Source organism: Colius striatus, chromosome 3 (assembly GCF_028858725.1).
Source record: "Colius striatus isolate bColStr4 chromosome 3, bColStr4.1.hap1, whole genome shotgun sequence".
Classification (NCBI taxonomy): Eukaryota; Metazoa; Chordata; class Aves; order Coliiformes; family Coliidae; genus Colius; species Colius striatus.
Window position 1 is genome coordinate 2,165,193 of NC_084761.1, and position 235,345 is coordinate 2,400,537.

At 53.7% G+C, this 235,345-nt stretch overlaps 8 protein-coding genes and 1 non-coding gene across 18 annotated transcripts; 4 read left to right on the top strand and 5 right to left on the bottom strand.

Annotated features, from left to right (window-relative positions):
* The first annotated feature begins 8,338 nt into the window (after positions 1-8,338).
* CCNF (cyclin F) lies at positions 8,339-22,170 on the top strand. The gene is made up of 17 exons (XM_061992658.1): positions 8,339-8,398; positions 10,975-11,129; positions 11,520-11,626; positions 13,071-13,138; positions 13,885-14,078; positions 14,535-14,588; positions 15,098-15,202; positions 15,765-15,842; positions 16,243-16,394; positions 16,692-16,856; positions 17,238-17,361; positions 17,982-18,162; positions 18,585-18,672; positions 19,201-19,300; positions 19,610-19,740; positions 19,934-20,103; positions 20,618-22,170. Exons 1-17 carry the CDS (start codon positions 8,386-8,388, stop codon positions 21,064-21,066), a joined length of 2,334 nt encoding a protein of 777 aa, XP_061848642.1. The 5' UTR covers positions 8,339-8,385; the 3' UTR covers positions 21,067-22,170.
* A 321-nt stretch (positions 22,171-22,491) lies between these two features.
* On the bottom strand, positions 22,492-30,487 carry VRK3 (VRK serine/threonine kinase 3). Its single transcript, XM_061991935.1, has 12 exons — positions 30,402-30,487; positions 29,990-30,318; positions 29,144-29,196; positions 27,269-27,335; positions 26,480-26,564; positions 25,914-26,016; positions 25,462-25,554; positions 25,147-25,279; positions 24,319-24,439; positions 23,973-24,031; positions 23,362-23,510; positions 22,492-22,811 (listed from the first exon to the last, which is right to left on the bottom strand). Exons 1-11 carry the CDS (start codon positions 30,485-30,487, stop codon positions 23,362-23,364), a joined length of 1,278 nt encoding a protein of 425 aa, XP_061847919.1. The 3' UTR covers positions 22,492-22,811.
* A 15,112-nt stretch (positions 30,488-45,599) lies between these two features.
* On the top strand, positions 45,600-83,681 carry ABCA3 (ATP binding cassette subfamily A member 3). Of its 4 annotated transcripts, none has more exons than XM_061992059.1 (31): positions 45,600-45,678; positions 50,955-51,047; positions 55,262-55,526; positions 55,986-56,113; positions 57,043-57,208; positions 59,033-59,292; positions 60,880-60,996; positions 61,501-61,621; positions 62,111-62,284; positions 63,024-63,205; positions 64,556-64,702; positions 65,026-65,155; positions 65,847-66,001; positions 66,360-66,515; positions 67,472-67,682; positions 68,549-68,699; positions 69,171-69,269; positions 69,970-70,162; positions 70,966-71,269; positions 71,958-72,231; positions 73,147-73,351; positions 73,815-74,034; positions 74,229-74,387; positions 74,859-75,031; positions 75,268-75,402; positions 75,520-75,714; positions 77,261-77,448; positions 78,196-78,366; positions 78,530-78,717; positions 78,802-78,875; positions 81,134-83,681. In XM_061992059.1, exons 2-31 carry the CDS (start codon positions 50,994-50,996, stop codon positions 81,263-81,265), a joined length of 5,127 nt encoding a protein of 1,708 aa, XP_061848043.1. In that variant the 5' UTR covers positions 45,600-45,678; positions 50,955-50,993; the 3' UTR covers positions 81,266-83,681. The 4 variants fall into 4 exon arrangements, with proteins under 4 accessions (XP_061848043.1, XP_061848047.1, XP_061848046.1 ...); XM_061992063.1 differs by lacking the exon at positions 45,600-45,678 and adding an exon at positions 48,696-48,793; XM_061992062.1 differs by lacking the exon at positions 45,600-45,678 and adding an exon at positions 48,741-48,902.
* A 685-nt stretch (positions 83,682-84,366) lies between these two features.
* On the bottom strand, positions 84,367-87,698 carry MCRIP2 (MAPK regulated corepressor interacting protein 2). Of its 2 annotated transcripts, none has more exons than XM_061993494.1 (5): positions 87,532-87,698; positions 87,309-87,390; positions 85,830-85,945; positions 85,489-85,590; positions 84,367-84,680 (listed from the first exon to the last, which is right to left on the bottom strand). In XM_061993494.1, the coding sequence occupies exons 1-5, from the start codon at positions 87,581-87,583 to the stop codon at positions 84,673-84,675; spliced, it is 360 nt and encodes a 119-aa protein (XP_061849478.1). In that variant the 5' UTR covers positions 87,584-87,698; the 3' UTR covers positions 84,367-84,672. The 2 variants fall into 2 exon arrangements, with proteins under 2 accessions (XP_061849478.1, XP_061849477.1); XM_061993493.1 differs by lacking the exon at positions 84,367-84,680 and adding an exon at positions 84,701-84,838.
* A 2,632-nt stretch (positions 87,699-90,330) lies between these two features.
* TRNAG-CCC (transfer RNA glycine (anticodon CCC)) lies at positions 90,331-90,401 on the top strand. Its single transcript has one exon. It is a non-coding gene; the product is annotated as a tRNA-Gly (tRNA).
* Positions 90,402-90,502: 101 nt separating this feature from the next.
* METTL26 (methyltransferase like 26) lies at positions 90,503-94,043 on the top strand. 3 transcript variants are annotated; one of them, XM_061994058.1, is made up of 6 exons: positions 90,503-90,755; positions 92,367-92,529; positions 92,661-92,720; positions 93,124-93,194; positions 93,480-93,558; positions 93,650-94,043. In XM_061994058.1, exons 1-6 carry the CDS (start codon positions 90,520-90,522, stop codon positions 93,695-93,697), a joined length of 657 nt encoding a protein of 218 aa, XP_061850042.1. In that variant the 5' UTR covers positions 90,503-90,519; the 3' UTR covers positions 93,698-94,043. The 3 variants fall into 3 exon arrangements, with proteins under 3 accessions (XP_061850042.1, XP_061850043.1, XP_061850041.1); XM_061994059.1 differs by having other exon boundaries at positions 93,127-93,194; XM_061994057.1 differs by lacking the exons at positions 92,367-92,529; positions 92,661-92,720; positions 93,124-93,194; positions 93,480-93,558; positions 93,650-94,043 and adding an exon at positions 90,832-92,213.
* A 430-nt stretch (positions 94,044-94,473) lies between these two features.
* On the bottom strand, positions 94,474-98,474 carry WFIKKN1 (WAP, follistatin/kazal, immunoglobulin, kunitz and netrin domain containing 1). Its single transcript, XM_061993103.1, has 2 exons — positions 96,902-98,474; positions 94,474-96,016 (listed from the first exon to the last, which is right to left on the bottom strand). Exons 1-2 carry the CDS (start codon positions 97,127-97,129, stop codon positions 94,502-94,504), a joined length of 1,743 nt encoding a protein of 580 aa, XP_061849087.1. The 5' UTR covers positions 97,130-98,474; the 3' UTR covers positions 94,474-94,501.
* A 2,764-nt stretch (positions 98,475-101,238) lies between these two features.
* RAB40C (RAB40C, member RAS oncogene family) lies at positions 101,239-139,199 on the bottom strand. Of its 2 annotated transcripts, none has more exons than XM_061993619.1 (7): positions 139,042-139,199; positions 138,521-138,839; positions 118,361-118,421; positions 116,108-116,168; positions 107,719-107,796; positions 107,116-107,338; positions 101,239-104,468 (listed from the first exon to the last, which is right to left on the bottom strand). In XM_061993619.1, the coding sequence occupies exons 2-7, from the start codon at positions 138,672-138,674 to the stop codon at positions 104,188-104,190; spliced, it is 858 nt and encodes a 285-aa protein (XP_061849603.1). In that variant the 5' UTR covers positions 138,675-138,839; positions 139,042-139,199; the 3' UTR covers positions 101,239-104,187. The 2 variants fall into 2 exon arrangements, with proteins under 2 accessions (XP_061849603.1, XP_061849604.1); XM_061993620.1 differs by having other exon boundaries at positions 139,038-139,186.
* A 7,308-nt stretch (positions 139,200-146,507) lies between these two features.
* Positions 146,508-176,606, bottom strand: PIGQ (phosphatidylinositol glycan anchor biosynthesis class Q). Of its 3 annotated transcripts, none has more exons than XM_061993617.1 (12): positions 176,533-176,606; positions 171,684-172,384; positions 165,960-166,091; positions 164,908-164,994; positions 164,707-164,827; positions 159,284-159,410; positions 157,596-157,749; positions 155,031-155,142; positions 153,149-153,229; positions 151,313-151,427; positions 150,721-150,782; positions 146,508-146,835 (listed from the first exon to the last, which is right to left on the bottom strand). In XM_061993617.1, the coding sequence occupies exons 2-12, from the start codon at positions 172,355-172,357 to the stop codon at positions 146,683-146,685; spliced, it is 1,818 nt and encodes a 605-aa protein (XP_061849601.1). In that variant the 5' UTR covers positions 172,358-172,384; positions 176,533-176,606; the 3' UTR covers positions 146,508-146,682. The 3 variants fall into 3 exon arrangements, with proteins under 3 accessions (XP_061849601.1, XP_061849599.1, XP_061849602.1); XM_061993615.1 differs by lacking the exon at positions 176,533-176,606 and adding an exon at positions 176,188-176,473; XM_061993618.1 differs by lacking the exons at positions 164,908-164,994; positions 176,533-176,606 and adding an exon at positions 176,188-176,469.
* Between the last annotated feature and the right edge of the window lie 58,739 nt (positions 176,607-235,345).

Below are 235,345 nucleotides of genomic sequence, written 5' to 3' on the forward strand. Positions count from 1 at the left end.
CACCAATGTCTAAGCTCCACTTCAGCCTCTATCTTGCATGAGACTGCTGCTGCTCTTGCCCCACCATTGCAGGGTCCTTCCCTTGCCCACTTGAGACCTCCCAGGCTGCAGCACCCATTGCCTGGCTTGTGCAGAGGGACACAAGCTCATGATCTTTCGAGGTCCCTTCCAACCCTTAAGATTCTGTGATTCTGTGATGCTCAGCCCTGCTGAATGCCTTTCCCATTCCAGACTAGGGACTTCACCCTCAGGGACTGTGCCTGTGTCTCCCCTTCTTGTCCCTCCTTTTGCTCCCCAGGCCCCTGTGATGCCTCTGGCTTTGCAAAGCCTGGGGAACGCCTGGTTTCCAGCTTCCTTCACTCCAGTCCTGGCGCTCCAGAATCACCATCATTTATCTCTCTGCATCATCAAGTCTCCACCCATTCCAAATTCAATTGAAAGCACATTTTCTCCTTTGCCTGTGGTTCCTAAATTATACACCCAGCTCATTTCTAAGTATCAATTGAGAAACTTGGCGAGGTGATTATTAATAACAGCTCCGTTCTGCTCCAGAGGAGAAATAACACCACAGACATGTGAAATGTGTACACAGTTGTCACTCTCCTCTTTTGCCAAACACTCTGCTCTTTACAGGAAATCAAAACAACCCTACACCCAGTATTAAGTGGCTGAGAGGGTGTAATCAGCAAGGAAGCACACAGAACTAGGGCAGTGCTCCTTCACGTGTCCTGAAGCTCAGGGTGCTCGCTGCCTTCTGGGATGAATTAGTGCTTGGCTATACCGACCCTGACGAGCTGTGTACACAGCAATCTGGAGCCCAGCTGGACCTGGTTTTTCAGTCACTGTTGCAGAGCAGCAAAGTACATGATAGGTATAAATATGTGTGGCCAGGCAGGGGAAACTCTGCTGCAGCTATCAAGAAGCTATTAGTGATTTTATTAGTGAGACTTCCCATGAAAGCTGAGCCAGGGCTGAGCCAGGGACCCAGAGCTGCTTGGGAAGTGCTGGGCTGTGGTCTGCCCTGCAAGTGCCAGCCTGGCAATGGGGTTTAGGCACATGGGGTTTTCCCTTTCTTCTTTTTACCTCTGTTTATGAAACATACAGCATAGTACTGGAGACTTGTTCATTACCCATAGTGGCATAGGATATGCAGTGAAGGAGCTCTGGGGTCTCTCCATGTAATGGGTTTGTGTGGGCAGGTTTTGGTAGTGGGGGGCTACAGGGGGAGCTTCATGAAACAAAGAGCTGGCAGAAGCTGCCCCTGTGTGTGCCAGGGCAGATTAGCTCTGAGATGGACCCAAGGCTGATGGAGGGAATGACTCTGGGATTGACACATGGGAGAAAGGGAAGAAGTTGCTGTGCAGGGGCAAAACTGCAGCAGAAGGGAGAGAGAAGGTGAGAGCAACATCTCCACATATACCAAAGTCAGTGGAGAAGGATGGGGAGGAGACGCCCAGGCACCAGGGCAGAGATTCCCCTGTGAGCTGTGGTGCAGCCCATGATGAGGCAGCTGTGCCCCTGCAGCCATGGAGGGCCCAGGGAGCAGAGACCCCCTGAGCCCAGGCAGGACCCCACACCAGAGCAGGTGGGTGCCTGAGGGAAGCTGTGAGCCCAGGGGAAGCCCATGCTGCAGCCAGGTCCTGGCAGAGAGCAAGAAGAGAGCAAGAACCGTGCACAGAGGAGCCCAGGCTGAGCAGGTTTGCTGTCAGGACTTGTGACCCCATGGGGCACCCAGGCTGGAGCAGTTTGTTCCTGAGGGAATGTTTGCCCCGTGGATGATCCACACTGGGACAGGGTGTGAAGAGCTGCAGCCTGTGGGAAGGACCCACGTTGGAGAAGTTCAGGAGGACTGTGTCCCTTGGGAGGGACCCACACTACCCCCTCTTCCCATGCTCCCGTGATTGGGGCTGTGCTTCCCCAGTCCACATCAGGGAAAGAAAACAGCTTTCCCAAGTGCTTTGGAGGATGGAGGGGGATAAAAAGATGGGATAGCTCTAACTGCTGTGGTGAAGGAACAGTAATGGGGGCCTTGCAAGGAAGGAATGGAGAGAGAAATCTTCCAGGCAAGGGAATCTGTGTTTTCAGCCTTGCAAGGTAAGGAAGACCCATCTAGCAATGACTTTGTTTTAAGAGCAGGATAAAGTGTAAAAGAAACTACAGAGGTATCCAGGAACTTTTAACTCTGAAGATTTGCTCTTGAAGCCATAAGGCCTGGACCTCTCCAGTGGCTTTTAGGGACTTGTAGGGAAAGAAGTGCTCACACAGACAAGAGCTGACTTGCTGCTCACCCTACCCAGTAATGCCAATGGCTTCAGCTATCATGGGCACAGTGCCACAGCCCTTTCCTGGCACCTCAGCCTCCAGGTGCTGAGGATTGGTAGAAAGTATCTTGAAACCACATGGGCTTTTTCAAAGAAAAAGACCTAAACTGAATGTCTCATATCAGCAGGAGCCTCTGGAGGAGAAAGTCTGGTGGTGGGAAGAGCCTTTGGCTCCGTGCTATGACAACTAGGGCTTGTGTGGCAGATAAAGCACTGCTCTGCCTGCCTGTGTCCTGCAATCTTCCCTCCCAGTTAGGGCTCACTGGCTCTAAGTGTGAGGTTTTAAGAAGTGATACTCCACAAATGTTTATAGTGCAAGAGTTTAAAGGGAACCAGCTATCATTTGGAACAAGTTGGTTCTCTCTTTGCTGCCAGGAGGGTGATAAGTTTCCACTTGAATGGCATGGAAGTAAAAGATGCCCTGTGGAGAGCCTCCCAAAGCAAAGCCCCACAAGCACTGAGAGGACACAAAAGGCACAGGCTGACAGTGTGCCTGTCCCCAAACCTCCTGGGATCAGCCCCTGGCTCTGCCCTTTGCTGGGAGCGTGTTGTCACTGCACCTGGGCTGAGCCAGTGAGCTCGTTTCACACACACTGCCACAGGAAAGAAATCTGTCAGGTGCCATGGGACACGAGCATCACTTCTGGTGCTCCCTTTCCTGTGGGTTTCCTGCAGCATCACTGCACCTTTGGCACCCTGGATCCTGCCCTCTGCTCATCGCTGCCCACGCAGAGCGTGGCTCCCACCTCTGCAGCACTTGCAGGAGCTGACTTAGGTCAGTCACTGCTTCCCACACGGTGCCTTGGGCTTTCTCCTGTCATACAACCTGTCCCCTCAGAACAAGGACCTCACAGGAGCCAACACACAGGCACAAACCTCTTCACTGAGGCCAGATACCACAGCCCCCTGATCAGGAAAGTGAATCTCACTGCAGAGCTCTTTTGCAAAGTCATGTGTTACTAAAAGCCAGGTTTGCTTTCCTTCTGCCTCGGTGGGGACAGAGCTGGACTTTGGAAAGCACTGCCTTAACCTACCTCACACAGAGAACAGTGCATTCCTTTTTGGGGGTAGGACTTATGGTGAGATGTCCCCAGAACCCAACGGCAGCCGGTTTTAGGACCCATCACATGGGTTTGATGCCACCTCGTGGTTGTTTCACCTCTTGATTTGCAAGAGAAGGTTTTCACTCGGGATGTGTTTCCAAGCCTGTTCCTTTTGAAAGAGAAATACAGTTTGGAGAAAGGATATTGCAGATGTCCCGTCCTTGCCCTTCCCTGCTCATTCACAGCCCTGCCTCCAAACAGCATTGTCAATACATTGTAGTGTGAGCTGAAAATAGAGGGATTGCAAAGGGAACTCAGCAACTTCATGTGGAAATACCTACAGGACAGGGCTGTGGCTGTCAGAGAGTATACTGAGATGTCTTGACATAACACTTTAGCCATAGCTCCCTCATCCTCCACCAAACCCAATGTGCAGCAAGATTTGCAGACTTGGAGCTCTTTCCTCCCTCGGAGAGCAACTTTCTTCTCCAGCCCAGCAGTTATTGTAACAAAGAGCTAAATGACATCACCCTTTAAACAGTGGGATGGGAGAAGGTGCAAAGACACTGTTTCAACTGAGGATTGCCTCTTTGGTGAGAAAATTGGCTCTCCTACCCTCTCAGGTAATTTAGCCTTCTGATAGCAGAGAACAATCTGCCAAGAAGCGTCTCAGCCTTTCATGTAGCAAACAGCTTTCTCCTGCCCTTCCAGCTGTGGGGAAGGGACCATCTCACAAGTGACTGAATGCATCCTTCAGACCTTCTAATAGAAAACTGGCGTGTTCACTGATGGAATAATCATGGGCTGTGTAAAAATCGTAGCAAAATGACTCCCCACTGCACACTTTCTTCCCACCACACTGCAAATGGCATCACACCAGCCTCTGCAGAAATGCTACAGTCCTGAAGGCAGTTAAGAGCTGGGATGTTGCTGCAGCTGAGCTAATTACTCCTGGGTTTCAGCTTGGCTAATAAACTTCCATGTGGGTTTATAATCTCACAGGCATGGTGATTTCAATGCTGGAAGGAGCTTGGAGAGCGCTAGTCTGAGGAGAAAGAGCTCCATGAACCATGCAGGTCCCCTGTGCAACGTAGACATAGGTTGGTTTACTGCGTATCTGACCAAAATCACCTTTGCAGCACCATGTAGTGCAACCTTTCTTGTATCCTCTCTATATCCTTTACTCCTCCCTCATCCCTGCTTACTACTTCAGGCTAACTTTACACCTCTGGCACTGGTTTTTGGTTGTTTTCTAGTCCTCAGTTCCTTCCAAGCTTGGTTTGTATCCTGGCTAGATCACTAGCTACTGCAAACTAAGAGCCTTAACTTAGGTACATCTGCCACTTGCTTTTACAGTCTGCCTTTTTATTTAGCTGCCAGTCAGAGGCACATAACAAAATGTTCTTCAGATTCTAATGCATATGGACTCTGTTGTTACAACTATTGTCTTGATAATAACCTTAAACCTCATTTACTAGTGTGCTGTTATTTTACCCTAACATGCTTGAATTGGTAGGCTGGCCAGCAAGTAATCCAGTGATGATTGTCAAATCAGTGCTACCTTTTTCTAGCACAAGCCCAACACCCCAAGCTTTTAAGCTTTTTCACCTTTAGATGGTTCCTAAACATACATATCTGTAATCACATGCTATATGCCAATATGTGCAGTGTATTTATACATTATATACTATATCAGGTGCATTTTCTATTCAACACAGAGTCCAAATGTGCAGCTGAGGAGTGGCCTTCACATTCTGGTTGTGATTAGTGAGCTACATATGAGCTATGCCAGAACACACTGGCATTCTGGCACCACACTGGCAACCTTAGTGCTTAGGTGTATGTCTGCAACTTGTTCACTAGGCTGGCCACATGCTGAGTGTTCAAATAAAGCTGTTTGTTGACCTCTTCAGTAGCTGAAGACCTCAGACAGGCTGCTACATCCATATGTGTTTAGGTCACTTGCTATTAAGTCCTATTTGTCTTTGGTCTGCCCTTAAAATCTGCACATTTGAATTCCATCACAACCCACACACAAATTAGGGTGGAAAAACTGAGCTAGCTCTCCCAAGACTTTCACAAATGCACATCTGAAAAGGCTTAAAAGGCTGAAGTTGCTGAGAAACAGGACACCAGGGGCTGATCATCTGTGCAGCAATCAATCCTCCTCTCAGAAACAGGCTTGGAAAAAGCTCAAGTTGGTATTTGCTTGATGAAAAGGTATTTTTTCAGCAGATTCTGCCAGAGGACTGTTGCTGTTGACTGTGGATATGGCTTGGTAATGGTGTTGGTGGAATAATACTGTAGTATTGATATTAGTTCTGTATTACCTACAGTACTGACTGTGGGTGTTGCTCAAGGTCTCAGGCACTTGAACCTCTTCATAAGAGGGATTAACACCTTGACTGGAAATTCAGCTGGTGTAGCAACATCTTCTGACCCCAGCAGTATCACAGGGTTGCTGGTATGCTGAGTAAGCATTCCAAGGCAAACAAAAAGCCTTTCTTCTATTTACCCTCACTTCCACAGCCAACACATGTGGGAGCAAAGAGGCATTTTGGTTTAGGAGAAACACAGCGCTCTGGGTGTCCTTCTGTGGAGGAAGAGGTGTGATAAATAAGGGAAATGCAGCTCAGAAGCTGGCAACAGTGATTAAAACACAAACTAGCCAGCCTTTTCCTCTGCAGGGACCAATCCTTAACTGTGCTGTGGCTTTCTGAGGAGGTGCAGAAGTGTTTAGGACAATGTCTGGCTGCCCATTGAAGAGGGCACAGGTGCCCCTCCTGTCCCATCTGCTGGCTCTGGGCAGGGGCTGCAGACACCACAGGCTTTTGAAGATCTTTGCAGATGACCACGTGTAGGCAACGTGAATCCCACCACACACCAGTCAGCTTCTGATCTGGTTTGTCTGCCAGTCATAAAACTATCTGGATGTTCTGCCATCCAATTCCAGAAGGGACAAAACAGGCCAAAGGGTACTGCTGCTGAAAATCTCAGCTTCAACCTTCATGTGCCCACCCAGGTTTTGGTTTATAACTTCTCCCTCAAGTATAACCTTCCCTGTGCCCTGCCTTCTGCTGCAATGTCTGGAAGGAATGGGATCTACCTGAGGGGACTCTTCACCACAGGTCACCTATGACTCAAGGAGCATCTCCTACTCTGTGGGAAGCTGATTATTCATATTTTGTTTGCTGCTTCAACTTATTTTTAGTGAACAGAAACAGCTGTGAGGGGGAGAAGAAATAAGGAACAAAAGCCAAGAGCATGATTAACTTTTTAACTCCAAAAGCTTTACAATTGTAAGAAGCTAAATATTCCCTGTGCTGCTGGTACTGCTTTTTCATGTCTGTGCTTCCCAGGAATATTATGGACAGAGAATATTAAGGGAATATTAAGGACAGAGGCAGAGGTGGAGCTGCATGGGAGCCACAGTAGCTTGTCCCCTGCACAGGGCTGTGGGTCAATGTGAGGGGCAGCGTTGTGAGCTCTGAGAAGCCACCTGAGCTCAGCATCCTCAACCATCAAATGAGATCATTGGTGAGATTTCAAAGCTCTCTCAACCTCTTCCAAGGGTGGATAAGCAGAGAAGCATCCAGAAGTTTGTGTCCTACTGATGAAAAGTATCTGTGAAACCCAGGGTTGTCCTTAAATAAAACTCTACACGCTACCAGGAAGAAACATGGTGATGTTTATTCAAGGTACATAATGTTGGCAAAGCTTCCAGCCAACACAAATTGTGATGCAGTCATTTTATGCCTGATGACACAACAGCTCCTATCCTTGCTGCTCTTTTCTAAATGTCTCACAAAAGCCTTCAGGTGAGCTAAAGCAGGAACTGATTTTCCCCTGTGTTGCTTTGTCTGCCAGCCATTGTGATACAACTCTGTCTGCTCTCTGCACTTTGCCTACTGAGGATCAGGGCTTTTCTCCAGCTCCTTGGCTCAAGACTGAACTTTGGCTCTTCATTGTCTTTGTAATTCCTCCTGATCCTTATGCAAGCCCATGAAAGGGCAGGAGCACAGGAGCAGGGCTTTGTGCTGTGTGGCCTAGGTGGCCAAGGGCATCCTGGCTGGGATCAGCAGTGGGGTGGCAGCAGGAGCAGAGCAGGGATTGTCCCCTGTGCTGGGCCCTGGGGGTGTTGAGGCTGGAGAAGAGGAGGCTGAGGGCAGCCAGCAGCACTCTCTGACACTCCCTGACCGGAGGCTGCAGGGAGCTGGGGGTCGGGCTCTGCTCCCCAATAATGAATGATAGGACAAAGAGGTTGCCCCAGGGGAGGCTGAGGCTGGAGCTGAGGCACAACTGTTTCCCTGAGAGGGGTGTCAGCCCCTGTGCCAGGCTGCCCAGGGAGCTGGGGGAGTGCCCAGCCCTGGAGGGATCCCAAAGGCGTGGAGCTGAGGTGCTGAGGACACTCCGGGTGGAAATAAGACACAAGCCTCAGCACGAGAGGAGGTGGCTGCGGGTGCCTGTGGGCTCCCCGCCTGGGCACCGTGCCCCTGGGAGCGACAGCGGGCGGGAACAGGCCGTGAGGGGAACAGCCGGGCAACGGGCGCGGGTTGCCATGGCGACGCCTCACTGCGATGGGGGTCTGGGGTGGGGGGGTGGTGACCCGTGCCCCTGCGCATGCGCCCCGAGATGCTCGACCCGCCAACTGCCCCGATTCGAATTCGCATCCTCGTCGCCCAATCAGCGCCCTCGGGCGCGGGTCTGGCCCCGCCTCCCCGCGGCCGCTCGACCAATCGCGGAGCCTGTTGTGTTTAAAAAAAAAGTGCGCGCGGCCAGTAGGCGTCGCCGAGCGGAGCCCGGCCTATGGCGGGCGGGGGCGGGGCCATGAGGGGGCGTGGCCTGGCCGCCTGCGCCTTCCCTGACCCGCGCTGAGGCGAGGGGGCGTGGCTAATGGGGCGTGATCTTCCCAAGCCACGCCTCCCGGCCGGCCAGGCCCCGCCCCCGCGCGGCGCCCCTCAGTCGGCGCCGGGCTGTGCTGGGCGCGGCGGCCTGCGCTCGCTCCTCGGGGACGCGCGGCGATGAAGGCGGGCGGTGAGTGCGGGCCCGGCCGCGGGCTCCCGCGGTGCCGCTTCATCCCTCTCTCCCTCTCTCCCTCTGTGCTCTAAGCGCCTCCGCGGTTACCTCTGGCCGCCCAGCCCCGCGCTGTGCCCAACCCGAGGGTGCGCTGAGGGCGGTGGGAGGTGAGGGCAGCGCTGAGTTGAGCCGCGGGTGCTGCCCGGACACCCACCTGAGGGGCGGCTGCGGGGCCCGGCGGCGGTGGCGGGGCTGTGGCGGGGCTGTGGCGGCTGCGCGCCCAAATTCAAACGGGGCGGCGGTGGCGCGGCCGGGCCCGGGCGGGGGGCGCGGACGGGCAGCGCCGCGGCCTCCTCCCGCCTCGGAAACGGCTCTGCCCGCGGAGCGCTGCCCGCCCGCGTCCCCCGCCCGGGGGCTCTTCTTCTCCCATCCCGCTAGCTGGCAGATGTCTGAGCGCTCTTGCGCCTCTGCCTTCCGAACCAGCCCTGGTGATGTGCGGAGTAACTCGTAAGACGTTCGGGAAGGTGTTGAGTGCGAAAGGATGAGCGGGAGAGCCCATTCAAACGTCAGGAAAGCCGAGTTTTGCTCTAACGCGGTTACTCAGAGCGCTTGTGGAGTCTCCGTCCTCAGAGACGGGATGGGCAGCCCATTGCAGCAGAGCACACCGAGGCAGAATGCTTGGGCTGGATGATCGCCAGAGAGTTCCTCCAGCCTAAACCACTCCCGAGCTTGTGAAGCCACACATTGAAAATCTCCCTTTCTGGCTTCCTGTCTTTTGAAATCCATTTGTCCTCTTTCCCCGAGCTGCCCTGTGATCCTCAGTCCTTCAAGTGTTCAACGAGGTTTCATTGTCATTGCTCCGTTTTCTTTTTCATGACAATAATACTGCTGAAGTTTTTTCCAGGGAGAAAGAGCATGTAAAGGATAGCAGTGTTCTGCCCTGCAGGTGTCAACAAGCTTTTATTTTTCATAGGAATAGCTTTTTAATAGACAGGTATGTGCTACTGGTGAGACATTGGATGCTATTTTATATCAGGCTGGTGGTTCACTTCATTAAACCTGAAGTGCTAAGGTCATTAAGAGCGTGTATGTACAGATGCATTAACACATCTCTGAGCAAGGCACGAGGATCTAATGGGCTAGTCCATGTGTTTTATCCCTTTGCTGCACCTGCAGCTAGTAAAAGCTGTTGGTCTTCCCAAAGAGAAGCAGCAATGTGTTGCTTCTCCAGTCAATCACTGAAGCTCTGGGGGAAGGATCAGAGGTTAGTATGAGATCATGAGGCTTTCTGTGTGTTGGGTCATAGCTAGGAGATGTTAAATGCTTAAAGCAGAAGAGCAGACCAAAGGAGAAGAAATATTAATGGAGACAAATAGTTGACTTACTAAAGTTCTCAGTCTTCACCTTGGCTTTTCAGCCACTTTCTTTGTGAAAAGAAATCTTGAGAGCTGCTTTGTTCTGTCATTTTACACCTTTGACCTGATCATCTACAGAGGCTGCTTAGCTCTGACTTGATTTTACTGCATAAATAGCATGTGGTGTCTTGGTACAGGTATTATACTGCTCATAGTGCTCTCCTTGACATCAAAAATACACAGCCTAATAATGAGCTAGTGTAAAGGGGGTAATTCTAGCCCTTGCATGGTGCACAGTATTGGGCTCCCTGATGGACACTGTGTCTCTTAAGCTTTTTAAGATGAAGGAAAAGCTATTTCACTGTTGAGGTGAGGGAGCCCTGGCCCAGGCTGCCCAGGGAGGATGTGGAGGCTCCTTCTCAGGAGGTTTCCAAACCCACCTGGACACGTTCCTGTGTGACCTAATCTAGGTGAACCTGCTTTGGTAGGGAGGTTGGACTAGATGATCTCTAAAGGTCCCTTCCAGCTCCTACCATTCTATGAAATAAATTTCCCAAGTATAATCTCTTCATTTAAGACTTCAACCAGGTTTCCTCTGTTGCTTGTGCAGAGGCCATGGCTCCAGGCATTGGAAAAGGGATTGGTCTTTGTACCCTGGAGTGTGAGTCTCTACCAGTGAGCAGCACTCTTGTGCTCTCTTTGGCTTTACCTCACCTGTTAGAATGTTTTCCTCTCATGAGGAATGCCTTACTGAGGAGCAAAAGGTGGAGGTGATGCCATAATGATTGCTAGAAGGTGCTGAAACTTCAAAGAGCTACCTGCTTCTTAGGGCTCTTCCATGAGCACCCACAGCAGCAACCATCTGCTTTGGAAGATGAGCTTTGGTTTCAGCTCTGGTTGCATTCCAAGGGATGCTTGACAAGGCAAAGTTGGAGCATGGGGAGAAGGTAGCAGTGCTCTAAATATAGTCAAAGGATGGAGTTAGGGCACAGAGGGGTTCTCCTTGGTGAAGAGGACTTGAGCATGAGCCACCCAAGCCTCTTAGTTGCCTACATTGAACAAGTGGCTTAATCTTACAGTATGATGTGACACATTCCATTTCTCTATGGTTAATATGCTTGGAGAAGTGTCCTATGCTGCAGTAAATAAGTACTCCAGAAAGTTTGTGTAGGTCTAGTGCCTTTTTTTCCTGGTGCTGCTCCATCACTAACTAAAGTGTCCTGTGGTTTTGTTTTCCAGTGGTTCACTGTAGATGTTCCAGGTGTTTTTCTTTCCCTTCGAAGAGAAGGATAAGAAAACGGCCTCGAGTCCTGACCTTGTTAAGTCTGCCTGAGGATGTTCTGTTTCATGTTCTGAAGGGCCTTCCTGCTGAGGACATCCTCTCAGTCAGAGCTGTGAGTGTGCTCCTGCTTCCCCTCTGTCACACACTGCTCTTTGCCTTTGGGTGCCAGGGCTGCCTGTGGAAATGGCTGGCTTCTCGTGTCAGGGTGTACCTGAAGAAAACCAAAGGCAACAATTAGGTTTTTGCTGTGCTGGTAACAGCTTTGTTTCTCAGCACTCAAGTTTAAGAGAAACAGCAGCAGCTTTTGAGTGCTCTGTAGGAATTTGGCCTGCTTGGGTCAGTTTGATTTGGCATCTCTTGCCTTAATGGTGATTAGGCAGGTAAGGAGTTATGGTTAGCTTGTGATTAACTAGTTACCTATCTCAAATTGGGTCACAAATATCTGTGTTTCTGTTGGTCCTTTTGCTTTAGTAACTATTATTTTATGCTTCTCCTCTTGCAGGTGCACTCACATCTGAAATACCTGGTGGATAATCATGCTAGTGTTTGGGCATGTGCAAGCTTCCAAGAAATATGGCCTTCTCCAAACAACCTGAAGATGTTTGAAAGGTAAGCTCTAAGAGTCAGATTTGTCTGGTGTGGTAGAAGAGGATGTTGGCAGGTAGACAGGCAATTCTAACCAGTCCTTGCTGTAAGTGGGGGATCTGACTTTCCATTTTTGTGGAAGCCTTTGCTTAGGGTGATGAAGAATTGCTGATTTCATGTCTGAGCTGCATGTACCACAGTTCTTTCTCTTTAAAGGTGTCAATACTTGGAACAGAGCACGTTAACTAAAATCTGTTCCTGGTGCTTCCATGGGAATCATAGAGTTACAGAATGGCTTGGGTTGGAAAGGACCTTAAAGATCATCTTGTTCCAACCCCCCTGCCATGGGCAGGGACACCTTCCACTAGATGAGGTTCTTTTAAGCCCCATCCAATCTGGCCTAGAACACTTCCAGGGATGGGGCATCTTTGGGCAACCTGTGCCAGGGCCTCACGACCCTCAAGGTGAAGAACTTCTTTGTATGTAATCTAACTCTGCCCTCTTCCAGTTTGGAGCCATCACCCCTTGTCCTAACACTGCACTCCCTCATGATGAGTCCCTTCCCAGTGTTCCTGTTGGCCACTTCAGGTGGTGGAATGTGCCAAGTGAACTCAGAGGCTCAAGAGCTCAACCACATTTCCAAGTCTGAGATGGCTTTGGCTCTTGTTGTGCAAACCAGTTTACTGAACAATAGGTACATCTCAGTATTAAACTGAGTGAGGTTTGAGAGGGTAGTGATAAATCTGCTTAAAAAGGATGGAAAGTGTCTTTATCCATCTGATTGGAAGGGACTCCCTCAGTTAAAATGTCCTGATGAGAAATAATTGGAAGCAAAACGATTCTTTGATGCATGTGTTATGCTCTTTGGGAAGAAGGCTACTGTGTGCACCTCAGGGAGGAGCACAAGGGCTTGAGTGTCATAGAATCCCAGAATGGGGTGGTTGGAAGGGCTCTGCAGAGCTCCTCCAGCCCCTGCCAAAGCAGGTTCCTCTTGCTCAAGGGGCACAGGAATGTGTCCAGAGGGGTTTGGAAACCTCCTGAGAAGGAGCCTCCACACCCTCCCTGGGCAGCCTGGGCCAGGGCTCCCTCATCTCAGCACCAAAGGAGCTTCTCCTTAGGTTTAGGGGGAACTTTTTGTGTCCCAGTATATGTCCATTACCCCTTCTCCTGTCTTTGAGGGTCCAAGAACCAAACCATGTTGTTGCATTCTGGCATCAGGGATGTTGTATGGGCATGAGAAACAGTTTCTATGATGTGTCATCACCCTGGATGTTGGCACATGAAAGGGTTGCTGCAGAAATAGCCTCAGCATAGCTGGTGGTTAACTTGGGCAAGGAAAGCACACACTGCTTATGGTCAGTGACTGCCAAATTCCCAGCCCAGCCTCCATCCCAGTAACTTGTTTGCAGATGTGGGCCTGGAAGCAGCTGCTGCTTTCAACCTCAAGTGTCTTTGTTTTCCCATTCAGGGCTGCTGAAAAGGGGAACTTTGAAGCTGCTGTGAAGCTGGGGATAGCATACCTGTACAATGAAGGCTGTAAGTGCAGAAGCCCGGACCTGGGTCTTTGGGGAGATGGCATGACAGAGGGAAGAGTAGATGAGCTAATTGATGAGTGCAAATCAGACTGATTGTTTCACTGTAAAGCTGGCACTTTTCACTGGCTGCCTACAAAGCTTTTTGTGCTGGATCTCAAACAGTGATGCTTTTGTACCAGGGAAGTGTTTACAGGGAGGCCAGTTTGCTGCCTGCAGTGAGTGGCTGGGTCTCATTTGCTCTTCAGTTTTACCTATCAGTGTGGCATTAGCACTGGCCACTAAACTGCTAGCTGCTCAATGACAAGACAGTTCACAGCTCTTTTAGAGAGGAAGTCAATGCAGAGCTTATGAATTCCCATTTTGAAGTTCTCCTTTGCCAACCTCTGAACAAAGCTGCCTACTTCCCTTGTGTGACCTGAGCAGTGACAGGAGGAGCCTCTTTGTAGAGGGTACCAGCAAGGCAGGTGACTTGCATACTGATGCTTGTGCACTGATAGGAACTAACACTGCCTTGAGTGTTGGTATTTGTACAACACCCCCATCCTTGCCCCTAATTGAGGGTGGTTAATAGTTCCTAAAACCCATTGTAGTAAGATACCTTTTTCCCCTCCTTTTGCCATCTTCACTATTTCCAAGGCTCTAAAGGGAAAAGACTGTTCAGCCTTTTCCTGACTGCATCCTATTGTGTCTTGACTTGACTAAACTCCAGTGAAGAAACTCTTGAGTGATTCCTGGCTGCTTTTTCAGTGTCCATCTCCGACGAGGGTCGTGCAGAAGTGAATGGATTAAAGGCCTCTCACTTCTTCAGCCTGGCAGAGCGTCTCAACGTGTGTGCAGCCCCTTTTATCTGGCTTTTCATCCGGCCTCCCTGGTCTTTGAGTGGAAGCTGTTGTAAAGCTGTGGTCTATGAGAGTCTGAAAGCAGAGTGTCAGCTGGAGAAGGTAAGGTTTCTCTCTGCTCTGACCTTTTGACAGAGTATTTGACATAAGATTTAGCTATTTTGGAAGGAAGATTGGTTTCCCCAAGGTGCTGCTGTGTTCTTATTGCTTAACTGCCTGGGCATCAGTCTTTGAAATGAATTTATTGCCAAGCTACACTCGCTGTATCATGAGTGCCGGGGGCCTGTACTGTCTCTCCTGAGAGATTTGGTGCTGTCTCAAAGATAACAGAAGATTGGGGAAAGCAAGGGGGAGGAATGATTGAAAGACAAACAAAATTGCAGTCTGGAATTGCTAGCAAGAAGTGCTGTTGTTTTTCATTGTGTTGTGTAACCTGAATGAACTGAACCTGCTTTAGCAGGGGGTTTGGGCTGAGTGATCTCTAGAGGTCCCTCCCCACCCCCAGCATTCTGTGTTTCTGTGTTCTTTAACAATGCTTTATCTTAATGCTTTCTTCAGGCTCAGAAAGGATCTATTCTCCACTGCTTGGCTAAGGTCTTGAATCTCTTTGAGGTGAGCAGTGTTTCTGCTTGGATGTGTTTGGGTACTTATTTTGGTGATGCTCATGGTGGTTACCTTGATGTGAAAAAGAAGAAATCAGCCAAATACTCTTCTGTTCCTGAAATGACCCAGGAATCTGTTCTCATTAGTTTCACTTACTGGCTGTTTAAATGATCATTGTCAATTCACTTTGTTATACATTCCACAGTGAAATTAATTTGGGCTTGATCATGGGCTTGCAGTGTGTTCAAGTCTCAGAGGAAGCCTTCCACTCAAAAGCATTCAGTGGCAAGCAAGCCAAAAGGCTTTTGCCTAACTGAGGAAAGCCACTGCTTCCTGAGCCTGGATCTTCAAATGGCAGCACTGAGTGGGTGTGAGGGCACCCTTCACAGTCTAAAGGGAGCTTGCAGCTGGTTGATGCTGCTCTGTAGCTTTCAGTACAGAGCTCTTCTGTAGCTTCTTGAGATCTGGCATCCAGTGGGCTGGACAGCAAAAGGAAACATCATGCCTTTTCTTTTTAGGATGAAGAAAAAAGGAAAGAATCCCTTGAAATGCTTGAAGAATCTTCAAAGCAGGGTTGTCTAAACAGCTCCTACCTCCTTTGGGAAAGTAACAGAAAGGCTGCTGTAAGTTTGGGCTGTCTTTTTTTTGTCTCAAGCCAACTTCACTGTCACTTCTGGACCTCTGTTAGATGCAATGAGTGTACACAGAAGGAAATTGCTGTTCTTCAGAGCTTAGCTTCTTCATAAACAAGGAGAGTGCTAAGAACTCTCTCAAATGAGCTTTGGTATCTGCCTTGGTGTTTAAAGTGAATGAGTCTATCAGCAGTTCTAGCTGAGGTGCAAGCAGAAGTTCCTTTATACTAACAATGCTTAAGGCATAGACCCTGCTGGGCTAGTTCTTACTCCAGGAATGGGAGTGGAAGTCTGCCTGTGTTGTCATAGATCTGCCCCAGCTCTCAGGTTGGAATCCCAAGTGGGATGGCTCATCTCCTGTGAGACCTTGGGCAAGAACTGAAGAAACTCTCGAAACCAGCAATGTCAGCATGATGAGAAACAGACTGGTTGCTGACAGAATAGATGTACCCACAGGCAGTGCTGCTTTTTCTCAGGGTATTAGTGCTACAGTCCTTCTGTTCTTCATGTCCAGGTAATGTTTTATGCAATCTGTTGCTGTTCCTCTCTGTAGATGTCAGATCCTGGCAGATACCTCCAAAGTCTCAGGAAGCTACGAGACTATGCAGCAAAGGGCTGCTGGGAAGCACAGGTAAGACTGACTTTCCCCAGGAAAACTGTCTTTCTTTGTCCTTTTCTATACTGCCATTGTAGGGTTAGACTCCTCTCTTTAGAAGCAGAGCCAAAATTGCTCAGTAAGATCTCTATATGCATGTGGGCATCCAGCCTGCAGGTCCTTTTCTTTTAGAAGTCTGTGGGACACTGAGTAAAGGTTGATGGACTTAAAAGCCTGCCCCCCAAAGAGAGGGCTGGGCTCAGCCTGCCTCCTAAAGAAAAGGCTGGGCTCAATGTTTAATCCAAACTAAGAACTATTCATCCAAATAGTCTGTAATGTTTGCTCTCTGTTTTCAGCAGGCCCATCCTGTGCTGCCTTAGTTTGTGTTTGGTTCAAAAAAGAACCCCACCTTTCTTTTGTGTTCTCTCTGCTACAGATAGCTTTAGCCAAAGCTTGTGGGAATGGAAGCCAACTAGGATTAGAAGCAAAATCTTCCAGTGAAATGGTGTCTCAGATCTTTCAGACTTCCCTTCCTATCAGCAAGCAAAGTATCTTCTCAGTGCAGAAAGGAATGAATGAAACAATGAGGTAAGAAGTCAGATCCAGGAGTCAGGCTTCACAGCAGAAGCCATTGCCTAGTTCCCTCATACATCTGTAGAGAGAAACAAAGCTAGAAGGAGGTCTGTTGGGAGGTGGACTTTTTTACTTTACTCTTGTGTTATGTACAGTCAGAGCAATACCTGACACTTCACTGGGGAATTATCAGAACCCTGATGAATCCCATTTCACACACAACTTAAGGCCATTGACCCTTCAGGCCTCTGGCTGCAAATCCTCTGGCCTGAACGGCTTCTAATGTGCACATTGTCTGTCTCTCCTCTCTAGGTACATCCTGATTGATTGGCTGGTAGAAGTAGCCACCATGAAAGACTTCTCTAGCCTGTGCCTACACATGACAGTGGGATGTGTGGATCGTTATTTGAAGCTGAGACCTGTTCCACGGGCTCGACTCCAGCTCCTGGGAATAGCCTGCATGGTCATTTGCACACGGTAGGTGTCCTGGCTGCTGAGCAGAGCTGGTTAGAATCCCAGAACAGTGGGGTTTGGAGGGACCCTGTAAGGAACAACTGCAGCAATGTTAGTTTGGTCTGCTCTGCTCAGATGAAGTGCATGGTGTGGCAGAAAGTTGTTATTCTGTGTTAATTTCCTTAATATCTTCCATTTCAACCTAGGAGAGGTTTCCTAAATGAGGAAGCTTCTAGTAGGTAGTTCCAGCTTAAAGCTGAAATCAATGGAGAGCTGCTATTCAGTCTTTCCTATTTGTACCTGGGAAAGCACCTCAGAGTTGTTTATCTGCCACAAAAACATGAGTGCCCAGGGGCAGGAATTCCCTTTCTTTTGAGGCTAACTTCATAACGTTCCATGTTGCAGTTTCATCAGCAAAGAGATCTTGACAATAAGGGAAGCTGTTTGGCTCACAGACAACACCTACAAGTATGAAGACTTGGTCAGGATGATGGGGGAGATCATTTCTGCCCTAGAAGGAAAGATAAGGGTGAGTTTGGAAAGCAGATGGGGAGTTGTTTTACCCCTTGGGCTGCTCTTCAAGTCAGGTTGTTGTAATTAGGACTTCTCCTTATCAAAGGTGTTGGGGGGTTATGTCAGTGTTCTCAATCCACTGTAGAGACCCTGCATAGAGTCAGGGAATCGTGTTGGTTGGCAAAGCCCTTGGAGCTGCTGCAGTCCCAGCCCTCCCCTCACCCTGCCCAGCACTGACCCACAGCCCTCAGCACCTCAGCCCCACACCTTTGGGATCCCTCCAGGGCTGGGCACTGCCCCAGCTCCCTGGGCAGCCTGGCACAGGGGCTCACACCCCTCTCAGGGAAACAGTTGTGCCTCAGCTCCAGCCTCACCCTCCCCTGGGGCAACTGGAGGCCACATTTCAGAGCAGGCAGATACAAACCCTCTGTCTCTCTGTAGAGGTCCAAACTTCAGTTTTAAGAAGCCATTTATTTCACTGGAGAATGTTTCAATGTCAGTGTAGGAGCTAAAAAAACCCCCAACATAACAAGAAACTACTCTAATGTGATGAAAACAGCATCTCCTGGAAACAACTGTTCTAAATACATGGTGTTTGTGTTATATGTCCAACCTCTGTTCTCCTTTCTGCACTAGATACCCACCATTGTGGACTACAAGGAAGTGTTGTCAAACGTGGTCTCTCTGGAGAGGAGAACCCTTCACCTTTACAGCTTCATTTGTGAGCTGTCTCTCCTAAACACGAGCCTCTGTGTGTATTCCCCAGCTCAGCTGGCTGCTGCAGCACTGCTGCTGGCCAAGATCCTGCAAAGGCAAGGTAAGGAACCTCCCCTTCAGTGGGGCTGCAGCATGGATGGCAGTCTGCCTTGCCTGTCTGCCTTTGGGTTGTTTTGGTGGTCTTTTGTCTTTAGGCAAGATGTTCCACAAATGAGAAGAGGGGGAGAGGTGTAAGACTGCAAAATGAAGAGTTGAGTTCAGCCTATTTTACCTCTTTAAGAGTTGTGCTGAAGAGTGTCAGCATCACTGTGCAAGCTTTGTGTTTACATGAGACTGAAGACTTATATACTTAGTTTTACCTGGCAAAACGAAGTTAGACCTCTCCTTGAAGCTCATTGTGAACTGGAACCATCCATGCAGGGGCATAAGCTTGTAAAGATTGTGATCTTTAGCCCATAAAGACAGTTCTGATGCCAGAACCAGCAAGCTTTGTGACACAGTATTACTTATTCTCCTCTCCAGCACACCCCTGGACCAGCCAGCTGTCTGAGTGCACCGGTTTCTCTCTTGAAGACCTCTTACCCTGTGTCCTAAGCCTCCACCAAAAGTGGTAATGGTTTTGGAACTCTTTTGGGGGGGCACATGAGTACTTGGATTCCAGCTCTTGCAGATATGATGCAGCTTCAGCCCTTCCCCAGGAAGGAAGTGGCTTGGGGAAACTGCCCTGTCCCTCTCTCAGACTGAGGGGCCCATTCAGGGACAGCTGCTCTGTTTCTCCCACCTGGTACTGGCCTTGGCTCACAGCAGATGGGATGATGCTCCTCAAGGCTGAGCAGCTTAACTGCAACTGGCTTAACTGATGAGCTTCAGGAGTTCCAGTAGCACAAGTGGCTCATGTTTCTTTTTTCAAAGGGTACAAGGCAAAAAGCATCTTTACCTCAAGGAACAGAGAAGGAATGAGATGTTTGTATGCTTAGAAACCAAATGCCCTGGCTAGCTGCTTAGCAGCTCTGCTGAAACCCCAGCTTCCTTAGCACACAGCTGATGGACAGAGGGGAGACTGCTTCAGCTGGCAGGTTTTGTTAACATGGTTGCTTGTGATGCATCCTAAGATCAGGGTTTTCACCTTTCTTCCCAGTTTCCATGATGATGTCCCAAAGGATTACAGGCAGGTGTCCTTGACTGCAGTGAAACAACGCTTCGAAGACGAGCGTTATGAAGAAATAGGCAAAGAAAAGGTGGGTGAGCTCTCTGTCTTCACTTGCTGCTGTCTCACCCTCAGAGCAGGGTGTAGCAGGAGGTAGTAAACTTCAGATAAGGGGGAGTGGGTTCTAACTTTCAACTCTTGGAGGGCAGAGTAAATCAAGTGAGTTTTAGACTTGGGCTGGAGGGACCTTTAACTGCTCTGTTGAGTACATGGGGGAAGATCTCACTTGGGATAGGTTCCTTCTAGAAAAGAAGACAAAGAGCCACCTCCTGGCTGTTTATTCCTTCTGGGAATCAGTCTCATGGTCTAACTCTTATTGTCCCTTTGATGTTTGTTGTAGATGATGAGTTACAGCCACCTCTGTTCGTTGCTGGGTGTGAAACAGGAGGAGCCAGAGCCTAGTCCCCTGCACACAAACGTGGTGGAAATTCAGACTTTCCTTAGCTCTCCCTCTGGAAAGAGAACTAAAAGGCCAGTATAACTCAGCACTGTCAATGTGTCTCAAGGTTATCCTGAGGTCTTTTCCTCCTCTGTGGTATCCTGGGGCTTCACCTTTAAATAGGATCAGTTCTGTAATTACCTTGTCCTGCCTCTTAGGGAAAGGACATAGCTGGAAAGGAAGCCTTGGCTTTCAATGTTTGACTGCTGCATTTTCTTGCTACAGGAGGAGAGAAGACAGCATTCAGGAGGACAGAGGCAGCTTTGTGACTACACCTACGGCAGAGCTATCCACTCAGGAAGAGAGTCTTCTAGATAACTTCCTAGACTGGAGTTTAGATTCCTGCTCTGGTTATGAGGGTGACCAGGAGAGTGAAGGCGAGAGAGATGGAGATGGTGAGGGGGTTTATGCTCCTTCTAAAAAGCAGACAAGAGAATTAAAACTGTCTTTTCATCTTTGCTTAAAACTGTTTCTCAGGCAACAAAAGCCTGAGCTGGAAAAACTCCCCCTTCCCCAGGGCTTAGAACTGTTAAACTGGTTTAGAGGTGTATCTGTCTGTTCTCTTTCTCTGTCCTGCTCCAGAACACGAGGCAGGTTTTGTAGCTGCTTAGCATGTCAAAGTGAGACCATTTTGCACCACAGTGACATGGTAAAGGCCCACTCTTAGGAGCACTGTATTACCTGTTTCTTTTGCTGCCTCTGGGCAGCATCTGCAGTTCCTGAATAGCTCCTGCTACCCACCCAAACAGCCCAGGGGAGCAGGGGGGAAGTTCAAAATGAGGGTGAACTCAGTGCCCTCCCCTCATGTGTAAGTAGGCAGAAGGTTTATGGCATTGCTTGTGGGTTTTTTTCCTGCCTGCTTGATGTTTCCCAAATCAAAACTGACCTCCTTCTTTTCTTACCCCCCAGTGACAGCTCCCAGTGGGATCTTGGATGTTACAGTGGTCTATATGGATCCTGCAGAGCACTGCTGCCAGGACTCCAGTGATGAAGACACCTTAGCTCTGGAGTGGGCTGGACATGCACCACCACTGAGGGAGGCCAAGCTGCTGCCAGATGCCACTGCCAGCCTTTCACCATATCTCACCCCAAGAAATCCAAAGCTGGAAGGGAGCTCAGGCTACTCTTCTGTCAACAGTGCTAGTCCCACATCATCTGTGGAAGGCAGCCTTGGAGTACCTCTGAAACCTACCTCAGCCCTGCCCAAGGAGCCATGCCTGCCTCAGGACCTGCACTTGTGTTTACAGGCAGGCTGTGCCAGGCCCAGTGAGGGCAAGTGTGACAGAAGGCAAGTCAAAAGAAAAAACGTGGCAGAACACAGTGAAGAAAGGCTGAACTTGGGCTTCCTGAGCCTCTGATCTCTTCACACTCTGTCCTTCCTGCAAACAGTATTTCTGTTGTAGTCATACAGGGGAGATAGTGAATAATGGTCAATACCTCCAAAAAGAGCCTTTCCCCTCACCTTTGCCTGTCTTGTACTTCTCTAGCTCATTTCTGTGCTGTTTCCTTCCCTGACAGCTCCCTTCTTAAAGTACTCCCTTGTGTCTGATCCTCTGCAAATGATGATTCCTCTCTCCACATAGGAAACTTGATAGCTCTCTTGTTTGGGTTTTGTCATACCTCACTAGTTACTCTTTGGTGATAGAAAATAACTTGTCCTGTCCTTTGCTGTGTGGCCTGGCACCATCAAAGAAAGGAACTGACTGTGGTTCCCAAGTTACTGGATGTAACACTATGCTTGAATCCTTCCACTTGAAAGACCTTTTTGAGGTTGTGCTGCCTTTTTCTGGCCAGGTACTGTCTCACTCAGCTGGTGCTTCCCTCTTCTGTGTATAAATCATGTGCTGCACTGATACAAGGTTTTTATGGATACAATCAAGAGGTAAATGAAGGCTCACTGCAGGTCTGAGCTTTTTTACCTGCCTCTCAGATGGTTTAACCCCATTTGCCCCTGGCTCTAGTTGCCATGTTTTCCTTGCCTGAAAAAAATTCCTCCTGTGCCTTAATGCTCCACTGCCCAGTAACACTGTGATCTCTGCTGGCCCAGGGGGCTTGAACTGCCACCTCCTTCCTGTCTTGCACCATCTTCCTTGCTCTTTCCACTCATGTGGAACATCACTTGAACACTAGAAGCAGGCAGCAATGCAGGCAGGACAGACAGCCTCAATTTAAGCCTTCCTCGCTGCAAGGGCAGCAGATGCTTTCTGTTGTCAACAATGAAGTCTGTGCTGCTTCAATAAGGAGTTGAGAAGCCACCCAGCCTGACCTCAGCCTCACAAGCCTGGGTTAAAGCTCCTTCAGCCTGTGAAAGGTCTGGAAAACAGCCTTGTGTTTACAAACAGGGAGTGGGTATTGAAATAGCCAAGGTACAAGCCTTCCAGGAGACATCACTGAGTTGAACACTGGAACTGGACTCCACTCCTCTTCCTTTGTGTGGAAGTTACTGGGGCAGAGGGCAACAGTTCAGATACACACCATGTAGTGACTTTTATAAATGGTTTGTGTTTTTTTAATAGAGATGGCTCCCTGTCTTACTTCTCTCACTGGTCTCCCCCTGAGGCAGGCCTTGGAGACTGAGGGCAGGGTTGGGGATGCCTCAGATGTAAACCCTGACTTCAGGTTCTTACCATTAAGCTCCAGCCAGGCCTGCCTGGGGGCTGTTTCCATTCCCATCATGTGCAGCTGCATGCAGCATGAGCTCAAACCAGCATCACCCTTCTAAAGAGAGCCTGCTGAAAGGCCTTGAACATGCTCAATAACCAGAGAGCAGCCTTGGGTGCTTGTTCACAAAGTTTATTATAAAACTAGGTACTGCTGCTGGAATAAAAACTCCCTTAGTTTTTCTGTGGCAGGCTTCTCCCAAGGAGCTACAGTGTAGTTCTCTAGCCCTTGCTTACAAGGATTTGCCCTGGAGGAGCATCTTCAAATCCACTGGTTCCAGCAGCAGCTCAAAACTCAACATTGGCTCACATTAAAATTGGGATAAAACATGTATAAAAACCTCTCCATTCTAGAACTGGTGGGTGAAAACTAATTGTCTGCAGGATGGGCCTCACACTGCAGGAAGCTTTGAACCCTCTTCTCCCTCTGCAAGCTTCATCATCTGAAAGAAAAGGCATAAAATGGGAACACTGGTCAGTTCTCTTCCTTCCCAGGAAGAGTGAATTAGAGGATGAGCTACGTCCATGTTCCTGGGGCTTGCTGCTTAATCCAGTGGCTTTGGCTGATCCAGCCCTGGACTAAAGATCTGTCTCTGTATCAAGCCACAGAGAATCCCAGCATGGTGGGGCTGGAAAGGCCCTGCAGAGCTCTATCTTTTAAATGCTTGTGTTGCTGAGGTGCCCCTGAGCTCAGCCTTCTCCAGGCTCAACAGCCCCAGGGCCAGCAGCCTTTCCTCATCAGAAGGATGTTCCAGTCTCCTCAGCATCTTTGTAACCCTGATCTTGGAGGTGCCTCACCAGGGACTGCTGAAGGGCCAGTGCTCCTCCCTCCACACAGCAGGAGGAGCACACAGGTCTCACCTGGAAAGATCCCAGAGGCCAGGCTGCTCTGCCCAAAGCGCCTGCCTGCTACAGCCCAGGAACAGCCCCCCTGTGCTGCTCCAGTGCTCAAAGCAGCTTTGTGCTGCCACGATCCAAACTGGTGGCACTTACTTAGGGCACGATTTTGGCATCCACAGAGTCATAAGCTGAAGCTTTCATCTTTTCCAGTGGCTTCTTGAAAAGCTGCCTCAGAGCCTCGTAGTCTGGCTTCTCCTGATACTCCAGTGCCATCACTTGCTCCAGGTAGCTCTTGAGGGCATCTGCAAAGGAAGGAACAGCACTGCAGAGAGCAGCCACAGCAAGCCCAGTTGTTCTCAGGAAGCTGCCAAGTGGCTGTCTCAGCCAGCTCCCTGCTGACAGTTCCTCCACCTGCCTTGGGCAGCTCCACAGAGGGAAAGCAAACTCAATGACTAATGTGATGCTCACAGGCAGCACAGGGAAGTAAACGACCTCCAGCCCCCAAATACTGCATTTTTAAAGCCACCAGAGGGCTTGCCTCTTCAGCAAGGCTCATAGCCACAGAAAATAGATTGCAGCCCTCCTTGCTTTGCTGTAAAGAAGGGGATTTGCTCATAGGAGGAGCCTGTCAGCAAGCCCATGCAAGGCACAGGCACCAGCAGAAGCCATCCTGGACTGACACCCCAGCACAGAGAAGGTTCTGGCTTCAGGTACAGCCAATCCTCCTTCCTCAAGTCCCACTGTCCCAGAGAGCAAGCCCATACCTGGGATGGATTTCTGCCTGAAGCACAGCTGGAGAAGGCATTTCACATCCTCTTTGTACCTGGAATAAGCAAGTGCAGAGTGCTGTCAGATGAGAAGCAATGGAGCAGGCACCCAAACAGCCTGTCTTTGTCAATAAGGACCAAAACCAAAGGCCAAATGCAGCTGCCACATTCTGAATGAAGCAGAAATGAGGGTTCATCAAACACCCTCTGGCCAGGCTCAACCTTTTGCAGTGGGATTTACCCACATCCCAGGTGTGTACTGTGACTGCTTTCAATCACAAAACCTCCCTCACTGCTTTCTGCTGAGCATTGCCCAGTACAGTAGATAGATGATTTCTCCTACTTTTCCTTCTTCTCCATCACAGTTTCTACTTTGTCCAGATCACCAGACCAAGGCAAGGAGCCACAGAGCCATTTCAGAAGACAGTAGCCCAGAGATTCCAAGTCGCTCCGGCGCGATGGTCCTGGTGAGAAGGAAGAGAGGAACCACGGCTGAAAAGAGAGTTTGGGAGCCATTCCAGAAGAGACCTCTCCTCCAAAGGCAAGTAAAGACTCCAGCACTCACTACACAACCTTAGAAGCCTCTATTTGAGGTGCCCCTTCTATAAAACAGGCAGCCCTGTGAAGGGGCATAAAGAGCAAAGTAAAGACATTCAAGAGCCTCATGAAGACATGCTCTAGGAGATCAAGACTTCTGCTACCTCACACAGCTGAGGAATCACCTCTCAGGCTCTGGAGGCCTGAAACACTGGGAAAGAGCTGTCACATCCCAACCAGAAGAACTAGCTAACTGAAATGCCTTTCCAGCTCTCATTGCTTCAAGGGCAGAGCAGAGCCTGCTGCCAATCTGTTCTGGGCAGGGATCCAGTCTGCCTTGAAACAGATCCCTGCTAAGCCAGCACAAGTGGCCCTGCTTACTGTCCCTCACACTCCTGCAGCAGCAGAGGCTCCAGATGGAGCAGGAACATCCCTGCACCTCTTGCTGCAGTTGGCAAGTCTCAACACAGCAGCCTCAAGAGAGGTAAGAGAAAACAGCCCAGACAGGAACTTGGCTCCAGGTGCACGTGAATGCTTGGAAAGCAGCAGTGCCAGCAGGGAGCCCCAGCTCCAGAGAGCACAGTCACAGTTCTACCTGAGCTTTGGCTGGCCTGTGCCAGCAACTGAGACTCACCAGCTCCTTTGTGGCTGTCCAGACTGATAAACTCAACGGTGCCTTCATGAGGGGTCCTTCTGCCCTCGTGCTCAGCCACGTGCTTCCCTCCTGGGCAGTACCGAAACGCAAAGCAATAGCCTGCCAGGGTCACCTGGGAGACAGCAAGACACACACACAGCTGAGGGGTGACTGCCTGCACCACAGGGCCTGTCTGAGTGCTGCATGGGCTCTACTGCTCTCATACCCTGCAGCAGGAGCCTGGGTGTTGCTCTATCCCATGGCACAAGCCCACCTCCACTGCTGTTTTCTCCCAGCTCTGCTCCTGCTCCCTACCTGGGTGAGGTCTGCTGGGTTCAGGTAGATGTTCTCAGCTGTGATGTCTCCATGCACATACTCATTTTCATGGATGTACTCCAGGCAGTCTAGCTGGGAGTAAACAGAAGAGGTGAACACAGCAGAACCATGCAGGCTCTTTAGCACCCTGGCTATCACTGAGCTGGACCCTCCCCAGCTCCCCACAGCTGTGGGGAGGATCATGAAAAAGCACCACATCTACCAGACTGGTTTCCAAGCCTCAGGTTTCTCTCACTCTCCTTACCCCAAAGTCCTTCAAGGTGCCATATTGCTCAAAAGATGCTACTCAAGTTGACCACAGGTTTGAGAGGTGCTCCTGAGAGACCCCAGCCAACACCCAGGTCAGCTTTAAAACATCTTTGAAAGATCCTGAAGAAAGTTGTGAGTCTTTCCTTACAAAGTGGCTGGGCAAGCATTGGTCCTTTACATACCACCCGGACTACAAGCTGAAAGGCTGCCTTCTCCCTCAGCAGCTGTAAGCCATCATCCAGGACAGACTGGAGGGTTCGTCCTAAGTCAGAGAACACCAAAAACCTACAAGAGACAAGGGTTTAGCATGTACCCACCTGCTTTGGAAACCCAGCAACAGACGCTTGTCAAGCAATCCATATGGATTAGACCCCCCCCCACACACACATCCCTCCTTCAACTCCAAGCTGACCTGGGCAAACAACTTCTGCTAACAGAACATCTGACAAGGAGATGTCCTGATCACAGACTGGGGATGTACAGCCTGAGTCTCCCCTCTGGGTAAGCTTAAAATAAGATGTCCCTCGGTGTGAGGGACAGAAGCAGCAAAAGCAGTGACTTCACCAGCAGCACAGTGAAGGAAATGAGCTAAATGAGGGGGGACAAACCATTAACAAGAGCAGTGCATAAAGTTAGGAGCCCAGGGGCCAACAAGCAAAGGAACAGCAGATAGCAAGAAGAGGAAAAGCCCAAGAAGATGGCAGTTACAGGCAAAGGAGCTCAGCTGTGGCCTTAGCAGTTGCCTCACCTGTAGCTACCTGCATGCAGTCCAAAGCCAAGGCAATTGGGGATTCCCAGCAACGGCACCGAGTGCCACTTCTTCCACTTCTCCACTAGAAGGGGAGAGAAGAGGAAAGTGCAGCAGATGCTGCTGAGGAGCTCAGTCAGGGATGCCCTGCGTCCTGCTGAACACTTGGAAGCCTCTCTCCTACCAACTCTGTCCCAGAAACAGCAGCCTCATGCACTGAGGTATTGGCATCTCCCTGCACACAGCACTTGCAGACCAACAACTAGACAGAAAGGGAGCTGGGAGGGCCAGAGCAGGGTAAGGCATGTGGTAGCCACAGGGCTGGGTATAACAAGAGGGGGAGAGAGAGGGATGGAGCAGGTATTATGGTCCTCCCAGAATTGCATGTTTGACCTGAATCCTTTCATCACTCCTGCCCACGTTCTGAGCAAGAGCAGAGCTGACCAGAGGCTTTTGGGCCAATGGAGTAAACAGTGGGTAAAGCACCTGTGGAAGGGACAAAGGAGAGAGAGCCAAGGCAGGTGAGGCTGCAGGGCTGGACCCATGAGATTAAAACAAAGCATGGGCAGAGCAAGAAAGCTTCAAAATGCCAATACTGCAGTGTCCTGAGGTACACAGAGCCTCCCAGGAGAGCAGGCTCTTGCCTGAACTCAGCATCCTGGCACTAACCAAGCAGTGAATTAAGTTTGTTCTAGTCCAGCCTGCTGAGAGACTCAGGGAACTGAAGAGACAGGGGGGCCAGATATCCTAACAGGCAGCCTGGCCCTTGCCCTGCTAAGAGCCACCAACCTGTGGCTGCCTTTGCAGCTCGCTGGAAGAAGTTCTGCTCGTTGTAAATCTTGCCATCTTTGAGATCCTAAAGGGAGCAGGAAGGAGGAGCATTACTTCACACACCCTGCTGGAAAGGGAAACCTGAGCAAGATTGCTGCAAGACTTTCACTGCTCATCTTAAGGGAAACAACACTTCCCCACCCTTTCCTCCCAGATCAAATACCAGCAATAGAGCTGAGAGCTCAGCCCCTTGGGTTCATTATTTAATGGACCTAAGTGGCCACCTCCAGCTGGAGATTGCAAGCACTGTCATTTACAACTGCCTGTGGGTTAGGAACAGCTAAGCAATGGAGACCACCTGGCAACCTAGAGCCAGCTCTAGCCCTGAAGTTACATCAAAAGGAGCCAGAGGTGACTTTCTTCCCCACAGCACAGATGAGGTTACTGCTGCAGACAGGCAAGTCTCCACAAAGAGCTGTAATGGTTTAGTTTGTCTGTCAGAGAGTGAGATAAGTCAGTTGATTTGTGGCATTGAAGTGGCTGGGTAGTGTGTTGACATCTTTTAAAATCAGCATGACTGTGCTTTTACTGGTGCTGCTCTCAGTGACCTGAAATGCAGAGACTTTGCAGTCAAGATGTGTCTGCCTAGACACATGTATATATTCAGCATTCTGCCAGCTCAGGGGACAGATGCAGATGCTCCATCCTGAGCTGTGCTCAAGGTCAGGATGGATGGGGTTTTGAGCAACCTGGTCTAGTGGAAGGCATCTCTGCCCATGGCAAGAGGGTTGGAAATGGATAAGCTTTAAGATCCCTTCTAACTCAAACCATCTGATGATTCCATGATGCAGTTTTATCACCTGGTTTGATACCAAAGGGTCTACCCACACTTGGCCAAGGCAACTAGAGGTACATGAGGCTCCAGACAACACCAAGGACCACGTTCCAGGGGAATGTGCATCCTGCACCTTGCCTGGTGAGCCAATCTGAGCCATCAAATGTAGGAGCCAGAATGCTCTTGTGTCTGCATTGTCATCTACAGTCCTCTGCAAGCACAAGGGCCAGGAGATTACCAAGCAAAACTCCAAAAGAAGCCAAAGGTGCAGAACAGAGGAGCTGGGAGTGTTGTGGACAGAAGTCATTACAGTTTCCCACCTCCTGGCATTGAGCTGCCTCAGTTATTCTGTCTCCACCTTCTTACATGTCTCTTCTGATAAAAGGGAGAGTGATTTTACAAGTGTGGGCACCACCAGGTCCCCCCCAGAGCCATTATTCAACAGTGGTCTTTTCCCACAGGCAAGCAACCCCCAAGAGCCACGGCAGACAAGAAAACTGTCCACCCTGGCTTGTGAGTTACTGAAACCAACTGAATTTGCATTGCAGAACAGCTGCCACTGGAAATTTGCTTCTGGAGAACCAAGCTTATGGGCAAGTGCCTAGAAAGCTGCCTCAGAACTCCATCTGTAGTTACTGTCTGGTTGTAAGACATGCTTTAGCCTTACAGTGTGGGTTCAGTACACTGCCCCAGCACAGCCACCACATTCTGACCTCTCCCATTCCCCAGGGGAAAAAAACAAGGTAGGTCTGACACTAATGAATCGACATCTCCAGCTCAGACCACTCCATTTCATTCTGGAGATCACTGAGTCAGGCAGATCAAAGAGGAAATCTAGGATGAAAGCTTTTCCATTTCTTTCGTCCTCCTATCTCTTCACATCTTTAGTGGAAGAGCCAACTTCAACTGACACTCTCAGGAGGTTACATCCACCTCCTGAGCTCTGTGGCTGCTTTCTCAGAACTCCATGGACACTCTTAGCCACGCAGGCCAAATGGGTCAGGCCCTGGACACAGTAAACTCTTCACTGTTCCTTACCCAAACAGATCACAACTCACAAGTTTGAGGGAGTATCTTTGCTTTGGAGGACAGGTTCCAGATGCTGCCTGTGCTGTGGAAGGATGGAACAGATGTGGTTACAGGAGCATGGAAAAGAGGTACTTGCAGTGTCAGCTGAGTCATTAATAACAGCCTGTGCAACTGGCTTTTCCTTCTCCAAGAGGATTTGCACCCATTACTTGGCCTTGGGGTTAGTTCCTCTTCTGCTCGTAGCCTGAGTGCTATGCACAAGTTACCTGATGCTCATCACCCAGGAGGTGTTTCTGTGGAAGCACTATCAACAACTTCAGTTTCCTTCAGTTCCAGGTGCCTGCCCAGACTCTGCTAGGTAACAGCACGAGGAATTAAACAGGAACCAAAGCCATATGCCAGGCAGTGTTTGCTCATGGGGTGACCCTGCAACAGCCACTCAAACACCGAGCAGCCTCCCAGTTAACAGCAGACAGATGGAAACCTTCCCTTTGGAAGTCCACAGAGACAAGACCAGCAGACACTGAACAGCTCAGAAGCTGCCCAGGCGGTTTAGCTGGGGTTTTGGCCTCCAAAACAAGCAGAGAATCCGCAAGTGACATTTGGTCGATACTGACACGACCTGGAGCCCCTGAACAGTGCCGGCAGCGTTTAGGTCTTGACTGTAAAAGCCAGGAAGAGGCAGCAGGGTCCCTAACGACTCGTGTTTCGAGTACCGGGGCGGCTCAGCCCCCGCTGCACCCCAGGGCAGTGCCGACAGCCGCGTGGGCAGCGTCGCTAAGGGCCCGCGGCCCAGCCGAGCACCGCCGCCCTCACCCCGGCCCTGCCCGCAGCCCCCCGCGGCCTCCCGGGAACGGCCGGGCCCCCAACAGCACCTTCGTACATGAGCCCGTCGTGGCCCTGCTCCAGGAGGCGAACCAGCCTCCACTGCCTGCCGCCCTGGTCCGTCAGCACCGACTCGGCCGGCAGCGGCACCGGGCCGCGCCGCGCCTTGCGGGGCGAGCGCTGGCCGGGCTTCGCCGCCGCGGAGCGCTGCACCGGGGAGGCCTGCGGGGTGACCGCGGGGCTCGGAGCCCGCTGCCGCGGCGAGGCCGGCGCCGTCCGCTCCGTCTCCTGGTCCGGCGGCAGCCTCCCGCCGCAGGCCGGGCAGAAGCGGAAGGCGGGCTCCACGGCGGCGCCGCACTGCGGGCAGAACCGGCTCAGCCTGCGGGCACAGCGGGGACAGCCGTCAGCGCCCGCCCGCCCGCGGCGCCTCTTCCCCGGCCCCGCCGACCCCCGCGCTCCCACCTGGGCTCAGCGCAGGCCTCCCCGAGCCCCAGCGGCTCCGCTCCCGCTCCCCGCCGCCCCCGGCCCCTCCGTCCGCGGCCCGACATGGCCCCGGCACCCGACCCGCCGCCGGCCCGGCCCCAAGGCGCCAAGCGCCGCCCCCTCGGCGCGCGCAGCCCGGCCGCCATGAGCGGGGCGGGACGGGGCTGTGAGGCCCTGAGGGACGGGGGCGGGCCGGGGCCGGGGAGCCGCGGGGTAGAGTCGGCACCGAGAAGTCTCTCCAGACCAAATCACTGAATAATTTGGGTTGTTAAAGCCCCTGGAGCTGCTGCAGTCCCAGCCCTGCCCTCACCCTGCCCAGCCCAGCACTGACCCACAGCCCTCAGCACCTCAGCTCCACACCTTTGGGATCCCTCCAGGGCTGGGCACTGCCCCAGCTCCCTGGGCAGCCTGGCACAGGGGCTCACACCCCTCTCAGGGAAACAGTTGTGCCTCAGCTCCAGCCTCAGCCTCCCCTGGGGCAGCTGCAGCCCATTGCCTCTTGTCCTGTCATTGCTGCCTGGGGAGCAGAGCCCGACCCCCAGCTCCCTGCAGCCTCCTGGCAGGGAGTGTCAGAGAGTGCTGCTGCCTGCCCTCAGCCTCCTCTTCTCCAGGCTCAACACCCCCATTCCCTCAGCCCCTCCACAGCACCCTTGTGCTCCAGCCCCTTCCCCAGCTCCAGCCCCTCAGTGTCCCTGTGGCAGTGAGTGAGGGGCCCAGCTCTGAACACAGCCCTGGAGCTGCAGCCTCCCAGGGCCCAGCACAGGGGGACAATCCCTGCCCTGCTCCTGCTGCCACCCCAGTGCTGCCAGAAGCCAGGATGCAGTGCCCGGGAAGGCTGCTCCTGAGCACCTCCTGACCCTTGGGCAGCACCACCAAGGGCTCTCAAAAGACCTCAGAACCCTAAACCTGAGCCTTTGCTTCATATAAAGATGGTTTAGAACCTACAAATCCATATTGGGCACCTCGAAGCTTTGGGCTTTTACAAGGAGGCTTTGGACCACATAAATGAGGGTTTGCTAACAATGTGAGAGTCTGGACGTAAAAATGAGGATTTAGGCTATGAAAATGAGAGTTTACATCATATAAATGAGGCTTTGCAGAGTCAATTGTAGCTTTGTAGCTTAAGAATGAGTCTTTGAGCTCTCCAATGAGGTTTTGTTCTCTAAAGTGAGGATTTGGATTATAAAAATGAGGCTTTGTACCCTAGAATTGATGCTTTATGTTATAAATGAGCACAATGGGCCATTTAAGCCAATTAAAACCAATTTATTAACACAGAAAAGAAAAAGCAAAGCACAGCGCTGGGCGACAGGGGGAGTCACCGCTCCACCAACTGCGCAACGAGAGTCGTTCTGTTCCTCCTTTTATACTCTCCTCCACGTCACCCCTCTAGCGTCCTTCCGCGCATGTCCACCCAGTTGCTAGGGGTCGTTTTCTGCCTCCGGCTGATCGTTGATGAAGGCCCCAGTAGTCTTCCTTGGTGTCCTTTGCTTAAGTCTGAAACTCGGAACAACTTGTAGTTGATTAGTTATCTTTTGCGGTTTCTCAACTTCGTAAACTATCACAAGGTTGCTAGCCCTTGGTTAACTATTTACAATATATTCTTTCCTGTTTCTAGTGAACAAAAAGTCATGTTCCCATCACAATCCCCCCTTTTTCTATTTCACTCTTTTTGTTCACTGAACCTGGTGAGCTCCTTTCTGCTGAGCTCCAAGTAGTCCTCTGCGTTTTCACTGTTTAGTGGTTCATATCTTGCTCTAACTAGCATAAGGTGAGCAGCCTCCAATCTTCCCTTCACTATGTTTATCAATTTGTTAAATATACAAGGCCCAAAGGTTAATATCAAGATAAATAATATTAGAGGTCCTGCTATAGTGGACAAAAGCGTTGTGAGCCAAGGAGAGTGGTTGAACCATGATTCATACCAACCCTGTTGTGCTTCCCTTTCCTTTTTACGTTTTTCCAATTGCTTCCTGAGCTCAGCCATGGTATCTATCACTATTCCAGTGTGATCTGCATATGTGCAACATTCCTCTCGTAAGGCTACACACAACCCTCCTTGTTGTAAAAACAATAAATCTAAACCCCTCCTATTCTGGAGCACTACTTCTGATAAGGACCTTACTGATTTGACTAGCCCATCTATCGCCTTTTCGATTCTACTCGAATCTTCATCTACTGAGGCTCTTAAGTTTATCATACCTTTTTGTTGGTTTATTAAGGCAGCTGCTCCTGTTCCTATTCCCAATATTCACAAAAAAAATTCCCCAGGGTAGTTGCAATATGCCTTCCCTGGATTTGATGCTGGGCACATATAGAACCCTACCTTATTCTTACAGGGCTGAGTCTGGATAATGTCACACAGCTGACATCTAAAAGAGGGGGCCCCCGAAGTTGTAGTTTTTGCAATGACCCGTTGATCTTCCCATCTGATAAGTGACCATTTAAAGGGTTCATGGCTTGGTACATTGTCTCCTAGTGCTGTCCTGATCAATGACCATATCATCCACATCCACATTAAAGTTAAGTAAAATCCACTGCCAGTGTGGGTATGGTTAATTAGTCTGCCCAATTTTCCCATCCTTCTAACCCGAATCCTCTCGCCCCTTTGGTCATTGCCTGTAAGCTCCATGGGGTTCCGTCCTTTCACCAAGTATCCCTCTGCCTCGCTCGTCAACTAGTTTGCTGCTAGTTACGAGGGTTATTATCTTCTTGGCAGCAAGGATCCTTTTGGGGATGGAACTTACATTCCTCTCGCTCTTTGAGAGAGTTCACAGGGAGTTGCACCTGCAGCTGTTGGTTCGCCCACGGCTTGACCCTCGCGGGGGCCGAGAGGCTGGTTAGAACAGTATTGCCAAATTCAAATAAGAGGCCCCAATCCCGGCTTTGAGGCCTCGGATTGAGGTTATGCCCAAACTATCCCTCCCAGTACGGTTGGTAAGTATGGGCCCTCCCTTTTTCTGACAGTGGATTTATCACAACTTCTTACAAGTTTTAACTTGTACCAATTTTATAACAAAAGTTCAGCAAGCTAAATAATTAGCAAAAATGCAAAAGTTAGCTGTTAAAAATTCAAGCTCGGTAAATAGGGACACAAAGTCAATGATAGCTTTCGCTGGATTCTTTCCTGGTTTGCTGGTGACAGTCTTTCCCACTACTTAAGGGGCAGGGATTTATAATCGTACCGTCTTTCCTTCCTCCAAGTCTATGAGCTTTGTCCGGACGTCCCTGGTGTAACCTTAGTTAATACCAGCTTTAGGTCGTCTGTTGGTGTCTTTACTTTCCACTGAGGAGCCGGACACTCTGGGAAGTTGGAAGGGTCTACTGGCCCCTTTATTCGGCTTGCATGAGTCCACCCTTTCTCGGCTGTTCTTATGGCGGTGTCTGTGGTGAGCAGTGTTAAATAGGGCCCTTCCCACTTCGGTACTAGTGGGTTTTCCTTCCAACTTCTGACTAACACCCAATCTCCGGGCTGCACCTGATGTAATACAAGATCCAAAGGAGGTCTTTGGGTCCACATTCCTTTTTCCCATAAACTTCTCCTATACTTTGCCAAAATAATTAAATAACGATTCAAATTTTCGTCATTAATATTGGGGTTTGTTTGTACCTTTTCTAAATTATAAGGCATTCCATATAACATCTCAAAGGGAGATAACCCCGTATCTGCTCGTGGTTGTGTTCTAATGTTCAATAGGGCCAGTGGTATACACTTTACCCATGATAATTTAGTTTCTAACATCAGTTTAGTTAATTGTTTCTTTATTTCTCCATTCATCCTTTCTACCCGCCCTGAGCTCTGAGGATGATATGGGGTATGTCTTTCCCACTTTATTCCCAACGCATTAGCTAAATCCTGAGTTATTTTCGAGGTAAAGTGCGGGCCTTGATCTGAGTCTATGGTTTCGGGTACCCCATATCTCGGTATTACTTCTTCAAGCAAAATTTTTACTACAGTTTGGGCAGTCTCTCTCGTAGTTGGGAATGCTTCCACATAGTGTGTGAGATGATCCACCATCACCAAAAGGTATCTTATTCGCCCCACTTTAGGTAATTCTGTAAAGTCAATTTGTAGGCTTGAAAATGGTCTTTTAGCTAAGGGTCGACCTCCGGGAGGTAATTTCCTCAAGTTACTCCGATTAACTCGTAAACAGGTAGGACAACTTTTGGTGATGTGTTTGGCAATGTCGTGCAACCCAATAGTCATATATTTGGTTGCAAAATGATCTGCTAGTCCTTGAGCTCCCCAGTGTGTACCTTGGTGTAGTTTATACATAATTCTTTGGGCTACTGCTTTGGGCAATATTTCCCGCCCATCCTGGGTTATCCATTTTCCATTGTCCTTAGACAATTCCAATTTCTTTAACTTGTCCTCTTCTTCGGAGGTGAAGACTAATTCCGTGTCATCCGTTAATCTATCCTGCCTCTTCGGGTTTTCCCTTAAAAGCATTTCTCTAGCTGCTGCTCGCTTAGCTTCCCGATCTGCTGCATTATTCCCCCTAGTTTTGAGGTCCGTTCCTGTTTGATGGCCTTTTAGGTGTACTACTGCTATTCTTTTGGGTCCCCTCAGGGCTTGCAATACTTCAATTATCAATTGCTGGTGAACTAACCCCTTCCCTTGTGAGTTAATTAATCCTCGTTCTTCCCATAATTTTCCAAAGGTGTGTACTACCCCAAACCCATATTTGGAATCAGTATATATCGTTCCCTCCTTCCCCTTCAAAAGTTTTAAAGCTCGAAGGATGGCATACAGTTCACAGGCTTGTGCTGACCAGGACTTATCCAAAGCCCCTGATTCCACTACTTGTAAGTTTGTGCCCCTTATGATAGCGTAACCTGATTGACGTTTTCCTTCTACCACCCGGGAGGATCCATCTACAAATAACTTTTCTCCTTCATCTAATTCTTCTTCTTCTAAGTCAGGCCTAATTTTAGTTTGTTCTTCAATAGTTATCAAACAATTATGTGTCAAAGGTGTTTCTTCTACATTCCCAAACAAAAAGGTAGCTGGATTTTGAATAGCAGTTGTTTCTAAGGTAAAATTTGGTGCTTCTAATAAAATTCCCTCATATTTTAGGAGCCTAGTGTCTGATATCCATTTGTCTGCCTTTTGCTGCATAACGCTCCTGATATTATGGGGAGAATAAACCTTGAGATTGCTATTAAAGGTAATTTTCCTAGCCTCTTCGACTAATAACGCGCACCCAGCTAACATTTGCAGACACGCAGGCCATCCTCTGCTTACGGGGTCCAAAAGTTTCGATAGATACGCTACAGGTTTCCTCTTATCTGCCCATTCTTGGGCTAGTACTCCAAAAACTATTCCTTCCTCTATATTAACAAATAAGTAAAAAGGTCTTTTTAAATCAGGGAGGCTTAAAACTGGGGCATGCATCAGACTCTCCGTTAGTTCCCTCAGTTTTTCTGTGTCCTCCTGAGTCCATTTCATCCACCCATCCTGAGTCAGCTTTTGGTATAAGAACCTGGCCTTACTACTATAATTCTCAATCCATTGTCTACAATATCCTGTTAAACCCAAAATTTGTCTAATTTGTCTCTTGTTTTTAGGTATTGGCAATGATAGAATAGCCTGCACTCTTTCTGGGTCTATTCTTTTCTCACCTCGTTTTAAATAGTGCCCTAAATATTTTACTTCTTCTTCCACAAACTGTAGTTTGGCTCTTGAAACCTTTAATCCTTTAAGTCCCAAAAAATTTAAAAGTTTTATACTTTCTTTTCTTACTGCTTCTTCATCTTTTCCTGCTATTAATAAGTCATCTACATATTGTATCAAGGTTATCCCAGGTTCAGTTTGGTAATCCTCCAATATTTGTTCCAAAGCCTGCCCAAATAAATTAGGGGATTCTGTAAAACCTTGGGGTAACACCGTCCATCTAAGTTGTTGTTTCCTCCCTGTCTCTGGGTCTTCCCATTCAAAGGCAAAGTAATCTCTACTCACTTCATCTAAAGGACAAGCCCAAAAGGCATCCTTTAAGTCGATTACACTGTACCAGTGATTGTCCGGGCTCAGTTTACTCAATAACGTATAGGGATTAGCCACTACTGGGAACCTGGCTATTGTTCTCTTGTTTATTTCTCTTAAGTCATGTACTAAACGATAAGACCCGTTTGGTTTCTTTACCGGTAAAATTGGAGTATTATAAGGGGACATACAGGGTTCCAGTAGTCCCTGTTTGATTAGCCGGTCGATTTCTGGTTTCAGCCCTTTTCTCCCTTCCAAAGACATTGGGTATTGTTTTATTCTTACTGGCATCTCTGGATTTCTAATAGTGACCTTGAAGGGAGTAATTTCTAATCTTCCAGCGTTGTCAGGATTATACCATACTTCAGGGTTGATCCTTTCCTCATCTTCCAATCTCAAGGGGCACAACTTAATTTGGATTTCCTGTTCCACCACTGTGATTTGAATACCTAATTCTACAATCATATCCCTTCCTAATAGGTTATAATCTGATTCGGGTACTAATAAAAAGTCCCCAATGCCCATTTTGGAGTCTGATTCTACCATTACCTCTTTTATTATCTTAACTTCAAAAGGTTCTCCTTTTGCTCCCACTACTGTGGCAGTTTCTCTAGATAATTTACACCCTTTAGGTAATGACTGGAGTGTAGACCTTTCAGCTCCAGTGTCAACCAGGAAAGTAATATCCTGGCCCTGGGGACCCACCTTCAATTTTATCAAGGGCTCTCTTCGATGTTTCTGGGTCCCCAAAAGGTAGAGCCCCTGACCCCCCTAATCCTCCTTAAACTCCTTCTCATCCCTGATCCGCATCCGACATTCCTTCTTAAAGTGTCCCTTTTTCCCGCAATAAAAACACACCTTCAAGTTTTGTTTATCTTGTCCATTCCACCTGGATTCCCTTTTGTCTTGCTTGGGTTTCCTATCCATCTCCCGGCTTTCACGCATTGCAGCCACCATTATTCGGGCTTGTTTCTTATCTCGCTCTTCCTCCCTTCTCACATATACCTTTTGGGCCTCTCTTAGCAATTCATCTAGCTCCCTATCTTGCCAATCCTCTAATTTTTGTATTTTCTTTCTAATGTCTTCCCAGGATTTGGAAACAAAGTGTACTTTCAGTACTGCCTGTCCCATTTGTCCATCCGGATCCATTCCTGAATACAACTGAAAGTTCTTTCTTAGTCTCTCCAGCCATTCAGTGGGGGTCTCATCTTTTTTTTGTCTTTCGTTAAAAGCTTTGTTAATATTCTGTCCCCTTGGAACAGACTCCCTGATCCCTTGCACAATTATTGTTCTGAGATCTTGCATATGCACTCTATGGGCCGGATTCTGATGGTCCCAATTAGGGTTTTGTAACGGCCATTTTGTATCTGCTGCCGGCCCTTGCGCGTGCTGCGTATCCCAGATGCGCATTCCTTCCCTTCTGATCATATTTTTCTCTTCTGCTGTAAATAAGATGTTCAATATAGATTGCAGTTCTTCCCAAGTATACATGCTGGGTCCCAAAAATTGATCTACCCGCTCGGCTACTCCAAGTGGATCTTCCAAAAGGGATCCCATTTCTTTCTTAAAATCCCTAACATCCCCCGAACTTAGAGGCACCGATATAAACCCTATGCCAGGTTGGGGTCCCCCCATAGGCATCTCTCTTAAGGGATATAAACCCTTCCTGGTCCGGCTTCGGGTTACCGGTCCTGTATATTCGGGTTCATCCGAATCCGAGTCTGTCTCTGTTGGTGCGCTCGGAGGAGCCACTGCTGCCTGTACTTGGGGTGGGGGTACATAGGGTGGAGGTGCCACTAAAGCGTCATCTGGTTTACTTCCCTTTTTCTTACTCTTATTCCCTTTTGGTATTTCGGAGAGCTTAAACAGAAATACCTCCGGTCTCTCCACCCACACCCTAGCGTAATGACTCTCTTCTTGGGTACAGGGGGGTATTTTGCTATTCACCCAAATATTTAAGGCTTGTCTTACCCAAAGTTCTGAGGAACCGAATATAGGCCAAGACACCCTTTTAGAAATTTCCTTCCCTCCCCATACTTCAACGCAATATTGAATCATTTTGGCCTTATCCTTGTCCTGCGTGCCTGGAAAATGTCGCCAGTTTTCTAACACAAACCCTAAAGGGCTTTCCCTAGGTACTGGAGGGAGTTTTACCTCGGCAGGGGGCTTACTCTTCCCCTGTCCCATTCTTCCGGAGTGCTTTCTTTCCGCGCTCCGGGATCCCACAGGGGCTTGCCCTTCCCCTGTCTTATTCTTCCGGAGTGCCTTCTTTCACACAATTCCTTTCGCTTCCCCTGGTTCGTGGCCCAAGCCCTCGCGGGTCTGTGGGAACCGCACTACTGAGGGTCCGCACTCACTTGGAGAGTCTGGCTGCCAGCTCTCCTCTCATGCACATCACACAGTCGCACTCCGGGATCCCAACCCCCGCCCGGACGGATCCCGTATTACTCACGCGCCCTGGACCGTCGTCCCGCGTCTTCGTCCGGACTTTGTGCACAAAACTTTTAAGGGGGTTCCCCGGGCCCTTAATTCTTCCGGAGTGCCTTAATTGCACTCCGGGATCCCCTTTGCTTTCTCTTTTCTTTTTTTTTTTTGGGGTTCGTCGGTCGGGGTCGAGGGTGGATTTCAAGCACCGGGGCCACCAAATTGGTGGGGCGCCCCCCCTAGTGACTGAGAATCCTCCCCTACGGCCTCCGATCCGAGTCACGGCACCAAGCTGTTATAAATGAGCACAATGGGCCATTTAAGCCAATTAAAACCAATTTATTAACACAGAAAAGAAAAAGCAAAGCACAGCGCTGGGCGACAGGGGGAGTCACCGCTCCACCAACTGCGCAACGAGAGTCGTTCTGTTCCTCCTTTTATACTCTCCTCCACGTCACCCCTCTAGCGTCCTTCCGCGCATGTCCACCCAGTTGCTAGGGGTCGTTTTCTGCCTCCGGCTGATCGTTGATGAAGGCCCCAGTAGTCTTCCTTGGTGTCCTTTGCTTAAGTCTGAAACTCGGAACAACTTGTAGTTGATTAGTTATCTTTTGCGGTTTCTCAACTTCGTAAACTATCACAAGGTTGCTAGCCCTTGGTTAACTATTTACAATATATTCTTTCCTGTTTCTAGTGAACAAAAAGTCATGTTCCCATCACACTTTAGACTCTGAAGAGATGATTTGGGAAACAAAAATGGACCCTAAATTCATACTTCAGACTTTATAAATGTAAGTGAGCAGTATTCCCATGGCATCAGGTGGACAGAAGGGAAAGATGGGTCTGTCACCTCACAAGGTGCAAAGCCAAGGCCCAGGGAAGGAGTTTCCCAGGACAGGGAACTGGTCAGGAGCTGCTGGATGCTAATTCCTTTCTGTGCTCACAGCTGGCTCCCCACTGCTGTTGTGACAGTCTCCCCACTTCCATCGACAGGTCCCTGCCCAGTGCCCACCATGTCCTGGAGGCCCAGGACTCTGCCCAGAAAGCCCATCCAGTGCATTTGGCAGCCCCTAGGTCCAGAGCTCGGTCCTGGAACCTCCCATCTTCCACCCATCCAGGATCTCTGTGTTGACAGTGGCCACTCATCACCTTCCTCCTCTCTCCTCTGCTGCAGGGTGACAGCAGTGGTCCTCTGCTTTCTGCAGCCTGTTGCTGGGGGATTTGTTTGGAGCATCTGGACCTCGTCAGGAGCAACAGGACGGGATGTCTGTGTTCTCACAGGCCTCCCTGACACATTCATCAGGACACTGCACTCTCTAATCACCTTTCTCTGGCACTGGAGGTGGCAGATTGCTGTACCTTCACTGGCACTGCACAACCTTCTCCTCAGTTCCAGTTACTCCTGCACCCCACACAGCTGCACACAGCAAGTCATTTGTTAACCAAAGCATCTCCTCACAGGTTTGACCACGAGGGAAGTGCTCCTTCTTCATCAGATTGGTTTGAATTTACCTTTAAAGGCTGCTGTGTGGTATTTTGTCTTTCCCTTGTTCTTGAATCAAGACCAGCTTGTGCTAAAGCCCTCCATGATGACTGATCATGGAATCATAGGATCATTTCAGCTGGAAGAGACCTTTAAGCTCAGAGACCTGAAGTCCAGCCTCAGAGACCTTAAGAGACCTTTGTCCCAGCACTATCAACCACGAGCCCATTTCCCTCAGTGCAACATCCACCCTTCTCTGAACCCCCTCCAGGGATGGTGACTCTGGAGGTGTTTCCCTCCAGCCTTTGTGTGCTGAAGATGGTCCATGAAGGTGAAGGCAGCTGGGATGGAAACAGAAAGATCCTTAACTCCTCCTTTCAGGAATCGAAACAGAAAGGTGCCTAACTCCTCCCTTCAGGAATCTCCTTGGTGCCAGCTCGTTTATGTTTCCCTCATCTCACCCCTCGCTTCCCAGCACAGCTGCCAGCAGCCCAAGCCTGTGACTTACCGGATTTACGTGCTGGCAGAGATGTATGAGCTTAACAGAGCACCCAAAGCTGCCAGTTCTTCAATTGCTCTTAATGAAACGAGGCTATTCCTTTGCATTTACACACCTCTTTGATCCTGAAGTGTGTGCAGCGTTGCCACGGTCCTGGGAGAGGCTTTGGGAGAGCGTCTTGGCTCCAAACTGCTTGTTCCAATCAGCAGCCATGAGAGCTGGCAGCTGTTGGCACAGGGGGGCTGTGTGGGGCACTGGCTGCATCTCTGGGGTGAAGGTCTGCCCTTGGGCACCAGCTGGACAGTGCAGTCAGAGTCTGTCCCTGTATGTCCTGGGCTCTATCCACCACCTCTCTGACAGCAGCAGTGTGCTCACCCAGGCACTGTGGTAGCAGATGATTCCAGCCATGGCTCCTGTGTGCTGGCAGGGCGCTGGGATCTAGCAAGGACACTGAGCTCTGTAACACCCAGTGAGGACAGAGTGGGGACACCCCAGGGACTCTTTGCAAGAGGTTGGTGTGGCCAGAGACTGCATCAGCTCCCTGCTGAGCTCTGGCAGGGAAATGTCACTTCAAAGGGGGGCAGGGACTGGGCAGAGCAGTGGGGGAGCCTGGAAATGTTCCTCCCATGCCAGCTTTCCAGATCATGGAGACCTTCCTGTGTCTCAGCACTGTGAGAGGAGTCCATCTCCCCTGCACATCTCCCCAGAGCTGCCACAGCAGAGGGACACGCTGGGAGACTCCAGCCTGGCAGCCATGGCTGGGGGGCTGCAAGCTGATGTGCCAGGCAAGGGACTCCAGAGAGAGGCCAGTGCAGGGACACCAAGGTACTGAGGGGATGCAACATGTGTGTGAGGAGGAAAGGCTGCAGCCTTGGGGCTGCTCAGCCTGGAGAAGAGAAGCCTGAGCTCAGGGGCACCTCAGCAGCACTGACAAGTACCTAAAGGCTGGGTGTCAGCAGGATGGGGGGACACTTTGTTCTGTGGTGCCCAGGGCCAGGACAAGGGGTGATGGACATCAGCTGGGACACAAACAGTTCCCCTGGCACAGGAGGAGAAGCTCCTTTGGTGCTGAGGTGAGGGAGCCCTGGCCCAGGCTGCCCAGGGAGGGTGTGGAGGCTCCTTCTCAGGAGGTTTCCAACCCCAGCTGGACACGTTCCTGTGCCCCCTGAGCCAGGGGAAGCTGCCTGAGCAGGGGCTGGGGCTGCAGCAGCTCTGCAGGGCCCTTCCAGCCCCCACTATGCTGGGATTCTGTGATTCTATGAATACACCCACAGGGGAAAAGAGATGGGCAGGAGCAGGGCTCTTCTGGTGAGTCTGGGGAAGCAGAAGGTGCTGGATTCACTCCCCCCACTGGTGGGAACCATCACCCTGGTGTTTCACTCCCAGGCGGTGGCACTCAAGAGTAAAAAATGCCAGTCCCAGATTGCACCATGCAGCACTGCAGTTGTGTTGAGTGAGAAGAAACCAGGACATGCTCTCAGCAGAAGCTGATGGGTTTGTCCCTGCCCCAGCAGCTCGTGGAACGGTGTGTCCAGGGAAGCCCTCACTGCCTGTCCACAAGCCACCAGCTGCTCTGGGAGAGGTGCTGCTGGGCATTAAGAGGTGTCTTGCCCAGGAGGTGGGCAAGGAGGAATGCAGAGGTGGTGGCACAAAGGCACAGTGGTGACCCCAGCCCAAGTGCTTGCTTGGGCACTGCCCTGGAGCAGCAGGGCTGTGGGGAAAGCAGAGACACGGCTGCACTGGGGACTCACTGGCATGTGGTCCCTGCTGCACCTTGGACACCCTGCCCTGTGTTTCAGATGCTGTTTGGATGGTGAAGGGGAGGCAGTGGACAGATTCAGTGGTTTCCTGCTCCCAGACAGCATCTTTAGAGCAGGTTTGACTCTGATCCCAGGGATGGGGTGGGTAGGGGTGGGAGTTTCTGAACCAGGCAGATGGTCTGAAGCAGCATGATGGGCATCCCCACGGCTGCTGGTGGGGTGGCCCTGGCAGCTGCCCACTGGGAATAACTCCCAGGGAGGTGAAGGGTGACAACAGCCAACAAGGGAAGGTGGTGAGAGCACAGCTTGAGGCAGTGACCTCAGGGAGGCACAAACCACCAGCAGATCCCAGGAGCAAGGTTGGCAGGCTTGGCCTGTCAGCACAGGGGCTGATTCCTCCTTTCAAGAGGACATCCCCCAAGCAAGCAGCCCCTAGCTGCCTGACACCCTCCTGCCCTTTCCTGGCAGCCTCCCATGGGTTTCTCCTGCCTCCTGCATCCCTGCTCAGCCCAGCACCACATCTCCTGCATGCTCCCCATCCCAGGTGTGAGCTGAGTCACTGCCGTGCCGTTGCCCCTTGTTTCAACATCTCCTGTCGTCTTCTGTTCCAGGAGCCACAAGGAGCCTGTAAATACTTTCTTTGGCAACACTTTTGTTTTGATCTCATCACTCAGCTTCCTTCAAAGGCAGGCCCAGAGAGGAATAGCATGAGGCAATAGGGAAGGTCACAGGGAGAAGCGAGGCGGCTGTTAATTGGGGAGGATCAAACCTGAGCTCAAGCAGGGGTGTGGATGAGTGTGTCACCATGGGCACCAACTGTCCTAGATCCTCCCCAGGACCACGCTGCCTGTGCAGTTGGCTGCAAACATCACCAGATGGGGTGCTGAGCCTGGAGAAGAGGAGGCTGAGGGGAGACAGGAGCACTCTCTGAATGAAAGGAGGCTGCAGTGAGCTCTGCTCCCCAGGCAGCAATGACAGGACAAGAGGCAATGGGCTGCAGCTGCCCCAGGGGAGGCTGAGCTTGGAGCTGAGGCACAACTGTTTCCCTGAGAGGGGTGTCAGCCCCTGTGCCAGGCTGCCCAGGGAGCTGGGGGAGTGCCCAGCCCTGGAGGGATCCCAAAGGCATGGGGCTGAGGTGCTGAGGGCTGTGGGTCAGTGCTGGGCTGGGCAGGGTGAGGGCAGGGCTGGGACTGCAGCAGCTCCAAGGGCTTTGCCAACCCAAATGGTTCTGATTCTGTGATCCCCCAGTGCAGCCCAGTCACAGACAGGACCAGAGGATAGGCCATGGCACCCCAGATACCTCCAGGCACTCCATAGCACCAGGCAGCTGCCCAAGGGGAACCTCACGCCCCTTGTTCACAAACCAGGCTGTCCTTGTCCTCCTCCCCTCTCCCCACCTTCCTCTTCCTCCTCCTTCTCTTGTCAGGGGCCCACAGCAAACCTCCCCCCCTTCGGTGTTCCCAGCATCGGCAGCCGGGCTGGCTCCTCCAGCCCCTTCCCCTGCCAACTTGGCAGCCTGCAGCGGTGCCAGGGCTGGGCAGGGTGTCAGGGCCGCCCAGGGCTGCTGCCACTGGCCTCCCTCACCCCCTCCTCTGCCGGCACTTTCATCCTTATCTGGAAGGTGCCACTTGGCAGCTGGAGTGGCCCCGGAATGCCGCGTTCCCACGCACGCTGCCCAGGCACGCAGAGCCGGCGCTGGCGTGGCTGCCAAGCACCAGGGCAGGGCTCTGGAGAGCTGTGCTGCCAGCCTGGACTGGCACCATGGACACAGCAGGAGTAGGGAGGTGATCATTCCCCTGTTCTTGGCTTTGGTGAGGCTGCACCTCCAATACTGTGTCTGGTTTTGGGCCCCTCTTTAGAAGGACATGGAGGTGCTGGAGAGGATGCAGAGGCGGGTACCAAGCTAGGAAAGGGTTTGGAGCATGTCTCATGTGAGGAAGGGCTGAGGGGTCTGGGGCTGTTGAGCCTGGAGAAAAGAAGGCTCAGGGGAGACCTTCTCACTCTCTACAGCTGCATGAAAGGGTTGTCAGACATTGGAACAGGCTGCCCAGACACACACAGACCCAGTGACACAGACAGAGATATACACACACACACAGATATACACACACAGTGACACACAGAGACATACACACAGTGACAGGCAGATATACATGCACACACAGACAGTGACACACACCTCTAGAGATACACACACACACACAGAGATATACACATAGAGTGACACACAGAGACATATACACACAGACACACACAGTGACACACACACAGTGACAGGCAGATATACATGCACACACAGTGACATACACCTCTAGAGATACACACACACACAGATATACACACACAGTGACACACAGAGACATACACACACACACACACACAGTGACATACACAGATATACACACACAGACACACACAGTGACATACACACAGTGACAGGCAGATATACACACACAGACACACACAGTGACACACACGGAGATATACACACACAGACACACACAGAGACAGATACACACACAGTGACATACACACAGTGACAGGCAGATATACATGCACAGACAGTGACACACTCCTCTAGAGATACACACACACACACACACAGATATCATAGACTCATAGAATGGTAGGGTTGGAAGGGACCTTTAGAGCTCATCCAGCCCAACCCCCTGCAGAAGCAGGGTCACCTAGATCAGGTCACACAGGAACATGTCCAGGTGTGTCTTGAAGCTCTCCAAGGAAGGAGCCTCCACAACCCCTCTGAGACAGTGACACACACACATGGTGACACACACAGACACACGGTGACACGCACACACGGTCACACGCACACGCATACACGCACGGACACGGTGGCACACACACGGACGCAGACAGACACACTGACACACGGTGACACGCACACACGGTCACACACACACGCACACATGCACGGACACGGTGGCACACACACGGACAGACAGACACACGGCCACACGCCCCCGCCGCGATGACGCAGCCGCGGCCCCGCTCGTCCCGGTCCCGCCCGGCGGTGCGGCGCGTGCGCGGGGCGGGCGAGGCCGCGGGACGGAGCCGGAGCCGCAGCCGCAGCCGGAGCCGCGGGCCCGGGGGTGAGTAGGGCAGCGCCGGCCGGGCGGGAGCGAGGAGCCGGCCGCGGGTGTCGGGCCGGTGTGGCCAGGCCCGGCGCGGCGGGGAAGGGGGCAGCGGCGTTTCGGCAGCGGGCGGCCCCGCCCGGGGCTGCGGCAGCCTCCGGGGCCCTTCGCGCGGCTCCGCCCAGGGCCCCGCGGCTGCTCCGTGCGTGGGGCAGACCCCGGCGCTCAGCCCCGCGCCTGCGAGCGGTGGGGATGCTGGGCCGCAGGCGGGATGGAGGAGGAGGAGGAGGAGGGGGAGGAGGAAGCGGCCGTGTGTCCGGCTCCGTCGCGGGCAGCGCCGCGCCCCTGCCAGACCCCGCCGGGGCCGCACGTAGGGTTTGCATCGCTGCCCGCGGCCGGTGAGCTGCCCGTGGCCCGGTGTCACCGCTGCCCACGGCCCCGCGGGGCAGGGGCAGCGGCTCGTAGGGGTGGCGGTGGGCGAGCGAGCCCCCGCTGCACCCCGGGGCATCACCCCGGGCATCACACCGGGTATCACACCGGGTATCTCACCGGGCATCACACCGGGTATCACCCGGATATCTCACCGGGCATCACACCGGGTATCACCCCGAGCATCTCACCGGGCATCACACCAGGTGTCACACCGGGTGTCACACCGGGCGTCTCACCGGGCATCTCACTGGGCGTCTCACCGGGTATCACCCCGGATATCACCCCGGGTATCTCACCGGGCATCTCACCAGGCAGGTGCCGCCGAGACGAGCCACTTCCTCTAAGCAGAAATAAGCCGCGGTCGGGTCTGCGGCGTCCAGGCGTGGGAAAGCACCGCCTCATGGGCTGGCCTGTGGCAAACGGGGCTCCAGGGAACGGAGCTCACCCGGGTGTTGGTTGCCGGGAGGCTGAGAGGCAGGGGATGGTTGGTTTATACGAGGGCTCACAAGAAAACCCCCATCAGCCTCCTGCTGAGTGTGCAGAGTTTGGCTCTGTGCAACTGCAAATCCTCCAGACAAGGCAGAGAGGGTGCTTTTCAAGCAGAGGGCATGACCAGCTCTGATGCAGCATCTGCTTTCCTCCTCTCCTGCTGCAGCCCGAGGGTCAGGGCTTGGTGTGGGACATCAATCACCTGCCAGGCTCCCTGGGCCACCAACCTCCTCTCTTCCATGCACCAGCTCCATGGCCAGATCCAAACCTGCCCCCCCCTCCCTGGTTCTGCAAACAGACCCAGCCCTGCTTCAATGTTTGTCTTTACTTCTATCTCTCGAGGCCTGAAGTTCCTCTCTGGGGAAAAACCAGAGGCTTGGTGGACTTGACTGGAGTGCTTGCATGCTTTGCACAGGGCTGTGAGGCTGCTGCCTCGACCCTCTCAGGTTTGTAGCCTCCTAGAAAGTTTTACTGCTGTTTGCACGACCTCTCCCGCTGTGGTAGGTGAGGTTTTCATGGTCTGGCTGTGCTGGGGACTCTTGAAGCTCTGTGAAGAGCGAGAGGGCAAAGAAGAAAGGAGCCCTGGGAGCTGTGTGCAGCTCAACTCCAGCGGCTGCTGCAGCCCTGGCTGGCGTTTGCAGAAGCCAGTTGTAGGAAACGGGATTCTCTGGCCGCGCAGGCGTCGGAAATCGCTCGCTCTTCCTGAGAACCTTGGCCAGAGCAGCAGTCCTTCCCCAGCCCGTGGCTGCTCCTGCTTGGAACTTCCAGCACAAGAGGCATGTCCCACTCTGTTGGCACCGTGCAAAGCACCTGGGTGCTGCCAGCTCCCGCCACATCAGCGATGCCACCACCCTGGGTACCACGGGGTCCTCGGCAGGGGCTGCGGCTCGTCTCGCAGGGATGACACAGGGCCTCTGCAAGTGGGGAGGGACAAACACACAGCTTGATGTTCAGAGGGGAAAGAGAAGGAAAAGAAAGGGCAGCATCTGCCATTTCTAGGGCTGGTTTCTATGGGAACAGGACATCAGAAGAGCAGGAATGCAGCGAGTGCTCTAAAATAGCTGCTGGCTCCCCGGAGCCCGTGGCCTTTGCTCGGCTGGCCCAGCCCTTTCTGCTGAGGATGGCTGGCTCCTGGTGCTGTGGAAGTGGGTCAGGAGGTGGGATGCTGTGGCCTTCGTCTCTGCCTATCCCCAGCCTGTCCTCATGTAAATGCAGCAGCAGGCAGGGTCCAGGCTGGCAGCGTGGCAGGGGCTGGTGGTGCTGGCCAGGCAGCAAGGACCCGTCTGGCTGCCACCCATCTGGGCTGTGGGCAGGCAGGAGGGTCTCCTTCCCCACTGACCTCCCTGGGGATGGCCAGGGTGAGCCCACACTTGTGTATTTGCAAACCTCTTCCTCCCAGGGCTGTCAAGTGCACAGAGCCTGGTATTTCCAGCAAGGGGGAGAGGAACTGGCTTGTTCTCCCAGCAGCTGATTGTGGCCATCTCTGTTTCCCCCCCAGATCTCTGTCTGTGCCTCTTGCTGGGAAAGTCAGTGTGTTACCTCTGAGGTCAGGCAGGAGAGCATGTGCAGAGGGGATGAGCCAGTGTGTGAGGAGAAAAGGCCATGGCAATGTTTGAGCATCTCCAGCCAGCCTTGCTCAGCTCTCCTTCCCTGCCACACGTGATCCCAGCTGCAGGCAGGGGATAGATGGAGACCCTGCTTGAACAGCCTGTGGTCACTGGCACCTCAGGGCTGGTCCTTGCAGCACCTTCCAAAAGAGAGATTTCCCTTTTGACTTGGAAAAAATATCACCTCTGTGGATACCCAGAGCCTGGAAAACCATTTTCACTCTCAGCTCTGTAAGAGTAGCCCTGTTGTAACTGAGCTTCCCCCTTCTGTCCTACTCCAGTGAGTGAAAGCTCCAGCACAGCTTTTCCTGGAATGCTCAAAAGCTGGGGGAAAAAAACCCCTTCCTGGCAATAATGAGGTTTTGAGACTGTGTGTAGTGTTTGTGTTACCCAAGAGCTGCTTGACATTTTCCCAGCCATGTACCCACCCTGATGGCAGCTCCAAGGCCCCGTGTGGGTGGTCAGAGGGGGGGAAAGGGGTGGTGTGGGGAGCAGCTTCTGTTTGAGGCTGTGCCAGGGTTGAGCAGGAGGTGGGATCTCTGCTGGGAGCAGCAGCTTTCTCCAGCCTGACCCACTGCATTTGTCCTCTCTCCAACAAGCAAAAGGTGTGTGATTCCCTTGATTTGCTGTGGAATCCCTTCAGGCAAGCACAGAGAGGAAGGTTCCTGCTCCCAGGGGGGTTCTTTGGAGGTGTGTTGGATCCTGCTGTGTGTGGTATGTGGGAGCATGGGGCTGGGGGACCTGCTGGAGGGGTCCTGTGGCAGATGGGTGGCATTTCTACCAGGGCACATGTGGACTGGAGGCCCACTGGTGCTTCATGGTGAGCTTGGAAGGTGGTTAAGCAGCAGTGTGGCAGCAGCTGCCTTTGCAAAGCCCCCTTTGCAGTCCCTTCCCTGTTTGCTGCCCACTGCAGCGTCTGACAGGCTGTTCCTGGGCCCTTTCTGCCTTTTGGTTCCTCAAGCACAGCTGTCCCTTGCTGGTGCAGGAATCTGTGTGTAGAGTGGCAAAAGGGAGGTGGTGGGTTGTTGCTTCAGGGACACACTTGGGGTTGGGGCTGGGGATGGGAAGATGTGTGCTGAGCCAGGAGGGTGCTGCTGGAGGGCTCAAGGAGCTGGTGGCCAAGGGCAGGCTGGGCAGATGGATGGTTGTTGCTTTGTCTGCAGACCTGTGGTGGATTTTTGCTTGCTCTGGCTGCAGCTCAGTTGTTCCCAGCTGTCTGTCAGTGCTCTGCTCATGGTGTGCATTTACCAGTCCAGGAGCAATATTTGGGTGGGTTGGGTCACCAACCTGCCCTGTCCCCTTGCTGCTTCTTAATGTGGTGTTTGATTTTGGGTCCCTCTCTGCAAGGAAGACACTGAGGGGCTGGAACATGGCCAGAGCTGGGCAGCAGAGCTGGGGAAGGGGCTGGAGCACAAAGGTGCTGGGGAGGGGCTGAGGGAATGGGGGTGCTGAGCCTGGAGAAGAGGAGGCTGAGGGCAGCCAGCAGCACTCTCTGACACTCCCTGCCAGGAGGCTGCAGGGAGCTGGGGGTCGGGCTCTGCTCCCCAGGCAGCAATGACAGGACAAGAGGCAATGGGCTGCAGCTGCCCCAGGGGAGGCTGAGGCTGGAGCTGAGGCACAACTGTTTCCCTGAGAGGGGTGTGAGCCCCTGTGCCAGGCTGCCCAGGGAGCTGGGGCAGTGCCCAGCCCTGGAGGGATACCAAAGGCGTGGGGCTGAGGTGCTGAGGGCTGTGGGTCAGTGCTGGGCTGGGCAGGGTGAGGGCAGGGCTGGCACTGCAGCAGCTTCCAGGGCTTTAACAACCCAAATGCTTCTAATTCTGTGCTTCTCTGTGCCCCACTCTTGGGTGACTTGCTGCAAGCACAGATCATCTGCTAGTGGGAGAGCTTTGCTGGGAAAAAACACTGCAAATGGAGACAAAACCAACTTGGAGGGGTGACAGATGCTTCCCCAGAGGGGAGGATGTGAATGTATTGTCCTCAGCTGCCAACCTTCCCTTCTGCTTCTGTGCCCTTTGCTCACTGTTGCCTCTCCAAGGAGGGTTTCTGCTGGGCATTCTGCTAAGGGTGCAAACCCAACCCAGCACCTTGCAAGAGGCACAACTTGAGATCTTCACTAGTCCCAAAATAACAGGTTGCAAGGGGTTTGGTGGCTTTCACACAATCCCAGCATGGTGGGGCTGGAAGGGCCCTGTATGTAGAGCTGCTCCAGCCCCTGCTCCAGCAGCTTCCCCTGGCTCAGGGGCACAGGAACGTGTCCAGCTGGGGTTGGAAACCTCCTGAGAAGGAGCCTCCACACCCTCCCTGGGCAGCCTGGGCCAGGGCTCCCTCACCTCAGCACCAAAGGATCTTCTCCTCCTGTGCCACTGGAGCCCTTTGTGTCCCAGCTTCTGTCCATCAGGACTTCCTCAGGCTGTTGTTTGCTATTCCAGCACTCCCACTGCTTAAGGAAACCTTTCCCTGCTTGCTGCTGGGTGAAGGATCCTTGCTCCTCTCAGGCTGGGTTTCCACACAGTGGCCTCCCCTTGCTGGCAGCTTGGCTCACACCAACCCTTGGGAAAGGGTTGTGCAAGAAATCACGAGCTCTGGCTCTTAAGGGTCAGAAATGACCCCTGGAGAGGAAGCACAACAGTTATTCTGCACCATTTGGGGCTGAGCCAGATGCTGTGTGACATCAGGCTGGAAACTCAGGCCTGTCCTTGGGTCACTGAGGAGGGGGAGGGATGCAGAATGCTGCTCTGTGTTGATGCCTCTCTCCTCTCTTTCCAGGGTCCTGCAGAGCAGCAGTGGGCCCCCTCTGATGGGAGGATGGTTGTTCTCAGGCAGTTTGGGCTGCTGCTCTGGAAGAACTATATCCTGCAGGTATGCTGGCACTGCTCTTGGGGGATTGCCTCTCTCACCACTAAGTGTGGGTACATCAGAGCTTGCCTGGGGCCTTGATTCTCCAGCAAACCTTCAGCAGGGCATCTCCTGGAGGACAACTGCAGGGTTGTGCATGTGGTGTCCTGCTCTGTGTGCTGGGGAGTTAAGGGAAGGGCCCTGTGCTTGGTTGTCCTTGTCTCCCTGAGCACACACTGCCAGTCCCTCCCTCTGTGGTCTGGCTGTGAGCTCAGCTCCCCATTCTCACAGGGCAGGACAACCCACACACCCTCCTGTGTGTTAGTGGGTTTCTGCAGCTTTCCTGTTGCACAGCCTCCTCTGGAGTTGCCACAAGATGCTTCTTAACCCAACTGGGCCAAGGATTCTTTTCCCCTCCCATTACTCACTCCAACCCTCAGAAGCAACTTGAGGGGTTCTTTAAAGAAATTAAACACTGTCATGTGCTCCCAGCCCAGCTGTCTGCATGGCAGCTGGCTAGTGATGAGGGATTTGGGGGCCTCCTTGCCCTGCTGACCAGCAGCATCTCCCCTGCTGCCCCTGCAAGGGGATGCAATGCCTTTCCTCAGTGTGTAGATGCTCCTGGGTGGATGCTGCAGCTGCTCTGAGACCCAGAGCCAGCCCTGACAGAGAGCAGCAGAAGAGGAGGGAGCAGAGGCCACTGCAGCATGGCTTTAGGCTTTCAGCTAGCCTTCTGCAGATCAGCACCATGTTGCTTTAAAAATAATCAGAAGGAAGAGGGAAGGGCTGTGTGGTCTGTCTGCACAGGGCAGGGAGCAGGCAACTGGGCTCAACTGTGACCAAAGGTCCTGGCAGCAGGTCTGATTTGGAGCCAGGTGGGTGTGTGTGATGGTCAGCCCTGTGAGTCCCCTCCTGGACAGCCCAGACACAGGCAGGACAATCTCCCATCCCCTCTGCAGGGGAAGAGCTTGATTTTCTGGCTGTGCTCTGTGGCAGGGACACCTCTTGGTGTGTTTTGCAAGGCCAGAAGCTGACTCAGATCTACTGTGCTGTAACACAGCCTGGAGTGTTTGCTCCCCTCCTTCTAAGTCTCCACCAGAAAATCATGATCCTGATGGAGACACAGAGCTCTCAAGCCACCATCCTCCACTCCCTGTGTGAAGATGGGTGCTGGGGCACATGGCTTGCTGAAAGCTGGGGCAGCTTTGGCCAGGTGGAGGTGGTGATTAGGGGTGAGTGTCCCCATCACCTCTGCAATACATCAGCTTAAGTGACTTCTGCGTCAGCAAAAGCCTGTGCTGGTGAGCATGCCCTGGCCTGCCAGTTCAAGGAGTCAGGCAACTGTTCTGGAGACAGGCCAGGAGACTGAGAGAGGGTTAATACCCTAGTAAATCAGTGGGAGGCAGCTGCTCTGCCAGAGCTGCATTATAAAACCATCAGACACCTGCAAGGTTTACTTTTATGAGCCTGGCCTTTGCAAAGGCTCCCTTTGCCCCATCTGCTCGCAGCTATTTCCTCCTGCTGTGCTGCCAGAGCTGCCTGCAGCACTGCCTCTGCCCTGCCTGGGGTCAGGGTGAGCTCCTCCTCTCAGGGGAAGCTGAAGGAGGGGTGTTTGGCTTTGGGTGCTGAGAGCTGGGGCTGTGACAAACTGTGCAGCTCATTTCAGCTGCAGGGTGGACTGTCTCCATTCCCAGGCCTCGGCTGCTCTGTGCTCAGGTTCCTCACTGCAGACAGTGCCCACCTTAGCATGATGCTTTTCCCCCCTCTCAGTTGAAAAATAAAAGCCTTTTCCCCTCTGCAGAGGGATGGGAGGTATAACCCCATGGTCAGCACAGCTCTGGGCTTGGTGTTTGCAGGGCTGGGGGAGCTTTTGTGGCAGCACTGGTCAGTGCAGGCAGGAGAACCTTCAGTGAAGGCTCTTCAGAGGGCTCTGGGCAGGCTGGAGCCTTGGGCTGAGGGCAGTGGGATGAGGTTGAACAAGGGCAAGGGCTGGAGCCTGCCCTTGGGGCTCCCCAAGCCCAGGCAGCTCCAGGCTGGGGCAGAGGGGCTGGAAACTGCCCGGGGAAAGGGCCTGGGGGGGTTGGTGCCAGGGGCTGAACAGCAGCCAGCAGCGTGCCCAGGGGGGCAAGAAGCAAAGGGCAGCCTGGCTGGGATCAGCACTGGGGTGGCAGCAGGAGCAGGGCAGGGATTGTCCCCTGTGCTGGGCACCTGGGGGTGTTGAGGCTGGAGAAGAGGAGGCTGAGGGCAGGCAGCAGCACTCTCTGACACTCCCTGCCAGGAGGCTGCAGGGAGCTGGGGGTCGGGCTCTGCTCCCCAGGCAGCAATGACAGGACAAGAGGCAATGGGCTGCAGCTGCCCCAGGGGAGGCTGAGGCTGGAGCTGAGGCACAACTGTTTCCCTGAGAGGGGTGTGAGCCCCTGTGCCAGGCTGCCCAGGGAGCTGGGGCAGTGCCCAGCCCTGGAGGGATCCCAAAGGCGTGGGGCTGAGGTGCTGAGGGCTGTGGGTCAGTGCTGGGCTGGGCAGGGTGAGGGCAGGGCTGGCACTGCAGCAGCTTCCAGGGCTTTTCCAACCCAAATGCTTCTGTGGTTCTATGAAGGGGGCAGGTGAGGCACTGTGACAGCTACAGGGCCCTGCCATGCCCTGCCTGTGCTCAGCCCAGCATGGTCCTTACAGGATGGGCACCACAGCTCATGGCTGTGCCCTGCAGTGGGCTGTGGCACCCCTGTGCCAGTGGTCATGGGGCTGGGTGGGAGAGAATTTAACAGCACTGAGAGTACAGAGATGTCAGGGCTGCACCATCAGATCAAACCCAACTGCTGGCACAGCAGAGCTATGAGAATAAACCTCTTGGTGCTTCTGTTTCGTGGTGTTATTCCTCTTTCCATCTCAGCTGAGGGGAGGGTGGAAAAACCCCCACGTCTTGCAGAGCCCATCTTAGCCAGAACCCTCAGAAGAGGTTAAAGCTGCTGCCCTGGGCACATGTTCCAAGTGAGCAGCCAAGCATCCCTGCACCCAGAGCTGCTCTGTGCTGCTGGGGACATCTCATTAGCTGTCACTGCAGTGACTGAGGTGTGGCTTGGACTGGGCTCAGGTGAGAACAGCTCAGTTTGCAGGTCCAGATTTCACCTCTCTGCTCCTACCCAGACCTGCCTGGCTGCTGGGCCCTCCTGCCTGTGCTGGGATGTGAGGTGCCCTTGCAGAGCCCTAACTCTCTCTCCCATCCCTGTTGCACTTGTGTGATGCAGCTGCCTGCAAGCCCAGTGCTCACTGCAGCTCTCTGTGGAACCAAGCACGACCCTTGCAGTGATGTTCCAAGCACAAATCCATCAGTCAGCAGCCTGTCCCAGCACCTGCAGTGAGATCAGAGGAATCACACTGCAGGCCCATGGATGTGTGTGCTCCTGGGCAGGACCACTGCTCCCCTTGCCACCCCAGTTCCCCTGAATCAATCAGTTTTACATGTGGATTGAGCTGGGTTGGTGGTGGTGGTTGCAGGTGAGGCAGCCCTGAGGGAAGCCACTGGAGGGTTGTGCTCCAGCTTGGCTGCCTCAGTGCCTTCACCAAGTTCACTGTCCAAGTGAAGCCCCATGTTTAGTGCATACAAGCCTTGGGGTGGAGGCTGAGCTCACCAGGCACTAACACCTGTAGCCAAAGCTTTTCCCAGCTCCCATCCTGAGCTGGGACACAGCCCGTGTCCTACTCTGAGCTCCAGCAGCCAAACCTTCACAGTCTGCAGTGGCTTGGCTGTGCTCTGCTTTACTTCCCCACTGCTTGCTGAACCCCACCTTTCCTTTAGTGTCAGTATTTGTAGCTCCCAGCCCTGTGAGCAATGGGCAAGGTCGCTGTGCTTTGACCAAAGCTGTTCTCTTCATCCTCTGGGCAGTGGCTGGTGCCAGTGGCACGGGGCCTCCTCACAGGAGCTGCAGCACTGAGTGCTCCAGGGCAGAGCCCTGGGGAAAGGGCTGCCTGGGGAAAGGGCAACCAAGCTCAAACCCATGAGCACAGCAGGGAAGGCAGCCTCTAAAGCAGGGTGGTTTGTTGAGGGAAGACCTTGCCTTGAAAGTCCCAGAGGACACAGGAACCAGCGCAGCATCCTCCTGGGCTCAGGAAGAAACCCTGGCTTGTGAAATGCAGGAATGCTGCTGCTCTGTGCCACATGCATGGCCTGAACCTCCCCACTGGGCTTGATCTACCTCCAGTGTTCACACCTTTTTGCTGCCATCTCCTCTTCCCTGCAGAAGCGGCAGATCCTGGTGACGCTCATCGAGATCTGCCTCCCGCTGCTCTTCGCCGCCATCCTGATCGCTCTGCGCCACAGGGTGCACTCCATCAGCCACCCCAATGCCACCATCTACCCCCCTGAGCCTGTGGATGACCTGCCAGGCTTCTTCTACCGCCGCCACTCCAGCAACCCCTGGGAGCTGGCATACGTGCCCTCCAACAGCAGCGCCGTCAGGAGCGTCATCCAGGCGGTGGAGAGAGCTTTGCCCATCAACATCAGAGGTGAGCAGGGCCCAGGGGATGGAGCTTCCACCCCAGAAATCAAGATGAGCTTCTGCTCATGCTCTTCTTTCAGAGCTTCAAGGTTCTGGTTTTGTTTCACTAACCCCACAGGGTCTGGGTCTTGTGTGGCAGTTTCCAGCTACTTAAATCTTACCCTCGGTTAGTTCAAGCTGTCACTTCCCTGAGAAAAAGCTTGCTTGGGAACCTTGCTGCCTGGAAAATGTTGTCACTTCATGTTCCCAACTGAAGATAACAGTGTTTGCTCTGAAAGGAGGAGGAACTGTCTGCATGCCCATATAAACCCCTCGTGTCTGGCAGCAGCGTGGGTCCCTGCTGGGGCTGCAGCACATCCCACGTGGCCTGGAGCAAAGCAATGGTTTTGGTGATGGCTGAGCATCAGCCCACGTTGAGTTGCTGTGCTCTGTGCCTAGATCTCTGTCTTTTTGCCCCTCTCTGCAGCTCAGGGCTTTGCCTCAGAGCGGGACTTTGAGGAGTATGTCAAGTCAGACAACCGCTCGGGCAACGTGTTGGCTGCCGTCGTGTTCGAGCACCAGTTCCAGCAGAGCACGGCCCCACTGCCCCTCCAGGTGAGCAGAGCTGGGGAGGGGGGTGAGGACATGGCAGGGCCACAGCACCCTCCCACCCTCTGTGGTCAACACATAGAACTATGGAGTCATTGGTGTTGGCAAAGCCCCTGGAGCTGCTGCAGTCCCAGCCCTGCCCTCACCCTGCCCAGCCCAGCACTGACCCACAGCCCTCAGCACCTCAGCCCCACGCCTTTGGGATCCCTCCAGGGCTGGGCACTCCCCCAGCTCCCTGGGCAGCCTGGCACAGGGGCTGACACCCCTCTCAGGGAAACAGTTGTGCCTCAGCTCCAGCCTCAGCCTCCCCTGGGGCAGCTGCAGCCCATTGCCTCTTGTCCTGTCATTGCTGCCTGGGGAGCAGAGCCCGACCCCCAGCTCCCTGCAGCCTCCTGGCAGGGAGTGTCAGAGAGTGCTGCTGGCTGCCCTCAGCCTCCTCTTCTCCAGGCTCAACACCCCCATTCCCTCAGCCCCTCCCCAGCACCCTTGTGCTCCAGCCCCTTCCCCAGCTGCAGCCCCTCAGTGTCCCTGTGGCAGTGAGTGAGGGGCCCAGCACTGACACAGCCCTGGAGCTGCAGCCTCCCCAGGGCCCAGCACAGGGGCACAACCCCTGCCCTGCTCCTGGTGCCACCCCAGTGCTGATCCCAGCCAGGCTGCCCGTTGCTTCTTGCCCCCCTGGGCACGCTGCTGGCTGCTGTTCAGCCCCTGGCACCAACCCCCCCAGGCCCTTTCCCCCTGGGCAGTTTCCAGCCCCTCTGCCCCAGCCTGGAGCTGCCTGGGCTTGGGGAGCCCCAAGTGCAGGCTCCAGCCCTTGCCCTTGTTCAACCTCATCCCACTGCCCTCAGCCCATGGCTCCAGCCTGGCCAGAGCCCTCTGCAGCTCCTTGCTGCCCTCAGACACGTCTCCCCTCCTGTGACACTTGCACACTCCTGCAGGTCAGCTATGAGCTGCGTTTCAAGTACAGCCCCAGGAACGCGCCACGGAGCGAACAGACGGGGCTGAACCCCAACCTGGACCGGGACTGGCACACCAGCTACCTCTTCCCACTCTTCCAGCTCCCTGGGCCTCGAGAGGCCAAGTTTGCTGATGGGGGAACACCAGGTAAGAGCTGCCAAGGGCTGTTTGATGGCTGAAGACGTGGGTGGCATTTTGTGGACAGGAGCTTGGCACAGGGCAGAGATTCCCCCAGTGTCTGAGCTGTGAAATCAACAGCTTCATCTGCTCATTAATTAATGTTTAGATGTGTTCATGCTTTGGAATAGGATGATGTTTATTATTTAGGATATTTAAACTCCCTCCTGTGGCTTCTTGGGTGCTGCTGGCCTCTGGCTGCCTCTGCTGAGTGGGATTTGATGATAACACATTTGACTCATGTGGATTGGTGTCTAAATCCCCCCCCCTTCCCTTTTATCCCCCTCTTATATTTGTAATGGAACACTCATTTCAGGTCCCAAACCACTTATGGTGCTGCCTCAACACTTGAGAAGTCAACAGAGCCATCCTGTGGTTTGAGCAGAGGGTTTTTAAGGAGTGCCAAACCACTGGCAGGGCAAGAGGCTGTGGGGACTTTGCTGGAGCTGGCACTGGCTTAGGACTTGCTGTGGATGGAAAGGGAGATGTTTCCCCTGAGTTTCTCCATCATTCAATATTAGCATCAAGGAAAAGGTTGAAAGGCTGAGAAAGTGGATGAACAGGTTTTGCTCACACAGTGTAAATAAAGCTGAGCCCCAGAGCACAGCAGCTGCTGGTTCCAATGTTTGGCAGGACGAGGTGACCAGCAGCTCAGGTCAGTTCCCTCCCTGCAGGGTTTGTTCAGGAAATTAGCTCCTATAAAACATTGTTCATGATCTTGTATTCTTTCCCTTTTCCTTCTCTGCCCAGGTGGTTTTAAGTGACTTTCAAAGGGCTCCTTTGGGGCTTTGTAAGCACAATTGGTTTCCATTCGAGTGCCACGTGGCACAAATCCCACAGAGAAAAGGCTGAAAGTTAAAAGCAGGGGAAAAGGAAACATTTGTCACCCTCTTCTGCACAAAACATTCAGCCAAATCTGGGAGTTAGGGGATATATCTATACATGGGATATCTTTTTCCTCATCAAAACCTGCATAGTATCCTGTAGTCACTTGGTTTAGGGACTGAACACAAGCTCAGCACCACTGGCAGTGGTTAATGGTGATGGAGAATCTCCCCCTTTCAGTTAAACTGAGTTTTCCTGCCAGCTGCTTTTACATGATGGTTATGAGAGATCTAAATGTCTGTGATGTAACTCCTTTCCAAGCTCCTCTGTGTCTGCAGAAGCATATCATAGAGCCACAGCTGTGACTGTGCTCAGGAGGTCAGGAGAGCAAAGCTGTGTAGGTGACTCGCCTGCCTGGGCCTGGTAGCAACATCACCCTGTGCACATACCTTGGTTGGGTATTCCTCTCTACACACTGCTTGGGGTTGGTTTGTCCTGGCTGCTCAGAGCAGAGAATCATAACATCATTTGTGCTGGCAAAGCCCTTGGAGCTGCTGCAGTCCCAGCCCTGCCCTCACCCTGCCCAGCCCAGCACTGACCCACAGCCCTCAGCACCTCAGCTCCACGCCTTTGGGATCCCTCCAGGGCTGGGCACTCCCCCAGCTCCCTGGGCAGCCTGGCACAGGGGCTGACACCCCTCTCAGGGAAACAGTTGTGCCTCAGCTCCAAGCTCAGCCTCCCCTGGGGCAGCTGCAGCCCATTGCCTCTTGTCCTGTCATTGCTGCCTGGGGAGCAGAGCCCGACCCCCAGCTCCCTGCAGCCTCCTTTAGCATTTCCTACAAGCTCTTTTTATAACCTCTTGTTCTTCCCAAGCACTCACTCCCACCAAGGCTGTTTGTCTCCTCTTGCCAATGCCTCCCTCCTAAACTCCCTCCATCTCTCTTCTCCTGTGTCATTTTTGCCTCACAGGCTACATCAGAGAAGGCTTCCTGGCGGTGCAGCACGCAGTGGACAGGGCCATCATGCAGTACCATGCCAACAGCAGCTCTGCCAGCCTCCTGGACAACATCACTGTGGTGGTGCAGCGCTTCCCCTACCCAGCCTATGTCAATGACCTCTTCCTCCTGGCCATCCAGAACCAGCTGCCCCTGCTCCTCATGCTCAGCTTCACCTACACCTCGCTCAACATCGTCCGTGCCGTCGTGCACGAGAAAGAGAAGAAGCTGAAGGTACATCAGGCTGCTCCCCCTCCCTCCAAGGGGTTTCCCAATGGATGCTGCCTTTAAATAAGGAACAAAATCCCCACTGGGTTTGGAGCCAGCAGGCAGGAGGTGGGGATGGCAGTGGATTAGCAAGCCCCAGGGAGGAATGTTGCTAATCCCACTGCCGGGACACTCTCAGCTCTCCTGGCTGTGTGGCCAAGGCTGCTGGGCTGAAGGGCTGGTGTTGCTCTTGGGCTGATGTTTCTCTTGGGCTGGAAGGTGGCTTGGAGAGAGGGCAAATTCTGGAGCTTTGCACATTCAGGACTTCACATGTGGGAAGCAACATTTTCGTCTTCTGAATGTAGAAACACAAGCATCTGAGTCGTGTGGAGGTGGCTGGAGCTCAGCTGATGCAGTGGTTGTGACAGTGAGGCTGAGTGTGCAGGGCTCATAGAATCGCAGGATCCCAGCATGGTGGGGGCTGGAAGGGCCCTGCAGAGCTGCTCCAGCCCCAGCCCCTGCTCCAGCAGCTTCCCCTGGCTCAGGGGGCACAGGAACGTGTCCAGCTGGGGTTGGAAACCTCCTGAGAAGGAGCCTCCACACCCTCCCTGGGCAGCCTGGGCCAGGGCTCCCTCACCTCAGCACCAAACCAGTTTCTCCTCCTGTGCCAGGGGAACTGTTTGTGTCCCAGCTGATGTCCATCACCCCTTGTCCTGTCCCTGGGCACCACAGAACAAAGTGTCCCCCATGCTGCTGACACCCAGCCTTTAGGTACTTGTCAGTGCTGCTGAGGTGCCCCTGAGCTCAGGCTTCTCTTCTCCAGGCTGAACAGCCCCAGGGCTGCAGCCTTTCCTCCTCACACACACGTTCCATCCCCTCAGCACCTTGGTGTCCCTGCACTGGCCTCTCTGCAGCAGTTCCCTGTCTCTCTGGAGCTGGGGAGCCCAGAGCTGGCCACAGGGCTCCAGCTGAGGCCTCAGCAGGGCAGAGCAGAGGGGCAGCAGAACCTCCCTCCCCCTGCTGCCCACACTCTTCTTCACACACCCAGATGCCATTGGCTTCTTGCCCACGAGGACACGTTGCTGGCTCATGGTCAGTTTGTTCTCCCCCAGCACTCCCAGGTCCCTCTCCTGGAGCTGCTCTCCAGCAGCTCACCCCCAGCCTGTCCTGCTGCAGGGGGTTGTTCTTCCTCAGCTGCAGGACTGTGTCCTTGCCCTTGGTGACCCTCATGAGGCTCCTCTGCCCAGCTCTCAGCCTGCCCAGCTCTCACTGACTGGCAGCTCAGTCTCCAGGGAATCAGCCACTCCTCCCAGTTTGGTGCCACCAGTTTGTTGTCCTGCCTGGTGCCCTGCTGCTGGGTGCCTGTGGTGGCCCTGTCAGCATCAGCTGCTGAGCTGGGCTCTGCTCAGCTCTTTGGGGAGATGTTCACCTGCAGCAGTGGCAGCCCCTATCCAGGGACATCATCTGTGCAGGACCACTTTGGTGGCACCTGGGGCTCAGCAGTGCTGTAGGGCAAAGCCACCAGCACCCCCCTGACCCGAGCCCCCACCTCACCCCAGGCTGTGCCCAGGAGGTGTGGGTGCAGCCCTGGCTGACAGAGTGCCCTCCCCACAGGAGTACATGCGCATGATGGGCCTCAACAACTGGTTGCACTGGAGTGCCTGGTTCCTCATGTTCTTCCTCTTCCTCCTGGTGTCTGTGTTTTTTGTCACCGTGCTCTTCTGTGTCAAGGTGAGTGTCCTACCCCAGGCCAGAAGCTCTGTGCTGGCAAGGCACAGGGATGACAAAGCTCCTCTGCTCTGGGCTGGACTGTGCTGGTGTCTCAGGACTCTTCCACATAGGTGGCAGAGGTTAGAGTTGGTCTTTCCTGGAGGTGACTGGGCAGTGCTGACCCCACAGCTGCCTTTCACACCAGGAGGGGACTGGGAGGTGGGAGCCCCACAGGCACAGGGGAGGCAGCAACTCAAGCTCTCCTCTCTGCTTGTACCCACACCATGAGAAGCAGGAGGTGACTGCCTGAGTGTTGAGCAAGGTGTCTCCCACCTGCCAGACCCCACATCACACGAGGACAACCTGAATTTCCTCTCTCTGGAGCGGTCTGGGGGTGGCTGGGCATCCTCACTCTTCTCTCAGTTTGCCTTTAACCCATGGGGAACATCAGATCTCAGCTGCCCACACGTGCCTGCAGCCTTGGGCAGCTTCAGCAGCTCTGGGCTGAGCATGTTTCCTCTGCAGGTGAGTGAGCAGGGGGCCGTGCTCACCAACAGTGACCCCACGCTGGTGTTCACCTTCCTTGCCATCTTCTCCATCTCCTCTATCTCCTTCAACTTCATGGTGAGCACCTTCTTCTCAAGAGGTGAGTCCCTCCCTGGCTGCCTTCCTTGCATTGCTGCCCTGCAGAGCTGGGGAGAGTGTCACAGGCCTCATGCTGTAACATCTGTAGTTGGTTTTGCTTAGGAGGCAGCTCTGGGGCTCACCAGCCCGTCCTGCTCAAAGCAGGGCCAGCTCCAGCGTTCTGTGAGGTTGCACAGGGCTCTGTCACACAACTTGCTTCAGCATGCAGTGGGAGAATGCCTTTCTTCCCCTTCTTTGGCTCTATTTTCCCCCTGATGTGTGTGGGAAGGGATGTGTGTGCTGGTCCTTCCCAAACCAGCCAAGCTGCCTTGGCCCCAGGACACTGACACTGCCCCTGTGGGACACGGGCACATCCTCATCCTGCCCCTTCCCCTTAACCACACTTGATGCAGAAGGTTTGGCTCTCCCTGGATGCAGAGCTGGTGAGAAATGCTCAGTGGCATGAGCATGTTGTTGATGTTTTGCCTCCCTCTTTTCTCTGTGCCTCCAGCCAACGTCGCAGCTGCTGCCGGTGGCTTCCTCTACTTTTTCTCCTACATCCCTTACTTCTTCATCTCACCCCGCTACGACCTCATGTCCCACAGCCAGAAGTTGGCATCCTGCCTCATCTCCAACGTGGCCATGGCCATGGGGGCACAGCTGATAGGCATGTTTGAAGGGAAAGGTGAGCAAATGCCTCGTGTCCCTCGGGAAGGGGAGCCAGACTCTCTTGGTGGTGGGTTGAGGCTGGTTTGAAGGGTGGAAAGAAGTCAGGGAGAAGCACAATCCTAAACTAGAGCAGCAGGGTTGATTGCTCATTGCTTCCCTCAGATCTTACCAATACCAGGGCTCTGCCCTTCCAAACCCATGGCTCTGGCAGCCTGGGCTGTGTAAAATGCCATCATTGCTTTAGGCACCAAATGAGCTCTGTTCTAAGGGATGGGAATCCAGTGCATTTCCTCCTTCCCAACAGATCTCTCTTTGCTGCTGGTTCCAGCAGAGGCCATGCTTTTGCAGAGTGGTGGTAGTAGAAAGGCAGCTGGAGGGATAGAGGGGGAGAAGAGATTGCTTCTTCCTTGGGCAGTTGCAGAGGATGTGGTGGAAGAAGTGTGGGGGAGTGGGAAGCCTTGAGATCACACATCACAAGGACTGGAGGGGAGCTGCAAAGCTCAGCCAGTGCAACCCCCCTGCCAGAGCAGCAGCATCTAGAGCAGGGCACACAGGGACTCATCCAGCTGGGTTGGGATGCCTCCAGAGAAGGAGCCTCCACAGCCCATGTCAATGTGCTTTGTGCTGCTGCTTTATCCCCCATCATCTACTGTGGAGCTCTGTGCATGTTCCTCCTTAACCAAGCAGTGAATTAGGCCAGGGGCTGCTGTCCTGCTGGGCATGCAGAGGTAGGCAGTGCCCTGTGTGTGTTGCAGGGACTGGCATTCAGTGGAGGGACCTCATGAAGCCTGTCAGTGTGGATGACAACTTCACCTTAGCCCAAGTGCTGGGGCTGCTGCTGCTGGACTCGGTGCTGTATGGGCTGGTGGCCTGGTACGTGGAGGCTGTGTTCCCAGGGCAGTACGGTGTGCCTCAGCCCTGCTACTTCTTCCTGACGGTGAGCAGTGCTTAACACACCCCTCCCAGGGTGGGGATGGGCCCCACTGCTGTGCTCTGCAGGGGGATAAGCTAATGGATGAGTGGGGCACCATCTGGCCTCCAAAATCAAGGAGCCTGCAGCATGGCCTCAGTAAAGGCTGATTCAGCCTTGGTAAAGTCAAGGTCTTCTTGGCTTTAAGTCTTTGTGCTGATGCTTCTTGGTGTGCAGGGTGGTGTTAAGCATAGAATCATAGAATGATGGGGGTGGGAAGGGCCCTGCAGAGCTGCTGCAGCCCCAGCCCCTGCTCCAGCAGCTTCCCCTGGCTCAGGGGCACAGGAACGTGTCCAGCTGGGGTTGGAAACCTCCTGAGAAGGAGCCTCCACACCCTCCCTGGGCAGCCTGGGCCAGGGCTCCCTCACCTCAGCACCAAACCAGCTTCTCCTGTGCCAGGGGAACTGTTTGTGTCCCAGCTGATGTCCATCAGCCCTTGTCCTGTCCCTGGGCACATCCTCCTGACACCCACCCTTTAGATACTGATAAGTGTTAATCTCTGTGCCCAAGCACATTGGGCAGCAGCAGAGCAACAAGATCCAGCCATTTGAAACTCCCTGAGTGGCAGTGCCAAGGGCTGGGTGATGACCCCATCAGCTGAGCTCCCCTTGCTCTGCCAGGTCAGGTGCTTGGCAGCACCTTCAGTGACCATGGCTGTGCTGGGTTCTGCAGCTCAGGTGGCTGCTGGGGATTCATTAAGCCACAGTGACACAGTCAGTTTTGATCCTATGGCTGTAGCCCTTGTTTGACCAGCAGGTTTTTCCTCCTCTCCTCTGAATTCCTTAATCCCAGCCTGGTTTCACTCCAGCATCCCACTCCCTCTTGCAGCTAGAGCAGCCAAAAGCCACAGCAGGGTGGTGGTTTTGCACTCAGGAGTTGCTGGATTGTTATTTCCACTGGGATTTAAGGTCCCAAATGCTTATTTCCATTCCCAGAGAGACAGGTGCAAAGAAATGCTGTAACTGCAGCAGCTGGACCACAGCCCCTTGGCATTTAGTGCATGTCAGGGCTTCTGGGGGGAATGGTCACATGTTGCATGGGCTCTTCTGGGCAGAGAGCTTCTGCCTGAAGGAATGTTGCTTCTCATCAGAGTGTTGCCCTCTTCCATGGGAATGAAGATGGGGAGGAGCTGCCTGTGTGATCACAGGCAATCCTGCCTGCTGAAAGTGTGCTGGTGGGCAGTCCCCAGGCCCAGGAGAGTGGGCTTAGACATCCCTGGGAGGCACCTTTGTGGGAGGAGGAGGATGACCAAGGCTGGGGAGAAGAGATGGTCCCTGCCTATGCCTGAGTTTCTCTCTCTCTGCCTCCTTCCATCAGCCTTCATACTGGTGTGGGAGGCCCAGGACTGTCGTGGGGAAAGAGAAAGAGGAGGAAGAGGACCCTGAGAAAGCTCTGAAGAGCCAGTACATCGAGGAGGAACCTGCTGACCTCGTGTCAGGAATCAAAATAAAGCACCTTTCCAAGGTACCCACTGCCCAGCCCAGCACAGACACACCACTGGTTTGCCTTCAAGCAGCTCCCCTGATCAGTTCACTGCCCTCTCTGCTTAGGGCTGTGTTGCTTGGCTGATGTAAGGCAGGTGAGGCTCTTCCCCAGAGCTCTCTGAACTTTGTGGTGGGCTGAGGTGTCAGGGACATTTGTATTTAGCCTGTTGACATCTGAGTGTCACTTTAGGCCTGCTGTGTAATGCCAGCATTGGTGAGCATCACAGGCTCTGGCTGCTGGGTGAGAGTGTGGGGGGCAGATCTGACAGCACTTCTCTCAGCTCCTTCATGTGATCTCCACAGGTCTTCAAAGTGGGAAACAAGATGAAAGAGGCAGTCAAGGACCTAACAGTGAACATGTATGAAGGCCAGATCACCGTCCTGTTGGGACACAACGGCGCTGGGAAGACCACCACCCTGTCCATGCTCACAGGTAAGAGCCTCATCCTGCTGTGGGGCTGGGACATGGCAGAGAAAGGCTGGTGGTTTGACTTGCAAAGAGGAGCTGAAGCACATCTTTCAGGTTGGGGAGGGGTTTTTGCTCTTCCTTGGAGCACCTTTGGTTCACTGAGCTGTGGGTCAGGGATGCTGGGGTAGCGAAATGCACGTCACTGCCTGGGGAGATGGAGGGAGTGTGGGGGTCCCTGCTCAGCCCTGCATGAGAATGGGATCAGCTGGTGGGAGAAAAGCCAGTCTTTGTGTTGGAGAGCCCTGAGAAGAGAGAGAGGCCACTGGTTTTGTCATGATAAGGCAGAGAGAGCACAGGCCAGTAACTGGTCTGTGTCATTGAGCCGCTGAGCTTGGGGCAGCCTATTCTGGTGTGGTAAACACAGTGACCTTTGATGGTCCTTTCCCTTCTGTTCTCTGTCACTCTGTGCTGCTGCTGCCAGCCCAGGGGACTCACGAGACCTTCCCTGGAGCTCTGCCCTGTCCTTGCCTGGAGCTGTGCCAGGCTGAGAACCGCCTTTGCTTCTTCCTTGCCCTTCTCTGAGAGCTGCCGTGGCCCAGCTCCAGCAGGACAGGCTTGCTCTGAGGTGGACTGTTTGTGAGGGGGCTGCTGGATGGATCCCCCACCTTTCCCTTGTCTCTTTGCCCCCTGGGGCTCTGCATGTGCCTCTCCCCAGGCCTGCACTCTCCATCAAGTGGACAAGCCTACATCAACGGCTACGAGATCTCGCAGGACATGGGCCTCATCCGGCGCAGCCTGGGGCTGTGTCCCCAGCACGACGTGCTCTTCGACAACATGACAGTGGAGGAGCATCTCCACTTCTATGCAGGGGTGAGCACAGCACGTGGGGGGAGCACTGCAGGGCCTCCTGGGCAGGAGGAGGTACCCTGAGGTTGGGAAGGCGTGGTGAGATCTAGCAAGTGGGTCTGTCAGAGAGCCAGGGAAATGATCAAGGGAGTTGGAGCCTCTCTCATATGACAGGCTGAGAGATTTGGGGTTGTGCTCCAGCCCCTTCCCCAGCTCCAGCCCCTCAGTGTCCCTGTGGCAGTGAGTGAGGGGCCCAGCACTGACACAGCCCTGGAGCTGCAGCCTCCCCAGGGCCCAGCACAGGGGCACAACCCCTGCCCTGCTCCTGCTGCCACCTCACTGCTGATACAAGGCCTAACCATCCTTTCCCCATGTCTGGCAGCTGAAAGGGTACCCAGCCTCCAAGTGCCCTGAGGAGATCAACCACATCCTGAGGATCCTGAGCCTGGAGGACAAGCGCCATTCCCTGAGCAGGGCGCTGTCGGGCGGCATGAAGCGCAAGCTCTCCATCGGCATCGCCCTCATTGGGGACTCCAAGGCAAGCACCTCACCTCCAGCATTCCTCCCTGGGGCCAACATTGCTCCTTCTGTTGCTTCTGAAGTTGTTCCTCACCCTGTGGTGAGCCACTGGGAGGTAAAGAGTGGGGACAGGGTCACCCCACAAAGGGGGAGAGCTCAGAGGGCAGTGTCCTGAGGCTGCAGCACAGCTCTGCTGCCTGGTAGCTGCCTGTAGAAACCCAGAGTGATGAGGGCTGGAAGGGCCCTGCAGAGCTGCTCCAGCCCCAGCCCCTGCTCCAGCAGCTTCCCCTGGCTCAGGGGCACAGGAACGTGTCCAGCTGGGGTTGGAAACCTCCTGAGAAGGAGCCTCCACACCCTCCCTGGGCAGCCTGGGCCAGGGCTCCCTCACCTCAGCACCAAAGGAGCTTCTCCTCCTGTGCCAGGGGAACTGTTTGTGTCCCAGCTGATGTCCATCACCCCTTGTCCTGTCCCTGGGCACCACAGAACAAAGTGTCCCCCATGCTGCTGACACCCAGCCTTTAGGTACTTGTGAGTGGTGCTGAGGTGCCCCTGAGCTCAGGCTTCTCTTCTCCAGGCTGAACAGCCCCAGGGCTGCAGCCTTTCCTCCTCACACACATGTTCCATCCCCTCAGCACCTTGGTGTCCCTGCACTGGCCTCTCTGCAGCAGTTCCCTGTCTCTCTGGAGCTGGGGAGCCCAGAACTGGCCCCAGGACTCCAGCTGAGGCCTCAGCAGGGCAGAGCAGAGGGGCAGCACAACCTCCCTTGAGCAGAGAAGCCTGAGCTCAGGGGCACCTCAGCAACTCATCATCAGCACTCAAGTGTCCTGGCACTGCCCACTACAGACATCCTGATAACCCCAAGTGAGACCATCACATAGATATTGTGAGGTCAAAGCCGAGCCCTGGAGCTGCCCCCTCCTCCCTTACCATGCCCCTGCCAACCCTTTTAGCCCAGCAGCCCTCTCCCTGGTGCAGGTGGTGATGCTGGACGAGCCAACATCAGGGATGGACCCAGCTTCTCGCAGGGCCACGTGGGACCTGCTGCAGCAGCAGAGGAGCCACCGCACCATCCTGCTCACCACACACTTCATGGACGAGGCCGACCTGCTGGGGGATCGCATCGCCATCATGGCCAAGGGCGAGCTGCAGTGCTGCGGCTCCTCGCTCTTCCTCAAGCGCAAATACGGTGAGGCAGGGGCAGGCAGCCCGTGCTCCCTGGCTCCTGTGGGCTAGGGAGGAGCAGGAAGGGGGAGATGGGGTAGGGAAAGGGACACATTGCTCCTTGTGTGATGGCTGTTTGCTCCCTCGTGTGCTGTTGTGCCTCTTCTTCTTGGGATCGTCTAGGTTGGCAAAGTCCTTGGAGCTGCTGCAGTCCCAGCCCTGCCCTCACCCTGCCCAGCCCAGCACTGACCCACAGCCCTCAGCACCTCAGCCCCACGCCTTTGGGATCCCTCCAGGGCTGGGCACTCCCCCAGCTCCCTGGGCAGCCTGGCACAGGGGCTCACACCCCTCTCAGGGAAACAGTTGTGCCTCAGCTCCAGCCTCAGCCTCCCCTGGGGCAGCTGCAGCCCATTGCCTCTTGTCATAGAATCATCATAGAATCATAGATTGGCAGGAGTTGGAAGGGACATTTAGAGCTCATCCAGTCCAACCCCCCTGCAGAAGCTGCTCCCACCTAGATCAGGTCACACAGGAACGTGTCCAGGTGGGTCTTAAAGACCTCCAAGGATGGAGTCTCCACACCCTCCCTGTGCAGCCTGGGCCAGGGCTCCCTCACCTCACAGTAAAACAGTTCTTTCTTGTCTTTAAATGGAGCTGTTTGTGCTCCAGCTTCATCCCATCAGCCCTTGTCCTGTCAGTCCTGACTGGGGAGCAGAGACCAACCCTCACCTCACTGCACCCTCCTATAACACTTACTGCTGCATCGTGTCCATAGCCCAGGCAAAGCCATGAGTGCCCTGTGTTGCCTTAGCATCCCTCCCTGCTCCAGCACCCAAGGGCCAAGCTGGTTGTGATTTACCTTCCTCTCCCTCCTCTTGTGTCTGTGCCCAGGGGCAGGATATCACATGGTGATGGTGAAGGAGCCCTACTGTAACCTGGGGGAGATCTCCCGCCTCATCTGTCAGTACGTGCCCAACGCCACCATGGAGAGTAATGCTGGGGCAGAGCTGTCCTTCATCCTGCCCAAGGAGAGCACCCACAGGTAACCATCCCCTGCTCGAGTGGCCTCCTTCATCTGCAGGCACTGGGGCACACACTGTTGTCACAGGCTTGCTGGAAAGGGGAGCTGCTCCCTGTGTCAGCCCTGGGCTTGAAAGATCAGGTGCCTCCTTTCACTGCTGGTGCATTACTGCCCATGCCCTCATGCCCCCCGTGGCACTGCCCATGCAGCCACTGCATGGCACAGCCCTGGCTGCTGGAAGCTGCTGACAGCTGCAGTGTGGAGGGTGGCACCTTGAAGCAGGCTGGTTTGGCTCTGGAATCAAATCTATGGATAGCTGAGGCTGCCTGGGGTGAGACTGAGCAGAAGATGGAGCCCAAAAGCTGCTCTTGGGGGAGGGTAGTGTGCTTAGGGCTGCAGGTAGCCCCAGAGCTGCTGCAGGACTCAAGTCAGCTGCAGTTCTCAACTCCTTGTCATGAGCATCAGAGTCTAACACCTTGCTTCTCCCTCCAGGTTTGAGGCCTTGTTCACAGAGCTGGAGCAGAGGCGGGAGGAGCTGGGCATTGCCAGCTATGGGGCCTCAGTCACCACCATGGAGGAGGTCTTCTTGAGGTGGGCAGGAGGGAGGATGGCCCTGGTGGGGTGTCCTCTGGTGACAGAGTCAGAATCATTTGGGTTGGCAAAGCTGCTGCAGTCCCAGCCCTGCCCTCACCCTGCCCAGCCCAGCACTGACCCACAGCCCTCAGCACCTCAGCCCCACGCCTTTGGGATCCCTCCAGGGCTGGGCACTCCCCCAGCTCCCTGGGCAGCCTGGCACAGGGGCTCACACCCCTCTCAGGGAAACAGTTGTGCCTCAGCTCCAGCCTCAGCCTCCCCTGGGGCAGCTGCAGCCCATTGCCTCTTGTCCTGTCATTGCTGCCTGGGGAGCAGAGCCCGACCCCCAGCTCCCTGCAGCCTCCTGGCAGGGAGTGTCAGAGAGTGCTGCTGGCTGCCCTCAGCCTCCTCTTCTCCAGCCTCAACACCCCCATTGCCTCAGCATCTCATCATCAGCCCTGGAGCTGCAGCCTCCCCAGGGCCCAGCACAAGGGACAATCCCTGCCCTGCTCCTGCTGGCACCAGCTCCCCCAGACCCTTGTCCCTGAGCATCTTTCCAGCCCCACATCCCCAGGCTGATGACCAGTCCCTGTTGACAGCAGCCACGTCCTTCACAGCTCTCCGGGGCACGTGTTGGGTTTTGTCTCTTGGATTTAACCTCCCTGGCTCAGAGCACCTTGATCCCATCTGGCTGTGTCTTTCATCCCACCTGATGCAGGGTTGGGAAGCTTGTGGACTCCAGTATGGATATCCAAGCCATCCAGCTGCCTGCCCTCCAGTACCAGCACGAGAGACGCTCCAACGACTGGGCCATGGATGACTCCAGCAGCCTGAGTGGCATGACAGACATGACAGATGACAGTGGGGCACTCATTACAGAGGACTGCTCCAGCATCAAACTCAACACAGGGGTGAGTGCTGGAGGTGTCAGTGCAGCAGGAGCAGGGAGGGAAGCATGTGAAGGGCACTTCTGGAGTAGGGTTGTCAGAGCTTCCCGTGCTGCTGGTGTCCTTGTGTGTGTTGGGAGAGCAAATGAGAAGCCACATCTTCAGGGCAAATTCTTCTTAGGCTTGTTGGGGTTGGCCACTGCCACTCTCTTCATGTTAATCTTGAGCTCAGCAGAGAGATGTTCTTGGAGGTGTTGCAGGTGATCTGAAGTGGTTTTCACCTGCCATTGCTACACCACTTGTTATTAACAGTAGGTCCATGAGAAAAAGCATCTTCCCTCCCCAGGCTTGTGTTTCAGGTCCCTGGCAGCCCTTCCTGGCCTGTGTGCCTGGGATAAATCCCCCTGTGCTTCTCAAGGCCAGATCTCAGAGGCAGAAGGGGAGAAAAACATTTGTGGTGGTAGAAAGCAGAGAAGGTGCTTGCAGAGGCTGGGCTGGGATTGTCCCAGCCTGGCTGCAGCAATCCTAGTTGTCACCTTCCTTTCTGAGAGGTGGAGGAAGGTAAAGGTCGTGGTTGAAGCAGCAATCCTAGTTGTCACCTTCCTTTCTGAGAGGTGGAGGAAGGTAAAGGCTGTGTTTGAAGCTGCTTTTGACACCTGAGATGCCAAAGTGGATGGGCTGCAGGGGCTGCCCTGCCCTTCGAGGCTTGGCTCGAGAGCAGCTCCACGGGGCACAGGGAGGTGGTTCTGGGGTCATTCCCCTCAGCAGCTGCACTTGGCTCTTGGCAGCTGGTGGGTCTCACATTGAGCTGCCTTCTCCCCTCCCAGTTCTACCTGTGCTGCCAGCAGTTCTACGCCATGTTCATGAAGAGAGCCATGTACAGCTGGCGCAACTGGAAGATGGTGGCAGCGCAGTTCCTCGTGCCTCTGATCTTCACAGCCTTTGCCCTCGTTGTGGCCAAGACTTTCCCAGGCCCCAGGGATTCCTCCCTGCTGAGGCTGAGCCTGGAGCCCTATGGGCAGACCATTGTGCCTTTCAGTGCCTTGGGCAGCCCGGGGCTGGCGCAGAGCGTGGCGGAGCAGTACGTGGAGATGCTGGATGCACAACGACAGTCGCCGCTGGAGGTGTTGGGTGAGGGGGTCACAGAGCCTCAGGCTTCCCTCACAGGGCACCTGGGGGGGGTGACTCACATCCCCCTGTGTCCTCTCCTGTGTGTCAGGGTCCCACAGTTGGCAGGTGCCCTCCTCACCTGAGCAGAGCTGTGTTCCCCGTAGCCCTGTGTTTGTGGCTGCCTTTGGGGGTAGGATGGGCCACCAGCACTGGGGCTGCTCAAGGTCTTGTCCAGTTCATAGAATCCCAGCGTGGTGAGGGTGGGAAGGGCCCTGCAGAGCTTTAGCAGGAGGTTCCCCTGGCTCAGGGGGCACAGGAATGTGTCCAGGTGAGGTTGGAAACCTCCTGAGCAGGAGCCTCCACACCCTCCCTGGGCAGCCTGGGCCAGGGCTCCCTCACCTCAGCACCAAAGGAGCTTCTCCTCCTGTGCCAGGGGAACTGTTTGTGTCCCAGCTGATGTCCATCACCCCTTGTCCTGGCCCTGGGCACCACAGAACAAAGTGTCCCCCATCCTGCTGACACCCACCCTTTAGGGATTGATCAGCATTGCTGAGGTGCCCCTGAGCTCAGGCTTCTCTTCCCCAGGCTGCACAGCCCCAGGGCTGCAGCCTTTCCTCCTCACACCCACGTCCCATCCCCTCATACACAGGTAGCCCTGTTAGCTCTCCTATTGATGGAGCCTGCTCTTAACAGCCATGGTGTTTGGCAGGTGGCCTGGAGGAATACCTCATCTCCAGAGCCTCAGAGGAAGGAGGAGCCTTCAACGAGCGCTACATCGCCGCCGCCTCCTTCCAAGGAGCCGGGAACCGCACGGTGGTCACGGCGCTCTTCAACAACCAGGCCTACCACTCCCCTGCCACGGCCCTCATGCTGGCCACCAATGCCATCTTCAGGGTCCTGGCAGGCCCCAACGCCTCCATCACAGTCACCAACTACCCTCAGCCTCGTAACATCACCGAGAAGGCCAAGGACCAGCTCATGGAGTACGTCTGGTGGCACCGTGGCACTTGTGTTCCCCCCAGGGCTTGGCACTCCTGGTGGTGCAGATTGGCTTGGTTGTGCTGGTGTCAGAGGAGGGGCCAGGCTGGAGGTTCCCACACCTAAACACAGCTGTGATTGTGCTCAGGAGGTCAGGAGAGCAAAGCTGTGTAGATGACTCGCCTGCCTGGGCATGGTAGCAACGTCACCCTGTGCACGTGGCTCAGTGGTTGGGTATTCCTCTCTACACACTGCTTGGGGTTGGTTTGTCCTGGCTGCTCAGAGCAGGGAATCATAACATCATTTGGGCTGGAAAAGCCCTTGGAGCTGCTGCAGTCCCAGCCCTGCCCTCACCCTGCCCAGCCCAGCACTGACCCACAGCCCTCAGCACCTCAGCCCCACGCCTTTGGGATCCCTCCAGGGCTGGGCACTGCCCCAGCTCCCTGGGCAGCCTGGCACAGGGGCTCACACCCCTCTCAGGGAAACAGTTGTGCCTCAGCTCCAGCCTCAGCCTCCCCTGGGGCAGCTGCAGCCCATTGCCTCTTGTCCTGTCATTGCTGCCTGGGGAGCAGAGCCCGACCCCCAGCTCCCTGCAGCCTCCTGGCAGGGAGTGTCAGAGAGTGCTGCTGGCTGCCCTCAGCCTCCTCCAGGGTTTCTATGGGTGTACATTTCTCTGTACAGGGTCTCTGACCCTCCCCTGCAGCAGAGGGGACACGTGTGGGACCTCCCAAAGGTGGGCTGGGGGTTTGTGCTGTGCTGGGTGGGCTGTGCAGGCTGTGCAGCTCCTCACACCGAGGTGCAGGTTTGTCACGGGGTGTTGTGTGGGATGGAGCCTCCACAGGATGCTGTCCCTGGGTAGCCTCAGTGTTGGTTGGCTGAGCTGCCTCTGTCCTAAGCTGTGTCCTTTCCTCTCTCTGCAGAGGCCAGACTGGCTTTGCCATTGCCATCAACCTGCTGTATGGCATGGCCTCGCTCGCCAGCACCTTTGCCCTGCTGCTGGTCAGTGAGAGAGCCATCAAGGCCAAGCATGTCCAGTTTGTCAGTGGTGTCTATGTGGTCAACTTTTGGCTTTCTGCCCTGCTCTGGGACATCATCAACTTCCTCATCCCTTGTGCTCTGATGCTGGTGAGTCCCCCCTGGCACCCTGCTAACCTTCTTGTCCTCTCCTTGGGTGGGAGCTCCTCTGGGAGGGCTGGGATGTGTGTGGGTGCAGGGGAAAGGATGAGGCCACTGGCATTGTCTTAGTTAATAGAAAGGACCAGCAAGAAAGCTGTCCCTCAGTCTTGCTGGGAGCTGGGCTGTGGCCAACCAGCTGGGCCCCTCGAGACCTCTGGCACCTCAACACTTGCATGTTGAGGCACTAGAAAGTCACAAGTCCATGGGAGCATGGTGAGGACTTCCCCAGACCTGCCCTTCTGCATCCCAGCCTGCAGAAAGAGGCCTTCCCTTGGGGACAGGCATGGGCTGCTGGTAGGAACCATGTGTGAGGGGTAATTTGGGTCAGTGTGGTGCTGCTTGGGCTGTGGAGACAGAGACATCACTTGTGGTCGTGACAAAGGTGCATTGTCCTTGCATTGCTGTGCCCCAGGTGATATTCCAAGCCTTTGATGTACAAGCCTTCACCCAAGACAGCCACCTCGTGGATGTGATGCTGATCTTCCTCCTTTATGGCTGGGCCATCATCCCCCTCATGTACCTCCTCAGCTTCTTCTTCTCGGTGGCAGCCACGGCCTACACCCGGCTCACCATCTTCAACATCCTCTCAGGCACAGCCACCTTCCTTGCTGTCACCATCATGAGCATCCCAGGTTGGTCACTGCCCTCTGTGCCCTCCCACCACCAAAAAGATCCAGCCCTCAAGGGGACTCTCACCCCAGGGCTGTCCCCACACCAGACCTCTATGACAGCCCGTTCTTACCCATTAAACAGAACTTGTTGGGTGTCTTTCTGGACTTGAAATGACCAACCAGCCAACTCCAACCTGTTGATCCTCCTCTTTCAGAGCTGGGCTTGGTGGACCTCTCCAAAACCTTGGATAAAGTCTTTCTCATCTTACCCAATTACTGCTTGGGCCAGTGCATCAGTGACTTCTACCAGAACTATGAGTTCATTCAGTTCTGCACCTCTTCTGTTGAAGCCATCTTCATCTGCAAGGCATTCAGTGAGTCTCTCTGATGGTCCTCACTGCACTGGTGGGGGCTGTGTGGGGTGGCTGGTGGAGCTGGGCAGTGTCACAGGGCCTCTAACCCAACCTGACCAGTAGCTCCAGGTACCATTTTAAAGCCCAAACTGGGCAGTGTTTGATGCTCATCAGTGATCCCATGAAGGGGCCTTTTCCTTGCTAATGATCTGGTGGAAAAAGTGATGTAAGGAGAGTTTCACAGGCAAGTAGAGAAACCCCAGGCCCAAGAGTCACTGGATCTCCTCAGTGTCCCTCCCCTGAGCATCTTCTGCCACGTCCCCTCCAGACCTGAATCCTCCTGTGGGAAGCCTTGGAAGGAAGCGTGGGCAGGGAGCCAGTGTGGGCTGGGTTGTAGATGAGCTTGGGCTCACAGCTTCCTCTGAAGCTTCCCTGTCCCTCCCCAGAGTGTGAGCTGATCTGAGTGTTGATTCTGTTCCAACCCCTGCTCAGATATCAGCTATCAGATGAACTACTTCTCCTGGGAGACGCCTGGGATTGGACGATACCTGACCTCCATGGCCATCCAGGGCTTCTCCTTCCTCTTCCTCCTTTTCCTCATTGAAACAAACCTCCTGTGGAGACTGAGGACGTTGCTCTGTGGCATCTGCAGGAGGAGGAAATGGGTGAGCTGGAGTTTGTGGGAGGCACAAGTGAGGGGACCTCCAAACCCTGTGAGCTGGAGACAACCCCTGGGCATCTAAATCACATTCCCATGCCTGGAGGAGGTTGCTTGGAGGGGCTGTGTGGGTTGGTAAAGGGAGTGAGGTAGCTGATGGAAGGGCTGGATCCTGCCCAGGTTGGAGGCACTGCAACCCTTTTGTCCCACAGTGGCAGAGTGCTTTTGCTCCCCTGTGTTTAGGTGGCACTGCTGAACAGGGTGTCTGTGCTGCCAGAGGACAGGGACGTAGCAGATGAGAGGAAGAAGGTTTTGGAATCACCACCAGAACTGCTGTCATCTCTCAGCAGCCCTCTGGTCATCAAGGAGCTCACCAAGGTGAGGACAGCGTGGTCTCTCCTGAGCGTCCTGCTGCCAATAGAGCCATGCTGGTAAAGCCACCGCTTGTCACCTTGGCTTGGTGACTGGCATGGCTCAGGTGTTGGTCTCCACCAGGTCTATGACAGCAGGGAGTCTCTGCTAGCAGTGGACAGGATCTCCTTGGCAGTCAGCAAAGGGGAATGCTTTGGCCTCCTTGGCTTCAATGGTGCAGGCAAAACCACCACCTTCAAGATGCTGACTGGTGACGAGAGCATCACGTCAGGGGACGCCTTTGTGGATGGCCACAGCATTCTGGCCAACATCAAGAAGGTACCAAGGGCTGCAGGGCTGGAGGGTGGCACTTGGCAGTCTCTTCTGCATGGTCATGAATGACAGGATAAGAGGCAATGGGCTGCAGCTGCCCCAGGGGAGGCTGAGGCTGGAGCTGAGGCACAACTGTTTCCCTGAGAGGGGTGTGAGCCCCTGTGCCAGGCTGCCCAGGGAGCTGGGGGAGTGCCCAGCCCTGGAGGGATCCCAAAGGCGTGGAGCTGAGGTGCTGAGGGCTGTGGGTCAGTGCTGGGCTGGGACTGCAGCAGCTTCAAGGGCTTTGCCAACCCAAAGGATTCTGTGGTTACAAACAGTCCTGTGTCTGGCTGGGCTGGGCCACCTTGCAAGTGCACACAGTTGCAGTTGCCATGGGTTGAAGTAATATCCTAGAGCCTCTGTGTCCTTCTCTGACCCAGCTCTGTGGTGTTTGGCCACAGGGAAGCAGTCCTTTTCCACAGGTGTGAAGCAAATGGAAGCCAAACCTTGTGTGGGTGGCAAACCCTTCAGCTGAGGGTTCAGCTGCAGAGCTGGAAACGTGAGAAGTGTGAATTAGTGATCAGTCAGATGACAGTCTCTCTCAAACAAGCAACTCCAAGCTTTCCAGACCCCTGCTAGACATCTCCTTGCTGGGAATTGTCCACTCCCTTGGGAGAAGCAAGAGTTGAGCACTTGTCAGGCTTTCAGTTCAGTGCCTGGATACCTCTGCTGCTGTCTGCCCCAGACAGTGTCAGGCAAGGAGAACATGCAGAGGGTCTTCCCTGAAGACATGGCCCTGCTTGCTTCCTCTGCTGGGACACTGCCTCCTGCTGGGGTCTTGTCCCCAGAGTAGACCAGGATATGAGGATGGTACAGACCCTCCAGTGCTTTCCTTCTCCTGAGAGCCTGCACCACCTGAAACAGCCCCTCACAGTGAGGAGAGTTCAGTGCAGGGCCACAGAGATGCTGGAGTGGAGCAGCTCCCTTGTGATGAAAGGCTGAGGGAGCTGGGGCTCTGGAGGAGACGAGCCTGAGGGGTGAGCTCAGGAATGGTGACAAACACATCAAGGGTGGGTGTGAGGAGGCTGGAGCCAGGCTGTGCTCAGGGATGGACAATGACAGGACAAGGGGCAACAAGCTGCAACAGAAGAGGTTCCAAAGCAACACAAGGACAAAGTTGTTCCCTGTTGAGGTGAGGGAGCACTGGCAGGGGCTGCCCAGATGGGCTGTGGAGGCTCCTTCTCTGGAGACATCCCAGCCCAGCTGGATGAGTCCCTGTGTGCCCTGCTCTAGGTGCTGCTGCTCTGGCAGGGGGTTGCACTGGCTGAGCTTTGCAGCTCCCTTCCAGCCCTTGAGATTCTGTGCTGCTGTGCCTCTGTGCCCATCCCCACCAGACCAAGGACCATCTCCAGCAGCAGATCCCTTTCCCTCTCACATCACTCACCATCAGAGCTGCAGCTCAGCCCCCATCTCTTCACGCAGTAGATTGGTCAAAACCACCTTTCTGGCTTGCGAGGGCTCCTTTTTTGCAGAGCCTATGAGCTGAGCCCTGCTGTGTTGCTCTGTGCCCAAGGTGCAGCAGCGGATCGGCTACTGCCCGCAGCTGGACGCGCTGCTGGAGCACATGACGGGCCGCGAGACGCTGGGCATGTACGCGCGCCTGCGGGGCGTCCCCGAGCGCTACGGCGCCAGCTGCGTGGAGAACATGCTGCGGGGGCTGCTGCTGGAGCCCCACGCTGACAAACTGGTGAGGACTTACAGGTGAGACCTGTGCAGACAAGCCTCTGCCCTTTGTTTTAGTGGGGGGGCTCTCTCTGTGCTTGTGCTGCTGTTGTGAGCTCCAAGAGTGCTGGGGGAGAACAAACCATGAGCCAGCAACGTGCCCTCGTGGGCAAGAAGCCAGTGGCAACTGGGTGTGTGATGAAGAGTGTGGGCAGCAGGGGGAGGGAGGTTGTGCTGCCTCTGCTCTGCCCTGCTGAGGCCTCAGCTGGAGTCCTGGGGCCAGCTCTGGGCTCCCCAGCTCAGGAGAGACAGGGAACTGCTGCAGAGAGGCCAGTGCAGGGACACCAAGGTGCTGAGGGGATGGAACATGTGTGTGAGGAGGAAAGGCTGCAGCCCTGGGGCTGTTCAGCCTGGAGAAGAGAAGCCTGAGCTCAGGGGCACCTCAGCAGCACTGACAAGTACCTAAAGGGTGGGTGTCAGCAGGATGGGGGGGACACTTTGTTCTGTGGTGCCCAGGGACAGGACAAGGGATAATAGACATAAACTGGAGCACAAGAAGTTTCACTTGAACATGAGGAGAAGCTGGTTTGGTGCTGAGGTGAGGGAGCCCTGGCCCAGGCTGCCCAGGGAGGGTGTGGAGGCTCCTGCTCAGGAGGTTTCCAACCCCAGCTGGACATGTTCCTGTGCCCCTGAGCCAGGGGAAGCTGCTGGAGCAGGGGCTGGGGCTGGGGCAGCTCTGCAGAGCCCCTGTAACCCCCAGCACTCGCGTTCCCATCTCGTCCCCAGCGGTGGGAACAAGCGGAAGCTGAGCGCTGGCATCGCTCTCATCGGGGGTCCCCCCGTGATCTTCCTGGACGAGCCCTCCAGCGGCATGGACCCCGTGGCACGGCGGCTGCTCTGGGACGCGGTGACGCGGACACGGGAGTGCGGCAAATCCATCATCTTCACCTCCCACAGGTGATGCTGTAGGAGCCCGGGAGGGTGGAGGGATGCAAGGGCTGGGCAGTGTCTGGCTTCACCTAAGTGTCCCTGCTCTGAAAGCTGAGGGAGGAGGGAAGCCACGTGCAGCCCCTTCTCGTGCGGCTGCAGCCCGGCTGAAGGCGTGCTCTGTGTCCCACAGCATGGAGGAGTGCGAGGCCCTGTGCACCCGCCTGGCCATCATGGTGAACGGGCAGTTCAAATGCCTGGGCAGCCCCCAGCACCTCAAAAGCAAGTTTGGCAGTGGCTACACCCTGCTGGCCAAAACAAGGAGTGAGGAGGAGGGAGAGCTGCAAGCCTTCAAGGCCTTCGTGGAGAAGACTTTCCCAGGTGAGCGTGAGCTGCCGGAGCAGGTCCCTCAGGGGAGGCAGCTCTCTTGACTCAAGAGCTTCTCCTTGTTCCTCTCTCCCCCAGGCAGTGTCCTGAAACACGAGCACCAGGGCATGGTGCATTATCACTTGACCAACAAAAACCTCAGCTGGGCACAGGTAAGGGGGTGCAGGGGCATGTCCCAGCCCTGCACTGCAGCTCTCATCCTGCCCCTCCACAGGCTCTTGCTGCTTCCCTTTCATCTCATCTCCCTTTTCTACCTGTCATGTATAAACACCAACCCATTAGAAAGTGTCCCCCCAGCCCACGTGTCCCTGCTGGGGACGTGGCACTGGTGGGCACAGCAGGCACTCACCAGCACCTCTGTGCTCCCAGCTGCTCTGTGGTTAGCTGTGTGTTGCATACACCTGCATCCTATACACTCTGTGTAGCCTGTTTCTCTCTGTGCTAGAGGCTCTGTAGTGTATATACACTGTGTGTAGTCTGTGTAGCTTGTTTATCTCTGTGCTAGAGGCTCTGTAGTGTATATACACTGTGTGTAGTCTGTGTAGCCTGTTTCTCTCTGTGCTAGAGGCTCTGTAGTGTATATACACTGTGTGTAGTCTGTGTAGCCTGTTTATCTCTGTGCTAGAGGCTCTGTAGTGTACATACACTGTGTGTGTCACACAGAGAGGTGCTGATATGTGTTAGATGCTCTGCATGCTCTATGTAGTGTATAATATACACTGTGTATTATATGGAGATGTTGTATCATCTCCATGTGCTCTGTATACCCTAGCTAGTGTATAATGTGCAGTATATGCTATATATGGAGATGTTCATGTGTTATATGATCTCTATTTGCTCTCTATACTCCAGATAGTGTATAATGTACAGTATATGCTATATAGAGAGATGCCCATGTGTTATATGATCTCTATATGCTCTGTATCCTCTATATAGTATAGAATATACAGTATATATACTCTATCTATAGAAGTTCATTTGTTATATGCTCTCCATATGCTCTGTATACCCTAGCTAGGGTATAATGTGCAGTATATATTATATATGGAGATGTTCATGTGTTATATGATCTCTATTTGCTCTCTATACTCCAGATAGTGTATAATGTACAGTATATGCTATATAGAGGGATGTCCATGTGTCCATATGCTCTGTATCCTCTATATAGTATAGAATATACAGTATATATACTATAGAAGTTCATTTGTTATATGCTCTCCATATGCTCTGTATACTCTAGATAGTGCATAATGTACAGTATATATCATATATAGAGATGCCCATGTGTTATATGATCTCTATATGCTCTGTATCCTCTATATAGTATAGAATATAGAGCATATGTACTATGTATAGAAGTTCATTTATGTTATATGCTCTCCATATGCTCTGGATAGTGTATAATACACAGTATATATATCATAGAGAGATGTTCATGTCTTATATGATCTCTACATAGTCTGGATAGTGTGTAATATACAGTGTATATACTATACATAGATAAATGAACTTATGCTCTCCATATGCTCTGCCTACTCTGGATAGTGTCTAATACACAGTATATATATCATAGAGAGATGTTCATGTCTTATATGATCTCTGTATAGTCTGTATACTCTAGATAGTGTGTAATATACAGTATACATACTATATATAGACTTCATTCATGTTATATGGTCTCTAGATGCTCTGTATACTCTATATAGTGTATAATATGCACTATATATGTCATACAGAGAGATGTTCATGTGTTACATGATCTCTATATAGTCTGTATACTCTAGTAAAATAGAGTGTGTGTATATATATATATATATATATATACACACACACACTATATATATATAGTGTGTGTATATATATATATATATACCATATATAGAGATGTTCCTGTGTGGGATATAACCTACATGCTCTGCATGCTCTCTCTAGTGTGTAGTGTACATATTATATAGGGGATCTAGTAGATAGATGATATAAAATCAGGTAGATAGTGTATAACTACATACAAATCAATCTGTATGCTTACATACAGGTTGATATCTATAGGATACTCTACAGCTTTTAATACATTATGTGTGTGTTTAACATCTCTAATGTCTTGAGCAGGAAGCTTGGGCTGGGATCCCAGTCCAGGGGTACATATGAAAGCCTCTACATCTACCTAGGTCCATTTATGTCATATATATATGTGTGTGTATATATATATATATATATATATGTTATATATATATATACACACACACTAAGATGCTTTTTAATGGGGTACCCTGCTAAATGACCCATTCCCTGCCTCTCCTTCCTGCCAGGGAGGGTGAGGTGAGATGCTCCCTCTGCTTTGGCAGGGGCAGCCAGCAGGGTTCTGCCTCTCCTGGGTACCCCACTGACTTGCTGTGGCCATCCCTTGCAGGTCTTTGGGACCCTGGAGAAAGCCAAAGAGAAATATCACTTGGAAGACTATTCAGTGAGCCAGATATCCCTGGAGCAAGTCTTCATGAGCTTCACTCGCTTCCAGCACTACACAGAGGACAGAGGGAAATGAGCAGAAGCCTCCACTGGTGCCCTTGGTGATGGACTGGCCCTGCTGCCTATCCACAGTATATCTAGAGACAGTAATTTATATATCAGAGTGTCTTAAATGATGTATAAATGTAAGAAACCTTTCACCAGGGAGGGAGGGGAGAGGCTGGCATTGTACCTTCTGCCAGTGGGACCACAAGTAGGGTGTGGGGGGTGTGTGTGTGTGTGGGGGTTGCTGCCCCAGCACAGGCTTGGGAGTGTCTGTCTGTCTGTCTGTCTGTGTGTCTGTGTGCATGTGGCACTTCCACTCTCCAGCCCTCATTCCCATCTGTATGGCCAAAACAATAAGCCCCTCAAAAGCAAGGGGAAAGGCTGGATGGCTGGAGAGGGGTGGTGCTGGGATTGGAGGTGGGTGGAAACAAGCAGCACTGTGTTCCCCTTCACCCTGTTGCTCCCTCTTCCCTGCCCAGTGCTCACAGCCCCTCAGGATGCTGCTTCCTGGGCTTCAGCTGCATGCAGATGTGTTGTGTGAGGTGGTTTGCTCGTGGGTTAAAGGGTTGACAGGAGGCTGTCAGGTAGCTCACATCCAAACCCTTTCCCTGAGCTGATTTGGATGCACTTTGGTTGGCTTTTGTGTCTAATGGAGGAGACAAGGCAAACCTGGCCCCTTGGTGGCAGGGAGGAGGCTCTGGCTCCTCCAACCTCTGAGGAAACACCTCCTGGACTGAGGCTGGAAGCCCCAGGAGTTGTGGTAACAGAGAACTGAGCTGCCCCAGGAGCTGTGTGGTAACAATGAACTGCCCCAGGAGCTGTGTGGTAAGAGAGAGCTGCCCAGAGCTCAGCCCCTTGGCACAGCACAGGATGGGCACTGCAGTGGGCCAGGGGGGCTGCAGGGTGCTGGGGACACTGCAGGGCTGAGGGAGAGGTGTCCCAGGGATGCTGCCAGTCTCACTCTTCCGTCCATGAGAAGGTTTTAGCAGCAGCACAGTGCCCTGCAGGGTTGGTTTGAAGGCAGCACCCATGTCCTGCTCTCCCTTTCCATCCCACACAGCTCTGAGCAGAGCACACCAGCCCACAGCCCCCTGCTTGCCCTTGTCCCCATCCCCTCCCCACCCCTCCAGCAGCAGGCAGGGAGCCAAGACACTGCCCTGCCCCTGCCCAGCGTGGGGGATGCTGCTGGGCACCAGCCCTGCCTGTGCAGAGGCAGATACCACGACTTGAGGTGTCTTTGGGGGCATTTCCCAGTGGCTGGAATGCTTTGGTTGGTTTGTTTTCAATCCCTGTTGATTCTTGTCTTGTCTTTACCTAGTCCCTGTGTCACCCAGGGGCAGTGCCCTCCAGGCTGGCTGCCCTGCCATCAATGCAGAGCTATTTGCACTATAGTAATACACACAATTGCACATAATGAGTTGACACTTATGGTGAGGGCTGCTGATTCCCTTCCAGTGATTGCATTGCCAGGGGTTGGCTTATATTTTTGGGTTGGGGTTTTGTTCTGTTCCTGTGACAGACTCATTCTTTCCTGTCCCCTTTGTCCTTGTTTGGTTTCCCTTTTGTCCTTCCCCATGATGGTGCATCATGTTACCAAGAGGTTCCCTGGATCTTAATGACATGGGGCTTGATGAAGCAGCACTCAGCAGGTGAATGGCATCCCTGCAACACCTGGGAGCCCTTCAGAGCTGCTGGGGGTGGAGGGTTTGCTCCCTGGGAGCATCTCCAGCTGTGGGAAACCTCAGCACCAGTGACCTTCCTGCAGAAAAACAAGGGAGGATGGTTCCTGGGCCTAAGAGGGAAGGGCTGAGACTCCAAACATTGAGGCTTCATGGAAGGGGAGGTGGTGCAGGCTGTAGCAGAGCCTCCAAGGCTTTGTCTTGGTTACCACTGTCTACAGTGGTAACAAGCAGGGCAGCAGATCCATCCCCCTGGGACACATCCCATTGGGGTGCTGGTGACTCCCAAAAAGGCACAGTCCTGGGGGAGGTGGCACAGAGGCAGCACAACCCCTCTCAGTGCCCGTGAGCACCAGGCCACAGCTGGTTGTAGAGGAGTCAAAGGCAAGGATGGCATCCCCTGGCACCAGCTCCCCACCCCTGGAGGGGATTCATCCTGACCTAAACAAACCCAGCCCTGATGCAGCAGCGTTTCCTCAGGCAGATGGTGCTGTAGCAGCCCTCCCCTCTCCCAGGAGCTGCTGCCTGAGCACTGCTGCTGCTCCCTCCTCCCTTTCTCCGTCCATTTGGGTTACACACCAGCCCAGGATTGCTCACCCCTCACTCACTGCTGCTGGGGGCTCTGTGCTGGCTGCTCTTGGCCTCCCAGGCTGGGGTAGAAGCACCACAGGTCCCAGGGCAGCTGCTGCTCTCCTCTGGCTTCGGTGTGGTTGTAACTCCCAGCATAGGAATAATAAAGAGGGTTGTTTGGGTTGGGTTTTTTTTTTTCCAGTGGTTGTTTCTTGGCCTTCTTTGGAGTCAGCAGCTCCAGCCCTGCTGGGCTTGGGCTGCTCAGGGTGTGCTGGCCTCCTGCTCTCAGCCTTGGGGGAAGAGGACAAAGAAAAGAGGGCAAGGGGAGGTTGCTCACTCCAGCCTGGAAAAGCCTAAAGGATGTTTGTGCATCAGGTGCCTCTAGGAGCACAAATTGGTGAGGGGCTCTGATCCCTTCCCACCTTCAGGCAGCCACAAGCACCCTCTCTTAGCATCCTCCCCCTACACTGCACCCCAACAGCCACGGGCAAGGGGGACACCTTGAGCTGAGGGCTCGAAATGGCTTTTGTCAGAGCAATGCAAGAGCCTCCATGGCAGTGAGGGGCTGGCCCTGCCACCCTCCTGCCTGCACCTTTACCTGGCTCTGAGCTGCAGCCAGGGAGCTCAGCCCCCTGCTCCTGGCACCTCCCAGAGAGATGAGGCAGCGCTGGGGCAGGGATGCAGCTCCCTGGAAGGTGGAGAGATGCTCCAAGCCCTTTGCCTCCAGAACACCCCGATACCTGCTCAGCCAGGACTTGGCTACAAGCATCCCCCACCTCCACAGGGTTATCCTGCTTCATCCCAGCCCAGGGCACACCCTGCAACACCCCCACAACTGCTTCACCCCCTCCTGCAAACACATCCTTCCCCCATCCCTCCACAGGCAGTTTCAGCTCTTTATTGTCCGTCTGTCCTGCTACAGCAGCACCCCACTGTCCTCCCCATGCTCACAGCCACGAGAGGGATGGGGGTGGCAATCCCCTTCTTTGATCCCAGCCTTGGCACAGCAGTGTCCCTGGGAGCTGGAGGCTGCAGGAGCTGCAGCAGTCCAAGAACTGGCACTTAAGGAGTGGTGCTGGGGTCCCGCTGGGCTGGCAGCGTGGGGCACTTGGCTTCAGTCAGCTTGGTTAAAAAGTGGTTCTACAAAAATGCCACAGCTTCTGGGGTCTGAGCAGATGCTCTCACAGCTTCATTGCTCTTTAAAAAAAAAAAGGAAGAGAGAAAAACAAACAAAACCCCACCAAAAACCCACCCCCCACACCCCAAAAAACTTCCTCCCTTTTGTTACGAGCAGTTTTTGATTTTGGCCAGAAATTGCTGTGCCCACCACTCCTCCAGGTCAATGGGAACAAAGTCTGCAAGAGAGGGGAGAGCAGCTGCAACAGGGAGCAGAGCTTTTTGGCTTTTTTCCCCCCAGAGCCACACTATTTGCCACCCAAAAAGACAACTCAGAAGTGCCCTCCACTGCCCTCCACCCCTGTGCCTCAAAAAGCCAGACCCCCTCCACCTCCAGCCCTGTGCCCTGGCCTCAAAAAGCCAGACTCAGTTTACAAGCACCTTCAGGCTTCTTGGGGACCTGTTTTGGAGCCCCCCAGGCTGCGTTCACAGCCCTTCAGCTGCCACCAGAGAAGCACTTTGTCCCTGTCCCCAGGAAAGGCAGATGCCCAGAGCAGGGGTTCCTCTCTGGCACCGTGTTGAACCCTCCCTGGGTGGGTGCAGAAGGGACCATTTCCAGTGCAGTCCATCACCCAGGTGCCCTTTGTGCTTGGGCTCCTTCCACGGGGTGCACAGTGGGACATCCCCACCACAGTGCCAGGGGCCAGCTTTCCCCCCAGCACCCACCCCCAAGCCACCTCAGCACCAGCAGGATGGGCCCAGCCCAGCCCCTGTGGCACATCCAGCACTGGGATGCTCCTCCTTCCCTGGCAGCCCCGCTGAGGTGCCCAGCAGCTCGCTGCACCCCTGATGCCAACGCTCCCAGGTGCCAGCACAGCTCCCCACTCACTTTTCAGCACAGGGCTGGGGGTTTTCTCCACGTACTGCACAGGGCCACAGGTGCTGTCCTCACTCCTGCTGCCATCCAGCTGCTGTTCTACCTGCTGCCAGGCTGGGGTCAGGGGAGGGGGGAGAAACAGGCAGAGGATGGGCTTAGGGTGGGCATTTCCCAGCTCAGTGGGGAGCTACAGGAGAGGAACTGGTGCAAGGGAAGGCAGGCGGCCCATCCCTATGCCACCGAGGTGCCCAGCACAATGCAGCTGCCTCAGGAGGGACCCCACAGGGCTCCAGCACCCACCCTGGGATGGGAGAGGGAGCGAGTGTGTGCTCCCAGGGCCCCTGTGCCTTCACCTTCATAGATGAAGCGGACGTTCTCCTCGTGAGCCGAGGTGTAGCACTCCTCAGGAGCGCCCAGCTGCTGCGGCCGCTTCCCGTTCACTCTGTTGAACACGAGCTTCTGCGCTGGGCTGTGGAGGGCAACGACAGGCTGGAGGGGGGCAGCTGAGGAGGCAGCTCTTCCCACCGTGGCTTGGAGCCTGTAGGCTCACCCACAGCCCAGGCAAGGGGCTCAGTGCTCAGTGAGAGGGGGTTCTGATGCAGGGAGGGGTGTAAGCAAGGGATGCTCTGCAGGGGAAAGCACACGCTGCCCTTCTCCCACCCATCCTCCAGCCTCAAAGTGAGCAATCTGCCACCAAAATAGCTACACCACCAGGAAAACTAAAGGGAGATCCCATCAGGCACCAGGCAGAGGGATGCACCCTCTGCAGATCAAACCCCTGGCCCCCAGCACATCCCCAAGCTGCCCCAGCACTGGGACAAACCCCTCTGCTAACTGGGAGCAGGGTCAGTCTCCCTCAGAGCTGGGATCTCCTGGCAGGAGCGAGGCACTGAAATCAGCCCCAGCCTGGAAACAGCAAAAGCAGGCAGAGAAAAGAGCAGGAAAAGCCTTGGGGTGACACTTGGACACATATTCAATGCAAAACTTGAGCATTTTGGGGTTTCTACCCAGCTCCAGGGCAGGACACGTCTGCAACAGCCACGTTCCTCACGGGCCAAAGTCTAAGAGGCCCCATGAGCACAGATAAGTTGGCAGAGCAGGCGAGACCAAGGCCAGGCAGCCCCTGCCTTCACCTCCCCAGCAGCTCTGCAGGCACCCCAACCCCCCCAAGGCTGCGAGCCGGTGGGCAGGGGGGGCACAGCCAGCTGCTCACCCCACACAACCCCCAGCTCTTGCTGCTGGAAGCCGCCCATTTCGTCCCAAAGCCCCACAGCCCCAGCGCTGTCCGTTAGGGAAAGGAGCAAACCCGCGGCTGGGGTGGGGGGGCTGCAGCTGGGAGCCGGCTGCGGGGGGTGACCCGCAGCTTCAGCCAGGCGGTTTGTGCAATCGGTGCTTCCCCGGGGCTGCCAGGGGCTGGTGTGTGGGTAGGAGGGGTGGGACACACACACCCCCCCAGCCCGGCACCGGCCTCCCCGGGGCTCGCCCGTCGCTGCCCGCACTTTGCCCCCTCCGCCGCTCACAGATCCCGCAGGCTCGGGGGGGAAAGAGGGGTGAAAAGCCAAGGGGGCGGCACCAGCTCCGATCCCGCAAGCTCTGCCTCGGGTGAAGGGGGGAAAAGCGGAGGGTTCCCCATGAACGCGCTCAGCGGGGCCGCAGCCCCCCGCACGTCCCGTCCCGGTGCGCGGGCAGCGAGCGGCGACCCCCGTCCCGTCCCGTCCCGTCCCGTCCCGTCCCGTCCCCGCCTACCCCCCGCCCCCAGCCCCTCCCCCGGCGTGCGGCGCGGCCCGGTTGCCTTTCCCCAAGGTCAACGGGGGCCGCGGCTGGAGACTCACCCAACAGGGGGCCAGTTGCCGGGCTGGAGCCGGCCCCGCAGCTCGCCCAGCTTGCTGCTTTCCACCGCCTGCTGCGTCGGACCTGCGGGGCGGCGGCGGGGGGGGGTCAGGGCGGCCCGGGGGAAAGGGGAGAAACGGGAGCGGGACCGGAGCACGCACCCGCCTCCCTCCCTCCCTCCTTCCCTCCGTCCCTCCCCACCCGCACGGCCCTGCGCCGCGGTACCTGTCCGGCGCTGCGTGGTCAGTTTGCTGGGGCCGCGTGTCAGCGTGTACATCCTGCGGAGAGGGGCGGCCCCCCCTCCCCTCCCCGCACCGCAGCCCGGCCCCGCACCGGCCCCGCAACCGGCCCCGCGCCGCCCCGACGAGTAGGGCGCGCGCCCCTCGCCGGGCCCTTTAACGGGCCGGGCCGGCGCCGCGACACGCCCCCGCGCTTAAAGGGGCCGCGGCCGACGGGGCGGGCGCGGGGCGGGCGGCGGGGGCGCGGCGAGGGGCGGGACACGGCGGGGGAACGCGGGGGAGGCGCGGGGGGACACGGCGGGGGCGCACGGGGGAGGTGGGGGTTGCACGCAAGGCGCGCTTCGGGGTGGGGGGACACACAGGGGACATGCACAGGGCACGTTTTGGGGTGTGGGGACACACAGGAGACATGCACAGGGCACGTTTTGGGGTGTGGGGACACACAGGGGACATGCACAGGGCACGTTTTGGGGTGTGGGGACACACAGGGGACATGCACAGGGCACGTTTTGGGGTGAGGGGACACACAGGAGACGTGCACAGGGCACGTTTTGGGGTGTGGGGACACACAGGAGACATGCACAAGGCACATCAGGGCACAGTTTGGGGTGTGGGGACACACAGGGGACATGCACAGGGCATATCAGGGCACATTTGGGGGGTGAGGACACACAGGGGACATGCACGGGGCACGCTTTGGGGTGTGGGGACACACAGGGGACATGCACAAGGCACATCAGGGGCACATGTGGGGTGTGAGGACACACAGGGGACATGCACAGGGCATGTTTTGGGGTGTAGGGACACCCAGGAGACATGCACGGGGCACGCTTTGGGGTGGGGGGACACACAGGGGACATGCACAGGGCATATCAGGGGCACACTTTGGGGTGAGGACACACAGGGGACATGCACGGGGCACATCAGGGGCACATTTGGGGGGTGAGGACACACAGGGGACATGCACGGGGCACGCTTTGGGGTGGGGGGACACACAGGGGACATGCACAAGGCACATCAGGGGCACATGTGGGGTGTGAGGACACACAGGGGACATGCACAGGGCACGTTTTGGGGTGTGGGGACACACAGGGGACACGCACAGGGCACGTTTTGGGGTGTGGAGATGCACAGGGCATATCAGGGCACGTTTGGGGATGTGAGGACACACAGGGGACATGCAAAGGGCACATCAGGAGCACATGTGGAGGTGAAGACACTCAGGGGACATACACAGGGCACGTTTTGGGGTGTGGGGACACACAGGGGACGTGCACAGGGCACGTTTTGGGGTGTGGGGACACACAGGGGATGTGCACAAGGCACATCAGGGGCACATGTGGAGGTGAAGACACACAGGGGACATGCACAGGGCATGTCAGGGGCACATTTTGGGGTGTGGGGACATAGGGGATATGAACAGGGCACATCAGGGGCACATGTAGGGGGTGAGGACACACAGGGGACATGCACGGGGCACGTTTTGGGGTGTGGGGACACACAGGGGACGTGCACAGGGCACATCAGGGCACATTTTGGGGTGTGGGGACACACAGGGGACATACACAGGGCATATCAGGGCACAGTTTGGGGTGTGGGGACACACAGACACATGCACAGGGCACATCAGGGCACACTTTGGGGTGTGGGGACACACAGGGGACATGCACAGGGCACATCAGGGCACATTTTGGGGTGTAGGGACACCCAGGAGACATGCACAGGGCACATCAGGGGCACATGTGGGGGGTGAGGACACTCAGGGGACATGCACAGGGCACATCAGGGCACACTTTGGGGTGTAGGGACACACAGGGGACATGCACAGGGCACATCAGGGCACATTTTGGGGTGTAGGGACACACAGGGGACATGCACAGGGCATGTCAGGGGCACATGTGGGAGGTGAGGGAGGACACATGGGTCACAGGGGGTACATAAAGGCACACAGAGGATGTGGGGACACACAAGGGGTCAAACAGGAGGGCACAGGAGATAGCTGGCACACAAGAGTCCCAGGGAGCACAGCGGAGACGTGCATGGGGACATTTGGGCGACAAGGGGTGCTGGAGTCATGGCACACACACACAGAACACACAGGAGTCACTCCAGGAACACACAGGGCACAGCGAGGGGGTGCAGAGGCTGAGGTGCCAGCACCACGTGGGGACAGTGGTGGGACAAGCCTGGCGAGCGCCAGCCACACATGCCACGAGAGCCCAGGAGCCACCCTGCGGCACGGGAAGCCAGCGCAGCCGCCCGTGTCCCGGCCAGCGCTGTGACCTTTGGAGCAGGGAGGGAGTGCTGAGGGCTCTGCACGTGGTGGAAGTGCAGCTCCAGCAGGTGACCCCCGAGCCAGTGCCCAGCGCGGCCAGCGGCTGGCTGGCACCCGGGGCTCTGGGGATCAGCCGTGTGACAAACCCACCAGGGTCACAGGGGATGCTCCAGGGGCAGCAAAACCACCCTCCAAAGGTGACCTCGGCCCTTTCCGCCCCACCAGCCGTGTGGCTGCGGCTCCTGAGCTTAAACACGGCCGTGACCCAGCTCCGTCTCATCACCCGAGGGGTCGTGCCTCAGTTTCCCCACCTCACAGCCGTGCACCGAGCCCGGAAACCCCGAACCTCAAACCTCCAGGCTCTGGCTGGATCCTCCATCCTCAGCGGGAGCCGTGGCAGACGGGGGGCTCCCGCACCGCACGCAGCCCGGGGCTGTGCGGGCCGGCGGGGACGGATGGGGCGGCCGCGGGGGAGCGGGCGAGAGCCGGCGCGGGGGAGCGGCCGCAGCCGCGCCGCTGGTGTAGTGGTATCATGCAAGATTCCCATTCTTGCGACCCGGGTTCGATTCCCGGGCGGCGCAAAACGCTCTTTTCCCTTTTATTTCGTTTCCCTTTCTCCCCTCCCGCCGTGGGAAGCTCCACCCGCGGGCCGTGGGGGCGGGTCGACACACACAAACACACACACACACACACACACGGATGCGAGGCGCTCCCGCTCCGGCCATGCAAGCGCCGGCGGCCGCGCAGCGCAACAAGGGCCCGATCCTGGCCGTGCTGCGGGAATACGCGGGCTCTGGAGCCCACGCGGGACGCGACGACGTGCTGAGGGTGTTGGAGGTAGGGGCGGGCGCGGGGCTCCACGCCGCTTACTTCGCCCGGGAGCTGCCACAAACGCGCTGGCAGCCTTCAGACGTCGACCCCCGGGCTCTGCGCAGGTGAGGGAGGGGGAAAGTGGGGGGTGCGGGGGGTGCGGTGCCGGGGCTCCCACTTCGGGGCTGTGTTTTATTCCAGGAAAGCCCCAGACTCAGCTCTTAGGTGGCTCATCGGGATGGCCGGCACTGCTGTGAGCCCGCCCAGCTTCCCCTGCTCAGGGCTGGCTTGTTTTTCCTCACGAAAGACACAACATTGGACCCTCAGGCAGCTCAGCTTCCCTCACTCAACGCTTCCTTTATTCTTCTCCAGAAAAGCCTCAGTATCCAACAACTCCCAGGCATCGCAGCCTCTCCAGCTCAGGGATATTCCCCCCCCTAGAAAAGCCTCAATACCCAACCACTCCCTCCCAGCCCAGGCTCCCCACTTCAGGACTCCTTTTTACCCAGAAAAACCCCCAATATCCAGCTCCCAACCAGGCCACTCTGCAGGAAAAAACACAACATTCCACTCCCAAACATCTCAGGCTCCCCAGCTCGGGATTGTTTTTCCCCCAGCAGCCTCAGTATCCGTCTGCCCTCCCCTCCCCCGCCCCGGAGTGCTTCCTGCCCGCAAAGCGCCCGCGCAGCCGTGGCTCAGCCCTCCCCCTACCCACGCGTGCCCGCGATGCCCCACGGTGATGCTGAGCCTCATGCCCGGCTCCTCAGCCCCGATTCCCGGCTCCCCAGCCCTCCCCGGCAGCGGTTCCCAGCGCCTCGCACCCCGCACCGCCCCCGCGTTTCTTTGCCCCGCGTGTGCGTGCGTGGGTCTGCCCGCACCCGAAGCACAGCCAGCCGTTGCGGAGCCGGGTCCGTTGCCAATCAGGAGCCAAAAATCCGAGCTCTGCAGCTCGGAGGGGATGAAAATGAGCCCGGGGCGGGGGTGCAGCCGCCGTCCTTCCCGGCGCCTCCCCCGGCAGCGGCAGCGTCCCGCGGGGAATGTGCCCAAAAGGGTGTGAATCGCACCCAAAGCAGCTGGTCCTAGTGCAGCGGTGCGGGGAGCGTGCGGGCAGCCTGAGCACGTGTGTGCGGGAGAGGCGGGGGCAGCCCCGCGGAGACGCAACAGCGCCGGGGGATGGGCTGAGGCGTCTCTCGGTGCCTGCTGCCGGTCCTGCAGCTGCCTAGAATCAGAATGATCAGCTCCCTGGGCAGCCTGGCACAGGGGCTGACACCCTCCCAGGGAAATTCAGCTCCAATCTCGCCTCCCCTGGGGCAGCTGCAGCCTGTTGCCTCTTGTCCTGTCATTGCTGCCTGGGGAGCAGAGACTCCCGTGGCTCCAGCCTGGCCAGGGCCCTCTGCAGCTCCTTCCTGCCCTCTCAGGCACACCCCCACACCCACCCAGCTCGGCCTCATCCCCAAAATGATTCAGGGTTCCCTCAATCCCCTCACCCAGACCATTGACACGGATGCTGATGGGCCAACACCTGCCTGCTGAGAAGCAAGGAGCCATACCAGAGCCCTCACCCTGTGTAGAGCCCCCACAGCCTGTGTTGCAAGCACAACCTTACTATTAGACACCAGAGACTCCACCTGGGAGATGCTGCTGCTGGCTGCTGTTTCGGGTGCTGAGCTGGGAGGGATGTGCAGAGGGGCTGGTGATGCCCTGGCTGGGGTTGATGTGGGGTTTGGTGCCCGCAGCATCGCTGCCTATGCAGAGGCCATGCAGGTGCCCAACATGCTGCCTCCCATCCTGCTGGATGTGTCCCAGGGCTGGGAGACCTGGGGGGGCACCCAACCTGCCAGCCTCGACCTCCTTGTCAGCATCAACATGATGCACATCACGGAGCTGCGCTGCACCGAGGTGAGTGGGGCAAGGCTGGAGCCACGCTGGCCCTCACCCCGTCCCTGTCCCCTGCTCTGGGTGACCCAGGGCCAAGGAGGGGCTCTTGGGGATTGTCCCCTGACCTGTGCCCCACTTCTGTCTTTGCCCAGGGTCTGTTCAAGGGTGCTGGGGTGCTGCTGAAGCCTGGAGGAATACTCTTCACTTATGGGGTGGGTGCTCAGCTGAGCACCCATCGTGGTGCAAGGTGTCCCTGGGGGTGCTGGGGAAGGGGATAACAGGAGGGCAGCTCCAGGAATGGCTCGTGGAGGTGGATGGGGAAGGGAGGGTTTAAGTCTGAGGGAGGGTCTCAGCCTCTCAGGGCACATGCTAAGCCCTGGATGAGCGGCTTTGGCTGTTCACTCCTGGGATGGGAGGGATCCTGTCTTCCCTCACCCCATCCAGGGCAGAGTCTGGGGGATCTGCAGTGGGTGGCAGGACCTGTGATCCCTCTCAGGGGCCGTGTCCCTTCTCACTTGGCTTCTGTGCATGGTGGGGACAGCAGCCTGTGAGCTGAGTGGGGAGGGACCGGTGGGGGGGACACACGATGCCTGCAGCTCCAGCTCCGTGTCCCAGCAGCCCTACGCCCAGGACGGTCGCATCAGCCCCCAGAGCAACGTGGACTTCGACCACAGCCTGAGGCAGAGGTAGGAGGGGTGGGCTGTGGGCCCAGGGCTGCTGCTGGCCCACCCTGCCTGTCCTTCCCCTGCTGCCTGCAGCTCTGGCAGCTCCCTCCCAGCGTGGGCCTTCAAGATAAGACCTAAAGCAACGGGTGGTGGTAGCCCTCTCCCTGCCCCCTCCCTGACCTGTGGGCACCTCACTGGGATGGGGACACTTTGAGGAGTGCAGCAGAGAGATGTCTGTGTGTCAGCATGTCTGTGTGTGTGACAGTGTGTGTGTGTGTGTCTGACCCACGGCTCCCTCCCTGGCAGCAATCCCTCCTGGGGCCTTCGGGACACGGCGCTGCTGCAGCGGCTGGCTGAGGCCAACGGGCTACGTCTGGAGAGGATGGTGGGTGCTGGGGACAGAAGGTGGGAGGAGGGGGAGCAACAGTCCCTTGAACTGGTGGGGACTCCCCTGACCCCCATCTCTGCACCTCCAGGTCGACATGCCAGCCAACAACAAGAGTCTCATCTTCCGCAAGCAGTAGCCTGACCTGGCAGCTCCTGGCAGCTCCTGGCACCTCCTGGCACAGCTGCACTCCTCAACTGATGCCTCCTTGAGGGGTCACATCAGCCCCACACCAGTGCCAGCAATGGGACGGTGCCCCAGTGCCCCAGCTAGGGCTGGGCTTGGCTGGTGGGCTACAATGGGGCCGTCTCCACCAGCCCCTTGGCAATGGGGTGTCCCAGCCTGGCCCCCAGAAGCCACCACAGCAGCCAGGGAGGGTATAGGCATTGGGGGGGGGGGGGGGATCCCATCCCCCTTCTTTCCCACCTCCCCACTGGAATTGTGCTGCTGCTCTCCCAATAAACTCTTGGGACTTTGTCCTCCCATCCCCAGCAGCTCCCTGATGCTTTCAGCACTGACACTGGGGGAGGGCATCCCTGATCCCTCCTTGCAGTGCCACATTGGGCCTGGAGGCTTTGGTATGGTGGGAAGGTTTGGGGAGAGGGGGGGAGGAGAAGGAGAGGGGGGTGTCCTGGCAGAACTCCCACCCCTTTGCAACCCAACCCAGTCCTTTATTGCTGCTGGCCAGGCTGGGTGGTACACAGGAGGAGGGGAGGGGGGTGTTCAGCAGATAAATTACAGGGGAGGTGGGTGGGAGCTGGGCTGGGAACAGCTCAGGGTTGTGGGGGTGGGGGGAAAAGGGGGAAACTACCTCAAAGCAGTAACCCACTGCTGCAGAACCCCCCAACCCCACCCCAGGCTGCCCCTCCTGAGCGGTGGAGCTGCAGCCCTTACCCCCCAGCCCACCCCACACACACACACACCAGCACGTCCCAGCTCTCCCCTAGTCCTGGAAGCGGTTCAGGAGGTCGCAGGTTTTCTTCTCCAGCAGCTCATAGATCTTCTTGACCCTCTTGTCGTTGGCTGCCCGGACGTAGCTGCTGGGGTCCAGCGTGGCCATGCCGTCGTGCACCTCGCCCATGATGATCAGCGGCCCGTCCTCCGCCGTCATGTTGGGGCAGGGGCAGCTCCAGTCCATGTGGGTCAAGGTCACCTCCAGGTACTTGATGTTGAAGAACTTGAGGCCCATCTTCTCGTCCTTGAGGACGTCCTCGAGGGCGAAGCGGGCGATGCCGGAGTCTTGGTCCTCCACGATCTCCATCAGCCTGCCCACGATGGCGAAGTCGCTGCGGCACAGGCTCAGCACCATCTTGCTCTTGAGGCGGCAGCCCTTGCACTGCAGGCTCTTGGGGAAGGGACACACGTCCTCGCAGCTCTCCTTGCTCTCGAAGTTGTTGCTGTTGCCCTCGCAGCCGCCGTAGACGAAGGAGTGGCACTGCTTCAGCAGGTGGTTGTACGCCCAGCGGGGCTCCCAGTTCTGGCACGGCCCCTGCACCATGGGCAGCAGGCAGGTGGGGCGGGCGCTGCCCAGGCAGGCGGCTTGGCACTCCTCGTACGTCTCGAAGTGGTTCCCGTTGGCGCCGCAGCCGCCGTAGCGGAAGGTGAGGCAGGAGCCCTGCTTGGCGTCGAAGTGCCAGCGCACCTCGGGCACCTCGCAGCGCCGCCGGTCCGGCTCCTTCAGGCACTCGGCGCCGGGGAAGGGCTGGGGGGCGCCGGGGAGGGGCTGGGGGGCTCCGGCGCGGGGGGTCCCTCCCGCCGGCTCCCTCCGCAGCACCGACAGCGGGAAGTCGGCGCGGAGCAGCCCGGCGGCGTTCCTGGCCGTGCAGGTGTAGATGCCGGCGTCCTCGTGGCGGGCGTTGTAGATGACCAGCTGGCCGATGTTGGTGACCACCACGTTGCCGTACATCTGGTCGGGCCTCATGATGAAGTTCTCCTCCCTGTCGCTCTGCTTCTCCCAGGTGATGTCCGGCCGCGGGCGGCCGCTCACGTCGCATCGGAAGCTGACGGTGCCGCCGGCGCGCACGGACTGGTGGAAGGGGTTGGTGTAAAGAGCCGGGGGCACCGGCACCTCGGGGCCTGCCCCCGGCGTGGGCCGAGCCGTGGTCTCCTGCGGCACGGGGCTGGTGTCGGGCCAGGTGAAGATGTGCTTGCAGGGCACGGTGGTGAGGCGGGTGCCGCGCAGGCACGCCTCGGCGTCCATGTAGCACTTGTTGTAGTAGGTGAGGCCGTCGGAGGCGCAGGTGAAGTTGGGCTCCTTCTCGCAGCGGTCCTTGCACTTGCACACCGGCTGCCCGTCCCAGATGTCGCAGTCGGAGCCCTGCTGGGCGCACACGAAGCGCTCGCAGGAGGCGGCGGGTGCCAGCGCCGGCACGGGCGCGCTGCCGTCGGCGAAGCGAGCGGCCACGCAGCTCCGCAGCCCGCACACGTTGGTGCAGCACTTCTCGAAGCCTTCGCAGTCCTGGGAGGGCAGGGGAGAGGGGAGATTGGGGGAGGGGATGCGGTGCTCACCGCCCTGCTGTGCTGCTCCTAGCCGTGCCCGCCGTGGGGCAGATGGACCCCACGCAGCCTTGGGTAAGAGCCAGACCTCCCCGTCGCGGCTGCGCCGGCCCCAACCCACCCTCAGCTCCCCCCAGGAGCAGTGATGGCCCCTCCTGCCTCCCAAAGCGTCTCGTCTCTCTTAGCTGTGGTGACAGAATCACGGAACGGTAGGGGTTGGAAGGGACCTCTGGAGATCATCCAGTCCAACCCTCCCTGCTAAAGCAGGTCCCACCTAGATCAGGTTGTTGGCTGAGGGGAGGCAGAATTCATCACACAGATGAGTTGCAAAGGAGTCTGACCCGGGTCCAGACAGCCCTAAGCAGGGCAGAGGGACTTGTGACCCCGCTCACTGCTGCAAAGCCCAGAGCTGGGGTTCCCTGCTCTGTGGATGGACTCCTGGCCCCAGGGATAAAGGAGGAGGCTGGGGGGAGGCTGTGCACATCCATTCCTCTCCGTTCCTCATCCGTGTCTCAGCACATCCATTCCTCTCATCCCAGCTCCTCAGCCGGGTGGGAGCATCCTGGGAGTGCATGGAGGAGGTGTCCTGGCCGTGGAGCGTGGCCCAGGGGTGAGGGACGTGTAGGGGCAACAAGCAGTTTCTTTGCCTGCTGTGGGGCTGGAGAGTGGCCCCGGGGCACTCCTCACTCCAGCCGACAGCAGGGGCTTGGAAAGCACAGTCACGGGCTCAGCCCGTTGCACCGAAACAACTGCACCACAAAGACCCTCACCCCAAAGCGTCTCCTTCGGGGAGCTGGGGATGCCTCCCCCCTCCCCCCAACGCCATCCCCGCCGCCCCCCTGCTCACCTGGTCAGCCTGGCACTCCCGCTCGCAGGTGCTCTGCGCGTCCACCCAGAGGTTGGGGTTCAGCTGGTTGGGGCAGACCCCCAGGTGCCGCGTCCTGGCCGGCTGCAGGCTCAGCCCCGCCGCCGCCGCCAGCAAAGGCAGGAGCAGCACGATGCCCGGGGGCAGCCGCAGCCGCCCACCCGCTCCCCGGCCCCGGCCCGGGCTGCCGAAACTCCCATGAGGAGGCATCTGGGCACCCCGCGCTGCTGGCGACGGCTCGGGATCAATCACATCCAGGATGGAGGGGATGAGGGAGAAGGCGGGCAGGCGGGGGGACAAAGAGGAGGAGGAGGAAGAGAGGACCAAACCTCTGCCCTTCAGCACGCCCAGCGCCTGCCGGACCACCGGCGATGCTGCCCGTCGCCTCCATCCATCGCCGGCCCCTGGCTCGCGGGGCGCCGGGGACGGCCCGTGGGAGAGGGGCTCAGTCCATCCCCGGCTCCCCGCCGGCACCGCGCGAGTGGGGTGGAAGGGGAGGACCGGGAAGGTTGTAATCTGAATCCCCTCCCTTCCCACTGATGTTTCTGGGTGTTTGGAATGGGAAAGGCGCTGACCTCAGCCTCTAACCCCGGCGAGCCCGGCGATCGGCTGGGCAAACACAGGGGGAGATCAAAGGCAGAATGCAGAGAGTCTCCAAAGACGGAGAGTGAAAGGGACACACACACACACGCACACACACACACAGAGGAGGGAAAAAACCCCCAAGCCAACGGCCCGGCCCGCGGAGCTGAATTCCTGCAGGATGAGAAAACAGCCGGAGCCAGGGCCACCGGCGGGGACACACGCGGAGCCCACGCCGCGGGGCTGCGGGGCCCGGGAGCCCCTCACCCCGCACCTCTCGGCACGCACCGGCCCGCGGCAGGGGCAGCCCCGCAGCCGCCTCAGCCCCGCAGCCGCCTCAGCCCCGCTCGCCCCTCAGCATCCCGGCCCGGCACCCCGCTGCCTGCTGCGGTGGCTGCAAGAGCTCACGCAGCCCGGAGACATCTCCCCACCATCCCTTCCGCGCTGATTTATAGCTGGGCTGCGATCCCCTGAGCTGGACCCCCGGCACGTCGTGCCTGACCTTCAAGCGGCACCGCAGCCGCCGCGGCTCCCCGCACACATCTCCCTAATCCCCGACGGCCACTGACCTGCGGCGGGAACGTGTCACGGCATTGCGGGAGCATTAACTCTCGCGGCACTGGCCAGAGCCCTGACACGTCCCCCTCAGCACGGGAGCGGGTTGCTGCAGCCCCTGGGACGCAGCGAATCCACTCCGAGGGGGTTTTGGTCGGTGGAGGCAGCTCAGCACCTCCAGCCTCCTTAAACTGAAGGAGCAGGTGGTGGTGGGCACAAAAGAACAAGGGAGGGAGCCTTTTCTGACTTTTTGACAGGGGGAAATCAACCCACCTGCACCCCAGAGGTGTTGTGGCATGCAACTGGCCTGGTGTGTGGCTCCCAGGGCAATGGCTGCTGCTTGGGACCACAGAATCCCAGCATGGTGGGGGCTGGAAGGGCCCTGCAGAGCTGCTGCAGCCCCAGCCCCTGCTCAAGCAGCTTCCCCTGGCTCAGGGGCACAGGAACGTGTCCAGCTGGGGTTGGAAACCTCCTGAGAAGGAGCCTCCACACCCTCCCTGGGCAGCCTGGGCCAGGGCTCCCTCACCTCAGCACCAAAGGAGCTTCTCCTCCTGTGCCAGGGGAACTGTTTGTGTCCCAGCTGATGTCCATCACCCCTTGTCCTGTTGCTGGACACTAGTCACCCCAGCCTTTCCTCATCAGAAAGATGCTCCAGTCCCCTCAGCACCTTGGTGTCCCTGCCCTGGCCTCTCTGCAGCAGTTCCCTGTCTCTCCTGAGCTGGGGAGCCCAGAACTGGCCACAGGACTCCAGCTGAGGCCTCAGCAGGGCAGAGCAGAGGGGCAGCAGAACCTCCCTCCCCCTGCTGCCCACACTCTTCTGGATGCCCCCAGGATGGCATTGCCTTGCCCATGACCAGGGGTTCTGGGGGGTGATGGGGCCACAGCCCCACACGCTGCCCGGCCACTGACTCGGCACCATGAGCTACAGCCAGTGCTGGCAGAGCTGTGGTGCTGCCCATGGCTCTGTGCTGCCTGTGGCACTGCTGGGGCTCCCCAGGGGCCTGACAGCCCAGAAGAGAGCTGCCACCAGCCTGCTGTGCCTGTGGAGGGATGGAGCCTGTGCCATGGCTGTGCCCAGGGTCCCTGGTTTCTTGGCCAAGCAGGAGGGGAGGTTTCACTGCCCTGGGACAATGCAGGGAGGTTGAGGAGACGTTCTGCACACAGGGAATTGCACTAGCGTGGCCTGGCAGCTGCTGAGGGCTGTACCCTGTCTGTTCCCACCACCTCAGCACATCCCTAACCCCAAAACCCACCTCATTCCATCCAGGAGGCAGCGTGGGGGGCTGCCAGGGCACCTCGCTCCCTGAGGATGCAGCCTGGGGTGTCCCAGGGTCCTTCCAGGGGTGCTGGGTACAGGAGGGAGGAACAGGAGAAAACCTGGAGGCAACCTCTGAGCCATCCCCACGCTGAGAAGATGCTGGTGCTGGGGTTTGGGTTGGCTCCTGCCTCTCTCCAGAGCTGGAGGAGAAGCTCCTGAGGGGTGGCCCACGTTTCACACCGCAGCCCAAGATGTCTCAGCCCTGTGTCACTGAGATCAAGTGTCAAAGGTGGGACAAGGGGCTGCTGGGAAGCTTTGCCTCAGCAGCAGAGGGGATGCTGGATGTCCCATGGCTGGAAACACAGCTCCCACCGACTCGGGACCCCCCACCCGGCCTCTTCTAGTGCTCCTTCAGCAGATGAAAGACAAAGCTCTCCCCACCCTGGCCCAAGCCTGTGACAGATGTTCACCATCTAAAGGCTTAAAGCAGCCTTCACTTCAGTCTCTCCCAGACTCTGTGTGTCCAGGCACCTGCTGCAACCCGAAAACAGGGATTTTTGGGGTTCAAAGATCCCAGGCCCAACGGGAGTTTCATGTCTCACCTTCTCCTTTCAAGACAGGGGAGTGCAGGAAGGAGCTCAGCACCCTGTTCTGGAGGGATCAGAACAATCCCTCAGCAATCCCCCTGCACCCACAGGTGGGCACATCCTCATTTTCAAGCCCCTCAGGTGAAGGTCACCCCTTCCTCACAGCCTGCAGGCTCCAACACTGACCCAAGACAGGGAAGGCGCACTGGGATGAACACACTGAACTAGGAAAGACCTGGCCCAGCCCAGAGCAACCTGCTCCCTCCTCATAGGACCCCCCTGAAGCTCTCACAGCCTTTCCCCCAGGGCTGAGGCTGTGTTTTCTTGCCCTGCTCTTCCCAGGCACAGGCAGCTGCAGCAAAGGCAGCCCCCACTGCTCCAGCCTAATGGGCTCCGGCTGTCCATACCCCACCTGAAACCACACACAGCCTTTGTCTCAGGGCTGGAGAGAGGGAGCAGACACTGCCAGAACCCCCTGAAAACAGGGAAGTGGGGGGAAAAAAAGAGAAAGGGCTCTGTGACTCTTCCCTGACCAGGCTTTCACCTTAGCTCCAGGGTTTTCCAGGCTGCAGACACTATCTCATTTCCCCCCCTGCCCCCTCCCAGCCCCGGCAATTACTCCTTAAGCTGTTAAAACAAGCGTGGCCAGTCTGGTACGAAGTGGAAAATCTGATCCTAGGGAAGCAAGCAGGCAGGGGGAAAAAAAAAGGGAGGTCAAGGGGAGGTAGGCTGGGAGCAAGAGAAAAAGAAGGCAAGAAGTTTTCTTCTACCCCAAGAGCAACCCCCCCCCCCCACACCCCTTCTTTGGGGCTCCCAACGCCAACCCCAGGGCAGCCTGAGCTGACTCGGGTGCTCTGAGCCCCACTGCACAGTCACATTGATCCAAAGCTGACTGTCAGCTTGTCCCAGCCTGGGTAGGATGAGTGAACACTGCCACAACCCTCCATTCTTGCTCCCCAGACCCAAAGAGATGACTTAAGTCTTTGCTTGTACTTGCAAAGCCCATCCCTGTGTAGCTGAGGCCATGAGCCCACGGCAGCTGCAGCCCCCAATGGCTGGCACATGAGGCTGAGTTCCTGTGCTCCAAACCCAGCAATCCAATGCAAAACAAGCCTGTAATGAGAACAGATTTTGTTTCTGCATGTGTAGAGGAGAAAACCCCCCCACAGCCAGGAATCCTGACTTTGCAGGGGATGGTTTGGAAGCAGCAATCCACACCTTGTACCACCAGCAGCCTCCAGTCCCTAGTTTTGGCCCAAACCACCCCCACCTTTACCCTTCAGCTTCTTCAGGGGTCCAGGTGAGAACTGATACAAACCTCTCCACCTTTCACCTGGTAGTTGCAAACCAACAAACAAACCAAAAAGACTTTAATTTATACAAAACAACCCCCCCAGGTGGAACCAGCTCAAGGACACCGACTGTACAAAGGAATACAAAAATAAAAGGACAGTCCAGAGACAAACCACGAGCCTGAGCCCGAGCCCAAGCCCAAGCCCAAGCCAGCCCTGGCACAAAGTGTTGGGAGGGCAGCTTCAGACTAGTGTTGACATCAGGTGCAAGAATCTCTCTTTTTGTTTTGCCTTTCCAACGAAAACAACCACAACAACAGAAAGGTTTTTGCTGAGTGATTGGCTCTGGGTCAACCTTTGCTCCTCACTCACAGACAGGAGCTCTTGAGACCCTCCCACCCTCAACTGCAAGGAAAAAGGTGCAGGGAGGTGCCTAAGCAAGCAGAGGTACAGCAAGTGTTTTGTGGGGGCTTTCTTCTCCTTTGTGATGGCAGGGAAGGAAACCTCTCACCCCTCTCCGTGCCCCCACGGGTGCTTTTGTGGGGCTGGTCACCTGTTGGCTGTATATCCCCGGGGCTGCTGAGCCAGCGATTGTCTTCTGCTGTGTGTTAAGTGATGGGAAACAGGTGCCAGCCATCCCAGACAGGTTCTCCAAATCCCCTTCCCCAGCCCTGGCCTTCGTGCCACCGAGCAGAGCTCGGCTGTGCCTTTGCTCTTGAGCCAAACCACCACTACAAAGGATTCTTCTCCCTCCCCTTCGTCCCCAGTTTCCATCTGCCTGGGGTTTAATTTCCTCGCTCATTTGAGCTGGGCAATAAAGCATGCTAGAGACAAGCCAAGAGACCTGCCCCCAGCACTGTGTTTTGTCCTTTAGAGTGGGGAAGGGGAAAGCTCCTTCACCTCCCAGAAAGGAGAAGGCAGGAGCTGAGGGCTGTGTCCCTGGCTGCTGCCTGAACAAAGCGGGTCTGTCAGCCTCTGTGGCTTCATCCTGCCCGTGCAATGCAACCTGCTGCTCAGCCTGGGGATAGAGGAGCGAGGCCAGGCCAAGCCTGGAAGAGCTGCTCACACCAGGAACTGCTGGGGTTTCATCCTGCCCATGCAATGCAACCTGCTGCTGCTCTGCCTGGGGATAGAGAAGCGAGGCCAGGCCAAGCCTGGGAGGAGTTCCTCACACCAGGAGCTGCTGCGGCTTCATCCTGCCTGTCCAATGCAACCTGCTGCTGCTCTGCCTGGGGTAGAGGAGCCAGGCCAGGCCTGGAGGAGAGGAGCAAGGCCAGGCCTGGAGGAGTTGCCCACACCAGGAGGAAGATGGCAGCACTGTAACCAGCTGCTCTGATCCTCGCTGAGGAGGAGACTGGCCCAGCATGAGGCAAAGCAGTTCACTTTCTACCCTGCTACTCCCAGCATACACATCCTGGGCACCACTGCCAATGCCTCCCTTTGCTTTTGCACTAAAGGCTAGGGGTTAGTTCTAAGTTTCCAGGTGAATTTCCAGCCATGGGATGAAGCCAGGGAAGCCCATGCCCTTGCTTGACATGGGACCTTCTCCGGCAGCACGTGCAGCCCTCGAGCTCTGGCTGCTGCTGAGCAGGAGTGGCCCCTCTGAAAGCCAGCAGAGGCCTTTCCCAATCTCCTGGTGCTGCCACACGAGCTGAGCACATTCACCACACAAAACCTGTTCCACCTTCCCAGTCCCTTGGGGCTCCTTCATGCTCCAGCAGGGAAAAGCTGCTTCTGTCCTTTCCCCACTTTCATCCAGGAGGAGCTGCGGCTCAGGCACGACGTCTTTGGAAAAGCAAAGCGAGGAGCAGCCAGGATTTGGGGGGGCTGTGGCGTGGGTGGAGGGCTCAGGGAGCCACAGCCAAGCTGTCTGCAGCAATAAAGGACAAAACTCTGTGTCTTCCCCTCTGTTTTAGGCACCATGCTTCCAGGCTCTGCTCCTCAGTCCCCCGTGGGCTGCGAGGCGTCGCTGTGACCTCAGAGCTGCCTCTTTCTCCTGCCTGCTGAAAGCAAACCCCAAGACCCTGACCCCTCTGCTCTGCCCCTCGAGCCATCTACATCCCACCCTGCCTTCAGCACTCACAAGTGTTTGTCAGGGAACCATCAGGGGGAAGCAGCTCGGGGTAGGTTACACACCAGTCCTTCTTCCCTTCTGCATATGTAGCATTTAAGCCTGGGGGGTGTGTGTGGATGTGTGTGTTTGAAAGTCTCTTAAAGCATTGGTGTGTCTTCCTTGGAAAACCCTCCTCTTCTCCCCTTTTTGCTCCCCCTGTGAAAGCCAATCCAGTGCTTGTATTTACATGGCTGCATAAAGTTTTCCCTGACTGCTCCTTAAAAAACCAAAAACACCCCACAACCCTTAAAAAGAACCAGTGAGAGATGTCTCTGTATGTGTCATATTTACATAAACACCCGAGGAAGGCGAGCAGAGTGCTTCCTTCCCCTTTCTAATTGGCCAACTCTTGCCTTGTTTGCTTTTCCTTTTTGGCAACAGCAGCTTAACATCCCGGTGAAAACTGTCTCCTTTCATCCTTTCCTACATCCAAGGATCACTATTGCACCAGCAATTCCTTCAGGAGTCCAAGAGTTAAAGTTGCAGCACACACTCTCTTTGCCTACTCCCTTAAGCCTCTCAATCTTCCATTAAATCCATTTCTCCATCCAGACTGGATGAGCTTATTTTCCTCCCTCCCCCTCCCTTTTTCCCCTCCCACTCCCTCCCCAGCAGTGACAGCTGCTGAATTTTCCACCCCGGGGCCAAGAGGCAAAGCCCAAAGCATTCCTGGAGGGTCACTTGGCAGAGTCCTGTCCCCTCAGCACCACGAGCTGCAGCGGGCACCACGGAGCCAAAACGTGAGCACATTCCTACGGCTGGTGTGAGCGTCCCCACCAGCCAGGGGAGGGGAGGGAGGGGGTCAGTGTGCAAACAGCTGTACACAAGTGGGTGCCTGTGGATACCTTTAGAAGCTCCCAGTTAGCTTTTGTCCCTTCCTGCTAAGAGATCTTGCAGTTGTTGCGTGAGCAGTTCTGTGGGGGGCTCTGGGGAGGCCGGATGGATTTGGATCTCTTGAGGCTGTTGCCTTTGCTGCTGCTCCCGCCGCCGCTGCTGGCCAGCGAGTAGGAGCGGCCGTGCATCATCACAGCGTTCATCCCGTTGGCCATGGAGAAGGATTTCAAGTGGCTCTTGATGGTGACAGGCAAAGGCAGCTTGTCAATGAGGTGAACTGGGGTGCAGGAAACGATGGCTCGGCAGCACAGGTCCTGTAAGCTGAACACTGCGGGGAGAAAAGAGGCCGCAGAGATTGGGGAGGCTGCTTGGGCTCCACAGCTCTGGGGAGCCACTAATGATCTCGTGAGAGTCTTGAATGGGGAGCAGATTAGTTAGGATAAAAGCTTGGGAAATCCCGGGGGAGGAAGGTAGAGCTTTCATAGAATCATGGAATAGGGGGGAGTGGAAGGGACCTGCAGAGCTGCTGCAGCCCCAGCCCCTGCTCCAGCAGCTTCCCCTGGCTCAGGGGCACAGGAACGTGTCCAGCTGGGGTTGGAAACCTCCTGAGCAGGAGCCTCCACACCCTCCCTGGGCAGCCTGGGCCAGGGCTCCCTCACCTCAGCACCAAACCAGTTTCTCCTCCTGTGCCAGGGGAACTGTTTGTGTCCCAGCTGATGTCCATCACCCCTTATCCTGGCCCTGGGCACCACAGTGTCCCCCCATCCTCCTGACACCAACCCTTTAAGTACTTCTAAGTGCTGATGAGGTTCCTCCCCTCAGGCTTCGCTTCTCCAGGCTGAACAGCCCCAGGGCCTGCAGCCTTTCCTCCTCACACACATGTTCCATCCCTTCAGTATCTTGGGAGCCCCTTGGTAGCTTTGTGAGACAACAGCTTGGGTGGGCTAAGACACTGCCACCCCTCCTGTGCCAGGGCAGGCAGAGCCTTGCTTACATGCCTGTCAGACACTTGGCTCCTCAGGCCATCGTTTGGCCACTAGAAGGCATCCCCAGGAGAGGAGGCAACAGGCTCAGCAAGCCCCAAAGGACAGTTGGACTTGGGACCTGCTCAAGGAGCAACAGCCATGGGGCTGGGTCTCTGCACAGCACCTACAGCAACAGATCCCACCAAGGCAGAAGATGACTGCCTATTCTTTTAGGAGAAACTGTTTCCCTGAGAGGGGTGTCAGCCCCTGTGCCAGGCTGCCCAGGGAGCTGGGGCAGTGCCCAGCCCTGGAGGGATCCCAAAGGCGTGGGGCTGAGGTGCTGAGGGCTGTGGGTCAGTGGAGGGCTGGGCAGGGTGAGGGCAGGGCTGGGACTGCAGCAGCTTCCAGGGCTTTGCCAACACAATTGATTCTATCATTCTGTGATTCTTTCCTGCTTCCCAGTGCACTCTGAGCTCAGAGCACACTGCAGGACTGGCTTTGGGAAGCCTCTGTGGAGGGTATTTCCCGGGAAGTGGCCACATGAGGGCTCACTTTCACTTCCAGCCTGCTGCCAAAGCCTGGCTGCTGCTCCCGAGCTGGCAGCAGTTACACGTCCTGCCTCTGGGAGAGGTTCAGAGTCAGCCTGTAAATGCAGCCCAGACTCTGCTCACCACCCCTCTGTGAGCTGGAGACAGCGGTACAGCTGGACAGGAGCCCAGGCAGACAATTTGTGACTGTCTGGCAAAGGGGATTTTCTCTCCCTTGTGAGCAGAAGCTGAGGATCCCTGTGAAGGGAGTTAACCCCAGAACTGGTAATCCCTGGCTGCTCACACTGCCAGTGGGACACACTGCTACCTCCACCCAGGAAGGTGAGAACCAAGACTGTTTCGCATCAAACACGAGACTGAGATGTCATGTGGAGTCCACACTGAAGCACCTGTGCCTGGATGCATGCAACAGTCCAGCCCACTGCTGCATGCTGCCAGCAGGGATGTCAGTTAGTCCCTTTCAACTCCTTGGGCTCATTCTGTTTCCACATCCCTCCAAAACAGGAGGCACAACTCTGACAAGGGTAAGGACAGAGGTGCTTATGCTTGGATTCATCCCACACAGCCACGTGATTGAAGTACTTCCAAGTTGTGAGCTTAATTGCCCTCAGCTTCATACAGAGTAAGTGGAGAGGTGTAGGATGTCCTGGAGCAATTCAGATCCCAGACATGCTAAACTGCCTTCTGGAGCTGCCCATCCCTCACTGGCGGGTTCCTGCACTAGCACAGGCAGCTTCTTGAGGCTCAGCTTCAGCTTGTCTGACCTGAGGCATTTCTCTTTGCCAGGTGCTTTCACACAATCCCAGCATGGCGGGGGCTGGGAGGGTCCTGCAGAGCTGCCCCAGCCCCAGCCCCTGCTCCAGCAGCTTCCCCTGGCTCAGGGGCACAGGAACGTGTCCAGCTGGGGTTGGAAACCTCCTGAGAAGGAGCCTCCACACCCTCCCTGGGCAGCCTGGGCCAGGGCTCCCTCCCCTCAGCACCAAACCAGCTTCTCCTCCTGTGCCAGGGGAACTGTTTGTGTCCCAGCTGATGTCCATTACCCCTTGTCCTGGCCCTGGGCACCACAGAACAAAGTGTCCCCCCCATCCTGCTGACACCCACCCTTTAGGGACTGAGCAGCACTGCTGAGGTGCCCCTGAGCTCAGGCTTCTCTTCTCCAGGCTGAACAGCCCCAGGGCTGCAGCCTTTCCTCCTCACACACATGTTCCATCCCCTCAGCACCTTGGTGTCCCTGCACTGGCCGCTCTGCAGCAGTTCCCTGTCTCTCTGGAGCTGGGGAGCCCAGAACTGGCCCCAGGACTCCAGCTGAGGCCTCAGCAGAGCAGAGCAGAGGGGCAGCAGAACCACCCTTGAGAAGATACCCTCTTTCAGATGCCACAGTTACTAACACACACACACACCCCCGCCCTTTGCAGACAGTCCCACCCCTCCATTTCCCACCTTTCCCCCGCCATGTGCTGACCTCTGTTGGGTCTCCAGATCTTCTCCATGCCGTGCCTCATGAGGACGATGCGGGACAGCTCTGTGAAGGACTCGATGACGTTGAAGTTGCACAGGGGGCTCACCTCAAAGAACGTCATGCAGTTCTTCTCGGCGTAGGCCCGGGCCTGCTCCGTGGGCACCTGCCTCTTGAAGGCCAGGTGGAGCCTGTTTCCCACCAGGATCCGAGGCACCCCTGGGGCGTGCTTGAGGGAGAAGGTAAAAGAGGGAAGAAGGGGAGAAATCAGGGCTTGCCCTCAGGGTGGGCAGCCTACAGGTAGGAGAGAAACAGCAACTGCTGTGTGAGCAAGAAGGGCTGCCAGCACCACTGCTGTGTGATGAGGAAGGTTGGTTAAAGCCATCCACAGTCCATTTTAGGGTGAACCTTCCCTTTTTTCCTGGCCACTCCCAAAGCCTTTCCTGCTTACTCCAGATTTCCACAGAGGTGCAGGGCAGACACTCATCCCCTCGCTTTGCTTCCACTGTGTCCTCTCCATGGCAGAGCCATTCTTGCCTCCACCTCAGAGGTGGCACCTCCCCATGTTTTTGCTGGAGAGCACTGTATCTGTTCTTCCATTCAACTTACCTCATCTATTTCCTTTATCCACCTGTCTATGCCATCGAAGGACCAGCGATTCGTGATGTCATACACCAAGAGAATTCCCTGGGGGAAGAAAATGGGGAGCAGTCAGCAAGTTTCACAGATGTCAAAAGGGAAGGGAAATGCACCTCCTGTGCAGAAACCAGACAGCTAAGGGACAGAACACTGCTCCAGCTGCACTGTTTGTGTGCTTGTTCAGGCATAAATTGAGACAACGGGTCTGTACTAACTCAGTCCCAGACTATTAGGGAAGGTTTGGCTTCTGTTTGGGCTTGAACGTCCCCCAAATGATCACCAGCCTCTACAAAGGAGGAGGAAGGGCCTTGGTGGCTGTGTGTGTGTGAGGGTACAAAACACACCTTCCTCGTGTCACCCATCTGATACAAACCCATGGAGGCAGGACAGCTCTGTTCAGGGGCAGGATGGTGGCAGAACATGACAAAAGTCACACGGCACGTTTTCCCTCTCCAGAATCCGTCTCATTCCATCATCTTTTTGCATGGAAATAACCTGAGTGATGCCAACAGGCACACAGTGTCTCTGCAGGACTGAGATGCCACCATCCCTGCTGGGCTTTGACACAGAACAGACACAGTACAGTGATGCTGGTAAAACCCAGAGGGGCAGATCACAGGCCTTGCTGTAGGCCCCCTGGCCCTTGCTTTTGGAAAGACAGAGGTAACTACATCACCCTCAGGTCTGTCACATCAAACTTCCTTGATCAGCACTCACATCCACAACCCACTTCCCTGTCAGCACAGTGCTGCTGGCAACCAGGCCAGGCACAGCTCAAAGCAGGGGGGTTGGTGCCTGCAGCTGTGAGACACAGAGCAGCACCTCAGAGAGTCTCACCACCCTTATCCTGAGCCTGGCTAGCAGGACTCAGGACTATAACCAGACTACTCTGGCCACCACTCAGGCCCACAGCAACTCCCCCCACAAGTGAGCTTTTGTTAAATCAAGGTGTTTCTGAGGGCAGAGAGGAGGGAAACAGGCTATGCATGGCCCTGCAGGCACACGAGTCACCACGTCAGGAGCTGCCTCTCAGTACCAGCTGGGCACACGGAGCACTTAGAGAACTGCCTCCAGCAGCAGCCTTTCTGCAGCTCTCCCCTTATTCTTCTGACTTCTTGTCACTCTCTTCTCTGCAATCAAGGACATTTCAAGTGACAAGGGGCACTTGAAGATTACTTTGCAGAGTGGCAGTTGAAGATGCCCTGAAATGGGATCTATGGAGGAACAGATGATGTTGCACTGCAGAGGAGGCAGAGATGGATGGAAAGGATCCAGCAGCAGTGAGGATAAGCTAAGGGCAAAACAAACCAGCCCTAGCCAGACTCCAGGGTAACACAGCTCTGAGCAGCAAGCTCAGCAGAACCAGTCTTCTCTGAATTGGAAGCATCCTCCAGGAAAAGCCATCCCTTTGGCAAGTCCCTAAGAGGTCTTAAGCCTAGGAGAGGCTGAGATACAGCATAGTGAAGGAGTGAGCTGACAAACTGCCTGGCATCTGCCCTGGCACAAGCCAGAGACCATCAAGCACCCTTCACATACCAGCAGAGTTGCTCCTTTACTCATTGAGTAAAGAGATCTGGAGCACAGGGAAACAAGAAACACCAGGGCACCTAAGCCACAAGGCACTTGAACCCTTATAATGAAAGCTGTGTCTTGAGATGGCATTTGAAGTGTTCCCCTGCTCGGAAATGCAGCATTTCTCTCTCTGTGTGGTGGGTGACTTGTGGTGGGTTGCTTCTTATGTTTGATAGCCCAACATGAAGCATCCCTGATTGAGGGGACCCTGCTTTAGCAGGGGGTTGGGCTGCAGGAGCTCTAGAGGTCCCTTTCAACCCCCACCACTCTTATGAAGAATGAGCCTTTCAAAGCTTGGGGTTGATGTTGTCCCCCAGGGACCTGACAATGAGTTTTTGGGATCCATCCTTAGTTTCATTCAAGGGAAGCCTGGAGCTCAGGCCTAGACTTTTTTCCAGTGTCATTTCTAGACCAGTCAACTCCAGGTTGGAGGTTGCTTTTGATTTGGAGGAGACAATCAGTTTCTCCAAGGTTTAGGTAAGGAAAAGAAACCCCATAAGACTAAAGCAATTATTTGTCCTTAGTTAAAATATTCCATTAAACCAAAGGTACTGCTTTGCAAGAAGCCAACCAAGAAACACCTACTACCTGGATACATCACATTTGGGGGAAAAAAAAGAGAGTCTGAGCTTTCTTTTAACTTTTCTTCATCTGTGTTGTGACTTCTGGCTTCCAAGGGCACACGTGTGAGTGAAGGAGAGTCAGGAAACGACCAAGTGAAAAGTCTGGACTTCTGCTATTTCTGGAGAAAAGGTCTCCAGCCAAGAGAAACAGAGCTAACACCTGGCTTGTGAAAGACTGCTGCTGCTAGAAATATGCTCTAGGAGGGGAGTTTTTAAGCTTGCTGGCAGCTGCAGCCTGGATCTTCTTTAAATAGGAAGAAGGATACAACATCAGCAAAAAATGCAGGTCCAGGTTCTCAGGAGCAGGGTGGAAGGTCAAGACCATGGCTTATAAATGCATGGGACAGTATACTGTCTGCCAGCTTAGCCTCCAAGTCGTAACACAGCTCCATTCCTGTACACTTGGGAGTCAAGATTGTCACAGAGAGCTTCCCAAAGGCCCCAAGGCCAAGTTGTTTAAAGCCTCGTCCTCACCAGCATGAGTATTAAGACCAGCTTTACTGTAACTCAGCAGAAGGTGGAGGGCACAGCCTTAAAAACCTCTGGCCAGCTCATAGTGCTGCCAGATAACTTCATACTTCTTCCAAGTAGTGCTGGCATGCTCCAGATCCCACATTTCTAGAGCACACATCCCAAATGCACTTCATCATCACCCTTTTCATTCTCCCTTGGAGAGAACAGCCCAGAGACGTGCAGGCAGGCAGGGAGCTGGCTCCATCTCTGCAGACAGTTCCAAGTAAGATCTGTCCTTTCTTTCTTTCTTGGTTTCTCTTTGTTTTTCCAAGTCTCCTTTGGGACAATGTGCACAGGATTTTACTCAACTAATGAACAGCTTCTCATCTGTACAACTCCTAAGTTGTTCTCTAAGTGCCTGGATGGCTGTCAGCAGTGTAACATCTCTGTAGCTCTCAGGTTTTAGTTTCCCAAAGCCAAGTGAAAAGCTTCCCATCCTCTGATCAAGGGTACTGGACTCCTCACCAATCCTCACACAGTCTTTCTTTTTCTCCTCAACCTGCCTCTGTGTGAAGTGGAAGATGCCTGGACTCATCCCCAGACTTGTCTCAGGTCTTTTCACAGCTGATTTTCCAAGTCCATTTCCACTCTGTTTTTGTTCCACCCTACTGGGATTGGCACAACTTAAAGAGTATCAGTGACAGGTATTTCCACAGGAGTATGTGGTGTAGTGAAGAACACAGAGAGACCATCTCTTACTGTATCCAGCAGCACACATGGACACTGAGACAAATCCCATTCCTGTTTTCAGCAGGGATTTACACAAGGATCTGTCCATACAATCAAGAGTTAGGGGGAGGGGAAAGAAGCATCACCTCTGTCTGCTTGCTGCAGGTTTACTCCAGGCCTAAAAGCAATGAGCTTTTAAAGGTGAGAGAGAAGCAGCATGTTGAGCCATCAGTGCAAAGCAGACTTCTCCAAAAGGCTTCTCAGATGCTTTAGGAGCTGGATCTTCAGCCACTGACACAAGCACAAGAGAATGCTGCTGGGAGGAAGCAAGTGCTTGCAATGACTGCCAAAGACCTGAGCCCAGTGCAGAACAGGGTGGCCAGGAAAGGGTCACTTGCTGCTATTCCTCACCAATGAAAAAACCTGTTGCTAAGAAGTCTGGAAGAACCCCCCCAGACTGGATTTCTCTGGCCCACAGGATGAAGTAAATCATAAACAAAAGCTTCAGCACTGACAGCAACCAGAACACTTTGTCTCTCCTGCTCTTTCAGAGCTACACTTGGTCGTGGCTTTCCAGCTGGCACCTCAGACCTTGGCTCATGGGTAACTGCATCCTCCTGCCAAACCCTTTCTCAACACCAGAACACATTGCAGGGGTTTATTTATCCCTGAACTTCAGACAGGCAGGCAGGCTGGACTCCCCCAGCAGCTGGACAGCCCTATCTAAATAACCTGAGGCAGGTGATTTGCAGCAAGCAAGCAAGCCAAAAAGGCAGAGCAGAGCCTACACCTCAGAGTCTGCTGAGCTGCCACAAAAGCCACCACCTTTCTGCATACTAAGCAGCCTTGAACAGGATAAGCAGCAGCTGCTCAAATCACCTGCCTAAGCAGAACTCAACAGTATTCATTACTCTGTTAGGGCTGCAGCACTGCTGGAAGATGGGAGCATTTTCCTGCCATTCCTCTAGATGGTCTGGAACTATTAATGAAGGACTTTCTGTATCACACTGTCTGGAAAGAGCTGGCAAGCCACAGAAACAGTTTAAAGTCACTGGCACAGGAGGGTGTGGGGAATGATACTGGCACTGCTTCTTCCTTGCTAGATCAGAAAGCACCAGCACAAGCCTCTTTCTCCCCTCTGTGCTGACTCTTGGAATGGCTTGCATTCGCTCACAGCAGCCAGAAGAGCCACAGCTGCAGGCAGGGGTTGAGATGAGCCTGCCAGCTGTGCTGTCAGCATGATTGAGACCTTATAACCAAGCAGAAAAAGCCAAAGAGCAGCAGTCCAAGAGCAAAAGGAAAGAGCATCACTGAATACCTTTCACCATACGCTGCACTGCAACAATTAATATTAAAGTCCTTCTGCAACACAGCAAGCTCCAGACTCCCTGAGGTTGTTCTGCAGGCTGCAACACTGCTGGGTGTCCATCTCTACCCTCCCCTGGCCCTGCAGTCACTGTTATGTGGCCTGCACACTCTCCCTCCCCCACCACTGCCTGCAGGTCAGTGCTCTGCTATCCCAGCACAACCTGTCCCCAAACATCTACCTTGAGCCAAAGAGCTCACTGTACCTCTAATGAAATGAGATCAGTCAGGGGAAGGGGAAAGGAAAGCTCCCAAGAAGGTTTGCTCTCTATTTGGAGACTGTTTTTCTACTTTGTAACCCCTCCAGGGTTTAGTTCAGCAAATGAAATTCCTGTCATGACACCTGAGAAACAGAAGGTGTGTGTGGGAAAGCCAGCTGTGTGTCCCTTCCTTGAAGCCACTTTTCATATCAAGTACTCTCAAGTACTGGCTACTCAGAATCACCCTCTTCTCATTCACCCCTGAGCAGGCTGCCTGGTGCTGAGGCCAGCCTCCTGCTCTCACAGCTAACCTGTCCAAGTCCTCTCTGGAAAGAGAGTCTCAAGCCCTCTACTCAGCAAAAAACCTTCTGCTCATTTGCAGTGTGAAGGTGCTTGTGGCCAGTTTATACAAAGCTGTTCTTGTACAAATATCATCCTGCACTTTAAACAGAGCTTTTCCCACCCTGGCCTCTCTCTTCCCTACTGTAGTTATCCTTCCTGAGTTTTTGGCCTGTTAGGTTAAAAAGCAATAAAGCTGTTTCTCTTGTCTCCAACTGCCTTGGCATGGGGCTTCCTACAGCAAAAGCCTTGAAGTCTGATGACACCAAGACAGCAGAGAGGAAAGCAGACAGCTGAAACACAGTCAGTACAGCACCAAGCATTCAATACATGCTGAATTAGAAAAGAGAACTCAGGAACATTGAACCTCTTTTCCCTCCAGCCCACACTGGGTTCAGTTGTCTTTGTGCTAATGCTATGCCAGAAGAAGTTAGTTTCTGCATACTAAAAAGAACTGGAGGTGCTGAAGTCCACTCTTGCAGTCACACAGGCATTTGTTACTCAAACTGTCTTCTTGCTTTGGTTAACCATTAGGAGTTTAAATTAAAGATACTTTCTCTTCCATTTAAGGGTGTGGTGAGTCATTTGAGAGACACAATATCTGTATTCCTGCTAATACAGGACTATTGCCACAGTTCCACACTAGAGCCAATCCCTTGATGCTGAAACCAACCTCAATTTCACTCCAAGCCATCTGGAGAAGACTGTACAAGGAGTCTAGGCATTGGTCTTCAAGAGCCTCTTGAAGACTAACTCTTTTCACTGAGCTCAACTCACAAATGCTTTCAGAGGGATACTTCACTTGGGAACTACCCCTCCTCCTACTGGGCTGCTTTGGGTATTTTTAAGGGTAAGGGTTGACTGTTTTGGTAGATCAGGATTAAGGCATCACAACAGTGCTTTGGAAAAGGCAGCTGTTGCACAAGGAGAATGCAGGCTTTGAGGAAAAGGTGCAAGCTCCACCTTGCTGCACAAGTAAGCTCCACAGCCCAGCATCCAGCAAGAAAGCATTCTCATTAAAAATGTGTCTACCTGGCTGGTGAGGGTTATTGCAAACGTCTCACACAGCCTCCTCGGCAGGAGCGAGCAGACAAGATGAGTGAGGTGAGCCCTGCAGATGTCCAGCTGAGAGCTCCTAAAGCAAGTCTGCTAAATACAGAAGGGCAAGATGTTCCCTCCACAGCAAAGGTGGCAAAGAACTTCATTTTGAGGAAGACAGAAGCAATGCATTTGAAGCTTAAGGTCAGTCAGATAAATGACATCTTATGGCACCAAAAGTCAAGTGTGGTGTCCAGTGAGAACAGGCTGCAGGAACCCAAAGGATGCACCCTGCAAGTGCCACTGCAGTTCCCAGGCAGAAACCTGTCTCTCCATCCAGTTCAAGTACTCCCATCACTGATTTCACCTTCCCTGTCTGCCTCAGTTCACTGTATGGCAGCAGCAGCTACGAGTTCTGCACGTGGGTCCAGTCCTGTGGAGACACAGCACCAAGGAGCTCCAAGTCTATATTAAGTGAGGAAAGTCATCTCTAGGGCAGTTAGGAAAAGCAGGTCATGCTGCAGACAGGGGTAAAAGTTCCCAGATGATATTTCTGGCTGCACTAGTCAGGAAGTCTGCCACATTTTACTCTCAGTTTGATCTGGGCATCTGACATAAGTCTCAGAAAAAGACTGACCAGAGCTACGTGGCCATCAGAAAACCACACTGACTCTGTTCATTTCTGACTGGTGAGGGAAGTGACACAGTCTCCAGCCCACAGGTTGTATTAGGATTGGAGCTCTAGACTTTTGTGAAATGTAGTAAAGGCAGAGAGAAACTTCAACTCACACAAGGGACTGAGCATGTGAATGGGAGATCCCACCCTCTCCCACTGCAGAAGGCAGGCTCCAACACTGCTCGCCTTGCACTTCTGCAAGCACCAGGAAATTGGCCTCTGCTTCAAAGGAGCCGCCTCCAAGCCTCCACACCACCAGAGATGTGCATAAACAAGAAGGAGACACTGGGGGAAATCTCAACAGCCCATCCCAGGTGAAGTGCTCCTGTGGTAACAGCAGGAGTGAACTTGCAGGAAGTCTCAGAGAGCAGGATGGATTTTGCCAGTGAGCAGAGCAAAGGTCCTACAGCAACCAGGGAGCAAAAAGCCAAGAGCAACAGTGGCAAGAGCTTCAATAAAAGTGCCAAAGTTTCCCAATGGCTGGGAGGCTGCCAGGATACTGGCACAGTCAGGAGGCTGATATATAGCTTCCATTTCTTACTGTCTAAGAAACAAGGAGTTTTCTCCAAAGCTGGAAAAAGGAAAGATAACAGTAGTTCATTTGGCTTCAGGAGACTTTATCCTGGAGAGATTCTATCATGTTACTTTTGGACTTGCTGATCTTAAGAAGTCTTTTCCAATCATAATAGTGCTCTGATTCTAAAAGGATGACAGTCTAACAGTGAGAAAGCTCTGGTAAGTAACAGCAGCTTTTCAGAGGGCCACAGGATTTTGCTGCCATTCAGACTGTAGCTGCTAATCTGGAGCAGGGCCCAAAAGAGGAGCTCAAAATGTAACACTCCATCATCTCATGTTTTAAGGAACATACTTGATGATCCAATTGAGCTGCTCTACTTTCAAGCCTGCATCAAACAGGAGCCACCCTATTTTTTGCAACTGACTTGAAGGCAACACAGTCTGGAAGAACTCCACTGGGAAAGCCAGTGGCAGATTTTAAACAGATCTGACAAACCTCAGAAAGTACAAGCTCCCATACTAAAGCTAAGGCAGACCTAGAGCTAGAATTGCCTTGTCCTCTCTAAGCCCATCTTCCCAGCCCTTCTCTAGAAACTAATACTGAATATAGTCTGTAACAGATCTTTTCTCTAAGAGTCTGAGAAGGTTTCACCCTCCCTTCTCCCATTGTTTCAATGAACAGAACACCAGACAGCAAGAGGATGTGCAGAGCCTCTTGGCATTTACATACATCCCATCCCTTCCATGCTGGATGTGTTCTTCAGAGTCCTTGACTGTGGCTTGAAAGACTTGTACAGCCTAAAGGATAACCCAGTGTGCCCCATCAAAGCACTGAGAGCAGCACTTACCTGGGCTCCTCTAGAGTAGGATCTGAAAATGGTGCAAAATCTTCCTTGCCCTGATGTGTCCCTGCAACAAAGAACAGTCACAGCTGTGAAATTTGGAGAACTGAATCCTGTAATTGCACAAAGAAAGAAAGAAAATGTCAGTGTTGACCTTGTGAGATCTTTAGAAGATGCACAGCACCCAAACTGCTCTGCACAGTGTTTTGGGGGAAGAATCAGTGGGTGCACCAGCACCTTTGATTAGTCAGATACACTCCAGAGGTCCTCACTGCCATCAGGCTTCAGGTACAAACTAAAACATGTAGCTTTAGCACTACCTTATGATCTAGGAGGATGTAAAGCCCTTTTTCCCTTTGGCAAAGGATTTTATCTCTAGTTCCCTACAGGCCATGGGAGTTCAAAGACAGAGTGAGACTGCAGAGCTCTCCTGGTCATGGAGAACAGCTGATCTATCATAAAAAGAACATAACCACTCAAGATAGGAGACACTGTCTTGCACTGTCTGGTTTCACTTATGTTTCCAAACACATTTTAACCAAAAATTAAAGGAAGTATCTTTCCCTAGACCTGTGACAAACCTGGCTGATCATATCCTAGAGAGAGTTCAGGATCAGGAGGAAGGAACAGTGTCTCTAGTCCACTGAGACAGTAACTCAGTCACTACCATGTGTCTTGACTGCCAGCTCTTGATGTGGTATGAATAAGTTTGACTACATCACCAGCATCTCTCAGTGCCTCTGGGAACATCTGGGACAGTAAGCCAGAGCCCAGCACACCAATTTAACCAGTGTATACCCAAATGCATCAAGGTAATCAGTCATGTTATGATGTCTGTCACATCTATTCACTAGGCCAGGGTAAGAGACACATTAATGACCACCAAGAAGCCTGATGAATCCCTCAGGCAACTGTAGGAAAAACTGCACCAGCTGTATGAAAAAGGCACTGACCTCAAGTTCAGGACAGAGTTAAAGTTTAGGACAGAGTCTAGTTCAGAGCTAAAGCTTTCAAGGATCGTATCATTGGTCCTGGACATCCATCTGTGCTTACACCTCCTCCCTCAGCTATCAAATATTGGGTTGCATGAGGTAAAAGATTACACTGAGGCATCACAAAGCAAAGCTCTCAGCTCTTCAGGTCCTGTGCTGGTTCTGCAGCTCAAAGAATTACAGCATCAAAACAAGAGAGTTTCAAGACAGGAGCAGTCACTACACACTTAGGGCTGAGATGTTCAAGTTGACATCTTACAAGAGAGAGAAGAGAATGTGTGGCATATATAAACATACAAGCTGGAAGAGATAAATCAGCTGCTCCTGTTCTTTTCTAAGAGAAATGAGGATGTTCAGCTTCAGAGAGCAGGGGTATAATTAAATCACAGCACTGTAAGTTGCTAGAGACAGATACTGAGGCTGAGAACATGGTGCTCCTGCCTATTTAATAACTCACCAATATTCCTGTTGTTTGATGCAAAGGGACTATTTAACTTTGTGGTTTAAGACCTCTGTCACTCCCTACTAGATCTGGGTGAAGCCCAGAATAGGGGCAGGCTCCTCATCCTTCTTCTTTCATCTGCAGGATTGCTGTGTCAGCTTTTTGACAGGTTAAACCTCAGACAAAGCTCAGCCAGAGGGACTCCAGCTCTCCCTCAGGTGCTGACAGATAAGGCAGGGGTCACCCCACCCACAAAGCCTTCTCCAATTTCCATCCCAATGTCTGGTCACTCCAGTAAGTCCTGCTTTCCAGGGAGTTACCATATTCTGACACTGACTCTGAAGTCTGTTTCACTGCTCTGGTTTTAATCACCTTACTCAAGTCATTGAGAAATATCCAGCTTCTGCAGGGACTAAGGGCAGCCTGGGCCAGGGCTCCCTCACCTCAACACTAGACAAGTTTCTCCTTGTGCTTGTGGAACTGTTTGTGTCCCAGCTGATGTCCATCACCCCTTGTCCTGGCACTGGAGACAACAGAAAAACCTGCTGCTCCATCTTCCTGACACCCACCCTTTAGGTACTTGTGTTGCTGAGGCGCCCCTGAGCTCAGCCTTCTCTTTTCCAGGCTGAACAGCCCCAGGTCCCACAGTCTTTCCTCATAAGAATGATGTTCCAGTCCCCTGGGAGAGGGATTAAGAGGTCTGGTTTGCTAAAGTCACTCACTGGTAAGAAGAGTGAGCAAACCTCCCTGCAGCTCTGCACAGCATCCCACAGCCCCTGCTCACCAGTCCTGTGCTCACAGCCAAAGCAGCTCAGAAACACTCACCAGAGCTCCAGCTTGACCCTTCTGCCATCCAACAAGATAGTAGTGGTCTTGTAGTCAATTCCTGCAAGGAAACCAATAGAAAGCTAAGAAACACTGTGCAGGTCTTCAGAGACAGTCAAGAAATGGGCTCTGCCCACCCAGATCCATCATTTCACCTTTACAGAAAGTGATGTTTTCTCCCCCTGCTCTATTTGGTGTTTGTGGAGGGCTACAGAGACTTGATACAAACAGACCTCTGCTTCAAGGCAAAGGCTGCTCTTGGGGAGCTCTGTCCCCCTTCCCTAAAAATAGTTACCTTCTAGATAGCTTCTCCACTGTTGGGCAGAGCCTCTTAGGACTCGAGCTGCAGGACATTCAGTGGTCTGTGGCATTATCCAAAGTGTCAATGTGAAGTTACAGGCTTCTGGAGGACTGAGCCAGAAGTCAAACAGTTTGAAAGCATCTCTTCTAAACCAGCCTGCAGCCCCAGCAGCTCCCACCTCAGAACAGTCACAGGATGTTTTGGGAGGTGGGTGACACTGAAAGCCTGTCCTGAGAATGTTCCTTGTTGTGAGCAACTCTCAGCATGTGTTACACAGTTCACAAGCTTCAAGAGCATTGAAGCTGCTTGAACAAAGCACCGTGCAGCAGCACTGCACACCCACCAAAGCAGAAAGCATCTTTAATAAAGCAGAGTCGCTTCACTCTGATAAGACCAACTTTTATTTTCTCCCTCTTGCCAACAGATATCAGACTTTGAATCTCTATTCAAACCCCACCAGTGTGTTAGGACCTGCATTTCCTCTTACAAGGATGCTGCCCTGATAACCAAACAGACAAGTTTGTCAATAAAGCAAATGGATTTCTCTGAGTCATCTCCAGGAGCTTCCTGTTAGTGCAAAACAAATTCGATTTCAGCCTTCACAGGGTGCTATAAAAAGCAATAAAGATAATTATCTTAAATTCCAACTATTTCCAGAGCTTTATCATAGAAAAGAGACAGTTTACATTTGATCTTCCTCCAGAGACAAGTGAATGATCTGTATTTATTTGCAGGCAGATATAAATCTCCCTCATCCCCAGGGACGTTGAGCAGTAGTGGGAGGGAGCATCCATACATCTTCCTCCCAGTTCCTGCACCAGGATCATCCTCCTGCACAGCCCATTAGGGAAGGGGTTAATTAAGCCCTCTGCTAATTAAGCCCACTGCCCTGTTTCACTTGCAAATTGCTCACAAAGAACTGCCCCATTCCTCACGAGTTCCCTGGAAGTCTTCAGTGTCTTAGGTGCCAGCAGCCCAAGCACACAGATGGAGCAGTTGCATGAAAGCACCAAGGAGGGGGAACAAAGACAGTTTTCAGGGCACAGAGGCCACATGCATCCAAGAAATGCCAGTGTGGAGATGGAACAAGTCACTCAGCTATCAGCTTTTGACTGGCAAGATAAGAACACTCCTAATGGAAACACCAAACACAGGAACCCAGAAATGCCTTCAACAGGCTCCACAGTCCCAAATCGCCCAACCTCCACCTCCAGCATGGTCAACGTGGGTTCCCTGCCACAAATACACAAGACTCAGGTATTTAAAGTGTTGCTGTGTTGACTATTCCCTCCATGGCCACCTGAAACAAGAGGTTCCAAAGCAACACAAGGACAAAGTTGTTCCCTGTTGAGGTGAGGGAGCACTGGCAGGGGCTGCCCAGATGGGCTGTGGAGGCTCCTTCTCTGGAGACATCCCAACCCAGCTGGATGAGTCCCTGTGTGCCCTGCTCTAGGTGCTGCTGCTCTGGCAGGGGGTTGCACTGGCTGAGCTTTGCAGCTCCCTTCCAACCCTTGAGATTCTGTGATACTACACCATGAGCAACACTGGGCTTTGGGTAGAATATGGCTGTGACCAAAGTGGGCAACCAGCAGAAAACAGCCCTGGAAAACTTCCTGAGCTCCTGCTCAGGCAAAATAAACAAAGTAGAAGTCCTTCACACCCTTCACATCCTTCAAGTGCTGTTTATGTACAAAGGAAAGCACTAAATCCATCTTTTCATGTTTCCAGACAACTCCCAGTCCACTGATTTTGCTGCCTGCCCTCAGAGCAGATCATGGCTTTGTGGAGAACTTCTCTCTTTGGCATCAGGAATGTTAGAGATGAAGAGTAAAGGCCTTCCTGAGGATTACATCCCCATGGCACTGCCACGGAATCAGCCTGAGGAACTCATGTACACTCCAGTTAAAAGCAAAGCTGTTCTGATGTTTTATTCCTGACTGGAGACAGCATTTAAGCAGCAGCAGCTGGTAACATGGGCTGGAGGAAAGTGATGCACCTCTCAACTTGCATATACCCAAATTCAGACTAGGAATTAATTTACAAAAGGTCTTGAAGCAAACTGCCATCCAGCTGCCCTCTTCCATAAACAGTGCATCAGTGCAGCTCAAAGGGACTCCCTCTAAAGCTTGGACACAATGGGTTGGTTTTGAGCTGGTCAGTGCTCTGAGCAGGAGGCAGCTCTCCTGGAGCTCTGCAGGATGCCTGTGGCTCACTGCTGCTAGAAAACCTGAACCACACGTGCCATTAACAGCATGGGACTTGTCACAGCAGCTAACAGAGGTACTGGCTACCTCACAGCTGCTACTGTGCTGCCTTCATCCCAGTTTCACAAGCTGCAGCCCAACACTCAGGATCATTTTGGTTGGCAAAGCACTTGAAGCTACTGCAGTCCCAGCTCTCCCCTCACCCTGCCCAGCCCAGCACTGACCCACAGCCCTCAGCACCTCAGCCCCACGCCTTTGGGATCCCTCCAGGGCTGGGCACTCCCCCAGCTCCCTGGGCAGCCTGGCACAGGGGCTCATACCCCTCTCAGGGAAACAGTTGTGCCTCAGCTCCAGCCTCAGCCTCCCCTGGGGCAGCTGCAGCCCATTGCCTCTTGTCCTGTCATTGCTGCCTGGGGAGCAGAGCCCGACCCCCAGCTCCCTGCAGCCTCCTGGCAGGGAGTGTCAGAGAGTGCTGCTGGCTGCCCTCAGCCTCCTCTTATCCAGTTTCCTTGCCCTAAAATTCACCACTCTCTTCATTCCCCACTGACAAGGGGGTTGAATGGCCCAGCTCCCTTTCTGAGGCCCAGCCTACAGTTCAAGCTGAGCCTTGGCTTGCCCCTTGTCATGGGAGGGGACAGAGAGTCACAGCCCCAGCAGCCACTGTCTGCCACCACTGCTCAGAGTCTGCTGGCAGCTCAGAGCTTTGTGGCAGTGGCTGGCAGAGCATGGCATAGGCTGACAGAGCATGGCAGAGCATGGCAGGGCCGTGCTATGGCAGGGCTGCTCTCATTTCAGCCACTAAGAAGCAAAGGGAAGTTTAGCAGATTTCATTTCTGTAGTTGCCAGGGTTTCCCCCCAGCTCAGCATCACCTCTGCTCACAGCCAAGTGGAACTCATTTCAAACCTGACATGCATTGTGTGCCAGAAGGTGCTTTGATCCCCTGGAAGGGATGTGTTGCTGCAAACCCCACGCACAGAGAGCCCAGCCTGGCCCTTGGGGCACACAGCACTGGGGGCAAAGAAAGCAGCCTCCTGCAAAGCTTATTTTGCATCAAGCCATCTCTTTCTTGACCAATATCTAACATGATGCAACAAAATGAAAGGAGACTTGGCAAACAAGTCTGGGCTGTTCTCTCCAGCCTTCAGGCTGGTTCCTCTGCTGTTCTCCCAGCCTTGCTTTAGACTCTTGCTGCCGTCTCAACTTCACTTACTCGAGCAGTGAGCCAACCTGGCACAGGGCAAATTGATCTGCTGTCACCAAGCCTGATGTCAGACACCCAATTCCCCTCTGCAGAGCTGGGTTTCGTGCTCCTGGGCAAGAATCCAGGGAAATCCAAACCTTTACTGCTTTTGCCTGTCAGTCTATAAGGAGGAGCTAAGAGAGCAGCTCACTTTCCCATGGGAACACACAGGACGTGTTACAGGGAGCTCTGACCTCTTCCACTCATGTAGAGCACAGCACACTTTGTACCAATACAACCTGAACCCCTCCTCCATCCCAACTCAAAAACTTTCAGCCCAAAGATCACACCTGATGTCAACAGGCAAAGTAAAACCCTTCCAGTAGAAATGGCAATTTTCCTCCAGCACTTGATGCTACTTTGCACCAGTCTCCCTTCCTCTTGGGAATGCAGAGCTCAGGGAGAGGTGTCCCTCTGCTCTAAAGCAGGCAAATAAGTACATGGGGACTGGAAGTCACACTGGAAAAGGTAGGAAGACAAGGGAGATAAGGTATTCAGTGCTAGACTTGGGTTCTCCCTTTAAACAGATTCATATCTCAGGAAAATTGCTTTAAGCAGCCGAAGTGAACAAGGCTCCATAAATATTCCCTACTGTAAGCACAGCAGCCTCTTGGCTTTGCACAGCTCTTTGTTTTAGAGAAAAGGGGACCATTTTGCAGTTGTGGACCCTCAAGATGACTCTGCCCTGCTGCCTGGGCAGGGAAGGAGGAGGATTGTCTCCCTGGAACAAAGCAGATGTGAGAGAAGGCTGAGGGGGCACCTCAGCAACACTGACAAGTGCCTAAAGGGTGGGTGTCAGCAGGATGGGGGGACACTGTTCTGTGGTGCCCAGGGACAGGACAAGGGGTGATGGACATCAGCTGGGACACAAACAGTTCCCCTGGCACAGGAGGAGAAGCTGGTTTGGTGCTGAGGGGAGGGAGCCCTGGCCCAGGCTGCCCAGGGAGGGTGTGGAGGCTCCTTCTCAGGAGGTTTCCAACCCCAGCTGGACACGTTCCTGTGCCCCTGAGCCAGGGGAAGCTGCTGGAGCAGGGACTGGGGCTGCAGCAGCTCTGCAGGGCCCTTCCATGCTGGGACTGTGTGAATGCACTAACCTCCTGATTCTATGAAAATCATTCAGCAGTAAGAGCAGCACCTGCCTTTTCCTCCTTTAGCCTTCCAAGGAGCTCCTCACTTAGTGCTGGGGTGAGAGCAATTGCAGCTCTCAGTGTGCTGCTCAAGCCAACACTGTATTTTAGGTGCTTGTTCCTCCAGAGCTGCTCTAATGATCCAATCCCCAAGCAACAGCTTCACAGCCACTATACAGGTTTCAAAAAGGTACAACATGGACTCGAGGTGGATGAAGGGACTCCCCCCACACATGAAAGAAAGGTTACAGGAAAACCTGCTGATGGCTTCCTTGAAGGCTGGGCTTGCAGCAGGCTGGCAGCACCATCTCCAGTTTGTATGTGCAATGGCTGTAAGGATGGAATTTGTTCACACATCTGGGGCAGAAGGCATTCCAGGCAACGCTCAAAAATCACTTCCCAAAGGAGACATAAATAAGCAGAACTCAATGCACTCAAGTGAAACCCTCCTGTAGTTGGAAGACACGTTTGCTTTCCTTCTGAGAGACTCATCATTTGTAATTGGATGAACTGGATTGGCCAAAGATGCTTTTGCTATCTCATTTCTTTACTGAATGGTTGTTTTCTTGCTCTGGGAGCTCAGAGTCTAGCACCTCACTTTCTGTTAGTCCACCCACAAGAGCTAAGGCATTTTTGAACTGAATTAAAACTATCATGAGCTCTCCCAGCCCATGGACATGTGCTGTACAATGCCACATCAGCTGTTTAGTTCGTTATTAAATTAAACTGGGCTTCATTTACTTATAATCCAAATGGATTCAACCAATTCATTTGCAAGGTGATATAGAAGGTCAATAGACAAAATCTGAGGGGTATAGTGATGGAGAGGCAAGGTCAAACCTTCACTCACAAGAAAAATGGATTTTGAGGTGCTGGAGTGTGTCCAGAGACAGGTACCAGAGCTGGGGAAGGGGCTGCAGAACTAGTCTGATGAAAAGCAGTTGATGGAATGGGGTAGTTTAGCCTGGAGAAGGCTGAGGGGAGACATGAGCACTCTGTGCAACTATCTTAAAGGAGGCTCTAGTGATCTCTTCTCCCCAGTCATGAGTGATAGGACAAGAGGCAATGGGCTGCAGCTGCCCCAGGGGAGGTTGAGGCTGGAGCTGAGGCACAACTGTTTCCCTGAGAGGGGTGTCAGCCCCTGTGCCAGGCTGCCCAGGGAGCTGGGGGAGTGCCCAGCCCTGGAGGGATCCCAAAGGTGTGGAGCTGAGGTGCTGAGGGCTGTGGGTCAGTGCTGGGCTGGGCAGGGTGAGGGGAGGGCTGGGACTGCAGCAGCTCCAAGGGCTTTGCCAGCCAAAGAACTCTGTGACTTTTGTTACCCATCTGACTAATGGTGCTTTTTAGCAGATTGCTATTTCATCCACAGACATCATTAAGCCAGAATGGCTCCATTCTGCAACTCTTGTAGTAACATCCTCAGAGGGAGACCCATGAGTGAGATGCACCCAATCTGTCAGTACCCCTGGAGAAGCCTTCTGCTCTACTGGGAACCTTTAACTCTGGCTCACAAGCCACACTTTCACTTGTGACCATCATCACTAGAGCCAAAGCCACCACACCACAGCTGTCTCACTCAAAATGCTGGGTTTTGCCCCAAAGCACCTCCAGCCTCTTCTGTTTCCCTACAGCTCATCAGCTCTGCTGAGTGCAGAAGTAGTCTAGGACTTCTTAAAGGGATATCACAGAAGTTTGCAGGTTTATTGCCACACTGACCAGTGACTGCTGGGAAAAGAGGAGAGCACAGAGCTGGGGTGAACAAATAAAGGAGAATACATGTGAAATCTTGAGCTTGCTGAGGTTTCAGAGCCAACTCCAGTAACCTGCTCTGAAGGGCTGGTTGTGCTGTGTGACATTCGAGTGGATGCTCGGCAGAAAGTGATGTGAATCTCTGTGAGCAGCTGGCAAACAAATCACTGAGCAATTTCAAGGTATGCCATGATTACACAACAGGCAAACACCATCAAGAGAATCAAGCCAGTTGCACTTGTCCTGAGGCAGCACTGAGGATACCTCCTGACTGGCGTGGTGGGCTTGATGGCCAAACTGTGATGGATTTGTAACCCAGGCGTTGTGGCAATCCCTATTTAATACCCAAGGAAGGATCAGAAGCAGTTGGTCTTGAATGATTGCTTGCACTGCCACAAAAGCAGGCATCAAACACCAAGAAACACTTCAGAGTGAGTCAATGGATTGTGTTTTTCTTCTCTTGTGCAAAATGAAACCATTAAGCTGGAATCTCCGGTGAAGCCTCTCAGCAGCGAGGACTCACCACGGAGCTGTGGCTGTGCAGAGATGGGTAAATGTACTTGTAAACCTTTATCACCAGTTCAAACAACCCTGTGGATGTCAGCAAGAACACCAGAGGCAACAGTTTCACAACAGACTTCATAACTGAAGCCTTTCTGTGCTCTGCTGAGTTCAGCCTAAAGCCATTAGTGCAGAAATTGCCTCATCCCGACTGCCAGCAATCACTGAGTGCTGTCCAAAGACCACTGTTTATTCTACCAGGTCCCTGGGTGCCACAGATGTTACCTACATCTTTCTAAGCCACAACTGACACAGTTGGGTTTTAAAATGGAAAGCTTTGCCCCTCTCTCTGCAAAGCTGCCCAGCTCCTTTATACCTGTGGAGAGAGCAGCCAGCAAGGGCACTGGCTGGGCAAACTGAGCCTGGCTGGGCAAACTGAGCCTGGCCAATGTCTTCATAGGGGTAAGTTAATGATGAAAAGCAAGAATTGTTTCCTACAAGGTGGCAACACCACCCCACACCTGACAGCTGAAGGCCTGAGGGGCTGGTGTGCCACAGATTCCCCCAAAATAAACCTCTACCAAGTGCAGAGAAGAGGTAGAAGCAGTAGCCACCAACCAAGCCTCAACACCATCAAGTTGAGGAAGTGACAAGTCCCATAACTGAGGCCCAAAGGTAAGTGCAGTAGCTCCAGGTCTGCACTGTGCCATGACAGCAGACCAGCTCCTGAACAAGAGCATCATTCCAAGCCTTGACATGCAAAAAGCTCACCCCACAACTAAGGCAAAACCCCACAGACCACCAGCACCACCCCACTAAGCAAACCACACTCGCTGTGGGGCTGACAGATGGAATTTGGACAGCAAAGACAGTGGTAGAGCAACAGCACCTGATTCAAAACTCTTCCCATCAGGTTATTTCAGAGTGGAACAACCCCTCATCTGCAGAGTGTTGTCTACAAGCATTGTTCCCTCTCCAGGGTCTGCTTTTGGGGGAGCACCAGGAGCTACACATAATGCCAGGCCAAGAGGGACAGAGCTGCTCCAGAGCAGCTTCACAGCACGTTCCTGCAACACAGCCAGCACCACACAAACTCACTGGCTTCTCCACAGACTCTTTGCTCAACCCACAGGGGCACTGACTCCCTGGCACTCATTTTCTGGCACAACTGTGCTCCATGAGAAGACACCACGCTCACATGCTCCCTCTCTTTGCATCCCACATCTGTCACCTTTTCAATTAAGAAGAGTTTATGGCAAGATGATCATTAAAAGTCAACCTACAGCAGTCAAGTTGTTCCAAGAAGCAGAACATGAAGCCAGGAGACACTATGAGTGTGCTTCAAAGTGCTTTATTTGGGGGTTTTGGTGGTGGGGGTTTTGTGTCATAAGTAAAAGGGCAGCCTGGGCTAAAGATTCATATCAGAATTGTTCACTTGTGGGCAAAAGTTGATACAGAATGAGTTGTCATTTCATTTCTAGTCAAAGCAGACAGATGGGTATGGAAATTACAGCTGGCCAGGAGCTGCCAGCTGTTGAATGCACATTCAAAGCAAATAGGTTTTGCATTGCAGCGTGCAACAACTCAACATGTTAGTCCAACATCAAATCCCACTCCTACACTGAAGGCAGCTGCCTGGGCCAGCACCCAAGTGCACCAAGACACAGGTATCAACACCCTGCATGTCCTGCTATTCACTTCAAGGAGCAGTTATTCTCTCCATCACCAGTTTGTGATACTAAATCAGGTGGTATATGCACATAGAGTCGTAGGGGTTGGAAGGGACCTTCAGAGATCATCCAGTCCAACCCCCCTGCAGAAGCAGTTGATTAGGAAAGTAGATCCAAGCTATCCAAATCACAACTGGTGAAGTTATCTGACCTTAGGAAGTGTGTACAGCAGTGTAACAGCAGCATCTCAGCTAGTCAGCTCAGAGCTGAGCCACCAGAAAAAAAACTCACCCCTTCCAAACAACACGAGCTCATCAGTTTGAGTCATGGCATTCACTCACTCCAATTTAGATAGACAAACAACAAGTTATCTCCATCAACAACAAGGGTCAACAAAGCATATGCTTTAAAACAAAGGTGGATTCACTCCAGGTCTGTGTCTTATGGTGTTAGCATTTACCTTGGCAGTATTACTTCTTTGTTTTGAGCAGGATTGCAAAATGTCCTGAAAAGCATTGCTGCAAAATAAGCCCAGCTCCTGCCTGCAGAGTGTTTGCTTCTGCTGCTGAGCTCCTGTGTTGTAGCTGAGCTGGGAATGGAATCAAGAGGTCTTGGTTCTTACTGGAGGTCTTGTTCTTACTTACAGGAGAGCAGTGGCTGGGGGACAGGGGAAGATAGCTTCTATCTCAAGGCTTCGTCATCTCCTGCTCACACAGCAAACACAGAACCCACTCTCACTGCACAAGCCAGTGGGAGGGAACGAGGAGCTTCCGATTCTTGAACTGTGCAGCAGATGAGTCTGAGCTGTTTTGAGCTGAGGAGCTCAGCCCCACGCACACAGTCGGGAGCCCACGTCCCCCAGCAGAGCTCAGCACGTCACACCAGCTCCTGCCAGCTCCAGCACCTCGTACAGAGGCAGAAAGAGGGAGAACAAACAGCTTGCATTTATTTAAGCTACCCAAATTTGTGGCTTTCTCTTACCAAAACCCATGCTCTGTTTTCCACTCACAGATCTGTCTCTGAAGTGCTTTTGATTTACACTGGAAGCCTTTCCCAAAAAGGCTGCTCGTGGCAGAGTTTGTTCCCAGGCACAGCTGAGGGCTGTAGGTGGAGATCTCGGCCAAGTAATTGCTTGTGTGGTTTTGTAACCAGCTAAAAGGAAAACACTTCTTCTGAGACCTCTAGAGAATCCAGATTTGAAGGAGACTTCACTTCTGCCCTGCCTGCTCCACAGCCCAGCAGCAGCTATGTGGTCCTGACACCTAGGAACTCTGTGCTGGCCTCGTTTAAGGATGACAACTACAAGTGAAGACAGTGTTTGGAGCCAGCAGTAAATCTGTTTCTAAAGCTCAAGCAACTTCAGTGGACACCCAGGAAGCCAAAGAAACAGTCAAAAGTCAGTCCAGAATTGGGGATGTTCAGTGTATTTGTGCTTTAGAAGAAAATGAAGAATGATTTTATGCACAGAAGTGACAACAAACAAAAGAGTTTCTTCATGTTGTGCAGTTCAGATCTCCATCAAAACTCTACAGCTGCAGGGAGAAACAATGACAGCCTCTGAGGAAAGTCAGAAGGCACCACAACAATCTGCATTGCTGCTGGATTACCATGAAAGCACCAAGGCATACTTGGAGGCCAAAAAAAGACCCCCTATACACTCAAAACCTCCCCAGGTATTTGTCCCAAAATACCTTCAATACCGTGGCCTTGCAGAGCTTAACCCTCTGCATCTGTGCTCCTGAACACTGGGCAGGTTAATAGGTGGGAAATGTTGCTCTACCTTTGTGGCTTCTCCACCATGGTGCCATGCTGAGAAGGCTGCTCCTGGGGTATGCCAGACTCACCTGCAGCCCAGTGGGCACCTCCAGCTTTTGCCATGTGCAACATGGCACCACAGAGGTGTCCAGCAGTGACGTGGCTGTCTCCAGACTGATGCTACACACCCAAACACGCAAAAACAGGCACTTCAGCTGCCTGTGGGTGGGTTAAACACCATGTGACTGCTGAGCAAAAATACTTACAGAGCTTCTGGAGCAACTACAGAGAGCCCACTCCCCATGAATTTCACTGGCTCTTGAATTTTGGTCTTACTGCATCAACTAAAAGCCCCAGGTTAGAAATGGACTGCTCCATGCTCCATCAGGATGACCTCTGACATTGGTTTCTCAGAATCCCAGCACGGTGGGGGCTGGAAGGGCCCTGCAGAGCTGCCCCAGCCCCAGCCCCTGCTCCAGCAGCTTCCCCTGGCTCAGGGGGCACAGGAACGTGTCCAGCTGGGGTTGGAAACCTCCTGAGCAGGAGCCTCCACACCCTCCCTGGGCAGCCTGGGCCAGGGCTCCCTCACCTCAGCACCAAAGGAGCTTCTCCTCCTGTGCCAGGGGAACTGTTTGTGTCCCAGCTGATGTCCATCACTCCTTGTCCTGTCCCTGGGCACCACAGAACAAAGTGTCCCCCATCCTGCTGACACCCAGCCTTTAGGTACTTGTCAGTGCTGCTGAGGTGCCCCTGAGCTCAGGCTTCTCTTCTCCAGGCTGAACAGCCCCAGGGCTGCAGCCTTTCCTCCTCACACACATGTTCCATCCCCTCAGCACCTTGGTGTCCCTGCACTGGCCTCTCTGCAGCAGCTCCCTGTCTCTCTGGAGCTGGGGAGCCCAGAGCTGGCCACAGGACTCCAGCTGAGGCCTCAGCAGGGCAGAGCAGAGGGGCAGCAGAACCTCCCTCCACCTGCTGCCCACACTCTGCTGGATGCCCCCAGGATGCCACTGGTTTCTTGCCCATGAGGGCACCAACCAGCACTCCCAGGTCCCTCTCCTGGAGCTGCTCTCCAGCAGGTCACCCCCAGCCTCTCCTGGGGCAGGGGGTTGCTCCTCCCCAGCTGCAGGACTCTGCCCTTGCCCTTGGTGACCCCCATGAAGCTCCTCTGCCCAGATCTCAGCCCAGCCTGCCCATGAACCTGCCACTCCTCGTGGAAGTTCCACGTTTTGTTGTGCTGTTCCCAGCAGTAACAACAAACCTCCAGGGATGTGACCTACAATACATTGCTGCCTGCACTCAACAGCCCCTCCTTGCCCTTCAAGGACCAGCTGGCCCTGGCAGCAGAGCAAGCTGCCCTCTACACATCCATACACAGTGTGATGCCTCACAGCAGCTCCACAGCAGTGCTTGACAGCCAAAGTCACATTACAGCAGCACATACAGTCACAGCCAGGATCACAAGTGTGTCTCAACCTAAGGAGGCATCTCACAGCAAACACAGGTGTGATAGTGTGGCAAGCAACACAGATAAAGCTCTCAGGTTAAGTCAAAGCCTCAGCACCTCATCTTTTTCATGTGGTTAGGTCTCATGTCCACTTGGCCTCCAGAACCCTGGACAAAAGGGACTACAAGCCGCTGCCATTGAAAGTGGTACAGAAGGAGAGAGAACACAGGGTAAGTTCTGTGTACATGACTGGGGGTGTGCAGAGAGAAATCATCTGCAGAGCCAGGGAAGTGGCATGCTAAAGCCTCCAAAAGGGCCAGGGAACCCAGAAGCTGAGCTGGAAAATGGGTGAAAATGGCATTTTTAAAGTCTTTTCTTTCTTCCAAACCTGCATTTTATTTTAAAGGACATTATTCCAGAGATGAACAGCACCTTGCAGCAAACTGCCAGTGAAGTGCAGCCCTTCAGTGTCCTCTTCTGCCTGTCTCCTCCTTGGACTACTGATGGCTTCAACAGCAAATATTTTGATGGAATCACATGAGGATTTGTGTCCAATGCCTGATATTGAAATGGCTGCAGCACTGCACAGCACACAGAGGACATGAAGCACTTCAGGGGTTATATTCATAGGAGGACAAGTGCCTAAGTTTTACAAGGATATGCTACTGTCTGCTTTCCCAATGGGGTGATGGAAACAAGGCAAAGAGGAGTTAGAAAAGAGGAAGAAAATCTAAAAAGCCATGGCTATGTGAAAACAGCAAATAGAAACCTCACAGGAACAAACAATCTCTGAGCTGATGTTGCAACCTTACTGTTACTACAACTTCTGCAGGAACAAACAGACCTCTTAGATGGGGGGCTCTATCCCTGAGCCACTCTATTCCCAGGAGAATTTTCTTTCAGGTGAGTCCCAGCTCAATGCAAAACGTTCAGCAGAACAGAGCCAAAGGTTTTCACATCCTTCCTCCTCCTCCTCTGTCTGCTACCAACCAGAAACTAGTATGACATCATGCTTCTGTATCACTGCTGAGCCTGGGCTGCCAGAGGGCTAAAGGGCAAGGAAATGAGACTTTAGAAAGACAGGTCATAAAACCTCAGCTCTGAAAATAGAGCTGGTAGCGTAGCTATTTTCAAGAGTAAGGGAAAGATGCTCTTCTGAGAGAGGCTGCTGGAGGAAAACATGCCTGGGAACAGCTGGAAACAAAAGCTGAAGCAGACAGGGTGGAGAAGGAGGAGGAGATATTTTTCCATGGGGCTTCCTATGCAGCTTATAGACTGAAACAACCAAACAACCCCACCTCCAAGCTCAGGGGACTGCACAATGACACAGGGCAAAACCTACCTGCTGCTTAAAAATCAAAACAACAGACAAACTTTCAATGCCAGTTAGTAGCAGAACATTTCAGGTTGCCCCTGCTCAGCTCACATCACCTTTGTGCACTCAGGGCTCAGAAACACCTTCAACAGCCACACAAAAGCAAAGCTTTTGTACTGGGGATTGGTGAGAACTGCCCCGTGCAATCCAGAACTTTGCAGAATGAGTCTCCAGCTTTATCAAAAACACAACAGAACCACAACCTGCCTGAAAAAACACCTGTGCCTGTGCATAATCCTGACTTGAGAGAGATGAAGACATCAAAACCTGCCAGATGCTCAGTTTGGGGGTTGGTTTTTGTTTGGATCGGGTGTTTGTTTGTTTGCTTTGTTTGGGGGTTTGTTTTGTCTGAAGTCAGTCCCACTTGAAGGTTCAACACTGTAGGTTTGGAAATGTTTTTCACGTGAAGGGTAAGTAGTAAACAGTGGAGAAATAAGTGATGCTGGAGCTGTTTCTGAGCCAAAGCCTGCTCTGATGACACCAAATCCTGCTCAGTTTTGTGTCCCTAATGACAGGGCAGCAAACATTCCTGAAAGATGCTGATGTAAGTGTCTGGTAGAGGTGGGAAACTGCTGCAAAAGCCACTCTCCACTCTGCATTTGTAGCAAGAGAACCTTCAGAAGGTCCAGCTGAGGCATTCCCCACAGATCTGTTCTGCAGCCACTACAGGGACGTGATGGCGAGGCTGCACTTGGAAGGTTTGGCTACAGTCTTCCTCACATCAAAGGGCTAAAACCTCAAAATAAAACATTACTCCAATTAGTAGAGTCATGCCAGAGAACACACAGCAGTTCCCACTGGTGTGCAGCATCTGAAGCAGCAGGCCAGCCTGGCTGGACAGCTCGTGTCTACCACCCACAGGGACAACACTGCAGAGACAATGGGAACACGAGGGAGGAGGAGCAGCAGCAGCAAAGGGCACCAGGATCAATGATTTCCTCCCTGCTGATGCCAATCACAGAATGACAGCATGTTAAGGGCTGGAAGGGAGCTGCAAAGCTCATCCAGTGCAACTCTGCTGCCAGAGCAGCAGCACCTAGAGCAGGGCACACAGGGACTCATCCAGCTGGGTTGGGATGGCTCCAGAGAAGGAGCCTCCACAGCCCATCTGGGCAGCCCCTGCCAGTGCTCTGGGGTGAGCACTTGGCTGCAATCTCAAGCCCATGTTCAGCATCAGAACACAAAAAGATCCACTTGGAACACGAGGAGAAACTGGTTTGGTGCTGAGGTGAGGGAGCCCTGGCCAAGGCTGCCCAGGGAGGGTTTGGAGGCTCCTTCTCAGGAGGTTTCCTGGACACATTCCTGTGCCCCCTGCTCAAGAGGAACCTGCTGGACTAGATGATCTCTGCAGGTTACTTCCAGTCCCCACCATTCTGTGATCTGTAGCTCTCATGTCTACACCCAGAAGGTGCCATCAACAGCAGTGCTGTCCCTGCCTGAGGTGTTACCACACACAGGTACACCCAGCAGCTGTTTCTTGACAGCATCTAATCTTCCCTTCTTGAGCATACAAGTAACCATGAGAGGCCTCATCCTTACAGAAGGCACAGAAGTTCAAAGATTAACTGCTAGCCACCTGCTTTGGTGAGGCTTGGAATAAGCAAGCCAGCGATGGCAAACTGGAGCAGCAGGACCTCCAGCCAAAAACACAGCAGAAAACACACAGCAGAGGCTGTGGATGATACAAGAGGCCCTGGTCAGTCTTGAAAATTCAACAGGGAAGGAGCAGAAGCATCCCCTCTCATGCCCTTCATGCAACAAGACACATGCCCTTTCCTCCCTGCCTTTATACACTGCTTGTGGTACAGAGCATCTCCTGGCTGGCAAGTAAGTAACTCATAGACTGCCACAGAGCACAGCAGAGCCCTTGTCCAGGGGATGTTTCTGGGTGCAGACTGGTGACTGAAGGGTCACAAGACACATTCAGGGAGTAATTGCTGAAAGACTTGAAAGGGACAGCTTAGGGACCACCACAAAAACAAACAGAGGGAAAAGACAGCCACAGACATGGGTCACTCAAATAAACAAGGTGGTAATTAAGCAGCAGTCATGAGGTCCCCAGGCAAACAGCACCAGCTGGGAGGGTCCTGACCACCTCCAAGGGCTGAGCAGTGTCTCCAGTCACTCTGAATTAATGCTGCCTCACTTTGTCTTCCTGCCCAGGAAAAGGCAGGAAACTAATGCTGCCCCAGACCTTGGCCCTTGCACTGACACAGAGCCAAGGCAGGCTCACCACCCTTGCCCCAAAGATGAACTCCTTGCACTTCTGCTATGGGGGAAGAGCTCCTGGAAAGATCCAGTTTGTATCTGAAGCATAAAGCCTGTCAGCAGCTACTGCCATGGCGTACTTCTGTTGCTGTTTTGCTAACCATTTCTGGAAGCTTTGGATAGCAGTGAGGTAACAGAGCACCTGCGGATGTTGCTTGAACCACACAATCATTTGGGTTGTTAAAGCCCTTGAAGTTGCTGCAGTCCAGTCCTTCCCCTCACCCTGCCCAGCCCAGCACCAACACTTGGCCCCCAGCACCTCAGCTCCAGGGCTTTGGGATCCCTCCAGGGCTGGGCACTCCCCCAGCTCCCTGGGCAGCCTGGCACAGGGGCTGACACCCCTCTCAGGGAAACAGTTCTGCCTCAGCTCCAGCCTCAGCCTCCCCCGGGGGAATCTGAGCCCATTGCCTCTTGGCCTGTCATTCATGACTAGAGAACGATAGGCATAAATAGAATACATAAATGATAGGCATGAGTAAAGGCACAAAGCCCCAGTGAAGGGATGGGGTTGAAACAAGGCATCAGAGCACACGGCATCAAGGCTCGTCACAGCCCCAAACCCACAGCAGGGCAAAGCTTTCATTTTAGCTTTCACTTGCTCTTCCAAAGGAGAACAGAGCCTGGACACAAGGCTTCATGTTAATCACTTTCTTAATAACAAGCTGAGGACAGAGGGGAAAAAAATCCCACAAAAATAAAAAGCCATCTCCCCTCCACTGAAAGCCATCTGCTCAGAAACATGCTCTACTCTCTCCCTAACACATTCCTCCTTTCCTATGGGAACAGCAGCAGGTGAGGGGGAAGGCTCTGCCACAGAAAAAACCCTCCATCACGTGAGGATGAAGCACATTCATGTTCAGGACTGAGTGGTGAGAGCAGTCCCAGCACACATTGGGCACAGTCTCCCAGGGCACCGGTGATTCCCTGCAAGGAGTCCCTGACTCACCCAGGGCTGGCTTCTCAGGCAAGCCAACAAACCAGCTAGGCAAGAAGATCATTTCAGCACAAGCACATGAATAACTAGATATTCCAGAGTGGATGTATGACACAGGAGTGACAAAGCCATGGGTCCTTCAGGTGAGGAACAGCCTCGTCTTCCTTTGGCAGCACCACATCTACTTTCATGCACCCATCACGTCTCGCTGCACGGAACCAGGCTGCTACCAGAGACATTTCTGTCCTGCTTCAGCACTCAGGAGAGGATAAAGACAGACCCCAAGCAGGCAATGTAAGCACTGAAGTGACAAGTGATCTGAGCAGTTGAGTCCTATCTGTGAATAAGGCAGTTTTGTTCTGAGGCAGCTATCACAGCATGGCTCACAGCACAGGGGGCACAGTAGCCCTCCTCTGTGCCTTAGGAGGAGGAGGAGGGAGTGCTGAGAGGAGAGGGCATTTGGGGGAAAGGCAGCATTTTCATCTCCCAGATGAGGTCCCTCCAGGTGCAAAGAATAGCAATGGGGGTCTGAGAATAGCACCCCACCTGCACCACTGCTGAGCTGGGGAGTGGGGTGGGTAAAAGCTGGGAAGGACAACACTGGAAGCTCTAAAGAACCATAATGGTCTCCTAAAAGCTCACACTTTTGCCAAAATACTAGTGAGATGGCTTCATATAAGGCTTTCTGCAGCTGGCCAAGAGAAAGCAAAATCTAAGCCTAACTCAGTTACAAACCCTCCTAGGGTGGGAGGTGACAGTGTCCAGTCACAGGACATAAACAGCACGCCCTGTGCAGGGAGTATGCTTGGCCTGAAGCTCCTGGAGACTGAGAACACTTGGTGTTCTCAGCATGAACTTAGGATGAAACACACAGGTGAGCACTGAGCCTCAAATACCTCCTCAGAAAGCAGTTCTTGTGTCAGCAGAAGGTCTGTATCCGTGCAGCAGCGGTCAGGTGGCATCACTCCTGCCTCTTACTGCAAAGGCCACCAGCATGCAGGGAGTAACAACCACCTCTGCTTACAGACTCCCATCCAACAGCAGTTTAAACCAAGGGCATTGCCAAAGACTTGCTCTACACTATAGCAACTGGTTTTGAATGAAGTGATAAACTATAAGGCTGTGTGGAGGGGGGATGCTGCTGCTCAAGGATCCTGAATGAGGATGGACAGAAGCAGCCACAATGCTTTAAGACACAGCTCATACTGTGTCCAAGGGTACTAGATGAAAGCAAGCAGAGGCTGGCTGCTGTTTTCAGCTCACAGAAGTGTTGCTGATAGGAAAAGGGCTCTCTCATCCCTACTGTTTCAACACCCAGAAGCCCAGGGAGAAGAGAGGAATCCTTTTTGGAGAGGCAGAAGAGCAGCAGTAAAAAGATAAAGCTTCCCTTACAGAGGTACACCTTCCCAGAGCTCAGGGAACAATCTGCTTCACACTGCACTTCAAAAAAACCTGTGTCAAAACAGTTGTCATTGGCCAGCACCACAAAAGCTTAACCTGACAGAGAGGGCACAATGATGTGGGGAGAGGGATCCCAGCTTGACAGGAGACATCCCAGTCACAAGATCAACCTTAAAGCACACTCCATTTCACACTGTGTTTTCTGGACACACCAAACAAGCAGCAAGGTGACACAATACTTGTTGCAAACTGGGATGTGGGGTCTGGGAGGGGATGGGGATGAGGATGATGCAGGAGCTTACAAAAAGAGCCTCTCCGTAATGTTTCGCCGCTGAGGTTTTGTGACAGCGTGAGGCACACGGCCAAAAGCAGCCCAGGCACTAGCTGTTCACAAAAATCTCAGTGCCATCATGCCAGGGGACAGTCCCCATCAGGGCAGAGTGGAAGCACGCTGGCAGAGAAGCATGTCCTGTCAGTACACACCTCCCAGCTGAGCCAGAGACAGAGGGAGTCTGACTGCCAAAGCTGTCAGGAGTATCAGCAGCATCGCATCCACTCAGATTTCAGAAGCTACTCCCATCTGATGATCCCAAAGGCACAGAGCTTCATGGAAGCAAGAGAAGCAGAGAGTACTGGGGTATATATTGCTGTGACAAAACAATCAGTTTGTGACCTAATTCTGTACTTAGGAGTGGGTTTGACTGCCCATAGACGAATGAAATTACTAGTTCACGGAGATTTCTTGCCCTAGAAAGAAGAAGAGATGGTGGTGTTTCGTTGTTCTAAAATACTAGGGTACAGAGGCAAAGCTTTTGTAACAACAGCCAGAGCTGCTGCTCTTTGGGTTTTCCAGATACATCAAAGAACCCACCCACACTCCCTTTGCAATTGTGCTGATGATTCCTGCGTCACCTGCTTCGAAACCATTGCTATGAGCGAGGCAATTCCAACTTCAACGCTTCACTTACCAGCCCCGTTACTCTCTCCATCCATCCATCCCTCCTTCCCTTTCGGCTTAGGAAACACAAACCCCAAGGACTAACTCTACAGCTCCCAAACCCAGGTCCTTCAGAGACACAAACTCTTCAGGGAAGCTTAAAACTTCTTCAGGGAAGCTTAAAAGCACCGAGCATCTCCTCGAAGGCAAACCGCACCAGCCCAGCCAGACACCAAAGGAGATGAATGAGACCACAACCTTCTAATTCCAGAACTCACTGCTCTCATTTCACAAGCATCCCAATTTCTGAGTCACCACCTCCCTGTAAATCTCTGGGGAGCAGGTGCGTGCTTGCATCAGCTCCTACAAGCTGGTAGTAGCTCCAAGGAGCGAGTGTGCAGTCAGGAGCTGAGCCACGCCGCTCCTTTACGCTCTAAATCCAGCCAGCTCCCAACACAGAGCATCCAGAAGTCCCCCGTTCCCTCAGATTCCTGCTTACAGGCAAAACTAAGCACCACCTGCTCCAGCCCTGGGGTCAGCTGCAGCGATGATGCAGGGTCTGACCTGCATCGTTTCTGTCAAGCCCTTGGGGAGGTTCTTTTGCACAGAGGCTGGGGGAAAGGATGACAGATTGAAAGCCACTCCAGGACCTGCACCCCGCCAGGCTGCGTTAGGCTTTAGCTGCAGCGAGGGGATGCAGGAAATAGCACAGCGCTGCTCCTTGGCTCTTAATTACAGTCTTGTGACACCGTAGTTAATGGGCTGTCATGGGCTCCATTAGAAACCTCGATGTTTGCAGGAGGCGGACCAGGCTGCGCTCCCGGTAGCCAGCTACTAAGCAAGAGCAGCTCCGGCCTGGAAATAACGCTCCTGTTCTTTTGTTACAGGCTCAGCTTCCTCCGGGTACAGCCCACTCCTGGCGTGAGCCCCCGCCGTGCCCACGGGCCGTGGGCTCGGCTCTGGGAGCGGGGTGCTGAGGCAGAGCTCGGCTCGCCGAGGGTCCGGCTGCCACGGCGGGCTTCAGGCATCGAGGGGTTTCATCAGACAGCGGCCCCGCTGCCGTCCCTCTGCCCTAATCTTCACGATGTTTAGGGAACAGCCGTGGCCTTGCTGCCTCCAGTCACTCACCTCCCCCTTAAGCCGCGATACGCTCCCAGTTAACGAAAACAAAACAAAGGCGAAAAGCACAACAACTCCTCCGTGGCCCCGAGGCCGCCGTCCCCGCGCCCCCCGGCTGCTGCCCGGGCCCCGCTTACCGTTGCTGTAGGCGTAGGGGGACTCGGAGGCCCCGTCCTGAAGGCTCTCCAGGATCTCCCCCTTGCCCACGTCGCTGTCCCCCACCAGCAGGAACTTGAGGAGGTAATCGTAGCTCTTCACCGGGCTGCCCTGGGTTCCCATCCTCCCTCTCATCGGCGGGGAGGCCCGACCCGCATCCTCCGCCGGCCTGTGGTGGGGACGGGGGCGGGGGGGCTCCGGCCTCGCTCCGGGGACACCGCCGGGCCTCTCCCCCCGCCGCAGCTCACAGCCGGCCCTCCGCCTCGCCTCGCATCTTCCGCCGACGGACGCGCCGGGGACCTGCGGCGGGAGGAGGAGGGAAGAGGAGGAGGAGGGAAGCAGCCCGGCGCCGCCGGCTCCCCAGCGCCCTCCGCCGCTCACAAAGCCCCCCGCGTCCTCCCGCACAATGCGCCGCGGCCCCGCCCCGCCAGGCCCCGCCAGGCCCCGCGGCCCGGGCCCTCCCCGCCGCCCGCCGGCACCGCGCCCGCCCGCACTCACCCACCTCCCGCCCGGGGCCGCTCCGTCACCTCGGCCGCCGCCTCCGCCCCGCGCAGCGCCGGCCCGGGCCGAGGGACAGCGGCGGCGGGACCCGCCCCATAGGCTGAGCCGAGCGTCCGTCACACCGGCCCTGCCCCGCCGGAGCGCGGAGGCGGCGGACTACAGCTCCCGGCGTGCCTTGCGGGAGGGCGGCGGCGGCGGCGCGGGGCGAGCTGGCGCAGAGCACGATGGGACAGCGAGTCTGGAGCCGGGGGGGCGCTGTGTGTGTGTGTGGGGGGGTGTCGTGGCGGGACACGGTGCGGGGTGGGCGTGGGGATGCGGGGTCCCACGAAGGGCATCGGGTGTGGGGTCTGGCTGTGAGGGTCATCCCCTCAGTGACACTGGCCCAGGGAGGGTGTGGAGGCTCCTTCTCTGGAGGGCTTCAAAACCCACCTGGACACGTTCCTGTGCCCCCTGAGCGAGGGGAACCTGCATCTGCAGGGGGGTTGGACTGGATGAGCTCTAAAAGTCCCTTTCCAACCCCTACCATTCTATGATTCATCCACTGACACGATCAAGGTGTGGGGTGGGCGTCCACATCCAGGTGGGAGGTCCATTGATGAGGGTCATCCATTCACACGGTCATCCAAGGTGTGTGTGGGGGGCATCCTGGTGTTGGGGGGAGCACCAAGGTATGGGAGGGCAGCCAGGTGTGGGTTATGGGGGGTGGGAGGTGATACACCCCACTGGTGGGACTGCCAGCACCCAGCAAGGGCTGGTGGCAGCCCTTCCTCAGGCTGCTGAGTCAGCTCCTGTGCTCCTCCTCCTGCCCTGTGCTCCTCAAGTTGCAGCAGCAGCAGCAGCAGGGAGGCTTCTTGCTTGTATAAAATATTAATTGCTGCCCAAACCTGTCTTTTACTGCATGGCTGATTCCCTTTCCTCCCCTGGGGACATTTCTGCTGTGGAGCAACGGGCCAGGGCAGCTGCTGATGATCTCCCACCACCATCCCAATTCTCTGCCAAAAAGCCCCCAAACGTGGGGCTGGCAAAGGGGGATGTGCAAAATGGGCTGAAGTGAGGTGGAGCAAGACTAGGCAAACGGCAGCTGGCAAAGCTCAACCTGCTCCAAGGGCGCTTCCCACCCTCAGAGGGGATGAACTGGCAATGTGCAGCACCAGAGACAAGCTCATCAGTCCTCAGCCAGCTCTGAGACACAAGCTCTGGGCCCTGAGATGCCTCATCTGAGCTCATTTGCTGCCTCAGAGCAATGTGCTGTAAACTCCTTTGGGAGAGCTTGTTTTGATGAGGGGTTTATATCCCCATGGGGTTATCCTCACACTCAGTCCTGCTCAGTTTGGGTTGTCTGCGTGGTAGGGGCCAAACACAGCTCCCTGTGTCCCCCCCAGTCCTGGCTCCCAAACAGCCCAGCTCATCTGGCCTCTACAAAAGCCACATGAAAAGCAAAAGGAAGTAGCAGATGTCCTGCTGCTCTGAATGCTGCTGACAGTGTCCCCAGGGGCTGGGAGAGCAAAGCCTGTGGAGAAACTCTCACCCCAGGGAACAGCCCTGAACAGGGCAAGTGGAGAGAGGAGGATCTGTGCCTGCCCAAATTCCCCAGGGTGAGAGAAAAGCCATTCCTCTCATTTCTGCCCACCAGCCCACTGGATCCAAAGCAGTGGGGAGTGGGCAGGAGGAGGAGGATGGGCAGGAATCTCCTTGATTTTTGTTTCTCTTAGCCTCTGGTTCTCAATGCTGCTGCTCCTCCAGGAGAAATCACCTCAGCAGGATTTCTCACCTCCTTGGTAGGATGGTGGGAACTAAACTAGAGCCCAGACCACTGAGAATCATCATGAGAGAGGAGGAGTGCACAATGCAAGAGGCACTAACCCTGCCTTGGGCTTGCTGGGACCATGGCATGTGCTGCTGGCTGGGCAAGGGGAAGCTGGGCACAGACTGCTGAGAAAGAAAAAGGAGGAGGGAAAAGGAAGAGGGAAAGGAAGAGTAAAGGAAGAGAGAAGAATAAACTCAAGGGTGTGACTGCTCTGATGTGAGTGAGGAATAGCCATAAGGCCTCCATCCTTCCCAGGCACAGCTTGTGCTCCTGCTTAGGCTGAATCAGAGAGAAAAAACCAGAGCTGGAGAAGCATCACCTCAAGCATCTCCCAGGCCTGAGGAGGCAGGACCTGCTGGATCAGCACTCCTCCTTGCAGGGGTTTCATGATTTGGCCTTGGCACAACACTTTGCAGCTAGATGAGTGGGGAAGTACCTTGTGTGTGTGGAGAGCTGAGCCTGAGCAACCAAGAGGGAAGAGCTCGAGTTGTCTCCCAACATCTTTACTCTCATGTAACCAAAATCCATTTCTATTCTGATTAAAAGGTTTAATTAACCAAAGCATCCACACCTGTCAGCAGAACAAAGGCCTCCATCCCAAAACACACCCACAAGCACCTGCAACCAGCACAGGCAGAGCCTCTCTGCCCTGTTGGCATTGCCACTGTTCTGCTTGGCACCGTGGAGTCCCAGGCCAGGGCTTGTTCTCTGCACTGGTGAGCTGGAGTGCTGTGCTTTAAATCACTGAATCATTTGCTCCTGTCTGCCCTCAGCCTTCTCTTCTCCAGGCTGAACACCCCCATTCCCTCAGCTGCTCCCCATCAGACTTGTTCTCCAGCCCCTTGCCCAGCTTTGTCATCAGGGCTGTGGTGGGAAGGATGTTACCTTCAAATGCTCTTAATGGTGACATTTTGAAACAGCCTGTTACACTTTGCTCCTGCTCAAGACTTGGTAGTTTATGCGAAAGCAAAGAGAAAAGGTGCTGTTGCCTTTTAACCAGCACATCACATTTCCTCATCTCTTTCCTCCTCTCTCTCTCCTCACCATCTCTTACATGCACATGTAAACACATGCACACAGCTAATTAAACTGCCAATGTTCCAGCACTCTGCTGGAACACTTTATTGAAAGCCAGAAACCATTATCAGTAGGAGAATTGACTACAACAGTGTGAGGTTCTCATGGATTTCCTCAGTGCCAGATGCTTAAGTAACACTGTGGATGGGAGATGTGTGTGCAGCCCCCTCCACTTGCACAGCAAGGCCCTGCCTCTGGTGCTTTCCCAGGTAGCACACCCAGCATTTCCACTAGCTCCTGAGCCTTCTCACTTGCCTGGAGATGAAAGGGTTACATTCTGTCACCTACTCTCCTCATCCTCAGCTCACTGAGACAACACATGGGGAATGTGAGCATTCTTGGTTGGAGGTGCAGGCCCAGAGGTGAAGCTGCCAAGTCAGAAGGGACAGCCTGTTCTGCTCCCAAGACAAAATGGTGAGCCAGATGTGATGGGTACACTCTTCTCATCCAGGAAGGTAGATCAGCTGCCTACATAAGGTTTGGATTGCACTGAACATGTTTCTCCTGCCCAGTGGAATACAACCCAAAAGATCCTGAAGTAGCTTGTAAGCCCTGTGTGGCTTTGTGTGATGGGGATGGATCAGCTGAGATCAGACACAGCTCACCTGTGCCATGGGGATGGATCAGCTGAGATCAGACACAGCTCACTTGTGCCATGGGGATGGATCAGCTGAGATCAGACACAGCTCACTTGTGCCATGGGGATGGATCAGCTGAGATCAGACACAGCTCACTTGTGCCATGGGGATGGATCAGCTGAGATCAGACATAGCTCACCTGTGCCATGGGGATGGATCAGCTGAGATCAGACTCAGCTCACCTGTGCCATGGGGATGGATCAGCTGAGATCAGACACATCTGCCACTGCTCAGACTGGACAAGAGGCAATGGGCATGAACTGAAACACATCAAATTCTGTCTGAAAATCTTTTTTACTGTGAGGGTAACCAAGCACTGGCACAGGTTGTCCAGGGAGGTGGTGGAGTCTCCATTCTTGGAGATGCTCAATAGCCAGCTGGACATGGTCCTGGGTTTTGGGTGGCCCTGCTTGAGCAGTGGGGTTGGGCCAGGTGATCTTGAGAGACCCTTTCCAACCTCCACCAGTTTGTGACACTGTGATGGTGTGAGCAGGCCTAAGCACAGAGAGTAAATCAGGAAGGGCTTGAGTTAAGCAAGGAGATGGTGGTGAGGCAGCAAGGACCAGGGAGGGCAGAAGGGAAGCAACTCATTATCTGCATGATGACAAAGCAGGAGATGTTCCTGCCTTACAGTCCTGAGAGGGTAACTCAATGTATGGACTATGCACATGTGCCACACTCCTCCTGTGGGCCTGATGTTCACATGTGCCTCCAGAACAAGGCTCAGGCCAGCTGCAGCATCAGGGAAAACTCCCCAACCCATCAGCAGGGCCTTCAGCAGTGCAGTGTAATCACTGTGATTTCCTTTCAGCATCATCACATGCTATCCTGGTTATTTCTCATAGGCAGGATTTGTGTCTGGGATGGAGTTTTGCATGCAGTGGATCCCTTTTTGCTTCACAGAAGCCATGCCTATGTCAAGAGGCATATCAAGCATTGTGCCAGCAAGGAATAATCATAAGGAAATGCAGTATCAAAAACCAGTGTGCAAGATTCCAGTCTTTGAAGGATGGCTGGCAGAGACTGCTGCTTTCCTGCTGTAAGGGGAGGGTGGTAGGAATCAGAGGAGAGTTGTAACCTTTAACTCCTTCTCCTCCAAGGACTGATGTGGTTAAATGGACCTGAGGATAAACTAGAGGCATAACCTCAGCAGCTGGCCCTTCCTTGAGGAAATGCCAGTGCCAGGCCAGTCTGCACTGTTGTGGAAGATGAAGCTGATCCCAGCTTCTAATTAGAGAGATGACATAAGGTCAAATGTTCCTGAGCAGGATGTCTGCTGAGTTGGTGTAATGTCACTGTACAGAGTAGGAAAAGGGTGGGGGAAGACAATTTCACAGCAGGGACTGCAAAGGAAGAGGACAGACGTGGCAGATGTCCAGCAGAAGAAACTCAGAGGCTCAGATATCATCAGGGGCAAAGAGAACACTGAGTATGAGACACAGCCCAGGGACCAGTTCTGGGTGCCACAGAGTTGTACCCACAAAGGCTGTCACTTCCCAGCTGGCTGCTCAAGGTCCTCTGGGTCACAGGAGACATGGAGGGTCCTGGGGTTTGAGGAGGAGCTTTTTCTCAGCTTGGTACTTCCCTATCCCCAGAGTCAGTATCAGCCTTTAATAAACAGCCCCAACACTGGAATATCCAATACGTTTGGCAGGTTCCCAATAGGAAGGTCACATTTGCTGGTTTTTGTGGCTCTGTGCTGTGTCTCTGGGGCTTTCAGGTCACTTGATCCGAAAGGACAGCCATGAGAAAGGCCAGCAGGAGCTGTCTGCTCTCATAGAAAGATTGGAAAAGCCAGGATCTTAGGAACAGTGCTTTTGCAGGACCAAAAATAATGAAATGTCTCAGAGCAGTCAGTGAACCAAACCATGCAGGTGTTGGAGGAAGCAGGGCACTATCATTTAGTAGCTCCAGTGGAAACAGGAGAGGGAAGTGTAAATCTGCTCCTCTGAGTGCCAGGTAAGGACAGGTCTCCATGCCTCTGACCTAAGCTGAAGTGAGAAACACGATTCAGACCATTCCTCCACTAAATGGATCACAACCTGGAGTTATTCACACCTGGAGCAGAGAGAAATGCTTGGGTATAGATGCTCCAAGAGAAGAAGATTCTGTGTTTGTATGTGAGTTTTAAGCATTGATCACTGAAGGAAACAAGGATGTCTCCAGCTCGTGCAGAGCCTGCAGTGGCAGATGGTGGTGGGGGCTTTTGCTGTGGTCGCTTTCCTCAATGGCTTTCTTCTTTTTCCCCTTCTTCCCTGGGTCAAGGTAACTGAACATCTACTTTGGGTAGCAGTGCCCAGCTAACATTGGCATCTTAAAGATGTCCTTAAAACTGTGGGAGTTTGGCAGCTCCTGTGATTGCCTGCTAAGGAGTGTCTGGACCAAGCACCTGCCTGCAGAGCTTTTCTCCTGATCAAACTTTGAGTGAAGAGGCAGCAGCTGCACCATGAGAGGCTTTTAGCAGCTACAGACAACCCAAATGTATCTGGGCAGGGATGTCTTAAAGCAGTAGGGCCTTAACCTCTTCTGTACCTTGACAGCTTCAAGTACATGGGTGAGACATGGGGCTGGGGTAAGAAGCTCTTATCCTGCCTGTGGAAATGCTGACTGAAGGCTACTAAAGCCCAGGACACCTTGCTGTAGCTCCTTGCCTTGCTTCCACCTAGTCCCACTGCAATACACAGGCTGCCCTCCAGAGAAGAGCTGAGCTCTGCAGACACAACACGTCCTCCTCTTCCTGGGTTCTTTGGTCAGGCAGAGGCAGAGGAGGCAGGATCCAGCCCACTTCTCAGCTGTGAGTCAGTGCAGTCCCTTCAGGTGTGCCAGGAGGGTACAGTGACACCACACCCTCAGTTCAGTGCAGACCCACAGAAAGTGCACTTTTGGGTAATGACTGCATGTGAATATCTACACAATGAAGGTCTCAGTGGGGCATCACACTCTTGTGCACAGGTGCTGTCCCCAAGACAGGGAATAGAAGACTCCCATCAAAACCAATGCAGCATCAGAAAGCTGCTGTGTGGGGGTAGTACCAAAGCAGGGCATCTCTTAAGAGAAACGTGTCTATTGTAGCTTAGAGGAAAGAAGTGGCTTCAAACACCTCATACTGAGGTAACTTTAAAAGGTCTTTGACTATGAGTAAGTGCAAAAGATGAGGCAACATAGTGGTGAGGCTCTCACCTGGGCCCTGAGAAACAGGGGGATGGACTGACCCTTGAAGAGTGCAGCACATGCTGCCCAGAGCTGCCTGCCAAGCCAGGCTGCTGCAGCCTCTGCCAGACACATCAGCTGGAGCTGGGCTCAGCAAAGCTGCCTTTGCCTTACACTACAACTAAGCAAAGAAGCCCTGAGCTTTGGCAGAGCCCAGAGCTCTCAGCTCCCATGGCTCACTGCCATGTAAACCCCACCAGTCTGGGGGTTGAGGATGTGTGCTCTGCACTTGTGTCAGCTCAGGGCTCAGCTCTTCCCCAAAACACTATTTGCTTTAAACAACATGGAGATGAGACCATATATGCACAAATGTACAGCAGTCTGTGTGTCTGGGCCCTCAGCCCTGCTGTTGCTATGCTTAACACATCCCCTGGTGCTGCAGTGGGGGTGATTCCAAACCCAGCCAAAAGACTAAAACCCTGTGGCCCCAAATGACCCTGGTGCACAGTTTTCAGTGTGACTCTACAAGCTGCTTCTCCACCTTGCTTTTGATCAAGGCTGAAGCATAACAAGTCCAGAATACCCTTTGGCAGGATGCACCCTCAGCACTGTGGCTTTGAAGGGCTTTGAAACTGGCCCTGTGACCTTACATGAGAAAGATACACATCATCAAAGCCTTCAGGAGGTGCTTTCTCAACGACACCAGGTGCTGGTTCCACAAGGCACCGTTGGGTTTAACCTTTTGCTTCAGAAAGAATCATTGGCATTGGACACAAACACAGTGCAGGGGAAGAGGAAAGTTGAAAAAGAATGTTTAAAAATACTTGCCTCGAAAAATTCAGCCCCTCCCAGGTTCCCAACATCTAACTAAAGGGATCTTACAGTTGCTGGCTCTGAGATGCCTTTGGTCCAAAAGTATCAGGGTTCAACATGTCCTTCTGACCAAGTCTCTCAAGCTCTTCTGTTCTCTTTAGTCCTGCTTCTCTCCTTTGTGTTTCCAAGGGTAGATTAGCTCTCCAAGGAACAGCTTCTTGCAGAGAGATGTCCAGGAATCCTTAGGGTAACAGCTGTAGGTTGGCAGCCTGTATGTCTGTACCACGCTGCCATATGACAGAGGGTTGATCTATGAGGAGGAGAGGAATATCAGCAATGAAAATGAGTTGTAGGAAGAGACACAGGCAGCTGAGGAGTGCAAATACAGCTTCTGCAGAGCACTGGCCTCTGTTTATATGTCAGTACTGTGACTCACAAAGCTTAAGATTCCCTCTCTGTCCAGCTAAAGCCTTCTACAGCATCTTGAGACATGAACAAATTGAGCTTGGCAAGGAGGATGATTAGCATCACTTTTAAACCCATCAGCAGACACAAGCACCAGTAGAGCAATGCCCACCCCAGGAGGGTGTGGAGCTGTTGCTGTGTTGCATTAGAATCACAGGATCATCACAGAATGATGGAATCAATTTGGTTGGAAAAGCCCTTGAAGCTCCTGGAGTCCAAATCCTCCCCTCACCCTGCCAAGTGGTGGGCACAGGAACAGGTTGCCCAGAGAGGTTGTGGCTGTCCCATCCCTGGAAGAGTTCAAAGGCAGGTTGGGTGGGACTGTGAGCAACCTGGTCTAGTGGGAGGTGGAGGTGTCCCTGCATATGGTAAGGGTGTTGGACTGCATGATCTTTAATGCCCCTCCAACTCAAACCATTCTACGATTTTACCATGCACAGCAATAAATTGTCTCCAAAAGAATAAACAGATTGCTCAGAAATGGCAGATCTCAGGAAAACAGATCAGGAGAGATGCCAAGGTGAGGAGACTTCCAGAGCTAAAGGAAGCTTGGACTGTGGAGAGGAATGGAAGGGCATCCTCCTCTAGACTGCATAGCTGGACCCAACCAAACAGCTGTGTGAAAGGAGACTAGAATTCACAGTAGAAAATCCAGCCACAAAAGGGAAAGGGTGACAGTGCAAACCATGCAGTCACACCTTTGTCAAAAGCTGCCTGTTTCCTTTGTCCCCTGAAGAGCAACCAGTTTTCTGGGAGTGTGTGTCACCAGCTTGCTTGAGCTGTCTGGTGTGCACACAGAGAGGGGGAGGATGAACTCAGAGTGTCTACAAAGGTAGAGCTCTTGGGAAAGGGTGATTAAACAAAGAGTTCATTAGAATGAATCCTGAAGACCTTTATCAAATGAGTTTCAAAGCACAATGTTGCTGAAGCAGAAGGAGAAAATGCCTGTAGACAGAAGCATCCCTGTGAAGCTCAGGAAGAAGGTCCAGGGCAGCAGCTCATGCAGGCTAAGGGAAGCCAAAGACCAGTCAGGCCCAGCACAGTTCAGCTGGGGAACACTGAAACATGAGCAGATATTAAATGGGCCCCAAAGAGAGTCACAGGAAGCTGCTTCTGAATGCAACCAAAATGAACATTTGCACCAGAAACAGAAGAGCAGAGCTCATCCCACTTGAGGGTATACTTAACCCAAACTCCTGCAGCTCAAATGTCACCCACCTTCTCCAGCCTCAAGGATCAACCACAGCATTTATGGGACATTCTGCATGACTAGACCCAACCTCATTGCACTGCAGGCATGGAGAGCTGGCTAAAGACAAGGCAAAAAAGCCCCAAGCCAAAGAAACCTGCCCTCAAAACAAAGACTACCAAAACCTGAGTAACTGTTTCTGCCTATTTCCTCAGCTGTAGGCAAAGCAGTATGTTTGAAGTGACAACATGCTGGGGGAGGATAGGAACTGCTGTGATACAAGGGAGATACACAGTGTATGTTCCTTTGACTATTAGTCCTGTGGGCTGGAAGGTTTGGACACAACATTTCTCACTGCAGATCATCCCTAGGCAGAGAGGGGATCCTGAGTGGTAACACTTGCCTACTGGGAAACAACAAGAGATGGTTTTACACCCCACACAACATGGGCATCTGCCTCTCTTACTTTAAATGGCAAACAAACAAAAGCAACCATTTACTAAGGCAGTGGCAAGATGAGCTCCTTTGATGTCACCTTTGTAGTCCAAAGGTATAAGATAGGGGCTTTTTGTTTCCTAATGGAGCTGTTCCCTTTCCCTTCCTCTTCTGCTTAACCCTTTTCAAAGCAATTGCTGGGGTACACAGATGAATCCAACCCACTGTCTTCTCACTGGGCTACAAGGAATCCATCTTCTTGTGCATCACAAGGAGTGGTTTGAAACACTGATGGAAATACTGAACTGTGTAAGACTTCCTGGAGCAAATGAAGTAGCATTTGGAATGGAACTATCACCCTCCACCCTCTGCCTGTTGCTGACTGGGCTGTGCATCCTGGTGACACTATCTTAAAAGCAGAAAATAATCACTTGGCTGAAGCAGAGGCTGAATGTGAAAGCTCAAAAGCAGCATTCCTACTTCATTATCAGTGCCCCAAAGGACAGCTGTGAAGGTATCAGTCACCTGTAGCTTATTTCAGGCATAGTGACATGCATAGAGCCTGACTTCCAGCAAGCATGGCTCCAGAGGGCTGCCATACAGACAGGGGAGGCAAAGCCACTGAGAAAGTGCTAGAAAGGAACATGAGCATGTACCCATAAAGAAGAATGTTAGCAAGTCACTTAAAACCAGGCCTTTTAGACTGGCCTCACAAGAGACCTCTCAAAGTGCTCCATTCAACAGGATCCATGACACAAGCCCATTTTTCATTTCCAACAGCACAGAGTGCAAAAACAAGTGCCTTTACTGAGTCACTGCTCATTAGTAATTGAACAGAAGGCCAAGACAGACATCCACTGAAACACTTCCACCTCTTGATCTGCTTGCTTATGTTATATTCTAGATAGCAAAAGGATCCTTCTGCAGCAGTCCAAGGAAAATTCATCATATTCCTATGAGTCACTGCTTCTGCTCTCTAAGTCATGATCTTTTCCTCTGGAGAAGCTATCCATTTCACCTCACAAACACACTGATGCCAAGCTCTCTGCTCAGCAGCTCCTGTGCCTCCTTTTTGGTGTCTGGTTTCCTTTTTACAGAGCTTTGTGGCCAGGGAGAATGACAGAGTTTGGTTCTTACACCCTATGGAAACACAGGGACTGGGAAGACAGCATGTGCCAGTTTTGCCCTAGAAGACATGTGTTGAAGAGATTCCCTTTTGAATGGCTGCTAGCTGGTGTGCTGGTTGTGTGCTGAGACAGGGCTGAGGCTGAGCTGATAATGGTAAAAGCACAAGAACTGGGAAGCCACAGCTAATTCCTTCCCACACACTCCCCCAGCATTGCAAGTGTTTGTTATAAACTCTGTACTTGCAGTCTCTCCTCCTAGGATGCAAAGAGCAAGACCCTGTGATGGCAGCTCTCCTGTAAAGTTAGGAACTGGAAACTGTGCAATGAGTCCTGAAAGCATAATGAAAACTTGACTGTTACCATCCTGCTCCTCAGAAGAGTCCTTTAGTAGCTCTGATGACAGAGCATGGAAATGGAGCTTACAAAAGGACAGGTAAGCTTGTTCTATACACTTGCCATAGCACCTCAGGAGAATAACAGGAGGCCTTTTCCACTCTTGTCTTGCTCACACACTCACCCTATTGGCATCATGGAGCAACTAAGGCTTTTTAACCCATCTGGAGGGGAAGACCTTCTACTGGCCCTTCATTCTGGATGGTCTATCTGCTCTCTTTTGCTTCTCTCAGCATCCAGCAGTGACTGTGAAGCTGCACAGAGCCAGGAGGTGAGCTGATAATGACATGAAGTCTTAACTCCAGCAGTAAAATAGCTCCATGGTTCTCATTTCTTTCACATTTCACACCACACAGGACACTGCATTAGCTCTCAGCTGAGGACTCAAGCAGGGAATTAAAAGGAAGACAAAGCAGCAGAGTCACTGCAATGTGAAAAGTATTTTCCTCCTCTCAGCATTTTACAGATGCCCCAATTTCAGTGGAGCCTTTCAGTGGGACCACTTTCAGAGCTGCTGCAGAAGAGAGAAGGACCTTGGGGCCACTCTGAGGGGAAGCCTACAGCAGAAAATGCCACAGTGGCTTACCTGCATAAGGAGTCGAAGAGGTTTTCCATCCTGCTGCTCAAGGACTCTGAACTTCACACCAGCTGAAAAGAGACAAAAGGAAACCAAACTGATGCTTGGAGAGAAAAGCCCATGTCAGTTGCTGCTCAGCTCTACTGCCTGGGCACTGATTTCCTAGGAACAGAGCCTTCAACCTGTCTTGATTTGTGAAGCCTCTCACCTTTTCAACTGGAAGCACAGATTCTCCCTGAAGTGGTTTTAAGTGTAATGATAAACGTGTTTCTCTCAGCTCAGGAGTCTGAGCAACTCACTTCACAGAAAAAGCAGGAAGGATCAGTCTCCTGCAGCTCTCCCCACAGCAGAGAAGAACCCCAATCTATTCTGTGATTGCCAGCCAACTCCAGAGCTCAGGGTTTTGCTTTACCTTTGTAAGATTTGGTCAATTCTCATCCTGCTCTTTGCAGGAACTGGTTAATAGGATAGCTGCATGTGTTGAGCCTTGGGTTTTCTCTTGCCCCTTGCCCTTTCTATTCAGAAGCTACTCATTGCATCATCATTAAATACATGGTGCAAAATCCTTGAACTCCTGCATGTGCAGTGCTGAAGGACTTACCTGCAAGTCTGTAGGATCTGCAGAGCCGAAGGATGATTGAATAGAGAGGCAGAGAGTCAATCAGGTCAACCAGCAAGTGTATCAGGCCTTGCACAATCACCACCAGCAAACGGAGCTGCAAAGGGACAGGTTAATAGGAAAAGCTCAGAGAAATGGGAGATGCAACACTTGCAAATTCCTCAGGTGATCTGCAATCTGACATTGGTGTGCACTGAACTGGGAGGAGGCTGTGCTGCCAGTCAGTGAGAGCTGGGCAGGCTGAGAGCTGGACAGAGGAACCTCATGAGGGTCACCAAGGGTAAGGGCAGAGTCTTGCAGCTGAGGAAGAACAACCCCCTGCCCCAGGACAGGCTGGGGGTGAGCTGCTGGAGAGCAGCTCCAGGAGAGGGACCAGAGAGTGCTGGGTGAGAACAAACCAACCATGAGCCAGCAACGTGCCCTCGTGGGCAAGAAGCCAATGGCATCTGGGGGGCATTGAGGATAGTGTGGACAGCAGTTGGAGGCCAGTGCAGGGCTCACAAAATGCTGAGGGGATGGAACATGTGTGTGAGGAGGAAAGGCTGCAGCCCTGGGGCTGTTCAGCCTGGAGAAGAGAAGCCTGAGCTCAGGGGCACCTCAGCAACACTGACAAGTGCCTAAAGGCTGGGTGTCAGCAGGATGGGGGACACTTTGTTCTGTGGTGCCCAGGGACAGGACAAGGGGTGATGGACATCAGCTGGGACACAAACAGTTCCCCTGGCACAGGAGGAGAAACTGGTTTGGTGCTGAGGTGAGGGAGCCCTGGCACAGGCTGCCCAGGGAGGGTGTGGAGGCTCCTTCTCAGGAGGTTTCCAACCCCAGCTGGACACGTTTCTGTGCTCCCTGAGCCAGGGGAAGCTGTTTGAGCAGGGGCTGGGTGAGCTCTGCAGGGCCCTTCCAGTCCCCACCATACTGGAATTGTGTGATTCTGTAAGTTAAAGCCTCTCAAAGTGGGTTTGATGTCTAGAAGTGGGGGGCATGAGAGCTTGTGGTTCCTTGACAAGCTGAGCTTAAGGGTGTAACCCAAAGCTCCCATGGCTGTAGAGGCTGTGACCTGCAAAGACATGAGAGCTGCTCTGCTTTCAACAGTCACAGTCTAAATGAGAAAATCCAAGCTTCCACTTCTAGTAAACTCCACCATTGTGTATGAGTGGGTGTAAATTTGTCTCTCTCCAACAGTGAAGCTGCTTATTTCTGCCTGAAGAAACCCCATGTAGAGCATCTAAGCAAGAGTAAAGCAGTTAGAAATGAGCTTCCTGCTCAGTGTTTTCTGTCCCCCTGATTAAAAGCACCTCTTTTTGTCTGACTGCATTTACTTTTCCTGCCAAGTTCATCTGAAAAGAGAAGGCTCAAAAAAAAAGAGGTTGAAACCATGTGATGGCCACTGTCTGTGGAAAAGTTTGTTTCAGACAAGCCTCAAGAGGATTGGTCATATTGGGGGAAGAAAGGCAAAATAAAGAAGCCCAAGTCTCTGAGGAAAGCATGGCTGAAAGGATTTAACACAGCAAGTGAATTCCTTGGAAAGAGAAAGCTTTGGATCAAACCAGAAGGGCTGTCACCCCAGACATGGGCTGGCAAGATAGAAAAAGAACTTCTGAGTGAAAGAAAGTGGAACAGCTCGTCCTGCTGAGCAGCACTTGCTAGGAATTCCCTTTGGAGAAGCACAAACACACATCAGGCTGTGTGACCAACTCTTCCTGGGACACCCAAATCATCTTGTGTTTTCCTTTGTGAACTGCAAATGGCTCTGAAACCTTTTTGTTTCCTTTCAACATGTCAGAAGACAGGATATGATGAAGTGCAAGGGTTAAACCTTACCAGGGTGAACACCAAATAATAGAGCGCGGTGGTGGGCAGGAGGAAGAGCAGGATTGTAAACAGCAAGGTGCCAATAAATAACTAGAGGGAGGGGAAAAAAAGAAACACAATCATTAACACAGCAATGGCAAAAGCAAATCAAATAGAAATGAAGCAATGGGAAACTGTAAGGCAATGGAAGTTTGTAAGATTCCTTCGTGTGAGGTTCTTCCTCCCCGTGGAACTAACGCTGTTACCTCGAATCTTCTCAGTACATCTTCTCTGACTGAGTCTCTTCAGAAGGCTCCTTATTATACAAGTTTGGAAAGGTAAAATGAGCTGAATCCTCACAGCATTTTTTTGCCTTTACAGCCAATACTCAAGATTTCCTATTTGAGGCCAGCTTCCCTAGGAAACAAGACTCACATGACCATGCCATTTGTCCACTCCCTCTTGCCTCAAGTTTTAGAGCCCTTGGTCAGCTTGTACCAGAAAAATGTGGAAGAAGTGGAAATTTAGTAGGGAATTGAGAAGCACTTTTTGTTTCCCCTTGTTCTAGCAGACAAGGTAAAAAGCTGACAGCATTTGGTTGAGAAGCATTCCCAGCAGCAGTAGCTGGCTGGTCAGTCCAGCCACAGCCTTCTGCCTCTTGCTCAGTGGGTAATTAGGAGAGAGAAAGAAGCTGGAGTTACTGGGGTGTGGGGGAGCAATATGAAGGAGAAAAATCCATAGGAGAGCAGGTGTCATTAGACCCACTGCCCACAGAAGATGTTAGTGATATTCTGGGCAAGCCCAGCTGGCTTCAGCTTAACTCCAACTGGGAGAAATGCAGCTTTATGACAAACAAGGATGTGACTCTTCAGTTTTTAGTCAGCCCTTCCAGAACACAGAGGCCACAGGAACACAGAGCACTGCCACTTCTGCAAAGGGAGATCATGGCCTTGGTATATGATGAAAGAAAATAACCCAGACATCTGTGTTACAGAGGTGGATCAGCATCCCAGCTTTAAGCACATAACCACAAATGGATCATAACCCAATTCATTCTCTTCACAGCATTTGTTTCTCCCTCCCTCTGCCACTCAACTGCAGTTGCTTAACATCTCCAAAAAGTCTTTTAAGGTCTGCTTTGAATGTCTCTTCTCACCCAGGCCAATGACATAATTCCCCCTGGCCTCCAGAGCAGCAGGATGAAGCCTGAAGTGCCAAACCCATTCTCCTCAAAGTACACAGGGACTGAGCCCTGATGCAAACTGTCTTCTTGGCACAGAGGCTTTTAATCACTCAGAAAAATAGTTCCTCCACTGGGTAAGAAGCTCAAGGTTATCTGCTGCAATGGAGAGAGAGGCACTGGCCCTGGAAGTTACCAAGTATGATTGTATTGTTTTAGTGCTGTTTGCATCTGCTGCTGTGAAGCAGCTCAGGCTGTGCTGGACTTGTGCATGGCATTTGAGCAATTGAAAAGAGTTGAGAGTGTTTGACAAAAACCTGCCTCTGCTGCTTGAGTGAGAATGTGTGGGCCAGGCTCCAGTGCAACGTGAATGAAACGGGGCCTTTTAATAGAAACGCTGGCACGTCTGTTACTGTGGCAACACTGCTGGGCACCACTTGGTAAATTGCTTCCCTCCCCCATACCCACTCCCATGTTCCAGGAGCTGTGAGAGCATCTGCAGTACCCACTGTGGCTCTGCAGCACGCCTTGAAGGTGCTCAGCACTTGCCAGGATGAGGCCCCCCCCGAACACACCGAGAAGTGCTGCAGAGCAAGCGGAGTCGGAGCATTTGGCTGCAAAGCCACAGTTCTGGGGCTCACAAAGCCTCCTGTGGTTTCTGCCTTAATATGAACTGAAGCAGTGCAGGGTGGTGTTGCCCATGGGCAGCATCCTGCAGTGCTTCAGCTCTACCTGGTCCAAGTCATAGGAGCAGGAATCCACCCGCTGCCGGAGGACGTTCCACTTCTTCCCACGGAACAGGCGCCACAGAGATGACAGGCCGTAAATCTTCAGGCAGTAGAGCCTGAGCAGAGAGAAGAGGCTGTGCATCAGAGCTGGGAGCTCCTGAGCTTCAACACCTAACAGCTGTCAGCATTACACCCTGCACCCACTCGCTCCCTGAAGCTGCAGAACTCAAGGTGGCAAAAGAAACCAATCCCAGACTGATAAAGTGCCGATTGCTCAGCCCAAGGTATCTGGGCTGGCCCCTGGCACCGGCTCAGCAGGCCTCTACAGACAGCTCTGGACCACTGGAGAGCAATGGCCATGCCATGGGCAAAGGCTGTGGCAAGGGTGGTCTCTATGAGCAGCAGCAATTGCCAGCCCCATGGCACCCTGCAGCAAAGCAGCAGCAAGTTTATTGTGCTGAGTTCCCCTCTGTCTCTTCGGTTTGATCTGCCCTGTTCCCCTTCCTTCACACTCCTCCCATGGCAGGAGTGGCCCAAGGTCTTACCCCTCACATTTAAAGCAATTCAATTTTGCCTCTGCAGCAGAGGACTGAAGTCTTTGCAGCTTCTTTAATAAACTACAGCTTCAAACATCCTTAAGAGTGGGAAGAGCCCAACTAAATGGCTGGTGGCCCCTACTGCATCCTACCCTCAGGCTTTCATAACTTGGTGTAATGACACCTGGAGCTACTTCCCTCCCAGAAAAAACAGCAGTGGTAGGAGAAGGAGTGATAAAGAGTAGGAAATAGACACTCCTACAGAACAACATCAAGGAAGAAAGAGTCCATTGGATGGAGAAGATGCACAAAGAGCCCTGTGCGGCCATGTCCAACACATAGGGGTGTAAAGAAAGGGGATACAGACAATCTGTGGGGCAGAACAGAGTCTGAGAAAACCTAAGCTACAAACCCCAGACTGGTTAATCAGCCTGGTTAAGGCCCAGCATCTGCTCAGGTTTCAAAGCAATGTTGTGAAAGCAGAGGTAAGAGTCTTATCCAAGAGAAGAATCTGGTTTGAGGAACACCAGCTGCTGCAAGGAATTGGCAGGGTGCCCCTAGACTGGCAGCCACAGCTCAGTGCACTAATCCCTAGGCATGAAAGTGCCCAGGACAACTCCTTCAGGTTGCTGGTACACACCTGCCCCGTGGCTCTGACTGAGGCCACATGTTTCTCCACACACCCTGCCCTGCCACCAAGCTCCTGCTGCAGCCTCTGCCCCACCTTCCCTGGCTGCCTGCACACACACGCCTGCTCTTGCTTCACTGCCTGGTTTGTTCCAGAAGGGGATCTCAGGCCTTAACAGCACCTGAACCAGCAAATTCTTGAGCCAGCTGCAGGAATGCAAGGTGCTGTGGTAGCTGCATTGATGTGGGTGACTGCTATCCCTTCCTGATTCCCTTCCTGGCACAGCAGGGGCAGTTCAATGCTAGCAGCAAGATAACTTCTAGCTGTTCTCTACTTCTAACAAACAGAGGAGGTGGGGAGATTGGCTCCCTGCAGCTCACAAGGGAAAAACAATCAGCTGAGAAAAGGCTTCTCCTATCACCACTCTGCACAATCAGGAGGAGTAAGACCACTCCTCACAGACCAAACCAGAAATTCCAGTACTTAAAGGTGTTGGGAAGAGACTCCCTGTTGCTGACTTGAGGGATTTCAGGTGTAAGCCCCATGCTCACAGCAGATCTGATTCATAAACCCCATCTCAATATTTCTAACCATTCCCTGAACTTCTCATAACTAAGGTTGCATGATTTCTCCTGTTGATTGCAACGTAAAGCCCTCTGCTCACAGCCAAAAGTTCCTTTCTTTAGGACCTTGTCTCTCATCTCTTTGGCAAGAGCAGCTATTCTCCAGTGGCCTGTGTGATTCCTTGATGCAGCATGTGTTAATGGATGGTAAGAACAGAGCACAATGGTGGATACTGCACAGTAATCTTGACATGCCCCTGCACTCCCTCACAGCCTCTGCCTGGCTCTCAGGCCATGGGGCCCTCCAGTAGGTCCAGCCATTGACACCAGGATGTTGTCAAAGCCATGCTGTAAGCTCAAACCTGCCATCTGTGCTCTGAAGCACAGAACCTCTGAAGTCTGAGAGGTTCTCTGTGTCTGAGAACCTCTGAAGCAGGGCAGAGGCAGGGACTTTGGAGCTTTTCCAGAAGTACAAAGGTTCCTCTTTCCTCCTCAGGTTCACCTCAAAACTATGAGTAGGGTGCAACTGAACAGAGTACTTATAAGGCTGAATGAAAGCCATGGGTGAACTGCTTTCTTGTCCTCCACATGTCATGTAGATTCATTTTTCCAGGTCACTACCACAATAAATGAACATTTAAACACAGGAGAGCTGCAAGACAGGATGCTTGTGCTACTGTGGCCATCACTCCTGCACGTGTCAAAGTTCATGAGTGTCTACACTGTGAATTCAAGAGAACTACACCAGGACTGAACGCTCCACAAGCTAAAGACACAGCCTGAGTGGTCAATGGCCCTTCTCTCCAAACACAGCCAAGCTACAGTAGGAGAGATCAACCCACCTGGCTCCATAGACATAGAAGCAGTAGATGTGGAAGGTGAGAAGCGCGATGACGTCAGAGAGGATGCAGAGAGCCACGGTCAGGCCCAGACACGCCGACAGCCCCACGTACCAGAGGATCATCTCGATGAACGGGGACATCAGGTGAATGTAGCCTAGGGCACAGGGCAGACTGTCACTGTTTGACTCAGGCATCTTCCTGCTGACACTCTCAAAGGATTGATTTTAGAAGGGTGGTTCTGCTGCCCCTCTGCTCTGCCCTGCTGAGGCCTCAGCTGGAGTCCTGTGGCCAGTTCTGGGCTCCCCAGCTGCAGAGAGACAGGGAACTGCTGCAGAGAGGCCAGTGCAGGGACACCAAGGTGCTGAGGGGATGCAACATGTGTGTGAGGAGGAAAGGCTGCAGCCCTGGGGCTGTTCAGCCTGGAGAAGAGAAGCCTGAGCTCAGGGGCACCTCAGCAACACTCACAAGTACCTAAAGGGTGGGTGTCAGCAGCATGGGGGACACTTTGTTCTGTGGTGCCCAGGGACACAACAAGGAGTGATGGACATCAGCTGGGACACAAACAGTCGCACTCAAACACAAAGAGAAACTGGTTTGGTGCTGAGGTGAGGGAGCCCTGGCCCAGGCTGCCCAGGGAGGGTGTGGAGGCTCCTTCCCAGGAGGTTTCCAACCCCAGCTGGACACGTTCCTGTGCCCCTGAGCCAGGGGAAGCTGCTTGAGCAATGGCTGGAGAAGCTCTGCAGGGCCCTACCAACCCCAATGATTTCTCCTCTGTCCTAGAACATTGTTGCAGAAATCAGTCACAATCACATGGAAGTAAAACTTGAAAACTCCTTCAGATACCACCTTCTGTTTAGAAGGGACAAGGAAAACTCTCTTTCCCCCCAGGTTTGTGTCCAGCATGGCAGCTCTTTGAGGAAGGGGACGATATGCTCAGCTTGAACAGAGGGGTCACCTTGCTCCATGTGCTTACCCAGATTTGTGTCCAGTTTCCTAATGACATTTTTAACTGCACACACCAACCTCCACTGCAACCATTCCTCTTTTCTTGCTATTCCCACAAAAGCCAGCCCATAAGGCTTTTGTAAAATAAGACAATGTGAGAGACACTGTCTCTTTCAGTACTGGAGTCAAGTCATGCAAACAAGACCATACTTCATTGGTGAGTGAAGGAAATCAGTATAATAACCAAGGAGTCAATGTCCATCATGACTGTACTTCTTCCATCAAGATTAAGGATAGCAGGGGTGTATTATTTCAAGGAGGCACTTGAAAGAATAACATTGCACTAAGCTGAAGTCAGTGATGGGACTGGGTTGGCATTTCCATCCCAAGAGAAGTCTTCTCATCCCTATCCTACTAGCTGCCTCTTGTATGGCAAAGACTATGAAAGCCTACATGAGCCTAAAGCCTTCCTTGGACACTTAGCACTAATGGCACCAAGTAATCTCCCTCTGTCATGATTTGCACTTCTTGCAAAGCATCAATAAAAGCACTTTATTTAGTATGCATGACTTCCTTGTGTGGGAATCCAACTTTGGCTTCAGTTCCCACAGCAGGAAGACTCACAGACAAGTTTGTACTTGCAGCACTGCATTTTGATTCCTTATTCACCTCTAGGCAAACATTATACACTGGGGAGGAAAGAGATGAAAAGAGAGGCTGAAAAGTTAAACAATTGCACTTACTAATCCAAAGATGGATGTGGTAGAGGAAGAAGCGGCCCAAAACCTGATCCAAAGCTCTGTTCATTTTCAGTCCAGCTGGTGCTCCCATTAGCCACTGCAGCAGGTCCTGGAGCTCTTCAGCTACGTGCTACAAACACATAGAAGCAAGGCACCTGAGGTAAAAGATGGCCAGTGCACTCCACATGCTGCCCTCCCAAAGTATTCTTACCACACCCTTGAAAGGAAAGGGAAAAAACCCCACTAAACAACTAGTTTACACACAACTAGTTCAGTAAGAAATGCCCCTGGGCTGACTCTTTACTGAATCCAAACACAACAGCAGAGAGGAAGCTGAACTGCCTCAGTGGTCTCAGCACTGGGAACATGAACCCAGTGTGTTTATGGCCACCTCTGATAGATTTGCACAGTGTGGCCTGTCGGTGTGGTGAGAGTTCCTGAGATAGGTGGCAAATGCTGGTGAGCAAATCGACTCCTTTGGACAGTCACTGGCAAAATCAGGACTGAGCAAGTAACCTAAGTATGAGGAAAGCTGGCAGGACTGAAAGAGGGGAAGATGCAGCACACTCCTGGGTAAAAGCAGTTAATTTTTACAAATAGGCTGTGCTTAGAGAAGGGGAAAACCCCAATGGTACCCCAGTGAAAAAGAAACCCTCTGAAGCACATGGAAAAGAGCTTAATGGAGTTTGTCCCAGGAGCTTTGATTCACCATCTCTGGTGATTTAAGCCCAGGCTGATGTTATTTACTGACTTTCTCTCTGCACTCCACTACTCTGCCAAGAGGTTCCTGCAATTGACAGGGCAGAAGACGAGGTGGCTCTGCTCCACAGTAGCCTGCATATGACTTGCTCACCTAAGCTGCAACCAGTGGTGATGTGTATTTAGCAAGCTGTGAATCGAGGCAGCTGAGAATGGTAACCTCCAGCAAAGAGCTGAGGAGCCTACCTGGATGAAGTGACCTCTCACACTGTCCCACATGAATGGAGACTGTGAGCAAAAGCCTTTTGCCTCCGAAAATCCCACTCCATGCAAGTGAATTGCACTGCAAATTGTGCACATGTAAAAGAACAGAGACAAGCTACCTAATGCTGATGCACTTGCAGCCTACTTTCCCCATCATTCACATGGATAATTTCCCTAAGGGAGAATTACTTCCAAAGAATGATACCATTTCATTTATGAACCAACAGCATCCTTGCAAAATGAGTTTGTAAACATTTACTTTTAGTGGAATGGCAAAATTAAGGGCTCCATCTTCAACTCATCCAAAAGGATTGCCTTTTTAGTTCATTCATTTTCCCCTCTGTCTTGCTGCAAGTCAGAACTGATTTGGACCCAGGGATCTTGCCTCTGTGGCTGAGGAGAGTTAGCTGCTTTATAAATAGACTGATTTCAATATTTAAAGTGTTGGACTGGTAACTTAGAAAAAGCATTTGGGGGTTTGAATGAAATATTTAAATGCTTGAAAGCAGTCCTTCAGCAAGGCTGGTTTGCAACACTGAATACTTCTGGAAGCTGCCAGTCCCAGGGGTGCTGCTAAATCCTGACAGAGGCACATAGCTGTGGGAAGGTGCCCTAGCTTGCTGATACTCAGCTGGGCAAAGCATTTCAAAGCCTAGTCTGAAGGCATAACCTTGCAGGTTGTTTTCCAGGAAGGTATTTTAGGACTGATCAATAGCAAGTAGAATTAGAAAAAGTGACTGGGAGTCCCATTCTCCTCTTTCAATCATGAATACTGAATGTAGCCCATATGAATAAATGAGGTGGAGTGAAATGGTAGTGTTTCCTAAAGGGGTTTAGGGGCACTACCAAACTGGAGACTAAAGCTAACAGGGCTTAGGTGAGATCACTGATCATAAAGGGGCTTAGGGACACTACCAAACTGGAGACTAAAGCTAACAGGGCTTAGGTGAGATCACTGTGGGCATATTTTCTTTACTGCCATGCTCTTCTTTCTGGTCTCCCAATGGTGATGTGACAGGGATGCAGAAGGACACACAGCATGCTGAAAGCACAGTGCAAACATCCAGAGCAAGTCAGAGCAAGCAGAACCAAAGGACTCCCCACTAGCCACATCTGCCCTGTGTCTGTTGCAGGTGTTCCTGTGTGACTTGACCTAGGTGGTCCTGCTTTAGGATGATCTCTAAAGGTCCCTTACAAGCCCCTTAATTCTACCATCCTGTGAGTCAGCCATCTGGGGCTCTGTTATACAAGTTTACAAATTAACACCTAAGACTGTTTTGCAGGAAGTGTCCTCTCTGCTTGCTTTGTTTATGGATTAGCAGAACACAACTCAATAGGAACTCACATCCAGTCATGTTGTTGGAGGCATGATTTATGATAAATACTGAACTGTTTCAAAGAGATTACAGCTTAAGAGACATCCACAAGGATGAAAGAGGTGAAGAAGCAAAAAAACCCAAACCCCCAAGATGGTTTATAAGGAATTCTTTTTAAAACAGACAAATGTAGCACTTGGAATGGGTATTTTTGAGAGAAGGCTGTCTTGTGGAAGGCAAAACCAAGGGCAACCATTGGGAAGCCTGGTGGGATGGAGAGGAAGGAGGGAGGAGGGTATGAGTTGTGAGGGCACCTATGGAGAGAAGATTAGTCACATTTTCCATTCTTGGATTTGAAAGCCTGCTCTGAAAAATCAGTCCTTGGTCTTGCACACAGCTCCTTGCCAGTTCCTCCCTAGGTGTCTGTGAATCACATCTGCCTCATCTACGCACAAAAGCAACTTGTTCTTACAGTCAGCACAGCGCAGCTGATCAAGCTGTGAAAGTGGGAGCTGCAGCCTATGATGCCTTGTGCATCATCCACAATTGCTGCCTAAGTGCTGATTTGAGAACCCCTGCATCAGGGGATGATGAACAATGGCTCGGGAACGTGGCTTAATCCTCGTGTCAGCAGGCTGAGCTTGTGACCCTGGCAATTGTTTGAGAGCCAAAACGACCTACCTGCATCTCTTTTCTTGCAGAGAAATGTTTGCTAGGAAAAACCAAACTGAGCCCTGCATCCAGTCCCCAACACAGTTCTGTCAATATTAAAATCAACCAACCAAACCAATAAGGTTATGAGTTTGTCAGTGGTATGTCAATATCCAATCACATCACTAAGGTGAAAGTAAGATTGTGTCTATAACCTTATCATACAGAACAATCTCATTAGAATGCATATAATGTTCTATTTACTAACAGAGATGCAAGGTCAATGCCATCATCAGATCCAGGGCACGTAGCAAAAGCAGATTAGCATTAGGGAAGGAACAGTAACTCATTTTGCACACGGCAAAGTTTGCTTTACTGAGCTTGGCAGCACATAAGCACTCGAGAAAGCCCAAGTGATGGGAATAATGCACACCAGATGGACACTCAGCAGCAAAGAGGAAACCTACTGCTGAATGGCTAAGGGGAGATTTTGCTGTCATGCTGGAAAAGAAGTGGTGCTGGCTTGCACACCACATGCTGAAGTCATTGGTGTATTTTGGGATGACTCAGATCTGCATTTTTTAAGGCCTGCACATAAATCAATGCCCACCCAAGGCAGTAAAAGGACTCCAAATGATTTTATGTCCACTATCTTGTATGCCTGAAAGAAGAAAGTAAGGCTGGGAAGTAAGAAGAGTTGCAAGTGGTCTGAACTGATAAGCTTGGAGAAGCAGGGAAGATAGACACTGAGTGACTACCAGGCCACCCACACAAGGAGGAGTCAGCACTTCTAGGAAAGCAAGTAAACAGCTCGTGGTGATAGCAAGGTAATGAAGGAGCCATGGTGCAAATAACTGACACTGGGCTGGGTAAGTTGAGTGACAGAGGAGCTAAACTGCTGAAAGAGGAATGAACAAGCAAACTCTCCCAAGCAAGCCTACCCAGGACAGGTGCTGGGATTGGCTACACCTTGAGCACAGAGAGCGTCCATCTGCCAAAGACACTGGGCAGATGGAACCCCTCCTGCAGCCACCTGTGCAAACAGGAGCACAGCCAAAAGCCACTTCCTTGATGACTTAAATCAGATTTCTGAGAGCTGGACACTTACAGCAATCCCACAGGGACAGCTCAAGAGAACTAAAACTTCTCTTCCCCAATATCTGTAAGGGGAAATGACTTGGGAGTAAGAGCTCAACTACCAAAGTGAGTGTACCACAAGAATTGTGGCCCTTCCTACTCCACCACAGCTGCTGAGCAGTGTCTGCAGCAACCTCTACAACAAGCACTCTTTTAAGTTTGACTGTTTGACTTAAACATAACAACAACCAGGATCCACATGTCTGTGCTGGACACTCCTTACACGCTTTCTGAAAGCACAGCATGTACAAGAATGATGAGAGGCCTGTGGCTTGTAACAATTAAAAGGTTTAGAGCTGGATGCAGATCACCATCAAGGGAGAAGTGAGCTCTTCCCAGAAAAGACAGCATAAGTAGGAAAAAGAGTTTGCTGCTGGGATTTTCTAGTCAGAATAAAATTCCTCCCAAGCAAGAAGCTGGAGAAAGAGCAAAGAGAGGATGTTCTTCAGCTGATAGAAAGAAACTAATGGAAAGATCCACCTTCTGTTCCAGAAAGGAAAATGGGCAGAGAAAGGATTCGGCCGTGCAGCTGCACGACAGCGCTCAGCACTGGCTGCACATGTATTCCCAAGACACAGAAGCTCTTAAAACAGAGGTTAATGGTCTAGTCTCCAGCCTCTGAAGTACATCAAACGTTCCTTACTGCCACTAAACAGATACACTGGAGTACTGCACCTAAAATGAACCACCAGAAAAGCAGGATAGTATGAGTCATGCTTCTTTTTGATGAATTGATACTGATGTTGAAGGATCTCAGTGGGCAAGAGGAGTTATGATGGGGGAAAAACCACAGGACACAGCAAGTTTTCCCAGTTTACCATCTGCACACCAGAGCTCTAAGATAGGATTTCAGGTGTTTGTACCCTGACTAGCTAATGCCTTTGCATTGCCCCAAGAAAATGCTTTTCACAAGCACAGCTGCACTGCTTATCAAGTTTGACTTTTCAGCAGTTTATCAGATTCACCCCAGGTTACAGTTCTGGGCTTGTTTTTTCCTTGCCAAACACCCCACACAGCAGCAACTTGAGGACACTTCCTGTCAACTCCAGCATAAAAGTATTCTGACTTGATAACCACCAGCTGCAGAGCAATGTCCAAGCCATAATTGTTACTTCAGGAGCTGGAGCAGCCCACTGGTAAATATCTAATTACCATGCTCTGCACATGCAAAGCAGAGCTGTGCTCTTTCTCAGCAGCCTTGATTTGAAGATTTCACTGTTGTTGAGGAGACCTAATTTGCATGACTGACTCTCTGAAATCCTTGTGCATAAGGCATTACCTCCTTACAACTACCCCAGGCATCAAGAGCTGGTCAACACCCACAGCAGGTGAAAAAGAAACAGCTTTGGCCAGACTTACATCAGCCACGGGGATGAGAGTGTCAGCAAGGTGACCAATTCGGTTCTTTCTGTACAGCCAGGACATCAGCAGGATCCCCAGAGCCACATCAATGAGCAGAGAGACAAAGATGTTGGCTTTCCTGCATGCAGGATAAAGACAAACAGCGTTAGAGAAAAAGGAAGGACGGTGTTTAACGTTTCAATGACAACTGTCACTTACACAGCATCTTTAATATCCCAGGGACACCAGGACAATGAAGAGGCACAGTGCAGAGATCTGTTGACTTTCATTGGTATGCTGCTACTCCTGTGGTCAAACACAGAGCCACTCACAGTCTGTTCCACCTCTTTTAGTAAAGGGAACAAAGAATGGGACTGAAGCTACAAGGAGGAACAACAGACCAAGTGTGTATGTATACACTGAGCAGGGGGGTTTACCAGCACTTGGGAATATCCATGTTGAGATGAGATGGCTTTCCAAGAGGTATACTTTAGTTGTCCCACTACTTAATGTAAGAAATAGTGTTTCTGGGTACACAGACATACCCTTCTAGGGCTGCTCAACTGCCCCTTCACTGCCAGAGCTTCTGAATGAAATTCCACCATCTGAGCTATTCTGGAAATCAAATTAAACCACCACAGTTACTTTTGGCCTTCAGATCTTCTCATCTATTTTAAGTGTTCCCTGGGAGTCTGTTACTGCAGGATCAGAGAACCACACAGAACAAGACTCGCAGTGTAATGGCCGTAGGGCACTCCATATCTGTCTCAGATCTCTGCCTCTCCCTCTTCTACTCACTGTGCTGCATGTTTGCTTTTGTTACTGCTGTTGGAGTCTCTAAACTGCTCTTACTGCAAAAGGAAGAGTCCCTAAAAGAGTGAGTGAAAGAGGGGAACATTTAAGCCTTCCTGCTCTTATGGAAAATGCCACTGAATACTGATTGCAGCTTTTGGTTAACAGCAGCTTGTGTGAAAGCAACGAGCTTGTGGGAGTAGTGGTAGCAGAGCACTACACACCCAGGGGGGGAAACACAAGCTTTCTGTTGGCAAGATCTTGGTTGCCTTTCCCAGCCTAGGGAAAAAGGCATTTATCTGGCAAAAGGCATAATTAACATAAACGGAGTGCAAAGTAAAGACCTGCAAAGTACCAGGGAGTAGTGCAAGGAAGGCAACTTGTGACAGTGCAGTGAAGACCCCTGAGTGCTGGTTTGGGTTCCCCAGAGGAGACAGGGCTAGGGCAAAGACATGCTCAACTTTATGTGTACTCCATACCTCATTAGCTGAGCCTGGTTTTGAGCCTTCTTGTTGCTGCTGATGACCTGGAGGTGCTGCAGGCGATGTCCTAGCTGCTCACAGGTTGAAAGTTTACTCCATAAGAAAGACAAGGGCCAAAACTTCAGTACCCTGCAGAAACACCACAGGAATGTCCTCTTTTGCTTTTGCCATATAACAGGCTGCCCAAACTCCATGCAAGACATTCAGTGTAAAGTTAAGGTTGTGCAACCAGAGATAGTGTCAACATATTACCATTAAAGAATATTAGGTGTTAACAGCTCTCTTAAAGGCTAACAGAATAAAGACAGCCTTTCCAGACCAAGACATCCAAAGCAGACAACCCAACCTCACATTCCCATTCTGTAAAACCACCTGCCTTGCTCTTCCAGGCAAGCCAGAAGGCAATCCTGATTCCCCCCTGTGCTTTGGGATACATCCCTGGGATTGCATGCTGCTCTGAGTCCCCAGGAGACTGGAGTCGAGGCAGTTGTGTGTCCAGCACAACACCACAACATGGTGCAACTGCTTCACAAATCCCAGTATCACACCAATCACATTATACACTAATCACACTCTGCCTAGCATGAGCTTGCTATAATAAACAGCTGTGTTCTCCCTGCAGTTTGTCTCTTTTTCCTTCTTCCACTTGATCTTTTTCTTCTTTATTACTTACAAACTCCTTTCTCAGGGTCTTCATTTCTATCTCCCCCCAGTGCCTTGCCAAGGGTGACCATCATTATGCAGATAACATAGCATTTAGTGTGTAATTAGGTTTCAAAGTTCACATCTTCATTAGGGGAGGAAACATTCACATGGTTCTTTATTTTTATGACTCAGAAGAAAAGCACTAAACGATGTTCAATTATTTTGGGGAGTTACTTTTATCACCACACAACCTCTAAGGAAAGGAAGGATGGTGGTTTGTGTAGTCTCAAATGACACCATGGCATGCAGGCTGGCCAAAGAACACCCAGCAGTGCTACAGCAACACACAGCACCATGTTTGTTGTGGGGGATCAGTTCTGAGCTGGACACACTCTGGATCACTTCTTTCCTATTTTCCCAGTGTTTCACTGGTTTCTTATTAAGGGTCCACGCATCTAAGCTCACTTTTAGCCACTTCCTTCACCCACTCTCTCTTTAACTGCTTTGGTGTGTTCCTTAAGCTTCCATTCATTCCAAATGCTAACATTATTCCTTGCATCCTGCTCTGCTTTTGAAACTGTACAGCTGTTTGTATCATTAGTGAGCGTGGCCTGGAGACATCCCTGCAAACTGTACGTGCCTCCCCACGTTTCATCTGGAGGACTTCAGCCTGTTGGCCAGCAGCACAGTGCCTTCAGGACCAGCCAGGATAAGACACAAGATGGGCAGACTGGGGCTCTGGCTGCTATTTATGCATTTTACACAAATTGCAAGGGTATGGCTCATCCAAAACCTCACCTGGTTCCCTGCAGTTGTTATCCCCTTCCTCCCCCCATCCTCCTGAGCCCTTTCAACCATCCTTCATGCCTTGCTTGTTAGCTTTAAAAACAAGAGTGCTGCAGTTTCCCCCCTTCTCCCTCCCCATTCAAATTAGAGACACGTTGGTTTTGAAACACACTCAGTGTACTGTGAATCATTCTTCTTAATTTGAGGCCTCTGAGTTACTCAGCTCTTCTTTACAGCCTCCCACCTTAGAGACAAATGAATGCACTGTTCTTCAGCTGACTTGTCAGGAGGTGCTATCTAAAGTGGCAGAGGAAAGACTGCTGTGTAGGGGAGGGGGACGTGGGGGGCAGCTGCCCTGGTTGCTCTGCTCAAAGACCTGGGTTCACAGATTCACTGAGGCACAAGTGCAGATGAGTTTTCTCTTCCAATTATATCCCACCTGAGTGGTTACAAACTCTGGTGTGGCAAACCTCTGCTAGAGCAGAGAATCACACTTGAAATGCAAAGAAGGGGGAAGGAGAAACGCTCTACCTGTGTGGTTATGTACAGATGGCTGAAGACAAAAAATGACTGGTCAAGCCAACAGCTGCCAAACCATCTTAGTTCCAGGAGAAAGCAACATCTCTGGAGCCCTCTGCTTAACACTCACCAGGCTGACAGTCTCCCCATCCTCTACCAGCAACGTGTGTCTCTTACTATCCCTTGCTGCTTCACACCTCCCCAAGCTTGTGGACCACACACCACCCAGACACCACTCTTTGGTCAAAGGGAAAGAGTCCAGGCTGCTGCTCTCTTCTGCCTGAGGAACATCTTGCCTGAGGACTGATTTCCAAAGCACCCCCCAACACTCCCCAACATGTGTACCCACTGCAGCCTGCAAGAGGTAAAGACATCTCCTTGATTGAACAGCATGGGCCCAAAAGACACGTCAGAGGTCTGTCCTTGTCTCTATTATGACCGACTTCTCTTTTTACTTACCATCACGAGGACAAGCTCTCCTGCACCTACACACTTTCTTTGGAAAGTAAATACATCCACATGCTTATTGAAATAAATGGATTGCAAAGGGCTCGACAGAATAGTTGCAAGATGTACTACAGTGACTCTCCTCTCTAGGAGCATCCAGGAAGAGAGCCAAAAGTGTTTCTTGCATGGTTCCTACCCCTATGCACATGGACTATGTGTTGCCATAAAAGCTCCCACACATTTACCACAAGGTGTATTGAATGATTTTCACAAGTGCAATGGAAAAATTAACCAAATAAACCCCTCCAAACCAACAGAGAACAAGTGATGTTGTGGCATTGCATCGTTTAAGCAGCAGCTCTTGGGGCATTTCCAATATCTCAGCCATCCATTTGCACCTTCATAACCCACTTGTGAGTAAACTTTGATTTTCTGATTCAGTTGGGTGTTTTTTTCCCAAGTGTGAGAGTGGATTTTTCAGCTATCAGATGAAAAGCAAGCTTCCTCAATCTGGATCTCATGCAAATGTTAAAGCTTCATTAACCAAAATGCCCAGCTGTCCTTCAGCTCCTTGCTAGAAAGTGCAGGAAGAGTTTCAGATGAGGAATCAGAGGTCATGGTGTTTGCAAATAGATGTTTTAAAAAGCAGCACACAGAGTTTATTGCCTCAATACAAAATCACCCTGATGTCCTCAACAGCACACGAGCAGTCGTGGAAATCCTGTTCTCCGGTGATAGAATTGCAACGACCACCACTTAGCACAAGGTGGTGCTAAAGAATTGCCTTAAACTGAGATGTGCGGGAGTGGCGAGTGATGGCTAAGCCTGGATGGATGTCAGTGCTAATTTCTGTGGCTTTTAATGCTGCTGCCCTGCTTCCTCAGCACAAATCCACCTCAGTGGCACATCTAAAGAAGTCCCAAGGCTGGGCAGCCTGACAAGACATCACTGATCTCTTTCTTTAGCTTTTCAAGCTGATTAACCTTCAAAGTCACAAAAACCTGGGAAGGGAAAAACAAAACCCTGTGACCAGAAGGAGCTAAAACTTGGGAGATTTTATTTTATGGGAAGTTCTGTCCCAGCACAGGGAGGAAGGGACTGGAAGAACCCCTGCACGTGACATCTTGAGCTGCCCCCCAGCCTTGTGTACATTGGCACAAAGAAGGTTGTACCACACATCACTGAATTGAACAAAACTACATTAAATGACTTGGAAGGTCAAGCAGAAGCTCAAGCTTTGTTACAAAGCCAGGTACTAAGCCCTGTTCTCCACAACTGATGTTTTAAACCACCTGTACAATAAGTAAATCTAATGCTGATACTAGAAGTGAATAAAACAAAGCAGAAAGAAACCTGTATCTGCCTTCCAAGGTGAAGGACAAGTTCAACCCAGGTTTATGCACACAAGCCTCACATTCTGCCTGCTGGTACATCCAGCTGGTTGCCAGCCTGGATGCTGCTCTGGCTCTAAATGTCTGCACCAGGCTTAGGAAAAGCTGAAATCAGACCTCCTGGTAAGGTGAGTAGCAGCTATCTGTGCCCAACCTGCCAGAATGAGCTTGAGTTCCCAAGTTATGCTTAGACTGTGGCTTTCTGGAGACCTGCAGGGCTTGGGCTTAACCTGACTCTAAGCCTGGTCCAAGTCCTAGCCCCAAACAAGGTGGGTAAGTCTGACTTTGAAACCAAGTGTCTATGCAGAAAAGGATCATCCTGTTTGTTGGGAGTCACACAAAGTCCACGAACAAGCAGAGAAAGGACCTTCAGGGCTGACTCCTCATCTTCTACCCAACCACAAAGTTCTGACTTAGTTACCATTAACAACCATGAATACATAAAGTGTCCACAAAGCAGTGCCAGCTTCCCCATTCTATCAGGTTTGTCTCTATCCCTCTTTCAGCAGAGCAGTCCAAAACCAGACAGTTTTCTCTTTGTGCACCAAAATGTGTAACCCAGCTGTTGAGAAAATCTTTGCATATGAAGACTTTCCCTGGGACTGTTTTTATGACAGTATCACACAACTGTTAAAAACCTCAGCTCCTCAAGCATTACCTTTAGCATAGTATAGTATAGCATATACTTTAGCATATAGTATACAGTCTGTATCTAGTATCAGCACTATATTTACTTGTTTTATAGGTGTTTTATTGGATATAGCAGTAGCTGTTATGCAAATTTTGTCACTTAGAATGTCTCCTGGACTCCACTCCCCTCTCTGGCACACCTTCTCTAGGCAGGCTGACCAGATGCTTCCCCCCCCTTCAACTCTGCACAGAATTCCTCTTTAGTGCAAGCACTGGCCACACATTACATCTGAAGCATCCTGTTCAGTTTCATGGTTGTGACAACAGGATTTCATCAGGGATTCATGTAGAACTGCATTCCCTGCAACCTGCTTTCAGGTGCCAAGGTTGCAGCAACCACCATCTGTTAAAGACACAATGGATTTAGACATACTGCTTGCTGCTGTTTCCCAGCTATGGAAGGACTCATAGCAAACAGGGAATAGGGAATCACAGCAATCAAGCCATTAAGAAGATCCTCATGCCATTCTGTCAGCCATGGAATATCTGGAAACCCAATGTTTCAGCTGTGATGAAACTCAAGTGGGGCTGAGCTACCCCTGCTGCAAATGGGGAGATCAGTGCCTCCACAGGAAACCTCCCAAACTGTAATAGCAGTTGTTTCCAAGAGAATGATTTGGAATCATGTTGGTTGGAGAAGCCCTTGGAGCTGTTGCAGTCCCAGCCCTGCCCTCACCCTGCCCAGCCCAGCACTGACCCACAGCCCTCAGCACCTCAGCTCCACGGCTTTGGGATCCCTCCAGGGCTGGGCACTGCCCCAGCTCCCTGGGCAGCCTGGCACAGGGGCTGACACCCCTCCCAGGGAAACAGTTGTGCCTCAGCTCCAGCCTCAGCCTCCCCTGGGGCAGCTGCAGCCCATTGCCTCTTGTCCTGTCATTGCTGCCTGGGGAGCAGAGCCCAACCCCCAGCTCCCTGCAGCCTCCTGTCAGGGAGTGTCAGAGAGTGCTGCTGGCTGCCCTCAGCCTCCTCTTCTCCAGGCTCAGCACCCTCATTCCCTCAGCCTCTCCCCAGCACCCTTGTGCTCCTGCTCTTTCCCCAGCTTCAGTGCCCAGCTTTGGACACTCTCCAGCACCTCAGTGTCTCTCCTGTAGTGAGGGGCCCAAACAGCAGTATTCAAGGTGTGGTCTCACCAGTGCTGAGTACGGGGGGGCAATCAACCTTATTTCTCACTGCAGGAACCCAGCAAACACCTAAAGGTGAATGACATTTCCATGCAAAACATAAGCTGCCCCATGTCTCTCACCTGCTCCTGCAGATCCCAGAGATAAGTGAAAGCAGGAAGGTCAGCAGCATGCATGCAGGGACAGAGGCCTGCTTCAGCAGCTCCACGATGATACTGGCTTCAACGCCATCTGACTGCCAGTGGGTCAGCTTGATGGGTCCATCATCATATCTGTCTGTCATGAACAGGACTGTGCTCTTTGCAACTGTGTCAAAGATGGCAGAGAGCTTGGAGGCATCCTTTGCCTCGTGATCAGTGGAGGCAGCTGTGTCCAAAGGGGGATGCAGATGGGAAAGCATGACTTTGCGCTGGTCATAGTATACCAAGATGATTTCTTCCTCCTTAGGGCTGGTAGAGTGTTTCTGAAGGGTAGAACAGCTCCAGAATTTGCTGTCTCCCTCTTTGCTTATTTGAATCCATGGCTCATGGGAGAATATTGTCCCAAGGTCTTCCAAGAACTCACTCAGACTCTCTTCTTTCTCTTGTTTGCTGTTGCTCCACGAGCCAAGCACGGAAACACTGACTTTAGTCACCCGTTGGACTTCACTGAGATACTGCTTCACCTGGACAGGAATGAAGGGGAAGTGGAGCACAGCAAGGACAACAGCAGAGTTCTGCTCAGAGAGCCAACGGCCAACCAAAATGCCACTTTCTGCTGAGGAGCAGCATGATGGAAAGAAGACTTTGAGTACCATGGCAGCAACCCTGGATGAACAGTACACCTGCCAACAAACACAGAAACAGAACTTGAGAACAGTGGTTAAATGCAAGGAAATGTTGAGCTGATTGGAGTCACTGGGGAGGAGGCCCTGTCAAGTTTTAAAACACTAAGTCCAAGCATTTCCTTCTGCACTGAAACTAGAGAATGACACGAGTGGCAGCCAACAGGGATTTTAAATCAGAGAAGTATTTAGGAGGTTCCTGATAACCTGCAGTCTTTGAAGTGAGGGCTGGCAAGCCTGCAGCTTCTCAGTGAAGCCCTGCTCTGTGTCTTGGAGGAGTCTTTAGTGATGATACACTGACAAGCACTGCCTGTCAGACCAGCCAAGATCAGGGATCCATCCAGCCTCAGATCTTGGGTCTGACACTGGATGTGCTTGAGCACTTCCTAGAGAAGGGACTACATCACAGCACACCGTGATGCCTCTGGGGGACATTTCCTTCTATTACTGACAATCAAACATTGCTTTATGCTATAAAGCCAGATAATTTCAGAGCCTCTTTGATCACCTAAGAACCCAGAGCTGTGCTCTGCAACAAACTCACTGAACAACCTTGGCCAGATCACCGAGCCTTGTCTCGCTCCTCTGGAAACAGCTTTGTCAAAAGGGACTATTGTGATTAACTGACTGAAGTTTATGCAGCAGCTCTAATTCATTAGATACCCAGGGAAGCATCTCTGCTTTATCAGTGTTATTTATCTGCAGCATTTCATGCCATTAAGGAAACACCTCAATGGCTTCCTAAGACTTTCACACCGAGGAGCTTCGAGGCAGTTGACAATGTCTCTTTAAATAAGGTGGAGGTTTCTAACAGCAATGTAATTGCACTAAGGAGGGCGCTGGCGCGGAGCAGTTGACACCCGTTGTCCTTTCCTGTCCTTCAGTGCTTTGTTAGAGATGTGAAAACTCTGCAGGCCCCCGAGGCTGGCTCCTCTGCGAGAGGGACCCACTCAGTCGGAAAGAGGAGCGCGCAGCGTATTTAGAACACGGCGGGAGGACGCGCAACGCCAAGGTCCCTGGTGGGTTTGTTTTTCTCTCTTTCTGACACAGGACAATTGAGCTACTAAATCCCAGCACCTGGCAATTTGCTGTGGCGTGGAGGAAGCGATGGGGAAGCAGCAGAGGCCAGTGATTGACCCACTCCCAGCCCCACAGCCCTGCCAAGCACAGCAGGAGGAAATGTCTGCTCGAGGATGAGTTGGCAGCCCCCCGAGGCAGCAAGGTGAAGCTTCCCTGGTGCACAGCCCGCTCCTCCCATGGGAAAAGCGCCACAGTGTCTGCAAGGAGTAATGCTGGGTGGTTTTTTTTCTCCTGGGACTGATTTCCCCCCCCCCTTTTATTGCAAAACTGCAAAGCACCCCCCAAGGTTTCCCTCAAACAGGCATCAGAGTGCTTGTGAAGGATTCTCTGCGTGGCACCCTGCTGGAAGTAGTGTTTGCAGGTGCTGAGAGCACCAAGCACCATCCTTAGCTGCCCCACAGATCCTCTGGCCCACAGAGAGTCTTCCATTTCTCCCTCTTTGACCAGAGGAGTAACCTCAGAGACACAGAGTCCAGGAAGAAGCAGGATCTCAGAAGAATCTCAAATAACACGTGTCTTTCCAAAGGACTGCAAGCCTCCAGCAGAAGGGGAAGTGGAAGGATGTATCAAAAGAAGGGTGGAAAAATGGCAGCTATGATACCCTGAGGCTGCAAAGGCTGCAGGACAGAGGTGTGGGAAGGAACAAAGACTTGCAGTACCACTGAGAAACATCACCTTTCACCAGACAAAGCCTAATGACTATTAGACCCAAATGGGATGGAAGCCAAGACAGCCAAGCTTATCTTAATTTCTATTGAAATAGCTAACATTCAGGTATTTTTTGGTGGCTTTTTTTTCCCCTGGAAGCTCACAGACATATATCCATCCCATCTAAAAGAGCTGCTCCTGACACACATAGGAAACTGGTGAGAATCAGCTAACAGACATGATTAATTACATTGGTCCTTAAAACCAGGCAAGAGGAGATCCACTCATGATTTAGCTTTTCCTTTTTCCTCAAGAGGTGGCACAGTTGCTTGTGAATATCACTACTGAGACTTCCAGTGTCTCTGCACAGCTGCCCTACTCAGAATCTTGCCCATCCATTGGACACTTCAACTGACTCTTGATTCAAACAGTTATTTTCCCCCAAGATTGGTTTTTAGAGCTATCCACAGTCATCTGGGAAAACTTCTAAGGAGAAACACTTCTCTTTACCTTCTCTAGTTTGTCCTTTTACACCTTCCTCAACCTTTTAAACCTAGTTGTATGCAGCTAACCATTTTGGCTACAGCCCATGTGAAATAACACCTAACGACATCATCTGTCCTTTGGCTGCTGGAGATAATGGCAGAGAAGACTGATAAAATTCTCAGCCACTACAAAATATCTTGATAGTTGAAAACCAGCCCATCAGCTGTTGATATGTGGCACCCAGTAGTAACAAGTGAGCCAGCCTGGGAGCTCAGCTGGTAGAGCTGGTGTTACCAAATCCACGACTGGTTGTACATCCCATTGTATTCACTTCAATGTTTGAAAGCTGAAATTGACATTTTAAATGTCATCCAGTCAACTGTTTAACTGCTGCTAATTTAAACAGAAATATCCTTGCTCATAAAGTGCCTGAAGTCTTCCAGAATTGCCTGTTTGTGCCAGAAACCCCCAACCTTTCCCCCCTGAGATACCACACAGCAAACTCAACAAAGATACGGCCCAGAATGCACTAATGCAGCCAACAAATCAAAGAAAGAACCTTAGGACTCATTGATTTCAGGAGTTTAGACACAAAAGCAAAGCTGAGCAGCTGGCTGCAGCCCTGGCCTTGCCATACGGGCTTGCCCTGTGCCCACCAGCCATGGCCAAGGGGTGCCAGCTCCTGGGCTAACCCACTCACAGCATCACTGAATCTTAAGGGTTGGAAACCGCCTCGAAAGATCACCCAGTGCAACCCCTCTGCCAGAGCAGCAGCACCTAGAGCAGGGCACACAGGGACTCATCCAGCTGGGTTGGGATGTCTCCAGAGAAGGAGCCTCCACAGCCCATCTGGGCAGCCCCTGCCAGTGCTCCCTCACCTCAACAGGGAACAACTTTGTCCTGGTGTTGCTTTGGAACCTCTTGTGTTGCAGCTTGTTGCCCCTTGTCCTGTCATTGTCCATCCCTGAGCACAGCCTGGCTCCAGCCTCCTCACACCCACCCTTGATGGATCTGTAACATGACTGAGCTCATCCCTCAGGCTCCTCCAAGCTGCAGAGCCCCAGCTCCCTCAGCCTTTCACCACAAGGCAGATGCTCCACTCATCATCTCTGTGACCCTGCACTGAACTCTCTCCAGCAGCTCCCTGTCCTTCTGCAGCTGAGGGACTCCTCAGCACACCGAGGACTTTCCACAGAGTTTAAGGCCACCGGGCCAGGAGATAAGGACGGAGCTAACAAGCTGGCCACGGCTGTCCCAGGAGAGCGGGAGCAGGGCTGTCTCCCTGCACACTCCACCGACTTTCTGTGGGTCTCAAACGCGCTCCGAGAGACAACTGCAACGAAACCCCTCCTCCGCGACCCCCCTTGCTCAAACCTAAAGCCGCTTTCATCGCCAGCCCCTGGCCCTCCAGTTGCCGCCACACCACCCCCGGCCCAAGCCCTCCGCGGCTCTGCGCTCACACGGCAGCCAGGCCTCGGCGGGCAGCGAGCCCGGGGCCGGCGGCCGGGGTCAGGCGAGGCCGAGGCGCTCCCCGCGGCCCGGCGATCCCCGCTCCCCTCGCCGCCCCGGGCCCGCCCCCCGCCGCCTACCGCCGCTCCGCCGCGCCGGCCGCTTCCGGCCGCCGGTTGCTCGGAGACGCCGGCGGGCCGCTGGTTGTGCGCCGCGGCGGGCCCGGCCGGCGCCGGCAGCCGCGCTCCCGCGTTCCGCCCGCCGCCCTTCGTTCTCCGCCGGGGCCCAGCGCAGCTGAGCCGGCAGCGGCAGCGCTGCTCGTCCGTGTGGCGGGGCCGACAGACAGGCGGCGGGGCCCCTGAGCGGCCGATAAGCAGTGCCAGCCCGCCCAGCCCTCAGACGTGCCCGGGGCTGGGGCATGGCCCTGAACTCGCCTTTCCTCACAGCACCCCGTTGTCTCCAGTCCCCATCGGCCAGGGACTCACCTCTCCTATGAATCCAGGAACTTTTCTGTGCGCTTTTCTGTGAATTCAGTGATTCGTAGAAATTGTTGAATCGTTTTGGTTGGAAAAACCTTTAAGCTCTTCAAGTCCAGCCCAGCACTGACCCACAGCCCTCAGCACCTCAGCCCCACGCCTTTGGGATCCCTCCAGGGCTGGGCACTCCCCCAGCTCCCTGGGCAGCCTGGCACAGGGGCTCACACCCCTCTCAGGGAAACAGTTGTGCCTCAGCTCCAGCCTCAGCCTCCCCTGGGGCAGCTGCAGCCCATTGCCTCTTGTCCTGTCATTGCTGCCTGGGGAGCAGAGCCCGACCCCCAGCTCCCTGCAGCCTCCTGGCAGGGAGTGTCAGAGAGTGCTCCTGTCTCCCTTCAGCTGCTGCCCATCAGATTTGTGCTCCAGACCCTTTCTTTGTGGCACCCCGTTATTCCCTCTTCCTAAACCAGGAACTCACATTTCTCACAGGACGCTGTTGTCTCCTCTCCCCAAAGGCCAGGGACTCACCTTTCCCCACAAGACCCCGACATCCCCCATCCCCACCACCTCAGCAGCCTCAGACCTGGCAGAGGCCCACGGTTGCAAAGGCTGATGGCCAGGCGCCTCACTCCTGTGAGCTGGTGATGCATACAGCCTTAAACTGGAAACTTTCACTCTTTGCATAATTTCATAGGCTTGGCTTGTGATTGCTTCAGCTTTAGATGTTTTAAGACATCCAATATACAGATGCCAACTATCTGGAGACAACCAGGTTGCAGGTGTAGACACAGACTGAAATATCTGAACTTTGTGGTCAAGGGCTGCTAACTGTGAGAAAGAAAGAAGGAGTTGTATAAATAAACTGATGATGTGCAGACTTTGGACTGAAGGAACATCAAGACAACTATCACCAGATGGTCCTGAAGACCTCCAAAGACCTTCTTTGTGATTAAGAGTGTGTGCCCAAAGGGGACTGACACTATGTGAATGATTGCTGAGAAGATAATGACCATGCATACACATTGTGAGGAAGCTGGTGCATGTGTATGTAACAGGGTAATGCAAACATTGCCTGATGCACCATGCTAGGAGGAACTATCCCCTGTGCACTTGGAGCTGCAATGAGGGATTCCTGCTTCCTACAACTCCAAAATTGAGTCTTAAAGAGTTTTGCTAGACTGGCTTTTATGGTCTCAATGGCATTGGGCTGGGGCTGTGAGAGTGCCAGTGAGCTCAGGGGGATGCTGGGCAACTTAAGGGGTCTTCCATGGAAAGGGAGAGTGGAGGAGGAGGTCACAGGCCCTACAGAAGAATCCCCAGAGAAAAGGGTTTGGGGCTTTTTTTCACTGGGTGCCACAGAACTGGAAATAAGAGAGGGGATGGGAAAGGCTTATCTCTGTTCCTGCAGACCACACAGCCTCCCTCCTGCTGCTGGGCTCTCTCTGCAGGGTCAGGATGTCAGGGAAGGCACTTTGAGCTGTCTGTCATCTTTTGTGTGTGTTCCAGGGCCAGAAAGGAGAATGGGTCATCTCTGGGGGTTGTTTGGGCTGAGAACTGGTGACTGGACTCAGGCCTCAGACATCAGCAGAGGCTGAGGAGTTGTGAAGCATTGTGCCCATGACAAGGGCTGGAGGGGGGAAGGGAAAGTGCCCTTCCCTCTGCCACCACACCCGGGCTGCTCCCCCCTGGCCCCTGCTGATAACGGCGGTCCCTGTGGCTCCTGTCCCTCCTCCCCAGGGGAGAACAGCATGACAGGGCACTTTCATCCCCAGGATGTGGGTTGGTGTGAGCAGTTCCAAATGCCCACATCCAGTTTACTCCATGCAGTAGTTGTTGGTTCCCTGTAGAGGTCAGGAATGCAGTACAGAACAAGTTACCTTCCTTTTACTGTTCTGAAGTCTGCTGCAAACCCGTGGTGCCAGGTAGACCGTGGCTGCCAGCTCCGGCCTGGTCTTACCCCCTCCAGTCATACTCTGGCATCAGGAAAGTGGCACCATGGTCACATAAAAGCAGTGTGTGGGGAAGAGGAATAGATAGATATTATGTTTGCAGAAACACACAAGGATTTGAGGACATGGTGGTAACAGGTTTGCCAAAGCACCAACGTGTGACCAATTCTGAGCAGCTTGGTCCTCCTTTAGCTACTCTGGTGGGTCCAAGAAACTCAGAGCTGGTCTGGTCCTTGCTTCTGCCATCTGGAGAAGCTGCAGGGCAAGAAGGCAGTCAAGTATGGGACAATGCCCAGCTACAGGAGCAGCAAAGCTCAGAGCCTAGCAGCAGACCCACAGCTCAGTGGAACTAACCCCATTCCCTACCTGGCTGGCAGGCTGTGGTCACCACACACTGCCCCAAGCTTTGTGGGGCTGTAAGAGGGCCTCACACAGTACTTGAAGACCTTGACACAGTTCTCCCCTGCATCTGCCACAAAGAGGTGGCCGAAGGAGGAGCAGGCCAGGCCGGCAGGCCTCCGCAGCCCTGTGGACACCAGGCAGACGGGAGCCCCGTGCTCTGGGAACAAGTGAACTGTCCGGCGCTGCTCATCTGCCACCAAGATGCTGCCGTCCACGTCAACACAGACCCCAGCTGGGTTGCCAAAGCTGTGTCTGTATTTGCTGCTGAGGGAGCAGAGGAGCTTACGGCTGCTCATGAAGACCTTGACGTCTCCACACTCCTCGCTGACCACAAAGCCTCCCTGAGGGGCTGCACTGACGTAGCGAGGGCCCTGCAGGTTGGAGACTGAGTGGACGTTGAGCGTTTTGAAGGCATGGTCCAGAGCAAAGCTGTGGACTTGGCCTTGTGCGTAGTCTGCTACCAAGATCTTGCCCGTGGAGTCTACTCCAATACCCCTGGGGGAACCAACCTCTTTGATCTTTATCCATTCCCCCTTGGAGAGGCCGGTGTGAGGGTTGAAGATCCAGATGGCTCCGTTCATCATGTCGGCTACACCCACCATTCCCATCCGAGTCACAGTCACGTCTTCTGGCAAGAAAGTGCTGCTCTCCCTCCCTGTTTGCTGGCAGGGCAAGGACTGCACCTTTTGGCCTGTGCTGCTGAGGGTGTGGACCCAAGGAGCACTCTCAGCTGTCACATAGATGGAGCCATCCAGGGAGCAATGGATTCCACTTACTCCCCCGTAGCGGCTGCCGGTGGGGTTGGGGATCTGTTGGATCAGATTGTCCTGGCAATAGTGGAGGAGGTTCTTAATGTTGTCCAGATCTCCACACAGGCTTTTAGCCTTGTCTGCCAGCTGCTGGACTTGGTGCTGTGTGACCATGCCCATGCCACGCTGGCTGCTCAGCAGAGGGCTGGCTGTCTGGAGCGTGGCTGTTGACTTCAGCTGGAGGCTGTAAATGGTTTTCAGAAGATTCTCCTTTTGCTGCCTGGTCTCCAGAGTGTAGTCCATGACAAATCTCACGTCCCTGTTTAGGGGGAAGCAGTAGGACCATTACTGTCCCTACCTGCTGCCATCTCTGGGGGCACAACTCTGAGCTCAGGTGATTGTTGTCTACCCAGGTGTTGGTGCTAGTCCAGACTCACAACAGAGAGCAGACCAGAGCCCTGCCAGACAATGACATGCTCAGGATGTAAAGACAAACAGGGACCATGGCACACAAATGAAAGAGTCAGCAAGCTGGAAAAGCCAACCAAAAAAGTCCATCAGCTTCAATGATGGCTTGGCTGGTGCCTGATTGGCCTGAGGAGCTCTGTGAGGAGAGCCCTGTGTGTGAGCACATAGAATGGGATCTCCATCTCTCCAGTTACTGAGGTTAATGCCTTCTCTCAGGCCTTTAACACTTCTGTTATATATAAAACACCCTTTTTTCTGTAAGCCTCACCTCTCCAGTCTATGCTAACACTTGAGACACTGAGGATGACTAATTCCTCCACTCCCATGTGGGTCAGATATCCTACCAGTGCTTGCCCAGTGCATGTCTTTGCTAAGGATACCCCCTTCCCAATCCAAATCCATTTATTCCTGCAGCAAGAAACAACTTATCAGGAAAAAGGGAAGTATTGCCCTGAAAGACACTTTCAACCAACAGGATTTTTTCTGATATGGAAGCCACCATGAGAACCACAACTTCTCTCTTTGCCTCCCCTCCCTCTGCTTTACAGCCATGAGTCCCCCCAAAAACCAGAGGTGACAGCCCAGCCCTGTTGTCTGCTCTCCAGGAGCTGGCTGGAGCACACAACCAGGAGCTGTTGAGAGAAATGTGGCATCATTGAAGTTAATGCAGAAGTTAACTTTGCTTTAAATATGCTTATAATTAATATTCTAATGGCCACATTTGGTTGTTCTGAGTTGTTTGCACACCACTCCTCCACCTTTATCACCCTGTGTCCCATGATTGTATGGTATCATGTGCTCTACACAGCCCAAAAAAGTAATGCTGCCCCAATCCACAGCTGGGCTGGGCTAAAGACACACTGGGTGCAAATTGTCCTTCCTCTGTACAAACACCACAATTGTTTAAAAAAGTCATCCTCTGAGCTCTTCCAGAGCTATCAAACACAAACATGTGCTGGTGAGGATGAGTGTGAACACAGAGAGAAACCAATCTCTGCTGGTTTTAGAGCCTGGGAAAAGCTTTTTCACCTTCTTCCCCCAAGTGGTTGAGCTTTGTGTGGTGTGCAGCAGCAGAGAGCTGCTTGGTGGAAGCAGGCCCTCCCTGGGACTGCTTGTGGGTCCTCCTTCAGAGCTTGGATAGAGATCAAAATCTAAGCAACTAGATTTTACAGATGGGGGAAACTGAGTCACCTCCAGGAAGCCAATGTGCCAGCCACCACACACCCAGCAACAACAGCAGCCACCTTGTTTCATGGGTGCTGGGCACTCAGCTGAAGCTGCCACCAGACCCTCGGTGGTGTGTCCTGAGCCAAGCCTCACTCACACAATCACAAAGTGGTGGGGGTTGGAAGGGATCTCCAGAGCTCACCCAGTTCACCCCATTGCTAGAACAGGTTAACCTTGATCAGGTTGCACTCAAGGGTCAAAGCCCAGAAAAGGGAGCCCTGATGCTGTCCCCAGCATGGCTCAAGCCAATAACCACATATGTGACCATGAGCCCAGCTCAAGAGACCTTGTACCTGTGTGCTGATGTCCTGGGGGCTGCCTGTCCTTCCCTCCCAGCAGCTCTGTCCTGCTCCCTCGCTGGGCTCAGGGCAGCAGCACAGGGATGTTGTGTTGTTAGTGACGGGAGATTGCCCTTGAGGCCAGGTAAACACAACAGCTCCTCGTGCTGACAACCAGAAGCAGCAAGACAAGGGCTGATATGTGTGGTTTTCATTCCAGTGCTGGTCTCATGCCCAGAGAGAAGGTGCCTTTCCTCCAGGATCAGTCCACATCCCCTCTACTTGCCCCTGCCAGAGAGAAACCCCCAAGGACCCAGTTGCAGGGACCATTTTGGGGCTTTTATGGAGAGGCAAAGGGGCTGATTTGCTGCACCTCACCCTTAGTGTAAGACACAGCTGCTGGGGTGGGACAGGGATACTCCCACACCTTCAATTAGGGCTCCTGCCTTGTTTCAGGGCTTCTTCTCTGCCTCCCTGTGTGCTCCCAGCCTGGACAGTGTGTGGTTGCATGGCTCAGGTTCCTCGCTTGTAAAAAAGGAGGCTGGTGGTATTTGCCATGTCAGGCTTTGAGGTCCAGAAATGGAGAAGCTCTAGGAAGAGCAGCCAGGCCTCCTGGGCACAGCCTCTCTCTATTTACATGCTGCTTAACCCTGATTTCCCCCAGCTGGGCAAGGCCACCTTTGGAGTTGATGGTGGCATTTACCATAGAATCACAGAATCAATTGGGTTGGCAAAGCCCTGGGAGCTGCTGCAGTCCCAGCCCTGCCCTCACCCTGCCCAGCCCAGCACTGACCCACAGCCCTCAGCACCTCAGCTCCACGCCTTTGGGATCCCTCCAGGGCTGGGCACTGCCCCAGCTCCCTGGGCAGCCTGGCACAGGGGCTCACACCCCTCTCAGGGAAACAGTTGTGCCTCAGCTCCAGCCTCAGCCTCCCCTGGGGCAGCTGCAGCCCATTGCCTCTTGTCCTGTCATTGCTGCCTGGGGAGCAGAGCCCGACCCCCAGCTCCCTGCAGCCTCCTGGCAGGGAGTGTCAGAGAGTGCTGCTGGCTGCCCTCAGCCTCCTCTTCTCCAGCCTCAACACCCCCATTCCCTCAGCCCCTGCCCAGCCCCCTTGTGCTCCAGCCCCTTCCCCAGCTCCAGTGCCCAGCTCTGGACAAGCTCCAGCACCTCAAAATATCCTTCTTGTAGTGAGGAGCCCAACACTCAGCATTTGAGCTGTGGCCTCACCAGCACCAAGTACAGGAGGACAATCACTTATCAGTTCAGCTCAAACAGAGAAGGTCAGAAGTAAAAGCAGAGTGAGCCAGGCACAGCCTGCAAGGGGCTGGTCAGAGCCTGCCCTCCCTCCCTGGGAGTGCTTGCTGACAGTGCTCAGGCCACCTTTGCCTGCAGTGACTTGAAGCATCCACCTTGAACCCGGCCAAGGCATGAAGCAGTTTGTGTCAGTTCATTACTGAGGTGGGCTAAAGGTAAATGAAGTTTGGAACAGACTCCTCTCCCCTTTTGGGGTGCTTGGAGGGGCTGTGTGTGCCTGGCCTTTCAGGTGAAGGAGGTGGGCTGGAGTCAAGCTGGCTGGAGGAGCTGTGGCATGGGGATCTGTCTCCAAAGCCCCAGGGCTGGGTGCTCCTCTGGCTGTGTCTGAGACCTTCTGGTCCTGTATCAGTGTATCCCCAAAGCTCAGAGCGTCTGGGAAGCTGCTTCAGACCTCTTACCAGACAAAATGACACAAGTAACTTGACATGACAAGCACCAGGGCCACTCCATCCCAGCCCCAGCAGGATGGTAGGCAGCTTCAAAAACCATCTCCCAGGGCAACAGGGTCTGACCTTTTGTTTCGCTGTTGTGAGCTCCATCACCAGGATAAACAAACACAGCCTGGCCCTGGGGCTCCCATTCACCTTTCCAGGACCATGGCTCTGTCACAACCCGTTTGAAAGCCACCCCCAGAACCCCAGGAGATGCCTGTGCCATGGCAGGGCCCTGGCACAGCCCATGCCCACGCCAGGAGCTGCAGGGACAAGGGAACAGTCAGGCTGCCAGAGCTGGAGTTGGACCAGAGGAAAGAGAGTTTGGGTCCAGTTCAGGCTTTCCTGGAGCATATTACTTGCAGGCATTAGTGGTGAACTTCTCCCTTAGCCTAGGGACAGCAGCTCTTGCTCCACCAGCAAGGCAGAAGCCCTGGATCTACCAGTCCCCATGCCCAGGGCCATGGTGCCAGCCTGGCACTGTACTGTGTGCAGGCAGCTGTGGGGTGAGCTGATGTCACTGCTACCTACTCACTGACTCCTGGGAAAAAAGCCCCAAACCCATCCACTGAGAACATTCCCCTGTGTAGAGCACAACTCCATGTGTGGGGAGAGGGTCTGGAGGCCAGGGATGGCCTCAGCATCAGTGGAGTGTTAATTGTCATGGTGTGGTGAAACCCTCCTGTAGCTCAGGTCCACGCTGGAGCACCCCAGCCCTGAGGGTCCCAGCAGTCCCCAGCCTGCTGCAGGTCACTGTGAGCACGGGGGGGGTCTGGGCTGAGGGCTGGGATTGCTTGCTGAGCAGTGATGGGCATGAAGCTGGGCACTGGGCATGGTCTGTCATTTCTTTGCATGGACACAAGGAGGCTCCTTCTGTCCGGACAACCGGGGGGATGGTTGGCACTCGGTATCACCCACACGTGCCTGAGAGTGTGTGTAAGTGCAACACAAAGTCTTGTCCCAGAGCTGTGCAAGAGCTTTTGGAGGGAAGCTGAACCACCTTTGCACGACCACACACAAACCCCATGATCTCCATCCTGATCAGAGCCCCTGTCCCAGCTGAGCTCCCCACAAAGTGCCTGCAGTGCCCAGCTGGGGACACACAGGGGTTTGGGGGCACCCTGGGGGACAGTCTGGGACTGGGGCTGGGGCTTCCCAAAGCCAGTTACATGGAGGTGAGAGCAGGGATTGAGCTCCTCTCCAGGCATCACAGAAATCCCTTCAGGAAGGAATGTTGTAACTACTCTAGTCCCTAAAACTACCCTGGCACTGTGCTCTGGCCAGCCTGGGCACCCCAGAATCCCTGCTGCCAGGTAGCTAACCTGTGCAGGAGATTCTTCAGGGCCTGATGAACCTTGATGAGCTCTGCAGGGCCCTTCCAACCCCCACTGCTCTGGGATTCTGTAAACTCCACTTTCTGTCCCCTGTTCCCACCCAAAACACAAAGTGGCTACATGCCTGAGTGCTCCACACCTAAAATTAGGGAGGAAATAAGAGTGGCTGTGGGGATTTGACCTCCTGCAGCCCCAGATCTGGGAAAATGATGTGGGTCTTTTGGCTTTGCAGCAGCTGCTGCCTGGGATGGGGGAGCCAGGGCTGCTCAGACCCCCAACCTGGCTGTGCAGATGCTCCTGGCTCTTCAGGCAGCTTCTGCCTCGCAGAAACATTTCCTTCTCCACTCTTCAACCCTCAGCATCTTCCCCTACACCCCAAGGGTGCAGCAGCAAGGGACACCCAGCACTGGCTCCTTGGCACTCCTGAGCATCTCCCACGTTGCCTCAGTGTCCCTTTGCATGCACCCTCCATGGAGTGGGCAGGCAAAGCAGGAGCTGATCAACCATCCTTGGCAGCAGGGATCTCACCCCACCTTAGCCTGCCATGCCTGAGGGAAACCCTCTCCTTCTCAGCTTGGCTGCCTTCAGGAGCATCAGCCCTGGTGAAAGCCAGAGAGCTGTTCTTGCCTGCCCTAAGTCTTTTAAGTACTTAAACCCTCAATGCTTCCCTCTTTGAGTCTTTGATCCAAGTCCAAAGCCAGAAAGGTTCTGCCCTGGGCAAACACCCAGGAAAATGATCCATCCAGGAGCAGGGAAAGGGAACCTCCAATTGCAGCAACAGATGGGCAGGGGGAAAACACAGCAGGGAGACTTTGTAGCTCTTTTTCCTCATATAAAGCTGAGGGGATGGTATAGCTGCTCCCCAATGCTTCCCCCATGCTGGCTGCAAACCATGGCAGGATGGAGAATGCAACCACTCCCCAGCAGTCCTGGAGCTGCAGTGCCCTGGGACTGCCCTGCAGCTCAGTGTCCGTGGCTACTGGGGGTTGCAGTGTTTGTTTTGGAGTCAAAAGGCTGCAGCAGTGTCTTGGCAGGGACAGGGAACAGTCAGCAGGGCACAGAGAGACAGCTGTGGTGATGGTGAGAGTGGTGAGTAGCAGTAATGCTGCTGCCACAAACCAGAGGAGCCAAGATGAGCCACAGGCAATGAGTGGGATGATGCCTTCTGGGCTACCTGAGCTCTGCTCCTCTTCCTCCCACAGAGGTGATCCCAAGAGGATGAGGAGGGCTTGTGGTTCCTCTATAAGAGATGCAGCTTGGGTGAGAGCAGGCAGCATCACAGGTTGGGCTGAGCATCCATGTACCCTCCCAGATCAGCCCTCTGCCAGGTCTCAGCATATCTGTGGTGTGCCACCAGCCCTGGGGATGACATTTCTGCCTCAAAGGGAGTCAGCATCCTCCCCTCCTTGCTCCTAGAGTATGGACACTTGGTCATTTGGTAATGTGTGGCTGAACTTGATGTTCTTAAAGGTGTTTTCCAACCAGAATGATCCTGTGACACTTCCAAGCAAAGGCAAGGACGAGGCTGAGAAGAGAACTGAGGAAGAGACAAAGAGAATGCTGTTCCTCCTGGCACTGCTGGTATCTTCTAGGACACTTTGCTTGGAGCTTCTAAAATCACCACCACTCCTTACTTGAGGTCATGGGGAAACTCCCCTCAGCTTGCAGTCACTTGGCAGAAAGAAAGCCTTGCAGGGTGGGAAGAGCAAGGTGTGGTGGGACATGCTCCTTTGGGGGCAATTCCTCATTTGTCTTCCAAGCTGCAGAATCCTCCCAACCCTGTATCTCCTCCTGCCCTTGGCTCCCAGTTAAGGAGCACGTGCTGCCCTCCCTCAGCCCTGCTGCCACAGCACAGCTGGTTCATTACCTCCCTCCTGCTCCAGCTTGGCTTTGCAGCTTCACAAGTCTGCTCAGAAATCTCCCAGCCGACCTTGGCCCTTCTTTAGCCCACGGTTGGTAACTTTCCACTGCTCCCAACTCTGGCCTGCCCACGTTGGGGGAAGAGAAAACTGGTTGTGCTGAGCAGGAACCACTTCTTGTCCTTAGCTGGTTCCACCTGGTAGCCCACTGTTACAAGTGAGCACCCAGCTCCTTGGTCCTGCCCAGGTGGGTCACAACATGCACCAAGTGATCAATCAAGACACAGCTGACAGGTGAGCTCAGCATTTACCTTCCCCTTATCATTTCAGCCATGGCCTTCAGATTTAGGTGGTCCCAAGTCACTTGGATGTCCCCCATCCAGCTGCTGATTGGTGTGTGCAAGGGGTTAAATCACCCTGGCATCAAACAGGTCCTCAGTTCTTGGTGCCACAGTGGGTGGCATCCTCTTCCCCTGAAAAGCTGAGTCTACCCAATGGTGTTTTGCAGCTCTGTGCCTTGGGCTGTGGATTCCCCTACCAGGCTGTGGGGCAGCAGGAGGAGGTGATGCCCACCACAGCCCCTGGCACTCCCCGTGCAGCCCAGAGGCTCTGCAGCAACTGTCCTGTAGCATCCTCAAAGCTCTAATCCCCCACATTTGCTGTTGGCCCTTTGCCACCAAAGCCAGTGTCTTTAGGATGTTCCCCTCATGCTTGGGCTTGCCCTGCTCACGAGAAGCAGCCTGATGGGACATCCTGTGCCACCCTTCCCCACAAACTGTGGCCCCATCCTTGTGCCCCTGCACCATCTCCCCTTGCTGTTGGCCCCCAGCAGGAGCTCACAAGCCACACCAACACAGCTGGAAAACTGCTTGGTGATGCAGCAAACCCACCCTCCATGTCCTTTACTCTCAGCTTCCCTGGGGCCACGTCCTTGTGCCAATGGGATGGGGAGAGCAACCACCTCCTCCTTTAAAAGGAACCTTGAAATCTCCTTCCTTCCAGTGCCTTGCCCAAGATAAGCCTTCCCTGAGGGTTTGTTTATTAGGAAACTTCCCCCCTCCTAATCCCTGAGCTCTCCTTTGCTCTTGAACCTGGAGGAGAAGGAATACTTGAGCAGGAGCAGCTGTACTCACCTGGGGTTAGAAACCCATAAAAGTTGTGCAGCTCCATTGACCAGGTGCTGCTGGGCTCTGAGCTGTGCTGGGGACCTGCTGTGACCCCACGTGTCCCCAGCCCCAGGAGAACAGGGGCTGCTGGCCTCAGCAAGACAGGGGAGGGATTTGGCTGGGTCCTCCTGCTGTCGATTGGGACTGGTCCTGGCTTGGCAGGAAAGTGGAGGGGGACATACAAGCAGGGGGACTTTGGTCAACCATGACCAAGAAAGATGCCTATCAGGTGGGCCTGCAGTAAAGGGTAGGTAATGGCTCCATATCAGATGCCTTTAGGGTGACCAAATAGCTGTGTAATGGGCCCTGTGATGGAGAGGGCTGAAGGCCCTGGGGGTGCAGATTGCAGTCTGGATAAGCCACCAAGGTAGTTCAACTCCCATCCATTATATAAATGCAAAGGTAAGGGCTTTCATCTTTTCAACTCGAATGGTGCCACCAGCTCAGCCACCTCTTGAAGGTCCCATCCTGGTGGCCCAAAGGCAGGTGTCCCTGGGCTGGGGACTACCCTGGACAGCCATGGTAGGTGCCATGGGGGTGCCACCTGCACCCCTTGGGACAAGAGTCAATGGCTGAGCAGCAGAGTGACACTGGGGACGTGGGACTTGACCCTGCACCCTCCTCTCTGTTACTGTGTAAATGTCCCCAGCATGGGACAAGCTGGTGGATCACCATTGCTGATCCATCAAATGAAAACAGTCAAAACTCTAGGTGGTGCTGCTCTGGCAGGGGGGGGTTGCACTGGATGATCTTTCAAGGTCCCTTCCAACCCTTAAGATCCTGTGATTCTGTGACAACCCATCCATGTAAATCCTGACCATGTGCAGCCAACATCAACCTCTGGCCACATCCTGCTGGTGGCTCACCCTGAGCCTCCAAAACCCACGATGGGGAGCTAGGCCATGGAGTTACTGCATGGTGTGGAGCTCCCTGGAGAGGACAACAAAGCAGACAGCAGCAACTCCCACTCAGAGCTTTTCCTTTTAATGGTTTGGTTGGTTTTATTTTGTACATTCGTCGAACTGTGAACAATAAATACTGTGTGATTGGCCTCCACCTCACACTTGCTCCCCCAGCTCTCTGTGGAGGTGAGAGAGACCATGAGTGGCATGGTGAGGGGCTGCTGGTTCTGCTCATGAAGGAGTTGAGCACCATGAGGCAGAGCAACAGCCCAGCTTGGGGTGACAGGATGGAGTCAAGGGCTGGGGAAGGAAAGGTGGCTTGGTGTGCAGGCAATATCTCAAAAGGGGTGAAAGGCAACACTGCCTGGTGGTGTGGGCACAGACCTCCTGCTGAAACCCAGAGCTGCTGGGCACAGAGCTCAGCTAACCCCCTGGTGGCTTGGACCTTTGAGTTCAGATGGGGGTCTGCAAGGAAAACAGCAGGATGCTTGGGGCTGGGAGGAGACTGGGCTCCTGAATGGGTGGAAGGACCTCCATGTCTTGTTGTTCCCCAGAGGAGATAAAGACTAGATGGGCAGGGAAGGATGTCCCAGGAAAATGGGGCTCCAGCTTCTTGGCTGTGCTTGTGGGTGCCCTACTGTGTGCTGGATCAAGGTCCTGGCACGAAAGATGCACTTAGAAGCTGGTGTTGGGGAGGGTAGGGAGCCCTGAGATACAGGAATGGGGACACTGGTGTGGGGGACAGTGGCTGCCAGGGCTGTGTGAGGGAGTGAGCTGGGAAGGGGTGTGTGACAGAGGAGCACGGGGTGATGGAAGAGGCTGCAGAGAGACTGGCAGGCTGCTGGGGGTGGGTAATGTGAGCAAGGTGCCTGGTATGGAGGAGGTTGCTGTGCTGAGAGATGTGCATTGTGTCTGCATGTGAAGGGCTCGCTGGGGCAGAGGGAGGGGAGGTCTTTTCTGTGTAAAGGCAAAAGAAGGAGCCAGACACTGGAAGAAAAGTCCCTGCAGCCCAGCAGTCTCCAGAGGTGGCAAATGCCCTTGGCAGAAGTGCTCAGGACCCAGGTGGGAGCTGCAGCAAGGTGGCTCCTGTGTGGTCTGGTCATTGTGTCTGGGAGGATGTTCTTGTTTCCACACTGCAGAAAGTACTTGGCCCCTGGGTCAGTCCATCTGGGCATCCAATCCCCTGCTGTGACCCTCAGGCCACCATGGTGCAAAGCCACCGTGTCTTTGCTGCACACGAGGTGACAGCCACGGTCTGTTTGAGGACAAGCATGGCTGGACCGAGGCTCGGCCTTGCACACACCCTGTCTGTGGTCCCTTCTCTCTCCTCAGACCTGGAGCAAAAAGTCCCTGAGTGTCTCCAATGAGAGGGCTGCACGAGCCTTCTGCTGAAAGCTTGGTGCTTCAGGACCAAGTTGCTGAGGCTCTGGAGCATGCAGAGCCCAGGAGCACCGTTCTTGACACTGGAGCAGGACAGGGACTGTTTGATTAAACCAGGGGATCTAGCTGAGACCTCACGCAGTGACTCCAACCAGGCAGTGCTTGAGCTTTCATCCGTGGGGGAAGAGGGGGAGCAGAGAGGTGAGACTCTGGGAAGGTGAAGCATGAGGTGGTCAAGTGAGATCCAGGAGCTCTGGAGCAGGGTGCACTTAGGGGTCTGCATGCAGAGGGCTGTGGACACACACCGCATCCGTCTCGCCGGGAAGGCTACAGGACAGCGAGCGCTGCACGGCCCGGCAGCCCAGCGGCCCGTCCTCGGCGGTGACCGGCAGCTGAGGGCCCTGGCCGGCGCTGGACCTGCCGTCAGAGCAGAGCAGGACGCTGGAATCCGCCTCACACTTGGTGGGACGGCTGTAGTAGGGCTCCATGACGTGGCGCAGCTCCAGGGGCACGGCGAGCGGCAGGACCTCGGCCTTGATCACGGCGCCCAGCTGGGCCTCGGCCGAGGCCGCTCGGAGGCTCTCGGAGCGGCTCATCTTGAGGAGCAGGTCCATGGTTTTGTTCTCGGCCTCGAGAAGGCAGCTTGGCAACCCCTCTCCATCTCCAGCTTCCCCGGTGGCTGGACATTTGCTGAGGGCTCCTTGGTCTTTGCCGTGGAGCTTCTCGCTTGCCAGGCTCGTGTTGCAGGATTCTTTCTTGGTCTGCTGGAGCTTCTCCAGACCTTCTGGGGATCTCTTCACCGAGAGGTCCAGAGGCCCCTCGTGGGGTTTGGTGGCTTTCTCCAGTGCCTGGTGGATGTGGTAGAGCTCCCTTCGGATTTTGACCAGCTGATCCCTCAGCTCTTTTTGCCCTGGGGTGTCCTCCTTTGCCAGATCAGACAGTTTCTTCTCGACCTCTTGGTACTCCTCTAAGGTTTTGGACAGGTCCCCAATAAGCACCGTTGTGGCCTCAGAGTCTGTCATGGTGGCAGAAGTCTCTTGGGGTCTGCTCTGCTTGCAGAGGCCGTGGTCCAGGCCAGCACCGACAGACAGAAGAACTTCAGTGTCATTGCTCCTTTCCAGTTCCTCAGGCTGGCCTATGAGGACCTCTGTGTGCCAGTGGTCCAGGGCCTTGGGGATGTGGCCAGGGTTGGCCCTTGAACCACTGCAGAGAAGAAGTGGGACACCATCAGTAGGGAAAGAGACGGGAAAATCCTTGGGTATATGTCTAGGGACATTACCAGGTTCAGCCAGGGTTCCTCTGCCGTCTGTTACCAGCATAAGGCACTTCCAGGAAAGGCTTTGGTCTGAGCATGCAGAGCCCTGGCTGGACCTCCTCCTGCCATTGCTCCCCCAGGAGGTGGATGGACTCTGACACAGGCACCCACCAACAAAGGGAGAAGATTGTGCTAAGAAGTGAGCCCTCCTCAGCTAGCCAAACCTGGATTCTCCTTCATCCTGGAGCACTGGAGAACATTGAGGACTATCCCACAGTCCTGAAGACCCAGTTGTAGGAGTTCTCTCCAGTCAGCCCCAAGAGCAGGGAAGAGGCAGGTGGAGGCAGAAAACCACGGAGAGCTTCTCCAGAGAAAGCCCCTCCAGGTGCCCAAAGCAGTGGGTTTTACAGTGACATTTTTCTTGGAGCCACAGCTGGACTTTCACAACCAAGGGAGGAACTGAAATTGTGTTTAAAGGACCTGTGCACATTTCTAGCCCCAGGTTAAAGGAAATGTTTGGAAACCTGACCTTCCCTCTGGGCTTTGAAACCAGAAGGCAAATCAAAGGAATGCAAATGTGTGTGTTTAAAATTAGGCAAGGATTGTTCCAGCAACCCTGGGATATCTGAGAATCCAAGAGGAGATTTCCTGGTGCCTGGGGGGCAAAGGTCCGTGCTGCACAGACAACACATGCAGGGGAAAGAGAAGGGCAGCAAGTGGTGACATAACCCAGGTGCTTGGATGCACCTGAAGGCTGCTGAGGTCCTTTGCTCCTGGGGGGCAGAAAGCCCTGCTCTGAGTGAGCATTGATTAGGACCACCAGCCTTGGACTGTGATCAGCCCTTGGGGGCTCATCTCATAGTTTTGAGGCAAGGGAGGCAAACAGTAACAGTAGAGGGTACGAAGGTGATGTTTAGGACCAACCAGATGTGAGGAAGAGACAGAGACATCACAGACACCTTACCTGCTCTGGTAGCTGAGTTTTCCAGGCATCAGCCTTTCAGGTCCTACCAAATCCAGCCCACTGGCAGTGAACTTCCTCTTCAGGGAGTTGCCTGGAGAGCTGTTGGTCTCCAGAGAGGTCACCACCGGTAACTCTGCCTTCCGGACGCTGCTGGGGGCAAAAGCTCCATCCTTCATCCCCACCAGGTTTGGGTAGATGTCACTGACTGGCTTTTTGCGTGGGTTGTTGAGGCTCAAAGCTGAGCTGCTTTCCTTCTCTTGGGACAACCATTTCTCCTCTCTTTCCTGCCCCAGCATGGCTGGGTGGCTGAGCTCAGGGGCTGGCTCCTCTCTCACACCTTTGGACCAAGGAAAACCTGTCTTCAGAACCGGTACCTTCAGCAGCCCCGGTTTGGTTGGCTCGCTGGGAGGTTTGGCTTGGGTTGGCGTGGGCATGACAGAGCCCACCAGCTGCTGGGCTTCTGGCTTGCTGGAGGGCATCTTGCTTTCAGTGAAGGTGTGCTCGAAGAGCAAGGGGTAGTAGAAGCGGGGGAGGAAGGCTGAGTGCTCAGGGCTCTGCAGGGGCTGGAAGTGAGAGGCGTGTGGGTGCATCAGCTGGGCTGTGGAGGCCAGGAAGGGCAGCTGAGCCAAGTGTGGGTGCGTCGTGGTGTTGTTGGCCATGCTGGGGCTCAGGTAGGAGAAGAGGCTGGGGTTCAGAGGGTAGTTAATGCCCAGCAGCGAGAGGTTGAGGCCCTGAGGTTCGTGGTAGTCGCTGTAGGCTGGAGGCGGGTAGCAGGGGATGATGTTGCTGTCGGTACAAGGTGGGGAGACCTCAGGGGTGTTCCTCCTTTGACCATTTGCCACCAGCTTCCACTGTTCCATGAGGATCCCGCTGCTGGCCAGGCATTTCTTTGGCACCTTGCAATGCTTTGGCTTGGCATCTAGGTCTGGGGATGCCATTTCCCTGCTTTTCATCACGTGGTTCTTGAGGGAGAAGACGTCTGTGATGATGAAGTCGGGCTCCACCTCCTTGCAAGGCTTCTCCCTCTTGTTCTTGAAACCAAAGACCAAAGCATTCACTTCTGGTTCAGCTGGGTCACCTTGACAACCCCCTTCTTCGTTTTTCTCTTTCTTCTCCCCAGCATCCACGTCCCTCAACAGGCCAGCAACCTCCTCCTCCTCCTCTTGGAACGGCACACCTTCTTCCCCAGCCCCTTCAGCAGGCAGGATCTCCACCCCTGACATCAGCTTATCCTCTTGGCTGTGCCTGCCAGGGGCCTGCTTGGTCCTGAGGGACCCTCCTGCCATGGCTGAGGGCTCGCAGGGCTCGTGCTCGTCCCGCCGCCCGCGCAGCTGGGAGGTGTCGGCAGCCTGCAGGAGCCGCAGCTCGGGGTGAAGCAGGTTGCCTTTCTTGTAGGGCCAGTCAGATTCGATGAGAAGGGACAGAGAGTTCTTGCACAGGCTGTACTTCATGTGGTTGTAAAGGTGAGACTTCTCCATGCAGGTGAAAGGGCACTGGAAGCATTTGTAGTTGTAGGGCTTGCCCCATGGCCTGGGGATGTAGTGAGGCTTTTTTGGCTTCCTCTCCTTGTGCTTGTAGACTGAGGTCAGCTTGCAGCCCACGTCATCCTTGGACATGGTGGCAGGTGCCTGGAGATGATTCCTTGTGGGCACAGAGAGACACAGCGTGTGAATCTTCCCACCCCTCTCCAGGAACCACTGTGTGCCCTGGAAGGATCCCAGCATGGTAGGGGCTGGAAGGGCCCTGCAGAGCTGCTCCAGCCCCAGCCGCTGCTCCAGCAGCTTCCCCTGGCTCAGGGGGCACAGGAACGTGTCCAGCTGGGGTTGGAAACCTCCTGAGAAGGAGCCTCCACACCCTCCCTGGGCAGCCTGGGCCAGGGCTCCCTCACCTCAGCACCAAACCAGCTTCTCCTCCTGTGCCAGGGGAACTGTTTGTGTCCCAGCTGATGTCCATCACCCCTTGTCCTGGCCCTGGGCACCACAGAACAAAGTGTCCCCCATCCTGCTGACACCCACCCTTTAGGTACTTGTCAGTGCTGCTGAGGTGCCCCTGAGCTCAGGCTTCTCTTCTCCAGGCTGAACAGCCCCAGGTCCCACAGTCTTTCCTCATCAGAAAGATGTTCCAGTCCCTTGATCATCTTGGTGTCCCTGCACTGACCACTCTCCAGCAGTTCCCTGTCTCTCTTGAACTGGGGAGCCCAGAACTGGCCACAGGACTCCAGAAGAGGCTTCAGCAGGGCAGAGCAGAGGGAGGTGAGAACCTCCCTTGACCCACTGCCCACACTTAAGACACCCCAGGCTGCCATTGGCCTTCTTGGCCATAAGGACACATTGCTGGCTCACGTTTGGTTTGTTCTCAACCAGCACTCCCAGTTCCCTCTCTGAGAGCTGCTCTCAGCAGCCAGGGCTGTTCAGGCAAACAACCTGCTCCGTGGTCTTTGGGGAGGTGGATTTATAGGACAGAAAGGGAAAAAAGCACATCCCTGTGCAGCAGGGAGTGCTGGGTACACATTGCTGCTCTGACCACAGCCTGAAACACCACGAGCCCTGCAGAAACAGTGGCCCCAGGGACAGTCCCACCTGGGTGGAAGAATTCTCCATGCCCTGCTACCCACTCACCTCAGCACTGGCACCAAGGGGGCATCACCTTCCATGGGAGCAAGGTGAGAACATGCATGTGATGGGAGAGGGATTTACCTGTGCAGAACTCCTTTGAACTTTTCCCTGAGATGTGTTACCAAACAGCAGAAAGCATCTCCTGCCTGCCCTGGGGACAGGGAACAAGCCATGCTGTGCCTTCCCTGGTGTGGGGCAGGAGCCTGCTTGTACACTGAGCTGCAGGAGGCTTTGAGGACTCTGTGTGCCCACGTCTCTGGAGTTAGAAGCTGATCCCACCATTAAGCTGTGGCCTTGCAGAAAATAGGCAAAACCATCCCCTTATAATAAACCCACATCCCCTGGGACTCTGAGGGAAGCTCCAGGGGTTCAGACCTGACCTGCAGCAGCCAAGGCTGATTTCTGCCATTGCAGTGGGATGAGCTCAGGGCCTCCTGCCTGCAGGTTCAGCACAGTGAGTGACAGCCTGACCACTTGCCTAAAGGGACAAGCTTGTCCTTGAGCCCTCAGACACCTTCTGCGTGCGTCACGCCTGTGTGCCCCGAGAGCTCTGCACGCCCGCCGTGCTGCTCAGGGGAGCAGAAGGGATGCAGCAGCGGCTCTGCAGGATGAAACCCCTCTGAGCACTGCTTCCTGGCTCCAGCCACTGAACCTGGGGTACCCTGAGCATCTCCTGGATGTGCCTGTGCCCTGGTGTCCTGCCCCATGTCCCCATACACCAGCCCTGGGCAAGAGCAGCTGAGCAGGGAGCCAGGCACCTCGGCCCTGCTGTGTTGCACGCCGCCTGTTTGCAGGTCAGTTGAACAAACATTTGCTGTTTATATGCCAGGGGCAGATTAAATCTTTGCTGGGAGACTGGAACTGGTTGTTCCACTCCTGCACACCTGATCCTCCTCCAAACCTTGCTGCAAAAGCTGTTCATTCCCCTCCTGTGCCTGGTGGTGTCCTGCAGTGGGGACAGTCTCTGCTCCCAAGTAATGAGTGACAAGGAGAAATGGAAGTTGCCCCAGGGGAGGTTGAGCTTGGAGCTGAGGCAGAACTGTTTCCCTGAGAGGGGTGTCAGCCCCTGTGCCAGGCTGCCCAGGGAGCTGGGGGAGTGCCCAGCCCTGGAGGGATCCCAAAGGCGTGGGGCTGAGGTGCTGAGGGCTGTGGGTCAGTGCTGGGCTGGGCAGGGTGAGGGCAGGGCTGGAACTGCAGCAGCTCCAAGGGCTTTGCCAACCACAATGATTCTATGATCCCAAATCTCTTCCAACCAAATTGATTCTATTCTAGGGCAAAGCTTCTTCAGTTCTGAACAAGCAATGAACAACCTTGCATGAACGTTACTGAATTAATCCAGCTTTTCAATTCACTTACACTTCACTATATGGAGCATTTCTTTTCTTTCCCTGCCTGGAAATGTGAGGTGTCTGACATTTCCTTGTGCTTCCTAATTTTGCCAGCATCTGAGAAGTAAACACATCTGTGTGGCTGGTTTTTGCCTCGTTTACCTTCAGAAAGCTTTGAGAAAGCTCTGACTGCAGGTTTGACTCAGGCAGCCAGCTCTGCAGGCATCTCTTGATTAGTATCATAGGATCACAGAATGGTAAGGGTTGGAAGGGACCTTTAGAGACCATCCAGTCCAACCCCCCTGCAGAAGCAGCTCCCACCTAGGTCAGGTCACAGATTACCTGGGAACAAGGGTGGATTTTACACAAGGTATCTATGACATACGTGTGAACACACACACAAGCTGCTCCCACCTCCTTCATGCTGCAGAGAGGGACAGGAGAGGAAAGAGCAAAGGAAAAGAAGGGGAGAAGGGTGAGCAAGTGCCTGGTGTGTGTGAGGCAGGAGTGGAGGCATCCCCAGAGCTGGCTCGGGCCCCGTGGAGCCGGCAGACAGGCGTTGTGGCTCCTGGTTGCTGAGCAGTTCCCGCACCAGCAGATCTTCGTGGTCTGCTGAGTCTCTCTCTGCCACAACACATTACTTCCACTGGGCTGTCAGCTGTGGCAGTGGGGGCCGTGCCTGGGGGCACCCTGCACCTGTGCCTGGGAATTGCAGCATCCCTGCTCTCTTCCCCGGGACCGCCCAGGGCAGGCAGAGCGTGGTCAGATGGAGGGAGCAGAGATGCGATGGGAGAAGAAAAAGGGAGAGAGAGAAAGACAAAGGGAAGTAAAAAGAGAGAGATGCCCAGGAAAGAGATCTGCAGTCCCCAATTCCTGCAGTCCCTTCACAAATTGCAGCCTGAGCTCCTGGTGTGGGGGTGCAGGGAAGTGCGTACGACCTGTGGGGCAGCTGAGCTGCATCACATCGAACACCCATCTAGCTCCTGTCTCTAACAACAGGCAAAAGCAGATTCCCAGGAGGCAGGGCAAGCATCTAGAGTACTGCTCCAATTTTCCTAAGCCCTCAGCCATCACAGCACATCCTTTCAGTGGACTGGGTGCTGCTGAAGGCAGCACAGAGCAGTGGAGCTTCCCACTGTGAATCTGTAGCGTGCTCCCAGGGCTCGGTCCCTAAAGCATCCTGCAGCAGGCAGTTCCTGGCATACCATGCAGAGCTTCATCCTTCAGCTTCCCAGCTTGTTGGTCCCCATTTGGTGCCCCACAAGTCTGTGGCTGGAGGAAGCAGCAGCCAGGGTGGCCTCCAGCCACGCAGCTCACCAGCACACCCCTGCTTCACCATCTCCTTTCCAAGCTAGATATAGGGCCAAACCCTTCCAGACCTCTTCCCCTTTCCCAAGCCTCATCCAAACCAGCACTGCATCCCTCTCCAAACCAGCACAGTGTCCCTCTCCACCTGGAGGCTGACATCCCCACACCCACAGGGGAGGGAGAGACAAAAAGGCTCTGCTCAAGTACAGCAGTCTGGCTCAAAGACAGGACTTTTGCAGCCTGTGTGTCCACTGGAGAAGCTCTGTCACTGTGAACTTGTGCTGATCTGCATTTGCAGACCCCTGAGAGCTTTTCTGGCTGGAACAAAGGCCCCATTTCTCAAACTGTCTTTGCCCCTATCCTCTGAGTCCTCCAATGCTGTGTGTGGGCTGCCAGGGAGCTGCAATCCTTCCCTGGGAATTGGCTGACCTCATCCTCACCCAGATGGCTGCAGGACAAGGCATAGAGGAAGGGACTCAAGAAAGGTGTTGAAGATCTCTACCTGTGATGCTGGGATGAAGCTCCTGCCTTGCACCTCATCCTTCAGCTGCTGGCTGCCATGGTCTCTCCTGAGCCAGTCCCACTCTGCACAGGTGAGAATTCATTCACACCTGTGAATGAATGTTCCCTTTACACCCAGCACCAACTGCAGGGACAACTCTTCCCTGCACCTACACCCACCCAGCTGCTGGCTTCTGGGCTCTCCAGGTCCCTCGTGCTCCCAGGGCTCAGCATCACACCAATCTGCATGGTCTCAGCATTGCCATTTATCAGCAGCAATTGCCATCCCAGGGAGCAGAAGGTGGGGGAGAGTGGCTTTTCTGTGGGATCTCACACCAACCCTACAAACCCTTTCCTGCCATTACCCAGACTCTGGTGCTTCCCATGAGGTTTGATCCCTTTCCTACCAGCTCTGAGGCTGGAGCACACAGGCACTGCAGGGAGGGGAGAGGGTGGGAGCTGGGAGCCACTGATCAATGCAAACCACTTTCCCTACACTCCATGCTTTTGCTGCAGGGGCTGCTTGGCTATTAGCAGATATTGGGCCCCTTTTTCTTTTCATAGCCTGGGGTTGTGTGATTTGAGCTTTTAAGCATTTCTCAGAGGCTGGGATGAGGGCAATTGGCCGTGGCAAAGCAAGAGGTGGGGCTGGGAGCTCTGCACCTCCCTGAGCTCAGCCCGTGTGGCAGCTGAGCACTGAACCCCTCCTGGAAAGTGACTGTGTGTGGCCATCCTCCAGCCTCTGCCTCTGGAGGTCCCTACATCTGTGACTGAAAGTATTCCCACGTTGAGTGGGAATATAAGTACCTAAAACATGGGTGTCAGGATGGGAGGACACTTTGTTTTGTGGTGTCCAGGGACAGGACAAGGGGTGATGGACATCAGCTGGGACACAAACAGTTCCCCTGGCACAGGAGGAGAAGCTCCTTTGGTGCTGAGGTGAGGGAGCCCTGGCCCAGGCTGCCCAGGGAGGGTGTGGAGGCTCCTTCTCAGGAGGTTTCCAACCCCAGCTGGACACGTTCCTGTGCCCCTGAGCCAGGGGAAGCTGCTGGAGCAGGGGCTGGGGCTGCAGCAGCTCTGCAGGGCCCTTTCATGTCTCCAAGTCTGGGGTCACCAAACTATGTGCTTCACAGCCCAAGGACAAGCCAAAGTCAGAGTCATGGTCTAAAACTCTGGCAGCATTGGGATTCCCAGCTTTTAGTTTTCCAGCATCCAGAGGGATCTGCAGTTTCAGCTTGGGAAAGCTCACGTTCCCTTCACAGGCAGCTCTTGGTGAGAGCCACCTGCAGACCCAAACCAATCTATAGACCTTCCCAAAGGTCTGTAGAGGTCTATGGAGACCTGGTGGTGGCTCCACCTTTGTGAGCACTGTTTGTGAGTGTGGGCTGTGTGGGATCACCTGCCCAGCCTTGGAATGGGCTCCAATGATGAACGACTCCCTTCTGTGTGCCAGAGCCACAGCACCTTCACACATACATATTGCCCCTAATTATGAGTCACAATCTTCTCCCTTCTGTGCACTTTTCCAAGAGATGTTTTCTACATCTCTGATCTCTCCTGAGCTTCTCTGCTTCTAACCTCCATCCCCAAGAAGCAGTTGTCTGTCCCTGCATCTCAGTTAGCCTGAAGATTCCTCGGGGCAACCCCAGCATCCTATGAAAAGCACACGTGGTGGCAAGTGTTCAACCAAGTGACAATGAGTTGGAGTCATCTTCTGCCTGTGACACACACAGGACAATTCACAGGCTCTTTGAGAGATGAGATCAGGCCATCAAGGCCTCCAGGCTACTCTCCAGAGGTTTGAGGGTCCTCCACCACAAAATGCTTCTCCTACCGCAGCCTTTCCTGCTGCAAGCCCTTGAGGGGAAGCTCTGTACATCTCCTGGTGAGGAGATGTAAGACTGTCTCTCCACATTATATCAACCACCCACACAAGCTTATGCCTGAGCCCCACTACAAGAGTTAACTCTGTCTTCCTCCACCTCCACTTCTGCCTGCTAATGGAGCCTCAGGAGGCTGCAGGCTCCCAGCCACAGTGTCAGAGGCTCGATGGCAAACAGACCTCCAAATATGAAGACAACATCAGTCTCCAAGTGAAAATGTGCAGCTGAATAGAGGGGAAAGTAGCTGTGTGCAAGCCAGGAGGGTCAGCAGCGTGGCTGGCACTCAATGGCATGCAGAGGAGGTGTTGTGCAAGGCTGGCATGGGGAGCAGGGCAGGAGGGGGAATGTCTGAAGTGGGGATGCTTGAGGAGTGCAGGCTGCTGGAAAAGGAAGGCACAATCCACCTCTCCTATGTGGTAAAGTCTGTATCACACCTGTGATGTGCAGGGCTCCTGGAGGTCCAAATGGCACCACAGTGTTGCCTTCCCCGTTCCCAGGCTGCCTGATGTAGCCACCTTTGTGCTGGGCATGATGTGCTGCATGTGAGAAACTTCCACAACCACTCCCTATTGCTATGAGCTCTGAAGTTTCTCCCCCCAGTTACAGCTTTCTCTTTCTCTTGCTGGGCTGACAGCCCAGGGTGGTGTCCCACTGTGATAACTGCCCTGGGAGATGCCTTCTCAGACTTCCATGGGCTAGACCTTTGGGGATGATGGCACATGTCCAGAAGTCCCTTACTCCTGCTCACTTGGTTCTGTCCCCTCCTGGGTGCTACAGCACACAAGCAGCAGTCAGAGCAGGGCAATGTGGGGCTCAACTCTGTGCTGATTCCCCAAATCCACCTCTCCCTCCCACCACAGACCAAGCTATAGGAGGGTCTTCAGTGTGGGCACAGGCATTAGATCATCTCTTCTGCCCCATTGCTAGCACAGGTCCCCAGGGACATCATGCACCCTGCAAAGCAATGAGCTCTGTCACACAACGAGGTGGGTTTTGTCACCCCTTGTCTCATCAGAAGGCTCAATGACCTTCCCAAACCTCTGCAGTCAAGTTCCTCAGCACTAATAGAAAGGTCCTCCTCCTTTTCTCTTTCCATTTACCCTTGGACAGCTCAGACTCTGTAAATGCACTGGGGATGGGAATGCTTTGCTTTTGCTGGCCTAGCAGATCCCAGCTCTTGCTGTGTCTCCAAAGACACCCCAAATATGGCCAAAGATTCCTGTCTTGATATAACCTTTCTCACAGCCTGAGCTCTCTCCCACAGTGTGTCTGCTATGCTTGTGCAGGTCTCCTGCTCCACAGAATTGATCTCCATTTGCAACCACTCAGGTTACCTTATCCCAGTTCCAATCCACTCCATTTCCTTTGAGGACACCTCCCTTCCTCTGCCCTTACCCACACAGGCAATGTCCTTGCAGGAGGCAGTTGTGCTGCTCCAGCACACTTTACCTGTGCTTAAATTCACCCTGCCACCTTCCTGCCATTCACAAGGCTGAGAAAGACTGAGGACAACTTGTTTTGCAGCCTTCCCAGAGACTGAGATGAGGCCAGTCTATCTCCGATGGGTCTGAGCTGCCCGTGCTGCAGGGCACCTTGAGCCAAGGGCCATCACATCCCTACAGACACCCCTGCACAGCTCAGAAGAGCATGGGACAGAGCCTGGGGGATTGGTTGCTGACCCACAGCTGACCCTCTAGAGACTTTCTGAGACGAATCAGTCTCCCCAAGGGCTTCCCAAGCAGAGCCCTGCAGGTGACAGGCACCCAGCTCTCATTTGGGCTCACCCCATGCAGCCAAAAAGCCTTTCTTGATGCATCCTCAGGGCACAGTCACTAGCAGACACACTCATTCACTCCCTCCCTTCTGCTGGGGCCTCCTATCAGTCCAGGAGGGTTGGGGTGGGCAGGAGAGGGGATTGCAGGTCTTGGGGTACACACCAAATACATCCTTCCTTCTCCTTGTCTGGGATCTCAGCTCTCTCATAGAAAAGACCTTAAAGATCATCAAGGCAATCCTCAGAAGATGCCCCCCTCCCCTAGCTTAGAGGACAGGTCTCTTTTTTCAGACAAAACATAGCCAAAATGGGCCAGTGTTTTCAACCACCCCTAGAAAGGGGAGTAATGCTGCTCCCACACCTGGGACAATGTGGGCTTGTCCCTCCCAGCCCTCCCCTGCTCCCAGCTGACAGCTCCTGGCCCTGGCAACTGGCAATCTGAGGATGCAGCCAGCAAGGGAAAGGTTTAAGTCTCAAGAATCATCCCTGGAAGTATTCAAAAGCTGCATAACTGAGGTACTGAGGGTTAGTGGTGGGCTTGGCAGTGGGAGGGGAGGGCTTGGACTTGAAGAGCTTAAAGGTTTTTGCAACCAAAATGATTCTGTGAGCTGACACCTGCAGAGGACTGGGAACATTTAAGAGAAACCAAACTGGGGGGGGGATGAGAGTGTGAGGGTAGGGGGTGATGCACCAATCCTGCAGCAGTGTGTGCAGTACTGACTGCAGCACTGGTGCACTTTGGACACCACATCTGTGAAATCCAGTCCATTGTAAAGCTCATTTCAAAATGACCCCAATTAGGAGCCTCCTCTGCATCTCCCTCCCCATCCTTAGGTGAGCACAAGCAACTCTACCTGCTAAATAAATACATATGCAAAGGGGAAAGGGTTTGCTGCTGGTTGGGGAGCTCAGGAGCAGCGAGGGAAACTGCAGAGAGGGAGAGATGGTTGGGATGGACTCCAGCAAAGCTGAAGCAGCCAGCAGCTCTCTCACAGGGATGGGATTGCCCTGACTCTGGGCCAGCAGGCAGAGACATCCACCAAGTCTGGAGGAGAGAAAGTCTCCATTCTTTTCCTAGGAGATGACAGAAAGGAGAGAAGCAGGAGGGACCTGGCCCTGGGAGGAGGCTGTTCAGCTCACCTGACAGCACTCCTCTTAGCAGTGGCTCTGCAGGCAGTCTCCTGCACCCACTCCTCCCTCTAAAGATGTGCTTAGTCTGAGGCAGGAGCATTTGGGATGCTGCAGGCTCACCTGCAGGCAGCAGATGCCTCTCTGCCTTCTGCCTGCTTCTGGAGAGGAGGGTTTGCTTGGGACTTTTTAAATGCAGAGCAGCGCTGCTGCCAGGGTGATGCTGCCTGGTGGTCTTGTCCTCTGTGTTCCCAGCTCCTTCCCAGCTGCCCTTTAAAGGGCAGAGCGGCTCATCCCCCGGCCCGGCCCCACGGGCAGCGTTTGGGCTGCAGCCGGGGGGATGTGGCTGAAGGCGGGAGGTTTGAGCTACCGGATGGGCATCAAATCACCCAGCGAGGTCTGCGCTGGCCAAGGAATGACCAGGAGGAGTAATAACGCCTGAGGCAAAGCCACCGGGACTTTAGGCGAGGATGTTATTAGCGGGAAAGGCAGCTCGTTAACCTGTGCTGTGCCGTGCCAAAGGGCTGTGATGCTGCCGGTGCCGGGCTGCCCCGGGAGCAGCCGCACTCCGAGTGCCCGAGATGCTGCTGCACGAAGGGGGAGGAACTTTCTGCCTCTCTCCTTTCAAACCTGAGTCCCTTCCTAAACCGTCTCTGGGTCAGGCAGGGCTCTGAAATGCCTGGAAGTGGGGGGAGGCTTCGGGAAAGGGTGAGAAGACTCAAGGGGATGGAGGGGGCAGGAGGCACATCCACAGCTTCCCATCTCAAGAGTTTCACAGAGGGGAACCCGAATGCTCCCCGTGGAGCTGACTGAGGAGAACAGAGTGACCCCACACACAGCCATACAAGCAGCATCCCCCAGCTGCCCCAAATCCTCTCCCCATCCCGGTCGCAGGATTTGCCATCACCATGAGACACACCTGAGACTCCCTGCCCTCATTTCCTTGTCCTTTTGGGCTTTTTAACTGGTCCCCCACTAATTCACTCTTGGTTTAATTGCCAGAACTCCTGTCCACATGCACTCTCTGGCCAGCACTGGGAAGCATTTCAATAGCTAACCTCCTCCAACGATTCAGATCCCTTTTCATTCATTCATTAAGAAACACACTAAATGCCTCGTTTTAATTAAGAAAGGTTTAGAGAGTAGGAAGGAAAAGTTACAAATGCTGTGGGTGATGTTGTCTTCCTGCTAATTGCACCTTTCCCCTTTGCATTTCTTCCTCACAACTGCAAACACTTCTCACATCTCCGAGCCTGCAGAAAGCCAGCGCTCGTCCTGATCGTTACACCAACATTCAACTCAACCCACGCTCTGTGCCCATCCAGGCTGCTTCTCCACACATTGCTTCATTTTTGTGTTCACCAGGAAGGCAAATCAAAGCTCTGCAAGCTCTGAGGAGGGGGAAACAGTCCAAAAAACCAGCCCAAACTTTGTCTTGTCAGAGACTCATGTGAGCAAATCCCCAGCGAAGGCAATCGGACGTGTCATTAGGAGAGCAACCCAAGCAGAAAGGCCCCATATGACCTCCCCAGTGCTCAGTGCCTTTAATAAGAAGGAGTTACAAGGCTTGCAGAGAGATGGGTGAGTTGGTGCAAAGAGCATCCCTTGGAAATGATCACATCTCTGCCCCTTCCTGCAGTTTTGCACATCACCCCAGCACTGGCTCCTGCACACACACGCTCCCCTCCCTTCCCCCAAGCCCCTGCCTTCCCAGGGCACCACAGGATGGCTGGCATCTTTTGGGAGTGCAAAACTGACAGGAGAAGGCAGCTTTCAACAGAGGGAATGCTTCCCCCTCCAGCTCCTTGGTGGGTTTTTGTTCCCCTGCCCAGACCCGCCGTGAGACCCTTGTCCCCCCCTCCCCAGCACCTTCGATGCCCTGCCCGCCCCATCCAGCCCCAAAACAGATGGAAATGGCAGGACTTACAGCTCGACCCCCTTTTCCCGTCCCAGCTGGGTCCCTGCTCAGGGCCAGGAGGCTTGCAGGGAGGCTGAAGGAGTGTGATGAGGGTTATTGCCCTCAGCTGAGACCCAGCATTCCCAAAGCCCACCGTGACTGGGGGGGGGGCAGGTGACTTCCAAAGCTGCTCCCGAGCATTTACAGGCTTGTTTGCAGGAAACATCAAACTCAGGGACAGAAGCACCAACCCAGGAGTCATTTCCCTCCCCACCCCCCTCCTCGCCGTCCCTCCCCACCCTCTTGCTTGGTCTCATTTGTACCGATTTGCCCCGCAGGCTTCTCGCTGATTTGCCATGTCCCTGGCAGGGCTTCGACCGGGGAGGGGGGAAGCGGGAGCCAGACGGGGAGAGTATGGGGTTGGGGGGGGAGGGTGGTGGGGAGAGGGATAGGCCAACAGGAGCCCGGCTTGCCAAAAGCAGTTCAGAGCTAGAAAAAGCTTTAATGCGCACAGACGGAGCAGGCTGGGAGCAAAACCAGCTGGGCTGGAGGAGAACGTGCTCGGCGAGAGGCTGGTTTGGGGCTGGGTGCGTGTGTGGCTCGGGGCTGGCTCCTCGCTCCAGCCCTCTGCTCGCAGGGAGGGGAACGTTAGACACGACAATTCCCCTCCTGACATCAACTTTTCCTGTCAAGGGGTGATGGGCAGGATGCCAGCTTGGTTTTTCTCTGGCACGATTCGTTTACCTGCTGCAGCCACCACCTTTGCCCTGATGCACCCCTTGGCATGGTGGGACGGACCCCTCGAGGTGGGGCAGCCCTTGTCACCACCCTGGAGCTCTTGTTGTGGTATCCCTGCGTGGGGCTGAGCACCATCACCCATGGAGAGAGACAGAAACCCTGCATGGGGGTGATTCAGACCTTGGATACCCCCTTTCTCTCCTTGCAGATCCCTTTCTCCTACAACAGTGAGCCCCCGGCCACCCAGTTTTGGTGTCTGGTGTCCACTGAAGTATTGGCCCTGGCTGGAAGGACCAGGAGCTGCTGTAGCTCGAGAAACCCCTTGCAAGATGCTGGATCCAGCCCAAACATCCACTTTGGGCTGATCCTGCATGGCATTGTTTAACGGAATTCCCTAAAATAGAACCCTCCCCAGGCTGCCTGGTGCTTTGACCCAGCTTATCTCTTTGGGGCAAGGGAGAGGAGCCCCCCTCACTGTCGCCCCACCAGCTCCCTGTCCCGCAGCCACATCCCCGGCTTTGCATTTCCCAAGGGCTCCGGTCCGAGTGCTGACGAGCCCGACCGTGCACCGTGCCCCTTCCCCGCTGTCCCACTTCTCTGCACCCTCCACATCCCGATGGAGGGGGGAGCGGCTTTGCTCTCATCCCCGAGCGGTGCCAGGGCCGGAGCCCTTGCCGGGCACGTTGCAGGCAGCCGTCCCCAATCTGCCGTGGCGCAGGGCCACCTGTGCTGGCTGCTCACGCCATCTGCGAGGGGGCTGGGGGGGTCGCGGGGAGCCGGCTGCCATCCCCCCGCCCGGGTCAGCGAGCAGAGGGACAGCCCGCGGTGGTGGTGGTGGTGGTGGGAGGGGGAGGTGGGGGGCACGGCTGACTCGCTCTGCCCCAGGGTGCTGGCACTGCCACCCGCACCCGGCGGGAGGGAGAGGAGGGGGCGGCTCAGCCCTCCGCTCAGGTTTCTCTGGGGGTCTGCTGCCGTGGAGCTGGGAAGGAAGGTTGCTGAGCCCTTCCATGGGATGGATGTAGCACCGCAGTCCTTTCTGCCTGGGCATCTCCCCCTGTGCAGGGCACCTGAGGTGGACCCCGACCGAGGTGTGGCTCAGATTTGGACACCCCCCTCCCTTTCCCCCGCACCGTGAGGGTCCCATCCCCTTCTGCCCAGCCCTGGCACTGGGTTTATCCCAAGCGAAACAGCCCCGAGAGCCTGGTAGCAGTTTGGGAGAAGCTGGGCACGGCTCTGACCTACACTCCTGCAGATCAGATCTACTCTGCGCTCCTCCCGTAGCACCCACCATCCCCTTCCTCCCTCCCTGCTCAGCTCCAGGAGCACCCAGCAAGCTCCCGGCGCCGGCCGGAGCCCTCCGTGCGCCCGCAGCTGCAGCAGCGCCGGGTTCATCGCGGGCATCGCCGCGGGCGCTGCGGCAATCGCCCTCCCGCTGCTCCCGGGGGACGCCGTCCTTTGATGAGCCGATAACGGAGCCTGCCCTGCGCCTTCCTACAGGTAGCAGGAAAGTTTTATTTGTCACCGGCTGCTGGAAAGGTCACGGTGTCCTCCTCCCCCTTCTATTTCTGGCCCGTGCCCTTTCGCCGTCGGAGCTGGGAAGCGTTCCCCGCTCCCCGGACCTTGGACACAACTGTCTTGGTGCGGCTGCATCCCTGATGCCTCTGGCCCGGAGGCGGTGGGAGGGCTGCGGGGAGGATGGGAGAGCTGCGGGGACGATGCTTGCCGGCCGTCTGCGCCCTGCCCACGCCGGCTGCGCAGAGGGATGGACCACAAGAACTGCTGCGGGGTGATGAGAGCTGTGTGAGGGCTCGTTGCCATCAGCACAGGGGAATGGGAGGGATTTTGGGGTGCAGGCAGGGCACGTGACGCTGCTAAGGAAGCTGCAGGAGGGGAGCCTGGCCTCAGAAGTGCTCCTGAGGGATGGGGGCTGAAGCAGCCCATGCCTGTGTGAGGGGATAGGCTGCGATGGGCCCTGTGGGTCTGGAAGGACCCCTGGAAGTACCAAGCCCTTGCTCAGGTGAGCAATCACCTGACTGATCACCTTCAAGCACACAGGTAGTTGCCGAGGGTTGTCAGCATCCCTGCACAGGCTGGGCTGGTGATGGGAAGAAGAGGCACAGGAGCACTGGCTCGTGGGCTGAGGGATGCTCCTGGTGCCACCCAAAACCAGGGAGCAAAAAGAAGACACCTCTCATGGACAAGAAGAGACAGAAAAGGGGATTTGTGCTGAAAATTGCCCTTTGTTCAAACCCTGCAGGTTTTTTTCCCCCTCAATTCTAGCCAAACCTTCACCTCAGCTCTTCTTGGGGACCAGGCAGGACCAGCCCAGGGATCCCTCTGAGCATCTCAGCTGCAGCGATCTGGGATCACCCCAGACCCAGCTCTGTGTGCACAGAACAACTTGCAGCCATATGAGGAGCCTCAGGCACCCTGGGGAGGGCAGCTCTGGACACCCATTGCTACCCACTTCATCCTGGCACATCTTGGGAGGGTTGTGAATCCAAGAAGAGCTGCAGAGGAGCCCAGCTCCCATTTCCAGCCTCAGCTTACCCAGACAGTGCTGTACCATCAGACTCAGCCTCACTGTACAGAACCCAGCCTTTTCCAGCTCTGGGCCAACCTGCAGAGGCTTAAGAAAAGCCCTGGGGAGCTGTTTCATGCCTCTTTGTTCATGAAGCAAAGAGATTCCCAGCTCTGAATCTATAGATTGGCCCTTAAACTAAAACAACCTCTGGGGACCAGAGAAAGAAAAAGTAGGTTTTGGTTGTGGTTTGTTGTGTTTTGTATTGTTTTCTTTCTCTTTTCCTGTGTAGACAGCCTTTGCCCAGGAGGAGTGAGCATGAAAAATGCATGTGGGGATTGAGGGAATGGGGGGAGTGGTAGGAAGAAGCTATCGATCAAGCATCTCTGAAAGCCACACAGCTGTGCCAGCCCCCCTGCCTCTGCCAGCTCTTCCCAGCACTCCCAGTGCCAGGCTCAGTGAATGCCCTGAGTTGGGGCTGAGGTGGTGAAGGTTGTGCCCAGGAAACTGCCAAAGCCACCCCTCAATCCTTGGAGAGGAGCCTGTGCAGGAGAGTGGTTGTGTGCCTCTGCAATCCCTGCAGCTGCCCCCATCCACCCCCTCAACCTTGCTCCTTGCCCTGTGGCACAGTGGGTAGCTTTTCTCCCCAAGAAGGAAGGCTGCTTCTGCCAAGCTCTGCAGGACCACAGTGGGGATCTATAGAACAGCAATGGCTCTGCCCTCTTTGCCCATCAACCCACCCTCCAGCCCCACACCCCTGTGCTGCTTTGCTCTGACAGATCCCAAAGGACCACTGCAAATAAGGACGAGCCCAAACCCAGTGCAAACACAGCCAGCAGCCCAGAAACCAGAGTGGGCGACCAAACCCACCTCCCAGCATGGGAAGAGCAAGCTGAGGCCATCTCCAGGGCCAGCAAGTGCAGACCAGGGACACAGATGCTGCTCCCAGCTCTGGTCCCTGCAGGGCTGGTGTTCCCATCCAGCCAATGAAGCTGTGTGGGGGCTGCAGGGGCCAGCAAGAAACCTGGGCTATGATGGGTAGGGCATGGCACTGCAGGGGTAAAACCTTCTCCAGTTGGTGCTCACCAAGAGCAGAGACATCAGGAGAAGGCACTGGAGTGGATGCTTCGTGCTGTCGATGTGCCCTCCACCACAAACAATGCCAGCCAAAACCAGTCTGGGGGCTGGGAGAAGGGACAGGGCTGGCTGGAGGCTGCAGCTTGGCCAAAAATGCTCTGGAATTTGTCCCAAGAGTCACATTTGGAAAGAGGGGGAGAGGATAAAAGCAGTGGGAGATGAGAAAACAACCCCTGACGTCTCTGCTTCTGCCTCTGGCTGGGCAATGGCGCACTGCACCAGGCACCTCCTGCTGCAGCAGTGGGCACTGCCATGGGGGCACCCACTTTGCCACCCCTTTGCCTACTTTCTCTTGGCTCCTGTGATACATGAACCCCTCAGCCCACGGGTTACAGCTCAGTGCCCTGCACACTGATGGGATCTTGCAGTGGGGAAGCTGAGCACAAGTGGCTCGGTGGTGGGAGTGGGCTCAGAAAGGCTGGGGGAGGGTGGCACTGCCCTTATTTCAGGGCAGATCTCTAGAAGTCCCTTCCAATCCCCCCCATTCTATGATTTCAGTGGGGTTAATCTGAGAGCATTTCCCAGCAGGAAGGGTTTTCAAACCACTCTGCTTCATGGAGCTGAGGGAATGCAGCCACCAGCTCCAGTGTCTCCTCTCCCAGGGATGTGGTCTAAGCCATGGGCAGGGGGTGTCTCTGAGTCTCTGCCAGCTCTCCCTGATCCTGGCAATGCTGAGATATTTGGAGCAACCTGATTTCTCCCCCTACCCCAGGAAAAAACCTCACAGCAGCAGAGAAAAAGTTTGGCCCAAATCATTGGCCACACATCAAGAAGCCCAGTGCAGCCCCCCAGCTCCTTGCCCATCACTGCCAGCCCCCTCAGGCACACCTCTGACCCTGTGTGTTATGTCTTTGGGTCTGGAACCCACCTTGGTCACACACTATCAGTGCCCACAGACAGGGTGCTGCCTGAGTGCCCCCTGTGCCACCCTACAGAGCTGGCTCTGCTCATAGAAGTCCTCTGATCTAACCTTGCAGGTTCTCTGAGTCCCCTCATCTGATTACAGTCTTAACCATGATCTGTGGCTGGATTCTGATACCCCAATGAAGAGCTGCCCCCCTGGGCTGACCCCTTCGTACCTGTACAGAGAGACCACAGCAAACACTACCATTGCACAGGTAGAGCAGGACTTGGGAAGGTGAAGTGCACAGGTGGGGAAACTGAGGCACGGAACGATGGAACATCCCCAACCTGGCATCCCCCTTGCACACACACAGCAGTTTTATCATCAGTGCCTTCACTGGGGGTGTAGTGGCAAAAATGGCCCCCTAAAACAGTCACTGTAATGGTTTGGTCACTCTTTAACCCATCAGGCACAGCCATCCATCTCACCTGGCATCAGCCAAGTGGCTGGGAGCTCATGGAGGCTTCCAGCCTCAAACACACGCAGCTGGGACCCTCATCAACCCCCTCATCACCATCACACACAGTTGATACCCCAAAGAAAACCAGGAATAAACCCAGCCCTTCACCACTACAAACTGTGTGTGGCCACAGAGAGCAGGGAGCTGTCGCTAGGATTACGTTCCATTCAGCAGGACACAAACTAGCTCAGGCATGAAGTCTGTTTCCCAACGTGAGGTTGGGTATATGCTACAGGGGAAAACCACAGCAGGTGGGCTGTACAGACCCCCCTCCTCTCCCACACACACACACAGCCACTTGCCCAGCACTCTTTGTTTTGCCACAGCCCACGTCCCCCCCTTCAGCCCCGTCTGGGAACAGGTTCCTTTGCAAGGGAAATTCCAGCACAGGGAGGTGAAAGCAGCCAGGCTGAGCCAAAAAAACACAAAGTGCTTGGTAAAGTTGTTTGTCCATTCTTTTTGTTTGCTCCTTGGTTAAAAGGCAAAAGGCAGCACCGGTGGGGATGGGACGGGACGGTTCCCGGGGGCGGAGGAGCCGGGCTGGAGCCGTGAGCTGCACCCAGCCCACACAGAGTCGGCAGCAAGAAGCAGGAGCAAGCAAACCCTCGGCTGGTTTGGGATGCTCAACAGCTCCCAGCCTCGGTGTTTGCAGGGAGAGAGGCTGAGCTCTGCCCGACCCCATCTCCCACGCAGCGCATCACTTCAACTCCGACTCATGTAGGCACCGAAAACAGCGACAAAAATCCCCACTGGCACGGCTGGTAACTGCCCCATCCCTCCTGCCTGCACAAGCACCTTGCCCTTGGTCCCTCACACCTCCCCCCCCTCCCTGGGACAGCCCCCTGGGGAAGGGGATGCCAAGGACTTACCTGAGCTCAGGTCTCCTCTCCCCTCGCTGCAGCTCCTCTCTGCCTGATGTTCACTCTGTGAAAGTGGGAAGCGTTTTAGATCATGCAGTAGGTTATATATTGTCTGCAAGTCTGGCCCTAGGGCGTCCATCAGTTGGTCTTGCTTTGCTCCTGCCCCTATATGGAAGCTGCATCACATGCTCCACGTCTCCCAGCTATCAGCCTGGCGAAAGGGGAAAAGAAGAAGGAGAGGAGAAAGGGGGGAAGGAAAAAGAAAGGATCTTCTTCATCATCATGAAACAGACAGAGAGGATTTCTCAGTGGAAAACCCACCAGCCAGAAATCCCTGCCTGACCTGAACTTTCCTCACTCTCCTTTTGTTATCCTTTGCTCCCAGCAGCCCCCTTTCATCTGCTGTTCAAGGCCGGCGAGATGTGAAGGCTCCTTTGCCTTCATCCCACAGCTGCCTCACAGGTGAGGGGCTCCAGCTCTGCTTCCACCTGCAGCTCTGAGAGGGCTAAATACTTATCTTTCTCCACTAGTGCCTCCCAGTGCTGCCAGGGATGGGATGCTCCCAGAGCTTTCCAACCATGCTGCCCCAAAAGCACCCAGAGACCAAGCCCTGGAGCATCAGGGTCACCGCTCTGCTACAAAGCTGCTGAGATGGTGTCCCCTGGGGAGAGCTCTATGGGATGCCTGGGAGAAGCAGAGCCCCCTTGCCCCATCCAAGGGAAAGGGGGGTAGGTAGGGAGCTGCTGGCTGGGTGTCCCAGCCACTACCACAGGAAGGATGCTGCCACACCTATTGTCCTGCCACATGTCCCCAGTGGTTTGAGGACGTTTCTCCAGCAGGAGCAAAGAAGTTTTCTCCCTTTTCTCCAGCTCCAGCCTTCCCAGTAGCCCCAGTGCACATCCTGTTGTGTGCAGCAGGGGCTGTGGATTGTGGGCAGAAAACCTCCTTTCACCACCTTCTCCACCAATTTTTACCTGGGGGCTTCTCAGCCCCTGGTTCTGGTGTCTCCATCCCACCAGCTACCCAGAGCAAAACACCAGCCCTGTTTCTCCACTCACCTGCTGTGCCTCTCAGCTGGGAGCAAAGCAAGGCACATCAGTCTCCTGTTCTGGGCAAGGCATTCCCAGAATCCCAGCAATGTGGGGGCTGGAAGGGCCCTGCAGAGCTGCTGCAGCCCCAGCCCCTGCTCCAGCAGCTTCCCCTGGCTCAGGGGGCACAGGAAAGTGTCCAGCTGGGGTTGGAAACCTCCTGAGAAGGAGCCTCCACACCCTCCCTGGGCAGCCTGGGCCAGGGCTCCCTCACCTCAGCACCAAACCAGTTTCTCCTCGTGTTTGAGTGCAACTGTTTGTGTCCCAGCTGATGTCCATCACCCCTTGTCCTGTCCCTGGGCACCACAGAACAAAGTGTCCCCCCATCCTGCTGACACCCAGCCTTTAGGTACCTGTCAGTGTTGCTGAGCTCCCTCCTCAGCCTTCTCCATTTTAAGCAGCCCCAGGTCTCACAGCTTTTCCTCATCAGGAAGATGTTCCAGTCCCCTCAGCACCTTGGTAGCTCCAGCTGGAGCTCTCCAGGAAAACACACCCCAAGCAATGTCTGTGGGTCAGCCCAGGAGTCCTGCCCCTGGCTCTGTGCCTTTGTGACATCTTCCCTGCTGAGCAGACCTGTGCCAGCCCTCAGAGAGGGAACACCAAGGCAATGATGTTCCTCCCAAAGCCAGAGTCTCCTTTGGAGGATGCTTTCTTCTGGTAGCCTTGCTTATGTACAGCACAGATGAATCCTTTCTCTGCCCATGATTATGGGTTGCTATTTTTCTTATGAACAGGGTGTTCCCTCTGTCAAACATTTCTCTATCCATTTCTATTCTGTTAAGGTTCAAAAACTAAGACCATGAGCAAAGATTTCCTTATAAGCATCTCAGGCACTGAAGAGCCAAAGGGTCAGGCTTGTGTGTCTGCACAGAAGGGTCTGGGCAGAAGGCATCTAACAGGAGTTGTGTCTACTGCCTTTGGTTCAGAGCTGGACTGAGCTGACATCTCCTACCTTGAAGCTTGTGCATCTGTTCTGCTAAAGCTCTTCCTTAGACAGCCCAGCCTTACCAGTTCCCATCTCTCTGAGGCTCTGAGAGAGGCCAGTGCTTGCTCTGACCATGCTTTGTCCAAACAGACCATGAGAGAGCTACATCCTCACCACATAAATCCTTCCCATGTCCCTGCATGTCCTGGAGCCTTGTGATGCCACTGTAGAAGGGCTCACAGCATCACCAAAATGTCTGGTCAGCCTTCCCAACCTTACCTCCAAACAATCTGGGTCAAAGTAAAGGAGGTGACTCTGGATCACTCATCTCCAGACCAGGCTGAGAAGCAGAACCTCCTGAGATGTTATAAGAGCCCACAAGCCTCTTGCCTGCAGCAGAGGAGCACAATCACCTCTCAGGAGCCTTTCTCACTGCTCATCACCTGGGAGGCTCCATCACCTAAGTTCAGACAGCTCTGCTCAGAGATGGCTTGATGGAAACGTGCAGGTGAATTATTCCAGAGGCAGGGTAGACCTTTGCCTTCTGGAGTGTGGCTCCAGCTCTTTCAGTGTCTCTTTTAGCAACCTTGAACCCTCAGTTCTGCTGATGGAGATTCTCACTGCACTTCTGAGTGGGACCTGCTTCTGCAGGGGGCTTGGGCTGGATGATCTCTAAAGGTTCCTTCCAACCCCTGCCATTCTGTCACTCTATGACCCACACTTCCTAATGTTCTTCCATACACAGAGGTGCCAGCTTTGAGCATCCTGCACCTCCCAGCATCACAGGTGCCAGCTTTGAGCATCCTACACCTCCCAGCATCACAGGTGCCAGCTTTGAGCATCCTGCACCTCCCAGCATCACAGGTGCCAGCTTTGAGCATCCTGCACCTCCCAGGATCACAGGTGCCAGCTTTGAACATCCTGCACCTCCCAGCATCACAGGTGCCAGCTTTGAGCATCCTGCACCTCCCAGCATCACAGGTGCCAGCTTTGAACATCCTGCACCTCCCAGCATCACAGGTGCCAGCTTTGAGCATCCTGCACCTCCCAGCATCACTGTCCTGTCTGAATACAAAGCTCCATCTCATGCTGATGCCAACGTGCCACGACCTCCCATGAAGCTGGAGGTGTCCTTGCCCAGATAACAGAGCTCTGCAACTCAGCCTTAAAGCTCAAAGGCAACACACACACAGAGCACAAACCCTCTGTGCCTGTCACATCTTGACCCCTTTCAACCACACACAGCCTTCATGCCCATCTTAATGGGATAGGAGACGCTGTTCTTGTTGCTGAAGGACCCCAAAAAGCTGAGTCCCTGGTGCAAATTCACTCTTTCTGCCTTGCTGAGAGCTCACCAAGCTTGTCCTGCTCCATGGGAACAGGAGACAAGGGATCAAAGCAACCAGGGTCAAGAATGTCCCTGTAGTTCTGTGGATCTTCCCATATTTGCAAATGGCTCACAAAGACCTTGGAAGGGGATGGGTGGGCAGGCTTGGCCAGACTCTCCTGGGATGGGAACTCCACTGGGGGTTAGTAAATCCAAAGAAATCACACCTGGCTCATTAAATCCCTCAGCTATGACTGGTTGAAAGCTTGGGGAGTATTCAAGAGGAGTCTCCTAGCAGTTTGCTCTGCTTTTGTCCTCTCCCCTGGGTTTCTACTGCTGAAAACCACCCAGAGGCTTTGCTAGAAGGACTTGTGACGTGATCCTGTGACATGAACACTGGGTTCTTGTGTGCCACGAGGTAGGACTCAGACACTCAAGCTGAGGAAGTCTCAGGTGAGTTCCAGAGGGGCCCAGATGATATTCTCTAGATCTATTTCAAACTCTTCATTTCACTTTTGGTAGACCTGATCTCTTGACCACTGTCTTCTGCAAGTCAGATGGACACAATGAGCATCTCTGGTTTGTGGAAGGAAGCTTTTTTTCCCTGAGGACCAAAGGCAGGACCAGTTCCCATCCCCAAGGAGTGAAGCATCTGGAAGATTTTGTTCTTCTACCCAGAGCTAAAGACTGTTTTGTTCTGGTTTGCTTGGCCTGTCCATCTGAAAGTCCCAGAAAGCCTTTTGTTGAAGGCTTCAGACTCGAAGGTTCCGTTGTCTACATGTCAGTGTGTTGGATGGGTGTGAGTGGTTGGGAGCTGGAGCTTGGAGCCTCAGCCTGGCTGAGGGCAGAGGGCTTTGCCCTCAAAGGAGTCAGCCCTACCTAAGACAGCTTGACTTTTGCAGCTGGTGAGTGGGAGCTGCATGGGAAAAGGCAGAGTCCTGTTAGGACAGCCTGCCCCAGGGCAGTGTGCAGAGCTGGGGTGGAGGAAGCCTCCTGCCAAGGCTGGGAATATCCATGTCACTGGGTGGTGATGCAGACCTTCCTAGCTGGTGCTGATGGAGAAGACAGAAGTGTTGGAGAAGACAGAGAGGCCCGAAGGGGCTGTTGCTGTAAAGTCTATCAGCTTTTGCTGTGACAGAGGAACTCCAGAGGCTGGAGGCAGCTGCTCTGACAGAATGAAAGCGAAGCCCATATCCCTGCCTGCAATTAAACAGGCAGAAAAGGGGAAGAAAAGAGCAGCTTTGCTGGTGACCTTTCCCTCTTGCACATCTCAACCTGCCTCACTTCACCCACCAGCACTGGGAGCAAACAGCCGGGCTGGGACCTGGCACACCAGGAGTGCCACGGAGCTACCCAAGGAGGTTGCCCATGTGTATGTGTGTGTGTGTGTGTGTGTGTGTGTTTGCTTTCTTCCAGCCTGCAGGCTGCTTGGGGAAAGGGGAGGGGGGAAGGAGAGGGGATGGGGAGAGGGAAGGCTTAGCTTGCCAGCTTCTCCTGAGGTCCACTGAGAGGTGTCTGTAGGGCTCATCTCGAAGAATGTCAGAGTGCATGTGCTCCATGAGACGGCCTTTCAGGAGGCATCAGCCCTGCTGTCACGCAGCAGCCTGCAAATCCAGAGTGACAGCTGTCTCTGTGTGCACCATCCATCTGTGGCAAATGTGTCAGCTAGCTGAGCACTCCCGAGGAAACTGCCACGGAGCCGGGAGAGGAGGAGGAGGAGGGTGGAGGAAGGGGGGAGCCAGGGCAAGAGAGAACGGAGGGACAGACTGGGGTGAAGGGCAGCAGCACGTTAACTCAGTGAGGACAAGGGATCTAAGTGGGCTTGGGAGGGAGATGCAAAGGGTGGGGGTGTGGTGAGGAGCTCCACTGCCCCGTGGAGAGCATAGAATTGCAGAGTGGTGGGGGCTGGAAGAGCTCTATGGGATGCCTGGGAGAAGCAGAGCCCCCTTGCCCCATCCAAGGGAAAGGGGGGTAGGTAGGGAGCTGCTGGCTGGGTGTCCCAGCCACCACCACAGGAAGGATGCTGCCACACCTATTGTCCTGCCACATGTCCCCAGTGGTTTGAGGATGTTTCTCCATCAGGAGCAAAGAAGTTTGCTCCAGCCTTCCCAGTAGCCCCAGTGCACATCCTGTTGTGTGGAGCAGGGGCTGTGGATTGTGGGCAGAAATCCTCCTTTCACCACCTTCTCCACCAATTTTTACCTGGGGCTTCTCAGCCCCTGGTTCTGGTGTCTCCATCCCACCAGCTCCCCAGAGCAAAACACCAGCCCTGCTTCTCCACTCACCTGCTGTGCCTCTCAGCTGGGAGCAAAGCAAGGCACATCAATGTCCTGTTTTGGGCAAGGCATTCCCAGAATCCCAGCAGGGTGGGGGCTGGAAGGGCCCTGCAGAGCTGCCCCAGCCCCAGCCCCTGCTCCAGCAGCTTCCCCTGGCTCAGGGGGCACAGGAACGTGTCCAGCTGGGGTTGGAAACCTCCTGAGAAGGAGCCTCCACACCCTCCCTGGGCAGCCTGGGCCAGGGCTCCCTCACCTCAGCACCAAAGGAGCTTCTCCTCCTGTGCCAGGGGAACTGTTTGTGTCCCAGCTGATGTCCATCACCCCTTGTCCTGGCACTTGAGACAACAGAAGAAGGTGCCACCTCATCCTCCCAACACCCACCCTTTAAGCACCTGTAAATTGTGGCCCTTTGTCCTGCCAATCCAAGAACCTCAAGGCTCTCCATAAACTTTAAGGATGCCATAAAGTTCTCCCAGAAAAGTGATGTGATCAGGAACAGGACCACAGTGGAGGGAGGAGCACAAACAGGCTTGTCCAAGACCACAGCAGCAGACCTCAGTGCAGCAGTCTCAATGCCACCCTGGCTGCTCAGGGCCAAGGAATGGGTGAGGCACTGAGGACATGGTGAGACAGTGGAGTCTTCTCCTCCCATGGATATCACCTTCCTCTCTTGCCCTTTCCATCACACACTTCTTCATTCTGGGTGAATTTGGGAAGTGCCAGACTGGGAGTGCTGGTTCCATGAGGTTAACAGACACAAGTCACCACTTCACTTTCTCCACTCCTCCCATTCAATTGTGCTTGAAGAGATGACTTCTTGGGCTGGAGCAAGCTTGGTACTTACAGACCACAGGCTCACTCTTTAGGTGCTATTCAGAATGTCAGTTGACCTCACTTGGCACGTGGTTGTGATGCTCTTCCAATAACCCCCATGGAGATGCTCTATCACAAACCTACCAGGGGCACAAAGACCAACCTTGGGACTGTTGTACCAACTTTGGGGAGCTCCCTAGTAAATGATGCACCAACTGGAGCTTCCCAATGGAAAGCTCCTCAGAGCACTAGCCATGGAATCCCAGAAACCCAGGGACTGGACACCCTGGGCCACCAGAGTGGCAGAGACACGTGTCTCTACATCAGCTCAGCCTTGGGAATCAGCAACAACCTGAACCTTTCTGCAGTTGGAGGCTCAGTCTTCATTTTTGGACAAGAACTATGTGTAGACACCTTCAGGGCAGTTAGGAAGGGGACAGAAGCCTTACCTCTTTCCAGAGGAGATAGGAGGACAGAATTAGAAGAAGGATGCACAGGAGATGAAGGGGTCTCTCTGTGTAGATGCCTCTATGTTATGGTCTCAGTTAATAGACTCCAAATTTCAGTTGACAATGGTAACTGGGTTATTTTTGGTCATGGGTGGGAGCACAGGAACAGTTTAATATCCCACTATAAGTTTTCCAGCATGGTGGAAACACCAGGCCATGGGTTGTGTGGCAGTCTCCTAGCTCAGGTCCCAGTCAGGCCAAACACCTCAGAGCTGGGGGGATTCCTCTAAAGCACATTGTCCAGTCTCCAGTATAGAACAGGAGAGGATGGAATAGAACAATTCAGTTGGAAGGAGCCAACAACCACCATCCAGTCCAACTGATGTACTTTATAGAATGGAATTGTCCTTTAAGTAAGGGCAAAGAGACAAGTGTCCTGTGGTGGTTAGGAGAAAGGGGTAATGCCAAGGCAAGAGCTTCACTGTGTGAACCTGACTGCTCTGTAGCCTTAAAGAGGGATTAGAGGCTGATAAAGAGGGAACCTCCTGCCTCAGAAGGACCAAAGTCTATGTGGTTGCCGAATGAGCACGAAGCAAGCAAAGAGCTGCAGTAACTGGGGGGAAGGTAAAGGCAGCAGGGGGAGATGGAAACCATGGACTCAATTAAGGACCAAGAAGACATGCCCACAGGGAGTATATGTGCTGGCATCCCTGGCAAGTGAGGAGCAGTTAAATGGAACCAACCACAGTGGAAGGAATGGTAATTACTAACCAAGGGGTGCAAATTTAGGTGGGGTTTTGCTAATCAAGTAACAGGAGCAACATGTGAGAGTCCTTGTGTGTGGTGTGCTGCCTTTCTGCAACTGTCACCCACCTTGACTCTCCATGTGTGGGTTGGCTCGTTGCACACTGAGTACCCAACAGTACTTTGTGGGCCAACACAACTGCAGTCCTTCCAAACCTTCCATGTCAGGAGCTGGCAACTCCAGCAAGCCAAATGCTCCTTTTTTCCCTCTGAATCCACTGGAGTTTCAAGGGAAACTTTGCACCAAAGGAGGCATGAAATCCCTGGCACCGTTGAGGACAGGCTGGACATCTCCCTCCCTGCTATGGTGCTGCTGAGGAAACCCCCAAAGCACAAGCAGTGACATTTCCACGTTGGCAGCTCTGTGCAGAGGGCTGGAGATGCTGGTGGCAGCCCCAGGGGCAGTGAGGAGGGCACAGGGCTGCCTGGGGAGAGGAGCCCACCAGCTGGGGAAAGGGAATGCTGCCATGAAGACTGGTGATCTCAATGCAAAGTCATATAAGAGACTAAAAACTCGGTGCAATTTGACTTAATTGCAGCTAGTTCTGACTCTAAACGCCAGGATAAGCAACGTAACACTCCTCCTGTCACATTTGATCCCTCTAGTAGTACTTATCACATATTGCTCAGCACCAAACCAAGCAGTAAATGTTTGTGTAACCACTTGTCTAGGAGAGGAGAACATGTCAACCAACAAAGCTTGTGAAAGGTGTTTCCATAGGGAAAAGATTGCAAGGACACTCAGGTAACTCCCAGCTGGTTTCCAGCATCCAGACTGGTTGGAGAGACAATTGCACATGGGGAGAGATGAGTCCAGTGCCTGAGCTACGTTGGTCTGGCAGAGGTAAGTCTCTACCAAAGGGGTCAAAAAGTACTGAAGGAGACAAACAGTTTCCAGAAGGGTTAATTCTGTATGTCTTAGCCAACTAAGGACAGATGGAAAATCAGGACAGATGAGTTAAAGAGAGCTGTGGAATAAAAATCAACCGAGGGAACAGGAGAAGGTGAGAGCAGAAGCGACTTCAGTCCCAGCCTAAGCTGTCACGGGTAATAGAGCATCACGAAACAGGCTCTAAACAAGTGACTCCTTCCATGTCATTAAAACTGCAGCTTCTCTGATTGCCTTGCTGACATTCAGCTGCTGGAGTGCTTCATCCTCACCATGGATTCATTCCGAGTGTGTGCAAGTGATGGGGACAGAACACAGGAGAGCTGGGCTGGCTGGGGTCTGCAGGGTGCTGCTGGCTCCAAAGTCGCCTCCCAAAGAGGGTTCAAAGGAGAGATCATAGAATCACAGACAGAATGGTGGGGTTGGAAGGGACCTGCAGAGCTCATCCAGTCCAACCCCCCTGCAGAAGCAGCTCCCACCTAGATCAGGCCACACAGGAGCATGGCCAGATGTGCAGATCTTCCAAAACCCATCTGCATGTGGCTCTGGAAACCTGAAGAACAGGGTGGAAGAAGGAGGCCAGGGTGGCAGCATTCGAGAGGAAAGAGCATTGCTAATTCCATCAAGGAAGAACTGCTCTAATCAAAGGTGTCTGGGACAGCAAATTGAGCAAAGGCAGCGTGGCTAATGATGTGAGTAATCACAGAATGGAGAGCTGAAGCCTTCATTCTGTTTGTGTGAAGCTGCTGTGTCTCGTACCTGTGTCAGACGTGTAGCCAGAGTTATTTCATGGCAACCAAGATGACAGGAGAATATGTGCTTGCTCAGAATCACAAAGTAATTTGGGTTGTTAAAGCCCCTGGAGCTGCTGCAGTCCCAGCCCTGCCCTCACCCTGCCCAGCCCAGCACTGACCCACAGCCCTCAGCACCTCAGCCCCACGTCTTTGGGACCCCTCCAGGGCTGGGCACTGCCCCAGCTCCCTGGGCAGCCTGGCACAGGGGCTGACACCCCTCTCAGGGAAACAGTTGTGCCTCAGCTCCAGCCTCAACCTCCCCTGGGGCAGCTGCAGCCCATTGCCTCTTGTCCTGTCATTGGTGCCTGGGGAGCAGAGCCCGACCCCCAGCTCCCTGCAGCCTCCTGGCAGGGAGTGTCAGAGAGTGCTGCTGGCTGCCCTCAGCCTCCTCTTCTCCAGGCTCAACACCCCCATTCCCTCAGCCCCTCCCCAGCACCCTTGTGCTCCAGCCCTTGTCTCCATCCACGAGGTCTTTGGTGATGTTTTCCCCTCCCATTTCTCAGGGGCTTCCACAGGAGGTGGGAGGTGAGCAAACCTCTGCACGGTGCTTTGCTGCCAGCTGGGCTGAAACCACTACACCTCTTCCAAAACACAGGGCTGAGTAGCAAGATCTGAAGCATTTTTACCCATCTGATCTTCAGTTTCATTGCTGTTAAATGCTTTCACAGATGTCCTGGTTGCTACAGGTCTTTGGTTGGCAGGGCTTCATGGTATCACATGCCCTGCATATCAACAACGTTCCTCTTGGCAGGTCTTTTAACTGCTTGTTCTTCCTTTCTCCTCAAAACTCTCCTGGGACTGAGCTTTTTTTGTGTGTTTGGTGACCTGGATGTTTCCCTGGCAGCTGGGAGAGACAGAACCAGCAGGTCTCTTGCTGCAGACAGAGCTGATCCTGCTGTCTGCCTGTTGGGATGCTCCCACCACTCACACTGGAGCTCAGCCTTCCCTGGACCTTGCCCACACTGGCTTTTCTGGGAAGGTAGTTTCCACTAGCCCAGTAGATACCCAGACCCCTTTCAAAACTGAGCATCTCACCCTCTGTGCCTTCTTCCTCTGAGTGCATGGACCCCACAGAGCATGGTTGTTCTAATGAGGGACCAAGCTGAGGTCTCACCTCCTTTCCCTGCAAGGAAACCCCTGTCTGGATCCTAAAGGTGAACAACAACCTATTCCACGTGCTCATTTCCAGCCCTTCCTTCCAGAGGTCTCCTTGTGAGTCCCAAAAGCAGGGCTGGCACTTCTGCATTCCCTTCCAAGGCTGTTTCCCTCTAGCCTAATCAGGAAGCCCTGCAGCATCTCCTCTCATCCACAAGTGCCCCTTGCTCCTGCCTCCTGCCCCACACCCAGTTTTCAGGGGATGGCTGGCACATGCCAGATGCAGGATCTCCACAGCCTAAACAACCCAAGACAGCAGAGGAGTCCCTGCCCAACAGCAAGGGAGAAGCAAAGCTCTGAGCTCTGTGTAGCCACCACAGACCCCCATCCTCCCCAGCTCACCTGCTGCCAAGGACAACTTCACTGGGACAGAAGCTTGTGATGTCTCACAGTGACAGCAGCAAAGCTGACCCTGCATGCAGGCAGGTCCTGCCCTGGGGTGAAGGTGTCCACTCAATGCACAGCTCACTCTGCACTGCCTTATGGAGTCAGGCTGCCTTCAAGAGCCATTAACACCCAGGCAGGGAGAAAGCAACAACAAAAGGCTCTGAAGCCCATCCCTTTTGTGCCTGGGAAAGTCTTCCCTGGGCTGGGGGATGCCCAAGCTCACAAAGGCAAGGCTCTGGATAAAAGTGAAACTCTTACAGCTAAAAAAATGAGAGCAAAACAAACCAATCAGGAGCAGAAAAATGGCAACAGCTGCTACAAGCTGCCTGGGACAGGGAAGGAGAAGAAGAAATCAGGCTCAGAGGCCAGTGAAGGTGATTATAGAGGATGGAAAAAGCCCCAGCAGCTGCTCTCCTGGGTTCACACACCACTTCTTCCCAGCTCCCCAGCCTGTGTCCCCCTAGGATGCACTCCCATCCTCCAGCCCTGCTCATCCCAGCTCTCAGTGCAACCTTCCTGTCCCCTGTGGTATCTTCTGCCTGTGGGACTTCAGGGAGCATCATCTGGGGTGCTGGTGTTGGTTGCCTGGCCATGTACATGCTGTTTGTGATGGTGGTAGCTCTGGAAGATAGTGGTGGCTTCATGCCTCAGCATCCCTTTGGAAATAAGATGCAGAACACTGTGTTTTGCCCTTGGACTAAGCCAAGAAGTTTCACAAAACCTTTTGAAACATTGGCTGTTTTGTCTGGCTCAGTTGGAATGGGATCAAGTCCTTGGGAACGTGCTCCTTCGTGGCAGAGAGCTAAACCCACAGCTGGAAGAGGGGCCAGCAGATAAAGCTGGGAGCACAGAACAGGGGAATGAACCTGCAAGAGCTGCCAGGAGGCTCATCAGATGTCAGCACCTGGCAAAGTCAAGGGTTGTTGGAGCTGTACAAGGAGGAATTAGACAAGAGTCCATGTCAGTTGACACAATCTGGGCAGAAAAAGGCTTTCCTGGGCTCATCTGACACATTTTTGGAGAGGATGAAGTCAGGCCAACGATGAGAGGAGCTCTGTGGCACGCTGCCTTGGAAGTGCCTGGTCTGGTACCATCCAAAGTATCCACTCACAAAAGGCAGAAAGGTGAGAATAACCTGCTGCACACTGAACAAGCCAAGCCCTGGCTTAGGAACATCTCCCAAGCAGAGAGTCAGCTCTGGCAAGTTCTGCCTTGGTTGCCATCTTCTCTTATCCCAGCACTCACCTGCTTTTTAAACCCAACATGGAAACCAGCTGAAAAACAGCAGAGCTGGAGGCAAAGATGTGAGAGCAGCAGCAAGGGAAAGGAGCAGGTCCTGCTCTTCTAGTACTGCTAAGTGCCCAAAATGGACAGCAGAGAAGGAGGCCCCTTGGGAAGGGTGAGAGAGGTCTGGAGAAGCTCACCTGAGCTGCTCTCTGTGCTCAGTGAGGCAGATTGAGGAACCCACAGTGTCTACAGGATGCTGGCAAGGGTGTGGGGAGCAAAGGGGAGAGCTGGGACCTTCCCTGGGACCCACCACAGGGGACAACACAGTGGACCACCCAGAGCTCACCTTTGAGTGTTGCAGGCAGTGCCCTGCTAACTTCAAAACAGCAAAGATGTCCAAGATAAGGGCAAGAGCCACAGAGCAGGGAGGAATGAGAGAGAGAGCAGGGAGGAGTGAGCAGGGAGGAGTGAGCATCCCTTCCAAGCAAACAGGGAGAAAAAACCAGAATCAGAAGCAGCACGTTGGCTAGAAGGTGCTTTAGAAAGAATTTATGAGGTGTGCTCTTTAAAAATGGATAAGCTGTGCAGTGAGACTGCAGAAGTACAGCAAGCACCAGAGATGGGAAGCTTTGGTGCCCAAGGAAGGCCCATCTGAGTGAGCCTGGCTGTGGAGAAGCAGCGTGCAGGTTGTGGTGCACAGCCCCAACAGGCTGTGGGACCCACAGGGGCTGGTTTAGTCCCCCTTTAGGATACAGATTGAAAGGAAAAGTCTTTCAGCTCCTGGAGAAAGCAGCTGGAGCAGCTTCTGACACCAGGCTTATGTCTCATCCATCTCAAGGGGCTGTTGCATCCAGGGTGAATCTGCTGCTGGCTCTGTAGAGATGCAGAGGAGGGCAAAAAAAAGGAGTAGGCTTGGACATGGAGGAGCACTGGACCATCTTCAACAGCAAGATGCTGCAGGCCAGAACTGGCTGTAGGCTGGCTGAGCCAAGAATAGCAAAGCAAAGGTACAGCGTGCTCCAAGGTGGAGGATGAAGAGGAGGGAGGTTTTGCAGGGCAGGTCATCAGGCAGGCTGGGACCAGCTCGTCTGGCCAACACAGCGGCTGTCAGCCGCTCGTGTCACCTCTCTGCAGCACCTTCACACTCGGCGGGTCGCTGGCAGCAGGCTCCGTCCTCCCCCGGCGCATCCCCACGGGAGCCGCCCGCGCCGCGGCACCGGGGCGGCAGCCGGGACCGATCGCGCCGGGCAGCGCGCCGAGAGCTGATGGGGAACAGCTGCTCCGTGCCACGCTCCCTCCCGCGGGGATGGCATCGGATCCCAGCGCGATGGGCATCCCCCCGCAGCCAGGCACGGAGGGGAAAAGAGAGCAGCGCTGTCAGGCTCCATCAGGCGTCCCGGCGCTGACGGCCGCGCAGGGAGGGAGGGAGGGGGGCGTGGGGGGTCCTTGTCACACGTGGGGATGGGGCAGGGTCCCCTCAGGGCAGGGGATGTGCCCTGTGGTTGTATTTCTGGCAGCGTGTCACGCTGTTCTTACACTTGGAGCAGTGAAGCTCGTGAGAGGTAAGAGGAGAGGTTTTGGGGAGAAGGAGGAAAAGTCCCTGGGAGGAGGCTGCAGGGAGCTGGGGGTCGGGCTCTGCTCCCCAGGCAGCAATGACAGGACAAGAGGCAATGGGCTGCAGCTGCCCCAGGGGAGGCTGAGGCTGGAGCTGAGGCACAACTGTTTCCCTGAGAGGGGTGTGAGCCCCTGTGCCAGGCTGCCCAGGGAGCTGGGGGAGTGCCCAGCCCTGGAGGGATCCCAAAGGCGTGGGGCTGAGGTGCTGAGGGCTGTGGGTCAGTGCTGGGCTGGGACTGCAGCAGCTTCAAGGGCTTTGCCAACCCCAATGATTCTGTGCTCCCATGAGGAAAGGGAAGCAAAGCCAGCGAGGGCTGATTGCTCACCTTGTGTCCATGAGGCAGCAGCTTTGCCTGGATGGATGCTCTCATCCTCTTCCTAACCACAAGATCTGAGTCTCCTCTAGACATCCAGACCCTTTGGAATGCTTTGGCTTCAAACCCATGCAGTGTCCCATTGCAACGAGGCACAAACACACCCTTTCTCTTTGCTTCTCATCCAAACAACCTGCTTTGTGCAGGGGAAGTGCTCCAGAGGAGAAGATGCTTCCAGCTGGAACAAGCCAAGCCTTTTGGTCAACAAATGAGCTCAAGGCATGGCTCAGCCTCCCAACAAGCCAAGCATGGAAAAGGAAGGAAAAAAATCCCCTGTCCCTTGACCCTACCAGCTGCCTCAGCCTCACGTGGTTCCCCAAGCAGCTCTGCTCAAAAATCCCACACAAGCCCCTCCAACTATTTTCTGAGGCTCCTGGAGTTTTTCTCCTGTCTTCATTCAGGCAAATGTTGAACCTTCACTGGCACAGGAGGATATTTAGACTCCAAATGATGTCCAATGAATTTCACCTCCCTTAGACCAAAATGGATGTCACTCTGACTCCTGCTGCTTGCCTTCCTCAGCAAGATAGCCCCAGTAATCCAGGGAAGCAACAAAGCCCTGCTCTGTGCAGGGAGAGCTTGCACTCTGAGCCTCCCACCAGACAAGCTCTGTAACCTGGGGACAATAATTCAGGGGGAAGCATCCTCCTTCATCTGGGTGAACTGCTGTTGTTGAGGTGGGCAGCAGCTTCTGCTTGTGTGTGGCCACGCCTGGGTGATGATTGCTTGTGGACACCCTGCAGCCAAAGCCCACGAGCAGCTTTTATAACCTCACTTGAGGCCACAGTTTCCATGCAAAGGTTGGGTGTTGAGGCATCTCCATAACTCTGTTTGCATCCTTTATCACCAGCTTAAAGGGTGAAACAGCCCAGATGTAGAGAGATGGGTTTGATGATCCAAAGACCTGAGGGACACACACACCCTGCCCCTTTCCCTACAGGTCACTGAAATGCCTCCAGGTGAGCAACAACCTTCAGTCATTAGAAAGGCTGCATTGAAACTAATTGCCCCAAAAGACAAAAGCTCCACATCCCATCCCAACATCCTCCCCCCAGGGCTTTAGGATTTCTGCAGTAAATTGCTCTTTATGTGATTTCCTAGACCCTTGCCCATGGGATGTTGTTGTTCTGTCATAGAATGTAAAATGCAGGCTCTGGACGCTCAGAGAATCCCAAGTAACTGGAAGAAGAAAGGCAAAAGGTGATGTGGGCCCTAGGAGAGCTGCAGGTTCCTCAGAGCATCTCCAGGGATACTGCACTCACACACAGAGCTGAGACAACCCTCTTTATCTGCTCTTCAAGAGCACATCAGTCTCCCCCCACTTGCTTATTGGTAGGGGAAAAACAGTCATTATTAACTGCCAACATTGGTTAATTCCATGGTAACAAATGGGTGGATTTCACAGCAAAACAGGTCTCTGGAGATCCTCATCCCCTTGTGTCCATTGGTCTGGTCTGGCCACTGAGATCAGCCTGGCACCCTGTCCCTCCCCAGAGCAGCATCACCCTCAGGAATTGGTTCTGTTCCCCCCTTGCACTGGGCATCAGTGTGACCAGCAGGTCAGGATCAGGCCCCATAACAGTCAGTGCTGTGCAATGCTCTGAGCCAGCCCCAAAGGGCTTGTGAGCCAGATGGGCTGGGTAAGGACATGCCAACATGCCAGGTCACCTGGGTTTGGTGCTGGTGGTGCCTTTACCAAGCGTGGTGCAACGTGGTGGCATGGGCCAGCAGTGAGGACACGATGGGAGGGATGCTCCTCACACTGACCACACACAGATCTCTGCACCTCCTCCCACCTTCAGCTGTCTTGTCCCTCAAGGAACAGCTGCCAGACAGCTACCAGCAATGCTAGCAAGAGGCCACCATTTCACCCAGTGTCACATCCAACCCTCACACAAACCAGACCTGAGGAGCTGGAGTGATCAGTGGAGAACTGACCCAGCACCACAGAATCATCTGTCCCTGCAGGACCAGCTTCTCTTGACCATGAAACACTCCTGGGGAAACACTTCTAGAAAGCTTGAAGGCCTCTCCAACCATCTCTCCTTGACTTTGTTTCAGAGCAATTCAAAACAAAAGCCTGAAACTCCCCAGCAGCTCCTCTCTCCCCAGAGGGACAAGCAGACCCTGCCAGCCATCAGCTGTGAGGTGCTACTGCACTGCTGCCTGCTCAGGTGGCACAGACATGGCAGAAAACACAAGCAGCATCTCCTTTTTGTCTCTGGTGTGGTGCTGTGACAGAAGAAGGAAGGACAGCCTGGGCACACATGCTGTCAAGGAGCTCTGCAGCAGGCACACGTCTCCAGAGAGTGGATGGGTAGGTGAGCCAAGGCAGATGGGTGCTGCTGTGGGTGTGGGGAATGGTAGTGGAGAAAGCATGTTGATGGGGGCACTGAGGGCTTGGGGAAGGTGTCAGAGGTTGTGCCAAGCCTTAATGAGGAGCAGTTCTGGTGTCAGTGCAGGTGCTTCAACAGCATCAGTTAATTTCTTCCTTCCCAATGGCCAGGGGACTCCCAGTGGTGAAGATGCAGCTGAAGGCACTCCTGTGTGTCCCACCAGACTGAAGAGGTGGGGAGGCAGTGCAGGGTGAGGGAGGTGGGAATGGGCTCAGGGATGCTGCTGGAAGTGTCTCTCCTCAGAAGGTAAAAGCAGAGAGTGGAGAAGAGCACAAGGAGATACTTGAGGGAGGGGAAGAAGGTGATGTGCCTGACAAACTGGCTTTCCCAGGTCCAGCCTTTCACATATGTGTATTAAGCACATACCTTCTAGATCCTGAAGGCAATCCTGAAGGCAAACAGAAAGAGGTTTTGAGCTCAGCATCCCAGGCAGCTGGTGAGGGGGCCAGTTCTCCAGCCAAGCCAGAGCCGTGCCGCTGCGTTCTCACAGCAGCCTGATAAGAGATTCAATCTCTTGACCTTCATGCAGTGAACTCCATCCCCAGTGCCCTCCCACTGCCACCTCCACCTTCCATCCTCTTTAGCCTGGAGGTGCCTGGGAAAAGGTGAGGAGCAGAGAGGCTGCTCTCTGGTTCATTGATCCCATCTCTCCCGGGCACAGCGAGTGCCTCGGCACCAGGAGAGTGGCTGGTTGTTATTGTCGCTGCTGATTTCTGTACTCTTCTTGCCTCTTTCTCCCTGACTGGTTTGGTGGCCCTGTCATTACCAGGTTTCCCCAGCTGCCTGTCAGGGTCCTACTGGCCTCAGTGTTGCCTCAGGCTCTCAGATAACAAACAAGGCACAGAAGAGTTCTTGGGCTTCCACGGCTTTAATTAGCCGGTGTCATTTTAGGGGATGTGTGTCCTGTCTCCTGCAAGGAGACAAAGACAGCTCAGGAGGCATCTTTAAATGCATCCAATTAGAAGGAGCTTTAGGGACAAGCAGTCAGCCCCTCAAACATGCAGTGGCCCCTGCCAAAACCCCTCATGTCCTGACTGAAAGCAATGGGGAGTTGTTCTTCCCCTGCTAAACGTGCTCCTCCCTGCAGCAGGGCCTGTCACTGCTGTTGCTCTGTTGGCCTTCACCATGTCACTCCTGATTTTACACCAGCCCAACTGATGGCAGAACCAAGAAACCTACCAGTGCATCCTTGCTTGCTCAAAGCTTGGGTAGATGTTGGTAACGAATCAGGCTGTGTTGGCCTCAGACTACTTCCACCAGTCCTGGCTCTCCAGAGGAGCTGCTGCCTGGTGTCTCTGAAGCCAGCACAACTCTCCTGTCCCTTCTTCATCAGCAGGATTAGCCTGGGTGATGACAGGCTGATGGGCCAACTTCTCAGCTGCTTTCCTCATGGCTGCAATGGAGCTGCAGCCCTTCTCCACAAGGAACCACCCCACACAAACATCATCTGCAGGGAGACCACCACAAGCAACCCTTCACCACAAGCAACCCTTCACCACAAGCAACCCCCTCACCACAAGCAACCCCCTCACCACAAGCAACCCCCTCACCACAACAGACTCACTCCCAAGAGAAGCAACAGCTAGAAGGCACCTTGAGGTCCCACTTAAGGCTGATGGCTCATTGATTGCACATGGGCAGCTCCATTGGCTCTCAGGTGCCCTAAGTTATCATAGCACCAAATGAGATGCTCCATTGGCATTCAGGTGTCCTAAGTTATGACATCAAAAGAGGTGTCAATGGTGGAGCAAGGGAGGGAGGTAAAAATCAGGAGAGAAGGGTCTCTGAGATGTGTTTGTTCTTCAACAGCTGGTCACAGGCATTTGCAAAGCCCTCATGGGGATCTCTGCATCCCAACTGAGCCTGAGCATCTCCAGCCAAACACAAAGAGGCTCAGAGTGCCTTGCTGATTCCAAGATTAGTCACTTCTCCCTATCCATGTCCTGACTAGAACAGGTCACCTCTGCCACCTGCCTTTCCCCCAGCTCTCTGAGGATGTCCCTTGGGGGCACCCACTGCTGCCTCAGGTAACAGCACCCACCTCCCACCCCCTGCAGCAGGTAACAGCACCCACCACCTCCCCTGCAGCCTCCACCTCTCAGCATCCTCAGCTGAGCCAACAGCCTCTCCTGGGGCTACAACCTGGCACTTCAAACCTCCTGGAAACAGGCTCAGCATCCCCTGGGGTCAGCATCCCACCCCCAGTCCCAGACACGATGCTGAGGCCACGGAGCTCCAGGGCTGAGCTGCAGCAGCAGCAGCGTGGCTCCAGCCTCTGTCTGACCTCTCAAAGGGTTAATGCCGAGCACCAGCCATTAATATTCTCACTGATAACCCCAAATACCAGCCCTGCACGGCTGTCGCTTTCATTAGCGCTGAGAAAATGAGCCCTTCAAAATAGGACAGGCGGGGGGGGGAGCTCGATTCTGGGGCTAAACACGCGATTTTCCGTGCCACGGATGGGTATTAAACCACCTTCCAGTGACGTCAGGGTGATGGCAACGGATTCCCCGGCTCCTCATCTTCTCACGAGTGGGTACCCCCCACCCCGAAAGCCCCTCCATTTGCCCCCCGAGCGGCTGCGTGCGGGGCGGGTGTGCGGGGAGCCTGTCACAGCGCATCAGCGTCAGCGGCATCCCCGCGCTCGCCGCCCGCACTCCCGGTAAACGTCCCTTCGGCCGCAGAACCGAGAGTCACTGAAGCGGCTGGGCAGAGCCAGGGGTGACACGGGCAGAGCCGGGGGTGACACGGGCAGAGCCAGGGGTGACACGGGCACCGCCGGGCACGGGCAGCTCCCGGCCATGGGGACAGACAGACAGAGGGAGGGAGGGAGGGAGGGAAAGGAGGTTTAGGATCCTTCCCTTTTGAAACCCAGAAAGGAAAGTTCATCTTCCAAATAAGCCCTGGAGGAGCTGCTGAGCCCGTGGCACCTCAACTCTCCTTCTTCTCTGCCACGTGTGTGTGCCCTCGGGGTAGGGCTGGGGAAGGAGGGCTCAGCCAGGGGGCAGATCTCTTCTTCTCCCCATCACAGCTTCTGAGGGGATCCTCAGGGAGGTTCCAGAGTTTTTCAGCTGTTCCCTCTGCATCCCACCTCCTCATACCTGGGGGATGCTGCTGAGGCACCTGATGTCATGGGGAAACTGAGGCAAGGGCCAGATGCTTGAGCACATGTGCTATCCAAAGCTGTTCAAAGGAGTGCCATCAAGCTGTTGACTTTGGTTTTGAGTCAGAGAAGCCACAGAAGCAGCTGCTGTGGCAATGGGGGACACAGCTCATGGCTGGGCAGGCTGCTGTGACAGTCTGGAAGGACTAGACTACCTCATAGCACCATGTGCCCATCCCATTCCCACGGCCCATGGTGAGGAGCAAGTAGTGAAAGATGCAGTGTGCCAATACCCTTCTCCTGCCTTGCACCTGGGAGGCTTATCTGGCAAAGACTGGAGACAGAGGGGGTGTCCTGGTGATAAATCAGCCCCCTCACCACCAGCAGTCATCTGTACTGGGCTGGTGGACAAAGAAACAGAGGAGACATGGTCACTGGGACCATCCAAGCCTGCCTGAATGGACTGAACAAGCTGGGGTTTGTGTCAGGCATAATCTGGGAAATTGAGATCCACTTTGACTCCTGAATGGAAAGGGCAACTCCTAGATTAACCAAGACAAATCTGTCTCTGCCCCAGCATGACATCTCTGAAGTTAATGAGCAGCTTCCTGGTCTGCACAGCCCTGGAGGACACCAGCAAGGGCACTGATGGGGCACACTGCTGTGTTTTGGAGGGGGATGTAGGGTTGGATGGTGCAAAACATCCTATTTTGTAAGAACCCCATGGTCCTGGGGCTGGCCAGGCACAGAGATACCCCATTGCCAGCCCCCAGCCTGCTCCTGCCTTAGTGAACATGGAGCTGCAGCACACCTGGGACGTGAAGGGCCTCTGGAGATGGTCTTGTCCACTCCCTTGCTCAAAGCCCACCCTTTCTTGGGTCTTTAGGGTACTCTGCAGAGCTTGTCTCCTAATCTGCTCAAGCAGCACCCCAGAGAGTCTCTTGGCAGCCAGGGGTGGGAGCTGGCACGGGACCTCCCTGGGGCTGCATCCTGCTGAGGGGCACAGAGATGCTCACACGGGGCTGGGAGGTGGCTGGTGAAGTGGCACCCACACCAAAGCAGCCAGGAGACACTGCCAGGGTAAGAGGGGCTCTGCAGCTCACTCCCCACCTCTGCTGCCTTCAGAAAAGCCAAACCTAGGGAGCAGGGGACCCAAAACCTTGGCATTCCCCAGCGGGAGTGTGGCTGGGGCAGGGCTGTGTGCTGAGCCCTGCCTGTGCAGCAGCCTGTGTGACAAGGCAGACCAGCAGGGTGCACGGCAGTAATTACTGTGCTGCCCACAGCTGAAGGGGACCATATGGTAAGGAAAAGGAAACTAACTTGTATTTTTCCGGCCCCCCCGGGCTCAGCGTTTCTGGGGCTGTCACAGTTCATTTGTGCTGCCTGAGCTGTTCCGCCCCAGCCGCCTCTGCAAGCAGCAGCAGCTCCCTCCCAGGCAGCAGCCAGGCTGGTGCCTGCTGCCCCTCGTGCTGGGGAAGGCAGCCAGCAGCTCTGGGGGGTGTGCAGACACCTGGGTCTGCTCCACATCCCCTCTGGGACACAGCCAAAGGGGTGGTGGGTGGGCAGCTGGAGCGTTCGTGGGGTGGGTGCCCCCGGGGTGGTGGAAGCATCTGCAGTCAGCTGGTTAAAAGGGCACCTTGGGGTGCAGAGGACCTCTGGATTCCTGGCCAGAGCCTAACACCCACCCTGGCATAGGGCTGGGTTTGGGGAGATGTCTTCTGCAGCCTCAGCTGTCTCTGCTTTCCAACCATGCCAGTCCCTCCTGCAGGTGGGTTGATCTCCTGCAGTCCCTAAACCCTCCCACCCCCATGTCCCCTGCAGAGCCCTCCCTGAGCCATGAGCAGCAGGTCACTGGGATCTCCCCATTGCACTGACACTCTGCTGTGCTGTGACATCTCAGGTGGTCCCAGGGGCATTTGGATCTGGCTGAGGGGGAAAGCTGCTGCATTCTTCCACCTCTCCTCTGCTCTGCCCTGCTGAGGCCTCAGCTGGAGTCCTGTGGCCAGCTCTGGGCTCCCCAGCTCCAGAGAGACAGGGAACTGCTGCAGAGAGGCCAGTGCAGGGACACCAAGGTGCTGAGGGGATGGAACATGTGTGTGAGGAGGAAAGGCTGCAGCCCTGGGGCTGTTCAGCCTGGAGAAGAGAAGCCTGAGCTCAGGGGCACCTCAGCAGCACTGACAAGTGCCTGAAGGGTGAGTGTCAGCAGGATGGGGGACACTTTGTTCTGTGGTGCCCAGGGACAGGACAAGGGGTGATGGACATCAGCTGGGACACAAACAGTTGCACTGAAACACCAAGGAGAAACTGGTTTGGTGCTGAGGTGAGGGAGCCCTGGCCCAGGCTGCCCAGGGAGGGTGTGGAGGCTCCTTCTCAGGAGGTTTCCAACCCCAGCTGGACACGTTCCTGTGCCCCTGAGCCAGGGGAAGCTGCTGGAGCAGGGGCTGGGGCTGGAGCAGCTCTGCAGGGCCCTTCCAACCCCACTATGCTGGGATTCTAATGCAGAGCTTTCACCCACTCCTCTGCCCAAATACTCTTGCCAAAAGACAGTTAGAAACTGGTAGCTGTAGCAGGCAGGTTCCTTTGTCCTTTCAGTGTGGTGCTTTCCTGCCAGCTCACTACCAAGAGGGACTTTTCAGGTATGGGGACAAGTGCAATAACTGGAGATGTTCCAAAGCCATGGAGCTGTGGCACTGAGGGACAAGGTGTAGTGCTGGCCTGGGCAGTGCTGGGTTAACAGTTGGACTCAGTGATCTTAAAGGTCTTTTCCAAACTGCCTGATTCTGTGGTTGTATCTCTGTGAAGCTGCCAAGAGGCATCAGAGTGGCTGCTGTGGCTCGTGGTGAAGTTGGCCATGTCAGGAGAAGGAGGGTGTTGGTGCTGCTGCAGAGCTTCTTCAAGGGCTGTGAGCCACTATGTGATGAGCAGCACTGGGCATCCTCACCAGCATAACCAGAGCTTGGTTGCATCTGCCAACTGGGCACAGAATCATCCCTGGAAAGCAAACTTCCATTTAGAAAGGGGAATTGGGAGCTCCCAGATCCTTTCCAGGTGCTGCTGCCAAAGGGCTCCTGTTTCAGAAGACACTGTACTGTCACTTTCTCAGCTGTTGCTTTTGGAGGTCGGTGTCTCACTCTTCAGGGCAACAACTCACAGTCCAGAGAACACCTGGGAACAGAATGTCTGAAAATGGAGTTGGATCTCAGGCTGGTGAGGTCAGACCACTCAGTCTGCCTGGTCAGGGGCAGCAGCACAAAGCTCTTCTGGGTGCTGCCCTGATGGAATCACAGAGTCACTTGGTTTGGAAAAGCCCTTGAAGCTCCTGGAGTCCAACCCCTCCCCTCACCCTGCCAAGCCCATCACTGAACTAACCCATATCCCTCAGCACCTCATCTGTGCATCTCTGATGTCAAAGACCACCTCTGATGTCACACACCCTGCTTGACCCATAAAAGGAAGATGTCCCAGGGGTCTGGTAGCTGTGGGTGGATGCTGACCATGGGATGCCACACAGCACCCTGGGGAACAGGAGGCAACTCAATGAGCAGGGAGAGCTCAGCCCCCAGCAAAGCCCCCAGCAAACATCACTAGAACAAGGGGAGCTGAGGAAAATCTGGGGCTGCAGAAGTGTGCAGGAGTGTGGTCACTTTCCTGGGTTTGTTTCCAGCCCCTGGCAGCCCTGGAGCCAAGAGCCCAGAGCTGGAGAGAGCAGCCACCCAGCTCCTTCTCCTCCTCCTGCAGGAACGTGGGCAGGAGGTGCCTGTGTTTGCCCAGCTCTGTCCTGAGCCACCCCTCTGCAATCCCTGTCAGTCCCTGGCCATGAGCAGGGGCTGATGGTTTTTAGCACACATCCCTCCACAGCCCAAAGAGCTGCTGACCTCCTGGGCATGGCACGAGGTCCATCTGTCGTGTGAGTCTCTAGCCTGGGGACAGATTGCACGACATGGTCCTGAGCATTGCTCAATGCTGGAGCTGTGTCTCCCAGGCACAACCAGCTCAGGATGCTCCCCTCTGCTGTGGGGATGCCCAGACATTGCCTCCAACCCCCCTTCTGCTCATTAACAGTCCAATTATGCAGATTGAGAGAGGTAAAAGGGGGCTGTGCAGCCCCTTGGCTCATTGATAACCTGACACAGAGGGATAATGGGTGTAGATAAGGTGAGCATCCATCAGTTTAATGGCAGGAGGAGGATTGGGGCATCACCCTGCAAATGCAGAGCTGGACTCCTAGGAGTGACCTCCTGTGAGGCTTGAGAGAGGTGAAGGATGCAGCTGTGGTGTGGGGAACCCTCTCCATGCCCATGTCTCCTCCCCACACTGGTTCCCTCCTTCCATATCCCTTCAGTTTACCTGCAGGACCCCCAAAGTGGAACTCCCCCATCCCCCAGGCTCCCTTCCTATCCCCTCACCTAGCACGGGTGCCTTTTTTAGAGGCTAAAACCTCAAAGCCAAGCTCAACTCCTCCAACCAGAGG

Bases quoted from the DNA above. Each gene is read 5' to 3' on its own strand.
- CCNF (XM_061992658.1), top strand. The intron at 11,627-13,070 runs GTAAGCTCTAAG...TTTCCCATTCAG, and splicing joins AACCTGAAGATGTTTGAAAG to GGCTGCTGAAAAGGGGAACT. The intron at 20,104-20,617 runs GTGAGGGGGTTT...CTTACCCCCCAG, and splicing joins AGGCGAGAGAGATGGAGATG to TGACAGCTCCCAGTGGGATC.
- VRK3 (XM_061991935.1), bottom strand. From the start codon at position 30,487: ATGTCGGGCCGCGGACGGAGGGGCCGGGGGCGGCGGGGAGCGGGAGCG. The intron at 30,319-30,401 runs GTGGGAGCGCGG...CTGTGCCCGCAG, and splicing joins GAGGCCTGCGCTGAGCCCAG to GCTGAGCCGGTTCTGCCCGC. The intron at 24,440-25,146 runs GTGAGTCTCAGT...CCTTCTCACCAG, and splicing joins GGACAGCCACAAAGGAGCTG to GACCATCGCGCCGGAGCGAC.
- ABCA3 (XM_061992059.1), top strand. From the start codon at position 50,994: ATGGTTGTTCTCAGGCAGTTTGGGCTGCTGCTCTGGAAGAACTATATC. The intron at 67,683-68,548 runs GTGAGGCAGGGG...GTCTGTGCCCAG, and splicing joins CTTCCTCAAGCGCAAATACG to GGGCAGGATATCACATGGTG. The intron at 70,163-70,965 runs GTGAGTGCTGGA...CTCCCCTCCCAG, and splicing joins GCATCAAACTCAACACAGGG to TTCTACCTGTGCTGCCAGCA.
- MCRIP2 (XM_061993493.1), bottom strand. From the start codon at position 87,583: ATGTACACGCTGACACGCGGCCCCAGCAAACTGACCACGCAGCGCCGG. The intron at 85,946-87,308 runs GTGAGTCTCCAG...TGCCCTCCACAG, and splicing joins GGCAACTGGCCCCCTGTTGG to CCCAGCGCAGAAGCTCGTGT. The intron at 84,839-85,488 runs GTGAGTGGGGAG...CCTCTCTTGCAG, and splicing joins CCCCAGCCCTGTGCTGAAAA to ACTTTGTTCCCATTGACCTG.
- METTL26 (XM_061994057.1), top strand. From the start codon at position 90,520: ATGCGAGGCGCTCCCGCTCCGGCCATGCAAGCGCCGGCGGCCGCGCAG. The intron at 90,756-90,831 runs GTGAGGGAGGGG...GTTTTATTCCAG, and splicing joins GACCCCCGGGCTCTGCGCAG to GAAAGCCCCAGACTCAGCTC.
- WFIKKN1 (XM_061993103.1), bottom strand. From the start codon at position 97,129: ATGCCTCCTCATGGGAGTTTCGGCAGCCCGGGCCGGGGCCGGGGAGCG. The intron at 96,017-96,901 runs GTGAGCAGGGGG...CTGCCCTCCCAG, and splicing joins GGGAGTGCCAGGCTGACCAG to GACTGCGAAGGCTTCGAGAA.
- RAB40C (XM_061993619.1), bottom strand. From the start codon at position 138,674: ATGAGAGGGAGGATGGGAACCCAGGGCAGCCCGGTGAAGAGCTACGAT. The intron at 107,797-116,107 runs GTAAGTGCTGCT...TTCTTCCCCCAG, and splicing joins CCTACTCTAGAGGAGCCCAG to GGAATTCTCTTGGTGTATGA. The intron at 107,339-107,718 runs GTAAGTTGAATG...TTCTCCCTCAAG, and splicing joins GGATAAAGGAAATAGATGAG to CACGCCCCAGGGGTGCCTCG.
- PIGQ (XM_061993617.1), bottom strand. From the start codon at position 172,357: ATGGTACTCAAAGTCTTCTTTCCATCATGCTGCTCCTCAGCAGAAAGT. The intron at 164,995-165,959 runs GTATGGAGTACA...GTTTGACCACAG, and splicing joins AACCAGGCTCAGCTAATGAG to GAGTAGCAGCATACCAATGA. The intron at 150,783-151,312 runs GTAAGTCCTTCA...GTCTCTTTTCAG, and splicing joins CAGATCCTACAGACTTGCAG to CTGGTGTGAAGTTCAGAGTC.